At 45.7% G+C, this 288,358-nt stretch overlaps 4 protein-coding genes across 8 annotated transcripts; 2 read left to right on the forward strand and 2 right to left on the reverse strand.

Moving 5' to 3' along the window:
- Window positions 1–20,831: 20,831 nt before the first annotated feature.
- On the reverse strand, window positions 20,832–74,602 carry ARK2N (arkadia (RNF111) N-terminal like PKA signaling regulator 2N). 4 transcript variants are annotated; one of them, XM_077283734.1, is made up of 5 exons: window positions 74,456–74,602; window positions 66,853–67,677; window positions 38,608–38,787; window positions 33,990–34,116; window positions 20,832–25,045 (listed from the first exon to the last, which is right to left on the reverse strand). In XM_077283734.1, the coding sequence occupies exons 2-5, from the start codon at window positions 67,580–67,582 to the stop codon at window positions 24,856–24,858; spliced, it is 1,227 nt and encodes a 408-aa protein (XP_077139849.1). In that variant the 5' UTR covers window positions 67,583–67,677; window positions 74,456–74,602; the 3' UTR covers window positions 20,832–24,855. The 4 variants fall into 4 exon arrangements, 3 of the variants coding, with proteins under 3 accessions (XP_077139849.1, XP_077139869.1, XP_077139860.1); XM_077283754.1 differs by lacking the exon at window positions 38,608–38,787 and having other exon boundaries at window positions 24,661–25,045; XR_013221156.1 differs by lacking the exons at window positions 20,832–25,045; window positions 33,990–34,116; window positions 38,608–38,787 and adding exons at window positions 59,796–60,596; window positions 61,146–64,319.
- A 62-nt stretch (window positions 74,603–74,664) lies between these two features.
- Window positions 74,665–87,002, forward strand: FDX2 (ferredoxin 2). 2 transcript variants are annotated; one of them, XM_077283780.1, is made up of 6 exons: window positions 74,665–74,825; window positions 79,202–79,383; window positions 79,991–80,042; window positions 80,779–80,885; window positions 84,051–84,138; window positions 85,043–86,992. In XM_077283780.1, the coding sequence occupies exons 2-6, from the start codon at window positions 79,215–79,217 to the stop codon at window positions 85,197–85,199; spliced, it is 573 nt and encodes a 190-aa protein (XP_077139895.1). In that variant the 5' UTR covers window positions 74,665–74,825; window positions 79,202–79,214; the 3' UTR covers window positions 85,200–86,992. The 2 variants fall into 2 exon arrangements, with proteins under 2 accessions (XP_077139895.1, XP_077139904.1); XM_077283789.1 differs by having other exon boundaries at window positions 74,708–74,825; window positions 79,130–79,383; window positions 85,043–87,002.
- A 16,664-nt stretch (window positions 87,003–103,666) lies between these two features.
- Window positions 103,667–106,213, forward strand: LOC143793700 (uncharacterized). The gene is made up of 3 exons (XM_077280735.1): window positions 103,667–103,947; window positions 104,042–104,902; window positions 105,014–106,213. Exons 2-3 carry the CDS (start codon window positions 104,808–104,810, stop codon window positions 106,020–106,022), a joined length of 1,104 nt encoding a protein of 367 aa, XP_077136850.1. The 5' UTR covers window positions 103,667–103,947; window positions 104,042–104,807; the 3' UTR covers window positions 106,023–106,213.
- Window positions 106,214–121,673: 15,460 nt separating this feature from the next.
- Window positions 121,674–155,402, reverse strand: SIGLEC15 (sialic acid binding Ig like lectin 15). The gene is made up of 5 exons (XM_077280736.1): window positions 155,187–155,402; window positions 150,829–151,212; window positions 150,079–150,453; window positions 138,901–138,934; window positions 121,674–121,780 (listed from the first exon to the last, which is right to left on the reverse strand). Exons 1-5 carry the CDS (start codon window positions 155,236–155,238, stop codon window positions 121,732–121,734), a joined length of 894 nt encoding a protein of 297 aa, XP_077136851.1. The 5' UTR covers window positions 155,239–155,402; the 3' UTR covers window positions 121,674–121,731.
- Window positions 155,403–288,358: the final 132,956 nt, after the last annotated feature.

Here is a 288,358-nt window from a genome sequence, read left to right on the forward strand (position 1 = left end):
TCTGAATCAACTAATTAACTCTAAACACATGCAAAAGATACCTGAGGCTTTTAAAAACTCCCTGCCTGGTTCATTACTCAAAACCCCCATCATGGGTAAGACTAGCGACCTGACAGATGTCAAGAAGGCCATCATTGACACCCTCAAGCAAGAGGGTAAGACCCAGAAAGAAATTTCTCAACAAATAGGCTGTTCCCAGAGTGCTGTATCAAGGCACCTCAATGGTAAGTCTGTTGGAAGGAAACAATGTGGCAGAAAACGCTGTACAACGAGAAGAGGTGACCGGACCCTGAGGAAGATTGTGGAGAAGGACCGATTCCAGACCTTGGGGAACCTGAGGAAGCAGTGGACTGAGTCTGGTGTGGAAACATCCAGAGCCACCGTGCACAGGCGTGTGCAGGAAATGGGCTACAGGTGCCGCATTCCCCAGGTAAACAGCGGCAGAAGCGCCTGACCTGGGCTACAGAGAAGCAGCACTGGACTGTTGCTAAGTGGTCCCAAGTACTTTTTTCTGATGAAAGCAAATTTTGCATGTCATTCGGAAATCAAGGTGCCAGAGTCTGGAGGAAGACTGGGGAGAAGGAAATGCCAAAATGCCTGAAGTCCAGTGTCAAGTACCCACAGTCAGTGATGGTGTGGGGTGCCATGTCAGCTGCTGGTGTTGGTCCACTGTGTTTCATCAAGGGCAGGGTCAATGCAGCTAGCTATCAGGAGATTTTGGAGCACTTCATGCTTCCATCAGCTGAAATGCTTTATGGAGATGAAGATTTCATTTTTCAGCACGACCTGGCACCTGCTCACAGTGCCAAAACCACTGGTAAATGGTTTACTGACCATGGTATTACTGTGCTCAATTGGCCTGCCAACTCTCCTGACCTGAACCCCATAGAGAATCTGTGGGATATTGTGAAGAGAAAGTTGAGAGACGCAAGACCCAACACTCTGGATGAGCTTAAGGCCGCTATTGAAGCATCCTGGGCCTCCATAACATCTCAGCAGTGTCACAGGCTGATTGCCTCCATGCCACGCCGCATTGAAGCAGTCATTTCTGCCAAAGGATTCCCGACCAAGTATTGAGTGCATAACTGAACATTACTATTTGATGGTTTTTTTGTTTGTTATTAAAAAAAACTTTTATTTGATTGGACGGGTGAAATATGCTAATTTATTGAGACAGGTTTTTTGGGTTATCAGGAGTTGTAGGCCAAAATCATCAGTATTAAAACAATAAAAGACCTGACAAATTTCAGTTGGTGGATAATGAATCTATAATATATGAAAGTTTAATTGTAATCATTACATTATGGTAAATAATGAAATTGAACACTATATGCTAATTTTTTGAGAAGGACCTGTATATATATATATATATATGTATATATATATATGTGTGTGGTGATGAATATTTCCTTTGAAAACGATGTGTAAATGACAGAATTGCTGTAAGTAAAAGCTCATGTTAAAATCGCACTGCATTCGGATGTAAATCGGATGCTAGATGTGAAAAATTGGATTGTACTCGCATAAAAAATGCATTACACTCGCTCATGCACTTGCATTAGACTGCACCATGTAATTGTAAATCGCTCCACAATTTTTCACTATTTTCAAGATCTCAGCTTGCTGTCAATTTTTATGACTTCCATAGACTAAAAAAAAAAAGAAAAATTATACACTTGGGATTTTTCCTGTCCAAGCTGCCGGTCTGAATACACTGGATGGCTGTATTCTCAGACGCTGCGTAGATGGCAGGCTCTCCAGCTTTGCAGTCAGGTTGTGCCAGGGCGGCTTCTGCTTGTAAGAAGCTCTGGTGTCAGTGACATAACGGGAATCCATCTGGCTGCAGATCTGCATTGCGGAGACTGAAGGATGAATCTCATCCCAACACTTAACTGAAATAATCAATGTAACCTCCCGGAAGAAGGGGAATGGCTGACACTGCCAGGGATCGATACTCCGTCTTTCTCCACAGACGGTCATCACTGGGTGTAGTTAGCGCTGCCTTATGTACCACCAGGGTTCAAACCTAACCAAGGGAAACCATCACCATGGAGCTTGTATGTTCTCTCCCATCCCCTCCCAAAAGAGTTGGGTAAGTGGTAGAGATGATCAGAAAGATTTGCAGGGCTATGATCCAGCGGTCACGTGGGTAATCCTTGCAGATCTCCTGGAATCCTCGGCGACCCTTCTGATTTATGATGGTGGCAGGTAGGAGGTGGATTGCAGGGCCAATGTGTGCTGGATCAGGGTCCTCCATATCTTTGGTTTCCGGGGAGCACCCTCCTAGCTTTCCTGAGTGATTGCAATAGTTGGAGAAGGGGGCACGGTAAACAGTGAAACAGGGTCACTTATGTCCGCTACTTGGCTCTTAAAGGGGTATTCCCATCTCCAAGATCCAATCCCAATAAGTAGTAGGTGTAATAATATTAGAAAATACCTTCAATTAGAAATGTAGTGTAGTTTTTCTGATTCGCTATGTCTCTTTCCTCATGTGCAGGCATTGCAGGACCTTATGTATCCATGGTTACAACCACTGACATATTGATTGTTAAATAGCTAGTTGATAGTGGATATCTAAGTTCCTGCACATGAGGAAAGAAACATAGCGAATCAGAAGAACTATACTACTTTTTGTTAATATTATTATTATTATTACACCTACTACGTATTGGGATATGATGTTGGAGAAGGGAATACCCCTTTAACCCCTTCATGACCCAGCCTATTTTGACCTTAATGACCTGGCCATTTTTTGCAATTCTGACCAGTGTCCCTTTATGAGGTAATAACTCAGGAACGCTTCAACGGATCCTAGCGATTCTGAGATTGTTTTTTCGTGACGTATTGGGCTTCATGTTAGTGGTAAATTTAGGTCAATAATTTCTGAGTTTATTTGTGAAAAAAACGGAAATTTGGCGAAAATTTAGGAAATTTCGCAATTTTCACATTTTGAATTTTTATTCTGTTAAACTAGAGAGTTATGTGACACAAAATAGTTAATAAATAACATTTCCCACATGTCTACTTTACATCAGCACAATTTTGGAAACAAATTTTTTTTTTGCTAGCAAGTTATAAGGGTTAAAATTTGACCAGTGATTTCTCATTTTTACAACAAAATTTACAAAACCATTTTTTTTAGGGACCACCTCACATTTGAAGTCATTTTGAGGGTTCTATATGGCTGAAAATACCCAAAAGTGACACCATTCTAAAAACTGCACCCCTCAAGGTGCTTAAAACCACATTCAAGAAGTTTATTAACCCTTCAGGTGTTTCACAGCAGCAGAAGCAACATGGAAGGAAAAAATGAACATTTAACTTTTTAGTCACAAAAATGATCTTTTAGCAACAATTTTTTTATTTTCCCAAGGGTAAAAGGAGAAACTGGACCACGAACGTTGTTGTACAATTTGTCCTGAGTACGATGATATCTCATATGTGGGGGTAAACCACTGTTTTGGCGCACGGCAGGGCTCGGAAGGGAAGGAGCGCCATTTGACTTTTTGAATGAAAAATTGTCTCCACTCTTTAGCGGACACCATGTCGCGTTTGGAGAGCCCCCGTGTGCCTAAACATTGGAGCTCCCCCACAAGTGACCGCATTTTGGAAACTAGACCCCCCCAAGGAACTTATCTAGAAGCATAGTGAGCACTTTAAACCCCCAGGTGCTTCACAAATTGATCCGTAAAAATGAAAAAGTACTTTTTTTTCACAAAAAAATTATTTTAGCATCAATTTTTTCATTTTCACATGGGCAACAGGATAAAATGGATCATAAAATTTGTTGGGCAATTTCTCCTGAGTATACCGATACCTCACATGTGGGGGTAAACCACTGTTTGGGCACATGGTAAGGCTCGGAAGGGAAGGAGCGCCATTTGACTTTTTGAATGAAAAATTATCTCCATCGCTAGCGGACACCATGTCACGTTTGGAGAGCCCCTGTGTGCCTAAACATTGGAGCTCCCCCACAAGTGACCCCATTTTGGAAACTAGACCCCCCAAGGAACTTATCTAGAAGCATAGTGAGCACTTTAAACCCTCAGGTGCTTCACAAATTGATCCGTAAAAATGAAAAAGTACTTTTTTTTTCACACAAAATTTCTTTTAGCCTCAATTTTTTCATTTTCACATGGGCAACAGGATAAAATGGATCCTAAAATTTGTTGGGCAATTTCTCCTGAGTACGGCGATACCTCATATGTGAGGGTAAACCACTGTTTGGGTGCACGGCAAGGCTCGGAAGGGGAAGCGCGCCATTTGACTTTTTGAATGGAAAATTAGCTCCAATCATTAGCGGTCACCATGTCACATTTGGAGAGCCCCTGTGTGCCTAAACATTGGAGCTCCCCCACAAGTGACCCCATTTTGGAAACTAGACCTCCCAAGGAACTAATCTAGATGTGTGGTGAGCACTTTGAACCCCCAAGTGCTTCACAGAAGTTTAGAACGCAGAGCCATGAAAATAAAAAATAATTTTTCTTTTCTCAAAAATGATTTTTTAGCCCACAATTTTTTATTTTCCCAAGGGTAACAGGAGAAATTGGACCCCAAAAGTTGTTGTCCAGTTTCTCCTGAGTACGCTGATACCCCATATGTGGGGGTAAACCACTGTTTTGGCACACGTCGGGGCTCGGAAGGGAAGTAGTGACATTTGAAATGCAGACTTTGATGGAATGCTCTGCGGGCGTCAGGTTGCGTTTGCAGAGCCGCTGATGTGCCTAAACAGTAGGAACTCCCCACAAGTGACCCCTTTTTGGAAACTAGACCCCCAAGGGAACTTATCTAGATGTGTGGTGAGCACTTTGAACGCCCAAGTGCTTCAGAGAAGTTTATAACGCAGAGCCGTGAAAATAAAAAATAATTGTTCTTTCCTCAAAAATTATGTTTTAGCAAGTAATTTTTTATTTTTGCAAGGGTAACAGGAGAAATTGGACCACAAGAGTTGTTGCCCAGTTTGTCCTGAGTATGCTGGTACCCCATATATGGGGGTAAACCACTGTTTGGGCACACGTCGGGGCTTGGAAGGGAGGGAGCACCATTTGACTTTTTGAACGCAAGATTGGCTGGAATCAATGGTGGCGCCATGTTGCGTTTGGAGACCCCTGATGGGCCTAAACAGTGGAAACCCCTCAATTCTAACTTCAACACTAACCCCAACACACCCCTAACCCTAATCCCAACTGTAGCCATAACCCTAATCACAACCCTAACCCCAACACACCCCTAACCACAAGCCTAACCCCAACACACCCGTAACCCTAATCCCAACCCTAACCCTAACCCTAATCCCAACCCTAACCCTAATCCCAACCCTAACCACAACTGTAACCCCAACACACCCCTAACCCTATCCGTAACCCTAACCACAAGCCTAATCTTAACCCTATTTCCAACCCTAGCCCTAATTCCAACCCTAACTCTAATTCCAACCCTAACCCTAAGGCTATGTGCCCACGTTGCGGATTCGTGTGAGATTTTTCCGCACGATTTTTGAAAAATCTGCAGGTAAAAGGCACTGCGTTTTACCTGTGGATTTACAGCGGATTTCCAGTGTTTTTTTGTGTGGATTTCACCTGCAGATTCCTATTGAGGAAAAGGTGTAAAACGCTGCGGAATCCGCACAAAGAATTGACATGCTGCGGAAAATACAATGCAGCGTTTCCGCACAGAATTTTCCGCACCATGGGCACAGCGGATTTGGTTTTCCATAGGTGTACATGGTACTGTAAACCTGATGGAAAACTGCTACGAATTCGCAGCGGCCAATCCGCTGCGGATCCGCGGCCAATTCGCTGTGGATCCGCGGCCAATCCGCTGCGGATCCGCAGCCAAATCCGCACTGTGTGCACATGCCCTAACCCTAACCCTCCCCCCAGTTCTAACCCTAGTTCTAACCCTAACTCTAGTGGAAAAAGAAAAAAATATATATTTTATTTTTTTTATTATTGTCCCTACCTATGGGGGTGATAAAGGGGGGGGGGTCATTTACTATTTTTTTTATTTTGATCACTGTGATATAACCTATCACAGTGATCAAACTATACCTGGAACGAATCTGCCGACCGGCAGATTCGGCGGGCGCACTGCGCATGCGCCCGCCATTTTGGAAGATGGCGGCGCCCATGGAGAAGAAGGACGGACACCGGGAGGCCCGGTAAGTATGAGGGGGGGAGATCTGAGCATGGGGGGTGGATTGGAGGACGGGGGGGTGGCATCGGAGCACGGGGGGACCGGGCAGGAGGACGGGGGAGCAGACAGGACGACGGAGGGGAGCGGGCACCGGACGGAGGACCGGGGAGGAGATCAGTGGCGGTGGGGGTACATCAGTGTTTCCAGCCATGGCCGATGATATTGCAGCATCGGCCATGGCTGGATTGTAATATTTCACCAGTTTTTTAGGTGAAATATTACAAATCGCTCTGATTGGCAGTTTCACTTTCAACAGCCAATCAGAGCGATCGTAGCCACGGGGGGGTGAATGAAGCCACCCCCCCTGGGCTGAAGTACCACTCCCCCTGTCCCTGCATGTCGGGTGAAATGGGAGTTAACCCTTTCACCCGATCTGCAGGAGCGTGATCATTCTGTGACACAGCATATGCGTCACAGGTCGGATTGGCACCGACTTTCATGACGCATACGCTGTGTCACAGGTCGGGAAGGGGTTAAGGGCCAGTATGAATTTTTAATGATTCCACAAGTCCCTTCCTGTTATATTAGGCCACACTTTGCCAATCGGCCCATGATGGAATAATCTCTCCGTAGTCACTTCTCCCAGGTTGACATCGTTGCCGATAAAAAAAACTGCAGTAAGGCTATGTGCACACGATGCAGATTTAGTGCAGATCTGCGTTTTTTCTGCTGCAGAAACGCTGCAGATCTGCACTGTGATGTACAGTACAATGTAAATCAATGTGAAAAAAAAAAAGCTGTGCACATGGTGCAGAAAAATCCGCGCAGAAACGCTGCAGATTTCAAAGAAGTACATGTCACTTCTTTTGTGCGTTTCTGCAGCGTTTCTGCACCCCTCCATTAATAGAAATCCGCAGTGGTAAAAACTGCATAAAATCTGCGCAAAAAAACGCATAAAAACCACACATCTGCCAGGAGATGCAGATTTTGTGCAGAAAATTCTGCACCCAAATCTGCAACGTGTGCACACAACCTAATATTTTCTTCTGCTGCAGATCTACGTTTGTATCGCGTTTACTCCGGTGTCCCCAAAGGATCTATGACTTACCAAACTTTATCTGGGCCGACGCTTAGATATCAAAGGGTGGGATACACATTTTCTTTTTTGATAGCCTCTCAGTCTCCTTGGTGACTCACAGCATGAAAACAAGCACTGAATCTGTTCTGAAGGAGGATATTTTCAGATCAGTGTGATGAGTGCAATTTGGCAGAGAAACTTGATGTGAATAATTAATAATTTTATTTTAATCTTTAAATCTGCTCTAAGTGTTAAATCCACTGGGGAAAAAAATCTGATGAGAGATTTGTTTCATTGGGAATTTGATATAGTAATTTTTGGTATTTTGCAATGCTGTGATTGATTGTGAAGAACTACTATAATACTGCCCCCTATGTACAAGAATATACCTACTATAATACTGCCCCTATGTACAAGAATATAACTACTATAATACTGCTCCTATGTGCAAGAATATAACCACTATAATACTGCTCCTATGTACAAGAATATAACTACTATAATACTGCTCCTATGTACAAGAATATAACTACTATAATACTGCCCCTATGTACAAGAATATAACTACTATAATACTGCTCCTATGTACAAGAATATAACTACTATAATACTGCTCCTATGTGCAAGAATCTACCTACTACAATACTGCCCCTATGTACAAGAATATAACTACTATAATACTGCTCCTATGTATAAGAATATAAATACTATAATACTGCTCCTATGTACAAGAATATACCTACTATAATACTGCCCCTATGTACAAGAATATAACTACTATAATACTGCTCCTATGTGCAAGAATATAACCACTATAATACTGCTCCTATGTACAAGAATATAACTACTATAATACTGCTCCTATGTGCAAGAATCTACCTACTACAATACTGCCCCCTATGTACAAGAATATAACTACTATAATACTGCTCCTATGTACAAGAATATAACTACTATAATACTGCTCCTATGTACAAGAATATAACTACTATAATACTGCTCCTATGTACAAGAATATAACTACTATAATACTGCTCCTATGTACAAGAATATAACTACTATAATACTGAGGAAAAGCAGAAGTCCAGCGTGGGTGATGTCCATAAAAAATACCTTTTATTCCATTTTTGTTAAAAGCACATAAATCCAAAGTCCATCTTCATATCCATAGACACAAAAACGGGTGATTCCTACCAGTGACAGTCACAGGCTTAAAGTGCATTAAAATCAAACGCGTTTCAACGGTCTTGCCGCCTTACTCATTGTGATAAAAATAAAATGAAAGACGGCTGCCATATAGGACTAGGCCCATTAGGTTACACACCCTGATCTTGCAGACAACAGAAACAGGGCAACACCTACAGGTAATTAGTGAGTTTAACCTGAAATTTGCATGTACAAATACTATGCTTAAGGCAGGAGAAAGAAAAAAACAAAAAAAAAACATATGCAAGAATTATAACTTATCATTCATAATAATTCATAAGATCCTGCCGGATATTTATGCCTAGGGGGGCTCTGGGCTTAAGTTGATACATCCACCATATCTCTCTGTTGGTTATTTTTCTTTTTATATCTCCCCCTCGAAATGGAGCTTTAACCCTTTCAATCCCGCGGACCTCCAATGAGCTGACGTCCCCATTGTGTTTATGGATGAAGTGTCTTATGGGTAATTTTATTCACGGCATCAGACAGGTGCCTCCGTATTCTCACCTTCAGGGGACCCCCTGTGCACCCCACATATTGCTGGTCACAGGTGGGGCCATTAATCAGATACACCACATTGGAGGTGTTGCAGTTAATGTAGTGGTGAATTTTGTACGTCTTTTTAGTGACAGATGAGTGGAATTCCTTACTGTTCACCATATATTTACAGCAGGTGCAGATATTGTGCCCGCACTTGTATGTGCATTTAGTACTGAGCCAGTTTTCTTTCTCTTTTAACCTTTTGTCCTCACTAACAAAGAGGCTGGGGGATAAGATGTCGTTCAGACTAGGGGCTTTTTTAGCGATATAGCGCACTGGTTTGGCCAGGATTTGGTTCAGCTTTTTATCCTGGCTCAGCATAGGGATTCTTTTTCTGATGATGTCAGTAATCTCTTTGAACTGAGGGCTGTATGTAGTGGTGAAGGTAATGTGCTCCTCACTGGACACACGGGTATATAGTATCCCGATCTATATCCTCCACAATAGTCTCCAGCTGGGGTAACCCCTAGGAACCAGCCCGGCCTTCACCTCCCTCTTACTCCCCTCATAGACTTCCTTGGTGGTACTGTTCCTCTTAAACCTGTAGAGTTCCCCCACAGGAATGTTTTTTATTACATGTCTCGGATGACATGATTTGGCGTGTAATATGGAATTAGTCGCGGTACGTTTCCTGAAAGGGGAGACTGTGATGATTGAATCTGAATTTAGATCTAAAGTGACATCTAAAAAATTAATGTTTCTACCACCAATTGTATAGGTGAATTTCAAATTCATTTCATTATCATTCATATATTTGATAAGTTCAGGTATCAAGTCCGCAGGTCCCTCCCATATGAGGAGCAGGTCGTCCAGATAGCGCCCCAGCCACCTAATATAGGGGGAGAAGGGGTTAACATGTGAAAACATGAACAAGCTCTCCCAGGCTGCCATATACAGGTTAGCGATAGATGGCGAGAACCCTGCGCCCATCGGGGCTCCGCAAACCTGCAAAAAAAACATTTTTCACCATGTTCTGCTGGACATATAGACCTGCATTCAGTAGGACCACAGCTCCTCCCTTGTCCGCTCTTCTGACCATGAGATCCTGGTTGCCTCTGATCTCCTCCAGAGCTTTCCTTTCTGTTTTACTCAGATTGGGTCTGTTATGGTTACATGAGGATTTTTTCTTTAGTTCTATCAGGTCCTCCTCTATGCATTCCTGGAATGAATCCAAGATGTTAGGTCTTGAATTGACAGGGTAAAAATAGGGTTTTTTTGATTTATAACCAGAGTTTAGATTTTTGATGGATTCTATAGATTCACTCTCAAGGGTCCTCAGGTCACTAATGGAGCAAAGTTCCTGGAAAGTCCCTATTTCACCCAGTGTGGTCTGGTCACTCTGTGTGGTCAGGTTCTGTATAGTACCCTGATCAGATTCTTCCTTGAAAAAGTGGCATTTTAAAGTCAAATTTCGAACAAATTTATTCACATCTAGTAATGTTCTCTACATATCAAATTCATTTGTAGGGGAGAAGGTGAGACCTTTAGATAGAATGTCCATTTGGGTCTCACTAATTAGATAGCTGGACAAGTTAATTACCACATTTTTCTCGCCTTCTTTCGCCTCTGTGGATATCTTCTTGTTGTTATGCTTCCTGCCACCCCTTCTCCTGCGTCTCGTCCGTTTTTTGGAGGCGCTTGAGTTGGGGCGTCTTTCCCAAATCTTTGGTCATGATAAGGGGTAAATCGTTGTCTTTCATAGGAGGAATCAGACGTATTTCCTGAGGTGTACTCGTCTGAATGTTCATGAGAGACGTCCGTATCAGAGAAGTTAACCCTTCTTTGTTGGTAATTCATCTGTCCATTTCTATTACTCCATTTCAGGATTGAACTAGGTGATTTATATGGTGCACGTCTTTTTTCATGCCAGTCATATACCTCATTACGAATATAGTCCTGATGGTCCCGTTCAAATTTGCTTTTTTTAGTTTGGGTAATATATTCCTCCAGTTTGCTGAGATTTAATTTAATAGATTTCATCCATTCATCATATTGTTTCAGAGATGAGTATACTTTTAGGCCGGTTTCACACGTCAGTGGCTCCGGTACGTGAGGTGACAGTTTCCTCACGTACCGGAGACACTGACACACGTAGACCCATAAAAATCAATGCATCTGTGCAGATGTCATTGATTTTTTGCGGACCGTGTCTCCGTGTGCCAAACACGGAGACATGTCAGTGTTCGTGGGAGCGCACGTATTACACAGACCCAATAGAGTCAATGGGTCCGCGTAAAACACGGACCTCACACGGACATTCTCCGTCTGGGGTCCGTGTGCGTGCAGGAGACAGCGCTACAGTAAGCGCTGTCCCCCCCACATGGTGCTGAAGCCGGTATTCATATCTTCCCTGTAGCAGCGTTTGCTATAGAGAAAATATGAAGAATAGTGTTAAAAATAAAGATCCATGTGTCCGCCGCCCCCCCACCCCCTGTGCGCCCCCCCGCTGGTCAGAAAATACTCACCCGCTCCCTCGCTCCTTCCTGGTCTGGCCGCGCCTCCTACTGTATGCGGTCACGTGGGGCCGATCATTTACAATCATGAATAGTCGGCTCCGCCCCTATGGGAGGTGGAGCCACATATTCATGACTGTAAATGATCGGGCCCACGTGACCGCATGCAGGAGAAGCCGCGGCAAGACCAAGAAGGAGCGACAGCCGACGGGGGACCCGGATAAGTATTTTCTGACCAGCGGGGGGGCGCACAGGGGGTGGGGGGGCGGCGGACACATAGATCTTTATTTTAAACACTATTCTTCATATTTTCTCTACAGCAAACGCTGCTACAGGGAAGATATGAATCGCAGCTTCAGCACCATGCAGAGTGGGTACCACACGCTCCGTGTGGTACCCACTCGCCATACGGGCGGCACACGTGTGCCGCTCGTATGGCCTCCGTGAGTTCCCAGGCACACGGACACGGATAACTCCGGTACCGATTTATTCCGGTACCGGAATTATCTGGACGTGTGGGACAGCCCTTAAAGAGTTTTTAGTCTCATCAATTTGTTCATGAACTGAAGCTAAAACTTTCTCTTCCTCTTGAACAATAAGTTTCATAAGCTGAATGGAGCAATTATCCAGGACCTCATACCACGATTTCTCAAAGCGGAGCCCCGATGGGCGCAGGGTTCTCGCCATCTATCGCTAACCTGTATATGGCAGCCTGGGAGAGCTTGTTCATGTTTTCACATGTTAACCCCTTCTCCCCCTATATTAGGTGGCTGGGGCGCTATCTGGACGACCTGCTCCTCATATGGGAGGGACCTGCGGACTTGATACCTGAACTTATCAAATATATGAATGATAATGAAATGAATTTGAAATTCACCTACACAATTGGTGGTAGAAACATTAATTTTTTAGATGTCACTTTAGATCTAAATTCAGATTCAATCATCACAGTCTCCCCTTTCAGGAAACGTACCGCGACTAATTCCATATTACATGCCAAATCATGTCATCCGAGACATGTAATAAAAAACATTCCTGTGGGGGAACTCTACAGGTTTAAGAGGAACAGTACCACCAAGGAAGTCTATGAGGGGAGTAAGAGGGAGGTGAAGGCCAGGCTGGCTCACAGGGGTTACCCCAGCTGGAGACTATTGTGGAGGATATAGATCGGGATACTATATACCCGTGTGTCCAGTGAGGAGCACATCACCTTCACCACTACATACAGCCCTCAGTTCAAAGAGATTACTGACATCATTAGAAAAAGAATCCCTATGCTGAGCCAGGATAAAAAGCTGAACCAAATCCTGGCCAAACCAGTGCGTTATATCGCTAAAAAAGCCCCCAGTCTGAACGACATCTTATCCCCCAGCCTCTTTGTTAGTGAGGACAAAAGGTTAAAAGAGAAAGAAAACTGGCTCAGTACTAAAGGCACATACAAGTGCGGGCACAATATCTGCACCTGCTGTAAATACAGGTCCTTCTCAAAAAATTAGCATATAGTGTTAAATTTCATTATTTACCATAATGTAATGATTACAATTAAACTTTCATATATTACACAGGTCAACAAAAAAAATTTTTTTTTCTGGTGTCCAAAATATTTTAATGAATTTAGGGTATTTTTGGGGTGCTGATTCTGAATATGCTATCAGTTTTGCCAGATTGGCTCAAGTTTTTGACATTTTTGGTATCTTATTTATAGCACTTGTTGGTAAATGCGACGCATCATCTCATTAATTTCTTTGGATTAGTACTTGAACTGAGCAGTTCTCAATATAGTTTTGTGTTAGTGTTCTAAAAGTTTGTTCATAGCTTGATTTTTGCACTAACTTTATGTTGTTGTCTGTTTTCCAGTGAAAAGCATGAACTCATCAAGAAGAAGTTGTCTTAACGATCCAGACTCATTCTGTTACATTTGTGGTGAATACACACTGCCAAAACATAGAAGAAACATAACAGACTTCGTAAAAAAAGTGTATTTTGCCTATTTTGGGGTTATGCTTGGGGACCAAGACAAGTTTTGGGCACCACACATAGTGTGCAAAGCATGTTACATACTTATTAAGGTTGAAGGAAGACTTTAAGTCCATCTAGTTCAACCCATAGCCTAACCTAACATGCCCTAACATGTTGATCCAGGGGAAGGCAAAAAAAACCCCATGTGGCAAAGAGTAACTCCACCATGGGGAAAAAAATTCCTTCCCGACTCCACATACGGCAATCAGACTAGTTCCCTGGATCAACGCCTTATCAAGGAATCTAGTGTATATACCCTGTAACATTATACTTTTCCAGAAAGGCATCCAGTCCCCTCTTAAATTTAATTAATGAATCACTCATTACAACATCATACGGCAGAGAGTTCCATAGTCTCACTGCTCTTACAGTAAAGAATCCGCGTCTGTTATTATGCTTAAACCTTCTTTCCTCCAGACGTAGAGGATGCCCCCTTGTCCCTGTCTCAGGTCTATGATTAAAAAGATCATCAGAAAGGTCTTTGTACTGTCCCCTCATATATTTATACATTAACATAAGATCACCCCTTAGTCTTCGTTTTTCCAAACTAAATAGCCCCAAGTGTAATAACCTATCTTGGTATGGCAGACCCCCCAGTCCTCTAATAACCTTGGTCGCTCTTCTCTGCACCCGCTCCAGTTCAGCTATGTCTTTCTTATACACCGGAGACCAGAACTGTGCACAGTATTCTAAGTGTGGTCGAACTAGTGACTTGTATAGAGGTAAAGTTATGTTCTCCTCATGAGCATCTATGCCTCTTTTAATGCATCCCATTATTTTATTTGCCTTTGTAGCAGCTGCCTGACACTGGCCACTGAATATGAGTTTGTCATCCACCCATACACCCAGGTCTTTTTCATTGACGGTTTTGCCCAGAGTTTTAGAATTAAGCACATAGTTATACATCTTATTACTTCTACCCAAGTGCATGACCTTACTTTTATCCCCATTAAAGCTCATTTGCCATTTATCAGCCCAAGCTTCTAGTTTACATAAATCATCCTGTAATATAAAATTGTCCTCCCCTGTATTGATTACCCTGCAGAGTTTAGTGTCATCTGCAAATATTGAAATTCTACTCTGAATGCCCCCTACAAGGTCATTAATAAATGTTAAAAAGAAGAGGGCCCAATACTGACCCCTGTGGTACCCCACTGCTAACCGTGACCCAGTCTGAGTGTGCTCCATTAATAACCACCCTTTGTTTCCTATCCCTGAGCCAGCTCTCAACCCACTTACACATATTTTCCCCTATCCCCATTACTCTCATTTTATGTAACAACCTTTTGTGTGGCACCGTATCAAAAGCTTTGGAAAAGTCCATATATACTACGTCCACTGGGTTCCCTTGGTCCAGTCCGGAACTTACCTCTTCATAGAAGCTGATCAAATTAGTCTGACATGAGCGGTCCCTAGTAAACCCGTGCTGATACTGGGTCATGAGGTTATTCCTCTTCAGATACTCCAGTATAGCATCCCTTAGAATGCCCTCCAGGATTTTACCCACAGTAGAGGTTAAACTTACTGGCTTATAATTACCGAGTTCAGTTTTTGCCCCTTTTTTGAATATTGGCACCACATTTGCTATACGCCAGTCCTGTGGTACAGACCCTGTTATTATGGAGTCTTTAAAGATTAAAAATAATGGTCTATCAATGACTGTACTTAGTTCCTGCAGTACTCGGGGGTGTATCCCATCCGGGCCCGGAGATTTGTCAATTTTAGTTATTTTTAGACGCCGCTGTACTTCCTGCTGGGTTAAGCAGGTAACATTTAATGGGGAATTTTTATCACTAGTCATATTGGCTGCCATGGGATTTTCTTTTGTAAATACTGATGAAAAAAAGTCATTTAGCATATTGGCTTTTTCCTCATCCTCATCCACCATTTCACCCAGACTATTTTTAAGGGGGCCAACACTGTCATTTTTTAGTTTCTTACTATTTATATAGTTAAAGAATATTTTGGGATTATTTTTACTCTCTCTAGCAATGAGTCTCTCTGTCTCAATCTTTGCTGCCTTGATTTGCTTTTTACAGAATTTATTTAATTTTCTGTATTTATTTAATGCCTCCTCACTACCTACTTTCTTTAATTCTCTAAATGCTTTCTTTTTGTCCCTTATTGCGCCCCTTACAGCTCTATTTAGCCATATTGGTTTCCTCCTATTTCTAGTATGTTTATTCCCATACGGTATATACTGTGCACAGGTCCTATCCAGGATGCTAATAAACGTCTCCCATTTTCTTTGTGTATTTTTATGTCTCAGGATATCGTCCCAGTTAATTGCACCAAGATCCTCTCTCATCCGTTGGAAATTTGCCCTCCTGAAGTTTAGTGTCCTTGTCACCCCCCTACTACCCATCTTATTAAAGGTTACATGAAAACTTATTATTTTGTGATCACTATTCCCCAAGTGACCCCCAACCCTTATATTTGATATGCGGTCTGGCCTGTTGGTTAATATTAGGTCTAGCAGTGCCCCCCTCCTTGTTGGGTCCTGAACCAGTTGTGAAAGGTAATTGTCTCTCATAGTTGTCAAAAACCGATTACCTTTGCTGGAACTGCAGGTTTCTGTTCCCCAATCTATTTCAGGGTAGTTGAAGTCCCCCATAATAATGACTTCTCCTTGAGTCGCAGCTTCATCTATTTGCTTTACGAGGATATTCTCCATTGCTTCCATTAGTTTTGGAGATTTATAACAAACCCCTATCAGTAATTTATTATTTTTTCCCCCTCCCCTTATCTCCACCCACAGTGACTCTACATTTTCATTAGATTCACCTATATTATCACGCAGGATGGGTTTTAAGGTCGATTTTACATACAGACACACCCCACCCCCTCGCTTATCTGTACGGTCATTTCTGAACAGGCTATAGCCCTGCAAGTTAACAGCCCAGTCATGGCTCTCATCCAGCCACGTCTCAGATATCCCCACCATGTCATAATTATGTTCCAACAACATTAGTTCTAATTCGTCCATTTTGTTGGCGAGGCTTCTGGCATTAGTATACATGCACTTGATGTTCCTCTCTGTACCTCTATTCTTTCTTAAATTACTAACTGTTCTAACCCCACCCCCCATGCCACCGCCACCCCCAACTTCCTTATTTGTGCCCAGGTCTCTATCTGCACTATCTTCCCCTCCTATAAAATGAATACCCTCCCCCCAATCCCTAGTTTAAACACTCCTCCAACCTTCTAACCATTTTCTCCCCCATGTATCGAATTATTATGAAAATGGAGCAAAGGACAAAGAAAAAGCTTCAAATTTGGTGTTCCAATGGTGTGGAGAGAGCCAAAAAATCATCATGATGACTGTTATTTCTGTGCAGTGCAAGTGCAAGGATTCAATAAGCATAAGAAACGAAAATGGGAGTAACATGGAATCTGCAAGAAGGCCTGTCCCTCATTGTGAAGATGTGCCTGTACCTGTGTTTACCATAAATAACAGTCATCATGATGATTTTTTGGCTCTCTCCACACCATTGGAACACCAAATTTGAAGCTTTTTCTTTGTCCTTTGCTCCATTTTCGTAATAATTCGATACATGCTTTGCACACTATGTGTGGTGCCCAAAACTTGTCTTGGTCCCCAAGCATAACCCCAAAATAGGCAAAATACACTTTTTTTACGAAGTCTCTTATGTTTCTTCTATGTTTTGGCAGTGTGTATTCACCACAAATGTAACAGAATGAGTCTGGATCGTTAAGACAACTTCTTCTTGATGAGTTCATGCTTTTCACTGGAAAACAGACAACAACATAAAGTTAGTGCAAAAATCAAGCTATGAACAAACTTTTAGAACACTAATTAACACAAAACTATATTGAGAACTGCTCAGTTCAAGTACTAATCCAAAGAAATTAATGAGATGATGCGTCGCATTTACCAACAAGTGCTATAAATAAGATACCAAAAATCTCAAAAACTTGAGCCAATCTGGCAAAACTGATGACATATTCAGAATCAGCACCCCAAAAATACCCTAAATTCGATGAAATATCTTTGGCACCAAAAATGCTGTTGACCAGTGTTATAGATTCATTATCCACCAACTGAAATTTGTCAGGTCTTTTATTGTTTTAATACTGATGATTTTGGCCTACAACTCCTGATAACCCAAAAAACCTGTCTCAATAAATTAGCATATCAAGAAAAGGTTCTCTAAATGACCTATTACCCTAATCTTCTGAATCAACTAATTAACTCTAAACACATGCAAAAGATACCTGAGGCTTTTAAAAACTCCCTGCCTGGTTCATTACTCAAAACCCCCATCATGGGTAAGACTAGCGACCTGACAGATGTCAAGAAGGCCATCATTGACACCCTCAAGCAAGAGGGTAAGACCCAGAAAGAAATTTCTCAACAAATAGGCTGTTCCCAGAGTGCTGTATCAAGGCACCTCAATGGTAAGTCTGTTGGAAGGAAACAATGTGGCAGAAAACGCTGTACAACGAGAAGAGGTGACCGGACCCTGAGGAAGATTGTGGAGAAGGACCGATTCCAGACCTTGGGGAACCTGAGGAAGCAGTGGACTGAGTCTGGTGTGGAAACATCCAGAGCCACCGTGCACAGGCGTGTGCAGGAAATGGGCTACAGGTGCCGCATTCCCCAGGTAAAGCCACTTTTGAACCATAAACAGCGGCAGAAGCGCCTGACCTGGGCTACAGAGAAGCAGCACTGGACTGTTGCTAAGTGGTCCCAAGTACTTTTTTCTGATGAAAGCAAATTTTGCATGTCATTCGGAAATCAAGGTGCCAGAGTCTGGAGGAAGACTGGGGAGAAGGAAATGCCAAAATGCCTGAAGTCCAGTGTCAAGTACCCACAGTCAGTGATGGTGTGGGGTGCCATGTCAGCTGCTGGTGTTGGTCCACTGTGTTTCATCAAGGGCAGGGTCAATGCAGCTAGCTATCAGGAGATTTTGGAGCACTTCATGCTTCCATCGGCTGAAATGCTTTATGGAGATGAAGATTTCATTTTTCAGCACGACCTGGCACCTGCTCACAGTGCCAAAATCACTGGTAAATGGTTTACTGACCATGGTATTACTGTGCTCAATTGGCCTGCCAACTCTCCTGACCTGAACCCCATATAGAATCTGTGGGATATTGTGAAGAGAAAGTTGAGAGACGCAAGACCCAACACTCTGGATGAGCTTAAGGCCGCTATTGAAGCATCCTGGGCCTCCATAACATCTCAGCAGTGTCACAGGCTGATTGCCTCCATGCCACGCCGCATTGAAGCAGTCATTTCTGCCAAAGGATTCCCGACCAAGTATTGAGTGCATAACTGAACATTATTATTTGATGGTTTTTTTGTTTGGTATTAAAAAACACTTTTATTTGATTGGACGGGTGAAATATGCTAATTTATTGAGACAGGTTTTTTGGGTTATCAGGAGTTGTATGCCAAAATCATCAGTATTAAAACAATAAAAGACCTGACAAATTTCAGTTGGTGGATAATGAATCTATAATATATGAAAGTTTAATTGTAATCATTACATTATGGTAAATAATGAAATTTAACACTATATGCTAATTTTTTGAGAAGGACCTGTATATGGTGAACAGTAAGGAATTCCACTCATCTGTCACTAAAAAGACATACAAAATTAACCACTACATTAACTGCAACACCTCCAATGTGGTGTATGTGATTAATGGCCCCACTTGTGACCACCAATATGTGGGGTGCACAGGGGGTCCCCTGAAGGTGAGAATACGGAGGCACCTGTCTGATGCCGTGAATAAAATCACCCATAAGAGCTCTGCTGCATCCAAACACTTCATCCATAAACACAATGGGGACGTCAGCTCATTGGAGGTCCGCGGGATTGAAAGGGTTAAAGCTCCATTTCGAGGGGGAGATATAAAAAGAAAAATAACCAACAGAGAGATATGGTGGATGTATCAACTTAAGTCCAGAGCCCCCCTAGGCATGAATATCCGGCAGGATCTTATGAATTATTATGAATGATAAGTTATAATTCTTGCATATGTTTTTTTTTTTTTTTTTTCTTTCTCCTGCCTTAAGCATAGTATTTGTACATGCAAATTTCAGGTTAAACTCACTAATTACCTGTAGGTGTTGCCCTGTTTCTGTTGTCTGCAAGATCAGGGGGTGTAACCTAATGGGCCTAGTCCTATATGGCAGCCGTCTTTCATTTTATTTTTATCACAATGAGTAAGGCGGCACGACCGTTGAAACGCGTTTGATTTTAATGCACTTTAAGCCTGTGACTGTCACTGGTAGGAATCACCCGTTTTTGTGTCTATGGATATGAAGATGGACTTTGGATTTATGTGCTTTTAACAAAAATGGAATAAAAGGTATTTTTTATGGACATCACCCACGCTGGACTTCTGCTTTTCCTTCGTACTACTTGCAGCACTGCATGATCCGTGCGCTGGGACTGAGAGGAGGTGAGCTGATCTTCGTTGCTTTTTCTTTTCTACTATAATACTGCCCCTATGTACAAGAATATAACTACTATAATACTGCTCCTATGTACAAGAATATAACTACTATAATACTGCCTCCTATGTACAAGAATATAACTACTATAATACTTCCTCCTATGTACAAGACTATAACTACTATAATACTGCTCCTATATACAAGAATGTAACTACTATAATACTGCCCCTATGTACAAGAATATAACTACTATAATACTGCTCCTATGTACAAGAATATAACTACTATAATACTGCCTCCTATGTACAAGAATATAACTACTATAATACTTCCTCCTATGTACAAGACTATAACTACTATAATACTGCTCCTATATACAAGAATATAACTACTATAATACTGCCCCTATGTACAAGAATATAACTACTATAATACTGCTCCTATGTACAAGTATATAACTACTATAATACTGCCCCTATGTACAAGAATATAACTACTATAATACTGCCCCTATATACAAGAATGTAACTACTATAATACTGTCCCCTATGTACAAGTATATAACTACTATAATACTGTCCCCTATGTACAAGAATATAACTACTATAATACTGCTCCTATGTACAAGAATATAACTACTATAATACTGCTTCTATGTACAAGAATATAACTACTATAATACCGCCCCATGTACAAGTATATAACTACTATAATACTGCTCCTATGTGCAAGAATATAACTACTATAATACTGCCCCATGTACAAGATTATAACTACTATAATACTGCTCCTATGTACGAGAATATAACTACTATAATACTGCTCCTATGTACAAGAATATTACTATAATACTTGCATGTTAAAGATACAAGATACAATATAACAGTACTTACCTCTCAGTTACACTTGGGACTCCGCAGGGCGAGTTGTCCACATAATCGCCCACACACCCCAATAACGACAAGGAACATTTTTTTAAATAATTCACTCTATTTTATTTCGGTCTTAAAATAGTTGTAACTTTTATTCTACAGACTTGTTTGAAAAACAGAAGTTCTCATCTCGCACCAAAAAATATATGTATTTATAATAACACTCTTATTATCTCCCCTCCCTGCCCCCGACGACCAAAACTAAAGAAAAAATACAACTGAGGAAACGGTTAAAGGAAAAAGAAGGAAAAAAAACAACAAAAAAACAAAGCACATTGTGAATTTCATAGTTTAACCTCCTTACGTATTTAACGGGTGATAACGGGGCAGGAAATACGGAGACTTGTCCTCGACATTCCCTGAAATGGTGAAAGAAACTAATATACAACTGATCTGCAAGACAGGAGAGCAAGGTCCATGTCTGGAGAACAGGGGGGGATGGGACAGCAATCAATGCGAGGATAAGTGAAATGAGCGGGCGGACCGCGGCAGCACTCGCTGAAATCTGATTGGTTACTGTGACCCAATTTTTTTTACTATGCCCGCTATGTTGCCCATCAGGTCGTCTCTAGACTAAAAAGGAGCATAAATATTACATATGGGAGCAAATTCATCCATGTAAGTCCCAGAATTATGGTGTCATTTCATGACTTGTGCCATATTTATGATGATAATGTGTATTATACATTTTTTTTTCAAACTTCTGCTCCTCGTGGGCGTGACCTGGCTGAAAGGGGTGTGGCTTATTGTGAGACAATGTGCAAAAAAAAATGTAGCACACATTTCCGGCACAAAGTAAGCCTATAGGTGGTGTAAACAGAGGGGTGTCTGCAAGTTTGAAAGTTAGCTCCTATGCAAAAGTTTGGGGGAAAACTTTCCGATTGTTGGGGGTCCGTTCGCCATGGCCCTCAGCAATCTTGAGAACCGTGGTTCTCTAGAGTCCTGGCTGGATGGGGCAGAGGTAGATCGTGCCCACTACCACTCTAGACATTCTAGTCGGAGCGCTGAAGACCAGCCGAGTGCTGCGCTCAGCCATCTTTACGCGCTCCCATTAGAATGAATGGAGCGGCGATGCGCAGGAGCGGCGTCTTCTCCATTCAGCAGGGGGAGCCCCACTTCTCTAAATCGGTGGGGGCCATGGTGGTTGTTCTCAACAATCGAAAAATGATTCCCTACCCCGTGGATAACTTTTAAACTTCAGACTACCTCCTACATATAAGACTAACATTGGCTGGACCCACCGATATTCAGCCGACAGTCTAATGTGTATGGGGGGAGAGATGACCAAAATATGGATACCCCTCTTTCGAGGGTTTGTACAGGAAAAACAGCACTCCCTCTAACAAAAGGCCGTGTCTGGTATTGCAGCTCAGCACCATTGTTTTTCATATGGATGAGCTGCAATACCAGACAAAAGCCCATGGATGAGAGTGGCGCTGTTTATGGGGAAAAAAAACCTATGACATCAATGGCCCACGTCTCGTCTTCCCACAAGACGGCCGCTTCCTCTCCGAGCGCGCAGCCACCGAACCGTTAAGTGCATTGACCTTAGAAGAGTAAAGCGACTCGAAAAAAGGATAAAAAAAAAGAGACAAAAAAGGTGTCAAATAATAAAAAATAAAAGCTTGGCGTCATTTGTGTAGTTGTCCGGCCCCCACGTATGTCCAGTGATTGCGTCCGCTCGTCTATTAACTCTTAAAATGAATATAAAGTAGTGTCTGAAAGTTAAAAAAAATGAAATAAAAACCAACGCTAAAACGTAAAAATTCTGAAAGGACAAAAAAATAAGCAAGAAGAACAAGAGTCCCCGAGCCGGAGGAGCCTCTGTGTGCACAGCGCCAAACCTATGGTCACACAACCTGACAAAAGATCGGTCCGTCTGTCCACCGTAGAGGGGCTGGGCGAGCACAAACATGGCGCCGGGGCCGCGGGGTGATATAACCCATGGGGGGGCTTGGCATATGAAACAGACAGTTCCCTACAAACGCCAGTGTTTTTGTTTTTTTTTAAAGCTGCGGGACATGGAGGCAATACAGGAGCCGGCACTGCTATGGTAGAAGTGGGGGACAGACTGGTGAAATGTACCCGTCACCTAAAATGCCTATTTGCTAATAGATCGGGGTGGTGGGGGGTCCGCCATTCAAGACCCTCATATGTGAAAGCCAAAATGGATAACAGAAGCAAAGTCTCCCCCTTTTGGAGGACCCGACAAATTCCCGCATTACTCGGAAAGCTTACTGATGTGAGTAATGCTTCATTTCCCCTATGGAGGCGCTGTAGGGAAATGAAACCCTTGCTACCAGGTTCGTTAAAGGGTCCCCAGAAGTGGTGCCCCCCTTCATTGTAGACGCAGGCCCATCTAGTGCACCGACACTGATGACATGGGAGAGGAAGAGGAGCCATATTCACCAAGAAGGAGCATCCTTGTTTGCGGAAAATGGAGTAGACCACCACCAACGTCGAGAAATTTTCATAAACTGGAAAGTAAACTGCCTTTCTGAGACTCCCCAACCCTCCTGGCAAGTCTCAGCCCTATAAGACCCTTCTTTATAAAGGGGTGGTCTTCACAAATGCTATATATGGGTATTACATATATATTTGTTCCAGGAGCGTACATGTCCCCCGGAGGGACCAATGAAAATCTGCGTGGCGCATGATCTCACGGGTGGCAGGCCCTTAGACAACCGCTGCCTCCTATGGGTCGTAGTCTGTAATTTCCCCGTTACCGCAGTACGGTAGTGATGCAAAACCTGGGGCCGTATATTACATGAGCGTCATCTAAAGGGGAAAGGGGGCGTCCAGTGTCAGAGGACGCGCAGCGGAGGGGTGGCGATGAGCAGACGACTGCCAGATGACTCAGTTACCACGCACCACATAAGTGACCGCCTTTACTGCACTTCAGAGCTGCACTCACAATTCTGCTCACTCAAGAGCTGAAACCTCTAAACAGTTTCTGTGCATTCATTTCCTGCGGTACTCCAGCGGTTATAAAGCTACAACTCCTGGTGTGTCATGACAGTCAGCACATCATGAGAGTCATACTTTCCCAGATCTGGAGTGACGCGGGATGCCGATCCCTGCCTTGGTAACGTGCTCTTCTGGAAAATGTTGTCCATGCGTCAGATGCTGCAGGCGATGTTATAGTAGCTCAGAAAAGGTAGGTGCTTGTCACTAAAACAGCAAATACCTGGTGTTCAGCCAGCAGAATTGTGAATACAGCTCCGGAGTACAAAACCGATTTACACAGCTACTCCGATTCGCTTTCATGTAACACATACAAGTTATCTGTTACAGATGGACATGCCCTTTAATTTAGGTCTCCACTTGGGTTTCTTCAGCCTCCGCCATCGATGTATATACCGTATCAGGTAACTGTTATGATTGCTTAAAGGGATTATTTCTAATCAGAAATAAGCTTCATGGTCTCCTCTAAATAAAAGGGGCGGCCGTAGTGGTTGTGACGTAATTCAAGCTACTGTTTCCACCTCTCATCTGACGTCCTGTGACTATAGCGGATCGGTCACGGCGGCGCCATTTTCGTCAGCTCTATGTCCAGACTATCAATTCTCCAGTCATTACTGGCAGTGACTAATGTGGCTACTGCCCCCTGGAATCGGGCTTGTAAGTCCTCCCTGGCCCGGCGCCCCTCTCTGCGGGGGCTCAGTGTAAGTCTCCGCATCTAAGGATACAGTATAAATATTTATGCATATATTATTATTATTTTTTACCTTTTCATCAAAGAATTTAAATTAGTTAAGCACAAAAAAAAAAAAAAAAAGGGTGGGGGAGGGGAGGAAAACCCCCCCAAAACAACCACCCATCGCCCCTAAATATGGAAAGTGCTTTATCTCATCATTTTTCTTTTTTGGGGGTTAGGTATCTCAATGGTGAGGGCAGGAAGCGATTTGGCTGGCCGCGCCATGAACGATCAAATAAAGTTACCCATGAGCTCGTTAATTCGAGACGCGTTTCTGGCCTCCTGGAAGAGAGTGATGGAAACTTCACAAGAGACGGTTGTGCCGCCGGGAAGAGGCGAGGACCGACCCCCGGGAGGGGTCAATGTTACAGTAAGTATTTGCGCCTGGAGTCCTCGTCCAGCGTTAGGTCCACTACTTCTGGGGGTGAAGTCCACGTCTGCTGGGCGCTGACGTTTGTCCATGATGGAGTTTGGTGCGAGCTGTGGTACTGAGAGCTGGCGGCGTGCTTCCAGGAAGACACACTCTGTATGACACCCCCCCGGGGATGGACGAACCTGTGAGGATAGACAACATATGGCAGCATTACCCCCTCCGCAGACATGTGCATGTATAGGAAATTATGATAAATCTGTATGCAATGAGCTCCCCCTAGTGGTGGCTGCAGGAAGTCACAATCTTATGTATATCTGTATATGGAGAGCTCCCCCTAGTGGTGGCTGCAGGAAGTCACAATCTTATGCATCTCTGAATATGGGGAGCTCCCCCTAGTGGTGGCTGTAGGAAGTCACAATCTTATGTATCTGTATATGGAGAGCCCCCCCTAGCGGTGGCTGCAGGAAGTAACAATCTTATGTATCTCTGAATATGGAGAGCTCCCCCTAGAGGTGGCTGCAGGAAGTCACAATCTTATGTATCTCTGTATATGGAGCGCTCCCCCTAGTGGTGGCTGCAGGAAGTCACAATCTTATGTATCTCTGTGTATGGAGAGCTCCCCCTAGTGGCGGCTGCAGGAAGTCACAATCTTATGTATCTCTGTATATGGAGAGCCCCCCCCCCCCCCCTAGTGGTGGCTGCAGGAAGTCACAATCTTATGTATCTCTGTATATGGGGAGCTCCCTCCAGAGGTGGCTGCAGGAAGTCACAATCTTATGTATCTCTGTATATGGAGAGCCCCCCCCTAGTGGTGGGTGCAGGAAGTCACAATCTTATGTATCTCTGTATATGGGGAGTTCCCCCTAGTGGTGGCTGCAGGAAGTCACAATCTTATGTATCTCTGTATATGGAGAGCTCCCCCTAGTGGTGGCTGCAGGAAGACACAATCTTATGTATCTCTGTATATGGAGAGCCCCCCCCCCCCCCCTAGTGGTGGCTGCAGGAAGTCACAATCTTATGTATCTCTGTATATGGAGAGCCCCCCCTAGTGGTGGGTGCAGGAAGTCACAATCTTATGTATCTGTGTATGGAGAGCCCCCCTAGCGGTGGCTGCAGGAAGTCACAATCTTATGTATCTTTGAATATGGAGAGCTCCCCCTAGTCGTGGCTGCAGAAAGTCACAATCTTATGCATCCCTGTAGTGAATTCTGCTTTTGGGCTCCCTCCGGTGGTTGTTGGTGGTAGTGCAGTTGTCTTGGGGTTGTGATCCAGGGCAGGTGTTTCTGCTGATTGCAGCTCTATTAGGTATTTAGGTGTGCAGGATCCATGTGTCCTTGCCAGTTGTCCATTGTTCTTGGAGGGATTGCATCTCTCTGGTTCCTCATGTCCTTCTGCCAATTCAGCTAAGATAAGTGTCTGTTTTTTTTGTCTCTGTGCACACCTGCAGTGTGCTTTGCAATTCAGTGCAATTCATCGTGTTTTTGTCCAGCTTAGACTTTGTTTGGATTTTTCAGTCATGCTGGATTCTCAGGAGATGCAGATATACTTTCTATGTCTTTAGTTAGATGTAGAATATTTGTATTATCTGCTGTGGATGTTTTTAGGATTTTAATACTGACCGCTTAGAATTCTGTCCTATCCTTTTCTATTTAGCTAGAAGTGCCTCTTTTGCTAGATAGAATTCCCATTTCCATCTATAGGGGTATTTAGTCCTCCGGCTGTGTCGAGGTGTCTAGGATGTATTAGGTACACCCCACGGCTGCTTCTAGTTGCGGTGTTGGTTTAGGGTTTGCGGTCAGTGCAGGTACCACCTACTCCTGAGAAAGTCTTCCATGCGGCTCCAAGGTCACCGGATCATAACAGTACAACTGGCCAACAATGAGTTAAATGCATCTCAGAAGAAGGGAAGAAAGAACCATTTTTTTTTCTGTAGCCTGCTTTGTCTTTTCTTCCCTCTTTTCCTCTGGGTGACTGAGGAGTCTTGTGCTAGTATGGATGTTCAGGGATTAGTTTCTCGTATAGACCAGCTTGCTGCTAGGGTACAGGGTATTTCTGATTATATTGTTCAGACTCCGCTTTTAGAGCCTAGGATTCCTACTCCTGATTTGTTTTTTGGGGACAGGTCCAAATTTTTGAGTTTTAAAAACAATTGTAAACTGTTTTTTGCTCTGAAGCCTCGTTCCTCTGGTGATCCCATTCAGCAGGTTAAAATTGTCATCTCCCTGCTGCGTGGCGACCCTCAGGATTGGGCAATTTCCCTGGAATCTGGCCTTGCTTAATGTAGATGCTTTTTTCAGGCTCTACTAGGATTACTATATGATGAACCAAATTCTGTGGCTCAAGCGGAGAAGACCTTGTTGGCCCTGTCTCAGGGTCAAGAAGTGGCAGAATTGTATTGTCAGAAATTTAGAAAATGGTCTGTGCTGACTAAATGGAACGAGGATGCTTTGGCGGCAATTTTCAGAAAGGGTCTTTCTGAATCTGTTAAAGATGTTATGGTGGGGTTTCCCACGCCTGTTGGTCTGAGTGATTCTATGTCTCTGGCCATTCAGATTGATCGGCGCTTGCGGGAGCGCAGAACTGTGCGCGCTGTGGCGTTGTCCTCAGAGCAGATGCCTGAGCCTATGCAGTGTGATAGGATTCTGTCTAGAACGGAACAACAAGGATTCAGACGTCAGAATAGGTTGTGTTTTTATTGTGGCGATGCTTCTCATGTCATTTCAGTCTGCCCAAAGCGTACAAAGAGAATCGCTAGTTCAGTTACCATCGGAACTGTACAACCTAAATTTCTGTTATCTGTGACCTTGATCTGCTCATTGTCGTCATTTTCTGTCATGGCGTTTGTGGATTCAGGCGCCGCTTTGAATTTGCCAGGCGTTGTGGTTTCCCCTTGCAGTCTTTGCAGAACCCTATTCCTTTAAGGGGCATTGATGCTACACCTTTGGCTAAAAATAAACCCCAGTTTTGGACACAGGTGACCATGTGCATGGCGCCAGCCCATCAGGAAGATTGTCGTTTTCTGGTGTTGCATAATTTGCATGATGCTATTGTGCTGGGTTTTCCATGGTTGCAGATACATAATCCTGTGTTGGATTGGAAGTCTATGTCTGTGACTAGTTGGGGTTGTCAGGGGGTTCATAATGACGTTCCTGTGATGTCAATCTCCTCTTCCTCCTCTTCTGAAGTTCCAGAGTTTTTGTCTGATTTTCAGGATGTATTCGATGAGCCCAAGTCCAGTTCCCTTCCACCGCATAGGGACTGTGATTGTGCTATTGACTTGATTCCAGGCTGTAAGTTTCCTAAGGGCCGACTTTTCAACCTGTCAGTGCCGGAACATACCGCCATGCGGAGTTATGTTAAGGAGTCTTTGGAGAAGGGGCATATTCGGCCATCTTCTTCACCGTTGGGAGCGGGATTTTTTTTTGTGGCTAAGAAGGATGGCTCCTTGAGACCCTGTATTGATTATCGCCTCTTGAATAAGATCACGGTCAAGTTTCAATACCCTTTACCTTTGCTTTCCAATTTGTTTGCCAGGATTAAGGGGGTTAGTTGGTTTACTAAAATTGACCTTCGGGGGCCATATAATCTTGTTCGTATTAAGCAGGGTGACGAATGGAAAACTGCGTTTAATACGCCCGAAGGCCATTTTGAATACCTTGTGATGGCATTCGGGCTCTCTAATGCTCCATCTGTTTTTCAGTCCTTCATGCATGATATCTTCCGGAATTATCTTGATAAATTCATGATTGTATATTTGGATGACATCTTAATTTTTTCCGATGATTGGGAGTCTCATGTGAAACAGGTCAGGATGGTATTTCAGATCCTTCGTGATAATGCTTTGTTTGTGAAGGGGTCTAAGTGTCTCTTTGGAGTGCAGAAGGTTTCTTTTTTGGGCTTCATTTTTTCTCCCTCATCTATAGAGATGGATCCGGTTAAGGTTCAGGCCATTCATGATTGGATTCAGCCCACATCTGTGAAGAGCCTTCAGAAATTTTTGGGCTTTGCTAATTTTTATCGCCGTTTCATTGCTAACTTATCCAGTGTGGTTAAACCCCTGACCGATTTGACGAAGAAAGGCGCTGATGTAACGAATTGGTCCCCTGTGGCTGTCTCTGCCTTTCAGGAGCTTAAACACCGATTTACTTCTGCCCCGGTGTTGCGTCAGCCGGATGTTTCTCTTCCGTTTCAGGTTGAGGTTGACGCTTCTGAGATTGGGGCAGGGGCCGTTTTGTCTCAGAGGAATTCTGATGGTTCCTTGATGAAACCGTGTGCCTTCTTTTCCCGTAAGTTTTCGCCTGCTGAACGTAATTATGATGTCGGCAATCGGGAGTTGTTGGCTATGAAGTGGGCGTTTGAGGAATGGCGACATTGGCTTGAGGGAGCCAAGCACCGTATTGTGGTCTTGACCGATCATAAAAATCTGATTTACCTCGATTCTGCCAAACGGCTGAATCCTAGACAGGCTCGATGGTCCCTGTTTTTCTCCCGTTTTGATTTCGTGGTCTCGTATCTTCCGGGTTCTAAGAATGTTAAGGCTGATGCCCTCTCTAGGAGTTTTTTGCCTGATTCTCCTGAGGTATTTGAGCCGGTCGGCATTCTGAAGGAAGGGGTGGTCCTTTCTGCCATTTCCCCTGATTTGCGACGGGTTCTGCAGGAATTTCAGGCTGACAAACCTGACCGCTGTCCAGTGGGGAAACGGTTTGTTCCTGATAGATGGACTAGTAGAGTGATTTCTGAGGTTCATTGTTCTGTGTTGGCTGGCCATCCTGGTATTTTTGGTACCAGAGATTTGGTTGGTAGGTCCTTTTGGTGGCCTTCTTTGTCGCGTGATGTGCGTTCTTTTGTGCAGTCCTGTGGGACTTGTGCGCGGGCCAAGCCTTCTTGCTCCCGTGCTAGTGGGTTGCTTTTGCCTTTGCCGGTCCCTGAGAGGCCCTGGACACATATTTCTATGGATTTTATTTCAGATCTTCCGGTTTCCCAGAGGATGTCGGTTATCTGGGTGGTTTGTGACCGGTTTTCTAAGATGGTTCATTTGGTGCCTTTGCCTAAATTGCCTTCCTCTTCTGATTTGGTTCCGTTGTTTTTTCAGCATGTGGTTAGTTTCCACGGTATTCCGGAGAATATTGTGTCCGACAGAGGTTCCCAGTTTGCTTCTAGGTTTTGGCGGGCCTTTTGTGCTAGGCTGGGCATTGATTTGTCTTTTTCTTCCGCATTTCATCCTCAGACAAATGGCCAGACCGAGCGAACTAATCAGACTTTGGAAACTTATTTGAGATGCTTTGTGTCTGCTGATCAGGATGATTGGGTGGCTTTCTTGCCATTGGCCGAGTTTGCCCTTAATAATCGGGCTAGTTCGGCTACCTTGGTTTCGCCCTTCTTTTGTAATTTTGGTATTCATCCTCGTTTTTCTTCGGGGCAAGTTGAACCTTCTGATTGTCCTGGTGTGGATTCTGTGGTTGACAGGTTGCAGCAGATTTGGGCTCATGTGGTGGACAATTTGGTGTTGTCTCAGGAGGAGGCTCAGCGTTTTGCTAACCGTCGTCGGTGTGTTGGTTCCCGGCTTCGGGTTGGGGATTTGGTCTGGTTGTCTTCCCGTCATGTTCCTATGAAGGTTTCTTCCCCTAAGTTTAAGCCTCGGTTTATTGGTCCTTATAGGATTTCTGAGATTATCAATCCGGTGTCTTTTCGTTTGGCCCTTCCGGCCTCTTTTGCCATCCATAATGTTTTCCATAGATCTTTATTGCGGAAATATGTGGTGCCCGCTGTTCCCTCTGTTGATCCTCCTGCTCCTGTGTTGGTTGATGGGGAGTTGGAGTATGTGGTTGAGAAGATTTTGGATTCTCGCTTTTTGAGGCGGAAGCTTCAGTACCTTGTCAAATGGAAGGGTTATGGCCAGGAGGATAATTCTTGGGTTTTTGCCTCTGATGTCCATGCTGCTGATTTGGTCCGTGCCTTTCATCTGGCTCGTCCTGATCGGCCTGGGGGCTCTGGTGAGGGTTCGGTGACCCCTCTTCAAGGGGGGGGGGGGGGTACTGTTGTGAATTCTGCTCTTGGGCTCCCTCCGGTGGTTGTTGGTGGTAGTGCAGTTGTCTTGGGGTTGTGATCCAGGGCAGGTGTTTCTGCTGATTGCAGCTCTATTAGGTATTTAGGTGTGCAGGATCCATGAGTCCTTGCCAGTTGTCCATTGTTCTTGGAGGGATTGCATCTCTCTCTGGTTCCTCATGCCCTGCTGCCAATTCAGCTAAGATAAGTGTCTGGTTTTTTGTCTCTGTGCACACCTGCAGTGTGCTTTGCAATTCAGTGCAATTCATCGTGTTTTTGTCCAGCTTAGACTTTGTTTGGATTTTTCAGTCATGCTGGATTCTCAGGAGATGCAGATATACTTTCTATGTCTTTAGTTAGATGTAAAATATTTGTATTATCTGCTGTGGATGTTTTTAGGATTTTAATACTGACCGCTTAGAATTCTGTCCTATCCTTTTCTATTTAGCTAGAAGTGCCTCTTTTGCTAAATCCTGTTTTTCTGCCTGCGTGTGTTTTTCCTCTTATACTCACAGTTAATATTTGTGGGGGGCTGCCTATCCTTTGGGGTTCTGCTCTGAGGCAAGATAGAATTCCCATTTCCATATATAGGGGTATTTAGTCCTCCGGCTGTGTCGAGGTGTCTAGCACGTGTTGGGTACATCCCACGGCTGCTTCTAGTTGCGGTGTTGGTTTAGGGTTTGCGGTCAGTGCAGGTACCACCTACTCCTGAGAAAGTCTTTCATGCGGCTCCAAGGTCACCGGATCATAACACATCTCTGTATATGGAGAGCTCCCCCTAGTGGTGGCTGCAGGAAGTCACAATCTTATGTATCTCTGTATATGGAGAGCTCCCCCTAGTGGTGGCTGCAGGAAGTCACAATCTTATGTATCTCTGTATATGGAGAGCTCCCCCTAGTGGTGGCTGCAGGAAGTCACAATCTTATGTATCTCTGTATATGGAGAGCCCGCCCTAGTGGTGGCTGCAGGAAGTCACAATCTTATGTATCTCTGTATATGGGGAGTTCCCCCTAGTGGTGGCTGCAGGAAGTCACAATCTTATGTATCTCTGTATATGAGGAGCTCCCCCTAGTGGTGGCTGCAGGAAGTCACAATCTTATGTATCTCTGTATATGGAGAGCTCCCCCTAGTGGTGGCTGCAGGAAGTCACAATCTTATGTATCTCTGTATATGGAGAGCTCCCCCTAGTGGTGGCTGCAGGAAGTCACAATCTTATGTATCTCTGTATATGGAGAGCCCCCCCCCCCTAGTGGTGGCTGCAGAAAGTCACAATCTTATGTATCTCTGTATATGGGGAGTTCCCCCTAGTGGTGGCTGCAGGAAGTCACAATCTTATGTATTTCTGTACACTGTGTGCAGAATTATTAGGCAAGTTGTATTTTGATCACATGACACTTTTTATACATGTTGTCGTACTCCAAGCTGTTCAGGCTCGAGAGCCAACTACCAATTAAGTAAATCAGGTGATGTGCATCTCTGTAATGAGGAGGGGTGTTGTCTAATGACATCAACACCCGATATAAGGTGTGCTTAATTATTAGGCACCTTCCTTTCCTTTGGCAAAATGGGTCAGAAGAGAGATTTGACGGGCTCTGAAAAGTCCAAAATTGTGAGATGTCTTGAAGAGGGATGCAGCTGTCTTGAAATGGCCAAACTTTTGAGACGTGATCACCGAACAATCAACCGTTTCATGGCAAATAGCCAACAGGGTCGCAAGAAGCCTGTTGGGCAAAAAAGGCGCAAAATAACTGCCCATGAATTGAGGAAAATCAAGCGTAAAGCTGCCAAGATGCCATATTTCAGAGCTGTAACGTTACTGGAGTAACAAAAAGCACAAGGTGTGTGATACTCAGGGACATGGCCAAGGTAAGGAAGGCTGAAAAACGACCACCTCTGAACAAGAAACATAAGATAAAACGTCAAGACTGGGCCAAGAAATATCTCAAGACTGACTTTTCAAAGGTTTTATGGACTGATGAAATGAGAGCGACTCTTCATGGGCCAGATGGATGGGCCAGAGGCTGGATCAGTAAAGGGCAGAGAGCTCCACTCCGACTCAGACACCAGCAAGGTGGAGGTGGGGTACTGGAATGGGCTGGTATCATCAAAGATGAACTTGTGGGACCTTTTCGGGTTGAGGATGGAGTGAAGGTCAACTCCAAGACCTACTGCCAGTTTCTGGAAGACAACTTCTTCAAGCAGTGGTACAGGAAGAAGCCAGTGTCGTTCAAGAAAAACATGATTTTCATGCAGGACAATGCTCCATCACATGCCTCCAACCACTCCACAGCGTGGCTGGCCAGTAAAGGTCTCACAGAAGAAAAAATAATGACATGGCCCCCTTGTTCACCTGATCTGAACCCCATAGAGAACCTGTGGTCCCTCATAAAATGTGAGATCTACAGGGAGGGAGAACAGTCCACCTCTCGGAACAGTGTCTGGGAGGCTGTGGTGGCTGCTGCACACAATGTTGGTCGTAAACAGATCAAGCAACTGACAGAATCTATGGATGGAGGCTGCTGAGTGTCATCATAAAGGAAGGTGGCTATATTGGTCACTTATTTTTTGGGGGTTTTGTTTTTGCATGTCAGAAATGTTTATTTCTAAATTTTGTGCAGTTATATTGGTTTACCTGGTGAAAATAAACAAGTGAGATGGGAATATATTTGGTTATAGTTGCCTAATAATTCAGCACAGTAATAGTTACCTGCACAAACAGATATCCTCCTAAGATAGCCAAATCTAAAAAACTCCACTCCAACTTCCAAAAATATTAAGCTTTGATATTTATGAGCCTTTTGGGTTGATTGAGAATATAGTTGTTGATCAATAATAAAAATATTTCTCTAAAATACAACTTGCCTAATAATTCTGCACACAGTGTATATGGGGCGCTCCCCCTAGTGGTGGCTGCAGGAAGTCACAATCTTATAATTAAACCCTCCAATAAGGAGGTGGGCAGTCACCCAGTTACATGGAGCCTTTAATCTCCTCTACGGCCGCCGTCCTAATGACGTCAGACTGAAATGTAAAGGTAGTGGTGGAAGAATCATGGGCAGGTTTATGTAATCATGGACGTACCTGGCTTGTTCCTGCACCCCCACAATCTCCACCTCGCTGCCGGAAGATGCAATATTAATTTCATCATTGTTCTGCGCACCCCCGGGGGGTAATTTATCACAAGATGGCAGCCCTGAATCTATATGACCTGCAAAGAAAAGAAAAAAATCATAAGGACCGATGTGTAAGACCAGGCAAAGCAATAACCAGGTAATAGCACCAATCACAGCGTGGACGTTCTCGGGGCGTTTAGAGAGCGGTCCTGATTCGGGGGCTTTTCTTTGATGTGATTTGAGTAGGGTCCTGTCAGGACTTTGCAGCTCAATGACGTCACCATAGCCCAGGGGCGCACAGACAGGCCTACAATGCGCATCTCTGTGGCCCCCTTGACTTTCAGGACACAGATGGGATTGGTTTTCAGCAGAGGAAAGAACAAATAACACAATGTCTGGCTCACACCAATGAAAATCTCAGTGGGTTTGGTGCCGATACGGGGAGAAATCTGGTGTCTCTCACTGAAATAGGAGGTACTGAGAGCCTGGCACTGTCACGCGAGGCACCGAGTGGCATTGGGAGCCTGGCACTGTTACACGAGGCACCGAGTGGCATTGGGAGCCTGGCACTGTCACGCGAGGCACCGAGTGGCATTGGGAGCCTGGCACTGTCACGCGAGGCACCGAGTGGCATTGGGAGCCTGGCACTGTTACACGAGGCACCGAGTGGCATTGGGAGCCTGGCACTGTTACACGAGGCACCGAGTGGCATTGGGAGCCTGGCACTGTCACGCGAGGCACTGAGTGGCATTGGGAGCCTGGCACTGTTACGTGAGGCACTGACTGGCATTGGGAGTCTGGCACTTTTACACGAGGCACCGAGTGGCATTGGGAGCCTGGCACTGTCACGCGAGGCACTGAGTGGCATTGGGAGCCTGGCACTGTTACGTGAGGCACTGACTGGCATTGGGAGTCTGGCACTTTTACACGAGGCACCGAGTGGCATTGGGAGCCTGGCACTGTCACGCGAGGCACTGAGTGGCATTGGGAGCCTTACGTGAGGCACGGACTGGCATTGGGAGTCTGGCACTTTTACACGAGGCACCGAGTGGCATTGGGAGCCTGGCACTGTCACGCAAGGCACTGAGTGGCATAGGGAGCCTGGCACTGTCACGCGAGGCACTGAGTGGCATCGGGAGCCTGGCACTGTCACGCGAGGCACTGAGTGGCATTCGGAGCCTGGCACTGTCACGCGAGGCACTGAGAGCCTGGCACTGTCACGCAAGGCACTGAGTGGCATTGGGAGTCTGGCACAGTTACACGAGGCACCGATTAGTAGTGGGAGTCTGGCACAGTTACACGAGGCACCGATTAGCAGTGGGAGTCTGGAACAGTTACACGAGGCACCGATTAGTAGTGGGAGTCTGGCACCGTTACACGCGGCACCGATTAGCAGTGGGAGTCTGGCACAGTTACACGCGGCACCGATTAGCAGTGGGAGTCTGGCACAGTTGCACGCGGCACCGATTAGCAGTGGGAGTCTGGCACCATTACACGCGGCAGCGATTAGCAGTGGGAGTCTGGCACCGTTACACGCGGCAGCGATTAGCAGTGGGAGTCTGGCACAGTTACACGCGGCAGCGATTAGCAGTGGGAGTCTGGCACCGTTACACGCGGCACCGATTAGCAGTGGGAGTCTGGCACCGTTACACGCGGCAGCGATTAGCAGTGGGAGTCTGGCACAGTTACACGCGGCACCGATTAGCAGTGGGAGTCTGGCACCGTTACACGCGGCAGCGATTAGCAGTGGGAGTCTGGCACAGTTACACGAGGCACCGATTAGTAGTGGGAGTCTGGCACCGTTACACGCGGCACCGATTAGCAGTGGGAGTCTGGCACAGTTACACGTGGCACCGATTAGCAGTGGGAGTCTGGCACAGTTACACGCGGCAGCGATTAGCAGTGGGAGTCTGGCACAGTTACACGCGGCAGCGATTAGCAGTGGGAGTCTGGCACCGTTACACGCGGCAGCGATTAGCAGTGGGAGTCTGGCACCGTTACACGCGGCACCGATTAGCAGTGGGAGTCTGGCACCGTTACACGCGGCAGCGATTAGCAGTGGGAGTCTGGCACAGTTACACGCGGCACCGATTAGCAGTGGGAGTCTGGCACCGTTACACGCGGCAGCGATTAGCAGTGGGAGTCTGGCACAGTTACACGAGGCACCGATTAGTAGTGGGAGTCTGGCACCGTTACACGCGGCAGCGATTAGCAGTGGGAGTCTGGCACAGTTACACGTGGCACCGATTAGCAGTGGGAGTCTGGCACAGTTACACGCGGCAGCGATTAGCAGTGGGAGTCTGGCACAGTTACACGAGGCACCGATTAGCAGTGGGAGTCTGGCACAGTTACACGCGGCACCGATTAGCAGTGGGAGTCTGGCACAGTTGCACGCGGCACCGATTAGCAGTGGGAGTCTGGCACCATTACACGCGGCAGCGATTAGCAGTGGGAGTCTGGCACCGTTACACGCGGCACCGATTAGCAGTGGGAGTCTGGCACAGTTACACGCGGCAGCGATTAGCAGTGAGAGTCTGGCACCGTTACACGCGGCAGCGATTAGCAGTGGGAGTCTGGCACCGTTACACGCGGCAGCGATTAGCAGTGGGAGTCTGGCACCGTTACACGCGGCAGCGATTAGCAGTGGGAGTCTGGCACCGTTACACGCGGCAGCGATTAGCAGTGGGAGTCTGGCACAGTTACACACGGCACCGATTAGCAGTGGGAGTCTGGCACCGTTACACGCGGCAGCGATTAGCAATGAGAGTCTGGCACAGTTACACGAGGCACCGATTAGCAGTGGGAGTCTGGCACCGTTACACGCGGCACCGTTACACGCGGCAGCGATTAGCAGAGGGAGTCTGGCACAGTTACACACGGCACCGATTAGCAGTGGGAGTCTGGCACCGTTACACGCGGCAGCGATTAGCAATGAGAGTCTGGCACAGTTACACGAGGCACCGATTAGCAGTGGGAGTCTGGCACCGTTACACGCGGCACCGATTAGCAGTGGGAGTCTGGCACCGTTACACGCGGCACCGATTAGCAGTGGGAGTCTGGCACAGTTGCACGCGGCACCGATTAGCAGTGGGAGTCTGGCACTGATGCACTGGGCACTGAGTGGCACTGGGAGTCTTTAACCTGTAGTATGATTATGGGGAAGGACCGGGGATATTTGGGTCTGTCACAGGGGGTGGGGTGGTGTACATGAAACCCAATGCCGACCTCTGTCACCGGAGGAATGATCGGGACTCAGCCATGGTTCAAAGGGTTTCTTAAGACTTTCTCATGGCCGTCTTGTCCATTCATCCGACTCTGTCCACTGCAGTTTGTGAAATGCTCAGGAGGTTTCAGACTTCACTCACACATTGTGATCCACGGAGCGGCCGTGTGCCCGTAGTCACATAGGACGCTGCCCAGTGAGAACCAGGCCTTAGACTGTGGCCTCTCGGAAGACGCAGAGGCGGTGCCCTTGGAAAGCTGCACTCCATCTCGACCACCGATGACCCCAGAGGGAGGCAGAAGTCAATTCTCTTAATATTCTGGAAAAAACTCTCCAATGCCAACTCTGCCAATCTGAATTTTGAGGTAAGAGCTTTATACTATTTTTTTTGTTAGAAATTCAGTGCGTACACGTCCAATGAGATAGATAAATGTGTATGTGTGACCCGGCCTGACTAATATCAGTATGAACCTCGATCAGTGCATTCACATTACAGTGGCCCCGGGCAGGGAGCTCCAGAGTCACTGCTCTTACTGTAAAGAACCCTTTCCATTTCTGACTGGCAGGTGAGGGTCTCTGGGGTAATGGGGGAGAGCTGCTTCTGAGCAGACAGGTGCCTTACAGCCAGGAGGAGCTTCTAGGTGAAGTTTGTGAGAAAAAGGCATGACCGGCAATATTTAAGCATCTAGTGCACATATTGAAGACCAGGGAATCTGTCAGCAGGTAGGCGGCGGCAACAGGCCAGTAGGTGAGGACGAGGGTTTTTGTGTTTTTTTCTCTTTTTGTTTTATTTTCCACCTTCCTTTCCCAATTAAAGGGAATATGTCAGCAGGTTGTGTCATGTAATTCAAAAGCAGCATAATACAGAGGCAGAGAACCTGATTGTCACTTACTGGACTGCCTGATACAGTTTTGATAGAATCTCTGCTGTTGATGTAACAGTGCTATAAATGCTGAGCTGTGTATAACCCCGCCCACACCCCTGATTCGCTGACAATGCACAGGATACACAGGAAGCAGCCAATCAGTGGTGGGGACGGGGTTGGACCAGGAGGCTTGAGACACCTAGTCTTGCAGTGAATCTCTTGCTGATAAAACACTGATTGTATTGAAACTACACAGCCTGTTAAGTGACATCACTGGAATCAGAGTCTCTGCCCCTGCATCATATGCTGCTCTCAGATTAAATAGCAACAACTTTCTGACAGATTCACTTTAATAATTTCCGCTTTGACAACATGATTGGTCACCCCAAGCCTACCCCCCCAACTAAGCAACAAACCCCCTAAATGACATCCATGCGCCCTAATAACAAAAACGACATTAAAATCGGGTAAGCCGGTAAACAGAGCCGCAGATGTACCAGAATCGGCGTTGAGTTCTTCTAGTAGCCCCCTTGTGCGCCATGATGCCAGGGGTTCCTGCTTGGACACAGAATTATGCTCCTTGACAACTGTGGCGGCCAGCATGTTGTCAACGCTCAAGACCTCGGGGTCGGAGTTTGTGTCGGAGATGTCATAATGGGTGACAACGGGTGGACCGTCTGTAACAAGAGAGGAGCATACGGTAAACCCAGGGGGCACAGCACACTATATAACAAGCACATGACTAAATCCCTAATAAGCCCTGCGTGCGTCCATACAGGGGGGCAGCGTCATACGGACGGCCAGTAACTGCATCTAGTCGCATCCAGAGCAGCATTCATAATTCTGACAGCCCCTGATGCTGTAACACCATGTACTCTTGTGTAGGGCGTCTCCAGCGATACCCCTCACCATGGCATATTACGAAGGAAGACACTGAACCAGCAGGGAGCTGCGAGCTTCGATGCCGGAGTAATCACTGTACGATAAAAAGTGTTGCCTCCGCGCCATTTTCCAGATCTCTGCTTGCTGTCAGTAAATCGTGAAATTCTTGCTTACACAGCTGAGGGTATGTTACAATTGCATCGGGTGTAAATAGGATGAGTCCCAGTGGGGGTTCGATTGCATTTTAGGGGAACTTCATGTCATACTCTGGGAATACACCACAATTAGGGGTCCCAGGGAGCCCCCCGATCCATGCTTCTGCATTTAATCTCTGCCCATGTACATAACTGAGGGTTTCTGATGGCCAGTACTGAATGAAGGGGCTGCAGCGCTCGCGTGAGTGTCGCACCCCCGCACTTCTTACCCTGGCACGGCCAGGAGCTGGTCAGACCAATAGTCATTATTATGGGAAAAGATTCAGCAGACGTTTGTATGCCGATGAGTCCAGTGGGCGGAGCTACATTGATTGACAGCTATGTCTGCATTCATACTCACACAGAGAAGGCTGTCAATCACATTAGGACCGCCCACCAGACTCACATACAAACAATGGAATATAATGAATAAAGCACCCGTTGTGCTGGGTCTTTTCCCACAAAACGTTACATCCTTCTGCTCAGCGTCTTCTCTGTACCGTGCTGTCCGCAGATCGGGTTGCACAACGGGTTCCCTTTAAGTGACCATCTGGGGGAGAGGATCTGAATGGGATTTCGATGCAGCACCAGAAGCTGCCATGACTGAACGGATAAACAGGGTGTCTGGGAAACTACGAGGGGGTGGACGCTTTATGGAGCATCGCGGCCCATTAGTCAGCAGTTTGGTAGGAGCACCAGGAATTCATCCTCCACTGATCGACCTGGAAAACCCTTTACAAAATGGGCTTAAAGGCAATCTGTCAGCAAGTTTTTGCTATTTAATCTAAGTGCTGCATAAAGTAGAGGCAGAGACCCTGATTTAATGGATGTGTCACTTATCAGGCTGGGGGCTGTAATTTCAATATAATCAGTGTTTTATCAGCAAGAGATTATCACTGCAAGACTAGGTGTCTTGTGCCTCCTGGTCCAACCCCACGACTGATTGGCTGACGATGCATAGTGTACACAGGAAGCATCCAATCAGATGTGTGGGCGGGGTAATACACAGCAGTCTGAACACAGCTACTTCTACAGCAGGGAAAATAGGGATTGTATCAACACTGACTAAGGATACTTTCACACTAGCGTTAACTGCATTCCGTCACAATGCGTCGTTTTGCCGAAAAAACGCATCCTGCAAAAGTGTTTGCAAGATGCGTTTTTTCGCCATTGATTAACATTAAGCGACGCATTGTGACGGATTGCCACACGTCGCACCCGTCGTGCGACGGATGCGTCGTGCAGTGGCGGACCGTCGGGAGAAAAAAACGCTACATGTAACGTTTTTTGCTCACGACGGTCCGCTTTTTCCGACCGCGCATGCGCGGCCGGAACTCCGCCCCCACCTCCCCGCACTTCACAATGGGGCAGCGGATGCGCTGGAAAAATGCATCCGCTGCCCCCGTTGTGCGGCGGAGACAACGCTAGCGTTGGGAACGTCGGCCCGACGCTAGTGTGAAACAAGCCTAAGCAAACCAGTAAGTGACATCACTGGAATCAGGGTCTCTGCACCTACATCATGGTACTAACAGATTACATAGCTGACAGATTCCCTTTAATTGGAGGTGGAAAATAAAACAAATAGAAAAAAACCCCTTCATTCTCCCCTACAGACCTGGTGGATCTGACTATTGCCCAATAGGCTCGTCTTCCTCTTTTGGCAGGAAGACGTCATGTGAACACTGCAGCCGATCAGTGGCTGCAGCCAATCTATTGCCCAATAGGCTCCCATCTTCCTCTTTTGGCAGGGAGACGTCATGTGAACACTGCAGTCGATCAGTGGCTGCAGCCAATCTATTGCCCAATAGGCTCCTGTCTTCCTCTTTTGGCAGGGAGACGTCATGTGAACACTGCAGCTGATCAGTATGTGTTTGTTTCTCTCCCCCCCTTCCTCCCCCTCTTAATTTTTCACCACTCCAAAGTAATAAATTTGTGGATGACCCCATTAAGCAATTTTTCCCCAGTCTGGAGGATTTGCTACAATGTATCAGCGCAGGTAAGAGGCATCATCCCTCACAATGGATAAGTAACCAGCTGCGGAGACTTTTTGATTTGTTCGGCGTTTAGTTGCAAACAAGATATTTTTCCCATTTGCCAACAGCAAGCAGAGATCCTGAAGACGGCAAGAAATTAAAAAGGATGTGACAAAGCTCTGTAAACTTTACAGAATACAGCAATTAAGTTTTATTAGCATAGCAAGAAAAATCCCCTTTAATTGCACAAATAATGGCGCCCCATCATCAGAAAGAATAGTTGCAATTTGGCATTAACCGTCACCCTTGTGGCACAGTAATCGCATCCGCAGGGTCTATGATGTGGGTGGGGGGTCCGCCTGTTACGGCCCCTCGATATACGTCCCACCTAAAGTGTCACCTCCTATGTGCTCATTAATATGCGATGCTCATCAGCTCAGATGGAAAACGAGAACCTGATTAGCTCTTTACATAGAATAAAAAATAAAACAAAACTAAGGACGCCCACAATGTCTCAGTACAGAACGTAAGAAGCACATGGACACAAAGGAGAATATGACGGGGGTCATTAGTGCAATACAGAACATGATGTTAATACCACGGTCAGAAGAAAAAGCCAACTCTGAGGTCACCGCCACGGCCGCACAATACAAGCATTCGCAGGGAGGGTCTGATGGTCGATATTGGAATTTGTGCTGAGGACGGGGCAGGTGGAACAGGCAAATTTCACAAACATTGGCTTTCAGATTATTCTTCCTGCAGCTCCCCCGCAGGAAGCAAAAGGTATAACCATAGTCAAAAAAGGGAATCTACCAGCAGGTTTTTACTATGTAATCTGAGAGCAGTATAATGTAGTGACAGAGACCCTGATTCCAGCAGTGTGTTACTTACTGGGTGCAGCAGTTGTGATAGAAACACGGTTTTCTCTGCTGCGGATCTAGCAGAGCTCAGAATGCCACACTATCTTGTATAGTTACATAAAGTTTCTAGTCAGTGTATGGGTATGGTTGGACTAATAATTAACAGACACCTACAGCTGTAGTGATAATCTCCTGCTGATGAAACACTGATTGTATTGGAAACAGCCTAATAAGGGACACATCGCTGGAATCGGGGTCTCTGATCCTACATCACGCTGCTCTCAGATTCCTCTTTAAACAGGCATCATCCATCAGATCTGCCAGATTTAGACTAGATCTGCCCGCTGTGAGTGAAGGAGGGTGGGAAAGTTTTTGATAAACTTTTTTGGGCACATTTTGGTGAATGGATAAGCTGATAATTAGGAGGTTTGCATGAAGTTGTTAAAAATTAAAAATCTAGTAGAGTGAGTTGATGGAATAAAACTAAATGAAAAAAAAATACAAAAAAATAAAAATAATATATATATATATATATATATATATATATATATATATATATATATATATATATATATAATAATTTTTGATTATTTTCTCCCATCTGAAACAACATTGATTATTCTGTTCAGGTCCACTCTGGTCACTGAACCAGTCTTTAGCCGATCCACTTCGATTTTCGGCGAAATCACGTGATCTACTCTAGTCACATCCAAAGCTGCATTCACAAATCTGACAGTGCTTCGACTTCTTGCACCCAGTAAGTATGGAACCGATGATCTGTAACATCTCAGGGGTTGTCGTATGCCCCAGGAAGAAGGATTTTGCACATTTTTTTACAACCTGACATGGTTTTATCCATTCAAGTGCAAAGATAAACTGGTTTCCAGTTTGCAAAGCAGTGCATTGTGGGAGCTTAGCTGTTAAGTCACATGTCTGGTGGGGGTGGTGGAGCTAAACTGCAGACTTTGACATATGCTGCCGAGAGCAAAAAGAAAAAAAAAAAAACCTTTTTGACTCCTCGGCTGCAAGTTTGTGCCAATTATAGGGAGTGAATACTCCAGAAGGGGGCGCTGCGTGCATTGTGTGGCCGATGGTGATGGCCGACCTCAGAATTGCCTGTATATTAGCTTTAACATCCAATACAGCGACATTAGCTCAGTGCAGAAGATACGAGGGTCAAGTACAATATTGACGATCCGATCGTGACTGCGGCCACCGTCCGCGCAGCAGTGTAACCCCCCTACCTGGATTACAGTCGGTGGTTACACCTTACATGCAGGATTTTACTCATTTTATAGCGAATATTTGATAAATTCGTCATCCTGAGAGCGGAATTGATTGAGAATATTGGATTACTCTGCATGTTATATATAAGGCAAAGATCAAGTCAAAATTGTACCACTCCTACATGTACAATCATGCAATAGATGTATCTGGAATGTATATACATGCAGAGTGATTGAGATTTTACCACCTACCCAGAGGATAGACTCGGAAAGGGAGGGGGCTACGTCACATCTTCATCAGTATTAACTGCACTCTGGTATCTTCCACACTCCCAAACAGAAAAGCTCATGACTTATCGTAAATCACGTGTACAGAGGAAGCAGACACTGCTACACAATGTTATAACATGCGCCCCCCACAGTGCAAGTGCAGAAAAACATCAGAAAGTCAAGACCCCGCTTGCAATTTCTTTGTGTAAACAGGAATTAAAGGGCATGTCCACTTACATAATTTTACAGATGAATAGCAGAGTAATGTGTTTAATATACACTCACTGGCCACTTTATTAGGTACACCTGTCCAACTTCTTGTTAACACTTAATTTCTAATCAGCCAATCACATGGCGGCAACTCAGTGCATTTAGGCATGTAGACATGGTCAAGACAATCTCCTGCAGTTCAAACCGAGCATCAGTATGGGGAAGAAAGGTGATTTGAGTGCCTTTGAACGTGGCATGGTTGTTGGTGCCAGAAGGGCTGGTCTGAGTATTTCAGAAACTGCTGATCTACTGGGATTTTCACGCACAACCATCTCTAGGGTTTACAGAGAATGGTCCGAAAAAGAAAAAAAATCCAGTGAGCGGCAGTTCTGTGGGCGGAAATGCCTTGTTGATGCCAGAGGTCAGAGGAGAATGGGCAGACTGGTTCGAGCTGATAGAAAGGCAACAGTGACTCAAATCGCCACCCGTTACAACCAAGGTAGGCCTAAGAGCATCTCTGAACGCACAGTGCATCGAACTTTGAGGCAGATGGGCTACAGCAGCAGAAGACCACACGGGGTACCACTCCTTTCAGCTAAGAACAGGAAACTGAGGCTACAATTTGTACAAGCTCATCGAAATTGGACAGTAGAAGATTGGAAAAACGTTGCTTGGTCTGATGAGTCTCGATTTCTGCTGCGACATTCGGATGGTAGGGTCAGAATTTGGCGTAAACAACATGAAAGCATGGATCCATCCTGCCTTGTATGGAGCATCTTTGGGATGTGCAGCCGACAAATCTGCGGCAACTGTGTGATGCCATCATGTCAATATGGACCAAAATCTCTGAGGAATGCTTCCAGCACCTTGTTGAATCTATGCCACGAAGAATTGAGGCAGTTCTGAAGGCAAAAGGGGGTCCAACCCGTTACTAGCATGGTGTACCTAATAAAGTGGCCGGTGAGTGTATATTACCGATCCTGAGTTACATCCTGTATTATACTCCGGAGCTGCACTCATTATTCTGCTGGTGCAGTCACTGTGTACATACATTACATTACTGATCCTGAGTTACATCCTGTATTATACTCCGGAGCTGCACTCATTATTCTGCTGGTGCAGTCACTGTGTACATACATTACATTACTGATCCTGAGTTACATCCTGTATTATACTCCGGAGCTGCACTCTCTAATCTGCTGGTGCAGTCACTGTGTACATACATTACATTACTGATCCTGAGTTACATCCTGTATTATACTCCGGAGCTGCACTCATTATTCTGCTGGTGCAGTCACTGTGTACATACATTACATTACTGATCCTGAGTTACATCCTGTATTATACTCCGGAGCTGCACTCTCTAATCTGCTGGTGCAGTCACTGTGTACATACATTACATTACTGATCCTGAGTTACATCCTGTATTATACTCCGGAGCTGCACTCTCTAATCTGCTGGTGCAGTCACTGTGTACATACATTACTGGTCCTGAGTTACATCCTGTATTATACTCCGGAGCTGCACTCTCTAATCTGCTGGTGCAGTCACTGCGTACATACATTACTGATCCTCAGTTACATCCTGTATTATACCCCAGAGCTGCACTCACTATTCTGCTGGTGCAGTCACTGTGTACTTATAATACAGGATGTAGCTCAGGATCAGTACAGGATCAGTAATGTAATGTACTTCAGAGCTGCACTCACTATTCTGCTGGTGCAGTCACTGCGTACATATATTACTGATCCTGTACTGATCCTGAGCTACACATCCTGTATTACACCCCAGAGCTGCACTCACTATTCTGCTGGTGCAGTCACTGTGTACTTACATTACATTACTGATCCTGTACTGATCCTGAGCTACATCCTGTATTACACCCCAGAGCTGCACTCACTATTCTGCTGGTGCAGTCACTGTGTACATTACTTATCTTGCATACACACAGTGACATCAGGTTACATGTAGATAACAGGTGGACATGCCCTTTAATGTTACAATTAAACATTTTTATAATCATTTGTGAATAATAAACATAATACAGAACATTAATGCAGCAGATACATCATCAGGATATAATATATTGTAACATTTGAAGACATTGTTCTCAGTACATAGAATAAAAAACGTGAAAGTCTCTACCGCTGACCTCTCAGGCAATAGTATAATCTGTGGCTTGAAGCATTTGTAAAATTACAACTGCCAACAGCTGTCAATAAAGCCACAGGTTGCAGAGCACTGCTGTACAAGACGCGGAGCACAGCTGTACAGGACGTATCACATGTATAATGTTACACAGCCTCGAATTATCACATCATCGAGTGGAGTTACAACCTATTATTATAATCTGAAAGTCCCAGAGGTGTAAAGACAACCCCTTTAAAGGTCTCACAGGGGTTTACCAACCATTTTGCCTTATGTCAAATATCTGATTAGTGAGCTCCAGCTTCTATAGGCCATGCTACAGGTTGTCTGATATCTCTGATATCAGCTTTCATGTCCTGGAGAAGTGCTTTGTCCAGGAAAGGTATAGTAGCACTCCAGTAATGGCAAATTACTAGCAATAGTCTGATTTCATCCAAGCAGTCTCATTTTTAAATTGCTTAAACTACGGTACATGTCTCAGCAGCAGCCCTCTTCTCCTCAGTGCTGCATACTCCTCGCTCGCTCTACTGTGTGCTCCTGACTTGTCTATCTGGTTTGATGACTCACCACAGTTCTGCTATTTTGTGCTCATTTGCATCCATCACATATCTGGCACAATCAGCATTTAATACACTGTTCTGTCTGCTGTATGGTTCTGTACACAACTCTGCCTGATGAATTTTATATTCTGCCACAAGTAACAGTATATAGCAACTAGTGATGAGCGAGTATACTCGTTGCTTGGGTTTTCCCGAGCACGCTCCGGTGATCTCCGAGTATTTGTTAGGCTAGGTTCACATTGCGTTAGGGCAATCCGTTTAGCGCTAGTGTATTGCGCTAACGCAATGTATTTGTAGGGGCCGCATTTAGGGGTCGCGCTAACGTCCCCGCTCTCACAGATCCCCGATCTGCGAGAGCGGGGAATGGACCACGGGCGCAAGCAGCGTCCAAGGCGCGCCACAAAAGAACGGCACATCGCTAGCGCGAGCCGAAAAAGGCACACGCTAGCGATGCGCTTCAGGCTGAAACAACATTGCTGTCAATGGTTGCGCTAACGGACCCGTTGCACGGCGTTAATTGCGACATTTTCGCCGTGCAACGCTGTCCGTTAGCGACCACCCACTAACACAATGTGAACCTAGCCTTAGGCCAGTCTCACACGTCCAGATAATTCCGGTACCGGAAAAATCGGTACCGGAGTTATCCGTGTCCGTGAGCTCACGTGGCACATCAGTGTGGCACACGTGCGGCAGCCGTGTGCCGCCTGGGTACCACACGGACCGTGCAGGAGACAGCGCTAGAGATAAGCGCTGTCCCCTGCTTCTGGTGCTGGAGCCGGAAATTCATTCCTTCTTCCCAGCAGCGTTCGCTGGAGAGAAGGAATGAAAAATCGTTGTTTTTTTATTTTTTTTGTGTGTAAAATAAAGATCCTTGATGCTTCCTGTCAGCGCCGCAGCTTCTTCCTGTATGAGCGGTCACGTGGTACCGCTCATTACAGTGATGAATATGTGGCTTCACCCCTATAGGAGGTGGAGCCGCATATTCATCACTGTAATAAGCGGCACCACGTGACCGCTCATACAGGGAGAAGCTGCGGCGCTGAGAGGAAGCATCGAGGGAGCCGGGTGATTATTTTATTTCCAGCGGGCGGGCGCACAGGTGGTGGGAGGGGGTTGGTGACAAGAATCTTTATTTTAAACACAAAAAAAATATAAAAACAATGATTTTTCATTCCTTCTCTCCAGCGAACGCTGCTGGAGAGCAGAAATGAATGGCGGCTTCAGCACCACGCTGGGGGGGGGGGGGGGACAGCGCTTATTGTAGCGCTGGCTCCTGCACGGCACACGGACTGCACACGGACAGCATCCGTGTGCGGTACGTGTTTTACACGGACCCATTGACTTTAATGGGTCCGTGTGATCCGTGCGCTCCCACGAACACTGACATGTCTCAGTGTTTTGCACACGGACACACGGTCCGCAAAAAATCAATGACATCTGCAGAGACACATTGATTTTAATGTGTCTACGTGTGTCAGTGTCTCCGGTACGTGAGAAAATTGTAGTTACTTACCGATAACGGTATTTCTCTGATCCCATGATGGCACCACGGAGAGAGGGGTCCGCCCCCAGGGACAGGAAACCTACAGGTGAAAAAGGGCGTACCTCTCTCCCACATCAGTTGGTTTACAGAGCCATACACAGAACTTCAGCTGCAACTCAACATTTGTACAAATTAAACTTAATCAAATTAACTTAACAGAGGCACCGTGACTAAAGCTAATTACTAGTACATTATGTGCACACCTGTGTGTGAAAAGGGAGGGAATATACGGGTGCCATCATGGGATCAGAGAAATACCGTTATCGGTAAGTAAGTACAATTTTCTCTATCCCCATGATGGCACCACGGAGAGATTTGAATAGATTGTAACTCTTAGGGAGGGACCACTACCTCTAGAACCCTTCGCCCAAAGGTGAGATCAGAGGAGGTCAAGTCTAGACGGTAATGTTTGAAAAATGTAGACTGGGAAGACCAAGTGGCCGCTCTACATATCTGTTGTATTGAAGCCCCAGCTCTTTCCGCCCAGGATGATGCTACTGCTCTGGTTGAATGAGCTTTTATATTCTCCGGGATGGCCGTCCCGCCAGATGAGTAGGATAGGGCGATGGCGTCTCTTATCCACCTCGCTAACGTGGCTTTCGATGCTTTTTGTCCCTTCCGTGGACCCTGGAAGCAGACAGAGCCCTATCCTTCCTGTACTCCCTAGTGGCTGATAGATATTGGACCAGACACCTTTTTACATCTAGGGTATGTAGTGCTTTTTCCCCCTCATTTTTGGGGCTGGGAAAAAAGGAGGACAAGGAGATTTCTTGTGTCCTATGAAATTGTGACGCAATTTTAGGGAGGTAAGCCGGGTCAGTTTTAAGAATGACTCTGTCTTCAAGTATTTGAGTAAAGGGTGGACATGCAGATAATGCTTGTATATCGCTGACGCGACGGGCCGAGGTTAGGGCCACTAGGAGTGTGGTTTTTAGAGATAAGATCTTTAAAGGGGCGTCCGCCAGGGGCTCAAAGGGAGGTTTGGTTAGAGCATTTAAAACAAGGTTTAGATCCCATGGAGGAGCATTATGAAGAGGGATAGGCCTGGACCTACCTGAGGCTTTAATGAATCTCATGATCCAGCAATTTTTGGCTAGATCATGATTATACAAAGCTCCCAAGGCTGCTACCTGAACCTTTAGAGTACTTGTAGCTAGGCCTTTTTCCAGCCCCTTCTGCAGGAATTCAAGAATCTTCCCTATTGGGATTTCCCTGGATGGATCTGCGCCCGATACTGACATTAATTTTTTCCACACTTTCCCATATATTTTAGTGGTTACGAGTTTTCTACTCTTTAGTAAAGTGGACACTAGGTTGGGTGAGAAACCCTTATCACTTAGCAGCTTCCTTTCAAAAGCCAAGCTGTCATGTATAGGCTCTTTACGCTGGGGTGAAAAACTGGACCCTGGGATAAAAGATTCGGAGTGTCTGGTAGAACCCAAGGGCTTGCTATGGACATTTTTCTTAGCCAAGAAAACCATATTCTGCGGGGCCAGAATGGAGCTATTACTATCACTGTTGCTCCCTCCTCCCAAATTTTCCTCAGTACTAAGGGGATAAGGGATATCGGAGGGAACGCATAGGCGAGGCGATAGTTCCAGGAAATTGTAAGAGCATCCAGAGCTACTGGGCCCCCCCCGGGGATCGATTGAGCAGAATGTTTTTACTTTCTGGTTTCGACTGTTCGCAAATAGGTCTATTTCTGGCTGTCCCCAACGTTTTACGATCTGGTTGAGTACCGCTTGTTTTAGCTCCCACTCCCCCTGTTTTAAGCGTGTCCTGCTCAAGAAGTCTGCCGTTTGGTTTTCTGAGCCTTTTATGTAGAGAGCTGTTAAGGACTTCAGATTGTGTTCTGCTATGTGGAAGATGGATTGGGTCACCTCCATCAGCGCTCGAGACCTGGTGCCTCCTTGGTGGTTTAGATATGCTACTACTACCTGCTTGTCTGGAAAGACTTACGTGGTGGGAGCGAAGGAGAGTTAGAAAGTGCATTAGGGCCAATTTTACCACTAACAGTTCTTTCATGTTTGAAGAGACTAGCTCTTGACTTTTGCTCCAATTCCCTTGTGCCACTTGATCGTCTATGTGTGCTCCCCACCCCCAGGGGCTTGCATCCGTCGTTAGGATTTTCTCCGTCGGTAGTGCCCAAGGAACCCCCTTGGTTAAATTGTGTTTTCTTGTCTTCCCATGCCTCCTTGTTCCCTTTTGGGGGTCTCCTCCGCATGAACTTTCTGTTCCGAAAGGGCCGCCTGTAAGACTGGTTGGGGAACCCGGGAAAGGATTTCTTTTTATCCCCGGCTTTGTCGAGGATGTCATCTAATGTTGATCCAAACAAAAATTCGCCTTCGCAAGGTATTGAGCATCGTTTCGTTTTCGTTTGCAAATCCTCTGGCCAACACTTTAGCCACAGGGCACGTCTTGCGGCATTCGAGAAGGAGGCTGACCTGGCTGCTAATCTGGCCGAATCTACCGATGCGTCAGCCAAAAAGGCTGCCGCACCTTTCATCACAGACACCGATTTTTGAATTGTCTCTCTTGCAACTTTTCCCTTTAATTGAGAATCCAAGTGCTCGAGCCACACCATCAGGGCGCGGGCCGTGCAGGTGGCTGCGATGGCTGGTTTTAGTCCGCCCCCTGCTGCTTCCCAGGAGCTTTTCAAGAAAATCTCAGCTTTCTTGTCCATTGGGTCTTTTAAGGTACCCATGTCCTCGAAGGGCAAGGCGAACTTTTTAGAGGCCTTTGCTATGGCCACATCTAATTTTGGTGCTTTACTCCAGGATGAGCAGGCTGGGTCATCGAAAGGGTACTTTCTCTTGGGAGTCAAGAGAACTTTTTTGTCTGTTTTTTTCCACTCTCTTAATTAGAGAGTGAATTTTCTCATTTATTGGGAACGCTCTTTTCTTTTGTTCCAACCCGCTGAACATTATATCCTGCGCCGTTTTATTAGGACGTTCATCTACCAGACCCATTGTTGTCCTGACGGCCTTTACCAAGGCGTCTGTCTCTTCGATAGGGAAGCAACTGTGTCCCCCTTCGGAGGATAGTGAAGAGGTGTCAGAGGCTGATGAATCACCAGAATCGGATATTTCGCTTTCCGAGTCATCCACACTAGATTCAGGGGATCTATGACTTGTTTTGCATTTTTTTCTTTGACGTTTTAATGCCTTTGAGGGCACTCTCCACCTGACTCCTTATTATTGACTTTAGGTCTGAGGCAAATGCCGGAGACTCTTCCTGAATTGTTTTCTCTATGCAAGTGCTGCATAGCTTCTTCTCCCATGAGGAAGGTAACTCTTCCAGGCATATAGCACATATCCTGTGCTTTGATTTGGTTACACATTTCTTTCCCTAGAAGAAAAGAGTGACCCTATATCAAAATCCGAACTTTCACGTAGATCACTCACCCTCCTGTGAACAAGAGATACCGTCTCGGGCCTGGGAACTATATCCACCGCTGGGTTCGTCACAGGCCGCATAGTTTTCGCAGAAGCTCGGCTGCGTTGTGACCCTGAGCGTCCACTGCTGCTGCGCTGCTGAGAGGAAGTACTCTTGTGCTGATGCTGTGTGCGCTGGTGCCATTGTGCTTGCGCTTGCTCAGGAGATAGCTGTGTAACCTCCTGTGCATCCTGCTGCTCCTGGTCGCTCATGGTCCCGCACTGTTTAGTGAAGGTAGCTGAGCAGCGAATCCAGGCTGCTCAGCTGTTTAAATTTCCCGCTCGCAGTGCCTCACTTCCGGTTTCTGCCTCTGTGCTGAACCGGAAGTGCACCCGCCGTGCCTGCACCTTAACCTGCCGTCAGACACACGCGCGCGCGCGCCATGCTGGTCACCGGCTCCCGGGCTGCCGCAGCCGCCGTTTTGTGCCGGTAATCTTTTCGGTGGCCGCTGCCGCCGTCCCCAGTGCCCCAGCTTCTTTTAGGGCAGGAATTTCCTGCCGGCGCCCGCCCGTACACCTACTTGGCTCCGGCGACGATGGCGCCGGCGTTCCAGCTGTCCCATGTCCAGCCTCCGGATCCATACGGCCTCTTGTCTGGGACTCCATGGGTTGGTAGCCGCCGCTGCCCCCATGCGCTGTCGAGCAGCGGTACGGAGGCTCTCGGTGACCGCCATCACCTCCTCCTTCCTCCCCCCCCCCCCCTTTTTTTTATTTTTTTATTTTTTGGGAAGGCAGGCTCAATCCTCTTCACTGCCTCCCCCTCCTCACTCACCCTCCAGGTCCGCCGACCCCAGCGGTGGTGCTTCAGGGAAGGAGAAAAAAAAGGGGGGAGAAAAAACCCGCTCAACCCAGCCGTGACAGGGCGCCCCCTGCCAGGAACCGAACTGGATCAGCCCCTGGATCTTCAGGTATGTGCTGAAGGTTCCCCGTCAGGGACAGGAAACCAACTGATGTGGGAGAGAGGTACACCCTTTTTCACCTGTAGGTTTCCTGTCCCTGCGGGCGGACCCCTCTCTCCGTGGTGCCATCATGGGGATAGAGAAAACTGACACCACACGTACCGGAGCCACTGACGTGTGAAACCGGCCTTAGTATTCGGAGATTTAGTTTTCATCGCCGCAGCTGAATGATTTACAGCTACTAGATAGCCAGAGTACATGTGGGGGTTGCCTGGATGCTAGGGAATCCCCACATGTATTCAAGCTGGCTAGAAGCTGTAAATCATTCAGCTGTAGCGATGAAAACTAAATCTCTGAACACTAACATACTCGGAGACCACCCGAGCGTGATCGGGAAAACCCGAGCAATGAGTATACTCACTCATCACTAATAGCAACCTGTGATGTCATTCTTTTAGTACACATGAAGTCAGAGACTGACTGTCTACACATAGAAGCATGTACTTTGCCGCTCTGCTGATGCATATGGCAGAAGATAATCCTCTGCCATAAGCTTTAAATGAGTAGCAGTTTTAGCAGTACAAAGCAGGAAACAAAGCACAGCAATGCTGATGTCAGCTCTATTTCTATTGTAAAAGCAGAGAGAGGGGAGTGCAGAACTGTTGATCTCTGCTGGAACCAAGCTGAAAAAAGCAATGATGTAAAAACACACAAGCTGCCATGATGATGTAGATCGAAGATGAAATTAGAACGAAAAACTACTGCACAGGACCATACAGTGCACAGAAGAAAACTGTATTCCAAATGAAGAACACACCGGCAGAGGTTAGTGGGATGCTGGACACTACAACAAGATGGATCCAGTGACAACCTGGAGAGACATCACTGGAGAGAATGGATTGAGTAGGGTGATGTGCACAAAAAGTCACAAAAATATCTATAGCAGTCTATTATTATAAGACCACACTGTGATTTTGGGAATTCTTTAAGGTTGGCTGTGTCAAGAGCTCTGCAGTCTGACCACCAATCTGGCACATGCTACTATGTGCCGACAGGAAGTCAGTCTCTAACTTCCTGTGAACTAAAAGAATGACATCACTTATGAAGTCCCCCTAGCTGCCCTCCCAGTTTCCTCTACCCTTTTCATCTAGCTCTACATTCCCTGTTCTTTAGCAAGTCCCCATGCAACTGTAGCTCTCATCTCTACTATCACTGCGTGCTGAGTGGACAGGGAGAAACCTTTCACAAGCAAGAGGCAGGGAAGAGAGACAAAAAACTGGATCACATCACATATTGAGATGCGGCAGTGTGAAACTGCCACTCCTGGGAGAGTCTGACACTAGGCAGTATGGACATACATCATGTAGGATGGCCTGAGACTGCAGGTCTTTGTTATTGATCCATCACTGGCTGCCACTAGGTAGAAGCAAATACATGTGATAGGATTCCCACATCCTCTGCAAAGCCAAAGACCTCATGGGAGGTTGTACTCTGCCTTAGATATGATGCATAATGAAAGGGAAACGCCACTTGCCACATTTATGCAATACCCCTGTGTAAATGCTGATGTTCTCCTGAATTTGGAGTTACTTTTGTTCCTGTGCCTCTTTATTCCTGAGACAAAAAGCCTGAATGGCTCTCACTGGGCGCAAAGTGACAGTGTTTGGAAGCCAAAAACTCACCAACACATCAGTTTTGGCAGCAGGTGTGCGGGGTCTGGACTGCATTATAGCCATAACTATTTGATGAGCAGAGCCAAGTAATGCAGATCACCAAAAAGAGAAAGATTGTGCACCACTAGCTCCCAAGTTATGGCCCCCTTCTTCCCTGTAAGCAAATAGTCATGTATAAAGGGTGCTTACACGTTGCATCACCGTTCCGTGGCCCCTCCGGGGCTTTTGTTTGAACCCCCGCAAAACGGGATTCAGACGTATGCACCGATGGGGCCATAGACTAATGGTGCGTCATTTTCGGGAGTGTGCGGCGCCTGGAGGAGGACACCTAGATGCAGTCTACTATGTCAGGGCGCACGCTTTGTGGGGGGCTCAGATGCAAGCCCCGACGGGGCCTGGAACGCAATCTGCAAGCAGCCTAAGCCAAGGGGGTTTTGTCTTCATGAAGACACCCACCGACAAGAGTTGATGACTGCACCCCTCGGGGGCTAACAAGACTATTTACCTAGAGGGACGAGGGGGCGCCCCCTAACTACAGCCTAACCGCCTCCACTGTCTTGGCCCCGGAGTTCTGCATTATATAAGAAATAAAAGAAAGAAAGTCAAAGACGTGCGGCGCCCGGGCTAGAAAAGCAGCGACACAAGGAGGCACAAGGTAGATCTCTTTATTTATTATAAGGTACACTCGCTACATGGTCACATGGCGGCAGGTTACACAATGGAAATGCATTAACACTTTCATCTCCGGCAGATAAGACTCTATAGCTCCATTGTCACCCATTCTTCCCAGGACTTACACACAGAGCAGGGAGATGCTGCTGCAGTCATACTTCGCCTCCAGAGTCACACCTTTGCATTATTTTGGGAACCCCTTGCCAATGATGGGGGTCAGCCAAGTCCATGGTTATATTGGTAATCTACATCTATAGCTTTTTCCCCCCCGAAATAGACCCGTGTCTTGTTTCTCACTGATGAGGTCCACTACAGTTTTTGGCCTGAATACAACCAGGATTGAGAAACTGATGGTGGGAATAAGCCCTTAAAGGAGTTCTAGAAGTGTCTGCAGTCACTATGTGCGCACTGTCACTGTTCCCCATGCGGCTGAGTGGTCACGTGATCACATGTACCGGCGGCCATATGCAGACTAGTCTTACCCTGCTGCTCTCAATAGAAGCACACATGTCTAGTTGGCATGTGACAGTGTGAAAACTACATCTGGTCAAGTAATGGCACGGGGAATACGAGAGAATGGTATCAGCGCACGCTCTGCACACCGGCAGGTTTTGGCAGTCTACAGTAGGAGTGACCGTGGACTTTTCTTCTGAGACTGGACAATCCCTTTAAAAAAAAACAAAAACCAAACAGCAGCAGACAGGCAGGATTCCCTGCTCCATATAACATATGCCAGCTCAAATATATGTGTATATATATATTTCACTCCCTGTAAAAAGTATATATGTGGTCAGTATTAAAGCACACGCTCAAAAAAGCAAAAACATCTCACTTCTAAGACCAAGACTAAAACCTTATGGGCATCTCTTATTGCTCTATATTCCTGCATCTTGGACTAAAAAAAAATATATATATATATATATATATATATATATATATATATATATATATATATATATATATATATATATATATATATATATATATATATATGCGCTGTTTGTCTTCATGATGCACAGTATTTGCTGGCTGCAGAAGGAGTTTTCTAAGAATCCATCAGTGAGCTCGTTCTGATGGGGAGTGTGACGCTTATTTGTCTAGATTCTCTCAGCGCATTTAGGGTCTGTGCACACGCTGCGGATTTGACGCTGCAGATTCGCAGCAGTTTTCCATGCATTGTACAGTACTATGTAAACCTATGGAAAACCAAATAAGCAGTGCACATGCTGCGGAAAATACCATGCGGAAATGCAGCGGTTTACATTCCGCAGCATGTCAATTCTTTGTGCGGATTCCGCACATGTAAGCGTTTTACACCTGCTCCATAATTGGAATCCGCAGGTGTAAAACCGCAGTACATCCGCAGGTAAAACACATGGCGTTTTAAGTGCGGATTTTTCGGAATCTGCGTGGAAACATCCGCAATGGAATCCGCAACGTGGGCACATAGCCTTATGGTCCCAGCAGAGAAGCTTGGTAAAAGACAGATAAGAGTAACAAACTCTCAGAACTCACTGAAGGATTCTTAGCGGACTCATTCCGCAGCCAGCAATATACAGGGGAAATATAGAGCTTGTAGATACCGAATGGAGGCATTTTTTTTTTTTTTTTTTAATTGAAACTCAATAGCAAGAATTCTTTTTAGTCCAAAACACACAGGTGTAAAAAAAAAAAAAAAAAAAAAAAAAAAATAGCACCCCCGAATGGGGTCCATATAGTTATATATTGTGCTGTCTTGTCCTATACTGCAGTCATATCCAGAGCTGTATTCACAGCTACAATACAGACTGGTGCAAAGAGGACACCTGCCCTTAAAGGGGTTGTCCACTTATGGGAGGGAGATTTTTTTTTCTTAATTAAACACATGTAATTGTGGCTTTCCATTTTTATTTTTTTTTATTACAAATTTAGCACTATTTGACTTTGTGATTTGTGGTCATGAATCAGGTGAGAGGAGATGATGAAAAGACAAATAAAAAATGGTTGCAAACTTTCCCACTGGATTCCCAGAAAGAGCTCACTGATGGATTCTCAATTAACCAATTCTGCAGCCAGCAACAGACCGAGCTACGCAGAGGCTGCAGAAGCCAGCGCTGCAATATATTTCTTCTTAATGAGACTTAATTACAAAAATTATTAATAAAATAAATGCATGCATTTAAGAAATCAAAAATGTCTTTAAAAGTGGAAAAAATCCCTCTAACACAATACAGCATAAAATGGAATGACCGAACACCGTGAGCACTTTGAGAATTTTGAATACGGCTCCTCCCAGACCCAAGAGAGTCCATCACATCATTACTAATGACCTCTATAGAGGAATACTACTGGGAAGATTTGGGGATCGGCTTTTAGGATCTGCCAAAAGATTTCAGTACACAAACTCCACACATTAATAGATCTCCAAGTGTATCCACGTTCAGCCAGCCTGAATGACAGCTGCAGCTTGTAACGAGCAGTGTGAGATCTGCAGCGGGGAGGAGGGACACTGAGGAGCCATCAATCAGACCAGGTGGGCAGAAACTCAGCCGCAAGGAAGAACACTGAGGAAGCGTCAGTCAGTCTGCATTGGCAGAGATGGAGTTTCGAAAAGGAGTTCACAGCCATTCTTTCATCCAATACAGTAGCCTCATCAGGTCCAAAATCTATTTACAGTAATCATTGTTGCAGTTTTTATTAAGAAATCAGGAGACAGATCCGCTTTAACATTGACGACCTTTCCTTAGAATAAGTCATCAGTCTGATCCGTGGCGGTGCTACACCCAGAAACCGCACCGATCAGCTGCTCCCAATGCTGGCGACAGCTGGAACTGCTCAGCTGCATGGCACAGGTCTGGACTATTTAGTGGCCGCAGCTGCCTTATTCGGATCAATAGGGGGGCAGATGTGCAGTACCTGACCGTGACCACTATTCCAATGATGGAGCTGTGCGGAGCAGATCCGGTTGTCTCCACCACTGGGCAGAGCTCATCGGCAGGGAGTGGAGCGGAGGGGGAAATGCGGGTCGTACCGCCATTGATGACCTATTCTAAAGACAGGCCGTGCAGGCTAAAATCCTCGACAATCATTTTAATATTCTGAGCCTCTTGGCTCTTCTCTGCTGGGTGGAAAGTCTGACATGCAATTAAGGCCCAAGAAATGGGGATGGGGATTCCTTGGGGAACTTTAAAAAAAAAAAAAAAAAAAAAAAGTCTAGTTGTTACGCAGTGTATTCCTGGACAGGAAAAAAAAAAGGATTGCTGCCAGGAGAGACTGTCCTACCGAGACCGCAAACTTCAGCTACGAATGTACAGCCATATTGTGCCTCCTCCTCCTCTTAGCTTTTCTGGTAATACTGATATTTGGCACTTGCAGGGGTATTACAGTGCCTTGCCTGGTAGAAACGAGGACATTAAAGGGACCAGTAGTTTCAAGACACTTTGTATAAATCAATAGCAGGTGAATATGGGGAGGAGAAAGGAGCAGAGTGAGGAAACAGGCAGAGGGAGAGAGATGGTGCTGAGCAGTCTAACAAGTCTCATCTCACTGCAGAGCTGGATTCACATCTACACTGATCACCAATGCTGTGTAATGTCCTCCATGCTGGTGCTTCTATCCTGTGCTAAAAAAAACCCAAAAACAATGAAGACTCTCTGTGTGCTGTGCATATGATACATCATAACTAGTCTCCACGCAGCAGCTCAGAGTGGATTGCAAGTTAGAGACCGAGCATGCAGAAGGGGGAAACTGGCGAAAATGCAAACTTAAAGAGTCATATAATGGCCAGAAATAGTGTTATTCCTCACGTACACAAAGGCATGTTTATCCTGAAATGAAGTTCCTAGTGATGAGCGAACATGCCCGGATAAGGCGCTATCCTAGTGTTTTCCATGTGCTCGAAAGATATGCTCGAGTCCCGGCGGCTCCATGTCTCGTGGCTATTAAGACAGCTGCAACACATGGAAGGATTGCCTGTCTAACAGCCGCAAGACATTTCGAACATTTTTTGAGCATGCTGAAGCCAATCAGTTAACAAGAGCATGCTTAGAAAACACCTTATCCCAGCACGTTCGCTCATCACTAGAAGTTACCCTTTAATGCAAAGTTGAGTCACTTTGTGCTGATCCTCAGTTCTAGTCTCAGAGCTACAACAATCTGATGTAGAAAAAGAAGCTACAATGTCCGCTAGTGTTTTGGGGGTGTGAGAACAAACTCGCTAACACTTTCCAAAGCAAGGCAGAAGTCTGTCCACCTGTACACAGTACTTAATAGCTTTATGTAGATTATATTCATATAAAAAGGAGTTATTCCATAAATGTTTATTTGAACCCTGAGTTACCGCATATCCTGTTATTCTCCAGAGCTGCACTCACTACGTACATACATTACTGATCCTGAATTATATACTATATTATTCTCCGGAGCTGCACTCACTGAGCCAGCAAGATTAATATATTGGGAAGGGTGCAATCATGACACTTTCTGAAAATTCAAGTCACCACAGCAAGTTACACCAGGAGATTTCAGCTCTGAAGACAGAAGAATTATGAATGCAGCTCTAGATCGCAGGTTTTAAAAGAGATCTTGTATCTTCTGAAGTGATGGCAGAACACTAGGATATGACATCACTTTATGATTAGAGGGGCGCTTCGGAGCCTCTATGAACAAACAGGCCACACTTTCTGGAGACAGCAGGTGCCCACTCACCACCGGCTGCGAAAGGGTCAGTGCACATGAGCCGACCTGGGGCACTAAACAACCACTGATCAGCTGTTTGCAGATCAGCGGTTGTTTACTAGTGATGAGTGAGTGTGCTTGGATAAAGTGTTATCTGAGCATGCTCGAGTGCCGAAAAATAGGTTCAAGTCCCTGCGGCTGCATGTCTAGCGACTGATAGACAATCCCTGCATGTGCTGTGGTTGTCGAACAGCCGCCAGACATTCAGGCGCGGGGACTCGCACATATTATTCGAGTACACTGAAGACCCTTTGTTAGCATCCGAGCATGCTCAGATAACACCTTATCGCAGCACATTCGCTCATCACTAATTATTACCCAGTTACATCACACAGTATGTAACAGATTGGTGTACACTGGCTGCCATATTTTCCAGCATGCATCCAGTTTTACCCAGGATGAATGATGATTTTTTTTTTTTATTTGCACTACACAAAAATTCTTGTACGTTGGGTGATCGGCACCCTGGTAAAGCTTCAAGGTTATTGAGAAATCCCAGGAAGGCTAGCTCATGATAATCTTCAGTGAAAATGGACCTTAAAAGGGAATTTGTCAGTAGTTTTTTGCTATAGTAATTTCCGAGCTGCATAAAGGAGGGGCAGAGACCTTGATTCCAGCAATGTGTCACTTACTGCACTGCGTTTTGCTGTTACAATAAAATCAGAGTTTTATCAGCAGGAGATTATCACTACAGGACTAGGTGTCTCGTGCCTCCTGGTTCAACCCTGCTCCCACCACTGATCGGCTGCTTTCTGTGTATTCTGTGCATAGGCAGAAAGCTGCTAATCAGTGGTCTAGGCATTCTGATATGCAGTAGAGAAAACTGAATGTATCAAAATCAAAGCAGGTAGACGAGCAAGCGACATAGCAGGAATTAGCGTTTCTGCCCATACATCATACTGAGCTCAGATTAGATGGCAAAAACCCGCTGACAGATTCCATTAAAGGGACTGCAACCCTGCGCTGTTCAAATGACGAGATCCTGATGCAATCCCCATGAAGTCGGGTGTGACGTTATGCAGAGAACCTTGGGATGGGACCCCTTTATTCTGAGGATTTGACCGCCAAGAACCCCACACGTCATCATCCCAATTATATGGTATATCCATGTTGTGTGGTCCGGGTGGTAGAGGAGGCTGTCGAGTTCGGGTCAGGAGAGTCGCGGCTGGTCACGGGCCGACTATGGAGAAACACTGATGTGTGGAACTGGTCTGAGGGAGGACGTGCTGGGATGCTGAGGGAGGACGTGCTGGGATGCTGAGGGAGGACGTGCTGGGATGCTGAGGGAGGACGTGCTGGGATGCTGAGGGAGGACGTGCTGGGATGCTGAGGGAGGACGTGCTGGGATGCTGAGGGAGGACGTGCTGGGATGCTGAGGGAGGACGTGCTGGGATGCTGAGGGAGGACGTGCTGGGATGCTGAGGGAGGACGTGCTGGGATGCTGAGGGAGGACGTGCTGGGATGCTGAGGGAGGACGTGCTGGGATGCTGAGGGAGGACGTGCTGGGATGCTGAGGGAGGACGTGCTGGGATGCTGAGGGAGGACGTGCTGGGATGCTGAGGGAGGACGTGCTGGGATGCTGAGGGAGGACGTGCTGGGATGCTGAGGGAGGACGTGCTGGGATGCTGAGGGAGGACGTGCTGGGATGCTGAGGGAGGACGTGCTGGGATGCTGAGGGAGGACGTGCTGGGATGCTGAGGGAGGACGTGCTGGGATGCTGAGGGAGGACGTGCTGGGATGCTGAGGGAGGACGTGCTGGGATGCTGAGGGAGGACGTGCTGGGATGCTGAGGGAGGACGTGCTGGGATGCTGAGGGAGGACGTGCTGGGATGGGGTTTCAGAGGTGATGGTTCCTACACTGCTCGGTTTTGGGGGAGACGGCATAATTGGCCTAATTACAGTCTTTTAAATAGGGACAGTAGTATAGCAGTTATAGCACTGTGTACACAGGGCAGCATTACATACAGTACTTATATTCTTGTCTTTGGGGGGCACAGATTCCACTCTAAAGTATGACAGGCATGAACATGAAGGGTATACAAAAGAAAAAAAAAAAAAAAAAACGTGTATGGTGCTAGCAGCCAAGTGAACAGGTTGAGCTGCAGCTGTTCTCCCTTCTCCTGCAAACATATAAGCATGCATGATTATGGAGGGTCAATGCTTTGCATTCTCCATCCTATCAAGAATGCACATATATCATTATAATAATCTAGATTATTAAATTTAAAAAAAAAGTCTAACTGAAATATCTCCATCTCGAGTGTCAAAGTCTATCTAGCCTAGAACAAAGCAATAAAAGCAAAGAAACTAAACCTGCCCATACCATAATCTGTGTATGGTAGATCCGGGCACTTACATCCGCCAGACAATTCTGGAGAAGGATTTCTCGGGATCTGCTTGGATTAATGGGGATGTGGGTACATTTACCGGTGAGGTCACCGACGCAACCACCTGGGGGAGCTCTGCTCTGACCATTGGGGGGACGGAGGTACAGAACAGATGTGGCTAGGCCAGGCCTAGCATCCAGCGTGTGCATTCCAGGACGATACTGAGGCCTCTCTTTAGGACAGATCAGGACAGATGCCCAGCGTCTGGATCGTCACATACAGGGGCCACATGGTACCTTCTGACCGCCATCAGTGAGGGTCTGGCACCCTGCACCCCGACAATCCGATATAGATCCTAAAAAAAGGTCATTTATATAGTAAGCCCTGGGCACCCCATATAAAGGCGTCTGCTGAGACATCGAAGAAGGATCTAGTCCCCCCTAACACAGCGCTACTCTTATCCGTGGGCAACAAGAAGCAAGCTGCAATATCAGACACAGCCTGCGATCAAACGCTCCTCTACCAGGTAACATGGACACGGTATAAAGGGAATCTGTCAGCACCATGATATAGGGGCAGAGACCCCCATTCCAGCGATGTGTCACTTACTGGGCTGTGTGCTGTCACTTTGGTACAATCAGTTTTCTCTGCTGCAGATCTCAGAATGCTGAGCTCTGTGTAACTCCACCCACACCACTGATTGGCCTATGTACACACTGTGCATAGGCAGAAATCTGCCAATTAGTGGTGGGGGCAGGACTAGACGGCACTATACACTTAGTCCTGTAGTGAATCTCCTTCTGATAAAACACTGATTTTAGTGAAACACACGGCCCAGTAAGTGACACATCGCTGTAATCAGAGTCTCTGCTTCTACAACATGCTCCTCTCAGATTATATAACAAAAACCTGCTGACGGATTCCCTTTAACAATATCATTCCTGGGCCAAAGAAATGTTTGATAGATGTGTGGCCGTTGCAGAGACCAGCGTCCGTCTAACATGGGATCCAGGCTCGGTACAGGAGTAGGCGCCATGGCCGTTCACTAATGGTCCAACAGTATCTCCCATGAGGCAGAACGGGGCTAAGACTATGTGCACACGTCAGGATTTTCAGCAGAATTTTCATGAACAAAACCGGAATTTTTCTGCAGGAAGCCTGCATGCGTTTTTTTCCGGAGCTTCCCAATGCATTAAATAGCAAGAAAAACGCGAAAAATCAGCAAAATTAATGAACATGCTGCGTTTTATTTTTTTTTGCCACGATGCGTTTTTTCGTGAAAAAAACCGCATCATGTGCACAAAAATTGCAGTATGCATTAAAAATGATGGGATGCTTATGTATGCGTTTTTAAAGCGTTTTTCCCTTGGAAAACAACCGAAAAAACGCGAAAAATCCTGAACGTGTGCACATAGCCTAATAGTAGCCTTTAGATGCACCCAAAGGTCATGTCAAGTGAACCTGTTTTGGAAGAAATGGCTGACGGTCATTTGGCAGGCGATGAGGGGAATAAAAGGTTTCGCACTCAATGCCTCCTTCAGGGGATATAAGCTGCCGCCAGAGGAGTCCGATAGTGGCTTACTACTGAGCCACGTGCACCCGCGGAGACTCCTCTGGCCACTTCCATAATCAGTTACATACAGCATAGCCATCTTGTAGGTAGCAGAATAGTTACAGACAGTAAATGTGAGAAGAAAGCAGGTCACGGCATCGTCAGGGCGTCCTTTACAGGTATTTCTCATACAATTCATACAATTGTAAAAAAGAGGCAGCGTATGGAGGCACACAGCGGGGGCATACAGAGACGGACAGCGATGCATGGACCAGACCCTACCGGAGCATTCTCTTGCATATAAATTATAATACTTTGTAGGGTTTGGATTCTCTGTCAGAATATTACATCAGCAATATTAGAATAGTAGCATATATCTGTATCAATAGTGTAAAAAACAAACATAAAAGTTATTTTGCCCCGGTATATCAGATTGCTTCTCTAGACGTCCTCCCTTCATCGGGTGGGCCGGCATGCAAATGGCGCAGACAGGTATCGGACAACCAGCCAAGCAAAAGGACTTGGTAATCATCAGCCCCAAAAAGGAAAAAAAAGAAAGGGCCCCCGTCTAGTGCGCTTGGAGAAGAAAGAAGATTCGGCTTGGGATTAGGACGGATTTATTTCCTGGTCGGCCATGTTGTTACCGTTCTCTGGGAAGTTGTCGGGCAAGTTGTTGTTGTTGTTTAGTGCGGATGCCGGGAACTCTAAGGTGTCGACATTCTGGTAAGTGATGTAGGAGCCCAGGCCTTGCGGGGGGCAGGTGGGGCTGTCTTGCCCCGCCACAAATGTACTGGATGAGCTGCTCGGGGTAAAGGTCGGGCCGCCTAGACGGAGCTTGGTTTCGCCGGGCTCCAGCTGCTGCTTACTCTCCTCGTCAGTGTCTAGCCGGGTCAGTTTCTCTATCCACAGGCGGAACTTCTCCTCTGTCTGTCTCTGCATCTCTGCAAAACAGTTCATAGCTTCTTCCAGGACATTGCCTATGCAGTTCCTATCCCACACGGTGCCCCTTTCAAGCAATCGCGGAAAATCCCTGGGCGTTCCTGCCGATCCCCCAGCGCGGATGAAGCCAGCTTTAAAGACATTGAGGCCATTGGGTAAGAAAACAAAGCAAGCAAGCAGACAACATATCAAGCTGTGTATCCAGAGTAAGCATGCCTTAGTACAGACACTGATGGGACGCACAGAGGGGGCCGCTTAGGGACAGAAATTTCTCACTTAACACAGTCGTAAAATGCAACATCTAAAAAGGCGAAACTATAATAGACACCATGATAAAGATCTCACGCTACAGACCGATCAGACGGCAACCGGTCCTGCTGAACTGACTGCAGAGTCAACCAATTGCATCCAGATTATAGGATCCGTTCAACGGGCCTAAAGACTACGCACACCGCCGCCAACCTGCCCAGCAGCTTCTCAGATACCATCTATACACAGGTGGTGCGGCCATAGAGAACAGCCACAGACAAGAGGCCTCCACACAGCCGAACCTGGCGATATTCCTGGGCTCGCTACAGTCCAATGTGTACAAGACCTGACGGGTGATTGTCAGGGGAAAATGAGGATCCAGCGGGTCCAATATGGACTGCCAGTGTCCGGTAACACAAGACACCAGGAGTCTAATGGTTGTTCTCTGGGTACGGAGCTCAAGTGCTACTCTGTATAGGGGCAGTATTATAGCAGCTATATTCTTATATATGGGGGCAGTATTATAGTAGTTATATTCTTATATATGGGGGCAGTATTATGGTAGTTATATTCGTGTACATAGGGGGCAGTATTATAGTAGTTATATTCTTGTACATAGGGGCAGTATTATAGTAGTTATATTCTTGTACATAGGGGGATCATTTACAGTATTTGAACAGATAATTAAGTGCTGCATTACACATCTCATAAACGTGCCATGACAGGTAAATGACGTCTGCAGTAGATGCCGACATGCCGTCTGGAATCCGGTCGCTCTGGTTAAGCGGCAGGATAAAGAAACAGGCAGCTGTAAGTCATACGGAGCCATCTTGAGTGAACGCATCTTTAAATTAATTATATAATTACACTGACACACCGTTTGTAAACTCTTCCCCTTAGGCAACGTTTCACCTTGTCTATTGGTGACTGATTTTTTTTTTTTTTTTTTTGAGAACTACCTTTAAAAATACTATATTAGGGGCCGGTCAGTACAAAAAGTCTCACGCTGAGGGACGTAGTCTGTGTTTTATCGCCACAGGACAAGACATCACTAATGAGGAAAGGAGACGGAAAAGAAAGTGCATACCCTTCCTCGGCAGCGACACTTCAATTCCCCGGATGCCTGGAGAGTCATGTCAGGCATTCCTCATGTCACAGCCGCTGATGCAGACGGGAAGGCATTTCCTTTAGAAAGAGCTTGAGTCCAGTCCGATACTCTCCGTGAAGCCTACTTCATAGTAAGGGGGTCTTTTCTACCCACTCAACAGTCCTTTTAGACTAAAGTGGTCCCGTATACACCAAGTTAATCTAATGCTTAGCGGAGAATATCATCTATTCCCCCTTCGATTTGGGTTCTTTTTGAAAGCTTAAAAGTATACGCCATTAAAGGGAACCTGTCACCCCCAAAATCGATGGTGAGGTAAGCCCACCGTCATCAGGGGCTTATCTACAACATTCTGTAAAGCTGTAGATAAGCCCCCGATGTATCCTGAAAGATGAGACAAAGAGGTTAGATTATACTCACCCAGGGGCGGTCCCGCTGCCGTCTGGGTCCGAAGGGTGTCTCAGGTCCGGTGCCTCCCATCTTCATTGCATGACGTCCTCTTCTGGTCTTCACGCTGCGGCTCTGGCCCTATTGAGGGCAGAGCAAAGTACTGCAGTACGCAGGCACCAGTAAGGTCAGAGAGGCTCGGCGCCTGCGCACTGCAGTACTTTGCTCTGCCCTCAACAGGGCCAGAGCCGCAGCGTGAAGACCAGAAGAGGGCGTCATGGAATGAAGATGGGAGGCTCCGGACCGGACAGCGACACCCATCGGACCCGGACCGCAGCGGGACCGCCCCTGGGTGAGTATAATCGAACGTCTTTTTCTCATCTTTCAGGATACATCAGGGGCTTATCTACAGCATTACAGAATGCTGTAGATAAGCCCCTGATAACCGTGAGCTTACCTCACCATCGATTTTGGGGGTGACAGGTTCTCTTTAATATCCAAGTCTGGATCAACATCTTTAAAGGGAACCATTCAAGTTGAATAATGCCATCAACCTGCAGATATAGGGTTAATCGGCAGGATAATGGTGTTAGAAAGGTGCCGGAAAGAATAATGGGCGCTCTTCTTGGACATATACAGACTAAGGCCCTTTAAATGATCGGGGTCAATCAGTGGATGCAATATGGTTGAGGCAGCAATTGATCAGTTCACACGATAAACCAATTTGTGCCTTTACGGCCTGAATGGAACTCAATCAACCGCGACCGGAATAAGACGCCAGCCGTCACTAACAGGAGGAGATCATGTTAACATCGGCCATCTCTATGCGAATAATACGAGGCGTCTACAATCAGACTAGACATCGACATAAACCATACAGGTCAGATTGTCAGCTCTGCATCCGGCCGGGGACGGCACCTTACCTGGAATCTCCGCTGTGATTGTCTTACTGCTCCCTGAGACCTCTTCTTCCTCGTCAGACGAGCTGGTGCTCGAGTCGCAGGTGAGGTCGCTGTCGCTGGTGCTACTGTCCTGCAGCAAGTTGTACTTCTTCCGAGCGGCCGCCTCCCTCTTCTGCCTCAGCAGCCGGATCCGCTCTTTGTGCTTTTGGCTTCTGTGACCTTTGATCTTGGTGACTCGACCATTTTGCTTATCGCTGGACTGGCGGTTTTTCTTGGCAGCCATAGTGGAGGTTTCGCTCTCTGAGCGAGACCTCCGGGACTTGCGGGCCACCGCGGCTCCTTGGCCGGCAGGATCGCAGCCTTCGCTTATTGCTTCGGGACGTCGCACCTGAGTCTCGTCTGCGGAAGACAATGTGTCGGAGTCGGCCAGGTGTCCGCTGGAAGAAGGGGAAACCATGCAGTGGTTAGAGGAATCGCTCTCGTACACCCGGCCGCCCGCGGGCTTGTCGCTTTCGGTAGACGCTAGCTGGGACTCCGAGGAGTCTCTTCTCAGTTCCATCAGTAGGCAAGGCATTGAGGCGAGCCCGGAAGAGTCTGGGACGTCTTCGGCGCCATCTTTTAGTGAAGGAGACTGCAGGTCTAGGGCGCCTTCTTCTGCTTCGGCCTGAGAGTCCGCTTTCTCCTGGGCGACGTGAGGAGGCACTTCAGAGTCTAGAAGTTGTTCATCCTTGCTGACTGCCTCCATCTTCATGACAAATACACAAGTGTGTCCAGTTTTCAAAGCATGGAGTGTGAGCTGGAAGACTTCTTGTCAGATTGCTCGGCAGCAATGAACGTGGGCATATACTGAAAAGAAGAAAAAAAACAAGTTTAAATGCTTGAGATCAGCAACGAAGAGCATGTCACTGTTATGCTGTACATCGCCTGTGGGGGCGCTGCAGGGATCACCAACAAGTTTAAAGAGGCTGTCCGCTAATTTTGCATTGATGACCTAACCTTAGTATAGGTCATCAATGTCTGATCGGACAGAATCTGAGACTCGACACCCTCCGCTGATCAGCTGTCATCACTTTTGCAGTCGCTCAGTATTCTGATAGTGGACGAGGTTTGGTACTGTACATTCACCTCCTAGTCAAATCAATAGGAGGCGGATGTGAGTACCAAGCCTCGGACACTACAAGTAGACAGCCGGCTCCACAAGCGAGTACTTCCGGCTGGCGGCCACCGACACCACTAATACCAGCTGATGGGTGGGGGTGCCGAACCCCAGATGATCGGACATTGATGACCTAGCCTAAGGACAGGTCATCAAGTAGCGGACAACCTCTAACTACAGAATACAGCTGATAACTGGGTGCCCCAACAGGCGGGACGTTTTGTGATCGGCTTAGCTCATAATCTAGGAAATTCATCATGGGAATATCCCTTTAATTCTACAAAATAGGTTACGGTTAAAGGGATGTGTCGCCGTAAATACAAAATGATTATAAACAGACATTATGAACAATTGATATGTGAAGTATGATCATAGATCTCTGCCTGCAGTCAGTGAATGGACACATTCATTATTGCCATTTTGTTAGACTATTCATGAGCTGGCTCACACAGCTGCAGTTTGTTACAATGTTTCATTGTACGTCGTCGTCTTGCACACACTAGATGCAGTATCTGTTACAGCTCCTATCTCAGACTATTGCCATCACACCGATTTGAGACTCCTCATCAATGCCTGAGAATAAGGGGTGTAAGTGCAGCGACCCCTTTACTTTTGGTGTCCTAACGTGCAGGGAGCGGCAGTGCGGCCCGTCCACGTGAATGTGGTCAGATGCTGCTTAATGCAGAGCCGGGGAGAGGATGAGGAAAATAGATCTATATGACAGAAGATGTAAGGGGCGTCACATCACATTAATACACATTAGGCGACATTGAGGGGGGAAACCCCCCACTGTGCTGAGGAGACCCTTCAGCCCGCTGTATTCTCTCACTGTCACATACAGTCCCATTCTCATAATAGGAGACTTCACTTAAATGCTCTGTGCTGCTGTGTCCTCCATTCTTCCCCCCTACTACGGCCGTATATTACAGGATTTGCCTCAGAGGGTCTCCTACAATGCAGCACTGTGGCTACTCTACAGGTAATGGCATCTTATAAGCTGCCTGTTGTGGAGCAGATAATAACAGGCTGGTGACGCAGGGTGCGCGGCGGTGCCGTCTGCATTATCCGGCACATGCTGCCGACTAATAGGACCAGAGATGAATATCTCCTTGGGGAAATGAGTCATCCGGTGACAGATGTGGGTTCTGCTCGCTCGGTAACAGGCAGAAATGCAGTGACAGGCTGAGACAGGGCGGATGAATGTGTGCCGACATGCTCCGCGCACAACAGTCACCTTATGTAAAGGGCTTGTGCTCCATTACATGCAGAGATGATGCAAAAAAGGGACAAGCTTGGGAGGCCTGCGGGTGGTCACCAGATCACTAACCTGACCCTTCCCACCATCCAAACGTCACCAAAGCTACTGCTCAATAAGGACGGGCTGACAATGTGGCCTTCTGAATAGGAGTGATCACCTCCGCCATATGTACAGGAGGTGCGGGGCCTGCAGGTATCTCCGCTACTGTGAAAGGAGAGGAGGGTCTGCACCTCCATACAGGTGGCACTCGCAAGTATCAAGTGTCTGGCCTCCCCTGGGCCAGTGGGAAAACCCTTTAAGAAGCTTTCCCTATAATCAGTTAATAATCAGGTGTCAAGGTGCTCGGTCGCTTTATCAGCCACTAAGCTTCACCAGGAAAACCCACACAGTAAAGGGTTGTGTATCCTGGGGGACTCACGCTAAGCTACATGTACCCCAGGGGCTCCCTGGCTTGGGTACACCAACACTGGTTTACTGAGCACTAGGGATGAGCGGCCGTGGTCGGATACAGCGTTATCAGGGCAGCACGCTCGTGTGCCTAACAATCAGCCGCGGTGACTAGAACACAGTATTGAAGCACGCCGAACATACTGTATTAGCAGACGAGCGTGATCTAACACCACCATTCGCTCATCACTACTGACCGCCACTCAATTCCCCACTTCTACAATTAATGGAGGGTCCCAAGATGGTGAGACAACAGAACCTGCAGCTGCATCCCCCTCCTCTCCAGCTTCCATGTACCCATTTCTTCTAGACCATTTTTGTTGACAGCGCAGATTTCTAAAGGGCAACATGGTGATCACGTGTGACCCCATATTGTGCGGACGGCCCAGTAATCTAGATGTACGTCCATTTTCTTTAGATTCGAGGGCAGCTTGTCGGAGTCCTCCAAAGGTCCCGTGATAACAAGGCCATGCCATGTCAGAGGGTACACAGTGCGGCAGCGGTCCGAACACCCTCTACTGAAGGTGAGTTTGGAGCAGATGGGGTTAATATAGATATTAACAGCCACTGGGAACCTTCTTGCAAACATCATTCTATATTGCAGCTCCCCGGAGGGTGACATGGCTGGAGGATGTGGTTCATTTGCTTCCCCCTGGATTTGTGGGGTTTACAGCTCAGTTTGCGCTGCGCAGTCTGAGGACCTTCTGCAATATTCATGCCCCCAGGTCTGTGCCCGGAGCGGCTCCTCTGTGGGTATCACAGGCAGGGTGCCCTCCTCCCCTGGCAGCTGTGACTACAAGATACTGCTTTTAGGCCTAGTGGGAACGCGAGACGAGACCTAAGGTTACAGCGCTGGGTTTCATGAAATAAATACACTCCAGATCCAGAAACTTCACGGCCAGGGGGACATCACAGCTCCTCCCAGCGCCTCCTTTATAAAACATTCAGGGGGAGATTTTCATTGCAGTCGATGCTCGGAGAGAAGAGGCCGCGGCTCAATTAGCTAATCTGCTTGGTTTCCTATTTTGAGATGTGATAGCTCCTGGTACATGTGATGTTAAGCTGAGGCCAAAATGTCTACAAATGTGGGAAATGCTATTTACAGCTGTAATATGGCAGAGCGGCCCCCACAGGGATGACATACGGGGGCAGCCAGAGCCAAGCATGCTCAGTGCGAAAGACATTTGCTATATTGTAGGGGCTGATAGGACTTTCCCACTTGTAGAAATCACAGGCGTTTGGTCACCTCTAAGTGGCGATCACCACAGACAAATCCCACCATAAACGTAATCTGCCCCCACCCCCCCCGGGACTCATCTAATGTCACCTCCTCAAACTCGTAAAAGGGCCAGTAGGTGTATGGAGTACTGGGAGAAATTGGGAAACCTACACAAACATGCTGGATAGAGGAGACTGGGTACGCCCCCATCCTCCCATTGAGGACTGCGAAAAATTGCACTATGCGAGTTCTGCCATAAGTGTGATAGATACGGTCGGACCCCTGTGATGTAAAGAAATAGGGAACCCAAAACAGCACATGGAGGTGTTAGCTCCCTCTCGCGAGGAGAGGTCGTTGTGTGTGGGATTCTAGGGAGGAACAGAATCAGCTGACCCCCATTCATCACACAGGGGCAGGCGAGACCCCCATTCATCACATAGGGGCAGGCGAGACCCCCATTCATTACACAGGGGCAGGCGAGACCCCCATTCATCACACAGGGGCAGGCGAGACCCCCATTCATCACACAGGGGCAGGCGAGACCCCCATTCATCACACAGGGGCTGGCGAGACCCCCATTCATCACACAGGGGCTGGCGAGACCCCCATTCATCACATAGAAGCTGGCGAGACCCCCATTCATCACACAAGGGCAGGCGAGACCCCCCTATTCATCACACAAGGGCAGGTGAGACCCCAATTCATCACATAGGGGAAGGCGAGACCCCCATTTATCAGAAACCATGATGACCCTTGGGGTCCCTTCCAGTTCCAACATTCTATGAAACCTGCGATAAATATCCCACAATCTGATAAGTGTATGAAGGTCAGCATCTCCCTAATAACACAACAGACCCCGTATTCCAGAGGTTTCCCACAACTATTAAAACTACAACTCCCAGTCGGCAGCTGTAGAGTAACCTGTGAATGCGTCGTGCCCAGCAGTAAGTTGTGGTAGCCACATTTTGCTCAGAGTCCTAAATGGTAGCCACATGGTTCCATCCCCTCGAAGATCCTGACAACTACACAGTCAATTCTGAGATTGCATAATCCACGTTAAATTCCTGAACTCTCCTTCCTCCACGTTTTGCCGCCTTCTCCGCTTAGTAAAAGGTGTCCCCGGACTGGCCATGAGGTATGAAGAAGATTTGGCCTTTTGCCCTTTAGAATGGTATTCTATTGCTCCAATGCAACCACTTTCCTGAAAACCTCCTACCGTTTTGAGTTTACAGCACCTCTGCAGGACTATGACTATAGCCGACAACATCTGATCCTACAGTCTTTTAGGGATGGTTTACAGTCACTGGCCGACCAGCTGCTGATTGCCCACCGACTGCCCTTTTACAGCCCGTTTACACAGGACATAGCGTTAAGTGCATTGTTCTCAGCAGCACAGATGCCGTTTACACAGGAACAATGTGCTGCTGAGAACGATGACTTTTTTTTTTTTAGGCAAATCAAAAGTTCATTTTGCTCATTCCTTGGATGATAGGAAGCCTGACAGCACGTTATCCGGAAAATAACAATTCTAGGAGCGTAGGTTCATTAGTCGCCATCTTTGCTTCTGAGCTACTGGGGAAATTAAAACTGTTACAATAGAAGAAATCTCATGAGTCACCAGCTCTTCTCTTCCACACCGCAGTTTCCTACAAAGAAGACTCGATGGGCAGATTCAGAATATTTCTGCCTCCAGCACGATAGACCCGTCTACACACAGTGCGGTAGGGGCAGGCGTCTAATTAGATGGGTGGTGATGGGCGGCCACCATACTACTGACACTGGACGCCTGATACCAGGGTGCAATAGACTGCATTTAACTGTCCTCTCTGTAAACTACAACAGCTGATAACAGGGAGAACTAGACTGCGTTCATCTGTCCCAACATCGGCTTCCCTTCCCCTCACATTCTAATGGCTGATAACAGGGAACACCAAACAGCCGATAGCCAAGCTGTCGTGGCTGATAACAGGGAGCGCTAGGCTGCAGCCACCTGTCCAATAGTCAGCATTTACTCTGGCCACAGTGGCTGATAACAGGGAACAATAAACTGTCCAATAGTCAGCTTTCACTCTGGCCACAGTGGCTGATAACAGGGAACAATAAACTGTCCAATAGTCAGCTTTCACTCTGGCCACAGTGGCTGATAACAGGGAACAATAAACTGTCCAATAGTCAGCTTTCACTCTGGCCACAGTGGCTGATAACAGGGAACAATAGACTGTCCAATAGTCAGCTTTCACTCTGGCCACAGTGGCTGATAACAGGGAACAATAGACTGTCCAATAGTCAGCTTTCACTCTGGCCACAGTGGCTGATAACAGGGAACAATAGACTGTCCAATAGTCAGCTTTCACTCTGGCCACAGTGGCTGATAACAGGGAACAACAGACTGTCCAATAGTCAGCTTTCACTCTGGCCACAGTGGCTGATAACAGGGAACAATAGACTGTCCAATAGTCAGCTTTCACTCTGGCCACAGTGGCTGATAACAGGGAACAATAGACTGTCCAATAGTCAGCTTTCACACTGGCCACAGTGGCCGATAACAGGGAACAATAGACTGTCCAATAGTCAGCTTTCACACTGGCCACAGTGGCCGATAACAGGGAACAATAGACTGTCCAATAGTCAGCTTTCACACTGGCCACAGTGGCTGATAACAGGGAACAATAGACTGTCCAATAGTCAGCTTTCACACTGGCCACAGTGGCTGATAACAGGGAACAATAGACTGTCCAATAGTCAGCTTTCACTCTGGCCACAGTGGCTGATAACAGGGAACAATAGACTGTCCAATAGTCAGCTTTCACTCTGGCCACAGTGGCTGATAACAGGGAACAATAGACTGTCCAATAGTCAGCTATCACTCTGGCCACAGTGGCTGATAACAGAGAACAATAGACTGTCCAACAGTCAGCTTTTACCTATGCAAGAATCACCACCCTGTAATCCGCTGGCCCCTAAACTGAAGTGGCAGATAACAGGGAGCAGCAGACTACACTTCTCTGTCCTATAGTCAGTCAGCTCTTACCTTGGCTGATAACAGAGAATATGGACTACAATAAACTGTCTTATAGCCACCAATGATCTAAGCTTTATTGGCTGATAACAGGGAACAAGGCCCTGTAATCCACGCTCCACTAGGCAGGAATGGCTGATAACAGGGGACAACAGACTGCCCTCCTCTATTCTACAGTATGGCAGGGGATTGGCTGCAGTGGCTGATAACAGAGAACACTGCCTCCACCTGCTTAACTCGATATGTAACCAACAGTAAATTGGCTGATAACAGAGAATTGTGTCCTGCAATCCCCATCTGGCTGATAGCAGAGAATAATAGAGGGCGTGCTGTAGCCCTGAGGCAGAAAAAGGCTCATAACAGGGAGCAGCAGCTGTCATCCAGCCGCACAGTAATGGAGGACACAGGTCTCCGCACAGTCTACGTGCAGGGCTGCAGGCCCCTCCATCCTGTGTCATCCTCCCCCTCACTCACTCTCCGCCCGGTTGAGGCCTTGGCGCCGCCCGCACTTCAGGGACAACTCACCGGCTCGGGAGTCAGTCAGTGCCCAGACTCCTCCGTACAGCGCCGGCCAGAAGCATCTCCCTGCGCCTCAGCCTCCGCCGGACACTCAGCTCCGCCAAGATGTCATCGCACTGCCGCTCGATCCAATCTAGCGGTCACTTCCGGTGCAGAGAGGAAAGGCGGGGCTACAAGAACGTCGTCCAATTAAATCGCAGTAAGCGGGCGGGCCGGAGGACCTTCCGCCACAAAGGGCATTCAGGGACGACTGTCTTCAACTCTATGGTATTAACCGTCCAGGAAGACGATACGTTTTTGGATGACGTGTACGTCGTGGAAGGACGGAAGCGCCATATTGGAGGAGGCAAAGTACCCAACCGGAAGTGATTCCTGGGTGAGTGTGCTGTATGTTATGGGTCTGAGAACCTTTTCACGTGTTGTACGTCATTGTCTGCAGTCAGGACGGGGCTGCACCCTGCGAGCGCTGTGTCCCTTTCCCTGGCTATAGAGTGACCATTGAACAGTGAGCGGGTCACTGCAGAGTCACGTGACCGCACTTCCGCCTGCTGCCGGGTCTGCACCTCAGGTCACGTGACGATGTCGAGTTTTGGGGGTGTTCGTAGAAGGAAAAATAAAGTTTTAGTTTAAGAATGAAAAATACTAAAGACTGTCTGACCCATGCACCAGAGACATCACTGTGGAGGCCTGGCCTCTGCTGGGAGGATTTCTACAAGGTTTGGGGGGAGTCTGTGGGAATATCTGAGCATTAGTGAGGTCAGCCCCTGTTATTAGTGAGGTCAGCCCCTGATATTAGTGAGGTCAGCCCCTGATATTGGTGAGGCCAGCCCCTGATATTAGTGAGGTCAGCCCCTGATATTAGTGAGGTCAGCCCCTGATATTAGTGAGGTCAGCCCCTGATATTGGTGAGGTCAGCCCCTGTTATTAGTGAGGTCAGCCCCTGATATTAGTGAGGTCAGCCCCTGTTATTAGTGAGGTCCGCCCCTGATATTAGTGAGGTCAGCCCCTGATATTAGTGAGGTCAGCCCCTGATATTAGTGAGGTCAGCCCCTGATATTGGTGAGGCCAGCCCCTGATATTAGTGAGGTCAGCCCCTGATATTAGTGAGGTCAGCCCCTGATATTAGTGAGGTCAGCCCCTGATATTGGTGAGGCCAGCCCCTGATATTAGTGAGGTCAGCCCCTGATATTAGTGAGGTCAGCCCCTGATATTAGTGAGGTCAGCCCCTGATATTGGTGAGGTCAGCCCCTGATATTAGTGAGGTCAGCCCCTGATATTGGTGAGGTCAGCCCCTGATATTAGTGAGGCCAGCCCCTGTTATTAGTGAGGTCAGCCCCTGATATTAGTGAGGTCAGCCCCTGATATTAGTGAGGCCAGCCCCTGATATTAGTGAGGTCAGCCCCTGATATTGGTGAGGCCAGCCCCTGATATTGGTGAGGTCAGCCCCTGTTATTAGTGAGGTCAGCCCCTGTTATTAGTGGGGTCAGCCCCTGATATTAGCGAGGTCAGCCCCTGATATTAGTGGGGTCAGCCCCTGTTATTAGTGAGGTCAGCCCCTGATATTGGTGAGGTCAGCCCCTGTTATTAGTGAGGTCAGCCCCTGATATTAGTGAGGTCAGCCCCTGTTATTAGTGAGGTCAGCCCCTGTTATTAGTGAGGTCAGCCCCTGTTATTAGTGAGGTCAGCCCCTGTTATTAGTGAGGTCAGCCCTTGTTATTAGTGAGGTCAGCCCCTGTTATTAGTGAGGTCAGCCCCTGTTATTAGTGAGGTCAGCCCCTGTTATTAGTGAGGTCAGCCCCTGTTATTAGTGAGGTCAGCCCCTGATATTGGTGAGGTCAGCCCCTGATATTGGTGAGGTCAGCCCCTGATATTGGTGAGGTCAGCCCCTGATATTGGTGAGGTCAGCCCCTGATATTAGTGAGGTCAGCCCCTGATATTGGTGAGGTCAGCCCCTGATATTGGTGAGGTCAGCCCCTAATATTGGTGAGGTCAGCCCCTGATATTAGCGAGGTCAGCCCCTGATATTGGTGAGGTCAGCCCCTGTTATTAGTGGGGTCAGCCCCTGTTATTAGTGAGGTCAGCCCCTGTTATTAGAGAGGTCAGCCCCTGATATTAGCGAGGTCAGCCCCTGATATTGGTGAGGTCAGCCCCTGTTATTAGTGAGGTCAGCCCCTGTTATTAGTGAGGTCAGCCCCTGATATTGGTGAGGTCAGCCCCTGATATTGGTGAGGTCAGCCCCTGATATTGGTGAGGTCAGCCCCTGATATTAGCGAGGTCAGCCCCTGATATTGGTGAGGTCAGCCCCTGATATTGGTGAGGTCAGCCCCTGATATTAGCGAGGTCAGCCCCTGATATTAGCGAGGTCAGCCCCTGTTATTAGCGAGGTCAGCCCCTGTTATTAGCGAGGTCAGCCCCTGTTATTAGTGAGGTCAGCCCCTGATATTAGTGAGGTCAGCCCCTGTTATTAGTGAGGTCAGCCCCTGTTATTAGTGAGGTCAGCCCCTGTTATTAGTGAGGTCAGCCCCTGATATTAGTGAGGTCAGCCCCTGTTATTAGTGAGGTCAGCCCCTGTTATTAGTGAGGTCAGCCCCTGTTATTAGTGAGGTCAGCCCCTGTTATTAGTGAGGTCAGCCCCTGTTATTAGTGAGGTCAGCCCCTGTTATTAGTGAGGTCAGCCCTTGTTATTAGTGAGGTCAGCCCCTGTTATTAGTGAGGTCAGCCCCTGTTATTAGTGAGGTCAGCCCCTGTTATTAGTGAGGTCAGCCCCTGTTATTAGTGAGGTCAGCCCCTGTTATTAGTGAGGTCAGCCCCTGTTATTAGTGAGGTCAGCCCCTGATATTGGTGAGGTCAGCCCCTGATATTAGTGAGGTCAGCCCCTGATACCGGGGGGAGGCCGGGGTCACAACCTCCATTATAGGATGGGGCTGAGGTCCGGGCTCTGTGCGGCCGCTCATGTGCTTCCCTCCATGTCTGTATGGACCTTGTGCACTGGGCACCGTCATGGGGGATAGAAAAGAGTTTTCCCCAAACTGTTCCCACAAAGCTGGAGGCTACAATTGTCCACAATGTCTTATGCTATCACTGGAGCTAAGAGGCCTCGGCCGCCCCCTGATAACAGCCCCTAGCATTATCCTCCTCCACCAACTGTACAGCGGGCACAGTGCAGTCGAGGTAACGTTCTGGAATCACCAAACCCAGACCCCTCCATAAGACGCCAGACAGAGAAATGTGATCCGTCACTGCACAGAAGACGTCTCCTCCAGAATCCAGTGGTGGCGGCTTTACACCACTCCATCTTGTGCTCCGCATTGTGCTTGGTGATGTGCGGCTGCATGCAGCTGCTCGGCCATGAAGCTCCAGGCAGGGCGCAGTTTTTGTGCTGGTGTTATACCAGAGGAGGTCTGGACTCTGCAGTTATGGAGTCAGCATTGGTGACTCTTCTGCCCTCTGCTCCTCAACACTCGCCCTCTCAATGGAAGGTTACGGGGTCTCCACTTCGTGGCTGAGTTGCTGCGGTTACTTCCACTTCTTAATAATATCACTCACAGGTGATGGGGGGGCAATGTGAATTATTGTAAAACATGAATTCAAACACATGCAGACCCAAACTTCTCTCCATATAATGTGTATTGTATTACGTATTCTTTATTAATTCTGAGTGCAGCTCTGGGGTATAATACAGGATGTAACTCAGGATCAGTAATGTAATGTATGTGCACAGTGACTGCACCAGCAGAATAGTGAGTGCAGCTCTGGAGTATAATACACGATCAGTACAGGATCAGTAATGTAATGTATGTACACAGTGACTGCACCAGCAGAATAGTGAGTGCAGCTCTGGGGTATAATACAGGATGTAACTCCGGATCAGTAATGTAATGTATGTACACAGTGATTGCACCAGCAGAATAGTGAGTGCAGCTCTGGGGTATAATACAGGATCAGTACAGATCAGTAATGTAATGTATGTACACAGTGACTGCACCAGCAGAATAGTGAGTGCAGCTCTGGGGTATAATACAGGATGTAACTCAGGATCAGTAATGTAATGTATGTACACAGTGACTGCACCAGCAGAATAGTGAGTGCAGCACTGGTGTATAATACAGGATGTAACTCCGGATCAGTAATGTAATGTATGTACACAGTGACTGCACCAGCAGAATAGTGAGTGCAGCTCTGGGGTATAATACAGGATGTAACTCCGGATCAGTAATGTAATGTATGTACACAGTGATTGCACCAGCAGAATAGTGAGTGCAGCTCTGGGGTATAATACAGGATCAGTACAGATCAGTAATGTAATGTATGTACACAGTGACTGCACCAGCAGAATAGTGAGTGCAGCACTGGTGTATAATACAGGATGTAACTCAGGATCAGTAATGTAATGTATGTGCACAGTGACTGCACCAGCAGAATAGTGAGTGCAGCTCTGGAGTATAATACAGGATCAGTACAGGATCAGTAATGTAATGTATGTACACAGTGACTGCACCAGCAGAATAGTGAGTGCAGCTCTGGGGTATAATACAGGATGTAACTCCGGATCAGTAATGTAATGTATGTACACAGTGATTGCACCAGCAGAATAGTGAGTGCAGCTCTGGGGTATAATACAGGATGTAACTCAGGATCAGTACAGTAATGTAATGATCTATAATCATTTATATCTTCCAGTAGTGTATTTTTTGTTTCACATCGGGATTTGTGGACGGTCTGGATCAGGACATTCACCTGTTTGTTCCCCAGATGTGTCAGGCACATGGCCGTCTCCCTGATAAGAAGAGGCATTAGAGCCGTGTGTGTGACGTCCTGGTGCTACAGGAATAATGGAGCGTGGAGGACGTCCCAGGTCTCCGCAGGGTTTAGGCAGCACAGTCCAAGGAATCTGCAGAGCGATGCGCACGGAGGCAGAACGTATCAGACCACAGGTGAGATTTGTATTACTGAGCATTAGGATCTGAGGATAATCCATCAGTGTGTAATTCGTGAGGGGTCCGACGTCCTGGGAGCCACCAGCGCTCGGCAGCCCCGCGGGGAATTAATGGAGAGGCGGGTGGGCGTGTGCACTGCTCCATGTTAGTGGTATGAAAGTCCCCCGTTCTGCCAATCGATGTGAGTCCCGGCAATCAGTAAGTGATCACCTATCCCGCATTTAGGAGAGAACTTGTTTTCACCGGACAAGTCCTGTAGCTTTATTAGATGAGAACGAATTTTTAAATGAGGGTTTACTACATGTAAGAAAATCCATGATCACAAATGTCTGATCGCAGCAATCCATCCCCTCGGAACGGGCAGTCCCCCATCTCTTTAGTCTAAGCCAAATCCAGTAGTGACCCCCTAGGTCCATTCTCTCCCAGGCCCGACCCTGTCAGTTGTCAGTCAGGTAGAATATTTTCTGCTACTAGTTTTCTGACCCAATTTTAAGTGCAGACGTGTTCTCATATTTATTATACGTACTGAATAAAAGGATCCGTCTCATTGTGATATCATTCTGCATTTTAGAACTTATTTTAACCCAAGTTATTTTCTCTTTAGCCGACTCCCAGGCGGACGAAGAAGGAGCAGCAAAAGAGCCCAAAGAGGAGACGTAAGTAAAAAAAAATAAAAATAAAATGGTCAGGAGGAATAGTAATAGTTGGTTTAGTTTAGATTCCCAGGATTAATAACTGAGGAACGGTAGAGGAATGGTGCTCTGGTATTGGTTCATGTGCTCCTTTAATAAGGGCCTGGAATCTGCGCCATCCAGATTTATTAACTTTTTCTTTAACCACCCAGAATTAGTTAACATAAAGAGAATTTATCACCGCTTTTTTTAAGTTGTTGGTTCAGGATAGGATTGTGACCGCTGCACCCAATCACTGACCACAGCGGTATATCTGTCACCTGCCCATTGGGAAGTATGGAGACCGTCTGGAGATCGGGACAGCAATGGAAGAGGAGCCGCGGGGGGTTATTAAAGCCATTATATGTTAGTATTTTAGGCCATTCTGGATGTTTACAAAATGAAAAAAAATAATGGGTGAACAACCCCCTTAAATGTCTTAAAGGCTTCTGTACATTTATTAGGGGAGTCCGCATCCCACCTTTGGCATCCAGACTCTACATTCTGTTACTGGTCTTTAGTTATTAAGGATAATCACGGCAGCGACACATGAAACATATGCCAGGTGCCATCCCTGGAGTCTTAAGAAGTCAGCAGAATTATGAATTCAGCTCTGGAGATGGAGTATAAAATGCGATGAAACTCGGGATCCTTAAAGTATTGACCAAGTTGTAACTTTGTATGTTTAAGTCTTGATATTCCGTATACTGTGTCCCCACAGGGTGGATGTCTTGTTCATAGACCGGGAAGGCAGTAGAATCCCTGTGAAAGGGAAGATCGGGGAAAGTGTCTTATACCTTGCTCATAGGTACGGCATTGACTTGGAAGGTACGTATAAAACATGTCACTCTCCACCAGAACTGGGGCGGACTAAGGTCGTCATTATTCTTCCAGAATACAGGAACATTCCCATAGTCTGAGACAGATCATTCACTTCTGTTCTATGACACCATGAAGAGTCCGGAGCAGCGGGGGAACGGGCAGAGGTGAGGTGAGTATTTTTTTTTTTCAAGTGAGGCCATTATACTATATGGAGCACTATATGGGGCTATTATTCTGTATGTAGCACTATGTGTACCTATTTTACAGTGTGGAGCAATATATGGACTTATTATACTGTATGGAGCAATATATAATAATAATAATAATAATAATAATTTTTATTTATATAGCGCCAACATATTCCGCAGCGCTTTACAACTTATAGAGGGGACTTGTACAGACAATAGACATTACAGCATAACAGAAATCACAGTTCAAAACAGATACCAGGAGGAATGAGGGCCCTGCTGCTCGCAAGCTTACAATCTATGAGGAAAAGGGGAGACACAAGAGGTGGATGGTAACAATTGCTTTAGTTATTTGGACCAGCCATAGTGTAAGGCTCGGGTGTTCATGTAAAGCTGCATGAACCAGTTAACAGCCTAAGTATGTAGCAGTACAGACACAGAGGCTATTAACTGTATAAAGTGTATGAGAACACGATGCAAGGAACCTGATTATGTGTTTTGTTTTTTTTCTATTTTTAATAGGCCACACAGGGATAGTTAGGTTAATGCGTTGAGGCGGTAGGCCAGTCTGAACAAATGCGTTTTTAGGGCACGCTTAAAACTGTGGGGATTGGGGATTAATCGTATTAACCTAGGTAGTGCATTCCAAAGAATCGGCGCAGCACGTGTAAAGTCTTGGAGACGGGAGTGGGAGGTTCTGATTGTTGAGGATGCTAATATATGGGCTTATTATACAGTATGGAGCACTATTTTGGCCCATTATACTGTATGGAGCCCTATTTGGGGCCATTATACTGTATGGAGCACTATATAGGGTCCATTATACTGTATGGAGCCCTATTTGGGGCCCATTATACTGTATGGAGCACTATATAGGGTCCATTATACTGTATGGAGAACTATATAGGGTCCATTATACTGTATGGAGCACTATATAGGTCCATTATACTGTATAGAGCACTATATAGGGGTCATTATACTGTATGGAGCACTGTGTGAGGCCATTATACTGTATGAAGGACTATGTGGGGCCCATTATACTGTATGGAGCACTATGTGAGGCCATTATACTGTATGGAGCACTATGTGGGGCCATTATACTGTAAGGAGCACTATGTGGGGCCATTATACTGTAAGGAGCACTATGTGTGGCCCATTATACTGCATGGAGCACTATGTGTGGCCCATTATACTGTATAGAGCACTATATAGGGGTCATTATACTGTATGGAGCACTGTGTGAGGCCATTATACTGTATGAAGGACTATGTGGGGCCCATTATACTGTATGGAGCACTATGTGAGGCCATTATACTGTATGGAGCACTATGTGGGGCCCATTATACTGTATGGAGCACTATGTGGGGCCTTTGTACTGTATTGAGCACTATATGGGGCCCATTATACTGTATGGAGCACTATGTGAGGCCATTATACTGTATGGAGGACTATGTGGGGCCCATTATACTGTATGGAGGACTATGTGGGACCCATTATATTGTATGGAGAACTATGTGGGGCCCATTATACTATATGGAACGATATATGGGGCCATTATACTGTATGGAGGACTATGTGGGGCCCATTATACTGTATGGAGCACTATGTGAGGCCAATTATACTGCATGGAGGACTATGTGGGGCCCATTATACTATATGGAGGACTATGTGGGACCCATTATAGTGTATGGGGAACTATGTGGGGCTCATTATATTATTTGGAACGAAATATGGGGCCATTATACTGTATGGAGGACTATGTGGGGCCCATTATACTGTATGAAGCACTATGTGAGGCCATTATACTGTATGGAGGACTATGTGGGGCCCATTATACTGTGTGGAAGACTGTGGGACCCATTATACTGTATAGAGCACTATATGGTGCCATTATACTGTATAGAGCACTATATGGGGCCATTCTACTGTATGGAGGACTATGTGGGGCCATTATACTGTATGGAGCATTATGTGGGGCCCATTACACTGTATGGAGCACTGTGTGGCCATTATACTGTATGGAGCACTATGTGGGGCCCATTATACTGTATGGAGGACTATGTGGGGCCCATTATACTGTATGGAACACTATGTGAGGCCATTGTACTGTATAGAGCACTATATGGGGCCCATTATACTGTATAGAGCACTATATGGGGCCATTGTACTGTATGGAGGACTATGTGGGGCCCATTATACTGTATGGAGCACTATGTGGGGCCCATTATACTTTATGGAGGACTATTTGGGGCCCATTATACCATAAAAAGGCTGTGTGTGGATTACTGTTTGGAAATTATACTGTGTACTGAGTTTCTTTTTCCAGTTTTTTTTTCTTTTTTCAGAACTGGTCGTAGATTTGAATGACGCAGTCTGCTTTATCGTATAATGTACGGTAGTGGAAAAATTAGGGAAAAAAATGAGATGAAATTGGTAAAAAATATAGAAATAAATTAATTCAAATTAAATAAAGTTTTTATGGCATCCATTGTGCTGGAAATAAAATTACCCAGTGACGTCATCCTGCAGGTCAGTAGTTAGCGGATAAAAAAAATAATGTACGGTAGTAATTTAAAAAAAAAAAAAAAAAAACTAGCTTGTGTCGCCATTTTCTGATACCAGTAACTTTATTTTTTGTTTTTTTTCCATTAATTGAGTTGATTTATTTTACTTTTTTCTTTTTGTGGCACAAGCTGATTTTTATATTCATGCCATATTGGAGTAAATATGATGATCTGTCTTTTTTACCTTTTTTTTTTTTTTTTTTTTTTTCTGAGCAGTCGGGCCCTCTTATGTCACCACATTGTCCTTTGCAGAGGTGACATGGTGGTATGCTGGGAATAACCCGGCCTCATACTGACTGCAGCATTTACCTTATTATTCCTGGTTTCTGCTGCTTTTATCACGGTCCGGCTCCTTTTTTTTGCTTCTTTTCCCTTTTTTCTGCGCTCGTCCAGTAGCTTCTCCCTTGTGTCGCACACAGGAGCCTGTGAGTCGTCTCTCGCCTGTTCCACCTGTCAGGTGTACGTCAGCACCGAGCATTACGATAAACTCCCCGATCCGGACGAAAGGTAATTCTTCTATTAATATACAGGGGGGGTGACATGTATCCCAGCCAGCTCTGAGAGAAAGTGGACTAGTGGTCCTGAAAAGCCCATTAACGGACCCCTTTCTTTTTTTTTTTTATTTCTTTTTTTTTTTATTTTACGTGGACAATCCCTTTAAGTTGCATTTTTTTTTACATTGTAGACCTAAAACTCCCAATAAATAAGAGCTGGAATCTGATTGGTCGCTCCACTTTTCCTTTGCACTTCTGTATTTGTCCCTGTCCTGAGAGATTGGATATTATTAGGGTATAGAGGCGGGTGGTCCTGGGGCAGTCGCCTGTTCATCTTGGATGACATCTTTACGTGGTCGGCCATTATGGAAAGTCAGGGTGTAATACTACATTTGTCCTGTAGTGGCCGCTGCTGCTTGCACCTGATCCTCAGAGGCCAGACTTGCATCGATCAGCTGGTCACCGTAGCTCAGATGGAATAGTGAATGCTGCAGCCAGTCAGTGGCTGCAGCGGTCACTTGACTGTTGGGAGATTTGATGAAATGCACTCGTCTGGTAGATAAGGATTGTTTTTGTTTTTTTGTGTTTTTTGTTGGACTGGCCAGAAGAACTGTTAGGAAGGGGGTAGCAAGTAGTGGTCAACTCCTTTAATCTTTAAGGGTCTCGTCTCTGAGACCCCTACTGACCTTGAATGTTTGGCCACTCTGCTATGCAACCATCCCTTTTTCCCTGCGGCAGGTGGCCAAGAAGCCCCTTAATCAGGATACAGCACGGCATCCCTTTTATTTCTCATGGTCATGGTGGGGTGAGAATTATCCATGGACTTGCATTGTACCCTCGCCATCTAGTGGTGATAAGTGAAACTGCACTCCATCTACATTAGCCAGAAGCGTCTCACAGTCTTTCTGCTTTTTCAGGGAAGACGACATGTTGGACATGGCACCGATGCTCCAAGAAAACTCCAGACTCGGATGCCAGATCATCCTCACTAAAGAACTGAATGGAGCAGAGTTCACGCTCCCTAAAATAACTAGAAACTTTTACGTGGATGGTCACGTGCCAAAGCCGCACTGAGGACGATCCAAACGGTTGATCCATAACGTAACGCACAAGGGGAGATGTAGCTGGTGAAGACTCTGCAGACCGGGGAAGATGTTTTTCTTTCATCCGCCAGGGGGCGCCTTCATCAGTATATTCCCCAGAGCTGACATTTTGCCTTTAAACCAAAGTCCTTTTTGTTTCGCACTGACTAATGATTGACTATCTGACGACGACGCACAAATCGGGAAGAGGAAAGTGCTGGACATCTCTGAATTTACCGCAGACGCCTTAGAATAGGAACATCCTGCAGCTCAAACAATAAGACACAGTGGTCATTTTTAGGGTCACTTATTAGGGGGATGCAGCGGTTTCATTTAAGTGTTCTCCACCTTCCCCATTGGGGACTTTTTTTGCAATGATAATTTTGCACTCTTCACCATTTATAGTTTTTGTGTTACACTCTGTATTGCTGGCAGCAGAATGAGTTAACTAAGAATCTATCAGTGAGTTCTTTCATATTGTATGACAGCGAGTTTGTAGCTTTTATCTTTTTCTCCTAATTTATGACCACAGTCCGCGTCAAAGATTAATTTTGCAGTCTGTGAAAGCCAAACCAAGCCAATCAAATATAATTTTAGCCAAAAAAATACATGCATTTAAGTAAAAAAAGAAATGTCCTCAAAGGTGGGCAACCTCTTTAATATTCCACCTCGGTAAAATAGGAACGTTTATAAATAGTATTCAATGGGTATTCCAGTCTATGTAGAGTGATAGGCGATAACTGTCAGATCAGTGTGGATCCCGCTGCTGGCAGTAAGACGGTGACTAGGAGAAGTGTCATGCAGCAGCTGGTCGCATGGACATCCTGACACTGTAAATACAAGGACAGCCGTGAATGGTGTTGCAGGGCGCCTGAGCAACCTGATGCATTTTTCTGTCTCTCCTCTTGTGTCCTTCACAATTCCTACCCATATTGCACCCCTCATGGACGGTCATCATTTCCAAACCAGGGCACTTGCTCCCTTCATGTGTTCCCCTCCGGTGTGGACTCTCTTAATATGTGACCTTAAAGGGGATGTGGACTATTGCAATGATTTTTCACTATGGCCAATTTTCAAAATAACCATATCACCCCCCACTAATGTGAAGAATTAGAAGTGGCAGAGGCTTGGGAAAACGTCTCTTTAAGGGAAAGGTTATGAAAGAAATGCACCCCCTGATTTTCAGGCCTTCGCTACAATGAGGCTCTTTCTGGCCTCCCTTTTACCATACAAAAGCACAGTCACAATTCTCACTCATCTGTCATTTGGAGAAAAAGCAGAATCCGCACGTGACCGCTAGATCGCAGCATATGCATAGGGAGATGCATACATAAACCGCTAGCATTTTACTCAAAATGAGTTGTAAACACCTCTGCTTAGTTTGTATTGGATGTATCAAAGCAATGAAAACCGCCTACATACCCCCCTCCTCTTTTCTTTTTTTTTTTCTTTAAAGCAAAGGTAAAGTCCGCAGCATCAATCAACGGCCGTAGAATTAAAATCCGCACCGCAGGTCAAATTCTGTAAGCGTGGATAAGATTTGGTGCAGGTTCATCCACTTTTCCACTTCTGTAATTTTCTTTTAGGGCTTATTACTGCCATGATGAAACTTAGATGGGACTGTGCGGGGGATGGGATCACACAGAAATACTCTGGATGCCTAAATACGTGTAAATCTATTGTGTGACTATTATTTCCGGAGGCTGCTAGACAGAACGGATACTGACTATTTTATGTTTTAGACTTTTAGGTCACGGTGATGAATAAAGCTATTTTATGCAGTACGACGAGTGGTAGATAACAGTGATATTGTCCTTTTTGTAGGTGCAGCTTCCATACACCGTATACCTGCCAGCCAGGTGACCAATACGCGCCCCCTGTAATCTTTTTCAGTATATGGTGCCTTTTTCCAACATTATACGTTACAAAGACAATCTACTTTTGTCATTCTCAACATTGTTGCGGGGGTGGGTCATTACCAAATGCTTCAGATAGGTGTTTATTAATTAAGTACCAAAGAAACAATATCCAAAAAATATATCTAAATGTTATCAATTAACAATATACACAACACTAAAGGAAAAACATTTAAAAACGCCCCATAAAACTCAGATAAAAAGAGAAGGCAGCGTGCTCAATACAAATAACATTAAAGGGGTAGTCCACTACTAGGATAACCCCTTCACATTTCCCACTCTTGGCCCTAATAAAAAAGCCTATACTCCTGTGCCGGTGCCGTTCCCGCGGTTTCAGCACTCGAGTCCCCAGGGCTCTCGGGCGGTTGTATGACACGTGACCCTGGCGCCCAATCAGCTCTGCCGTCACTGTCTCCGCCTTCGGACAAATTGAAGAGGAAGCTGATCGCTGATCTCTGACTTCCTCTTCCTGTTCAATTCAACAGAAGGGATAAGGCGTTACCTGAGCATGCTCGGTACTAACCAAGTGAGTTCGGCATGCTCTAAACATATGTGCGATTCCCGCGGCTGAATATATCGCGGCTGCTAGACAATCACTGCAGGTGTTGTGGCTGTCGAACAGCCGCGAGGACTCGAAACAAATTTTTCGAGCACGCCGAAGACACTCTGTTAGCACCGAGCATGCTCAGATAACACCTGATCTCAGCACGTTTCGCTCCTCACTAATAACCAACATATGAATAGACCAACCTCAAGATGTGAAAGACCCCCTGCAATAAGATCCTCAGTAGATACCGTGAGTGCTAAAAGTTGGGGTACTGGGCCAGAGTCCTCAGACTTTTTTGGTGGATTTCTCCCATTCATGAACTTTAGGAGTCGTGATTTTAATTGGGTTACACAATTATCTGAAATATTTGGTAATGTTTTTTTCTAATTTTATACAATCTCCTTATCTGTATTTTGGCCTTTTAGGCCCGGAACACATAGAGAGCCGGCGGCTGGCTCCATCCTGCCTCACCTGCTGCTCTCCCATTTATGGCGTCTCCACAGGATTTGTGTAGTAGATGTGGATCCCCCAATGTGGCCATGACGGGCGCCGCTCTCAGCCCAGAGATAGCAGAAGACCCCTCGTGTACAGGCATTATGACCCCCTGCCCACGAGAAGCAGCAGCGCCTCATCCTCCAGATACATGAGGGTCCCATCGCTGAGATCCGCATGTACCGGCCATGATGTCATCTCCATGGATACAGCATAAATGTGACAGACCAGAAGACCCCTGTAAGGCAGAGCTCAGACGTGGGGGACTGATGTGGGTGTGAGGAGCAGATCCCCCCACATATTCACAGATTATCGTACAATACATGTGGGGTCATCTCATGTCAGGAGAAAACTGGGAGGAAAGGAGAAATCAGATTCCTTACAATATAAAACAATGTCCTCCTGCCCTCGTTCATGTCTTAGGAAACGGGGGAGAAATCCTAATCACCAGAGCCAGCAGCGATATGAGCGCTCACAGCAGTGACCGGAGCAGGTGTGTGTGCAGCCAGGTGCGCTCTGCTTGTGGAGCCGCAGCGGAGCGTGTTGTGGTGTGTGAGCTCTGACCGTGTATATAGTATAGAGGAATATATATATATATATATATATATATACAGGTGATGGGGGCCGTGTATATAGTATAGAGGAGTTATATCTATATATATATATATATATATACAGTACAGACCGAAAGTTTGGACACACCTCATTTAAAGATGTTTCTGTATTTTCATGACTGAAAATTGTACATTCACACTGAAGACATCAAAACTATGAATTAACACATGTGGAATTATATACTTACCAAAAAAGTGTGAAACAACTGAAAATATGTCTTATATTCGAGGTTCTTCAAAGTAGCCACCTTTTGCTTTGATGACTGCTTTGTACACTCTTGGCATTTTGTTGTTGAGCTTCAAGAGGTAGTCACCGGGAATGGTCTTCCAACAATCTTGAAGGAGTTCCCAGAGATGCTTAGCACTTGTTGGCCCTTTTGCCTTCACTCTGCGGACCAGCTCACCCCAAACCATCTCGATTGGGTTCAGGTCTGGTGACTGTGGAGGCCAGGTCATCTGGGGTAGCACCCCATCACTCTCCTCCTTGGTCAAATAGCCCTTACACAGCCTGGAGGTGTGTTTGGGATCATTGTCCTGTTGAAAAATAAATGATGGTCAAACTAAACGCAAACCGGATGGAATAGCATGCTGCTGCAAGATGCTGTGGTAGCCATGCTGGTTCATTATGCCTTTAATTTTGAATAAATCCCCAACAGTGTCACCAGCAAAGCACCCCCACACCATCACACCTCCTCCTCCATGCTTCACGGTGGGAACCAGGCATGTAGAGTCCATCCGTTCACCTTTTCTGCGTCGCACAAAGACACGGTCGGAACCAAAGATCTCAAATTTAGACTCATCAGACCAAAGCACAGATTTCCACTGGTCTAATGTCCATTCCTTGTGTTCTTTAGCCCAAACAAGTCTCTTCTGCTTGTTGCCTGTCCTTAGCAATGGTTTCCTAGCACCTATTTTACCATGAAGGCCTGCTGCACAAAGTCTCCTCTTAACAGTTGTTGTAGAGATGTGTCTGCTGCTAGAACTCTGTGTGGCATTGACCTGGTCTGTAATCTGAGATGCTGTTAACCTGCGATTTCTGAGGCTGGTGACTCGGATAAACTTATCCTCAGAAGCAGAGGTGACTCTTGGTCTTCCTATCCTGGGGCGGTCCTCATGTGAGCCAATTTCTTTGTAGCGCTTGATGGTTTTTGCCACTGCACTTGGGGACACTTTCAAAGTTTGCCCAATTTTTCGGACTGACTGACCTCCATTTCTTAAAGTAATGATGGCCACTCGTTTTTCTTTACTTAGCTGCTTTTTTCTTGCCATAATACAAATTCTAACAGTCTATTCAGTAGGACTATCAGCTGTGTATCCACCAGACTAATGCACAACACAACTGATGGTCCCAACCCCATTTATAAGGCAAGAAATCCCACTTATTAAACCTGACAGGGCACACCTGTGAAGTGAAAACCATTTCCGGTGACTACCTCTTGAAGCTCATCAAGAGAATGCCAAGAGTGTGCAAAGCAGTCGTCAAAGGAAAAGGTGGCTACTTTGAAGAACCTAGAATATAAGACATAATTTCAGTTGTTTCACACTTTTTTGGTAAGTATATAATTCCACATGTGTTAATTCATAGTTTTGATGCCTTCAGTGTGAATTTACAATTTTCATAGTCATGAAAATACAGTAAAATCTTTAAATGAGAAGGTGTGTCCAAACTTTTGGTCTGTACTGTATATACAGGTGACGGGGGGGCCGTGCTGACCTAGAGGGGTCAGCATTGGATAATTAACCCGATAGGTAAATATCGGAAAAAAAAAAAGCCAACTTCATGTTTGTTTGTTTGTAATCAAAATGTCACATGTAACCCAGTATGGTAACAATAAAAAGGTTGTCTTGTCCTGCAAAAAATAAGTCATCATTCAGCTCCGTCGACTTAGAATAAACCCTTATAGGTCTCAGAAAATGGTGACAATACCCCCTCAATTTTTTTGTTGTTGCAAATTTCAGATTTATTTTCACCACTAAATAATAAAAAAAACTGCACGTTTGGTATTGTCGTAATCGGACTAATGAGCAGAATCATATTGTGAGGTCATTTATACTACTAAACAATGTCTGAACAATGTCATAATTGTGTTTTTTTTTATCATTTTCTTCCCCCCAAAACCCCAGGAATTGATTTTTATTTCATAATTTAATACTTTTTTTATTGCCAACATTTATGTTGCAGTTTATTATTATTTTTTATTTTTATTATTATTATATTTTTAATGTTGTTTATCTTGCCGAATAAATCATGTGACAGTTTTATAGTTTGTAAAGGCACAGATGATTGGCCTCGGGGAGACCAAAACATCCAACACCGCGGAGACACCATCACGTGTTTCCCAACGCAGCTACTCTACATGCATTTGCATATTTCCCATAAGGGATGGGGTCAGTGTTCTGGATCACTGCGTTGAGAAACACGTGATGGTGTCTCCGCGGTGTTGGATGTTTTGGTCTCCCCGAGGCCAATCATCTGTGCCTTTACAGCCTTTGTACTAGTCACTGCTCCTAATAGCCAGATTCCTACTCCACACTGATGAGGGGCAAAAACCCTGAAACAGCTGTCTGTGGATGGATACCATGCTTGGCATAGGTGGTTTTCCTGTATTGGATGTTTTCCTTTATTGGATGCTGCCCTTCCCGTGGTTGTTCCTTCCTGGGTAAAGACCTGGCCATTCACTGCTTGCGTTGAGAAACACGTGATGGTGTCTCCGCAGCTACTCTACATGCAGTTTTATAGTTTGGTCTGTTTGCTCTCTGCAATGTCAATAATGTTCTTTTTTTTTTTTTATTAAAGCAATTTTTAATAAAATAAAAAATACATATTTTTGTGTTTTTAATTTTTATATTTCAAAATATCTTGCTGAAATAATCAATGGAAAATGGAGTAGAGGAAAGAAGGGTGAACTAGTGGGAGAGCCGCTGTAAAGGACCCCGCCAGCCCCTAACACATAAGGGGCCATTCTTATCTTATGTATCTTCTATGTGTGGCGGATTATAATGAGTGTGATCTGCACCACCATGAGGGGCCCGATCCCCCCGTGGCCTTTGGTCATAGATCCCAGCGCATTCCAGGACAGGATCTTGTAGGCCGATGATAAATATGATTGGTCAGTAGAGTGTAACGGGCCAGGGAGGTAGTCGTGGCTGAGGGTGGTAGTAATAGTACACCCCGGCCCCCAGTCACATAAATACATTGTCCCTTCTGTTGTGCACTTGCTGATTCACTTACTTGCACATCAAAGTCCACTCCGGTCTGCTGGGGCTTTCTTTTTTTGAACATCACACAATGACAGTCAGAGTCCATATCCCGTTCCAACAAATTAACTTTACTCAGTTCTTTACACATTGCGTCCAGTTTCATCACAAAAGCAGCACAAGATTCTCCATAAAGTACAACTTTTCCTTTACCTGTGCTGTCCCTCACTACTCCAGGAATATCACAGGGTCATACCGTCGCCTTCGGTACCGCAGCTCCATGACTGGCCAGTTCAACCTGCTTCAGGAATCCCCTGTCCGTTTCGCTCCAGACATTTGGGATTGTTCCCCCGAAGTTAGCCTCTACCATCCTTATGCTGCCCTGTATTCCACCACTACCAAGTGACCTTCAGCCCATAGTCCCTGGACGGCTGGGGTCCTTGCTTTAACGTTGTGGGACACAACTGCCCTGGCTCTCTCTAACTTACACCCAGTTGGCCCCTCCTAACTAAATCCTATCTTATCCTATTGTGCCCCCTCTAGTGGAATAATCTAATTCCTTCCCTACACATCGACATAAGAAATGTATGTACATTACATTATTCATTAGAGCAGCATTATCAAACATTTGAAATAATATATATACGCAATATGACAATATTATAAGAAATATAAAATATATCAGACATTTACCATATCAATTGTACTAGCTTTTCAGGAACACGTGCAGGGAGTGTGGGGCATAAACCAGTCTCTATCCTCCTTACAAGAGCGCTCATAGTGAATAAATGTCCGACCTCTTCTTTCTGATGGGCATTGTCTGATGGGAGCTTTGGACTCACTGCCCCCCTCCCTACGCCATTGTGGTGGCCATCTTGGATCTGGACCAGAACACTGATCTGAGCGGAGGAGACTGTGGGAGACAAAGGGAGGACACCAGGCGCGGTGACAAATGTACGGACACTTCTCAGTCCCAGGATGGAGGGTCACTGTGAATAATAATTAATGAGGCACTCTGCATAGTAAAGCAATAAAATATCAGTATCCCCCTGACTCTTCCATGTGGCTCCAATTGCTGCTTTCCCTTTTTCCACTTGAGCTCATGTTGAAGAACGCAGGCGGCACAACCATGAGATCATCATCCCACCGGCGTCACAGAGCAGGCGCCGGGCAGCGAGCCGGGGACGGATTCCTGCAGCAGTGCGGCTGTATCCGTTGTATCAGGGACCCCTGAATGTATATTTATAACGGGGGCACACGCTGGTCACTAATGTATATTCTCAGTGCAGCGCAGGGTACACTGTGGGGAATGATATATTCATGGGCACAGTGGGGCACATAGTTACATTCGAGACACACTGGCGGCATTTTTTATTCTATTCCCTTATATATGTAACATTGTTGTTTTTCAGGATTGCGGTGATCTGCTGAAAAGTGCGGAGCAGCAGAGACCTGGACGACAACCTCTACAAAGACGAGTGATGGCTGGAAGTCATCATGAAAGACTGGACTACAGTGGGTACGGAAAGTATTTAGACCCCTTTACATTTTTTCACCCTTTGTTTCATTGCAGCCATTTGGTAAATTCAAAAAAGTTCATTTTTTCACATTAATGTACATTCTGCACCCCATCTTGACTGAAAAAAAAAACAAATGCAGAAATTTTTGCAAATTTATTAAAAAAGAAATATCACATGGTCATAAGTTTTCAGACCCTTTGCTCAGACACTCATATTTAAGTCACGTGCTGTCCATTTCCTTGTGATCCTCCTTGAGATGGTTCTACTCCTTCATTGGAGTCCAGCTGTGTTTAATTATACTGATAGGACTTGATTTGGAAAGGCACACACCTGTCTATATAAGACCTCACAGCTCACAGTGCATGTCAGACCAAATGAGAATCATGAGGTCAAAGGAACTGGCCAAGGAGCTCAGAGACAGAATTGTGGCAAGGCACAGATCTGGCCAAGGTTACAAAAGAATTTCTGCAGTACTCAAGGTTCCTAAGAGCACAGTGGCCTCCATAATCCTTAAATGGAAGAAGTTTAGGACCACCAGAAGTCTTCCTAGACCTGGCCGTCCAGCCTAACTGAGCAATCATGGGAGAAGAGCCTTGGTGAGAGAGGTAAAGAAGAACCCCAAGATCACTGTGGCTGAGCTCCAGAGATGCAGTAGGGAGATGGGAGAAAGTTCCACAAAGTCAACTATCACTGCAGCCCTCCCCCAGTCAGGCCTTCATGGCAGAGTGGTCTGATGGAAGCCTCTCCTTAGTGCAAGACATATGAAAGCCCACATAGAGTTTGCTAAAAAACACATGAAGGACTCCCAGGCTACGGTCCAGATTGCCCTCATTATCAGCCACCCTGCATGGGCCTCCCTTCGCCTCTGGGCTCCGGTGCAGCCGCACAGGCTGCACGTGCGGTGTGTCCGCCCATGGCCTGCCGAGCGCAGTAGAGCCACCTTGAGAAGTCCGTAACTCTCTTAGTCATGTCAGTGAGGGTTTTAACAATAGATGAGAAGTTTCAGATACATTTCGGTTAATAATTTGAAAACCCCAAAAAGCGTTGTAATGCTTTCAGATTTTCTGGGAGGTTCCATTCTAGGACCTTATCAGGATCCATGTAGAAACCTGCAGCTGACACAAAGAAACCTAAAAACTGAACCTCTTGTACAACGAATACATACTTCTCCAACTTGGCATATAGTTTATTATCCTGTAGAACCTGTTGAGACTTGAGATTGGGCGAGTAGATCTAAATATCATCATGATCCACTACAACAAATCTACCCACGAGGTGACGGAAGATGTAATTAACGAAATGTTGGAATACGGCAGGAGCATCAGTTCTCCAAGGACGATGTGACCCACTCGTGACAACTTGTTTGGCTGACAGCCCCCTCTCCCGACGTCCCTGTGCACATGTTCACTTGTCTGGGCCGAGCAATCTTGTGTTTGTCAAGGAGAAGGGACTAATTCAAGGAACCTCAGCCGGCTCAGCTCATTAGAACAAAAGCTTTGTGATTTTTTTAAATTAAAATTCCCCGTCCTTCTCCAAACCAACATAACTCGTAGGTGGATAGTTGTTTGGACCTTATGCACACTAGATATTTCTGCAGTCTTGACATTTTTGGTTTAGAGATTTTCACCGCTAAACTTGGAGCATAGTGTTATATTTTATAAATCAGCATAATCACCTTATCTATTCCCACCGTCCCTGTACTTAAGCTGATCGCTTTCCTGCCAGTTTCTTTGCCGGACATGTGACTGCTGCAGCCGTTGAATAGCCGTTGTTGGGTCATGTTGGCCACCTCAGTGGTAACTTACCGTCCTGGATGGAAGAGAAAGTGCGGTGACCGACGAAGGATCCGGCGTTATTAGACGGGCAGTGTCTAGGATCAGTAAGGTGAGTGTACAGTTCTGGACAATATAAACCCATGATGTATAAATACCTGATGAAGACCCTGTAAGGCCAAACCGTGTTGTATTTATATTCTATTCCGATAAAGTGCACCCCAGGTGTTTTAATTAAGAGCAGCCATTGGATGTGTGCTCTCTCTGAATTGTATACTCGATCCGCTGTCCTATAGATACTTGCTATATCTGAGCTCTTCATTTGAATGGTTAAATAATTTTTGTCTGTACGTTCTGGTGGCACGCAAACACTGTTCAATGGCAAGCAAACCCAAAACCGCTAAGCCATGAGCGTCGCTCAACGCCTTCACGATTCCCAGCACCTGCACCTGGCTGGCACCCAGCGCCATCATTACTGTGCCACGTTACTGTGTGCTGCTGGCTTGAGGGTCACCGACTGGAAATCAGAAGTCACGTGACAGGCGGGCACTTGACATCATGCTCCGCATGTATAAGTATAGCTAATGTAATGAATATCAATTAAGGCCTGATATAATGAGAAAGGGTAAATACCAGAAGGGGTTAAACATGTGCTAAAAGCATCAACAGTACTGGTTTCCCTATCTCAAATGTATGTGCAAAGCTGCCTAAATATAACCTGTGTGGTACATAGGTTAGGAAAGGGACATGAGCTTGTATCATATAGCATGAAAAAGAAGTGATGGTGGTCTGCCGGTATCCCCCTTCACCCCGACGCACGTTTCGCCCTTTACTTCTTCTGGGGGCCCTGGGTTTCCAGCCAGGTTCCCTCTCTAAATACGCACCCTCTTCTTGGGTCATGGGGCCTGTCCGGTCCCCTATTCCTTCCCCCAAGAAACAGGGGATGCAGCCTCGGCAGTTCCGGACACGGCTCACTACAGGTACTTGCAGCCTGGTCTTCCTCCTTACATCTAAGCCGTCCCCAATCGTGAGCCCCTTTCTGGTATCGTATCTTCCATCCTGGTATAATATCTCCCATCCTGGTATAATATCTCTCATCCTGGTATAATGTCGCCCATCCTGGCAACTTGCCCCTAATTCTGGTATAATGTAGCCCATCCTGGAATAATATCCCCATTTCTAGTGTAATGTCTATTTAAAAAAAAATGTTCTACTCACGTTCCCCTGCCCCCATGCTGCGTGGCGTCATCTTCTGTAGTTGGCACAGGAGCCAGCAGCTGACTTCAGCATGCCAGAATAGGCAGCACATGATGTCACTGACATGTGCCGGCGCATCACTGGCAGGCTGCTGTCTGCAGCTGGCATCTGCATTGCAGCACAAAGTGGGAATGTGTGTCTGAGGAAGGATATCCAGGTGAAACTGGCCCCTCTCCCGCATGGGTATAATTGCTCTGCGACTGCGATCATAATGCACATGGAAGCGGGCTCAGCATACGTCTGCACCCCCTACATGATGAACACATGTCATGGGGTTTGAGGAGGTTAATTTTCCCAATTTATATTATTTTATCCACTGCTGCCCCCTAGCGGAGGAATAAAGTATTGCACAGCTTCAAATAAATAGAAAATGTGTTGCTTTTCTTTACAACAGAAATGGAATTATTGATCAATTTTGTTGTGACTGTAAAATGGTAAAACAGTTCACCCATTTCAAGAAATGACATAAGTACCACAGAGAAGGCCCATGGGAGGTCGGCCTCGGGGGGTTGGGGGGCAGAGAGTGACAGATGGGAGAGATGACGACTCAACTTGATCCTCTGCAGATCGATCTGCTCTTCTCTAGCATATATCTAATTTTTTCCACTCCGAACCTTGTTCATTGATAAAAATATACTATTCACACTCCTATTTTTTGAAAGTTATTTTGTAGAATCTTATTCACATCTGCCTAAAACTTCTGCACATTACTGCATAGCTCTATCTATCTATAATCCAAAAAACAAAGGCAGCGCTCCAATAGGAAAAATAAATGAGATTTATTGGCCCATGTGCGACGTTCCAGTCCAGGATGTGGACCTTTCTCAAGTCCACATCCTGGAACGTCGCACATGGGCCAATAAATCTCATTTATTTTTCCTATTGGAGCGCTGCCTTTGTTTTTTTGGATTATAGCATGAGGCTTGGTACAGACCTGGAAGGATTTTATGCACCCTTTAATTTCTTTTGGTGCTGCTTTTTGTTTTCTTTTCTATATCTATCTATCTATCTATCTATTTATTATCTATCTATCTATCTATCTATCTATCTATCATCTATCTATTTATTATCTATCTATCTATTATCTATCTATCTACTATCTATCTACTATCTATCTATCTATTATCTAATATCTATCTATTATCTATATATTATCTTATTATCTATCGATCTATTTATTATCTATTTTCTATCTATCTATTATCTATTTATTTATTTATCTATTTATTATCTATCTATCTATCTATCTATCTCTATCTTTCATATGAATAATGACTGTACATTTGGGCTCTTCCTGCTGCAGAATACATTTGGAGCCACTCTGACGCCTCCCTGATGATATTCCATGATGGATAAGTATCTGCCTGTATTTCTCACTGTTTAGGACACCAAGAAATGGGAAATGTTGAAGAATGTAGATGCAGCGGTCGGCCGAGGACACTGAGTGCAGCAGATGACAAACACAACATACTTATTTCCCTTTAAAGAAAATGTCCAGCAGTGCCATCAGCTCAGAACAGGCAGCAACCATTGGGGCCCAGCGACACCCATCTACCGAGTCTGGCCAAAAGTGGTCTTCATATGTCCAAAAACTGTGTACTTGCGCTAAAATAGAGGTGCATGGGTTAACTATATTTTAGACTTGATTAGAGTGATGTTTATTAATAGAGGAAAAGAAATGATGCCTAGAATATTAAACCTATGGATAATCTGTAACTATATTGCATATATACAATCTTAGGCTACTTTCACACTAGCGTTAACTGCATTACGTTTCAAAACGTCTTTTTTCAGAAAAAACGCACCCAGCAAAACTTTTTGCTGGATGCGTTTTTTCCCCATAGACTTGTATTGGCGACGTATGGCGACGGATTGGCATACGTCGTGTACGTTTTACGACGGATGCGTCGAAATTTGGCGACACGTCGTCTCAAAAAAACGTAGATTGTAACGTTTTTTGTCTCCGCCTAAAAAACGTGTCGCGACGCATCCTGCGGCATACGTCGTTGGCTGCAATGGAAGCCTATGAGCGACGGATGCGTCGGGACACGTCGTACGACGCAATACAGCGCTGCAATACGTTTTTTTTACACTGAGCATGCTCAGAAGAAGTATTTTGTTGCCAATTGGTCAGACACCCCCAAATCTATATAAACCTGGCCTGGGCCTTCAACCCCACATATGCCAGCAAGATCCAGAGAGAAGACTGCCAGCAAGAGCCAGAGAGAAGACTGCCAGCAAGACCCCAGCCAGCAACAGGACCCCAGTCAGCCACAAGACCCCAGCCAGCAACAGGAGCCAGCCACCATAGAGCCAGCCACAGGAGACAGACACAGGACCCCAGCCAGCCACAGGAGCCAGCCACAGGAGACAGACACAGGACCCCAGCCAGCCACAAGACCCGAGCCAGCCACAGGACTCCAGCCACAGGAGCCAGCCACCATAGAGCCAGTGTGAGTATTGCAATTTTTGTGTGCATCTGTGTGCCTGTGCATTTGTGTGTGTATGAGGTACTACTGACTACAGAAAGAGCTTAAAACCTGAAGAGAACCTGAGGCCTGCCATCGTCCTGCACCAGCCAGTGCCATGCTAGAGTCCAGATCCACCATGATGCCAGCCACTGTGAAGACCTGCTGCTACAGCCAAAGGATTGTCAGCCTTTTGTATGTGTGTGTGTGTGTGTATGCGTCTTCTGATTGGGTTCACCTTTCTGCCTTTGTTGTACATATGTGTATTTGCATAAAGCTATGTGCGTGCATGTGTATGTGTGTATTTTTTTACGGCTGTGTGATTTTGTATCATGTGCCTGCACCATATTATGCCTTTGCCAATTTTATGCCTGTTCATGTGGGAGGGTATGTGTCCATGTGCAGGATTGCATCAGGATGTGGTCAGGATTTTCCATCAGTATTTGTACGCCAAAATCAGGAGTGGGTGATAAAAGCAAAAGTGTGCCTGTTTTCCTATTATACTTTACCTAATTGTTACACTCCTGGTTTTGGCTTACAAATACTGATGGGAAATCCTGCCCAAATTCTGATGCAATCCGGAATGTGGAAACATACCATGCATGTTTTTTGTGTACGTCTTGTTGATTGCATGTGCATTTGTCCATGCTGTAATTGGTTATTTGCCTTTTTCTGATGTATGGACTGTATAGTGGTCTGTGCAGCATGTGGTTTAAATGTGTTTTTTTTTTTTTTTTAAATCTGATTTGTTTTTTAAAAAAGTCTAGCGGTCTGCAGCTTGTGGTTTGAATGTGTGAGTGTGGGGTTTTTCTATTTAATAAAAGTGTTGATTTTATTTTAATTACTGTTACAACCATTAGCAGTTGAAGTACTTGTATTTAAAATAAAGAGCATGTCAGCTCCTAATTGTGATTTTTAAAAAAAGAGAGAAAAAAAATAATAATAATAAAATGTGTTTTAAAAAAATGTCCGTAGTATTATTTCATAAAGGTAAATTTAAAACTGGTGTATGTACCAATGGTTACACATGCAATACAGGGTTGGTTGAGGGCTCATTTTTTTAATAAAGGTTAACTTGTAAAGTTTTTTTTTTTTTTTTTTTTGGGGGGGGGAGGTTATTTTTTTTAAATAAAATGTGTCAAATATATTTTTTCATAGTGTTAACATTTTAAAATTTTATTTTTTGGGACATGGAAATGAATGGTATAACGTGCAACTTTTTGGGGGTTTTTGTTGTTCACCTGTATGAACATTTCTGACATCATTTCAGTAGGGTGTTTATCATTGAACATTACCTAGTTCAGGGGGTGGTCTAACTATAGATCCATTATACATATTAACAGATAAACCAGGACCGCAGCCACTGACCAGCCCACCAGGACCACAGCCGCTGCCCACCAGGACCACAGCCGCTGCCCACCAGGACCACAGCTAAGTGTTAGAAGTAAGTTTTGAAGACCCACAATCTGCTACTTCAATGTGTCGAGCAGATTGCAAGTGTCTCTTTAACTTACAGAAACACCAGGACCACAGCCGCTGCCCACCAGGACCACAGCCGCTGCCCACCAGGACCACAGCCGCTGCCCACCAGGACCACAGCCGCTGCCCACCAGGACCACAGCTAAGTGTTAGAAGTAAGTTTTGAAGACCCACAATCTGCTACTTCAATGTGTCGAGCAGATTGCACGTGTCTCTTTAACTTACAGAAACACCAGGACCACAGCCGCTGCCCACCAGGACCACAGCCGCTGCCCACCAGGACCACAGCCGCTGCCCACCAGGACCACAGCCGCTGCCCACCAGGACCACAGCCGCTGCCCACCAGGACCACAGCTAAGTGTTAGAAGTAAGTTTTGAAGACCCACAATCTGCTACTTCAATGTGTCGAGCAGATTGCAAGTGTCTCTTTAACTTACAGAAACACCAGGACCACAGCCGCTGCCCACCAGGACCACAGCCGCTGCCCACCAGGACCACAGCCGCTGCCCACCAGGACCACAGCCGCTGCCCACCAGGACCACAGCTAAGTGTTAGAAGTAAGTTTTGAAGACCCACAATCTGCTACTTCAATGTGTCGAGCAGATTGCAAGTGTCTCTTTAACTTACAGAAACACCAGGACCACAGCCGCTGCCCACCAGGACCACAGCCGCTGCCCACCAGGACCACAGCCGCTGCCCACCAGGACCACAGCCGCTGCCCACCAGGACCACAGCTAAGTGTTAGAAGTAAGTTTTGAAGACCCACAATCTGCTACTTCAATGTGTCGAGCAGATTGCAAGTGTCTCTTTAACTTACAGAAACACCAGGACCACAGCCGCTGCCCACCAGGACCACAGCCGCTGCCCACCAGGACCACAGCCGCTGCCCACCAGGACCACAGCCGCTGCCCACCAGGACCACAGCTAAGTGTTAGGCTGGGGTCACACATGGCGTAAGACAATACGCCACGTATTATACGTCCGTACTACGGCCGTAATATGGAGAAATGTTCCCAAAATATTGATCCGTAGTCAGGGTGTGTCAGCGTATTTTGCGCATGGCATCCTCCGTATGTAATCCGTATGGCATCCGTACTGCGAGATTTTCGCGCAGGCTTGCAAAACCGACATCTAATGGATTTATGTGCTCAAATGTTAGGGAAAACATATATACAGTATATATATATATATATATATGTCATTGAGACACATATATATATATATTCTGTATTTAGATTTCATTCAGCGCGATATCTGTGAAAAGCCGGTAATTCAATTGCCGGCTTTTCATTTCTCCTGCACAAACCCGACAGGATATGAGACATGGTTTTCATACAGTAAACCATCTCATATCCCCTTTTTTTTGGCATATTCCACACTACTAATGTTAGTAGTGTGTATGTGCAAAATTTCAGCGCTGTAGCTGCTGAAATAAAGGGTTAAATGGCGGAAAAAATTGGCGTGGGCTCCCGCGCAATTTTCTCCGCCAGAGCGGTAAAGCCAGTGACTGAGGGCAGATATTAATAGCCAGGAGAGGGTCCATGGTTATTGGCCCCCCCGTGGCTAAAAACATCTGCCCCCAGCCACCCCAGAAAAGGCACATCTGGAAGATGCGCCTATTCTGGCACTTGGCCACTCTCTTCCCACTCCCTGTAGCGGTGGGATATGGGGTAATGAAGGGTTAATGCCACCTTGCTATTGTAAGGTGACATTAAGCCAGATTAATAATGGAGAGGCGTCAATTATGACACCTATCCATTATTAATCCAATTGTAGGAAAGGGTTAAAAAACACACACACACATGATTGAAAAGTATTTTAATAAAATAAACACAGCGGTTGTTGTAATAATTTATTGTTCTCGCAATCCATTTGCAAACCCTCGCTTGGCAAAATAATAAACGCACAAGATACATACCTTCTGATGTCAGATCATGTCCCACGAAGTAATCCATCTGAAGGGGTTAACTAATATTACAGGCAGAGCTGCGATAAACCACTCGCTCGTGCCTGTAATCCCCGGGTGCTGAAAGGAAAGCAGTGATCTATACTTACATTCAGTCGCGGTGAGGCGCCCTCTGGTGGATGTTCTCATGAACTGCAGCCTGGGAACTTTTTCCCACGCTCCAGGTCATATGAGGACATCCACCAGGGGGCGCATCACCGCGACTGAAGGAAATGTAGGTCAATGACCTACATTTCATTCATTCGCTGGGGATTACAGGCACGGAGCACCGCTGCATTTAGCAGGGCTCCTGCCTGTAATATTAGTTAACCCCTTCAGATGGATTACATCGTTGGACGTGATCTGACATCAGAAGGTATGTATTTTGTGCGTTTATTATTTTGCCAAGCGAGGGTTTGCAAATGGATTGCGAGAACAATAAATTATTACAACAACCGCTGTGTTTATTTCATTAAAATCCTTTTTAATCATGTGTGTGTGTGTTTTTTAACCCTTTCCTACAATTGGATTAATAATGGATAGGTGTCATAATTGACGCCTCTCCATTATTAATCTGGCTTAATGTCACCTTACAATAGCAAGGTGGCATTAACCCTTCATTACCCCATATCCCACCGCTACAGGGAGTGGGAAGAGAGTGGCCAAGTGCCAGAATAGGCGCATCTTCCAGATGTGCCTTTTCTGGGGTGGCTGGGGGCAGATGTTTTTAGCCACGGGGGGGCCAATAACCATGGACCCTCTCCTGGCTATTAATATCTGCCCTCAGTCACTGGCTTTACCATTCTGGCGGAGAAAATTGCGCGGGAGCCCACGCCAATTTTTTCCGCCATTTAACCCTTTATTTTAGCAGCTACAGCGCTGAAATTTTGCACATACACACTACTAACATTAGTAGTGTGGAATATGCAAAAAAAAGGGGGATATGAGATGGTTTACTGTATGTAAACCATGTCTCATATCCTGTCGGGTTTGTGCAGGAGAAGGAAAAAGCCGGCAATTGAATTTCCGACTTTTCACTAACAGCGCTGCGTATTTCTCACAAGTCACACTGCTGGTCCGTGTGGAATCCGTATTTTTCTCGCCCCCATAGACTTTCATTGGCGTATTATTTGCGCAGTACGCTGACAAACGCAGCATGCTGCGATTTTGTACGGCCGTAGAAAGCCGTATAATACTGAACCGTAATATACGGCTAATAGGAGCAGCCCCATTGAGAAGCATTGTGCCGTATGTAATGCGAGTTTTACGGACGTAGTTTATGCGCTCTTACGTACGTAAAACACGCATGTGTGACCCCAGCCTTAGAAGTAAGTTTTGAAGACCCACAATCTGCTACTTCAATGTGTCGAGCAGATTGCAAGTGTCTCTTTAACTTACAGAAACACCAGGACCACAGCCGCTGCCCACCAGGACCACAGCCGCTGCCCACCAGGACCACAGCCGCTGCCCACCAGGACCACAAAACAATGTCCTCTTCTGACAGCCCTCCTCCACAGCAACAGCGTGTATCGGTAAAAGTTAACGCAAAAAATGGGTTTATTTTTTTTTGGTTTTTTAAAATTACATTTTGATGTCTAACCACATGCATAAATTATGTTTCAACAGGAAGCTGAATCAGATGAGGAGCTGTCAGAAGGGGGCGAGACGGGTGGAGAGATGCAAGTGGAGGAGGAACCAAGTGTAAGTAGTGGTGAAACAGTTTTTTCGCACATCACACTGCACCATACACAAAACAGATTTTCATACATAACTAAACACAGAAAATACATGCCTACATTACTGAGAATTTGTTTCCTTTATTTCAGGCTGCTGCTGCTGCTCCTGCTGCTGCCACTGAAGGTTCTCCCAGACAATCCCAGAGTCGGCGGACTCGTCGCCGCGGTCGGCCATCAGTGAGGTTTTTTTTTTTTTTTTTTTTTTTGGGAGGGGGATTCTATTGGTACTTAGTGTTTCAGTGTACTAATAAGTTTGTTTTTCTTCTTCCTTTTTTTTGGCACAGGCTTCACAGCGTGCTCCCGCAGTAGATGACGATGAAGACGATGACATCGACATCGATAATCTAATTGAGGAGGTTCGCGAGCGGGAGCCGCTGTGGAACATGGCTGACCGCAGGCATGCTGATACCGGTGTCACCCGTCGGCTCTGGGACGAAGTGTGTCGCAACCTGTTTCCAAGGCGGGAGAGCCTTCATCCTCAGCAGCAGAGCAAACTAGGTAAGTATTCACTTTCCAGTGATGTTTTGAGCTGACTGTAATGTATTGCATTTACCAATTTTTTGTTTTTTCTTTTGATTCTTGTCTTCACAGGTGGAAAGGTTAGGAAGCGGTGGCGGTCGCTGAGGGATCGCTTTAAGAGGGAATTCAACGATGAGATGAAGGCCCCGAGTGGCTCTGCAGGAAGGAAGAGGAGCAAATATAAATATGGCCAGGCCCTCTCCTTCCTGAGGCGAACCATGCTAAGCAGAGTGTAAGTATTCTACAGCCCACTAATAACCATGTTAACCTGTCTACTTAGTTTGCTTTCAGTCAGGGCTTTTTAATTCCAATGTATTAATTTCATTTGTTTTTTCTTTCACAGCACCTTCTCCAGCCACCGGGCGCCTGCATCTTCCTCTGCGCCCTCTGGAGCGATCCCTCCTGAGTCCGCCACTGAGGGCCACGTCGGTAGGCCCCACACCTCTGTCCCCTCCTCTGACCCCTCTGTCCCCTCCTCTGACCCCTCTACTTCATCCGCCCCAAGCAGTGGAGCATTATTGCAGGCTTCATTGCTCGCATCTGATGCTGAACAGTTAGCGTTCCCTTTACCCCACCCCTCTGATCCTGCCACCTCGACACCACCATTAGGTTCGTGGCGGCAGCGACAGAGGGGTCAGGAAAGGAGCTATGCTCCTGAGTTCTTACACCTGAATGCATCCTTCCAAGGCTCTTTCAAAATTTTGGGAGAGCAAGTGACTGCTGGTTTCAACATGGTGCAGTCACGCATCAGTGAAACAAGCCGTGAAACCAGCAGTCGCTTGGATAGGCTGCATTCAGCTGTAAGTCCCGATCCGGCCAATCTTTTTTTCCAATCCATGCTCATGAGCATGGAGAAGCTTTCTTTTGAGCAACAGATGCGGGTAATGAATACCTGCCATAATGCTGCACTGCAGGCCATTAATGAATCGACCCACACACCTCCCCACACCTCCACTCCAATTCCACCCCAGCCCCCATTTCCACACCATACCCCCCATTACCAAACCCAGCCCCAATACCCACACCAGCACCATTACCAAACCCAGCTCCAATCCCCACACCAGCACCATTACCAAACCCCACGCCAGTCCCACTACCCTACCCAGTCACAATACCCGACCCAGTCCCCACAACAATCCCGGCCCCCAGACCAAATTACTTCCCCAATGTTTTCCTTACTCAACTTTTCTCTTCCCCCTACCCCAACACCACCCCCCTCTGGCCTGCCTCTTGGTTTAACCCCCCCTTCCACTGCACCCCAAACAAGTAGGGTTTCCCCACCTATCGACGTGGTCCAACCTTCCTGCCCCTCCTCCTCTCATATCTCCACCCAACACTTTGAAAATTTGTAAAGTGTTATTAATGTAAATAATATTATAAAAAATGTTCAAATTTTTCAAAAAAAAAGTTGGAAAATAAAAATATATTTTTTTTGCAAAACAAAAAAAAAAAAAAGAGATAAAATAAATTTCTGATTACAATTCTACTCTTTGTGTGTGTGTGGATTTAATAAGGTAATATAATAAAAAAAGGTTTAATAAAAACAAACACCAGACATGTAAAAGGCATAACATAATGGTTTTACTAGCAAGAAAACCACGCTTTTGGGCCTTTTTTTGGGGGGGGGCTGAAACACTTTTTTTACATAAACAAACACATGGGAAACAGGTTACACAATCATGTCTTGCCACGGGATCCGCCCGACAGGTGAGACAAAATAATCGGCAAACTGGTCCCTCATCCTTGTAACTGAACTTGTAGAGCGAACCGAGCTGCTGCGGTAGTCCCACAAGGTGGTCTCCAACTCTTCATCATCCAAGGAAACGGGCTCCTTTGACAGGACAAAGTTGTGGAGCACCACACAGGCTTTAACCACCTCGTCTATAGTTGTTGTTTTCAGCTTGATAGCCGTCAGCAGAACTCGCCACTTCGCCGTCAATATGCCAAAGGAACACTCCACTACTCTTCGTGCTCTAGTAAGCCGGTAATTAAAGACCCGCTTGGTATGGTTTAAGTTCCGGCTACTGTACGGTTTCAGTAGGTGCGGCGAAAGTTGAAAGGCTTCATCACCTACACAGACATATTCCATGGCTGGTTCACTTGTTCCTGGCAGTGGTCTGGCTGGCGGGAAATCGTAGGTCTCTCCATAAAGGCAACGACCCATTGGAGAGTTTTTAAGAACTTGCGAATCGTTGGACCGTCCATACGCTCCGATGTCCACGGCAAGGAACCTGCAGTTGGCGTCTGCAATAGCCATAAGGACGATGGAGAAATACTTCTTATAATTATAATACTCCGATCCTGTTCCTGCCGGTTTCGCAATCCTTATATGTTTCCCGTCAACTGCACCCACACAATTAGGGAAATTGCAAATTTGCAGAAAGTCTTCAGCACTTCGCAACCAGATTTCCATGGATGGTTGGGGGATATACTCTGGTTGCAAAGTGGTCCAAACAGCCCGACATGTGTCCTTCACTATTCCAGAAATAGTGGAAATGCCCAGCCGGAATTGGTAATGGAGCGAAGTCATAGATTCACCCGTAGCTAGGAAACTTTAAAAAAAAAAAAAAAAAATGTTAGAAAAAATTGCACAGACCAACAAGTTTTAATATGGCACTGTTATTTTTTTTTTAAGGACGGGACACCCAATAAAACCAGCATGAAACCAGTGTAAAAAAACAGTGGAATGTCCGCCAAGAAAACCCAAATTACATGCTGCAGAAAATAGTGCGCAATATGTCAGCGCAGTATTGTCTGCAGCATGTAATATAACATTCAAAATGACCAATGACAGAAAAAAAGCAGTTGCATGTCATCAAACCCAAAAAACAAAACAAAAAAAAAAAAATGCAGAAAATGCAACGCAATATTTCAGCGCAGTATTTTCTGCAGTCTGTTATCTAACATTCAATATCAGCAATGACATTTAAATAAAGCAGTGGAATGTCCGCCAAGAAAACCAAAACTACATGCTGCAGAAAATAGTGCGCAATATGGCAGCGCAGTATTGTCTGCAGCGTGTAATATAACATCCAATATCAGCAATGAAATAAAAAAAAGAGGCTTACCGCAGGGTCACCATCAGCCGCTCCGCCGGTGTGATGGCAAGCCTCATCCTTGTGTCCTGTCTTCGGATGACATCCTCCATTTTTGCAAGCAAAAAATCGAAATGTTCAATCCTCATCCGCACGTAGTTGTGGAATTTGTGTGGATTGTGCCGCAACTCCAGGTAGAGAGTGGACTGGACACCCTGGGTCATCCGTAGTTGATTAATCGGATGAATCCACAGTCGTCTCCGTTGCTGCAGAAGCATCCTACGCCTTTCCGCTGCCGCCTCCTTCTCCCGCACTATGATATCCAGGCGATTCGTCTCAAAGATAACATCGGTAACCAAACTAGCAATCCTCCCAAGAACACCTTCCATCGCTGCCACAAAACTAAAACCCACAAAGATGGGCTGTAAATACAGTACTATATAGTTTTTCAAATTTTCCAGTAGCCAATCAAATTTTGGGAGCCTCCCCTTTTAAAAACGGATCCGTCGGAAAAACGGATACAACGGATGGTAAAACGTATGCAACGTATGCAACGCATCCAGTATTTTCGACGGAAACGTTTAGCGGATTTGCGACGGATCCGTCGAAATGCTGGATGCGTGGCATACGTTTGTCACCGTTTTTCACTTTTTTGACGCATCCGTTTTTTCGGCAAAAAAACGGATTTGCGACGTAATGCAGTTAACGCTAGTGTGAAAGTAGCCTTAGTGTGACCCATAACAGCGGTAGAGCAGCGGCGTTCCCACCACTGACTTTAGTGAGACGTAGCGGTCGTCCTCGCTGTCTCAGTACACGACACTGCAGCACCTATATAGCGCGCCTGTAGAAAGGGGCTGGAGCAATTCACCATGCATCTGTTACTACGCACTGGCTTTGGCTTAAGACCTTGGTTACTGTGCACACTAGTTCTCAGCCGACCAAATGTGGCAATTAATGGTTCAGAGACCATTACAGGTGGGTAAATACTACGTTGTGTGCTGTGAGGATACAATACTAATGTGTGCGCATATTAGGGGGATCACAGCCACAGTACCCCTTGGTTATCAGGTGTACAGCAATAGCCACAGCTGGTTGCACCAGCACTGATGAGGTTACATATTTCGCTAACTGTATATGTATTCAGAAAACCTGATCATATTTCTCTATTAAGGTTGATACACAATTAGGGTCACTCATTCACCATTAGGCTCAGTTGCCATTTATTGCCATGTTTAAGAGGCGGAAAAACGTTCCCAACTGGTATTATCACCACCTGTTCACCATCATAGCTGTTAGATAAGCAATCCTCTAGATCAGGGGTGGGCAATTAATTTTCCCGAGGGGCCACATGAGAGACCGTGACTGTTGTGGAGGGCCGAACCAATAGGCTGAAATGAATTAAGCTCAATATTAATATCAACATATAACTATTAATATAATAATTATAATTTTATTAATTATCACTCAATATTGAGCAGAATTAAGTATGCCAACATTACCCTATATACCGTTTGACCCGAATACAGCCTCTTCTATATATCGTATGAGGCCCACACAGCCTCCCCATGTCTACAGTAAGACCCCATAGCTTCCCCATGTCCACAATAAGACCCCCATAGCCTCCCCATGTCCACAATAAGACCCCCATAGCCTCCCCATGTTCACAATAAGACCCCCATAGCCTCCCCATGTCCACAGTAAGACCCCATAGCTTCCCCATGTCCACAATAAGACCCCCATAGCCTCCCCATTCCACAATAAGACCCCCATAGCCTCCCCATGTCCACAATAAGACCCCTATAGCCTCCCCATGTCCACAATAAGACCCCTATAGCCTCATGTCCACAGTAAGACCCCATAGCTCCCCATGTCCACAGTAAGATCCCATAGCTCCCCCATGTCCACAATAAGACCCCATAGCCTCCCCAGGTCCAAAGTTAGACACCCATAGCCTCCCCACGTCCACAGTAAGACCCCATAGCCTCCCATGTCCACAGTAAGACCCCATAGCCTCCCATGTCCACAGTAAGACCCCATAGCCTCCCATGTCCACAGTCATACACCCATAGCCTACCCCATGTCCACAGTCATACACAAAAACAGCAATTCTAAATATATATCTATTTGGAATAATCCAACAAATCCCACCAATATTTAGAGGAACATAGCTATAGTAGGAATTAAAACATAACCTTTATTGTTATAAAAGATAAAAATACCAAAAAGAACAAAAAAGTGGCACCTCAAAAAAGTACCAGATGATACGACCTGTGTGGTAATATACCAATGGATGGTACTAATAGATAATAGTTGGAACAATGTCCCAGACATTTCAATAGGGAGAGTGCAGGGCATGATATTGCTCAGGGGTAGCTGTGGACTGCCCTTGTAAGGGCGGGAGCTTGGGACGCAGGTTTGTTGATAGCCCCTTAGGGATTGACAGGGCATTGTCTCCCGACATCGCTGATCCATGGAACTCTCCGCTCCAGCGAACCGTGGGCTTCACCTACCTGGTCTATGGCATTTGGTGAGATCATTCCTGTTTTAAATTTTCTATATGATTTTCAGCTTATTCTGCTTTCATCCCGCCTGCCTAGTATCTATTTTTGATACCTGCTGATACCTATACAACAAGATTACCTTGTAAAATACTTTTTGCACTTTTATGTGCCTCTATTACAGACTATAGGTATCTTGAAAGTTTGGGACAGCATACTTTGTATGTATAACCATTGTTCCAACTATTATCTATTAGTACCATCCATTGGTATATTACCACACAGGTTGTATCATCTGGTACTTTTTTGAGGTGACACTTTTTTGTTCTTTTTGGTATTTTTATCTTTTATAACAATAAAGGTTATGTTTTAATTCCTACTATAGCTATCCCCACAGTCATACACCCATAGCCTCCCCATGTCCACAGTCAGACACCCATAGCCACCTCATGTCCACAATACGACCCCCATAGCCTCCCCATGTTCGCAGTAAGACGCCCATAGCCTCCCCACGTCCACAGTAAGACCCCCATAGCCTCCTCATGTCCACAGTAAGACCCCATAGCTTCCCCATGTCCACAGTAAGACCCCCATAGCCTCCTCATGTCCATAGTGATACACCCATAGCCTCCCCATGTCCAAAGTCAGACACCCATAGCCTCCTCATGTCCACAGTAAGACCCCACAGCTTCCCCATGTCCACAGTAAGACCCCATAGCTCCCCCATATCCACAATAAGACCCCCATAGCCTCCCCATGTCAACAGTCATACATCCATAGCCTCCTCATGTCCAAAGTCAGACACCCATAGCCTCCTTATGTCCACAGTAAGACACCTATAGCCTCCCCATGTCCACAGTAAGACCACCATAGCCTCCCCACATCCACAGTAAGACCCCCATAGCCTCCCCACGTCCACAGTAAGACCCCATAGCCTCCCATGTCCACAGTAAGACCCCATAGCCTCCCATGTCCACAGTAACACCCCATAGCCTCCCATGTCCACAGTAACACCCCATAGCCGCCCATGTCCACAGTAACACCCCATAGCCTCCCATGTCCACAGTAAGACCCCATAGCCTCCCATGTCCACAGTAACACCCCATAGCCTCCCATGTCCACAGTAACACCCCATAGCTCCCCCATGTCCACAGTCATACACCCATAGCCTCCCATGTCCACAGTCATACACCCATAGCCTCCCCATGTCCACAGTCAGACACCCATAGCCACCTCATGTCCACAGTACGACCCCCATAGCCTCCCCATGTTCGCAGTAAGACACCCATAGCCTCCCCATGTTCGCAGTAAGACACCATAGCCTCCCATGTCCACAGTAAGACCCCATAGCCTCCCATGTCCAAAGTAAGACCCCATAGCCTCCCATGTCCACAGTAACACCCCCATAGCCTACCCCAAGTCCACAGTCATACACCCATAGCCTCCCATGTCCACAGTCAGACACCCATAGCCACCTCATGTCCACAGTAAGACCCCCATAGCCTCCCCATGTTCGCAGTAAGACACCCATAGCCTCCCCATGTCCACAGTAAGACCCCCATAGCCTCCCCATATTCACAGTAAGACCCCCATAGCCTCCCCTTGTTCACAGTAAGACCCCCATAGTCTCCCCATGTGCACAGTAAGACCCCATAGCCTCCCCATGTGAAGCCAAACATCCCATATACATAAATAGCTAAAAAAAAAACACATGCTCACCTTGGTGCCATTCCCCATCATTCTGCTCCTGTCTCGGTGTCTCTGGTGCCCTGACTCTCCGCAGTACACAGCTGACGCAATGAAATTTCGTCATTGCATCAGCTGTTTCACACGCTGATTGGTGGAGGAAGTGGTCCGATGCCCCTCTTCCACCAATTCAGTTAGCGTGGATACAGACAACGGAGACAGCAAGTGGGTAATGTGCGGACCGTGGGACATTGTTTTCGGCCCCTTGGTCATCTCGTTCTGTGGGCCGGACTGAGACAGAGGGCCGGATGTGGCCCATGCGCCGCACTTTGCCCAGGTCTGCTCTAGAGGCATCCAGTATGGGTGTTGATATCCTGCACCATATGTTCCAGAGGGTAATAAAGGTTTTTAGTGTCTGCTACAGACAATAAAAAAAGCAAAACTCTGTGTGTGTCCAATATGGTTTGCGCTTGAGCACAGTCTTATTTCACCATATATTGCGGTACGTAACCAAGGTAATTAGTGACCTACTTAGGACAATGTATGACTTAAGACGAATACCTTCTGATACATCCTGGAGTCAAATACATCTTGTGTAAAGTTCCATCTTTGTTCTCACTGCATTTATTCTTTTTTCTTTTGAACAATTATTTATTTATTTTTTTAATTTATTTTACTCTCTTATATAGCGCCAATAATTCCACAGCGCTTTACAATCATTATTGACGCTGTCCCCATTTGGGCTCACAATCTAGAAGGCAGATTTTTCAGATTATTTGCTGCTTGTACAAGAGGACATTATGGACATTGATTTTTTTTACAGTATGTAACAGAAGACAATTTGTTTGCCAAAGGGCTAGAGAATGGCACTGTAAGGGGTCACAGAAATTGTTTAACGCCCCAAAAACGTCCGGGTTCTACATGTCCTATTTGTAAATAATGTCATGTACATTATGTTACTATATGTGTATTACAGTTCAGGGAAAATGTAGTAATTTAGTAGTCCACTAGATGGGGACACATTAGTGTACAGGGTAGAGTAAATAGTTAACATAGGAGGGGCCAACCTAAGCCAGCAAGTTCCCGACATTTGAGTCGGTAGAGCCAGGGAGCCCAGACAGTCTTGTAGGGCCTTAGAGCCTGGGAAACACAGTGGGCCCCATAATGTTTGAAGCTAGGAGCCCAGACGCCTAGGGCACCAAGATGTGGCAACTTACTATGTGGGCAGATGCCCTTATGTCTGGGTGAAACAGACAGGGGAACACCTGAAGGTAGTAAAGCTGGACAGAAGGAACGCTGCAGTACCGGACGATGTGGTATGACCCGGGAGCATTCTAGAAGAAGTAGGGAAAAGCACAGGTATAGACAAGGATGTATACTGTGATGTTCCCTGTGTAGTTGCTGTAAATAAACTGGATGTACAGCAAAAGAATTCAAGTTAAGTTGTCTGTTACAAGTTAAAACTGGACTCTGTCTCTCTTTGTGTGGATCCAGCAGGAGTGAACCCACAGCAATCCAGAGGGGACACTGAGAGTACAGAAGGTGTTACAGAAGGTATGCTGAAAAGGGGACATTGTATGCATGTGGCGGGAGACCAGGGCATGATTGACCAATATATGTCAGCCATGACTACGGCCCTCGCTCCCTTCACACTTGGCGTAGCTGGCAGGATCCCATAACATTGCAACGTGGGGATGCCGTTGATGTGATAAAGAAAGAGGAAGATACTCTGGATATGACTAATAACATGGATGTGACTGATAATGTTAACATGGATGTGACTGACACTTTAAGTGTGGCAAAGATGGTGGAAAATGGTGTGAAAGTGGAGGACAACTTCATCCCCATTCCTCGTGGGCATCCTGACTCTAAAATGGCGCAAAAGTCTGTCCATCAGAGTCGTTGGCCTGAGTTAGAGATACATGCTCCAGTGAACAGTGCCTGCCCATGATGGACGCCATGGAGAAGAAGAAGGCCTCGCCCCTTACAACAGAATGCAGAGAAATGTGTGGAGCGGCCAGGAGCGGCCTTGGAACGGGTGGGACCCAGAAGAAAACCCCGGGTGCAGCTGCGTGGTGTCACTGTGACACATAGCACTGGCAGCGATGGACCACTCATGCACCCGTTGCTTTGGCGGAGTAGGCCACATCGAATGGAGGTGGCTACAGAAGGAGGAGAAGACCCAGCCTGGAAGGTTGGGAGGAATCGCGGATGACTATTGGCCCACCGGGGTCCTCGTACCTGCAGAGGAGTCAGAGCCGGGATGCCATCAGGAGCCGGAACGCCTTCGGGAGCTGAGCCGTACCTGCCCCGGAGGAGCTCGAACCAGAAGTGGAGGAGTCGGAGTGCGCAGCTGCAAAGGTGGAAGGATCCGACGGTTGCAGGATGGTCGCTGCCAGGATGCTGGAGCAGATGGTGGTGAGTGGTCCTCGACCCCTGACCCCGGAAGGCTGGACTGTGCCTCGACCCCAAACCCCAGAGAGCAGGCCCATGCGTAGTGGCACCTCGTCCCTCTGCCTGTCTCATTTCCACCAGGAAACCGAGGGCCCCTTCCCGTCCCCTGGGCAGGTTGCCTGGATTGCGGGGCTCATTAAGCAAAAGAAATAGTGGGAGAAGGAGGTGTAGGCAGAATTGCGCCAACCTAGAGGGGGCACCATGGCTGGACGTCGCACCAGTGGGCAGCTGGTGTACACCAATGTGGATCGTGCCTACGGCTTTTTTCAAGAGGTGGACACAAATGCCAAGGTCTATGTAAATGTCGCCTCAGTGAAATTCGGCAGGCCCTTGAGGGAGGGAGATTGGGTCAACTTCTATAAGGAGGATGGCCCTCAGGGGTACTATGCCATGGCCGTCAGCTTGCGTCAGGAGGATGGCATGGAACTGTATGCGGCCCCGGAACAGGCTTAGTCGGCCCCCTGGCCACTGCCCGGCCAAGCCCTGTCCATGACTTTACAGAACACGACGCCTGCCGCTGCAGAGTCGTCACCATCCGAAGAAAGGCATGGAGTCCAAAGGAGAACAAAGAGGGATGGGACGCGTGCTGCTGAACTGTGAAAAACTCTCATCTTTGAACATCAAAGTGTAGTACTAGTTGAATAATTTAATAATGTACAGGACTGTTCCGTGTCCTTGCGGGCAAAGGAGCCCTGGAGAACCCCCTCAAAGTCGGGTGCAGTGAGGCCGGTGCGGGCCGTGCTTGAACAGTGTTTTTCTTTCCCCATTCCCAGTTTTGTTGTGCCAGTTGCGCCTCTCCTGCTGGATAGCAGGACTTCAACTCTGCTGAGTGACAGGCCCTTGGACTAAGGAATGGACCATATGCGGCTGTGGCAACAGACTGTGCTTCAGGAACAGGCAGTGCACACACGGTAAATGGGCAGGGCTCTGCACAAAGGAGGAGGACTGTTGCCAGGCACCTGTTGTTTCATACAAAAACAAACAACTTTGTTATAGAAAAGAGACTTCCCTTGACCACCGACAGTTTTTTTTCTTTTCTTCTCTTCCTGTTTTACACCAAAGTTTTAACAATGGACTACCTCATGTGAATGTTTGCCTCCCTGTGTGCAGTATTACTTTGTACAGATTAAATTGTTACCTGGTCAGGGACGACCATTCTTAAAGGAGGGGGGAGTTTAAGGTGTCACAGAAATTGTTTAACGCCCTAAACACATCCAGGTTGTACATGTCCTATTTTGTAAATAATGTCAGGTACCTTATGCTACTATATGTGTATTATAGTTCAGGGAAAGTGTAGTAATTTAGTAGTCCACTAGATGGGGACACATTATTATACAGGGTAGAGTAAATAGTTAACATAGGAGGGGCCAACCGTGGGTAAGCCAGCAAGTTCCCGACATTTGAGTCAGTAGGGCCAGGGAGCCCAGACAGTCCTGTAGGACCTTAGAGCCCAGGCAACACAGTTGGCCCCGTAACGTTTGAAGCTAGGAGCCCAGATGTCCAGGGCTTGGGAACTGAAGGAAACAGCAACAGTGGAATGCAGGGCAGCACCAAGATGTGGCAGCTTACTACGTGGGCAGATGCCTTTACGTCTGGCATGAAACGGACAGGGGAATACCTGAAGGTAGTAAAGCTGGACAGAAGGAACGCTGCAGTACCGGACGAAATGGTATGAACCAGGAGAATTCTAGTAGAAGTAGGGAAAAGCACAGGAATAGACAAGGATGTATACTGTGATGTTCCCTGTGAAGTTGCTGTACCTGAACTGGACGTACTGCGAAAGAATTCAAGTTAAGTTGTCTGTTACAAGTTGAAACTGGACTCTTTGTGTTGAACCGGCAGGAGTGAACCCACAGCAGACCAGAGAGGACCCTGAGGGTACAGAAGGCGTTACAGAAGGTACGCTGCAAAGGGGACATTGTATGTATGTGGCGGGAGACCAAGGTGTGATTGAGCAATATATGTCAGCCACGACTACGGCCCTGGCCCCCCTCACAGCAAAATAATGAGTGTCTGCAGGCAACAAGGGAGACATAGTGGAGGGTCCTCTAAAGTTTGAGGCTGTATTGCAGCACATTCTTGGGAGTTGGGAATATGGTCAGGATTAATGGTGTCCTCAATGCTGAGAAATTCCATCATATACTTATCCATCATGCATCTTAATAGAAGGAGTAGAACTAGTTTGATTTTTCCTCATGAAGGCCATGTGGTCTCAAAATAATGGAATGGAACAATGGAGGCTAGAATGGAGGTCTACTCTCTCCAGTAAGTCCTTCTTTTGTCTTAGAAGCTTCCCACACAGTTCTGTACCGCTCTACATCCCCTCTCTAATCTGTCTACCACCCTACTTGTGCTCTCCATTCTGCTAGTGACTAGTGTTGAGCATTCCGATACCGCAAGTATCGGGTATCGGCCGATACTTGCGGGTATCGGAATTCCGATACCGAGATCCTATACTTTTGTGGTATCGGGTATCGGTATCAAAACAACATTAATGTGTAAAAGAAAGAATTAAAATAACAAATATTGCTATACTCACCTGTCCGACGCAGCCTGGACCTTACCGAGGGAATCGGCAGCGTTCTTTGCTTAAAATGCGCGCGTTTACTGCCTTCCGTGACGTCACGGCTTGTGATTGGTCGCGTGCCGCCCATGTGGCCGCGACGCGACCAATCACAGCAAGCCGTGACGTAATTTTTAGGTCCTGAATGCAGAATTAGGCATTCAGGACCTGAAATTACGTCACGGCTTGCTGTGATTGGTCGCGTCGCGGTCACATGGGCGGCACGCAACCAATCACAAGCCGTGACGTAATTTTAAAATGCGCGCGTTTCCTGCCTCCCGTGACGTCACGGCTTGTGATTGGTCGCGTCGCCCATGTGACCACGACGCGACCAATCACAAGCCGTAACGTAATTTTCAAATCCTGAATGCCTAGAATTAGGCATTCAGGACCTGAAAATTACGTCACGGCTTGCTGTGATTGGTCGCGTCGCGGCCACATGGGCGGCACGCGACCAATCACAAGCCGTGACGTCACGGAAGGCAGTAAACGCGCGCATTTTAAGCAAAGAACGCTGCCGGTTCCCTCGGTAAGGTCCAGGCTGCGTCGGAGAGGTGAGTATAGCAATATTTTTTATTTTAATTCTTTCTTTTACACATTAATATGGATCCCAGGGCCTGAAGGAGAGTTTCCTCTCCTTCAGACCCTGGGAACCATACAGGATACCGTCCGATACTTGAGTCCCATTGACTTGTATTGGTATCGGGTATCGGTATCGGATTAGATCCGATACTTTGCCGGTATCGGCCGATACTTTCCGATACCGATACTTTCCGATACCGATACTTTCAAGTGTCGGACGGTATCGCTCAACACTACTAGTGACCTAAGACTAAGGGTACCGTCACACATTGAAATTTTCATCGCTGCGACGGCACGATCCGTGACGTCGCAGCGATCGTATGATCATCGCTCCAGCGTCGTAGACTGCGGTCACACGTTGCAATCACGGCGCTGGAGCGATGCCGAAGTCCCCGGGTAACCAGGGTAAACATCGGGTAACTAAGCGCAGGGCCGCGCTTAGTAACCCGATGTTTACCCTGGTTACCAGCGTAAACGTAAAAAAACCAAACAGTACATACTCACCCGTCGGTGTCCTTCAGGTCCCTTGCCGTCTGCTTCCTGCTCTGAGTGCAGCCGTACAGTGAGAGCAGAGCGCAGCACCGCTGTGATCTGCTCTCACTTTCCGGCCGGCACTCAGAGCAGGAAGCAGACGGCAAGGGACCTGAAGGACACCGACGGGTGAGTATGTACGGTTTGTTTTTTTACGTTTACGCTTGTAACCAGGGTAAACATCGGGTTACTAAGCGCGGCCCTGCGCTTAGTTACCCGATGTTTACCCTGGTTACAAGCGAAGACATCGCTGGATCGCTGTCACACACAACGATCCAGCGATGACAGCGGGTGATCAAGCGACGAAAGAAAGTTCCAAACGATCTGCTACGACGTACGATTCTCAGCAGGGTGTCTGATCGCAGTAGCGTGTCAGACACAGCGATATCGTAACGATATCGCTAGAACGTCACGAATCGTAACGTCGTAGCGATGGAAATTTCAATGTGTGACGGTACCCTAACTGTAATGCCCCAAAGTTGTTGTTTATCTGCCTATAAGATGCAGCAGAACTGGCAGCTACCTTATTATGTTTGCACTGTGTTAGCATTTCCCTTTGCAGATAATGTACATGAGGACTCATCGCATAGAAGTGGTCTATATTTGCACAAGGTGATGGACTTAATGTGTTCTGCCATTGCAAAGGGTTAATAAAGAAGCCCTCCTTTCCATAAGGTCACATGTTAAACCACATGACCTGGTTCTGGGCCTAGCAGTGAAGGGAAGGAGACATTTTGTGAGACTGAATGGTCCTGGAGAAACTGATGATTCCAACTATCAGTGTGTCTGGAAGCAGTGAGTGACAGTTCAGTCATCCAATCTAGGACATGGGCATGCTGAGCTGTCAGTATGGTGATGGACAGCTCAGCCGTTCAATCAGAGGCTGGGGCGTGCTGAGCTGTCAATGTGTTGAGTGACAGTTCAGCCGTTAAATCAGGGCCGGGACGTGCCAGGGCTCCCTCCATGTGTCTGCTATTGGAGTGACTACTTGACTATTTAGCTGGCTCTCTGGCCCAAATTAGTGCCAGTTGTAGCTTAGCTCAAATGGCGTGCGCTTGCTCTGTTCTCTGTGTTCCTGTACAGTATGTGATATTTGTTGCCCGACTTTGGACCTTGTCTTTGATCAGCCTTCCCCTTTTGTTTTGATCTGCTACCTTCCTGAAATTCTGACATCGGACTATGACCTGACCATGCCTTTGTCTTACTAATTTGTATATGACGAACCCTCTTGGTATCTGACCCCAGACCTCTTGACTACCCAGCCTCATGGCTATTCCATGAATAGTGACTATTGTCCCCCTGAGGAAGCAGATAGGAAAGTGGACAGATCACCTATATGAGGAACCACAGCCTCACCTGCAGGTAGTTGTGTGATAAGGACTGTGTATATAAGCAGAAAGTTAAGCTGAGGAATCACTGCACCTGATATATAACTGCATTACTCCACTGGATAGTAGCTCTGATTGCTGCATAAAGATTTAGTCTTTGTTAAAGCCCCATTAATCTGGATGTATCGGTGTATACTTACAACAAGTAAATGTTATCAATTGCACTTCTGGCCTCCCTATTTTCTGGCCTATTTGGAGTGCAGCACATTACACCATACTACCAGGAAGCAGAGGTTAATTAAGTGCACCCTGGTGTCATGGATGTTCTTTTATTTCCTTTTTGCCAATGCCATGGCGCAGTGGTAACTTCTGCCCACCACATGGTACATGGTATTACATAACATCATCTATAACCAGAACCTCCCAGTCCGGTCTCCAGGACTTCTTTCATGCTGTGTCACTCTCTAGAATGCATTACCCCAGACAATCTAGTTAAATCCCAGTAAGTTATTCTAAAAACACATTTCTTAAGACTAGCCTATCACGTCATCTCGCTAATCTAACTATGCTCTCCTTTCCTAAGTTTTCTTCAGAAATCAGGTTCCTTTTATTATCTTTTCCCACTCCTTCAGTGCATTTAATGGCACTTTCTATCTGGACATATACAGATACAGGGTGATGAATGGTTTCATGTAGCATTATGAGGTCTGAGGTCCAGGCTCTGTGCGACCGGTCATGTTCTTCTACACCAAACTCCTCCAATGACTTCTTTATGGACCTTGTGCACAGGGCACAGACATGGGGAACAGAAGAGGGCCTTACCTACACTGTTCCTAAAAAGCTAGAATCTACAAATGCCTTATATGCTGAAGCATTAAAATTTTCTTTCTCTGGACCAAAGGGCCCAAGACCGACCCCAGTCCAGCAGTATTATCCCTCCTCCTCCAAACTGTACAGCGGGCACAATGCAGTCAGGCAGGTAACGTTCTCCTTTACAAGACCCAGACTCGTCCATCAGACTCCAGATATAGAAGTGTGATCTTTTACTGCACAGATCACATTTCCTTCAGAGTCCAGTGGTGGTGGCTTTACTCCACTTCATCCGATGCTCGGCATCGTGGTTGGTGATGTGTGCAGTTTCTTGGACAAGAAGCTCCCAGCGGGAGCGCACTGTTTGTGCTGATGTGCAGAGTTTAATACCAGAGGAGAACCTAGAAAAAATTGACCTAGATAATGATGGCACTTCCACAATTGCATATAAACCTATAAATATACGGAAGCAGATGCCCAGTAAATTTTAAAGGATAATTTCAATTTTTATTGAATACTAAATAACACACAATTTTTTAAATTTTTTTCCAATGGATAATCACAAGAAAAATGGACTTGCAAACACAGGGATAGTTATACCCAATATTAAGAGCAATAATAAACACCATTAAAGTAGTGTTACTAATAAGGTTATTCTGTAATTGGTCCAATGGGATTTGGACTTCGTATCATCAGAGAATATAAAACCTTTTGTTTCATACATTGAAGCTTATAAGCACTAACTGTATGTACAAGGGTACTGATCTAATATGTACTAATATTGCTACTTAGCATCAGGAATAATTGAATCGATCTAAATGTACCTGACTACCTATTATTTCAGAATTCATTAATTATTATTTTTTAACCATCGATGCTTATAAGCACTAACAGTATTTTATTTTGTGAAAGAATTGGATGCTTTTTTTTCTCCTCTAGTCCAAATCATATTAGTAACACTAATTTTATGGTATTTAATTTATTGCTCTTAATATTGGGTATAACTATCCCTGTGTTTTTATGTCCATTTTTCTCGTGTTTACCCATTGGAAATTTATTTATTTTTTTAAATTGTGTGTTATTTAGTATTCAATAAAATGTATTATCTTTTAAAATGTATTGCGCATCGGCTTCCGTATATTTATAGGTTTATAATAGCAGAGGAGGTCTGCAGTTATGGGGTCAGCAGAGTGTTGGTGACTTTTCTGCCCTCTGCTCCGCAGCTCTCGGTGACCCCGATCTGTAAATTTAGTCGAATTCACTTTGAGGCTGAGTTCGTTCCACTTCTCAATAATATCACTCAGTGTTAGGGGCCCGATGTTACGTGTTAAGATGAGAAAGTCTTTGATAACAAATGTCCAAAAGTTTCTTATATTTGCTTGTACCTTAGATTTATGAAACACTGACCATTTAACTTTTCATACAATTCTATTTTTGAGACATTCTATTGTATTTTTTCTCTGAAAGTGCAAAAAATACAAGATACCTGGAGTAAAGAAAAGTCTATATCATATATATTACGGGTCTGTGTTTGGACCGGGTGATCGGCAAATGTTACTGTTGAGTTATGGACGTCACTGAGAAGTCTGGTTATAATTCTCATACGTGGACTCCTGTGTGTTCCTGCAAGTCAAGAAGCATTTCTTGTAGTATCATTCCAAGTATAAACAGGAGAAACAACATTTTCTACAATGTATGCGACATAACAGTGCCATAATAGCATTATTATTAGAGATGAGGAAATTTCCCCTAAAACGGTATTCAGAAAGAAATTGGTGACAAAATACTGTACAATGCCATGAAAAATTATTCATACGCCGTGAACCTTTCGACACTTTTTCACATTACACCCACAATCTTAAATGTATTTTATTGGTATTTTATGTGATATATCAACACAAAGTGGCAAGTATTTGTGAAGTGCAAAGGAAATGACACTTGTTTTTTTAAATATTTTAAAAATATAAATCTGAAAATTGTGACATGCAGCTGTATTCAGCTCCCTGCAATCTCACTACCCCTAAATAAAATCCTAATTGACCAATTGTATCCAGAAGTCACATAATTAGTAAATTAAGTGTGTAATTTATTTTCAGTATAACTACAGCTGCACTGTGAAAGTCTCAGAGGTTTGTTTGAGAACATTAAGGATGAAGCAGCATCATGAAAACAAAGGAACACACCAGACAGGTCAGGGATAAAGTTGTGGAGAAGCGTAAAGCAGGGTTAGGTTATAAAAAATAGCCTGAGAGAGTCTCACAGAGCACTGCTCAATCCATCATTCAAAATTGAAGGAATATGGTACAACTAGTGTTGAGCGATACCTTCCGATATCGGAAAGTATCGGTATCGGAAAGTATCGGCCGATACCGTCAAAATATCGGATCCAATCCGATACCGATACCCGATCCCAATGCAAGTCAATGGGACGAAAATATCGGAATTAAAATAAACCCTTTATAAACTTGTAGGTTCATTCTACATGAAGGAAAACAACTAAGAATAATGTAGGATGTATTGGGGGACGTGGCGGAGATATTAAAGGCACAGAGGTTTAGCCCAATGTAATAGAATAGCAGGATTTTTTTTTTTTATGACGTTCGGCGTTAGAAAGGATTTGACTATGTTAATTTTTTTTTTTTTAATGTCAGATATTGATGTTTCACTACTTCCACGCCCTTCACCTTCTTTTTTACTTCTCCCACGCTTTCTTCTTCATTATCCTCATCATCAGCTTCTTTGACATCAACTTCTTCACCTTATTCATCTTCTTCTTCATCTTCTACCTATTATTTTTTGGGTTACATTCTTCATATTCTTTTTATTTTACTATTATCTTCATCATATTCTACTTCTTCATCATATTCTTATTTGTGACAGGCATTCCCGTAGTTGTTATCTATAAAAGTTTGAAGATTACACCTTCCGTTCTGCCTGTCACAAAACAGTTACATTTGTCCGCGTTCAGTTTGGCCTGCAGCATCAGGCTTTATCCAGGGGCACCACGAGGAGGAACGGACTCACCCCCATACACTGCTTAGTCTTCTTCTGCTTATAATTTAGATAATATTTTTTGCTCTGATATTTTGTGTTATGCTTAATGTTCTTCTGCTATTTGTTCTGCAGCCTCTTGTTCTTCTGCTTCTCGGTCTTCCAGGTCGTCGTCGTCTCCAGGGTCGTCATCTCCGGGGTCGTCGTCTCCGGGGTCGTCGTCATCGGGGTGGTCTTCAGGGTCATCGTCTCCAGGGTCGTCGTCATCACGGTGGTTGTCGTCTCTGGTGTCGTTGTCATCTTAGGGGTGGTCTTCCGGGTCATCGTGTTTAGTCTCTTGAACTTGGAAATGTAGCAGAAGGTACAAGAAGGCTGAGAAAATGCCGAGAACCAGCTGATGGAACTGGAACTCGGATGGCTACCCGAAGGTCCAAGAGCCAATGGAACTACCGAGGACCAGCTGACGTTACTGGAACCCGGTTACTAAGCAGGAGGTACCCGTGCCTGAAAGCACTACCAAGGACCACCTGACGTTGGTGGAACTCGGATACCCAGAGGGAGGCACCTAAGCCAAAGGCTCTGCCCGGAACCAGCTGACGGTACTGGAACCAGGATGGGGAGCAGAAGGTACAAGAGCAAAAGACACTGCCGAGAACCAGCTGACGGTGCTGGAACCCGGATGGGTAGCCGAAGGTCCAAGAGCCAATGGAACTACCGAGGACCAGCTGACGTTACTGGAACCCGGTTACTAAGCAGGAGGTACCCGTGCCTGAAAGCACTACCAAGGACCACCTGACGTTGGTGGAACTCGGATACCCAGAGGGAGGCACCTAAGCCAAAGGCTCTGCCCGGAACCAGCTGACGGTACTGGAACCAGGATGGGGAGCAGAAGGTACAAGAGCAAGTGTCTGCGTGGCTTTTGCAGGACACGATGCCGGCTGCACAGCAGGGGAACAGCTGGCGGTGCTGAACCCCACTGACACATTGGCTGGTGTTTTTCTCTGTGCAGCTAGCAGTACCGGGCCCCAACTGGCGGTGTTAGAGCCCGGGGTCAGCAGGAGGAGGAGATGGAGCAGAGTGTAGGCCGAAGCCTGCACTGGCGGCAGCTTTTGGGTCTGTTGTGCCTGCGTGGCAGTTGCAGGACACGTTGCCGGCTGCACAGCAGGGGAACAGCTGGCGGTGCTGAACCCCACTGACACATTGGCGAGGTGTTTTTCTCTGTGCAGCTAGCAGTACCGGGCCCCAACTGGCGGTGTTGGAGCCCGGGCTCTGCAGGGGGAGCAGAGTGTAGGCCGAAGCCTAATTGAACCAATTTCAAAGGTAACCTTTAACCCCCCCTCAGGGGTTACAAAGTAGAAGAGCCACAGCTTATGCAGCAGTAGTGCTGCACAAGTCAAAGGTTGCTCTTTTAATTTCGCTCCTTGCACACGCCGGATGAAACACGTCTAACATTTAGCCCTTTATACAGTCAAACTGTGTTGGAGGCGCGAGTTCCCTTTGTAATGAGACGCAGCACAGATGTCAAGAATCCCACCTTGGTGCTGGGTGCAGCCTCCTGAGCGTTGTTATTTGCTGTACAGGAGTCTGCGCTGTCGTGTTGTCCCCTGGCCTAGCGCTGTTAGCGCTGCCCATCTTCTGACATCATTTAATGTCGGCCGGTGCGGTTCGCGATGACCATGAATCCCAGCCCCGCAGTGTCTTAACATTGTTAAAACACTGCGGGGCTGGGATTCAGGGCCTGGCGCAGCACATATGTTCGCCTCTCACACTCGGGTCCTTACACCCGCTTCAGACTGTGCGGCGTCATCTGATCCCTTATCGCATGCCACGGCCATGAAGCTGCACAGTCCGAAGAAGGCGGAAGGAGAGGAGGGACAGGCGAACTGATGCACTGATCATGCCCATCAATCACACCCTCGCAGTCCCAATAAATAAGACACCGAGGGGCGTTGTGTGGGTCAGGGCGGCCGCAGAGGCGCAGCCAGCCAAACAATGATGCCAGAAGACGGGCAGCGCTACCAAGGGGGTTGCAGCGTGTCATTACAAAGGAAAGTCACACCACCGGGACGGTTAAATGGTCACACAGAGGACACATTTCAGACGTGTTTTCAGTTCCACATGTGCGAGGAGAATACGTTTATGAGCCACCTTGCACACATGCAGCATTACCGCTGTACAAGGTGGCTGGATAACGTAAAAACGCCTGGGGGAGGGGGGACAGGTTCCCTTCAATTTCAGTTCTGGTGTCTGCGTGGCTTTTGCAGGACACGATGCCGGCTGCACAGCAGGGGAACAGCTGGCGGTGCTGAACCCCACTGACACATTGGCTGGTGTTTTTCTCTGTGCAGCTAGCAGTACCGGGCCCCAACTGGCGGTGTTAGAGCCCGGGGTCAGCAGGAGGAGGAGATGGAGCAGAGTGTAGACCGAAGCCTGCACTGGCGGCAGCTTTTGGGTCTGTTGTGCCTGCGTGGCAGTTGCAGGACACGTTGCCGGCTGCACAGCAGGGGAACAGCTGGCGGTGCTGAACCCCACTGACACATTGGCGAGGTGTTTTTCTCTGTGCAGCTAGCAGTACCGGGCCCCAACTGGCGGTGTTGGAGCCCGGGCTCTGCAGGGGGAGCAGAGTGTAGGCCGAAGCCTAATTGAACCAATTTCAAAGGTAACCTTTAACCCCCCCTCAGGGGTTACAAAGTAGAAGAGCCACAGCTTATGCAGCAGTAGTGCTGCACAAGTCAAAGGTTGCTCTTTTAATTTCGCTCCTTGCACACGCCGAATGAAACACGTCTAACATTTAGCCCTTTATACAGTCAAACTGTGTTGGAGGCGCGAGTTCCCTTTGTAATGAGACGCAGCACAGATGTCAAGAATCCCACCTTGGTGCTGGGTGCAGCCTCCTGAGCGTTGTTATTTGCTGTACAGGAGTCTGCGCTGTCGTGTTGTCCCCTGGCCTAGCGCTGTTAGCGCTGCCCATCTTCTGACATCATTTAATGTCGGCCGGTGCGGTTCGCGATGACCATGAATCCCAGCCCCGCAGTGTCTTAACATTGTTAAAACACTGCGGGGCTGGGATTCAGGGCCTGGCGCAGCACATATGTTCGCCTCTCACACTCGGGTCCTTACACCCGCTTCAGACTGTGCGGCGTCAGCTGATCCCTTATCGCATGCCACGGCCATGAAGCCGCACAGTCCGAAGAAGGCGGAAGGAGAGGAGGGACAGGCGAACTGATGCACTGATCATGCCCATCAATCACACCCTCGCAGTCCCAATAAATAAGACACCGAGGGGCGTTGTGTCGGGCAGGGCGGCCGCAGAGGCGCAGCCAGCCAAACAATGATGCCAGAAGACGGGCAGCGCTACCAAGGGGGTTGCAGCGTGTCATTACAAAGGAAAGTCACACCACCGGGACGGTTAAATGGTCACACAGAGGACACATTTCAGACGTGTTTTCAGTTCCACATGTGCGAGGAGAATACGTTTATGAGCCACCTTGCACACATGCAGCATTACCGCTGTACAAGGTGGCTGGATAACGTAAAAACGCCTGGGGGAGGGGGGACAGGTTCCCTTCAATTTCAGTTCTGGTGTCTGCGTGGCTTTTGCAGGACACGATGCCGGCTGCACAGCAGGGGAACAGCTGGCGGTGCTGAACCCCACTGACACATTGGCTGGTGTTTTTCTCTGTGCAGCTAGCAGTACCGGGCCCCAACTGGCGGTGTTAGAGCCCGGGGTCAGCAGGAGGAGGAGATGGAGCAGAGTGTAGGCCGAAGCCTGCACTGGCGGCAGCTTTTGGGTCTGTTGTGCCTGCGTGGCAGTTGCAGGACACGTTGCCGGCTGCACAGCAGGGGAACAGCTGGCGGTGCTGAACCCCACTGACACATTGGCTGGTGTTTTTCTCTGTGCAGCTAGCAGTACCGGGCCCCAACTGGCGGTGTTGGAGCCCGGGCTCTGCAGGGGGAGCAGAGTGTAGGCCGAAGCCTAATTGAACCAATTTCAAAGGTAACCTTTAACCCCCCCTCAGGGGTTACAAAGTAGAAGAGCCACAGCTTATGCAGCAGTAGTGCTGCACAAGTCAAAGGTTGCTCTTTTAATTTCACTCCTTGCACACGCCGAATGAAACACGTCTAACATTTAGCCCTTTATACAGTCAAACTGTGTTGGAGGCGCGAGTTCCCTTTGTAATGAGACGCAGCACAGATGTCAAGAATCCCACCTTGGTGCTGGGTGCAGCCTCCTGAGCGTTGTTATTTGCTGTACAGGAGTCTGCGCTGTCGTGTTGTCCCCTGGCCTAGCGCTGTTAGCGCTGCCCATCTTCTGACATCATTTAATGTCGGCCGGTGCGGTTCGCGATGACCATGAATCCCAGCCCCGCAGTGTCTTAACATTGTTAAAACACTGCGGGGCTGGGATTCAGGGCCTGGCGCAGCACATATGTTCGCCTCTCACACTCGGGTCCTTACACCCGCTTCAGACTGTGCGGCGTCATCTGATCCCTTATCGCATGCCACGGCCATGAAGCCGCACAGTCCGAAGAAGGCGGAAGGAGAGGAGGGACAGGCGAACATATGCACTGCTCAAGCCCATCAATCACACCCTCGCAGTCAAAATAAATAAGACACCGAGGGACGTTGTGTGGGGCAAGGCGGCCGCAGAGGCGCACCCAGCCAAACAATGATGCCAGAAGACGGGCAGCGTTACCAAGGAGCTTGTTGCGTGTCAATACAAAGTAAAATCACACCTGAGGGACGTTTTAATGGTCACAGAGGACACATTTTAGACGTGTTCAGTTCCACGAGTGCAAGGAGAATACGTTTATGAGCCACCTTGCACACATGCAGCATTACTGCTGTACAAGGTGGCTGTAAAACATAGAAACACCTGGGGGAGGGGGGACAGGTTCCCTTCAATTTCAGTTCTTGTGTCTGCGTGGCGGTCGCAGGACACGTTGCCGGCTGCACAGCAGGGGAACAGCTGGCGGTGCTGAACCCCACTGACACATTGGCGAGTTGTTTTTCTCTGTGCAGCTAGCACATCTGGGCCCCAACTGGCGGTGTTAGAGCCCAGGGTCAGCAGGAGGAGCAGGGGGAGCGGAGTGTAGGCCGAAGCCTGCACTGGAGCAAGTTGAAAGGAAACCTTTAACCCCCCCCCCCCAGGCGTTTGTAGCTGGAAGAGCCATCGTGTACAGCACTAATGCTGGAAAAGGTAAACTTAGCTCTTTTAATTATGGTCCTTGCAGATGCTGAACCTAACACTTATGAAATGTGTCCCCTCACAGCGTTCAACCGTCCGGTAGGTGGAACTTTCCTTTGTCATGTGACGCAGCACAGCCGTCATTTTTACCCCCTTGGCGCCGTGCGCCGCCTCCTCAGCGTTGTTTGAATCTGTCCCGGAGCCTGCGCTGTTAGGTTATCCCTTGGCCATGCACACATTTCGCGCTGCCTGTCTTCTGACATCATTTGCTGTCAGGCTGGCTGCGCCTGTGTGTGTGCGCTGTCCGAGATTCAGCCTCGCGGTGTCGTGTAATGTAATCCCACCGCGGGCCTGGGATCCGTGGCCATGCGCAGTGCATATCCTCACCTCTCACTCCCCTCCCTACGGCTTCTTCAGACTGTGCGGTGTCATGGCCGTGGCATGCTATTAGGGATCAGCTGACACCGAACAGTCTGAAGAAGCCGTAGGGAGGGGAGTGAGAGGCGAGGATATGCACTGCGCATGGCCACGGATCCCAGGCCCGCGGTGGGATTACATTACACGACACCGCGAGGCTGAATCTCGGACAGCGCACACACACAGGCGCAGCCAGCCTGACAGCAAATGATGTCAGAAGACAGGCAGCGCGAAATGTGTGCATGGCCAAGGGGTAACCTAACAGCGCAGGCTCCGGGACAGATTCAAACAACGCTGAGGAGGCGGCGCACGGCGCCAAGGGGGTAAAAATGACGGCTGTGCTGCGTCACATGACAAAGGAAAGTTCCACCTACCGGACGGTTGAACGCTGTGAGGGGACACATTTCATAAGTGTTAGGTTCAGCATCTGCAAGGAGCACCACGAAAAGAGGCAGTTTTTCCCTTTGCATCATTACTGCTGCACAAGGTGGCTCCTTCAGTAACAAACGCCTGGGGGGGGGGGACAGGTTCCCTTAAATTTAACTTGTTGTGCCTGCGTGGCGGTCGCAGTACACGTTGCCGTATACACAGCAGGGGAACAGCTGGCGGTGCTGAACCCCACTAACACATTGGCGAGGTGTTTGGCTCTGTGCGTACAGCACTTCTGGACGGCAACTGGCGGTGTTGGAGCCCAGGGACAGGTGGAGGAGGAGGAGGTTGGAGGAGGTAGGAGGGATTGCCACACACACAGCAGGGGAACAGCTGACGTTACTGAACCCCAATAACAGAGGAGGGACTGTTGACTGTGCGTACAGCACTTCTGGACGGCAACTGGCGGTGTTGGAGCCCAGGGACAGGTGGAGGAGGAGGAGGAGGTTGGAGGAGGTAGGAGGGATTGCCACACACACAGCAGGGGAACAGCTGACGTTACTGAACCCCAATAACAGAGGAGCGACTGTTGACTGTGCGTACAGCACTTCTGGACGGCAACTGGCGGTGTTGGAGCCCAGGGACAGGTGGAGGAGGAGGAGGTTGGAGGAGGTAGGAGGGATTGCCACACACACAGCAGGGGAACAGCTGACGTTACTGAACCCCAATAACAGAGGAGGGACTGTTGACTGTGCGTACAGCACTTCTGGACGGCAACTGGCGGTGTTGGAGCCCAGGGACAGGTGGAGGAGGAGGAGGTTGGAGGAGGTAGGAGGGATTGCCACACACACAGCAGGGGAACAGCTGACGTTACTGAACCCCAATAACAGAGGAGCGACTGTTGACTGTGCGTACAGCACTTCTGGACGGCAACTGCCGGTGTTGGAGCCCAGGGACAGGTGGAGGAGGAGGAGGAGGTTGGAGGAGGTAGGAGGGATTGCCACACACACAGCAGGGGAACAGCTGACGTTACTGAACCCCAATAACAGAGGAGCGACTGTTGACTGTGCGTACAGCACTTCTGGACGGCAACTGGCGGTGTTGGAGCCCAGGGACAGGTGGAGGAGGAGGAGGAGGTTGGAGGAGGTAGGAGGGATTGCCACACACACAGCAGGGGAACAGCTGACGTTACTGAACCCCAATAACAGAGGAGGGACTGTTGGGACTGTGCGTACAGCACTTCTGGACGGCAACTGGCGGTGTTGGAGCCCAGGGACAGGTGGAGGAGGAGGAGGTTGGAGGAGGTAGGAGGGATTGCCACACACACAGCAGGGGAACAGCTGACGTTACTGAACCCCAATAACAGAGGAGGGACTGTTGGGACTGTGCGTACAGCACTTCTGGACGGCAACTGGCGGTGTTGGAGCCCAGGGACAGGTGGAGGAGGAGGAGGTTGGAGGAGGTAGGAGGGATTGCCACACACACAGCAGGGGAACAGCTGACGTTACTGAACCCCAATAACAGAGGAGCGACTGTTGACTGTGCGTACAGCACTTCTGGACGGCAACTGGCGGTGTTGGAGCCCAGGGACAGGTGGAGGAGGAGGAGGAGGTTGGAGGAGGTAGGAGGGATTGCCACACACACAGCAGGGGAACAGCTGACGTTACTGAACCCCAATAACAGAGGAGGGACTGTTGACTGTGCGTACAGCACTTCTGGACGGCAACTGGCGGTGTTGGAGCCCAGGGACAGGTGGAGGAGGAGGAGGTTGGAGGAGGTAGGAGGGATTGCCACACACACAGCAGGGGAACAGCTGACGTTACTGAACCCCAATAACAGAGGAGCGACTGTTGACTGTGCGTACAGCACTTCTGGACGGCAACTGGCGGTGTTGGAGCCCAGGGACAGGTGGAGGAGGAGGAGGAGGTTGGAGGAGGTAGGAGGGATTGCCACACACACAGCAGGGGAACAGCTGACGTTACTGAACCCCAATAACAGAGGAGCGACTGTTGACTGTGCGTACAGCACTTCTGGACGGCAACTGGCGGTGTTGGAGCCCAGGGACAGGTGGAGGAGGAGGAGGTTGGAGGAGGTAGGAGGGATTGCCACACACACAGCAGGGGAACAGCTGACGTTACTGAACCCCAATAACAGAGGAGGGACTGTTGACTGTGCGTACAGCACTTCTGGACGGCAACTGGCGGTGTTGGAGCCCAGGGACAGGTGGAGGAGGAGGAGGTTGGAGGAGGTAGGAGGGATTGCCACACACACAGCAGGGGAACAGCTGACGTTACTGAACCCCAATAACAGAGGAGCGACTGTTGACTGTGCGTACAGCACTTCTGGACGGCAACTGGCGGTGTTGGAGCCCAGGGACAGGTGGAGGAGGAGGAGGAGGTTGGAGGAGGTAGGAGGGATTGCCACACACACAGCAGGGGAACAGCTGACGTTACTGAACCCCAATAACAGAGGAGCGACTGTTGACTGTGCGTACAGCACTTCTGGACGGCAACTGGCGGTGTTGGAGCCCAGGGACAGGTGGAGGAGGAGGAGGTTGGAGGAGGTAGGAGGGATTGCCACACACACAGCAGGGGAACAGCTGACGTTACTGAACCCCAATAACAGAGGAGGGACTGTTGACTGTGCGTACAGCACTTCTGGACGGCAACTGGCGGTGTTGGAGCCCAGGGGCAGGTGGAAAAGCAGAGGAACACAATGTAGGCCGAAGCCTGAGAAAGTCGAAAGGGAACCTTTAACCCCCCCCAAGGCGTTTGTAGCTGAAAGAGCCAGCTTGTGCAGCACAAAAGATGCAAAAGGAAAAGGTGGCTCTTTTCATCATGCTCCTTGCAAACACAGAACTAAACACTTATAAAATGTGTCCCCTGAAGCCGTGAAACCGTCCCGGAGGTGGGACTTTCCTTCGTAATATGACGCAGCACAGCCGTCATTCCTACCCCCCCGCCGCCGTGCCCCGGCTCCTCAGCGTTGTTTGATTCCGTCCCGGAGCCTGCGCTGTTATGTTATCCCGTGGACAGGCACACTTAGCGCTGCCCGTCTTCTGACATCATTTGGTGTCAGGCTGGCTGCGCCTGTGCGTCCGCGCTGGCCGAGAGCCCGCCTCGCAGTGTCTTCTGATTTAATCCCACTGGGGGCCTGGGATCCATGGACATGCGCAGTGCATATCCTCGCCTCTCACTCCCCTCCCTACGGCTTCTTAAGACTGTGCGGTGTCACGACCGTGGCATGCTATTAGGGACCAGCTGACACCGAACAGTCTGAAGAAGCCATAGGGAGATGAGTGAGAGGTGGAGGTTCAGATATGCACTGCGCATGTCCATGGATCCCAGGCCCCCAGTGGGATTAAATCAGAAGACACTGCGAGGCGGGCTCTCGGCCAGCGCGGCCGCACAGACGCAGCCAGCCTGACACCAAATGATGCCAGAAGACGGGCAGCGCTAAGTGTGCCTGGCCACGGGATAACATAACAGCGCAGGCTCCGGGACGGAATCAAACAACGCTGATGAGCCGGGGCGCGGCGCCGGGGGGGGGTAGGAATGACGGCTGTGCTGCGTCATATTACGAAGGAAAGTCCCACCTCCGGGACGGTTTTACGGTATCAGTGGACACATTTTATAAGTGTTAAGTTTTGCGTGTGCAAGGAGCAAAACCAAAATAGCTACCTTTTTCCTTGTGCAGCATTACTGCTGTACAAGGTGGCTCTTTCAGTAACAAACGCCTTGGGGGGGGGGGACAGATTCCCTTACATTTCAGTTGTTGTGTCAGCGTGGCGGTCGCATGACACATTGCCGGCTACACAGCTGGGGATCAGCTGACGTTACTGAAACCAAATAACACTGGGTCGTATGTTTTGACTGTGCAGACGGCACTTCTGAGCCTCAACTGGCGGTGTTGGAGCCCAGGAATTTAAGTTCAGGTGGTAGAAAGATGAACACAACAGGAGACCTGGATAACGTATACAGTGACCTAATTAGTTAATCAGGAGGAGGAGTGGCAAATTCATGCGAGATCCAGGCCTTGTTCATTTTCAGGAAAGTAAGCCGGTCAACGTTATCGGAGGATAGTCGCATGCGACGGTCAGTTAGTACACCACCTGCAGCACTAAAGACACGTTCCGATAATACACTGGCCGCAGGGCAAGACAGCACCTCCAATGCATACTGGCTTAGCTCTGGCCATGTATCCAGCTTTGAGACCCAAAACTTGAAAGGGGAAGAGCCGTCTGGGAGTACAGCAAGAGGGCAAGACATGTAGTCTGTCACCATCTGACGGAACCGTTGCCTCCTGCTGACTGGAGCCGTCTGTGATGGTGTAGACTTTTGTGGCGGGCACAGAAAACTGTGCCACAGTTCGGCCATACTGGTCTTGCCTTGGGCAGAGGCACTGCTTCTGCTCCCTCTTTGTGCAGAGCCTCCACCACTGCCTGGACGCACTGAGCTGCTTTGGAATGCACTAGCAGCACTTCTCTCAGTTGGAATGGAGAAGATGATGGAATTGACCAGTGTGTCTTGGTACTCCCGCATTTTTCGCTCCCGGTTCAACGGTGTGATGAGGCTTTCTACGTTGTCCCGGTAGCGAGGATCGAGGAGGGTGAACACCCAATAATCAGACATGTTGAGAATGTGGGCGATGCGGCGGTCGTTTCTCAGGCACTGCAGCATGTAATCCACCATGTGCTGCAGACTGCCAACTGCCCAAGAAACGCTGTCCCCTGCTGGAGGCGTGATCTCTGCCCGCTCGTCATCACCCCACCCTCGCTGTACACACTGAGTACTGGACAATTGTGTAACTCCCTCCTCTGGACGGATGTCTTCCTCCTCCATTGACTCCTCCTCATCCTCCTCACAAACTGTCCCCTGCCTACGCGTTTGTGAGGAACCACGTGGCGCTGACTGTCCAGAAGATGATGGAAATGGTGAATCCTCATCCTCCACCTCTTCCACAACATCATCCCTTAGCGCTTGCAGTGATTTTTCAAGCAGGCAGATAAGGGGGACAGTCATGCTGACTAGTGCATCATCTGCACTCGCCATCCGCGTGGAATAATCAAAGGGACGCAAAACCTGGCAGACGTCATTCATAGTGGCCTACTCTGTGGTTGTGAAGTCTGTACGGCGCTGACTGCGACTTTTTTGCGCCTGAAGCAGCTGGTACTCCATTACAGCTTGCTGCTGCTCACACAACCGCTCCAACATATGTAACGTGGAATTCCACCTGGTAGGTAGGTCACATATGATGCGATGTTCCGGCAGGCGGTGTCGGCGCTGCAGAGCCGCAATGCGCGCTTTTGCCGTGCTGGAACGCCGCAAGTGAGCACACTCTAGGCGGACCTTGTGCAGCAGTGCATCAAGATCCGGATAGTCCCTCAAAAAGCTCTGCACGACCAAATTGAGCACATGTGCCAGACATGGGATGTGAGTGAGGTTGCCGAGGCCCAGGGCTGCCACCAGATTTCGGCCATTATCACACACTACCATGCCTGGCTGGAGATTCGCTGGCACAAACCACACATCGCTCTCCTGCTTGATGGCATTCCAGAGCTCCTGCGCTGTGTGGCTACGATTCCCCAAAAAAATTAATTTCAACACGGCCTGTTGACGTTTGGCCACGGCTGTGCTCATGTCGGTCGTAACAGGTACACGTTCATCACGGGTCCATGTGGAGGTGGACTGTGACGGCTCCTGCAGCGATGATTCTGAGGAACTGGTGTAAGAGGAGGAGTCAATGCGTACAGAATGGATTCCTGCAATCCTTGGAGTGGGCAGGACACGTCCTGCGCCACTCGCACGGTCTGTACCTGGCTCAACAACATTAACCCAATGGGCAGTGAGGGAAAGGTATCGCCCCTGTCCATGTTGACTGGTCCACGCATCGGTGGTGAGGTGGACCTTGCTACTGACGGCGTTCAGTAGCGCGTGTTTTATGTGTCCCTCCACATGCTTGTGCAGGGCAGGGACGGCTTGCCTGCTGAAGTAAAAGCGGCTGGGCACATTGTACTGTGGGACTGCCAATGACATCAAGTCACGGAAGCTGTCAGTCTCCACCAGCCTGAATGACAGCATTTCCAGTGACAGAAGTTTGGCAATGCCTGCAGTCAGAGCCTGTGCTCGTGGGTGGTTTGACGAGAAAGGCCGCCTTTTCTCCCATGCCTGTACTACCGATGGCTGTAGACTGGGCTGGGAGTGTGTGGATGACTGGGAAAGTGGCGCTGCGGGTGGAATTACAGCGGGTCTCTGGACAACAGGGCCAGAGGTTCTTCCACGGCGATCCTGGGAGGAAGCCGAACCAGCTGCGTGTGAGCTAGAGGAAGAGGCAACACGAGCTGAAGAGGTGGTAGTTGCCGCTGTTGGTTGGCCTACCTCTTCAGTGTGTTTTTCTAACTCCACCGGGTGCCTGTTGCGCACATGTTTCCACATGTTGGAGGTATTGAGGTTGCTGACATTTTTCCCTCTTTTGACTTTTTGATGACACACGTTGCATCTGACATAGCAAATGTCATCTGCAACTGTGTCAAAAAAGGACCAGGCACTGCAAGTCTTGGGAGCGCCCTTTTTGGCTTTTGGAAGAGACATGCTCCTAACGGGTGCCAAAGCGGAGGCTGCAGGATCCGCAGTCTTCCCCCTCCCTCTCCCTCTTTGGGCCGTACGGGGAATCTCTTCCTCAGAGCTGCTCCCACCACCTTCCTGTCCCTCACGCCAAGATGGGTCGAGGACCTCATCATCTACACTACCCTCTGCCCCCAACTGCTCCTCCTGGGTAGTCTCAGCAGCAGAGCACGCACCAGTAAGTGGCACCTGAGTGTCATCATCAGCTGATGCGGCCTGCGATGTGGTGACCGGAGCCACTGGCCCACCCGCCTCTTCAGAGGAAGACAGAAAAAGCTGTTGGGCATCACTGCACCCTGCCTCTTCTTCCATTTCTCCAATGCTGCTTGGCTGGCCCCCTGTTTCCAAGCCAAGAGATTCAGAGAACAGAAGTAGAGACGGCTCCTGTCCTGGGCTCTCTGTCTGCCTGGGCAATTTGGCAGGTGGTGAAGAGACAGATGGCTGCTCTCCAGTGCTCTGTGTCTGAGAGGATGTGGCACTAATGGAAGTTGATGCATTAGCTGCCATCCATCCGACAACAGCTTCAATTTGTTCTTCACGCAGCAGCGGTGTACGGCGCTCTGACACAAAGCTACGCATGAATGACTGTTGCCTGGTGAAAGTGGGTGCTGATGAGTCACCGGTGCCCGCAGCAGGCACAGAATCCCCACTTCCCCTCCCTGCTCCGCGACGGCTCCCACGCCCACGTGCCTTACTCACTGCCTTCTTCATCTTGGTTGACTGATAAAGATAAGCAGAAAAGTACTAACGGCTTTGTGTGCTTATTCCTGAACAACTCCTCCTAACAGGTATAAGAAACACTAATTTTCTAAAGTGTGGACTAGACTTTAATATGAGCTAATGTGGCCTACACAAATGTAAAGTGGTGTAACTGGTGTGTTTGGTGAACTTTATTATTTATTTATTTTTTGGGGGCTGAACTGACAACAGATAGAGCTGCAGTCACACGGAGACCGTGCAGACAACCGTAAACGGCGCTGCAAGGCCAAAAAACCCTCCTCTACGTTATCCTATGTAGTGTTTTTCCACAAATTAGCTGGAGACGGGTGGAAAGACACTAATAGGATTTTTTTGAAGAAATTAGCAGCAGACTACACTACTTGAAAAAAAATGAAAATTGATTTGGCGGTATGACGCAGTGAACAACCCTGAGCTGGAGACAACCAGGCTACGGCTGCTCACAGACTACAGGGCGAGCTGCAGTCACACGGAGACCGTGCAGACAGCCGTAAACGGCGCTGCAAGGCCCAAAAACCCTCCTCTACTTTATCCTATGTAGTGTTTTTCCACAAATTAGCTGGAGACGGGTGGAAAGACACTAATAGGATTTTTTTGAAGAAATTAGCAGCAGACACTACTTGAAAAAAAAAAAAAAAAAAAAAAAGAACAGTATGAGGCAATGAACCACCCTCCCTGAACTGAATACAACCAGCTATGGATGGCCTATGTGGCTGCACTCAGACTAGAGAGTGGGCTGCACTCACACACACACACACACACAGACCTTGCAGATCGCTGTGAAAACAGCGCTACAAGGCAAAAGCAAGGTGAATAGTAGGTGAGCACAGCGGTTGCTAAATTAGCCTTTGGAAAGCACAAAGAAGCAAATCGCTATCTCTAAACTGTCCCTCAGTCAGCAAACAGCGTCCTGTCACTAACTGAATTCACAGCAGAGTGATCGCAAAATGGCGCCAGCGACTTTTAAACTGCATCATGACATCATTTCAGCAGCCAATCACAGCCTTGCCAGTAGTTTCATGCCCTCCATGCTAAACAGGATGTGCCCACACTTGGAATCATTCTCATTGGCTGAATTTCTGCATTTTGAATCTTGGAACTTCCGATTCCGGTATCCGATACGCGGCAAGTATCGGAATCCCGGTATCGGAATTCCGATACCGCAAGTATCGGCCGATACCCGATACTTGCGGTATCGGAATGCTCAACACTAGGTACAACTGCTAACTTACCAAGACATTGTGGTCCACCTAAACTGACATCCCAAGCAAAGTGAGCACTAATTAGACAAGCAGCCAAGAGGCACATGGTCACCCTGGAGGAGCTGCAGAGATCCACTGCTTAGGTGGGAGAATCTGTCCACAGGACAACTATTAGTTGTATACTCCACAAATGTGGTCTTTATGGAAGAGTGACAAGAAGAAAGCCATTTTTGATAGAAAGCCATAAGAAGTCCCGTTTTCAGTTGGCAAAAAGTCATGCAGGAGACACAGCTGGCATGTGGAAGAAGGTGCTCTGGTCAGATGAGACCTAAGTAGAACTTTTGGGGCTAAATGCAAAATGTGTGATGGAAAAATAACATTGTATGTCACCCTGAAAACACCATCCCTAGGGTCAAACATGGCGGTGGCAGCATCATGCTGTGGGGATGCTTCTCTTCAGCAGGGACAGGGAAGCTGGTCAGAGTTGGCACAAAGATGGATGGTGTTCAATACTGGGCAGCGGATGTGCAGCAGTAATTGCAGTGAAAGATGGTCCTATAAAGTATCGATTCAGGAGGCTAATACCAATGCACATCACAATTTTGAGATTTATATTTTTAAAACATTTTGAAAACCATGTATCATTTCCTTTTCACTTCACAAATCTTCGGGCTTCTATTTTGGTTCTAAGGCCAGTAGCATTCACATGGGGGGGCGGCAGTAGTCATCGACATCAATGATGTATGAAGACCCCCCACTTAACTGTGTGAGAACAATCACTTGTGTCAGCGCTGGAAGAACCCAAAGACTCAGGCAAAGGACCACAGCTTTAGGACTGGTGGGTAGAACATGTTTTTCTATTCTCAAGCTCTCAATAGAATTTAGCAAAATGTTTTGATGGATTTCGATGAATCAGATCCCCCAAAATTTGGGGGAAATCCGTATCGTTTGATTCGTTATGTAAAGATTCGTTTATCTCCAATAATCATGTATTGTTTATTGCTACGGAAGCATGGATCCTCATATAGGCATCACTAGTCAGTCCTCACAAGGGAGACTTGTGTACAATATTGGGCACCTGTATAAAAGGACATAACTAAAGGCCAATTACTTGATGGCGTCCTATAAAAATCACAGAGAACACATGCCCATGGTATGATAATTTGTACAAAGTGACAAACTCATGTTCATGAAATGACGACAGAAGTTTCTTACCGGGAGGTGTCAGCAATGGTTTTTCTATCATCTGCTGGAGATAGAAAAATGAGATAAAGTTCAGTGTTTTCAGTATTTTAATCCCTTATTAACGCAGTCAAGTTTCATTTTTCTGCTTTCATTTTTTCCTCCCTGTCTGCTAAGAACCATAACTTTCTATTATTGAGAGTTGTTTTTTTTTACTGGACAAGTTGTAGTTTTAATTAGCACGATTCACTTTACCATATAAAATCCTGAAAAATAGAAAATAATAATGGTGAAAAAAACAAAATTCTGACTTTTTTGGGGGGAGGGGGTTAATTTTTACAGCAATCATCAGACCAGGCAACAAGATTCTTCAGGTCAGTAAGACTTTAGCAATACTAAAGTTAACGATTTTCTTTTTTTATATATACAGCTCTGGCAAAAATTAAGAGACCACCACATCAAAACCCTGACATGGGCAGCCCAATCTCCAGACCTGAACCCCATTGAAAACCTCTGGAATGTAATCAAGAGGATGATGGATAGTCACAAGCCATCAAACAAAGAAGAACTGCTTACATTTTTGCGCCAGATGCAGTGTGAAAGACTGGTGGAAAGCATGCCAAGATGCATGAAAGATGTGATTAAAAATCATAGTTATTCCACAAAATATTGATTTCTGAACTCTTCCTGAGTTAAAACATTAGTATTGTTGTTTCTAAATGATTATGAACTTGTATTCTTTGCATTACTTGAGGTCAGAAAGCACTGTTTCATTTTGTAATTTTGATCATTTCTCATTTTCATAAAATAAATACAAAATTTATTGCTTGGAACTTCGGATACATGTTGTCAGTAGTTTATAGAATAAAAGAACAATCTACATTGTACTCAAAAATCTATAATATAACGCTGGGAGCGTCACTCTGTCCGAAGCCTTTATAGACTGCGCAAGCGCAAGCGCCGGCGCAGTCTGGACCCCACAGAGTGACGCTCCCAGGAGATCGCGGTATGCGTAAGCGCTGAACGCACACTGCGATCTCCAACGGAGAAGCAGGGACGAGCCAGGAGGGTGAGTATACTTACCTGTCCCGTTCCACTGCTGCGCGCTGCTCCATCCTCCACCTGCGACGTTCAGTTCAGAGGGCGCGATGACGCGCTTAATGCGCGCCGCCCTCTGACTGAACAGTCACAGGCAGAGGACCCCGGAAGACAGAGAGGCGCGCAGCAGTGCAACGGGGGACAGGTAAATATAGCAAATGCCGGGGGCCTGAGCTAGCGGCGACTCCGGCACCTGACCCCCACAGCGCGCCGGTGTCCCCGCCTGCTCAGGCCCCCAGCACTCGGCGCCCAGCACAGCCGCCCGCACTCTCAGCACCACCCCGCACAGCCGCCTGCACTCACCACCGCCACGCACAGCCGCCCGCACTCTCAGCACCACCACGCACATCTGCCCGCACTCACCACCGCCACGCACAGCCGCCCGCACTCACCACCGCCACACACAGCCGCCCGCACTCTCAGCACCACCACACACAGCCGCCCGCACTCACCGCCGCCACGCACAGCCACCCACACTCACCACCGCCACGCACAGCCGCCCGCACTCACCACCGCCACGCACAGCCGCCCGCACTCACCACCGCCACGCACAGCCGTCCGCACTCACCACCGCCACGCACAGCCGCCCGCACTCAGCACCGCCACGCTCAGCCGCCCGCACTCAGCACCGCCACGCACAGCCGCCCGCACTCAGCACCGCCACGCACAGCCGCCCGCACTCAGCACCGCCACGCACATCCACCCGCACTCAGCACCGCCACGCACATCCGCCCGCACTCAGCACCGCCACGCACAGCCGCCCGCACTCAGCACCGCCACGCATAGCCGCCCGAACTCAGCACCGCCACGCACAGCCGCCCGCACTCAGCACAGCCGCCCGCACTCAGCACAGCCGCCCGCACTCAGCACCGCCAAGCACAGCCACCCGCACTCAGCACCGCCACGCACAGCCTCCCGCACTCAGCACCGCCACGCACAGCCGCCGGCACTCAGCACAGCCACGCACAGCCGCCGGCACTCAGCACAGCCGCCGACACTCAGCACAGCCGCCGGCACTCAGCACAGCCGCCCGCACTCAGCACAGCCGCCCGCACTCAGCACAGCCGCCCGCACTCAGCACAGCCGCCCGCACTCAGCACAGCCACGCACAGCCGCCTGCACTCAGCACCGCCACGCACAGCCGCCCGCACTCAGCACAGCCGCCCGCACTCAGCACCGCCAAGCACAGCCACCCGCACTCAGCACCGCCACGCACAGCCGCCCGCACTCAGCACCGCCATGCACAGCCGCGCGCACTCAGCACCGCCACGCACAGCCTCCCGCACTCAGCACAGCCACGCACAGCCGCCGGCACTCAGCACAGCCACGCACAGCCACCGGCACTCAGCACAGCCGCCGACACTCAGCACAGCCGCCGGCACTCAGCCCAGCCGCCGGCACTCAGCACAGCCACCCGCACTCAGCACAGCCACGCACAGCTGCCCGCACTAAGCACAGCCACGCACAGCCGCCCGCACTAAGCACCGCCACGCACAGCCACCCGCACTCAGCACCGCCACGCACAGCCGCCCGCACTCAGCACCGCCACGCACAGCCGCCCGCACTCAGCACCGCCACACACAACCTCCCGCACTCAGCACAGCCACGCACAGCCGCCGGCACTCAGCACAGCCACGCACAGCCGCCGGCACTCAGCACAGCCGCCGCCACGCACAGCCGCCCGCACTCACCACCGCCACGCACAGCCGCCCGCACTCTCAGCACCACCACACACAGCCGCCCGCACTCACCGCCGCCACGCACAGCCGCCCGCACTCACCACCGCCACTCACAGCCGCCCGCACTCACCACCGCCACGCACAGCCGCCCGCACTCACCACCGCCACGCACAACCGTCCGCACTCACCACCGCCACGCACAGCCGCCCGCACTCAGCACCGCCACGCACAGCCGCCCGCACTCAGCACCGCCACGCACAGACGCCCGCACTCAGCACCGCCACGCACATCCGCCCGCACTCAGCACCGCCACGCACATCCGCCCGCACTCAGCACCGCCACGCACAGCTGCCCGCACTCAGCACCGCCACGCATAGCCGCCCGCACTCAGCACCGCCACGCACAGCCGCCCGCACTCAGCACAGCCGCCGGCACTCAGCACAGCCGCCCGCACTCAGCACAGCCGCCCGCACTCAGCACAGCCGCCCGCACTCAGCACCGCCACGCACAGCCGCCGGCACTCAGCACAGCCACGCACAGCCGCCGGCACTCAGCACAGCCGCTGACACTCAGCACAGCCGCCGGCACTCAGCACAGCCGCCGGCACTCAGCACAGCCGCCCGCACTCAGCACAGCCGCCCGCACTCAGCACAGCCGCCCGCACTCAGCACAGCCACGCACAGCCGCCTGCACTCAGCACCGCCACGCACAGCCGCCCGCACTCAGCACAGCCGCCCGCACTCAGAACAGCCGCCCGCACTCAGCACCGCCAAGCACAGCCACCCGCACTCAGCACCGCCACGCACAGCCGCCCGCACTCAGCACCGCCATGCACAGCCGCGCGCACTCAGCACCGCCACGCACAGCCACCCGCACTCAGCACCGCCACGCACAGCCGCCCGCACTCAGCACCGCCATGCACAGCCGCCCGCACTCAGCACAGCCACGCACAGCCGCCTGCACTCAGCACCGCCACGCACAGCCGCCCGCACTCAGCACAGCCGCCCGCACTCAGAACAGCCGCCCGCACTCAGCACCGCCAAGCACAGCCACCCGCACTCAGCACCGCCACGCACAGCCGCCCGCACTCAGCACCGCCATGCACAGCCGCGCACACTCAGCACCGCCACGCACAGCCTCCCGCACTCAGCACAGCCACGCACAGCCGCCGGCACTCAGCACAGCCGCCGGCACTCAGCCCAGCCGCCGGCACTCAGCACAGCCACCCGCACTCAGCACAGCCACGCACAGCCGCCCGCACTCAGCACAGCCACGCACAGCCGCCCGCACTCAGCACCGCCACGCACAGCCACCCGCACTCAGCACCGCCACGCACAGCCGCCCGCACTCAGCACCGCCACGCACAGCCGCCCGCACTCAGCACCGCCACGCACAGCCTCCCGCACTCAGCACAGCCACGCACAGCCGCCGGCACTCAGCACAGCCACGCACAGCCGCCGGCACTCAGCACAGCCGCCGACACTCAGCACAGCCGCCGGCACTCAGCACAGCCGCCCGCACTCAGCACAGCCGCCCGCACTCAGCACAGCCGCCCGCACTCAGCACAGCCGCCCGCACTCAGCACAGCCACGCACACCCGCCCGCACTCAGCACCGCCACGCACAGCCGCCCGCACTCAGCACCGCCACGCACAGCCTCCCGCACTCAGCACAGCCACGCACAGCCGCCGGCACTCAGCACAGCCACGAACAGCCGTCGGCACTCAGCACAGCCGCCGACACTCAGCACAGCCGCCCGCACTCAGCACAGCCGCCCGCACTCAGCACAGCCGCCCGCACTCAGAACAGCCGCCTGCACTCAGCACAGCCACGCACACCCTCCCACACTCAGCACCGCCATGCACAGCCGCCCGCACTCAGCACCGCCACACACAGCCGTCCGCACTCAGCACAGCCGCCCGCACTCAGCACAGCCGCCCGCACTCAGCACAGCCGCCCGCACTCAGCACAGCCGCACTCGGGCAGTAGAGCCGGAGAGAGAAAGATGAGAGCAACATATGCAGAATGGAAACAGGAACAGGCAGAATGGGTGCAGCACATTACAACAGAATGGGGGCACAGGATGGGAGCAGCACATGACAGAATGGGGGCGCAGGATGGGAGCACCACATGACAGAATGGGGGCGCAGGATGGGAGCACCCCATGACAGAATGGGGGCGCAGGATGGGAGCAGCACATGACTGAATGATTGCGCACGATGGCAGCAGCACATGACAGAATGGGGGCGCACACATGACAGGATGGGGGTGCAGGATGGGAGCACATGACAGAATGGGAGCAGCACATGACAGGATGGGGGCACAGGATGGGAGCAGCACATGACAGGATGGGGGCACAGGATGGGAGCAGCACATGACAGAATGGGGGCACAGGATGGGAGCAGCACATGACAGAATGGGGGCGCACACACATAACAGGATGGGGGTGTAGGATGGAGCAGCATATCACAGGATGGGGGCGCAGGATGGGAGCACATGACCGGATGGAGACGCAGGATGGAGCAGCACATAATAGGATGGGGGTGCAGGATGGGAGCACATGACAGGATGGGGATGCAGGATGGAGCACCACATGACAGGATGGGGGCGCAGGATGGAGCAGCACATGACAGGATGGGAGAGCAAGATGGGAGCAGCACATACCAGGATGGAGACCATATACCAATATAAATGCTCGCCACCCGGGTTCAATAGCTAGTATACCTATAAAGAGAAAAATCAGACAAACCGAAAATTTTGCAGTCACCTCTTAATTTTTGCCAGAGCTGTATATTTATGGTAAGTGGTTAGAAAAAATTCAAAACTTTTTACAAAATTATTTGGTTTACGCTGCCATTTTTCGAAACCTATCACTTTTTTGGGAGTGATTTTGCAGCAAATACAATGTTTTTGATCTCTTTTTATTGTATGTTTTGGGCAAGTTTTCCATTTTTACTTCATTTAATTTGCACATCATTTACTGTATGGATTAATTAATTTTATATTTTGATATTAAAAACTTTTATGGATGTAAGGATACCGAATGTATTCTTAATTTTTCAAATTTTTTTAATTTTTAAATTGGGAAAAAAAGAGAAGTGTGATTCAAACCATACGTGACTGCAGACTTTTGAATTGTCACAGCGCGCTCACTGCATGCTGTCAGGATTCTCTGATGACCAGGGTTGGATTGAGGTCTGGGCCCCACAGGGGAAATTTACCCTAGGGGCTCTCCCCACAGCTACATACAAATACCATTTAGTGCTTATTCCTGCTATAGTGGAGCATCGACTGTAAAACACAGGCGGCTCCTGCCCGTCTACTGTGCAAAACCATAACTGGGCTGTACAATGACGGTAGTTTACAATAACAGTGTTCTTTGATGAAAACAAGTTATCACTGATCTGCAGGTTAGGTAGGTGATAACTTTTTGATCGGTGGAATCCGACCATTGGAAACCGCACTGATCAGAAGTATCGGGAACTTTTACCTCTATTTTATCCCTATTTTAAAATGGAGCGTCAGGTAGGATGTCTGTCCGCAGCTCCATTCATCCTCTTTGGGGGCTTCCAGAAAAAACCAAGTGCAGCCCCTTAGGGAATGAATTGATCAGTGGTCGAGTGGTACATGCCTCTCCATACTAATGGGGACGAAAGTTGCACATTCTGCAGATCTGTGCAGGTCCCAGCAGTCGAACCCCCACCAATCAATAACTTATCACTGATCCCTGGGCCACGTTCACACATTCAGTAATTGGTCAGCATTTCACATTAGTATTTGTAAGCCAAAACCAGGAGTTGAACAATCAGAGGAAAAGTATAATAGAAACACGTCACCACTTCTGTATTTATCGCCCACTCCTGGTTTTGGCTTACAAATACTGATGTAAAATGCTGACCAAATACTGAACGTGTGAACATGGCCTTAAGATAGGAGATTACTTCTTTTCACTGTAGAACTCCTGTAAGTGCATACTTGCTACTGTGTAATAGTCACAGGACAGGGAGGGGTTAAACAGCCAAGTATTTAATCTCTATTTGAAATCAAGAATCTTCCAATAAATTATATCAGAAAGAACAAGTGACCTCATACAATACCACATAGAATGAACAAATACCGCCACACCATGACCAGACTACATATTATCACCACACAGTGATCAAATAATAACACATACACTGGATAAATACCATCACACCATGACCAGACCACATATAACCACCACATAGTGACCGAATAATTCCACATACAAGGAAGGAACAAATACCGCCACACTGTGACCAGCCTACATATTATCACCACACAGTGACCAAATGATACCACATCAAAGGGAATAAATACCACCACACCATGACCAGATCATATATTATGCCACATAGTGACTGAATAATACCACATACAGGGGATAAATACCACCACACAGTGACCAGGCCACAAATTACCACCACATAGTGACTGAATAATACCACATACAAGGTCAAATACTGTCACACCATGACCAGATCACATATTACCACAAAATAGTGACTGAATAACAAAACATACAGGGGATAAATACCACCACACCATGACCAGACCACATATACCACCTCATAGAGACCGAATAATACCACATACAAAAGAGAAATACCACCATACCATGACCAGATCACATATTACCACCACATAGTGACCACATACTACAATACTGATCATTAATAAAAAACAGAATACTAACAACATTAATATTACCACTGGAGACATTATATACAGGAGATCTGTATATAGTTTCAGTGTACAGGTAATGCAGTGATCACCAGTGACATTATACAGAGGAACTCTGTAAATAGTATACAGTATATAGTGTCAGTCTACAGGTATTACAGTGACTCACCAGTGACATTATACACAGGAGCTCTGTATACACAGGAGCTCTGTATATACTGTCAGTGTACAGGTAATGCAGTGATCACCAGTAGCATTATACACAGGAGCTCTGTATATAGTGTCAGTGTACAGGTAATACAGTTGTTATGCTGTAAGAATCAGGCTGCACTCAGATGTCATCCGAGTGCAGTCCTATTGTGAGTGTGACGCTTCAAAGAGGAAAAACGGAAAGTGGACCCTGTAGACCGCGACAACGAACCCCTCACAGATGAGCTGACCAGATAGACCGCCCCCTATACAGGGAGAGTTAGGGGCAGGCCCGTGAGGGACTATCCCCACGGAAGCTGGAGGACCAGGACGAGAGAAGACCAAGAAGAGGCGGAGATAGTAGGACCACAGGTTAGTTGAGTACTGCAGAGACACAGAACTGGTGGGTAAACTGCAGCAGTGCAGGGACTGGCAGAGGAACTGAGGCTAGCAGGATACAGGAAAGACAGGATAAACCCAAAGTCAGAGGGAAAACGAACTTCACAGAGACTAAGAGCGGCCAGGAACACCTGAAGGAACAAATGATAACCAGGCACACAGGGACGGCAGGATGCAGTTTAAATACCTAAAGGCAGGGTAGCACTTCCGGGGAACAGACCTCCAGAACCATAGAGAGGACAATAAGGAGGACCGACTTCCTATACTAGTCCTCCAGGACCATAGAGGAGATGAAGAGGAGCACCGACAGAAAATCAGAAGTGCACACGCGCAGCACTGAACCTGGTATGCGTGCGCACACGAGAAGCAGAGGCCGGGAGCGAGCGAGGAGGCGGCAGCAGCGGTATGATAACAGTGATCACCAGTGACATTATAAACAGGAGCTCTGTATATAGTGTCACTGTACAGGTAATACAGTGATCACCAGTTACATTACACACAGGAGCTCTGTATATAGTGTACATTGCACAGGTAATACAGTAATCACCAGTGATATTATACACAAGTGCTCTGTATATAGTATACAGTGTAAAGTGTCAGTGTACAGGTAATGCAGTGATCACCAGTAGCATTATACACAAGAGCTCAGAATATAGTATCAGTGTACAGGTAATACAGGGATCACCAGTTGCATTATACACAGGAGCTCAGTATATTGTGTCAGTGTACAGATAATACAGTGAGCATCAGTGACATTACAGTATATTCAGAGAACCTGTGTTCAGGAACCGGCAAATCCTCACAGCACATAGCACACAGAGTTACTGCAAATTTATCATTTTAGAGCGGACAGTATAGCCCTTCATACAGCATTTTGGTCACCACATAGTCCTCCATAAAGTATTATGGGCACCATAAAGTCCTTCATACAGTATTATGGGAATCACATAGTCCTAGTCCTCCAAACAGAATTATGGGCACCACATAGTCCTCCATATAGAATTATGGGTATCACATAGTCCTTTATACAGTAATATGGGCACCACATAGCCCTGCATACATTATTATGGACCCCATACATTGCTCCATATAGTATAATGGGAACAACATAGTGCTCCATGCAGTATAATGGGCCCAATATATTGTTTTATACAGTATAATGGGCACCACATAGTGCTACCTATAGTATAATGAGACCTATATATTGCTCCAAACAGTATCATAGGCCCTATACATTGATCCATACAGTATCATGAGCTCCATATAATGCTCCATACAGTCCACTGGCCCCATATAATGCTCAATACACAATAATGGCATCACACGGTGCTCCATACAATAGAGTAGCCCCATATATTGCTCCATACAAAATAATGGTCCCACATAGTGCTTCATACAGTATAATGAGCTCCATATATTGCTCCTTACAGTACAATGGGCCCCATATATTGCCCCATACAGTTTAGTGGGCCCCATATATTGCTTCACACAGTCTAATGGGCCCCACATGGTCCTTCATACAGTATAATGGCCTCACACATAGTGCTCCATACAGTATAATGGGCCCCATATATTGCTCCATATGCTATAATGGGCCCCATATAATGCTCCATACAATATAATGGACCCCAGATATTGCTTCATACGATAAAATAAGCCACATATATTGCTCCATACAGTATAATGAGCCCTATATATTGCTTCATATAGTATAATGAGCCCCATATATTGCTCCTTACAGTATAATGTACCCCATATATTGCCCCATACATTATAATGGCCCCATATATTGCTCCATACAGTAGAATTCCCCCATGTACTGCTCCATACAATATAACGCCCCCATGAATTGATCCATACAGTATAATGGGCCCCATATAATGCTCCAGACATTAAAAAAATCAAAATACTCATCTCTCGTTGTTCCCCAGAGGTACGGTCTCCTCAGCATCTTCCCACTCTCTGCACTGCTCAGGATAGAGGGCACGCTTTAGTGACATCACGCCCTCTGTCCTGAGATGTCACAGAGAGCCATAGGACCCGGAAGATACTGGAGCTGCAGGGAATGAGAAGAGGTGAGTATTTAGGAGGAGGGCCGGTGCCAGCACTGGCACTGGGCTCCCCACACTCACGGGCCCTGCCGGTGATGTCGGTGAGAATGGGCGGTTATGTGATCGCAAGTATGCGATTTGTATGGCCATATTCCGATTAGACATGTGCAGCCTCGCTCTAAAGAAATGAATTGAGCGAAATTTAGCACGCCTAGTCTGCACATGACTGTATGTCTGAAAATACTTGCAGTCACTTGCCCGCTTGCTCTCGCTGCCCGCACTGGACAATCCTGACAGCAAGTGCACCACTCTCTGTGAGAACTCAAAAGTCTGCAGTCACATAGACTGACTGCAGACTTTCATCCCAAAATTAAAAAAACTCCTTTAAAGGTAATCTGCCATAAAGATTTTTCTTCCCATCAGCATCATGTAGGGGCAGAGACCCTGATTTCAGCAGTGTGTCATTTCCTGGGCTGTGTTTTGTTTTTGCAGCAGCTTAAAAAAAACAAACTATTTTAACAGCTGCAGTTCTCTGAATACCGAGCTCTGTATATCCCCGCTCTCTCCACTGATTGGCATAATTCTGTGTACACTGTACATAGGCAGAAAACAGCCAATCAGTGGTGGGGGTGGGGTTTTACAAAGCTCATGAATATGCAGAACTACATGGTAGAAGGTTTTCTAGTCCTCTAGTGATAATCTACAGTGATTTTATAAAAACTACACTAAACAGCCCAGTGAGTCACACATCACTGGAATCAGGGTCCTGTCAGATTAGGTGACAAAAACCAGGTGACAGATTCCTACTGGCAAAGCTCAATCTAAGTTCAGACCCCGTAAATCAGACCTCAGACCAGGACCTATAATTCAGACCCAAGGTCAGACTTCTTAATTGAGACTTCAAGGCAGATCTCATAATGGAAGACCCTTATAAGACCAAAGACCCCATATTTCTGTGAGGACTACAAAAGTAAGACACAATTTTGCATATGAATGAGGCATGGTACAAAAATTTGATGGGATGCCCCTTAAAAAATAGGACTAGTCCCATCAGTCTGGACTATTTGCTACCATGAATTAGTGCACACTCACCTCTGCTGTAATAGCTGACCGCCCCGAACATCAGGAAGAGCAGTAACAGCTTGGCTCCAAGTGCAGCACACAGCGCAATGTACCCCATTCTGCTGCTGCCCCCTGCGGCTATAAATTTAAAGAAATACACTGATCCTTCCACTTTTCCGTGACTGTTTGTGGCCACACAGGTGTACTTCCCGTCATTTCGGAGGTGGTGCAGTTCGGTGGTCCTCTGGTGCCTTAAGGTGGTGCTGGTGAGAACTGGATCTTCATGGGCGTTCACAGGGTCAGTCCAGATCATAGACGGCACAGGCTCTCCTTCAGCTGTACAGACCGCGTGGTACCCCCGAGACTTATCAAATGCCACTGAGATATTAACAATCCTAGGAGGGGCTGGAAATTTATACATATTATTAGATTTTAATAATATATTTACTTTTATTGTAAAGTATAGAGCATTTTTACATAGTTACCTAGCTTCATCAAGTCCATTCCACAGGCACATTTCAGTGTGATATGTGCCTGTAGAATGGACTGGTTACTTCTTTTATTTTCTTGGAATTTTGGGAAACCTAAAGCTTTTAAAAGAAGCCCAAAAGACTGAGCATATGAACAGAAAGTCATTTATAGAAGAAATGCTTATATTCATACTTTTCAGTGTTTAGACAGCACTTTTTCAGGTGGTTTTTGGAGCGAAACCTCCTGAAGAAGACGTCGTGAGCACATACCATAAAATCTCATTAAGGTCCAGGAATAAAGACTTCTTACCAGATAAATGCAGCCAAGTGCCGGATTTTGTTTCATATTTGTCATGCCTGTCACTGGACAACTCCACCCGGCAGAAGTATCTGTTACTATCCTCCCAGGTCAGGTTCTCGATTCTGATGGAGATGTTGTTGTTACGAAGGTTTCCAATCATTCGGAACTTGTTCATGTAGTTGACAGTAGTTTTACAAGGGTCACTGCTAGCGTCACTCACACACTTGAAGACCACCGTACCGTTGTAAGGATGTTTTATTCTCCAAATTGCTGTTAACCCACTGTCATGGCTCCTATGGGGGTGACTAAACCAACACGGCAAAGACGCCGATTTACCAATCTCACCAGAAACATCTTTTGAAACTTGCAGAGACCAAGAATTTCCAAGCATGCCTGAAATAAACCCGAAACCAAAATATGTATCAACAAAAGGTGAAAAAGCAATGGATGACTAAAAAGAGACAACTAAGTCCAGAATGGAGCCTCCTCTGATACCATCTGTGGAAAGATGCAGAAAGCTAAACATTCCCAAAGTGGCAGCCCTGTGTTAATTGATGTGGTATATAGTAGCTATATAAAATAATAATACATATAATACTCCTACTATGCACAAGATTATAACTACTATAATACTGCCCTCAAGTGCAAGAATATAACTACTATAATACTGCCCCTATGTACAGGAATATAACTACTATAATACTGCTCCTATGTACAAGAATATAACTACTATAATACTGCTCCTATGTACAAGAATATAACTACTATAATACTGCCCCCTTTGTACAAGAATATAACTACTATAATACTGCCCCTATGTACAAGAATATAACTACTATAATACTGCTCCTATGTACAAGAATATAACTACTATAATACTGCCCCTATGTACAAGAATATAACTACTATAATACTGCTCCTATGTACAAGAATATAACTACTATAATACTGCACCTATGTACAAGAATATAACTACTATAATACTGCCCCTATGTACAAGAATATAACTACTATAATACTGCCCCTATGTACAAGAATATAACTACTGTAATACTGCTCCTATGTACAAGAATATAACTACTATAATACTGCCCTTATGTACAAGAATATAACTACTATAATACTGCTCCTATGTACAAGAATATAGCTACTATAATACTGCTCCTATGTACAAGAATATAACTACTATAATACTGCTCCTATGTACAAGAATATAACTACTATAATACTGCCCCCTATGTACAAGAATATAACTACTATAATACTGCTCCCTTTGTACAAGAATATAACTACTATAATACTGCTCCTATGTACAAGAATATAACTACTATAATACTGCACCTATGTACAAGAATATAACTACTATAATACTGCCCCTATGTACAAGAATATAACTACTATAATACTGCCCCTATGTACAAGAATATAACTACTGTAATACTGCTCCTATGTACAAGAATATAACTACTATAATACTGCCCTTATGTACAAGAATATAACTACTATAATACTGCTCCTATGTACAAGAATATAACTACTATAATACTGCTCCTATGTACAAGAATATAACTACTATAATACTGCTCCTATGTACAAGAATATAACTACTATAATACTGCCCCCTATGTACAAGAATATAACTACTATAATACTGCTCCCTTTGTACAAGAATATAACTACTATAATACTGCCCCTATGTACAAGAATATAACTAGTATAATACTGCTCCTATGTACAAGAATGTAACTACTATAATACTGCCCCCTATGTACAAGAATATAAGTACTATAATACTGCCCCTATGTACAAGAATATAACTAGTATAATACTGCCCCTATGTACAAGAATATAACTGCTATAATACTGCTCCTATGTACAAGAATATAACTACTATAATACTGCCCCCTATGTACAAGAATATAAGTACTATAATACTGCCCCTATGTACAAGAATATAACTACTATAATACTGCTCCTATGTACAAGAATATAACTACTATAATACTGCTCCTATGTACAAGAATATAACTACTATAATACTGCCCCCTATGTACAAGAATATAAGTACTATAATACTGCCCCTATGTACAAGAATATAAGTACTATAATACTGCCCCTATGTACAAGAATATAACTACTATAATACTGCTCCTATGTACAAGTATATAACTACTATAATACTGCCCCTATGTACACGAATATAACTACTATAATATTGCTCCTATGTACAAGAATATAACTACTATAATACTGCCCCTATGTACAAGAATATAACTACTATAATACTGCCCCTATGTACACGAATATAACTACTATAATATTGCTCCTATGTACAAGAATATAACTATTATAATACTGCTCCTATGTACAAGAATATAACTACTATAATACTGCCCCTATGTACAAGAATATAACTACTATAATACTGCCCCTAAGTACAAGAATATAACTACTATAATACTGCTCCTATGTACAAGAATATAACTACTATAATACTGCTCCTATGTACAAGAATATAACTACTATAATACTGCTCCTATGTACAAGAATATAACTACTATAATACTGCTCCTATGTACAAGAATATAACTACTATAATACTGCCCCTATGTACACGAATATAACTACTATAATATTGCTCCTATGTACAAGAATATAACTACTATAATACTGCCCCTATGTACAAGAATATAACTACTATAATACTGCCCCTATGTACAAGAATATAACTACTATAATATTGCTCCTATGTACAAGAATATAACTATTATAATACTGCTCCTATGTACAAGAATATAACTACTATAATACTGCCCCTATGTACAAGAATATAACTACTATAATACTGCCCCTATGTACAAGAATATAACTAGTATAATACTGCCCCTATGTACAAGAATATAACTGCTATAATACTGCTCCTATGTACAAGAATATAACTACTATAATACTGCCCCCTATGTACAAGAATATAAGTACTATAATACTGCCCCTATGTACAAGAATATAACTACTATAATACTGCTCCTATGTACAAGAATATAACTACTATAATACTGCTCCTATGTACAAGAATATAACTACTATAATACTGCCCCCTATGTACAAGAATATAAGTACTATAATACTGCCCCTATGTACAAGAATATAAGTACTATAATACTGCCCCTATGTACAAGAATATAACTACTATAATACTGCTCCTATGTACAAGTATATAACTACTATAATACTGCTCCTATGTACAAGAATATAACTACTATAATACTGCTCCTATGTACAAGAATATAACTACTATAATACTGCCCCTATGTACAAGAATATAACTACTTTAATACTGCTCCTATGTACAAGAATATAACTACTATAATACTGACCCTATGTACAAGAATATAACTACTATAATACTATATTATTATATACTATATTATATACTATAATACTGTTATCTTTTTGACTGCATTTAATTATTCAGCTGTATGATGAAAAACAATTTGCACTTAGTTTTTTAGGTTGTTTTATGGTGTTCACTGAAGGGGTTAAATAGCATGACAGTTTTATAGTTCAGGTTGTTCCAAATGCGGAGATACCAAACATATGTGTACCTTTTTCATTACATTTTGTTTTTGAATAAATATTTTTTGTCAATTTTTGTTGTTTCTTTTGTTTTTTCTTTATATTTTTAGTTAAAAAACATACTAATTTTTGTTTTTTTTACTCTATGGTTCTTCAACTTTATTACTTTGATCACAGCTGTACTGCATCAGAGTACACATGTGCTACAATGCATTACACCTGTCAGTGTAACCCTGACTAAACAGATCATGCTCCTGGTGTGGACTAATAAGTCACTATAGCTAACGATCCAAGAGGTCATTATTGGGCCTCCTGCTGTCATGGCAACCATCAGACCCCCGTGATCGCGTCACAAGGGTGCTGATCGGGTAAGACAGGTAGCCCCCTCCCTCTGCCAACAGGAACGACCCCTGGCCGTGAAAGCAAGGGCTCGGCTATCACTGAAGATCCCGATGGCGATCGTGCGGGCACAGCTTATGTGCCCGCATGATTGCCATTGCATTCCGGTACTTTCATTTGCATGGACCCCTTCCTGGTCATGATGTACAGTTATGTCCAATGTCATGAAAGGGTTAAAGGAGTCAATTCTTTTCTTCAAACTGGAGCATATAAAGCACAAGTTAATGACAATAAAGCCATGATGTCTTAGTAGTAAACTTTGTTTAAAATGATGCATCCATTAAATAAAAGTTTAGTATGTCGCTACCCTGCATTTGCTTTGTGGAGAGAGCTCGTTTGGGAGAAGAGGTTTCATCTTTTAAATGTTAAAATACTTGGGCACATATACTCACTGTTAGATGGAAGACAGAGGCAACCAGCAAAAAAGAGGAATGATGCTCTCATCTTCTTTACTGATCAGACTTACGTGCAAGATGAAGTTCTATGAAGAAATTTTGGGAAAAAGGGGAAGTAAGGATGATGGTGGAGGCCATGTGACACTGCACTTGATGTGTTTAAGCGGCATAGAGAAATTTTCCACTCGGTCATATGTTCCTGAGGAAAATGCTACAAATAAAAATACATATTGTATAACTTGTGGTAATAAGTGTTAATATGGACACAAATAAAAAGCTACATTGTTCTAAGTAGGTGCAAAAGTAATTCCTTAAACAATGCTCTAGGTCGTAATTTGGGCCCATTTTCACAGATCCATTGAATTGAGAAAATTCCTCCATGTACAAGAGTATAACTACTATAATACTGCCCCTGTGTACAAGAATATAACTACTATAATACTGCCCCTATGTACAAGAATATAACTACTATAATACTGCTCCTATGTACAAGAATAGAACTACTATAATACTGCCCCTATGTACAAGAATATAACTACTATAATACTGCCCCTGTGTACAAGAATATAACTACTATAATACTGCCCCTATGTACAAGAATATAACTACTATAATACTGCTCCTATGTACAAGAATAGAACTACTATAATACTGCTCCTATGTGCAAGAATATAACTACTATAATACTGCCCCTATGTACAAGAATATAACTACTATAATAATGCTCCCTATGTACAAGAATATAACTACTATAATACTGCTCCTATGTACAAGAATATAACTACTATAATACTGCTCCTATGTGCAAGAATATAACTACTATAATACTGCTCCTATGTACAAGAATATAACTACTATAATACTGCTCCTATGTACAAGAATATAGCTACTATAATAATGCTCCAATGTACAAGAATATAACTACTATAATACTGCCCCTATGTACAAGAATATAGCTACTATAATAATGCTCCAATGTACAATAATATAACTACTATAATGCTGCTCATATGTGCAAGAATATAACTACTATAATACTGCCCCCTATGTACAAGAGTATAACTACTATAATACTGCCCCTATGTACAAGAATATAGCTACTATAATACTGCCCCTATGTACAAGAATATAGCTACTATAATACTGCCCCTATGTACAAGAATATAACTACTATAATACTGCCCCCTATGTACAAGAATATAACTACTATTATACTGCCCCTATGTACAAGAATATAGCTACTATAATACTGCCCCTATGTACAAGAATATAACTACTATAATACTGCCCCCTATGTACAAGAATATAACTACTATTATACTGCCCCTATGTACAAGAATATAACTACTATAATACTGCCCCCTATGTACAAGAATATAACTACTATTATACTGCCCCTATGTACAAGAATATAACTACTATAATACTGCCCCCTATGTACAAGAATATAACTACTATTATACTGCCCCTATGTACAAGAATATAACTACTAAAATACTGCTCCTATGTACAAGAATATAACTACTATAATACTGCCCCTATGTACAAGAATATAGCTGCTATAATACTGCCCCCTATGTACAAGAATATAACTACTATTATACTGCCCCTATGTACAAGAATATAACTACTAAAATACTGCTCCTATGTACAAGAATATAACTACTATAATACTGCCCCTATGTACAAGAATATAGCTACTATAATACTGCCCCTATGTACAAGAATATAGCTACTATAATACTGCCCCTATGTACAAGAATATAACTACTATTATACTGCCCCTATGTACAAGAATATAGCTACTATAATACTGCTCCTATGTACAAGAAAGTAACTACTATAATACTGCCCCTATGTACAAGAATATAACTACTATAATACTGCCCCTATGTACAAGAATATAACTACTATAATACTGCCCCTATGTACAAGAATATAACTACTATAATACTGCCCCTATGTACAGGAATGTAACTACTATAATACTGCTCCTATGTACAAGAATAGAACTACTATAATACTGTTCCTATGTGCAAGAATATAACTACTATAATACTGCCCCTATGTACAAGACTATAACTACTATAATACTGCTCGCTATGTACAAGAATATAACTACTATAATAATGCTCCAATGTACAATAATATAACTACTATAATGCTGCTCATATGTGCAAGAATATAACTACTATAATAACTACTATAATACTGCCCCCTATGTACAAGAATATAATTACTATAATACTGCTCCTATGTACAAGAATATAACTACTATAATACTGCCCCTATGTACAAGAATATAATTACTATAATACTGCCCCCTATGTACAAGAATATAACTACTATAATACTGCCCCTATGTACAAGAATATAACTACTATAATACTGCCCCTATGTACAAGAATGTAACTACTATAATACTGCCCCTATGTAAAAAAATATAACTACTATAATACTGCCCTATGTACAAGAATATAACTACTATAATACTGCCCCTATGTACAAGAATATAACTACTATAATACTGCCCCTATGTACAAGAATGTAACTACTATAATACTGCCCCTATGTAAAAGAATATAACTACTATAATACTGCCCCTATGTACAAGAATATAACTACTATAATACTGCTCCTATGTACAAGAATATAACTACTATAATACTGCTCCAATGTACAAGAATATAACTACTATAATACTGCCCCTATGTACACGAATATAACTACTATAATACTGCCCCTATATACAAGAGTATAACTACTATAATACTGCCCCCTATGTACAAGAATATAACTACTATAATACTGCTCCTATGTACAAGAATATAACTACTATAATACTGCCCCTATGTACAAGAATATAACTACTATAATACTGCCCCTATGTACAAGAATATAACTACTATAATACTGCCCCCTATGTACAAGAATATAACTACTATAATACTGCTCCTATGTACAAGAATATAACTACTATAATACTGCACCTATGTACAAGAATACAACTACTATAATACTGCCCCTATATACAAGAGTATAACTACTATAATACTGCTCCTATGTACAAGAATATAACTACTATAATACTGCCCCTATATACAAGAGTATAACTACTATAATACTGCTCCTATGTACAAGAATGTAACTACTTTAATACTGCCCCTAAATCCACGCTGAACTTTCCTCCCACCCAGGGGTGGGATTCAAATTTTTAACAACAGGTCCTCTAAGTCGCGGCGGCCGGAATTTTGACCACGCCCATTTTCAATAACCCCGCCCATACTAATAAGCCACGCCCAGTGGCACGATTCATATTTTTGGAAGCATGCGAGCAGGTCTGAGAGTGCTGGAGCGCATACCTGCGCTCCTGTTACAGAGCCCGCCCCGACCGCAGGTGTCCTAAATGGGACTCAGAGAGGCAGCGCGATGCTGCCTCTTTGAGTCCCGTTCAGGACACTTGCGGTCGACTCCGGGCTTTGAACAGGAGCGCAGGTATGCGCTCCCTCCAGCACTCTCAGACCCGCTCGCAGGGCAGGTTTGACAGCCGCTTTGCTGCGATTATACGCACCGTATAATCGCAGTAAAATCGTCCGTGTGCGCCTGCCCTTAGGTAAACCTGCATTCGCAGGGGGTTGGACCCGATGGCCCTTGAGGTCCCTTCCAACTCTACAATTTTATAATTCTAAGAATGCTAGCACCAAAGAACAGGGCGCTGATACTGTATATGGGAGAGGGGTGTTATACGGGTTGTGTACTACAGCTCTGCATTTCTCTATACATTATTCAAGGACCAAACAAACCTTGAGGAGTCTTCCATGATGTCAACGTGGCATCCACTGTGTTTCTAGCCAGCAGCTTCAGCTGGTAGCTAAAAATAAGAGAGAAAGTGTTAGGGGCACTGTGATGTCTATATGAACACGATCGTGTCATATACACATCAGCTTCTCCCTCCTATATAGTCCATGACTGGCTGCCACATCCAACAGGGCCCAGGGAAGGCTAGAGGGCTGCAGGGCAAAGGAGGAGGCTAGTGGGGACTGGGTGCTGCAGGGCCCAGGAGGGAGGCTACAGAGTCCAGCGGGAGGCTAGTGGGACAGGGGGCTGCAGGGCCCAGGGGGGAGGCTACAGAGTCCAGCGGGAGGCTAGTGGGACTGGGGGCTGCAGGGCCCAGGGGGAGGCTAGTGGGGACTTGGGGCTGCAGGGCCCAGGGGGAGGCTAGAGGGCTGCAGGGCCCAGGGGGAGGCTGGTGGGGACTTGGAGCTGCAGGGCCCAGGGGGAGGCTACAGGGCTGCAGGGCCCAGGGGGAGGCTAGTGGGGACTTGGGGCTGCAGGGCCCAGGGGGAGGCTAGAGGGCTGCAGGGCCCAGGGGGAGGCTGGTGGGGACTTGGGGCTGCAGGGCCCAGGGGGAGGCTACAGGGCTGCAGGGCCCAGGGGGAGGCTAGTGGGGACTTGGGGCTGCAGGGCCCAGGGGGAGGCTAGAGGGCTGCAGGGCCCAGGGGGAGGCTGGTGGGGACTTGGGGCTGCAGGGCCCAGGGGGAGGCTACAGGGCGCCCCCCCCTCTATAATACTATCTACAAGGCACAAATACCGCCACACCATGACCAGATGACATATTACCACCACAGTGATCGAATAATATCAACTACAAGGAACAAATACCAAAACATCATGACCAGACCACATATTACCACCACATAGTGACTGAATACTATAGTACTGATCAATAATAAAAAAAAACCCACAATACTATCACCATAAGTGCCATTATACACAGGAGATCTGTACTTAGTATGCAGTGTCTGTGTACAGGTAATCCAGTGATCACCAGTGACATTATACACAGGAGCTCTGTATATAGTGTATGGGTAATACAGTGAACACCAGTGACATTATACACAGGACCTCTGTATATAGTATACAGTGTATAGTGTCAGTGTATAGGTAACACACTGACTCACCAGTGACGTCTCTAGGTGAAGTCCTTCATCTTTCATCCCGCACAGACCGCCATCACTTCATCCAGCCAGGACTCGTCTCTGCAGGAAATAACACAGTTATCTCGAGTTCCACTTGCAGAACACATTACTTAATTTTCCCAACTTTTACATTACACCACACGAAGAAGGCGACATAGTGTCACTGTACACAGTAATAGGACCGCCCCTCCATTTAAAACAGTGTACTCAAAAAATAAAATAAATACATCACTGCAGTAATAATATCCCTTAATTAGCCCCCTATGGTAATAATATTCGCCATCCTAGCCCCTGTGTGTCTCATTCCTGGCGTCAGCCATATGTTCTCCCATCCTGCCCTAATGAGTATCCATCCTGCCCCATATGATCTTCCCATCCTGCCCCATCTGTCTCCATCGTATCCACCCTGCCCCATGATCCTGCCCCATCTGTCTCCAATCCTGCCTCCAGTGTCTCCAGTCATGCCGCCATGTCTGTCATCCTGCCCCCTGTGTCTCCAATCATGCCCCGTTTCTCCATTCTGCCCCTGTGTCCAGCAATCTGCCCCTGTGTCCAGCTTTCTACCCCCGTGTCCAGCTTTCTGCCCCCCTGTGTCCAGCTTTCTGCCCCCCAGTGTCCAGCTTTCTGCCCCCCAGTGTCCAGCTTTCTGCCCCCCAGTGTCCAGCTTTCTGCCCCCCAGTGTCCAGCTTTCTTCCCCCCAGTGTCCAGCTTTCTGCCCCCCAGTGTCCAGCTTTCTGCCCCTGTGTCCAGCTTTCTGCCCCCCTGTGTCCAGCTTTCTGCCCCCCTGTGTCCAGCTTTCTGCCCCCTGTGTCCAGCTTTCTGCCCCAGTGTCCAGCTTTCTGCCCCCGTGTCCAGCTTTCTGCCCCAGCGTCCAGCTTTCAGCCCCTGCGTCCAGCGTTCTGCCCCAGCGTCCATCGTTCTACCCCAGCGTCCAGCTTTCTGACCCCCTGTGTCCAGCTTTCTGACCCCCTGTTTCCAGCTTTCTGCCCCCCTGTGTCCAGCTTTCTGCCCCAGTGTCCAGCTTTCTGCCCCCGTGTCCAGCTTTCTGCCCCAGCGTCCAGCTTTCAGCCCCAGCGTCCAGCGTTCTGCCCCAGCGTCCATCGTTCTGCCCCAGCGTCCAGCTTTCTGACCCCCTGTGTCCAGCTTTCTGACCCCCTGTTTCCAGCTTTCTGCCCCCCTGTGTCCAGCTTTCTGCCCCAGTGTCCAGCTTTCTGCCCCCGTGTCCAGCTTTCTGCCCTAACGTCCAGCTTTCAGCCCCAGCGTCCAGCGTTCTGCCCCAGCGTCCAGCGTTCTGCCCCAGCGTCCATCGTTCTGCCCCAGCGTCCAGCTTTCTGACCCCAGTGTCCAGCTTTCTGCCCCTGTGTCCAGCTTTCTGCCCCCCTGTGTCCAGCTTTCTGCCCCAGTGTCCAGCTTTCTGCCCCCGTGTCCAGCTTTCTGCCCCAGCGTCCAGCTTTCAGCCCCAGCGTCCAGCGTTCTGCCCCAGCGTCCATCGTTCTGCCCCAGCGTCCAGCTTTCTGACCCCCTGTGTCCAGCTTTCTGACCCCCTGTTTCCAGCTTTCTGCCCCCCTGTGTCCAGCTTTCTGTCCCAGTGTCCAGCTTTCTGCCCCCGTGTCCAGCTTTCTGCCCCAGCGTCCAGCTTTCAGCCCCAGCGTCCAGCGTTCTGCCCCAGCGTCCAGCGTTCTGCCCCAGCGTCCATCGTTCTGCCCCAGCGTCCAGCTTTCTGACCCCAGTGTCCAGCTTTCTGCCCCTGTGTCTAGCTTTCTGCCCCCCTGTGTCCAGCTTTCTGCCCCAGTGTCCAGCTTTCTGCCCCCGTGTCCAGCTTTCTGCCCCAGCGTCCAGCTTTCAGCCCCAGCGTCCAGCGTTCTGCCCCAGCGTCCATCGTTCTGCCCCAGCGTCCAGCTTTCTGACCCCCTGTGTCCAGCTTTCTGACCCCGTTTCCAGCTTTCTGCCCCCCTGTGTCAAGCTTTCTGCCCTGGGCCCCCCCGATCGCCGCTCTCAATAAAAAAAAAAAAAAAAGTTCTGCTTACCTGACCGCGATCCTGCTCTCTCTGGTTATCGGTGGGGGCGGCCATCTTCCTGAGGCCGCGCGTGCGCAGGTGGAGTGCTCTGCTGACCGGGGCTTCAGGAAAATGGCCGCGGGATGCCGCGCATGCGCAGATGGAGATCGCGGCGGCCATTTTTCTGAAGCCGAGATGCGAACAGGTAAATTCTGCGCCGCCGGCGACCCGCCCCCCGTATTGTGCCGCCCCCCGCATTGTGCCGCCCGGGGCGGCCCGCTCCCCCCGCCCCCCCTTCCTACGCCACTGCCAGTGGTAACCATTTTGAAAATTTCTATCTGCTAGCGTTCCGGTAATTGAAAATGGCATTTCCAATTACCGGAACGCTGGCAGATAGAAATTTTAGTAAACGGCTGCCCCGTACCGGGTCGTACCGGCTGAATCCCACCCCTGCTCCCACTCCTCCTCTAACTTGCTCTTTCTACAATCTGGCTTCTGCCCATCCATATAATCTAATCTTCTGTAATACTGGGATATATAGGTTATTATTGTTGATTTATCACTGTTCAAATCAGTAGAAGCTACTCCGGAATTACATTGTATGGTAATAATGACATTGTGGTATTTTATAAAAGTTTTAAGATGTCAAGATGAATAATTAGAGTCCATTTCATTTATATGGCAATGAATTGGTTGCATGGCCTGCTCTGGTCTCTTTAAATAACAACTGCTGCTCCTGCTGATGATGTCATGGAATGTTGTGGTTTCTGGCTCCGCCCCCTGCATTATGACATCACACACATTGTGTAAGGAGCTGCGGAGCCAACATTCCATGTGACAGTTGCAGACGGTGGAGAGAGAGGTAAGTCGGCTCTATGTCGTCTCTTGTGTCCTTCATTCTCTTCCATCATCTATTTCTCATTTATTTTTTATTCATTAAGGAGTCTTTATTCTATGTAATATAAGCAGGATCAAAATATATAGTGAACCCCTCATATTAGGAGATGCCCAAATTTTACAGCATTTCTTCCAATACTACAGAGATATATAGGATGTGACGGGATTTATCTTCAAGTACAGAAATGACAATGATTTACCGATTATCCATCACATTTTATTGGTTTCTGACTTTCTTGCTCATCAGGTCCATAGATTAGTTATAATTGAGAGAATCCCCTCAGCCATAACTGGAACATGACGACTTCTCGATTTTTAGGCCATAAATTGTTATAGAATCATCCAAATCTGGGAGACTAAAGTTATATCCTGTAAAGGGAACACATGTAACATGAAGAAAATTATGTAATTGTCGGATGTTATTGAGACATATAGCAATATACAGTCTAGATCAAAAATATAAATCCAACCAATATTGGGAAATCCTTGTACAACACCGATGTATATACATATTAGCTCCATATGTAATAAAGCTATTCAAATATTCCCCACATTGGTAGGATTCCTATTGTTTGATCTCTATGGAAGTGAGGTTGTTGGCTCCGCACCCATTAGCTGCTACTTGTGATGTCACGGAATGTGGTGGTTGTTGGCTCCGCCCACATTAGCTGCTCCTTGTGATGTCACGGAATGTGGTGGTTGTTGGCTCCGCCCACATTAGCTGCTCCTTGTGATGTCTTAGAGTGATGGGATTGTTGATTCCACCCCCATTAGATGCGTCATATGATGTCACGGAATGTTATGGTTGTTGGCTCCGCCCACATTCGCTCTTATTTGTCATTTCATGGAATGTTTTGGGTGTTAGTTTTGCCCCCGTAAATTACTACTTCTTATGTCACCAAATGTTTTGGTTGTTGGTTTCACCCCCATTAGCTTCTACTTGTGATGTCAATGAATGAGGATGGTAGCTCTTCAGAAGAGAATGGCTCTTGCCTGCCTGTTAGCAATTGAAGGGGCACTTGTGCTGTTATAGGTGAGGAATGCTGCTCCTAGATTGAAGATGCACATGATTCCATAGAGAAACGTGGATAAAGTAAAGGAGCTCCAGCAAAAAGCTAGAGATATATCCAAGGAGGGATGGAATCCTTTTTTCTGGATGGGGTCTATTAGAGTTGGGTTAAACAATTTACTTTCATTTTTTAAAAGCCCATAGTGGTAGTGATAGGACTGATTGTATTCAGCTTGATTGCCTGGAAATTATTAATGTGATGTGATTCTCATTGCAGGAAATTAATTATACATTGGAGCCACTGGAAGACACAGACAGAAGAGGGACACTGTGCATGAACAATTATTGACCCTTTGCAGCCCAATAACTCATCATAATGCACAATTTCATCTGCTTTGGAGGTGGAAATGGGTCCCCTTACCTCTTGGCCTGTGTGCAGTTGCACAAGTTGCACCCATAACATGTCAGCCCCTGTCTGCCCCTGAATGGAACCATAGGAAAGATGACACTACAGCTACAGAGGTGACCGTCTGATAGCCTAGCTCCTAGCTCGACTACCCACCTCTCCTGAAGACCCTTTCAGCTTTTTGAGACTTGGGTGGAGGACTTCATCCCTGAAAATAGGGTCCCACAGCTGCACCCCAACAGTTTGAGTAGCACTCTTTCCAGGGATTTCTTCAGAGTGTTTCTTGTGGTGGGATGCAGGTCTGGACAGCTGTCGTCATCCTATTAGATAGATAGACATATGCTAATATATGTGTGTTTATGCTTTATAGGGAATCTTTTACCCCCGTAGACGTATATGACCTATTAATATGGGCATACATGTAATAGAAATGTTAAGCTAGTCCTACCTATATATAATAGGTACTAGTCCTACCTGTATGCCTCATATTAATGGTATTGTTGTAGAGAAATGTTATATTCTGTCTTTAACAATATACCTAATTTGTACGTGTCCGTGTGTCTGTGCACAATGAGTCATCCACAGCTGAACAGTAACTTAGGTATCCATAGTTACTACCACTAGCTGATAACTGCGTGGGCGTAACCATGGATACTACCTAAGGAGAGGAGCTCTCCCTTGAGGCGAGTTAAGGCATAAGCCTTTTTTGAACGTTAGCATGTGAGGCAACACTGTGAGGCAACATTGTGAGGCAAAACTGTGAGGCAACATTGTTAGGCAACACTGTGAGGCAACATTGTTAGGCAACACTGTGAGGCAACATTGTGAGGCAACACTCAGGCAAAACTGAGGCAACAGTGTGAGGCAACATTGCAAAGATGGATCAAATTGAGCACGCTGCTGCACGTAGAGAAGCGAATCGCATACCGATGCGTAACCTGCATCTTAATGAAACAGTAGACAATGAAATTGTCGAAGAACTGCTGATGCAGCCCGACAGAGGGCGGCCAGAGCAAGAGAAACGAATGAGCTAACTGAATCACGTAGAGCATCTAATGCTGCACGACAATGAGCCACACGCAATGCACAAAGTGATACACATATTTCACAAAAAAGAGAACAAATAGAATACGTGTCCAAAATGCAAGAGCCACTCGACGACAGCAAGTTACATTTGCTGCTAGAGGACTTCTCAATCAAATTGATGAGACACGTATTGAAGAGCACTATGCTGGTGAACTAACATTTCGATGTCACTTCTGCCAATCTAAAAATTTCAAAGACAAAATGGCGCAGGACAAAACATTCCCTTCCTGCTGCAAGAGAGGGCGCATCCAATTATGTCCCATTCATATGGATGATCAATTAGTCTAGTTGATGATAGGAGAGCATCAGCACTCCAATAACTTTATGGCTAATAAAAGGCAATATAATAGCTCGCTTGCTTTGGCATCAATGGGAGCACAAGTAGCGCCACCTCCTTGGCATGGTCCATACTGTTTTCGAATTCATGGACAAATTTACCACAGAACTGCCCCATTGCATCCCGCTGTGGGTAGTACTCCCAAGTTTGCCCAGATTTATATCTTGGACAGTGAAGAAGCAATAAGTACAAGAAGTCAAGGAAATAAAAAGTGCCTCCCAGCACTGCTATCATCTCTTGGAGAGAAAATGAAAGCAATTAACCCTCTTGCAAGCTCCTTCACAATTATGAGGGAATTTGTAATAGAGGAAGAGAGGATTGCTGAATTAGGAAATCACGATCCACTCGAAATAACAATGCCAATTATAAATGACTACAATGATGACCAGAGGAGCTACAATGCACCAAGGTGCAATGAAGTAGCTATAATTTATCAAAATGCAATAAGTGAACCCCCATTTAATAGGGACATCTGAGTTCACCTCAAAGTGAAAACCAAACTGTTCAAATCAGCTTTCTTCACAGAAAGTGTGATGCAATGACATATCCACTTCTATTCCCATATGGGGACAATGGATGGACAATATATTTGACAATTCCAATTGCCCTAAGTGTGCAACATCAAGGAATTGGTGACATTCATCTACCATCCATACCAGTGGATCAAGATCGACAAGAAAAAATTACCCTGTTGCAGTACTATGCATACAGGCTTGCCATTCGTGACGAGTTCAATCCCCTTTTAAATGCTGGGAAGTTGACACAACAATTTATCGTTGACAGTTACGTCAAAATTGAATCCGACAGGATCGAATATATAAAACAAAATCAAAAGGCATTGCGCTTCAACAGTTATGCCGGCGTTATGGTTCACATCCATAATGCTGCTTTACACCAAGGGCTAAAAGCTGGGACACCAGTAATTTTACCGTCCAATTTCATTGGAAGCCCAAGAGCTATGCAACAAAATTACCAAGACGTCATGACAATTGTTCGAAAATTCGGAAAGCCAGATCTTTTTGTTACGATGACCTGTAACCCAAAGTGGAAAGAAATTACTGAAATCATAGAACCATGGCAAAGTCCAGAGTTCAGGCCAGATTTGGTTGCACGGTTATTTAAAATCAAACTCCAAGCAGTGCTTAACGAGATTTTGAAAAAACACATTTTTGGCCGTGTAGTTGCTTATGTGCAAGTAATAGAATTTCAAAAGCGTGAACTACCACACGCTCACATGCTCTTAATCCTCGGAGAGGAAGATAAACCGAGGGACAAAGAAATAATTAACAAATCGGTCTCTGATGAAATCCCAAATGAAACAGCAAATCCAAAACTGCATGAGGCAGTGATGAAGCACATGATTCATGGCCCATGTGGTGAAGATCAACCTGGTGCTATATGCATGACAGATGGTCAATGCGCAAAAAAATTCCCAAAGTAATTTAATACAGAGACAAACCCCAATGTTGATGGTTACCCACAGTACCGTTGACGCAATACTGGGAAAACCAGACGAGGAACGCGAGAAATCGACAATAGATGGGTAGTTCCATACAATCCCTATTTATTACTCAAATACAACTGCCATATCAATGTTGAGATATGTACTTCAATAAAAAGTGTTAAATATCTTTTCAAATATGTATACAAAAGGACATGACTGTACCAATATCAAGTTTGATACATTAAAATGGAATATAAGCGGTATATAAGCACCCCTGAGGGTATGTGGAGAATCAGAAAAAATAAAATGCATGATGCTTCACATACCATTAAAAGGCTTGCTGTTCACCTTGAAAACATGCAGCAAGTGTTTTTTGAAGATGGTAATGTGGATATAGTTATTTCGGACTCAATAACCTCTACTCTGCAAGCTTATTTTGAGCTAAACAGAGTTGACGCTTCTGCCCGTCAGTATTTGTACAGTGAAATCCCTAAACACTATGTCTTGGATAGAAAAGCTGTACCAGAAGGATTGAAAAAACTACGGGCTCAATTTGGGAAAACAATTGCCCGAATGTATACAGTCTCTTTAACAGATGGTGAGCTGTATTACCAAAGACACCTTTTACTTCACGTAAGAGGAGCAAAGTCTTATGCTGACTTAAAGACTGTCAATGGAGTCGTACATGACACGTATAAAAATGCGTGCATTGATCTTCATGTTTTGGAAGATGATTTCCAATGTGAAGCTGGTATAACAGATGCAATCGCTTTCCAAATGCCCTACCAACTTCGCAAATTATTTGCTATACTTTGTGTATATAGTGAACCAGCTAAACCATGGGCATGATGGGAAAAATATAAAACCGAATTTATGGAGGATTACACCAGGCGGTATACTCCAGAAATTGCTGAGCAACTGGCTCTTCGTCATATTAATGAAGTGCTCTTAAGCAATAAAAAGTCCTGTGCTGACTACGGATTGCCAACTCCAGTAAATGTTCCAGATGAAATACTGGACCAACTGAATTATGCTGTAATAAAGCAGGAGGCTGAGCTATTGAAAGCTATGCGTAATGAAGCTCAGAAATCAGCTTTAGGTGCTCAGCAGTCAATGCTGCATCACAGCCAGATGACACTAGCTCACACTGTTTTTTTCTGGATGGCCCAGGAGGCAGTGGGAAGACATTTTTGTACAACTGCTTGCACAAGACACTACAAGCAGAAAAGAAGTCTATTTGCTCAGTAGCCTCCACTGGATTGGCGGCTACATTACTACAAAAGGGTAGCACCTACCATTCCAAGTTTGGCCTTGGAATTACAACAAATGAGACCACAGTGTCAAAAATTAAGCCAACCTCACTTCAAGCAAAGGAGCTTAGGGAGTCATCTGTCGTTATTTGGGACGAAGTAACAATGACTCCCTGTTTTAATATGAACGCTGTGGATAATTTGTTCCAAGAAATATGTGGAAAAAAAAGACCATTTGGTGGAAAAGTTTTCATAAACGGTGGTGACTTTCGACAAACCCTACCAGTAGTGGAAGGTGGAAAAAGTGCCCAAATTGTACAGTCCACCATTAAATACTCAAAATCCTGGAATCAGTTTTCATGGTTCCAGCTACAACAGAATATGAGAACGTCTCAGGAAGAAGTTGAGTACAACTCATGGTTACTGAAACTTGGCAATGGAGGGTTGTCAAATGTATATGGTCTACCAGAAGACACAATTGAAATCCCGAATTCTTTTATTGAAGAGGGTGATTTAATTACAGCTATTTTTGGCAAGTCAATTGAGATTACCGATGCAATGGTAGAAGCGATTGCCAATAAAGCAATTCTTACGCCATTGAATGATGACGTTCAGGTCTTGAACGACAAAATTCTTAGTCAAGTTCAAGGTGAACACTCAACATATCGCTCCGTCGACACAATTGCGGAAGAGAATCGTGTAATTCTCACAGATTACCCTGTAGAGTTTCTTAACTCTTTGAATCCCACTGGGATGCCTCCTCATGAACTAAAGCTGAAACCAGGAGCTGTAATTATGCTCCTGCGTAATCTTAACAGAAAGCATGGCCTTTGTAATGGCACAAGGCTTTATGTGAAAAGCTTAAAAGCAAACGTTATTCATGCCGTTGCTTTAAATGGAAAAGTAAAGGGTCAGACAGTTCTTATACCAAGAATTGACCTGATTTCCAAATATAAAATCTTGCCAATCTAGATGCGACGGCATCAGTTTCCTGTCATGTTGGCTTTTACAATGACGATCAATAAATCTCAGGGACAGTCTTTGGATATTGTAGGAATTTATTTACCTCTCCCGGTGTTTTCACACGGGCAGTTATATGTGGCTTTCTCCAGGGGAAGGAAAAGCCAACAAATAAGGGTCAAAATATTTGAGACACAGAAGCAAGGTAAACTTATTCCTAACGTTGACAAATGGTTTACTGTCAACTGTGTGTACAAAGAAGTCTTTTTTAAGCTTTTTAACAATTGTAAAAGCCAAAAAATGTTGTACACAAAAGCGGGACTAACTCCTAGCCGCGGTCTACGGACCAAACATTGGGCATGGGCAGGGCCTTGGGGGCAGATCCCAAGTGCGCTCAACCATGTGAAATAGCTTACGCTCAGGAACATTGAGGAATAGCGCTATCGGATAGCTCTACCCATTCATTTCCTTTAGGAATAGAGCTATGGGATAGTATTAATTACAGAGTTTTTTCATACAAAAGGTATGATAAGGTGCAGGGCGCAGGATTCCGGAGACATAACTGACAACGATGGGAGCAGAGTAGTATTGTAATGAGGACAGAGGGCAGGGATTTCTTCTAGGCAACGAACGCCCGAGAGCCTGGAAGAAATCATTAACATAAGGACAGAATATAACAATTCTCCACAGCAAGACCTTTAATATGAGGCATACAGGTAGGACTAGTACCTATTACCTGTGTGCCCATATTAATAGGTCATATATGTCCCAGGGGATGACAGTTTCCCTTAAATAAAGACTGAGTGAGTACTTAGATGAAATGTCAACTATAGGTAACCAGGAATAGATGTCTGATATCCCATGATCTATGCAGACTATCTACATGCTTCATGAAGTCTAGGTTGTCAACAAGTGTAATTTCACGATAGGAACAGGGCCGCCATCAGGGCATTACTGCCCTTACGAGTGTATGGTGCCCGGTGAGCAGAAACAAAGAGGGGGTCGGACATGGTTCAGTTCCTTGCATTGTGAACAATACTCTTTGTTGTTTTTATATTATGTTTTTCTGATCTCACAAAATGACCTTATTTTCATTGTGTTGATTGGTTTTATGCACTGTCTTTGTTTTGTCTGTTTTGTCTGCTTTCTTTGTTTCTTTTCTCTTTTCTTATTGGCACTGTAATTTTGCACTTTATGTAATTGACCAAAGGATTTAACTAAATGACTCTTATGAAAGTAGATTTAGTTAGCAAAATATTTAGTGGGAATGTGTTATGAAGCTTTTATGTTTTGGGCACTGGCAACTCTCTGGTTATTATTAACCAATGCGTATATTATTATTATTTTTTTATTATAGCGCCATTTATTCCATGGCGCTTTACATGTGAGGAGGGGTATACATAATAAAAACAAGCAAAATAATGTCAAACCATACAAGTCACGACAGGTACAGGAGGACAGAGGACCCTGCCCGTGAGGGCTCACAATCTACAAGTATATGAGGTGATTAAAAGGCATTTAGTGCAGAAATTCAGCATAGTCTATATTTCTATTTACCATATTTCATATTTGCTGCTGAAATTCAAGAAATGCCATATTAGTAAGAGCCCTATCATCTCAAACACATTCACCAACAATAACCAGAACACGGTCAATCCTTTTAATTATAGTTTAAAGTTTTGCAAGTTTTACTTTAAAGTATGTCACCCCCTATACAATAAAATCATAAACAGAAATGACTTTTCTAATAGACTGGCATGTCCAGAAGAGATCCCTTATTAGCAGTCACCTCATTATCATAACAAGCAGGATTACAATGAGAGATGACAGAATCCACCATTCACAGTAGGTAGTGTCACAGCTCACCTCTTCCCCCTTCCTGCACAATGACATCTGCATGTCACTAAACATGAGAACATGAATAGAAATCTCTCCCAATGAAATAGAGTCCCCTATAATGTTTTATGATATATATACACATGTGTATGTGCAATGTCCAAATCCCCAAACAGCCAAGATAGCAGCTTCCATAAATGTACAGGAAACAGAATACAATAATCTGCAATCAGAAATACAGATTATACAAAAGATTATCACAATCTGATTTCAATTAGTTTAAAAAAATGTATAAGACACATTCCCTTAAAGAAAAATAAATAAAAATATACCTAAAAAGATTATTGGATATTTTAAGAAATGGTTAATACGTTAGAGTAGAGTAGGGCCCTGCCAAAAGAGTCTACCTTGTCGTGGTGGCAGGCTTAAAAAATCTGTTGGTCAAAACAAAAGCTGATGGATATATGATATGGTTCCATGGGAACTGTTACTATGTGATTGGTGAGGATGGGGCAGAAGAGTTTTTCCAAGAGTGGGTGGTGGGACTGTGGAAAGTTTGAGGGGTGTAGGGCGGGGCTTGGGTGGAGGCAGAACTGGGGTGAAGCCTGGAAGGAGTCTCAAGGGAGCCCGAAAATGTTGCCATTATGGGGTCCTGAAATGCCTTTTGGCAGCCCTGATCAGGAACATAGTTAGCTAGCTTACATAATATGTGACAATGAAACTATCAAGGTGGTGAGATAGTGTGAAAGAAATGATAATTCCATTGTCTTACCCTTGACCTTAATATCTCTTGGTACATGTATCAGAGATAGAATAACTGTTATTGCTTTGCGATAGTTCCATCTCCCTTCCTCTTTTATTTTCCCTTGTCTCCCCATATTTTTCCTTTTCTATTCCTTCATGTTGTTTAACTCCATTTTGTATAATAATTAGAACATTTTCAATAAAAACAATTTGATCAATAAATAGAATATCTGCTTTGTAAAAGAAAGCTTTTGTAACTCCTTCGTGAACATCATGTACTAAAGAAGAGCCACGTCCAGCTGAAGAATGATGATGGCCTTAATCTGGTCACTTCACAGACATTCTTGATGGTGACCATCAGGAGGTGGCCAGTTGCTGTGATATTTTTTTCACATGCCGAATTAGTATGAGAAAAAAAATTTCAGATCTGCTCTGCCCCGTGGTATAACATTGGGCCTAGTGCTATCTGATAAGACACCTGATAGTTCTAGGCCATATTATAAGGTTATGTGAACAAACTCATTGTAATAAACTAATTTTCTTTTAATTTGGAACAGCTGTGATCATGTTGGTTTATTATCCAAAACAGGACCCCCCTCTATTTCTGACAGCTGTAGAAGGTCACTTTCACGCCTGCAGTAAACATATTTCCCTTGTGTAATATGATTGTGGGAGAGCTCGAGTGCAGCACTCACCACAGTCATCTGTGTCTCCAGAACCTATGGAATGAATGGTACCCAAATTTACTCACATTCAGCCCTATCTGAGTCGCCCACCAGGGCCTGCGGATACTCAGTACCGGGTCCGGTCACAATTAAAGGGGTGGTCACGGTGGCAGCCACCCGGTTCGTGACCCTGGGCATCCAAGTAAAAGGGGAAATGTCTTTAAAGGGGTTTTGAATAAAGTTTGTGTTCGTGACGCCACCTGTGGTTCTAGGTCAGAGGTGACAGACGCCGCCTAAAGGTGTCCTCTGGGGCGATGGTGCTGCAGCAAAGATGGCTTTGCTTCCCACTTGTGAAGCAGGATCCCCTGAGCTCCCGATGTGTATGGCAAGAATGGTGAATGCCGGCAAATAAATGGAAGACACAGGGTTGCAGTCTTTACCTGGTTTACTGATGTAGACAGCCTCAGTCCAGGGTACCGGCAACAGGTGGTGATTGCGTCCAGGCAGCCTGAAAACAATTGGGAATCCCTTTACCAGGTCAGTTTGGAAGCCTTACACTCTGCGCTGCTTTCTAGTCCCTTGCTGCCTGTGGTTGTCTAACAAGGTTCTCTTTCTCTCCTGTCCTGGGACAGTACCAGCACGGTAGGTAACTTGAGCCATTCCCTTGGGGTCTGCGTACAATGTGACTCCGGGCTCCAGTTGTTGCTGTACCTCAGGTGTTATGTGGGCAAGTCCCTTTTAGTTTCCTGCCCTCCAGTTCTGCTGTGGGACTTGTAGTTCCACACAGCCTCAGGCTCCCAGTGCTCAGCTTAGAGGGGCCCAAGTGCAGCCCTCCTCTAGCTCTTAAGTTCTCCTGTGCTCCTTCACTGTCTCTTGTCTGCACCAGACTAACTAACTCCTCCTCCAGACCAGAATGTATATAGGGAAGTTCCCCTTAAACCGGGTTTAGAGCTCCCCCTTTGCAAAACAGAATTTATATAAATACGACTGGTCTTATACCAGGGTGTCCTTGTTTATAAACAACAGTACACGTCATAAACCCCCAACGTAGGGTTGGGCGGGCTACAAGGAGTACATCCTGACCCGGTGTTCAGCCACACCAGATGGTTTTGCTTCAGGTCTGTGAACAAACAAGGCCCTACCCATGATGGCAATGTGGATAGAACCAGGGTGCACCTTGGAGGTGCCAACTATTTACAGTGACAGTTTTTGGGCAATTCACCATCCATTACCCTATTGTCCATCTAAAATTCCCAATAAATATGAGCAAACATTTTTACACAGGTAATATCAATTATTAACATTTCACATTTTTAGTCCCTGTAACGGGCTGGGATCTGACCTCTGGTACTATGGGTTGATCTACGTAGCACCGGCACTGAGGGTGATCTTACCAGATTCACTAGGCTTGCTATCACTGGTGTTATGTGCTCTCTTATGGCTACACTACTGGGAATTTTGGGTAGCACAGGTGTACCTGATCTTCTAGGAGTACTTCTGCTCACTGTGGGCATGACAGATTCACCGATAGCAGTGGGTGGATTCACTGGTTCCACTGCTGGTATGATGTCTGCTGCTTGAGCCCATTGGTGTGAAGTCTCTTCTGTTTCAGGACAATTTTGGGTCACATCCTGTACTGGTATTTCCAACTGGGGAAAAGACAAAACAGGAACCACTATTATTTGGTTTATCTGAGTCCATGACTTGGGAAAGTTTCCAAGAACGGTATGGATTCTATTTTCTTCTTCCGTGGGTTGAGAAGTGCTTGGGTCTTTTTCTCTCTCTTTCAGTTTGTAAGGGCACACTTTAAGATGATCCCTTGATACTGCAGTCGGAGTTTCGCCTCCATCTTTGCTTATGAGACACGCTTTAGTGTTATCAAAGTTTGATGGTAAGATGGTATATGGTTCTGCTTCCCACTGGTCATCAAGTTTGTGCATTCTTCTTTTTCGCTTTAGCACTTGTTCACCTGGTGACAAGGGAATTGCAGGGGCACATTGATTGTAGTTTCTTTCTTGTTTTTGTCTTGCCTGGGACAAGCTTCTTTCCACACATTCTTGTACTTGGCGGTATTTCTGTTGTTGCTCAGTATCCCAATCTGCATCTGGGGAGGTTGCTTCTGGTGTTAGGACTTCCATATCAAGGTCAACAGGTAATTTGCTTTTCTCTCATTAGGTAAGCTGGAGTTCAGTTGATGGAATTCTCCGGGATATGGTTGTACAGCTCTACCATGTCTGGCAACTTCTCTGGCCATAAGTTTCTCTCTTCCAAATACAAGGTTTTCAGTAAGTTGATTACCACCTGATTCATCTTCTCACACATACCGCTCGTCTGTGGATGGTACGGCATTGTTCTTATCGTCTTACATCCGTACAGGTTGCAGAATTCCTGGGACACTTCTGCTTCAAAGGCTGGGCCTTGGTCGGTGAGTACCTTTTCAGGGTATCCGTGTGATCGACAAAAGTGTTGTTGGAAAGCCTTGGCTGCCGTCTTCGCTGTCTGGTCCTTGACAGGCACGACTACCAGGAATCTGGAGCAGTGGTCCACAATGGTCAGAGCATAGACATAGCCTGACCGGCTTGGAGTTAGCTTCACGTGGTCTAAGGCCACCAGTTCAAGTGGCTGTTTGGTGACTATGGGCTGTAGGGGAGTGGTTTACCCCCACATGTGAGGTATCGGTGTACTCAGGAGAAATTGTCCAACAAATTTTAGGATCCATTTTATCCTGTTGCCCATGTGAAAATGAAAAAATTGAGGCTAAAATAATTTTTTTGTGAAAAAAAAGTACTTTTTCATTTTTATGGATCAATTTGTGAAGCACCTGGGGGTTTAAAGTGCTCACTATGCTTCTAGATAAGTTCCTTGGGGGGTCTAGTTTCCAAAATGGGGTCACTTGTGGGGGAGCTCCAATGTTTAGGCACACGGGGGCTCTCCAAACGCGACATGGTGTCCGCTAAAGATTGGAGCCAATTTTTCATTCAAAAAGTCAAATGGCGCTCCTTCCCTTCCGAGCCCTGCCGTGCGCCCAAACAGTGGTTTACCCCCACATATGAGGTATCAGCGTACTAAGGACAAATTGGACAACAACCTTTGTGGTCCAGTTTCTCCTTTTACCCTTGGGAAAATAAAAAAATTGTTGCTAAAAGATCATTTTTGTGACTAAAAAGTTAAATGTTCATTTTTTACTTCCATGTTGCTTCTGCTGCTGTGAAACACCTGAAGGGTTAATAAACTTCTTGAATGTGGTTTTGAGCACCTTGAGGGGTGCAGTTTTTAGAATGGTGTCACTTTTGGGTATTTTCAGCCATATAGAACCCTCAAACTGACTTCAAATGTGAGGTGGTCCCTAAAAAAAATGGTTTTGTAAATTTTGTTGTAAAAATGAGATCACTGGTCAAATTTTAACCCTTATAACTTCCTAGCAAAAAAAAAATGTGTTTCCAAAATTGTGCTGATGTAAAGTAGACATGTGGGAAATGTTATTTATTAACTATTTTGTGTCATATAACTCTCTGGTTTAACAGAATAAAAATTAAAAATGTGAAAATTGCGAAATTTTCAAAATTTTCGCCAAATTTCCATTTTTTTCACGAATAAACTCAGAAATTATCGACCTAAATTTACCACTAACATGAAGCCCAATATGTCACGAAAAAACAATCTCAGAATCGCTAGGATCCGTTGAAGCGTTCCTGAGTTATTACCTCATAAAGGGACACTGGTCAGAATTGCAAAAAATGGCCAGGTCATTAAGGCCAAAATAGGCTGGGTCATGAAGGGGTTAAGAGTGTTGCCCTGCAACCCCCTGCAAAGTGGAACAGGAAGATACGTCTCATGGATGATCGTGTTTCCTGTGTTCCTGCAGCATGCATAGTTTCACCTGGCCCACGTCCTCAGCCCCTGCGTGCACCATCAGCAGCACGTAAACTTTCCTGTCCCTTACCCCACGCCTTGTGTTTTTTTAAAGTAGGTATATAATGTATGTTTGCAAATTTTCTGGTATTAATAGGGAAAAGAAAATATGTAGCCTTGAAAAGGGCTTTTGTTTTTAGCTTACAGCAGCAGTATATCTATGGAAGGACTGTAAGGCAATAAACTCTGCCTATATGCCTCTAATCCAAAACTACTTGAGAATGGCGCTTGAGCACCCGCGATACTCGATCGAGTAATGAGTGTAACCAAGCACCACGATGCTTGATCGAGTATCGAGCAGTGGCAAGCACGCTTGCTCATCACTTTTAGATACACCTCTGGCTCATACTGTATATAAGGGGCTATGTGTGGTCTCATACTATATACAAAGGGCTATGTGAGGGCTCATATTGACTATAGACAGGCTATGTAGGGGCTCATACTCTATATAGAGAGGCTATGTGGATTCTTGCAATATATGTAGAGGGGCTATGTGAGGACTCATACTGAATGTAGGAAGCTAGGTGTGAGCTCTTATAGTATATAGAGGTATAGAGGGGAGCTGTATAGGGGCTCATATGGTATGTAGGGGGTGTCAGCATACTTTATTCTGCTCAATATTAAGTTGTACAATTATTATTAATATAAAATAATAATTGTAATTAATAGGTTACGGTCTCTCATGTAGCCCCTTGGGAAAACTAATAGCCCAACCCTGCTATATAGTAGCATTGGCTATAGTCTCCTCTTCTATTTACTGGCCATCTATCCTACTGTAGCATGTCCACCTCTACATCCAACCATCCATATAATCTAATCTTCTGTAATACTGGGATGTATAGGTTATTATTGTTGATTTATCACTGTTCAAATCAGTAGAAACTACTCCGGAATTACATTGTATAGTAATAATGACATTGTGGTATTTTATAAAAGTTTTAAGATGTCAAGGCGGATAATTAGAGTCCATTTCATTTATATGGCAATGAATTGGTTGCATGGCCTGCTCTGGTCTCTTTAAATAACAACTGCTGCTCCTGCTGATGATGTCACGGAATGTTGTGGTTTCTGGCTCCGCCCCCTGCATTATGACATCACACACATTGTGTAAGGAGCTGCGGAGCCAACATTCCATGTGACAGTTGCAGACGGTGGAGAGAGAGGTAAGTCGGCTCTATGTCGTCTCTTGTGTCCTTCATTCTCTTCTATCATCTATTTCTCATTTATTTGTTATTCATTAAGGAGTCTTTATTCTATATAATATAAGCAGGCCCAAAATATATAGTGAACCCCTCATACTAGGAGATGCCCAAATTTTACAGCATTTCTTCCAATACTACAGAGATATATAGGATGTGACGGGATTTATCTTCAAGTACAGAAATGACAATGATTTACCGATTATCCATCACATTTTATTGGTTTCTGACTTTCTTGCTCATCAGGTCCATAGATTAGTTATAATTGAGAGAATCCCCTCAGCCATAACTGGAACATGACGACTTCTCGATTTTTAGGCCATAAATTGTTATAGAATCATCCAAATCTGGGAGATTAAAGTTATATCCTGTAAAGGGAACACATGTAACATGAAGAAAATTATGTAATTGTCGGATGTTATTGAGACATATAGTAATATACAGTCCAGATCAAAAATATAAATCCAACCAATATTGGGGAATCCTTGTCCAACACCGATGTATATACATATTAGCTCCATATGTAGTAAAGCTATTCAAATATTCCCCCACATTGGTAGGATTCCTATTGTTTGATCTCTAGTATATTATTGGGCAATGTACTTCAATGGAAGTGAGGTTGTTGGATCCGCACCCATTAGCTGCTACTTGTGATGTCACGGAATGTGGTGGTTGTTGGCTCCGCCCACATTAGCTGCTCCTTGTGATGTCTTAGAGTGATGGGATTGTTGATTCCACCCCCATTAGATGCGTCATATGATGTCACGGAATGTTATGGTTGTTGGCTCTGCCCACATTAGTTCTTATTTGTCATTTCATGGAATGGTTTGGGTGTTAGTTTTGTCCCCATAAGCAGGGCCGTATTTGCCACTAGGCACTCGAGGGCACGTGCCTAGGGCGGCGACATTGCTGGGGGCGGCACCTGAGCAAGGTTTTTTTTTTTTTTTTTTGTTTTTTTTTTAGCCCCAAGTCACAAGCGACCGACCGCCCCGCCCCCCCGCCTCCCGCCCCCCGCCCCCCTCCTCCGAGTCCCACCTGCCCTCCTTGAAGACAATACTCACAACTCACTCCGGGCGGATAGGAGGGGGGGGGCGTGGAGAGCAGCTGCACCATCCAGGAAGTGTCTTCTCGCGCTGCAGCTCGGAGGAGGCATGGGGCTAGAGAAGGAGGAGGCTGACGCTCGCATCTTCATGGACGAGTTCAGCCGCTCCTCTGCCCCGATGCTGACGCCGGACCGGGACCCGCACGACTTGAACGGGCACCTGAAGGTGAGTACTGCGCAGATGTAGCAGAGCCGAGCGGTCCCGGTCTGGCTAACTGGCAAACTCCCCACACGCCATCCAAGTCCTGCTCTGGCACCCCTGTGTATGCCAGGGCTGCAGGCATGGTATATACCTGGTCCTACGGGGGAATATATGAGCCATATGCATGGCTCATATTCCACCCCCCCCCCCTGTATGCATGGCTGATGGGCCATCAGGCATCAGCCATGCATACAGGGGGGGGGGTGAATATGAGCCATGCATACAGGGGGGGGTGAATATGAGCCATGCATACAGGGGGGGGGGGTGAATATGAGCCATGCATACAGGGGGGGGTGAATATGGGCCATGCATACAGGGGGGGGGTGAATATGAGCCATGCATACAGGGGGGGGTGAATATGAGCCATGCATACAGGGGGGGGGTAAATATGAGCCATGCATACAGGGGGGGGGGGTGAATATGAGCCATGCATACAGGGGGGGGTGAATATGAGCCATGCATACAGGGGGGGGGTGAATATGGGCCATGCATACAGGGGGGGGTGAATATGAGCCATGCATACAGGGGGGGGGTGAATGAGCCATGCATACAGGGGGGGGTGAATATGAGCCATGCATACAGGGGGGGGTGAATATGAGCCATGCATACAGGGGGGGGGTGAATATGAGCCATGCATACAGGGGGGGGTGAATATGAGCCATGCATACAGGGGGGGGTGAATATGAGCCATGCATACAGGGGGGGGGGTGAATGAGCCATGCATACAGGGGGGGTGAATATGAGCCATGCATACAGGGGTGTGTGTGAATATGAGCCATGCATACAGGGGGGTGTGTGAGCCATGCATACAGGAGGGGGGTCATTATACAGTATCATGGAGAACTGTGTGTGGCCATTATACAGTATGGAGCATCATGTGTGGCCGTTATACAGTATTGAGCATCATGTGGGATCATTATACAGTATGGAGCATCATGTGTGGCCATTATACAGTATGGAGCATCATGTGTGGCCATTATACAGTATGGAGCATCATGTGTGGCCATTATACAGTATGGAGCACTGTGTGGCCATATTTTTTCGTTTATAATTATTGTATATAAAACATTGTGATCAGCAGTGCTAATATGGCTGTAGTTGGGACGTGGATATGGGTGTGACTAGTTGTGAAATGGGTGTGGTCAGAGGCGTGGCCTAAAATTTGCCGCGGCGTGCCTAGCGCGCCGCACACTTTGTGCCTCCTACCCTTCTTCAAAAGTTGGGAGGTATGGTACCACATTTGCCAGATCATGGCAAGTGCCGCAGATACCATAGGGAATGAATGAGGCCGACCGCAGTGTTGCCGTAAGTGATCCATTACGTGGCAGATGCAGAAAAACTGCCCCATCTGCTGCAAAAGGCGACTTTCACATCAGCGATTCTTGCCAAAGTCCCTGCCATTAGTGTCATACTCACCGATGGGGGGGGGGGGGGCAGCACTAAAAGTGCCTAGGGCAGCAGAAACTCTAAATACGGCCCTGCCCATAAGCTACTACTTCTTATGTCACCAAATGTTTTGGTTGTTGGTTTCACCCCCATTAGCTTCTACTTGTGATGTCAATGAATGAGGATGGTAGCTCTTCAGAAGAGAATGGCTCTTGACTGCCTGTTAGCAATTGAAGGGGCACTTGTGCTGTTATAGGTGAGGAATGCTGCTCCTACATTGAAGATGCACATGATTCAATAGAGAAACATGGATAAAGTAAAGGAGCTCCAGCAAAAACCTAGAGATATATCCAAGGACGGATGGAATCCTTTTTTCTGGATGGGGTCTATCAGAGTTGGGTTAAACAATTTACTTTCATTTTATAAAAGCCCATAGTGGTAGTGATAGGACTGATTGTATTCAGCTTGATGGCCTGGAAATTATTAATGTGATGTGATTCTCATTGCAGGAAATTAATTATACATTGGAGCCACTGGAAGACACAGACAGAAGAGGGACACTGTGCATGAACAATTATTGACCCTTTGCAGCCCAATAACTCATCATAATGCACAATTTCATCTGCTTTGGAGGTGGAAATGGGTCCCCTTACCTCTTGGCCTGTGTGCAGTTGCACAAGTTGCACCCATAACATGTCAGCCCCTGTCTGCCCCTGAATGGAACCATAGGAAAGATGACACTACAGCTACAGAGGTGACCGTCTGATAGCCTAGCTCCTAGCTCGACTACCCACCTCTCCTGAAGACCCTTTCAGCTTTTTGAGACTTGGGTGGAGGACTTCATCCCTGAAAATAGGGTTCCACAGCTGCACCCCAACAATTTGAGCAGCACTCTTAGATGAGTAAATAGCCTGAGAGCAGAAGGGGGGTGCATAGGCCCTCACTGTGTCACTGAGGATGATAGCATTCTCCAGGGATTACTCCGGAGTGTTTCTTGTGGTGGGATGCAGGTCTGGACAGCTGTCGTTATCCTATTAGATAGATAAGAATTAATATATGTGTGTTTATGCGTTATAGGGAATCTTTTATCACCCTAGACGTACATGACCTATTAATATGGGCATACAGGAAATATAAATGTTAAGCTAGTCCTACCTGTATGCCTCATATTAATGGTTTTGTTGTGGAGAAATGTTTTATTCTGTCTTTATGCTAATGATCAGCCCAATAACTCATCATAACGCACAATTTCATCTGCTTTGAAGGTGGAAATGGGTCCCCTTACCTCTTGGCCAATGTGCAGTTGCATCAGTTGCACCAATAACATGTCTGCCCCTGTCCATCCCTGAATGGAACCATAGGAAAGATGACACTACAGCTACAGAGGTGACCGTCTGATAGCCTAGCTCGACTATCCACCTCTCCTGAAGACCCTTTCAGCTTTTTGAGACTTGGATGGAGGACATCATCTCTGAATATAGGGTCCCACAGCTGCACCCCAACAGTTTGAGTAGCACTCTTTCCAGGGATTTCTTCAGAGTGTTTCTTGTGGTGGGATGCAGGTCTGGACAGCTGTCGTCATCCTATTAGATAGATAGACATATGCTAATATATGTGTGTTTATGCTTTATAGGGAATCTTTTACCCCCGTAGACGTATATGACCTATTAATATGGGCATACATGTAATAGAAATGTTAAACTAGTCCTACCTATATATAATAGGTACTAGTCCTACCTGTATGCCTCATATTAATGGTATTGTTGTAGAGAAATGTTATATTCTGTCTTTAACAATATACCTAATTTGTACGTGTCCGTGTGTCTGTGCACAATGAGTCATCCACAGCTGAACAGTAACTTAGGTATCCATAGTTACTACCACTAGCTGATAACTGCGTGGGCGTAACCATGGATACCTAAGGAGAGGAGATCTCCCTTGAGGCGAGTTAAGGCATAAGCCTTTTTTGAATGTTAGCCTGTGAGGCAGCACTGTGAGGCAACACTGTGAGGCAACATTGTGAGGCAACATTGTTAGGCAACACTGTGAGGCAACACTGTGGCAACAGTGTGAGGCAACATTGCAAAGATGGATCAAATTGAGCACGCTGCTGCACGTAGAGAAGCGAATCGCATACTGATGCGTAACCTGCATCTTAATGAAACAGAAGACGCACGAAATTGTTGAAGAATTGCTGATGCAGCCAGACAGAGGGCGGCCAGAGCAAGAGAAACTAATGAACTAACTGAATCACGTAGAGCACCTAATGCTGCACGACAATGAGCCACACGCAATGCACAAAGTGATACACATATTTCACAAAAAAGAGAACAAGATAGAATACGTGTCCAAAATGCAAGAGCCACTCAACGACGGCAAGTTACATTTGCTGCTAGAGGACTTCTCAATCAAATTGATGAGACACGTATTGAAGAGCACTATACTGGCGAACTGACATTTCGAAGTCAGTTCTGCCAATCTAAAAATTTCAAAGATAAAATGGCGCAGGACAAAACATTCCCTTCCTGCTGCAAGAGAGGGCGCATCCAATTATGTCCCATTTGTATGGATGATCAATTAGTCTAGTTGATGAAAGGAGAGCATCAGCACTCCAATAACTTTATGGCTAATATAAGGCAATACAATAGCTCGCTTGCTTTGGCATCAATGGGAGCACAAGTAGCGCCACCTCCTTGGCATGGTCCATACTGTTTTCGAATTCATGGACAAATTTACCACAGAACTGCCCCATTGCATCCCGCTGTGGGTAGTACTCCCAAGTTTGCCCAGATTTATATCTTGGACAGTGAAGAAGCAATAAGTACAAGAAGTCAAGGAAATAAAAAGTGCCTCCCAGCACTGCTATCATCTCTTGGAGAGAAAATGAAAGCAATTAACCCATTTGCAAGCGCCTTCACAATTATGAGGGAATTTGAAATAGAGGAAGAGAGGATTGCTGAATTAGAAAATCACGATCCACTCAAAATAACAATGTCAATTATAAATGACTACAATGATGACCAGAGGAGCTACAATGCACCAAGGTGCAATGAAGTAGCTATAATTTATCAAAATGCAATAAGTGAACCCCCATTTAATAGGGACATCTGAGTTCACCTCAAAAGTCAAAACCAAACTGTTCAAATCAGCTTTCTTCACAGAAAGTGTGATGCAATGACATATCCACTTCTATTCCCATATGGGTCTGACAACTCCAATTGCCCTAAGTGTTCAACATCAAGGAATTGGTGACATTCATCTACCATCCATACCAGTGGATCAAGATCGACAAGAAAAAATTACCCTGTTGCAGTACTATTCATACAGGCTTGCCATTCGTGACAAGTTCAATCCCCTTTTAAATGCTCGGAAGTTGACACAACAATTTATCATTGACAGTTACGTCAAAATTGAATCCGACAGGATCGAATATATAAAACAAAATCAAAAGGCATTACGCTTCAACAGTTATGCTGGCGTTATGGATCACATCCATAATGCAGCATTACACCAAGGGCTAAAAGCTGGGACACCAGTAATTTTACTGTCCACTTTCATTGGAAGCCCAAGAGCTATGCAACAAAATTACCAAGACGTCATGACAATTGTTCGAAAATTCGGAAATCCAGAACTTTTTGCTGCGATGACCTGTAACCCAAAGTGGAAAGAAATGACTGAAATCTTAGAACCTTGGCAAAGGCCAGAGTTCAGACCAGATTTGGTTGCATGAGTATTTAAAATCAAACTCCAAGCAGTGCTTAACGAGATTTTGAAAAAACACATTTTTGGCCGTGTAGTTGCCTATGTGCATGTAATAGAATTTCAAAAGTGTGAACTACCACACGCTCACATGCTCTTAATCCTCGGAGAGGAAGATAATCCGAGGGACAAAGAAACAATTGACAAATTGGTCTCTGATGAAATCCAAAATGAGACAGCAAATCCAAAACTGCATGAGGCAGTGATGAAGCACATGATTCATGGCCCATGTGGTGAAGATCAATCTGGTGCTATATGTATGACAGATGCTCAATGCGCCAAAAAATTCCCAAAGTAATTTAATGCAGAGACAAACCCCAATGTTGATGGTTACCCACAGTACCGTCGACGCAATACTGGGAAAACCAGACGAGGAACGCGAGAAATCGACAATAGATGGGTAGTTCCATACAATCCCTATTTATTACTCAAGTACAACTGCCATATCAATGTTGAGATATGTACTTCAATAAAAAGCGTTAAATATCTTTTCAAATATGTATACAAAGGACATGACTGTACCAATATCAAGTTTTATACATTAAACTGGAATATAAGCGGTATATAAGCACCCCTGAGGGTATGTGGAGAATCAGAAAAAATAAAATGCATGATGCTTCACATACCATTAAAAGGCTTGCTGTTCACCTTGAAAACATGCAGCAAGTGTTTTTCGAAGATGGTAATGTGGATATGGTTATTTCGGACTCAATAGCCTCTGCCCTGCAAGCTTATTTTGAACTAAACAGAGTTGGCGCTTCTGCCCGTCAGTATTTGTACAGTGAAATCCCTAAACACTATGTCTTGGACAGAAAAGCTATACCAGAAGGATTGAAAAAACGACGGGCTCAATTTGGGAAAACAATTGCCCGAATGTATACAGTCTCTTTAACAGATGGTGAGCTGTATTACCAAAGACACCTTTTACTTCACGTAAGAGGAGCAAAGTCTTATGCTGACTTAAGGACTGTCAATGGAGTCGTACATGACACGTATAAAAATGCGTGCATTGATCTTCATGTTTTGGAAGACGATTTCCAATGGGAAGATGGTATAACAGATGCAATCGCTTTCCAAATGCCCTACCAACTTCGCAAATTATTAGCTATACTTTGTGTATATAGTGAACCAGCTAAACCATTGGCATTATGGCAAAAATATCAAACCGAATTTATGGAGGATTACACCAGGCGTTATACTCGAGAAATTGCTGAGCAACTGGCTCTTCGTGATATTAATGAAGTGCTCTTAAGCAATAAAAAGTCCTGTGCTGACTACGGATTGCCAACTCCAGTAAATGTTCCAGATGAAATACTGGACCAACTGAATTATGCTGTAATAAAGCAGGAGGCTGAGCTATTGAAAGCTATGCGTAATGAAGCTCAGAAATCAGCTTTAGGTGCTCAGCAGTCAATGCTGCATCACAGCCAGATGACACTAGCTCACACCTTTTTTTTCTGGATGGCCCAGGAGGCAGTGGGAAGACATTTTTGTACAACTGCTTGCACAAGACACTACAAGCAGAAAAGAAGTCTATTTGCTCAGTAGCCTCCACTGGATTGGCGGCTACATTACTACAAAAGGGTAGCACCTACCATTCCAAGTTTGGCCTTGGAATTACAACAAATGAGACCACAGTGTCAAAAATTAAGCCAACCTCACTTCAAGCAAAGGAGCTTAGGGAGTCATCTGTTGTTATTTGGGACGAAGTAACAATGACTCCCTGTTTTAATATGAACGCTGTGGATAATTTGTTCCAAGAAATATGTGGAAAAAAAAGACCATTTGGTGGAAAAGTTTTCATAAACGGTGGTGACTTTCGACAAACCCTACCAGTAGTGGAAGGTGGAAAAAGTGCCCAAATTGTACAGTCCACCATTAAATACTCAAAATCCTGGAATCAGTTTTCATGGTTCCAGCTACAACAGAATATGAGAACGTCTCAGGAAGAAGTTGAGTACAACTCATGGTTACTGAAACTTGGCAATGGAGGGTTGTCAAATGTATATGGTCTACCAGAAAACACAATTGAAATCCCGAATTCTTTTATTGAAGAGGGTGATTTAATTACAGCTATTTTTGGCAAGTCAATTGAGATTACAGATGCAACGGTAGAAGCAATTGCCAATAAAGCAATTCTTACGCCATTGAATGATGACGTTCAGGTCTTGAACGACAAAATTCTTAGTCAAGTTCAAGGTGAACACTCAACATATCGCTCCGTCGTCACAATTGCGGAAGAGAATGGTGTAATTCTCACAGATTACCCTGTAGAGTTTCTTAACTCTTTGAATCCCACTGGGATGCCTCCTCATGAACTAAAGCTGAAACCAGGAGCTGTAATTATGCTCCTGCGTAATCTTAACAGAAAGCATGGCCTTTGTAATGGCACAAGGCTTTATGTGAAAAGCTTAAAAGCAAACGTTATTCATGCCGTTGCTTTAAATGGAAAAGTAAAGGGTCAGACAGTTCTTATACCAAGAATTGACCTGATTTCCAAATATAAAATCTTGCCAATCTAGATGCGACGGCATCAGTTTCCTGTCATGTTGGCTTTTACAATGACGATCAATAAATCTCAGGGACAGTCTTTGGATATTGTAGGAATTTATTTACCTCTCCCAGTGTTTTCACATGGGCAGTTATATGTGGCTTTCTCCAGGGGAAGGAAAAGCCAACAAATAAGGGTCAAAATATTTGAGACACAGAAGCAAGGTAAACTTATTCCTAACGTTGACAAATGGTTTACTGTCAACTGTGTGTACAAAGAAGTCTTTTTTAAGCTTTTTAACAATTGTAAAAGCCAAAAAATGTTGTACACAAAAGCGGGACTAACTCCTAGCCGCGGTCTACGGACCAAACATTGGGCATGGGCAGGGCCTTCGGGGCAGATCCTGTTATGGTTCTCAATGGCAAGAGAACATAGCCCAGCAAACATAAGAACTAGCTCTTGGAAGGATGGAAACTAATCTGACCATGAACTAAACCTGTCACACAACTAACAGTAGCCGGGTAGCGTAGCCTGCGTTTTATCCCTAGACGCCCAGCGCCGGCCGGAGGACTAACTAATCCTGGCAGAGGAAAATATAGTCCTGGCTCACCTCTAGAGAAATTTCCCCGAAAGGCAGACAGAGGCCCCCACAAATATTGGCGGTGATTTTAGATGAAATGACAAACGTAGTATGAAAATAGGTTTAGCAAAATTGAGGTCCGCTTACTAGATAGCAGGAAGACAGAAAGGGCACTTTCATGGTCAGCTGTAAACCCTATCAAAACACCATCCTGAAATTACTTTAAGACTCTAGTATTAACTCATAACATCAGAGTGGCAATTTCAGATCACAAGAGCTTTCCAGACACAGAAACGAAACTACAGCAGTGAACTGGAACAAAATGCAAAAACAAACAAGGACTAAAGTCCAACTTAGCTGGGAGTTGTCTAGCAGCAGGAACATGCACAGAAAGGCTTCTGATTACAATGTTGACCGGCATGGAAGTGACAGAGGAGCAAGGCTAAATAGCGACTCCCACATCCTGATGGAAACAGGTGAACAGAGAGGATGATGCACACCAGTTCAATTCCACCAGTGGCCACCGGGGGAGCCCAAAATCCAATTTCACAACAGTACCCCCCCCTCAAGGAGGGGGCACCGAACCCTCACCAGAACCACCAGGGCGATCAGGATGAGCCCTATGAAAGGCACGGACCAAATCGGAGGCATGAACATCAGAGGCAGTCACCCAAGAATTATCCTCCTGACCGTATCCCTTCCATTTGACCAGATACTGGAGTTTCCGTCTGGAAACACGGGAGTCCAAGATTTTTTCCACAACGTACTCCAACTCGCCCTCAACCAACACCGGAGCAGGAGGCTCAACGGAAGGCACAACCGGTACCTCATACCTGCGCAATAATGACCGATGAAAAACATTATGAATAGAAAAAGATGCAGGGAGGTCCAAACGGAAGGACACAGGGTTAAGAATCTCCAATATCTTGTACGGGCCGATAAACCGAGGCTTAAACTTGGGAGAAGAAACCCTCATAGGGACAAAACGAGAAGACAACCACACCAAGTCCCCAACACAAAGCCGAGGACCAACCCGACGCCGGCGGTTGGCAAAAAGCTGAGTCTTCTCCTGGGACAACTTCAAATTGTCCACTACCTGCCCCCAAATCTGATGCATCCTCTCCACCACAGCATCCACTCCAGGACAATCCGAAGATTCCACCTGACCAGAAGAAAATCGAGGATGAAACCCCGAATTACAGAAAAAGGGAGACACCAAGGCGGCAGAGCTGGCCCGATTATTGAGGGCAAACTCCGCTAAAGGCAAAAAAGCAACCCAATCATCCTGATCTGCAGACACAAAACACCTCAAATATGTCTCCAAGGTCTGATTCGTCCGCTCGGTCTGGCCATTAGTCTGAGGATGGAAAGCAGACGAGAAAGACAAATCTATGCCCATCCTAGCACAGAATGCTCGCCAAAATCTAGACACGAATTGGGTACCTCTGTCAGAAACGATATTCTCTGGAATACCATGCAAACGGACCACATTTTGAAAAAACAGAGGAACCAACTCGGAAGAAGAAGGCAACTTAGGCAGGGGAACCAAATGGACCATCTTAGAGAAACGATCACACACCACCCAGATGACAGACATCTTCTGAGAAACAGGAAGATCCGAAATAAAATCCATCGAGATGTGCGTCCAGGGTCTCTTCGGAATAGGCAAGGGCAACAACAATCCACTAGCCCGAGAACAACAAGGCTTGGCCCGAGCACAAACGTCACAAGACTGCACGAAGCCTCGCACATCTCGAGACAGGGAAGGCCACCAGAAAGACCTTGCCACCAAATCCCTGGTACCAAAGATTCCAGGATGACCTGCCAACGCAGAAGAATGAACCTCAGAAATGACTTTACTGGTCCAATCATCAGGAACAAACAGTCTACCAGGTGGGCAACGATCAGGTCTATCCGCCTGAAACTCCTGCAAGGCCCGCCGCAGGTCTGGAGAAACGGCAGACAATATCACTCCATCCTTAAGGATACCTGTAGGTTCAGAATTACCAGGGGAGTCAGGCTCAAAACTCCTAGAAAGGGCATCCGCCTTAACATTCTTAGAACCCGGCAGGTAGGACACCACAAAATTAAACCGAGAGAAAAACAACGACCAGCGCGCCTGTCTAGGATTCAGGCGTCTGGCGGACTCAAGATAAATTAGATTCTTGTGGTCAGTCAATACCACCACCTGATGTCTAGCCCCCTCAAGCCAATGACGCCACTCCTCAAAAGCCCACTTCATGGCCAAAAGCTCCCGATTCCCAATATCATAATTCCGCTCGGCGGGCGAAAATTTACGCGAGAAAAAAGCACAAGGTCTCATCACGGAGCAATCGGAACTTCTCTGCGACAAAACCGCCCCAGCTCCGATTTCAGAAGCGTCGACCTCAACCTGAAAAGGAAGAGCAACATCAGGCTGACGCAACACAGGGGCGGAAGAAAAGCGGCGCTTAAGCTCCCGAAAGGCCTCCACAGCAGCAGGGGACCAATCAGCAACATCAGCACCCTTCTTAGTCAAATCAGTCAATGGTTTAACAACATCAGAAAAACCAGCAATAAATCGACGATAAAAGTTAGCAAAGCCCAAAAATTTCTGAAGACTCTTAAGAGAAGAGGGTTGCGTCCAATCACAAATAGCCTGAACCTTGACAGGATCCATCTCGATGGAAGAGGGGGAAAAAATATATCCCAAAAAGGAAATCTTCTGAACCCCAAAAACGCACTTAGAACCCTTCACACACAAGGAATTAGACCGCAAAACCTGAAAAACCCTCCTGACCTGCTGGACATGAGAGTCCCAGTCATCCGAAAAAATCAAAATATCATCCAGATACACAATCATAAATTTATCCAAATAATCACGGAAAATGTCATGCATAAAGGACTGAAAGACTGAAGGGGCATTTGAAAGACCAAAAGGCATCACCAAATACTCAAAGTGGCCCTCGGGCGTATTAAATGCGGTTTTCCACTCATCCCCCTGCTTAATTCGCACCAAATTATACGCCCCACGGAGATCTATCTTAGAGAACCACTTGGCCCCCTTTATGCGAGCAAACAAATCAGTCAGCAGTGGCAACGGATATTGATATTTAACCGTGATTTTATTCAAAAGCCGATAATCAATGCACGGCCTCAAAGAGCCATCTTTCTTAGCCACAAAGAATAAACCGGCTCCTAAGGGAGATGACGAAGGACGAATATGTCCCTTTTCCAAGGACTCCTTTATATATTCTCGCATAGCAGCATGTTCGGGCACAGACAGATTAAATAAACGACCCTTAGGGTATTTACTACCCGGAATCAAATCTATGGCACAATCGCACTCCCGGTGCGGAGGTAATGAACCAAGCTTAGGTTCTTCAAAAACGTCACGATATTCAGTCAAGAATTCAGGAATCTCAGAGGGAATAGATGATGAAATGGAAACCACAGGTACGTCCCCATGCGTCCCCTTACATCCCCAGCTTAACACAGACATAGCTTTCCAGTCAAGGACTGGGTTATGAGATTGCAGCCATGGCAATCCAAGCACCAACACATCATGTAGGTTATACAGCACAAGAAAGCGAATAATCTCCTGGTGATCCGGATTAATCCGTATAGTTACTTGTGTCCAGTATTGTGGTTTATTGCTAGCCAATGGGGTGGAGTCAATCCCCTTCAGGGGTATAGGAGTTTCAAGAGGCTCCAAATCATACCCACAGCGTTTGGCAAAGGACCAATCCATAAGACTCAAAGCGGCGCCAGAGTCGACATAGGCATCCGCGGTAATAGATGATAAAGAACAAATCAGGGTCACAGATAGAATAAACTTAGACTGTAAAGTGCCAATTGAAACAGACTTATCAAGCTTCTTAGTACGCTTAGAGCATGCTGATATAACATGAGTTGAATCACCGCAATAGAAGCACAACCCATTTTTTCGTCTAAAATTCTGCCGTTCACTTCTGGACAGAATTCTATCACATTGCATATTCTCTGGCGTCTTCTCAGTAGACACCGCCAAATGGTGCACAGGTTTGCGCTCCCGCAGACGCCTATCGATCTGGATAGCCATTGTCATGGACTCATTCAGACCCGCAGGCACAGGGAACCCCACCATAACATCCTTAATGGCATCAGAGAGACCCTCTCTGAAATTCGCCGCCAGGGCGCACTCATTCCACTGAGTAAGCACAGCCCATTTACGGAATTTCTGGCAGTATATTTCAGCTTCGTCTTGCCCCTGAGATAGGGACATCAAGGCCTTTTCCGCCTGAAGTTCCAACTGAGGTTCCTCATAAAGCAACCCCAAGGCCAGAAAAAACGCATCCACATTGAGCAACGCAGGATCCCCTGGAGCCAATGCAAAAGCCCAATCCTGAGGGTCGCCCCGGAGCAAGGAAATCACAATCCTGACCTGCTGAGCAGGATCTCCAGCAGAGCGAGATTTCAGGGACAAAAACAACTTGCAATTATTTTTGAAATTTTGAAAGCAAGATCTATTCCCCGAGAAAAATTCAGGCAAAGGAATTCTAGGTTCAGATATAGGAACATGAACAACAAAATCTTGTAAATTTTGAACTTTCGTGGTGAGATTATTCAAACCTGCAGCTAAACTCTGAATATCCATTTTAAACAGGTGAACACAGAGCCATTCCAGGATTAGAAGGAGAGAGAGAGAGAAAGGCTGCAATATAGGCAGACTTGCAAGAGATTCAATTACAAGCACACTCAGAACTGAAGGAAAAAAAAAAAAAAAAAAAAAATCTTCAGCAGACTTCTCTTTTCTCTCCTTTCTCTGTAATTTAACCCTTTAGGCCGGTCAAACAGTTATGGTTCTCAATGGCAAGAGAACATAGCCCAGCAAACATAAGAACTAGCTCTTGGAAGGATGGAAACTAATCTGACCATGAACTAAACCTGTCACACAACTAACAGTAGCCGGGTAGCGTAGCCTGCGTTTTATCCCTAGACGCCCAGCGCCGGCCGGAGGACTAACTAATCCTGGCAGAGGAAAATATAGTCCTGGCTCACCTCTAGAGAAATTTCCCCGAAAGGCAGACAGAGGCCCCCACAAATATTGGCGGTGATTTTAGATGAAATGACAAACGTAGTATGAAAATAGGTTTAGCAAAATTGAGGTCCGCTTACTAGATAGCAGGAAGACAGAAAGGGCACTTTCATGGTCAGCTGTAAACCCTATCAAAACACCATCCTGAAATTACTTTAAGACTCTAGTATTAACTCATAACATCAGAGTGGCAATTTCAGATCACAAGAGCTTTCCAGACACAGAAACGAAACTACAGCTGTGAACTGGAACAAAATGCAAAAACAAACAAGGACTAAAGTCCAACTTAGCTGGGAGTTGTCTAGCAGCAGGAACATGCACAGAAAGGCTTCTGATTACAATGTTGACCGGCATGGAAGTGACAGAGGAGCAAGGCTAAATAGCGACTCCCACATCCTGATGGAAACAGGTGAACAGAGAGGATGATGCACACCAGTTCAATTCCACCAGTGGCCACCGGGGGAGCCCAAAATCCAATTTCACAACAAGATCCCAAGTGCGCTCAACCATGTGAAATAGCTTACGCTCAGGAACATTGAGGAATAGCGCTATCGGATAGCTCTACCCGTTCATTTCCTTTAGGAATAGGGCTATGGGATAGGTCTACCCATTCATTTCCTTTAGGAATAGAGCTATGGGATAGTATTAATTGCAGAGCTTTCTCATACAAAAGGTATGATAAGGTGCAGGGCGCAGGATTCCGGAGACATAACTGACAACGATGGGAGCAGAGTAGTATTGTAATGAGGACAGAGGGCAGGGATTTCTTCTAGGCAACGAACGCCCGAGAGCCTGGAAGAAATCATTAACATAAGGACAGAATATAACAATTCTCCACAGCAAGACCTTTAATATGAGGCATACAGGTAGGACTAGTACCTATTACCTGTGTGCCCATATTAATAGGTCATATATGTCCCAGGGGATGACAGTTTCCCTTAAATAAAGACTGAGTGAGTACTTAGATGAAATGTCAACTATAGTTAACCAGGAATAGATGTCTGATATCCCATGATCTATGCAGACTATCTACATGCTTCATGAAGTCTAGGTTGTCAACAAGTGTAATTTCACGATAGGAACAGGGCCGCCATCAGGGCATTACTGCCCTTACGAGTGTATGGTGCCCGGTGAGCAGAAACAAAGAGGGGGTCGGACATGGTTCAGTTCCTTGCATTGTGAACAATACTCTTTGTTGTTTTTATATTATGTTTTTCTGATCTCACAAAATGACCTTATTTTCATTGTGTTGATTGGTTTTATGCACTGTCTTTGTTTTGTTTGTTTTGTCTGCTTTCTTTGTTTCTTTTCTCTTTTCTTATTGGCACTGTAATTTTGCACTTTATGTAATTGACCAAAGGATTTAACTAAATGACTCTTATGAAAGTAGATTTAGTTAGCAAAATATTTAGTGGGAATGTGTTATGAAGCTTTTATGTTTTGGGCACTGGCAACTCTCTGGTTATTATTAACCAATGCGTATATTATTATTATTTTTTTATTATAGCGCCATTTATTCCATGGCGCTTTACATGTGAGGAGGGGTATACATAATAAAAACAAGCAAAATAATGTCAAACCATACAAGTCACGACAGGTACAGGAGGACAGAGGACCCTGCCCGTGAGGGCTCACAATCTACAAGTATATGAGGTGATTAAAAGGCATTTAGTGCAGAAATTCAGCATAGTCTATATTTCTATTTACCATATTTCATATTTGCTGCTGAAATTCAAGAAATGCCATATTAGTAAGAGCCCTATCATCTCAAACACATTCACCAACAATAACCAGAACACGGTCAATCCTTTTAATTATAGTTTAAAGTTTTGCAAGTTTTACTTTAAAGTATGTCACCCCCTATACAATAAAATAATAAACAGAAATGACTTTTCTAATAGACTGGCATGTCCAGAAGAGATCCCTTATTAGCAGTCACCTCATTATCATAACAAGCAGGATTACAATGAGAGATGACAGAATCCACCATTCACAGTAGGTAGTGTCACAGCTCACCTCTTCCCCCTTCCTGCACAATGACATCTGCATGTCACTAAACATGAGAACATGAATAGAAATCTCTCCCAATGAAATAGAGTCCCCTATAATGTTTTATGATATATATACACATGTGTATGTACAATGTCCAAATCCCCAAACAGCCAAGATAGCAGCTTCCATAAATGTACAGGAAACAGAATACAATAATCTGCAATCAGAAATACAGATTATACAAAAGATTATCACAATCTGATTTCAATTAGTTTAAAAAAATGTATAAGACACATTCCCTTAAAGAAAAATAAATAAAAATATACCTAAAAAGATTATTGGATATTTTAAGAAATGGTTAATACGTTAGAGTAGAGTAGGGCCCTGCCAAAAGAGTCTACCTTGTCGTGGTGGCAGGCTTAAAAAATCTGTTGGTCAAAACAAAAGCTGATGGATATGTGATATGGTTCCATGGGAACTGTTACTATGTGATTGGTGAGGATGGGGCAGAAGAGTTTTTCCAAGAGTGGGTGGTGGGACTGTGGAAAGTTTGAGGGGTGTAGGCGGGGCTTGGGTGGAGGCAGAACTGGGGTGAAGCCTGGAAGGAGTCTCAAGGGAGCCCGAAAATGTTGCCATTATGGGGTCCTGAAATGCCTTTTGGCAGCCCTGATCAGGAACATAGTTAGCTAGCTTACATAATATGTGACAATGAAACTATCAAGGTGGTGAGATAGTGTGAAAGAAATGATAATTCCATTGTCTTACCCTTGACCTTAATATCTCTTGGTACATGTATCAGAGATAGAATAACTGTTATTGCTTTGCGATAGTTCCATCTCCCTTTCTCTTTTATTTTCCCTTGTCTCCCCATATTTTTCCTTTTCTATTCCTTCATGTTGTTTAACTCCATTTTGTATAATAATTAGAACATTTTCAATAAAAACAATTTGATCAATAAATAGAATATCTGCTTTGTAAAAGAAAGCTTTTGTAACTCCTTCGTGAACATCATGTACTAAAGAAGAGCCACGTCCAGCTGAAGAATGATGATGGCCTTAATCTGGTCACTTCACAGACATTCTTGATGGTGACCATCAGGAGGTGGCCAGTTGCTGTGATATTTTTTTCACATGCCGATTTAGTATGAGAAAAAAAATTTCAGATCTGCTCTGCCCCGTGGTATAACATTGGGCCTAGTGCTATCTGATAAGACACCTGATAGTTCTAGGCCATATTATAAGGTTATGTGAACAAACTCTTATTGTAATAAACTAATTTTCTTTTAATTTGGAACAGCTGTGATCATGTTGGTTTATTATCCAAAACAGGACCCCCCTCTATTTCTGACAGCTGTAGAAGGTCACTTACACGCCTGCAGTAAACTTATTTCCCTTGTGTAATATGATTGTGGGAGAGCTCGAGTGGAGCACTCACCACAGTCATCTGTGTCTCCAGAACCTATGGAATGAATGGTACCCAAATTTACTCACATTCAGCCCTATCTGAGTCGCCGTCCAGGGCCTGCGGATACTCAGTACCGGGTCCGGTCACAATTAAAGGGGTGGTCACGGTGGCAGCCACCTGGTTCGTGACCCTGGGCATCCAAGTAAAAGGGGAAATGTCTTTAAAGGGGTTTTGAATAAAGTTTGTGTTCGTGACGCCACCTGTGGTTCTCGGTCAGAGGTGACAGACGCCGCCTAAAGGTGTCCTCTGGGGCGATGGTGCTGCAGCAAAGATGGCTTTGCTTCCCACTTGTGAAGCAGGATCCCCTGAGCTCCCGATGTGTATGGCAAGAATGGTGAATGCCGGCAAATAAATGGAAGACACAGGGTTGCAGTCTTTACCTGGTTTACTGATGTAGACAGCCTCAGTCCAGGGTACCGGCAACAGGTGGTGATTGCGTCCAGGCAGCCTGAAAACAATTGGGAATCCCTTTACCAGGTCAGTTTGGAAGCCTTACACTCTGCGCTGCTTTCTAGTCCCTTGCTGCCTGTGGTTGTCTAACAAGGTTCTCTTTCTCTCCTGTCCTGGGACAGTACCAGCACGGTAGGTAACTTGAGCCATTCCCTTGGGGTCTGCGTACAATGTGACTCCGGGCTCCAGTTGTTGCTGTACCTCAGGTGTTATGTGGGCAAGTCCCTTTTAGTTTCCTGCCCTCCAGTTCTGCTGTGGGACTTGTAGTTCCACACAGCCTCAGGCTCCCACTGCTCAGCTTAGAGGGGCCCAAGTGCAGCCCTCCTCTAGCTCTTAAGTTCTCCTGTGCTCCTTCACTGTCTCTTGTCTGCACCAGACTAACTAACTCCTCCTCCAGACCAGAATGTATATAGGGAAGTTCCCCTTAAACCGGGTTTAGAGCTCCCCCTTTGCAAAACAGAATTTATATAAATACGACTGGTCTTATACCAGGGTGTCCTTGTTTAAAAAACAACAGTACACGTCATAAACCCCCAACGTAGGGTTGGGCGGGCTACAAGGAGTACATCCTGACCCGGTGTTCAGCCACACCAGATGGTTTTGCTTCAGGTCTGTGAACAAACAAGGCCCTACCCATGATGGCAATGTGGGTAGAACCAGGGTGCACCTTGGAGGTGCCAACTATTTACAGTGACAGTTTTTGGGCAATTCACCATCCATTACCCTATTGTCCATCTAAAATTCCCAATAAATATGAGCAAACATTTTTACACAGGTAATATCAATTATTAACATTTCACATTTTTAGTCCCTGTAACGGGCTGGGATCTGACCTCTGGTACTATGGGTTGATCTACGTAGCACCGGCACTGAGGGTGATCTTACCAGATTCACTAGGCTTGCTATCACTGGTGTTATGTGCTCTCTTATGGCTACACTACTGGGAATTTTGGGTAGCACAGGTGTACCTGATCTTCTAGGAGTACTTCTGCTCACTGTGGGCATGACAGATTCACCGATAGCAGTGGGTGAATTCACTGGTTCCACTGCTGGTATGATGTCTGCTGCTTGAGCCCATTGGTGTGAAGTCTCTTCTGTTTCAGGACAATTTTGGGTCACATCCTGTACTGGTATTTCCAACTGGGGAAAAGACAAAACAGGAACCACTATTGTTTGGTTTACCTGAGTCCATGACTTGGGAAAGTTTCCAAGAACGGTATGGATTCTATTTTCTTCTTCCGTGGGTTGAGAAGTGCTTGGGTCTTTTTCTCTCTCTTTCAGTTTGTAAGGGCACACTTTAAGATGATCCCTTGATACTGCAGTCGGAGTTTCGCCTCCATCTTTGCTTATGAGACACGCTTTAGTGTTATCAAAGTTTGATGGTAAGATGGTATATGGTTCTGCTTCCCACTGGTCATCAAGTTTGTGCATTCTTCTTTTTCGCTTTAGCACTTGTTCACCTGGTGACAAGGGAATTGCAGGGGCACATTGATTGTAGTTTCTTTCTTGTTTTTGTCTTGCCTGGGACAAGCTTCTTTCCACACATTCTTGTACTTGGCGGTATTTCTGTTGTTGCTCAGTATCCCAATCTGCATCTGGGGAGGTTGCTTCTGGTGTTAGGACTTCCATATCAAGGTCAACAGGTAATTTGCTTTTCTCTCATTAGGTAAGCTGGAGTTCAGTTGATGGAATTCACCGGGATATGGTTGTACAGCTCTACCATGTCTGGCAACTTCTCTGGCCATAAGTTTCTCTCTTCCAAATACAAGGTTTTCAGTAAGTCGATTACCACCTGATTCATCTTCTCACACATACCGCTCGTCTGTGGATGGTACGGCATTGTTCTTATCATCTTACATCCGTACAGGTTGCAGAATTCCTGGGACACTTCTGCTTCAAAGGCTGGGCCTTGGTCGGTGAGTACCTTTTCAGGGTATCCGTGTGATCGACAAAAGTGTTGTTGGAAAGCCTTGGCTGCCGTCTTCGCTGTCTGGTCCTTGACAGGCACGACTACCAGGAATCTGGAGCAGTGGTCCACAATGGTCAGAGCATAGACATAGCCTGACCGGCTTGGAGTTAGCTTCACGTGGTCTAAGGCCACCAGTTCAAGTGGCTGTTTGGTGACTATGGGCTGTAGGGGAGTGGTTTACCCCCACATGTGAGGTATCGGTGTACTCAGGAGAAATTGTCCAACAAATTTTAGGATCCATTTTATCCTGTTGCCCATGTGAAAATGAAAAAATTGAGGCTAAAATAATTTTTTTGTGAAAAAAAAGTACTTTTTCATTTTTATGGATCAATTTGTGAAGCACCTGGGGGTTTAAAGTGCTCACTATGCTTCTAGATAAGTTCCTTGGGGGGTCTAGTTTCCAAAATGGGGTCACTTGTGGGGGAGCTCCAATGTTTAGGCACACGGGGGCTCTCCAAACGCGACATGGTGTCCGCTAAAGATTGGAGCCAATTTTTCATTCAAAAAGTCAAATGGCGCTCCTTCCCTTCCGAGCCCTGCCGGGTGCCCAAACAGTGGTTTACCCCCACATATGAGGTATCAGCATACTCAGGACAAATTGGACAACAACCTTTGTGGTCCAGTTTCTCCTTTTACCCTTGGGAAAATAAAAAAATTGTTGCTAAAAGATCATTTTTGTGACTAAAAAGTTAAATGTTCATTTTTTACTTCCATGTTGCTTCTGCTGCTGTGAAACACCTGAAGGGTTAATAAACTTCTTGAATGTGGTTTTGAGCACCTTGAGGGGTGCAGTTTTTAGAATGGTGTCACTTTTGGGTATTTTCAGCCATATAGAACCCTCAAACTGACTTCAAATGTGAGGTGGTCCCTAAAAAAAATGGTTTTGTAAATTTTGTTGTAAAAATGAGATCACTGGTCAAATTTTAACCCTTATAACTTCCTAGCAAAAAAAAAATGTGTTTCCAAAATTGTGCTGATGTAAAGTAGACATGTGGGAAATGTTATTTATTAACTATTTTGTGTCATATAACTCTCTGGTTTAACAGAATAAAAATTAAAAATGTGAAAATTGCGAAATTTTCAAAATTTTCGCCAAATTTCCATTTTTTTCACGAATAAACTCAGAAATTATCGACCTAAATTTACCACTAACATGAAGCCCAATATGTCACGAAAAAACAATCTCAGAATCGCTAGGATCCGTTGAAGCGTTCCTGAGTTATTACCTCATAAAGGGACACTGGTCAGAATTGCAAAAAATGGCCAGGTCATTAAGGCCAAAATAGGCTGGGTCATGAAGGGGTTAAGAGTGTTGCCCTGCAACCCCCTGCAAAGTGGAACAGGAAGATACGTCTCATGGATGATCGTGTTTCCTGTGTTCCTGCAGCATGCATAGTTTCACCTGGCCCACGTCCTCAGCCCCTGCGTGCACCATCAGCAGCACGTAAACTTTCCTGTCCCTTACCCCACGCCTTGTGTTTTTTTAAAGTAGGTATATAATGTATGTTTGCAAATTTTCTGGTATTAATAGGGAAAAGAAAATATGTAGCCTTGAAAAGGGCTTTTGTTTTTAGCTTACAGCAGCAGTATATCTATGGAAGGACTGTAAGGCAATAAACTCTGCCTATATGCCTCTAATCCAAAACTACTTGAGAATGGCGCTTGAGCACCCGCGATACTCGATCGAGTAATGAGTGTAACCAAGCACCACGATGCTTGATCGAGTATCGAGCAGTGGCAAGCACGCTTGCTCATCACTTTTAGATACACCTCTGGCTCATACTGTATATAAGGGGCTATGTGTGGTCTCATACTATATACAAAGGGCTATGTGAGGGCTCATATTGACTATAGACAGGCTATGTAGGGGCTCATACTCTATATAGAGAGGCTATGTGGATTCTTGCAATATATGTAGAGGGGCTATGTGAGGACTCATACTGAATGTAGGAAGCTAGGTGTGAGCTCTTATAGTATATAGAGGTATAGAGGGGAGCTGTATAGGGGCTCATATGGTATGTAGGGGGTGTCAGCATACTTTATTCTGCTCAATATTAAGTTGTACAATTATTATTAATATAAAATAATAATTGTAATTAATAGGTTACGGTCTCTCATGTAGCCCCTTGGGAAAACTAATAGCCCAACCCTGCTATATAGTAGCATTGGCTATAGTCTCCTCTTCTATTTACTGGCCATCTATCCTACTGTAGCATGTCCACCTCTACATCCAACCATCCATATAATCTAATCTTCTGTAATACTGGGATATATAGGTTATTATTGTTGATTTATCACTGTTCAAATCAGTAGAAACTACTCCGGAATTACATTGTATAGTAATAATGACATTGTGGTATTTTATAAAAGTTTTAAGATGTCAAGGCGGATAATTAGAGTCCATTTCATTTATATGGCAATGAATTGGTTGCATGGCCTGCTCTGGTCTCTTTAAATAACAACTGCTGCTCCTGCTGATGATGTCACGGAATGTTGTGGTTTCTGGCTCCGCCCCCTGCATTATGACATCACACACATTGTGTAAGGAGCTGCGGAGCCAACATTCCATGTGACAGTTGCAGACGGTGGAGAGAGAGGTAAGTCGGCTCTATGTCGTCTCTTGTGTCCTTCATTCTCTTCTATCATCTATTTCTCATTTATTTGTTATTCATTAAGGAGTCTTTATTCTATATAATATAAGCAGGCCCAAAATATATAGTGAACCCCTCATACTAGGAGATGCCCAAATTTTACAGCATTTCTTCCAATACTACAGAGATATATAGGATGTGACGGGATTTATCTTCAAGTACAGAAATGACAATGATTTACCGATTATCCATCACATTTTATTGGTTTCTGACTTTCTTGCTCATCAGGTCCATAGATTAGTTATAATTGAGAGAATCCCCTCAGCCATAACTGGAACATGACGACTTCTCGATTTTTAGGCCATAAATTGTTATAGAATCATCCAAATCTGGGAGATTAAAGTTATATCCTGTAAAGGGAACACATGTAACATGAAGAAAATTATGTAATTGTCGGATGTTATTGAGACATATAGTAATATACAGTCCAGATCAAAAATATAAATCCAACCAATATTGGGGAATCCTTGTCCAACACCGATGTATATACATATTAGCTCCATATGTAGTAAAGCTATTCAAATATTCCCCCACATTGGTAGGATTCCTATTGTTTGATCTCTAGTATATTATTGGGCAATGTACTTCAATGGAAGTGAGGTTGTTGGATCCGCACCCATTAGCTGCTACTTGTGATGTCACGGAATGTGGTGGTTGTTGGCTCCGCCCACATTAGCTGCTCCTTGTGATGTCTTAGAGTGATGGGATTGTTGATTCCACCCCCATTAGATGCGTCATATGATGTCACGGAATGTTATGGTTGTTGGCTCTGCCCACATTAGTTCTTATTTGTCATTTCATGGAATGGTTTGGGTGTTAGTTTTGTCCCCATAAGCAGGGCCGTATTTGCCACTAGGCACTCGAGGGCACGTGCCTAGGGCGGCGACATTGCTGGGGGCGGCACCTGAGCAAGGTTTTTTTTTTTTTTTTTTGTTTTTTTTTTAGCCCCAAGTCACAAGCGACCGACCGCCCCGCCCCCCCGCCTCCCGCCCCCCGCCCCCCTCCTCCGAGTCCCACCTGCCCTCCTTGAAGACAATACTCACAACTCACTCCGGGCGGATAGGAGGGGGGGGGCGTGGAGAGCAGCTGCACCATCCAGGAAGTGTCTTCTCGCGCTGCAGCTCGGAGGAGGCATGGGGCTAGAGAAGGAGGAGGCTGACGCTCGCATCTTCATGGACGAGTTCAGCCGCTCCTCTGCCCCGATGCTGACGCCGGACCGGGACCCGCACGACTTGAACGGGCACCTGAAGGTGAGTACTGCGCAGATGTAGCAGAGCCGAGCGGTCCCGGTCTGGCTAACTGGCAAACTCCCCACACGCCATCCAAGTCCTGCTCTGGCACCCCTGTGTATGCCAGGGCTGCAGGCATGGTATATACCTGGTCCTACGGGGGAATATATGAGCCATATGCATGGCTCATATTCCACCCCCCCCCCCTGTATGCATGGCTGATGGGCCATCAGGCATCAGCCATGCATACAGGGGGGGGGGTGAATATGAGCCATGCATACAGGGGGGGGTGAATATGAGCCATGCATACAGGGGGGGGGGGTGAATATGAGCCATGCATACAGGGGGGGGTGAATATGGGCCATGCATACAGGGGGGGGGTGAATATGAGCCATGCATACAGGGGGGGGTGAATATGAGCCATGCATACAGGGGGGGGGTAAATATGAGCCATGCATACAGGGGGGGGGGGTGAATATGAGCCATGCATACAGGGGGGGGTGAATATGAGCCATGCATACAGGGGGGGGGTGAATATGGGCCATGCATACAGGGGGGGGTGAATATGAGCCATGCATACAGGGGGGGGGTGAATGAGCCATGCATACAGGGGGGGGTGAATATGAGCCATGCATACAGGGGGGGGTGAATATGAGCCATGCATACAGGGGGGGGGTGAATATGAGCCATGCATACAGGGGGGGGTGAATATGAGCCATGCATACAGGGGGGGGTGAATATGAGCCATGCATACAGGGGGGGGGGTGAATGAGCCATGCATACAGGGGGGGTGAATATGAGCCATGCATACAGGGGTGTGTGTGAATATGAGCCATGCATACAGGGGGGTGTGTGAGCCATGCATACAGGAGGGGGGTCATTATACAGTATCATGGAGAACTGTGTGTGGCCATTATACAGTATGGAGCATCATGTGTGGCCGTTATACAGTATTGAGCATCATGTGGGATCATTATACAGTATGGAGCATCATGTGTGGCCATTATACAGTATGGAGCATCATGTGTGGCCATTATACAGTATGGAGCATCATGTGTGGCCATTATACAGTATGGAGCACTGTGTGGCCATATTTTTTCGTTTATAATTATTGTATATAAAACATTGTGATCAGCAGTGCTAATATGGCTGTAGTTGGGACGTGGATATGGGTGTGACTAGTTGTGAAATGGGTGTGGTCAGAGGCGTGGCCTAAAATTTGCCGCGGCGTGCCTAGCGCGCCGCACACTTTGTGCCTCCTACCCTTCTTCAAAAGTTGGGAGGTATGGTACCACATTTGCCAGATCATGGCAAGTGCCGCAGATACCATAGGGAATGAATGAGGCCGACCGCAGTGTTGCCGTAAGTGATCCATTACGTGGCAGATGCAGAAAAACTGCCCCATCTGCTGCAAAAGGCGACTTTCACATCAGCGATTCTTGCCAAAGTCCCTGCCATTAGTGTCATACTCACCGATGGGGGGGGGGGGGGCAGCACTAAAAGTGCCTAGGGCAGCAGAAACTCTAAATACGGCCCTGCCCATAAGCTACTACTTCTTATGTCACCAAATGTTTTGGTTGTTGGTTTCACCCCCATTAGCTTCTACTTGTGATGTCAATGAATGAGGATGGTAGCTCTTCAGAAGAGAATGGCTCTTGACTGCCTGTTAGCAATTGAAGGGGCACTTGTGCTGTTATAGGTGAGGAATGCTGCTCCTACATTGAAGATGCACATGATTCAATAGAGAAACATGGATAAAGTAAAGGAGCTCCAGCAAAAACCTAGAGATATATCCAAGGACGGATGGAATCCTTTTTTCTGGATGGGGTCTATCAGAGTTGGGTTAAACAATTTACTTTCATTTTATAAAAGCCCATAGTGGTAGTGATAGGACTGATTGTATTCAGCTTGATGGCCTGGAAATTATTAATGTGATGTGATTCTCATTGCAGGAAATTAATTATACATTGGAGCCACTGGAAGACACAGACAGAAGAGGGACACTGTGCATGAACAATTATTGACCCTTTGCAGCCCAATAACTCATCATAATGCACAATTTCATCTGCTTTGGAGGTGGAAATGGGTCCCCTTACCTCTTGGCCTGTGTGCAGTTGCACAAGTTGCACCCATAACATGTCAGCCCCTGTCTGCCCCTGAATGGAACCATAGGAAAGATGACACTACAGCTACAGAGGTGACCGTCTGATAGCCTAGCTCCTAGCTCGACTACCCACCTCTCCTGAAGACCCTTTCAGCTTTTTGAGACTTGGGTGGAGGACTTCATCCCTGAAAATAGGGTTCCACAGCTGCACCCCAACAATTTGAGCAGCACTCTTAGATGAGTAAATAGCCTGAGAGCAGAAGGGGGGTGCATAGGCCCTCACTGTGTCACTGAGGATGATAGCATTCTCCAGGGATTACTCCGGAGTGTTTCTTGTGGTGGGATGCAGGTCTGGACAGCTGTCGTTATCCTATTAGATAGATAAGAATTAATATATGTGTGTTTATGCGTTATAGGGAATCTTTTATCACCCTAGACGTACATGACCTATTAATATGGGCATACAGGAAATATAAATGTTAAGCTAGTCCTACCTGTATGCCTCATATTAATGGTTTTGTTGTGGAGAAATGTTTTATTCTGTCTTTATGCTAATGATCAGCCCAATAACTCATCATAACGCACAATTTCATCTGCTTTGAAGGTGGAAATGGGTCCCCTTACCTCTTGGCCAATGTGCAGTTGCATCAGTTGCACCAATAACATGTCTGCCCCTGTCCATCCCTGAATGGAACCATAGGAAAGATGACACTACAGCTACAGAGGTGACCGTCTGATAGCCTAGCTCGACTATCCACCTCTCCTGAAGACCCTTTCAGCTTTTTGAGACTTGGATGGAGGACATCATCTCTGAATATAGGGTCCCACAGCTGCACCCCAACAGTTTGAGTAGCACTCTTTCCAGGGATTTCTTCAGAGTGTTTCTTGTGGTGGGATGCAGGTCTGGACAGCTGTCGTCATCCTATTAGATAGATAGACATATGCTAATATATGTGTGTTTATGCTTTATAGGGAATCTTTTACCCCCGTAGACGTATATGACCTATTAATATGGGCATACATGTAATAGAAATGTTAAACTAGTCCTACCTATATATAATAGGTACTAGTCCTACCTGTATGCCTCATATTAATGGTATTGTTGTAGAGAAATGTTATATTCTGTCTTTAACAATATACCTAATTTGTACGTGTCCGTGTGTCTGTGCACAATGAGTCATCCACAGCTGAACAGTAACTTAGGTATCCATAGTTACTACCACTAGCTGATAACTGCGTGGGCGTAACCATGGATACCTAAGGAGAGGAGATCTCCCTTGAGGCGAGTTAAGGCATAAGCCTTTTTTGAATGTTAGCCTGTGAGGCAGCACTGTGAGGCAACACTGTGAGGCAACATTGTGAGGCAACATTGTTAGGCAACACTGTGAGGCAACACTGTGGCAACAGTGTGAGGCAACATTGCAAAGATGGATCAAATTGAGCACGCTGCTGCACGTAGAGAAGCGAATCGCATACTGATGCGTAACCTGCATCTTAATGAAACAGAAGACGCACGAAATTGTTGAAGAATTGCTGATGCAGCCAGACAGAGGGCGGCCAGAGCAAGAGAAACTAATGAACTAACTGAATCACGTAGAGCACCTAATGCTGCACGACAATGAGCCACACGCAATGCACAAAGTGATACACATATTTCACAAAAAAGAGAACAAGATAGAATACGTGTCCAAAATGCAAGAGCCACTCAACGACGGCAAGTTACATTTGCTGCTAGAGGACTTCTCAATCAAATTGATGAGACACGTATTGAAGAGCACTATACTGGCGAACTGACATTTCGAAGTCAGTTCTGCCAATCTAAAAATTTCAAAGATAAAATGGCGCAGGACAAAACATTCCCTTCCTGCTGCAAGAGAGGGCGCATCCAATTATGTCCCATTTGTATGGATGATCAATTAGTCTAGTTGATGAAAGGAGAGCATCAGCACTCCAATAACTTTATGGCTAATATAAGGCAATACAATAGCTCGCTTGCTTTGGCATCAATGGGAGCACAAGTAGCGCCACCTCCTTGGCATGGTCCATACTGTTTTCGAATTCATGGACAAATTTACCACAGAACTGCCCCATTGCATCCCGCTGTGGGTAGTACTCCCAAGTTTGCCCAGATTTATATCTTGGACAGTGAAGAAGCAATAAGTACAAGAAGTCAAGGAAATAAAAAGTGCCTCCCAGCACTGCTATCATCTCTTGGAGAGAAAATGAAAGCAATTAACCCATTTGCAAGCGCCTTCACAATTATGAGGGAATTTGAAATAGAGGAAGAGAGGATTGCTGAATTAGAAAATCACGATCCACTCAAAATAACAATGTCAATTATAAATGACTACAATGATGACCAGAGGAGCTACAATGCACCAAGGTGCAATGAAGTAGCTATAATTTATCAAAATGCAATAAGTGAACCCCCATTTAATAGGGACATCTGAGTTCACCTCAAAAGTCAAAACCAAACTGTTCAAATCAGCTTTCTTCACAGAAAGTGTGATGCAATGACATATCCACTTCTATTCCCATATGGGTCTGACAACTCCAATTGCCCTAAGTGTTCAACATCAAGGAATTGGTGACATTCATCTACCATCCATACCAGTGGATCAAGATCGACAAGAAAAAATTACCCTGTTGCAGTACTATTCATACAGGCTTGCCATTCGTGACAAGTTCAATCCCCTTTTAAATGCTCGGAAGTTGACACAACAATTTATCATTGACAGTTACGTCAAAATTGAATCCGACAGGATCGAATATATAAAACAAAATCAAAAGGCATTACGCTTCAACAGTTATGCTGGCGTTATGGATCACATCCATAATGCAGCATTACACCAAGGGCTAAAAGCTGGGACACCAGTAATTTTACTGTCCACTTTCATTGGAAGCCCAAGAGCTATGCAACAAAATTACCAAGACGTCATGACAATTGTTCGAAAATTCGGAAATCCAGAACTTTTTGCTGCGATGACCTGTAACCCAAAGTGGAAAGAAATGACTGAAATCTTAGAACCTTGGCAAAGGCCAGAGTTCAGACCAGATTTGGTTGCATGAGTATTTAAAATCAAACTCCAAGCAGTGCTTAACGAGATTTTGAAAAAACACATTTTTGGCCGTGTAGTTGCCTATGTGCATGTAATAGAATTTCAAAAGTGTGAACTACCACACGCTCACATGCTCTTAATCCTCGGAGAGGAAGATAATCCGAGGGACAAAGAAACAATTGACAAATTGGTCTCTGATGAAATCCAAAATGAGACAGCAAATCCAAAACTGCATGAGGCAGTGATGAAGCACATGATTCATGGCCCATGTGGTGAAGATCAATCTGGTGCTATATGTATGACAGATGCTCAATGCGCCAAAAAATTCCCAAAGTAATTTAATGCAGAGACAAACCCCAATGTTGATGGTTACCCACAGTACCGTCGACGCAATACTGGGAAAACCAGACGAGGAACGCGAGAAATCGACAATAGATGGGTAGTTCCATACAATCCCTATTTATTACTCAAGTACAACTGCCATATCAATGTTGAGATATGTACTTCAATAAAAAGCGTTAAATATCTTTTCAAATATGTATACAAAGGACATGACTGTACCAATATCAAGTTTTATACATTAAACTGGAATATAAGCGGTATATAAGCACCCCTGAGGGTATGTGGAGAATCAGAAAAAATAAAATGCATGATGCTTCACATACCATTAAAAGGCTTGCTGTTCACCTTGAAAACATGCAGCAAGTGTTTTTCGAAGATGGTAATGTGGATATGGTTATTTCGGACTCAATAGCCTCTGCCCTGCAAGCTTATTTTGAACTAAACAGAGTTGGCGCTTCTGCCCGTCAGTATTTGTACAGTGAAATCCCTAAACACTATGTCTTGGACAGAAAAGCTATACCAGAAGGATTGAAAAAACGACGGGCTCAATTTGGGAAAACAATTGCCCGAATGTATACAGTCTCTTTAACAGATGGTGAGCTGTATTACCAAAGACACCTTTTACTTCACGTAAGAGGAGCAAAGTCTTATGCTGACTTAAGGACTGTCAATGGAGTCGTACATGACACGTATAAAAATGCGTGCATTGATCTTCATGTTTTGGAAGACGATTTCCAATGGGAAGATGGTATAACAGATGCAATCGCTTTCCAAATGCCCTACCAACTTCGCAAATTATTAGCTATACTTTGTGTATATAGTGAACCAGCTAAACCATTGGCATTATGGCAAAAATATCAAACCGAATTTATGGAGGATTACACCAGGCGTTATACTCGAGAAATTGCTGAGCAACTGGCTCTTCGTGATATTAATGAAGTGCTCTTAAGCAATAAAAAGTCCTGTGCTGACTACGGATTGCCAACTCCAGTAAATGTTCCAGATGAAATACTGGACCAACTGAATTATGCTGTAATAAAGCAGGAGGCTGAGCTATTGAAAGCTATGCGTAATGAAGCTCAGAAATCAGCTTTAGGTGCTCAGCAGTCAATGCTGCATCACAGCCAGATGACACTAGCTCACACCTTTTTTTTCTGGATGGCCCAGGAGGCAGTGGGAAGACATTTTTGTACAACTGCTTGCACAAGACACTACAAGCAGAAAAGAAGTCTATTTGCTCAGTAGCCTCCACTGGATTGGCGGCTACATTACTACAAAAGGGTAGCACCTACCATTCCAAGTTTGGCCTTGGAATTACAACAAATGAGACCACAGTGTCAAAAATTAAGCCAACCTCACTTCAAGCAAAGGAGCTTAGGGAGTCATCTGTTGTTATTTGGGACGAAGTAACAATGACTCCCTGTTTTAATATGAACGCTGTGGATAATTTGTTCCAAGAAATATGTGGAAAAAAAAGACCATTTGGTGGAAAAGTTTTCATAAACGGTGGTGACTTTCGACAAACCCTACCAGTAGTGGAAGGTGGAAAAAGTGCCCAAATTGTACAGTCCACCATTAAATACTCAAAATCCTGGAATCAGTTTTCATGGTTCCAGCTACAACAGAATATGAGAACGTCTCAGGAAGAAGTTGAGTACAACTCATGGTTACTGAAACTTGGCAATGGAGGGTTGTCAAATGTATATGGTCTACCAGAAAACACAATTGAAATCCCGAATTCTTTTATTGAAGAGGGTGATTTAATTACAGCTATTTTTGGCAAGTCAATTGAGATTACAGATGCAACGGTAGAAGCAATTGCCAATAAAGCAATTCTTACGCCATTGAATGATGACGTTCAGGTCTTGAACGACAAAATTCTTAGTCAAGTTCAAGGTGAACACTCAACATATCGCTCCGTCGTCACAATTGCGGAAGAGAATGGTGTAATTCTCACAGATTACCCTGTAGAGTTTCTTAACTCTTTGAATCCCACTGGGATGCCTCCTCATGAACTAAAGCTGAAACCAGGAGCTGTAATTATGCTCCTGCGTAATCTTAACAGAAAGCATGGCCTTTGTAATGGCACAAGGCTTTATGTGAAAAGCTTAAAAGCAAACGTTATTCATGCCGTTGCTTTAAATGGAAAAGTAAAGGGTCAGACAGTTCTTATACCAAGAATTGACCTGATTTCCAAATATAAAATCTTGCCAATCTAGATGCGACGGCATCAGTTTCCTGTCATGTTGGCTTTTACAATGACGATCAATAAATCTCAGGGACAGTCTTTGGATATTGTAGGAATTTATTTACCTCTCCCAGTGTTTTCACATGGGCAGTTATATGTGGCTTTCTCCAGGGGAAGGAAAAGCCAACAAATAAGGGTCAAAATATTTGAGACACAGAAGCAAGGTAAACTTATTCCTAACGTTGACAAATGGTTTACTGTCAACTGTGTGTACAAAGAAGTCTTTTTTAAGCTTTTTAACAATTGTAAAAGCCAAAAAATGTTGTACACAAAAGCGGGACTAACTCCTAGCCGCGGTCTACGGACCAAACATTGGGCATGGGCAGGGCCTTCGGGGCAGATCCTGTTATGGTTCTCAATGGCAAGAGAACATAGCCCAGCAAACATAAGAACTAGCTCTTGGAAGGATGGAAACTAATCTGACCATGAACTAAACCTGTCACACAACTAACAGTAGCCGGGTAGCGTAGCCTGCGTTTTATCCCTAGACGCCCAGCGCCGGCCGGAGGACTAACTAATCCTGGCAGAGGAAAATATAGTCCTGGCTCACCTCTAGAGAAATTTCCCCGAAAGGCAGACAGAGGCCCCCACAAATATTGGCGGTGATTTTAGATGAAATGACAAACGTAGTATGAAAATAGGTTTAGCAAAATTGAGGTCCGCTTACTAGATAGCAGGAAGACAGAAAGGGCACTTTCATGGTCAGCTGTAAACCCTATCAAAACACCATCCTGAAATTACTTTAAGACTCTAGTATTAACTCATAACATCAGAGTGGCAATTTCAGATCACAAGAGCTTTCCAGACACAGAAACGAAACTACAGCAGTGAACTGGAACAAAATGCAAAAACAAACAAGGACTAAAGTCCAACTTAGCTGGGAGTTGTCTAGCAGCAGGAACATGCACAGAAAGGCTTCTGATTACAATGTTGACCGGCATGGAAGTGACAGAGGAGCAAGGCTAAATAGCGACTCCCACATCCTGATGGAAACAGGTGAACAGAGAGGATGATGCACACCAGTTCAATTCCACCAGTGGCCACCGGGGGAGCCCAAAATCCAATTTCACAACAGTACCCCCCCCTCAAGGAGGGGGCACCGAACCCTCACCAGAACCACCAGGGCGATCAGGATGAGCCCTATGAAAGGCACGGACCAAATCGGAGGCATGAACATCAGAGGCAGTCACCCAAGAATTATCCTCCTGACCGTATCCCTTCCATTTGACCAGATACTGGAGTTTCCGTCTGGAAACACGGGAGTCCAAGATTTTTTCCACAACGTACTCCAACTCGCCCTCAACCAACACCGGAGCAGGAGGCTCAACGGAAGGCACAACCGGTACCTCATACCTGCGCAATAATGACCGATGAAAAACATTATGAATAGAAAAAGATGCAGGGAGGTCCAAACGGAAGGACACAGGGTTAAGAATCTCCAATATCTTGTACGGGCCGATAAACCGAGGCTTAAACTTGGGAGAAGAAACCCTCATAGGGACAAAACGAGAAGACAACCACACCAAGTCCCCAACACAAAGCCGAGGACCAACCCGACGCCGGCGGTTGGCAAAAAGCTGAGTCTTCTCCTGGGACAACTTCAAATTGTCCACTACCTGCCCCCAAATCTGATGCATCCTCTCCACCACAGCATCCACTCCAGGACAATCCGAAGATTCCACCTGACCAGAAGAAAATCGAGGATGAAACCCCGAATTACAGAAAAAGGGAGACACCAAGGCGGCAGAGCTGGCCCGATTATTGAGGGCAAACTCCGCTAAAGGCAAAAAAGCAACCCAATCATCCTGATCTGCAGACACAAAACACCTCAAATATGTCTCCAAGGTCTGATTCGTCCGCTCGGTCTGGCCATTAGTCTGAGGATGGAAAGCAGACGAGAAAGACAAATCTATGCCCATCCTAGCACAGAATGCTCGCCAAAATCTAGACACGAATTGGGTACCTCTGTCAGAAACGATATTCTCTGGAATACCATGCAAACGGACCACATTTTGAAAAAACAGAGGAACCAACTCGGAAGAAGAAGGCAACTTAGGCAGGGGAACCAAATGGACCATCTTAGAGAAACGATCACACACCACCCAGATGACAGACATCTTCTGAGAAACAGGAAGATCCGAAATAAAATCCATCGAGATGTGCGTCCAGGGTCTCTTCGGAATAGGCAAGGGCAACAACAATCCACTAGCCCGAGAACAACAAGGCTTGGCCCGAGCACAAACGTCACAAGACTGCACGAAGCCTCGCACATCTCGAGACAGGGAAGGCCACCAGAAAGACCTTGCCACCAAATCCCTGGTACCAAAGATTCCAGGATGACCTGCCAACGCAGAAGAATGAACCTCAGAAATGACTTTACTGGTCCAATCATCAGGAACAAACAGTCTACCAGGTGGGCAACGATCAGGTCTATCCGCCTGAAACTCCTGCAAGGCCCGCCGCAGGTCTGGAGAAACGGCAGACAATATCACTCCATCCTTAAGGATACCTGTAGGTTCAGAATTACCAGGGGAGTCAGGCTCAAAACTCCTAGAAAGGGCATCCGCCTTAACATTCTTAGAACCCGGCAGGTAGGACACCACAAAATTAAACCGAGAGAAAAACAACGACCAGCGCGCCTGTCTAGGATTCAGGCGTCTGGCGGACTCAAGATAAATTAGATTCTTGTGGTCAGTCAATACCACCACCTGATGTCTAGCCCCCTCAAGCCAATGACGCCACTCCTCAAAAGCCCACTTCATGGCCAAAAGCTCCCGATTCCCAATATCATAATTCCGCTCGGCGGGCGAAAATTTACGCGAGAAAAAAGCACAAGGTCTCATCACGGAGCAATCGGAACTTCTCTGCGACAAAACCGCCCCAGCTCCGATTTCAGAAGCGTCGACCTCAACCTGAAAAGGAAGAGCAACATCAGGCTGACGCAACACAGGGGCGGAAGAAAAGCGGCGCTTAAGCTCCCGAAAGGCCTCCACAGCAGCAGGGGACCAATCAGCAACATCAGCACCCTTCTTAGTCAAATCAGTCAATGGTTTAACAACATCAGAAAAACCAGCAATAAATCGACGATAAAAGTTAGCAAAGCCCAAAAATTTCTGAAGACTCTTAAGAGAAGAGGGTTGCGTCCAATCACAAATAGCCTGAACCTTGACAGGATCCATCTCGATGGAAGAGGGGGAAAAAATATATCCCAAAAAGGAAATCTTCTGAACCCCAAAAACGCACTTAGAACCCTTCACACACAAGGAATTAGACCGCAAAACCTGAAAAACCCTCCTGACCTGCTGGACATGAGAGTCCCAGTCATCCGAAAAAATCAAAATATCATCCAGATACACAATCATAAATTTATCCAAATAATCACGGAAAATGTCATGCATAAAGGACTGAAAGACTGAAGGGGCATTTGAAAGACCAAAAGGCATCACCAAATACTCAAAGTGGCCCTCGGGCGTATTAAATGCGGTTTTCCACTCATCCCCCTGCTTAATTCGCACCAAATTATACGCCCCACGGAGATCTATCTTAGAGAACCACTTGGCCCCCTTTATGCGAGCAAACAAATCAGTCAGCAGTGGCAACGGATATTGATATTTAACCGTGATTTTATTCAAAAGCCGATAATCAATGCACGGCCTCAAAGAGCCATCTTTCTTAGCCACAAAGAATAAACCGGCTCCTAAGGGAGATGACGAAGGACGAATATGTCCCTTTTCCAAGGACTCCTTTATATATTCTCGCATAGCAGCATGTTCGGGCACAGACAGATTAAATAAACGACCCTTAGGGTATTTACTACCCGGAATCAAATCTATGGCACAATCGCACTCCCGGTGCGGAGGTAATGAACCAAGCTTAGGTTCTTCAAAAACGTCACGATATTCAGTCAAGAATTCAGGAATCTCAGAGGGAATAGATGATGAAATGGAAACCACAGGTACGTCCCCATGCGTCCCCTTACATCCCCAGCTTAACACAGACATAGCTTTCCAGTCAAGGACTGGGTTATGAGATTGCAGCCATGGCAATCCAAGCACCAACACATCATGTAGGTTATACAGCACAAGAAAGCGAATAATCTCCTGGTGATCCGGATTAATCCGTATAGTTACTTGTGTCCAGTATTGTGGTTTATTGCTAGCCAATGGGGTGGAGTCAATCCCCTTCAGGGGTATAGGAGTTTCAAGAGGCTCCAAATCATACCCACAGCGTTTGGCAAAGGACCAATCCATAAGACTCAAAGCGGCGCCAGAGTCGACATAGGCATCCGCGGTAATAGATGATAAAGAACAAATCAGGGTCACAGATAGAATAAACTTAGACTGTAAAGTGCCAATTGAAACAGACTTATCAAGCTTCTTAGTACGCTTAGAGCATGCTGATATAACATGAGTTGAATCACCGCAATAGAAGCACAACCCATTTTTTCGTCTAAAATTCTGCCGTTCACTTCTGGACAGAATTCTATCACATTGCATATTCTCTGGCGTCTTCTCAGTAGACACCGCCAAATGGTGCACAGGTTTGCGCTCCCGCAGACGCCTATCGATCTGGATAGCCATTGTCATGGACTCATTCAGACCCGCAGGCACAGGGAACCCCACCATAACATCCTTAATGGCATCAGAGAGACCCTCTCTGAAATTCGCCGCCAGGGCGCACTCATTCCACTGAGTAAGCACAGCCCATTTACGGAATTTCTGGCAGTATATTTCAGCTTCGTCTTGCCCCTGAGATAGGGACATCAAGGCCTTTTCCGCCTGAAGTTCCAACTGAGGTTCCTCATAAAGCAACCCCAAGGCCAGAAAAAACGCATCCACATTGAGCAACGCAGGATCCCCTGGAGCCAATGCAAAAGCCCAATCCTGAGGGTCGCCCCGGAGCAAGGAAATCACAATCCTGACCTGCTGAGCAGGATCTCCAGCAGAGCGAGATTTCAGGGACAAAAACAACTTGCAATTATTTTTGAAATTTTGAAAGCAAGATCTATTCCCCGAGAAAAATTCAGGCAAAGGAATTCTAGGTTCAGATATAGGAACATGAACAACAAAATCTTGTAAATTTTGAACTTTCGTGGTGAGATTATTCAAACCTGCAGCTAAACTCTGAATATCCATTTTAAACAGGTGAACACAGAGCCATTCCAGGATTAGAAGGAGAGAGAGAGAGAAAGGCTGCAATATAGGCAGACTTGCAAGAGATTCAATTACAAGCACACTCAGAACTGAAGGAAAAAAAAAAAAAAAAAAAAAAATCTTCAGCAGACTTCTCTTTTCTCTCCTTTCTCTGTAATTTAACCCTTTAGGCCGGTCAAACAGTTATGGTTCTCAATGGCAAGAGAACATAGCCCAGCAAACATAAGAACTAGCTCTTGGAAGGATGGAAACTAATCTGACCATGAACTAAACCTGTCACACAACTAACAGTAGCCGGGTAGCGTAGCCTGCGTTTTATCCCTAGACGCCCAGCGCCGGCCGGAGGACTAACTAATCCTGGCAGAGGAAAATATAGTCCTGGCTCACCTCTAGAGAAATTTCCCCGAAAGGCAGACAGAGGCCCCCACAAATATTGGCGGTGATTTTAGATGAAATGACAAACGTAGTATGAAAATAGGTTTAGCAAAATTGAGGTCCGCTTACTAGATAGCAGGAAGACAGAAAGGGCACTTTCATGGTCAGCTGTAAACCCTATCAAAACACCATCCTGAAATTACTTTAAGACTCTAGTATTAACTCATAACATCAGAGTGGCAATTTCAGATCACAAGAGCTTTCCAGACACAGAAACGAAACTACAGCTGTGAACTGGAACAAAATGCAAAAACAAACAAGGACTAAAGTCCAACTTAGCTGGGAGTTGTCTAGCAGCAGGAACATGCACAGAAAGGCTTCTGATTACAATGTTGACCGGCATGGAAGTGACAGAGGAGCAAGGCTAAATAGCGACTCCCACATCCTGATGGAAACAGGTGAACAGAGAGGATGATGCACACCAGTTCAATTCCACCAGTGGCCACCGGGGGAGCCCAAAATCCAATTTCACAACAAGATCCCAAGTGCGCTCAACCATGTGAAATAGCTTACGCTCAGGAACATTGAGGAATAGCGCTATCGGATAGCTCTACCCGTTCATTTCCTTTAGGAATAGGGCTATGGGATAGGTCTACCCATTCATTTCCTTTAGGAATAGAGCTATGGGATAGTATTAATTGCAGAGCTTTCTCATACAAAAGGTATGATAAGGTGCAGGGCGCAGGATTCCGGAGACATAACTGACAACGATGGGAGCAGAGTAGTATTGTAATGAGGACAGAGGGCAGGGATTTCTTCTAGGCAACGAACGCCCGAGAGCCTGGAAGAAATCATTAACATAAGGACAGAATATAACAATTCTCCACAGCAAGACCTTTAATATGAGGCATACAGGTAGGACTAGTACCTATTACCTGTGTGCCCATATTAATAGGTCATATATGTCCCAGGGGATGACAGTTTCCCTTAAATAAAGACTGAGTGAGTACTTAGATGAAATGTCAACTATAGTTAACCAGGAATAGATGTCTGATATCCCATGATCTATGCAGACTATCTACATGCTTCATGAAGTCTAGGTTGTCAACAAGTGTAATTTCACGATAGGAACAGGGCCGCCATCAGGGCATTACTGCCCTTACGAGTGTATGGTGCCCGGTGAGCAGAAACAAAGAGGGGGTCGGACATGGTTCAGTTCCTTGCATTGTGAACAATACTCTTTGTTGTTTTTATATTATGTTTTTCTGATCTCACAAAATGACCTTATTTTCATTGTGTTGATTGGTTTTATGCACTGTCTTTGTTTTGTTTGTTTTGTCTGCTTTCTTTGTTTCTTTTCTCTTTTCTTATTGGCACTGTAATTTTGCACTTTATGTAATTGACCAAAGGATTTAACTAAATGACTCTTATGAAAGTAGATTTAGTTAGCAAAATATTTAGTGGGAATGTGTTATGAAGCTTTTATGTTTTGGGCACTGGCAACTCTCTGGTTATTATTAACCAATGCGTATATTATTATTATTTTTTTATTATAGCGCCATTTATTCCATGGCGCTTTACATGTGAGGAGGGGTATACATAATAAAAACAAGCAAAATAATGTCAAACCATACAAGTCACGACAGGTACAGGAGGACAGAGGACCCTGCCCGTGAGGGCTCACAATCTACAAGTATATGAGGTGATTAAAAGGCATTTAGTGCAGAAATTCAGCATAGTCTATATTTCTATTTACCATATTTCATATTTGCTGCTGAAATTCAAGAAATGCCATATTAGTAAGAGCCCTATCATCTCAAACACATTCACCAACAATAACCAGAACACGGTCAATCCTTTTAATTATAGTTTAAAGTTTTGCAAGTTTTACTTTAAAGTATGTCACCCCCTATACAATAAAATAATAAACAGAAATGACTTTTCTAATAGACTGGCATGTCCAGAAGAGATCCCTTATTAGCAGTCACCTCATTATCATAACAAGCAGGATTACAATGAGAGATGACAGAATCCACCATTCACAGTAGGTAGTGTCACAGCTCACCTCTTCCCCCTTCCTGCACAATGACATCTGCATGTCACTAAACATGAGAACATGAATAGAAATCTCTCCCAATGAAATAGAGTCCCCTATAATGTTTTATGATATATATACACATGTGTATGTACAATGTCCAAATCCCCAAACAGCCAAGATAGCAGCTTCCATAAATGTACAGGAAACAGAATACAATAATCTGCAATCAGAAATACAGATTATACAAAAGATTATCACAATCTGATTTCAATTAGTTTAAAAAAATGTATAAGACACATTCCCTTAAAGAAAAATAAATAAAAATATACCTAAAAAGATTATTGGATATTTTAAGAAATGGTTAATACGTTAGAGTAGAGTAGGGCCCTGCCAAAAGAGTCTACCTTGTCGTGGTGGCAGGCTTAAAAAATCTGTTGGTCAAAACAAAAGCTGATGGATATGTGATATGGTTCCATGGGAACTGTTACTATGTGATTGGTGAGGATGGGGCAGAAGAGTTTTTCCAAGAGTGGGTGGTGGGACTGTGGAAAGTTTGAGGGGTGTAGGCGGGGCTTGGGTGGAGGCAGAACTGGGGTGAAGCCTGGAAGGAGTCTCAAGGGAGCCCGAAAATGTTGCCATTATGGGGTCCTGAAATGCCTTTTGGCAGCCCTGATCAGGAACATAGTTAGCTAGCTTACATAATATGTGACAATTAAACTATCAAGGTGGTGAGATAGTGTGAAAGAAATGATAATTCCATTGTCTTACCCTTGACCTTAATATCTCTTGGTACATGTATCAGAGATAGAATAACTGTTATTGCTTTGCGATAGTTCCATCTCCCTTTCTCTTTTATTTTCCCTTGTCTCCCCATATTTTTCCTTTTCTATTCCTTCATGTTGTTTAACTCCATTTTGTATAATAATTAGAACATTTTCAATAAAAACAATTTGATCAATAAATAGAATATCTGCTTTGTAAAAGAAAGCTTTTGTAACTCCTTCGTGAACATCATGTACTAAAGAAGAGCCACGTCCAGCTGAAGAATGATGATGGCCTTAATCTGGTCACTTCACAGACATTCTTGATGGTGACCATCAGGAGGTGGCCAGTTGCTGTGATATTTTTTTCACATGCCGATTTAGTATGAGAAAAAAAATTTCAGATCTGCTCTGCCCCGTGGTATAACATTGGGCCTAGTGCTATCTGATAAGACACCTGATAGTTCTAGGCCATATTATAAGGTTATGTGAACAAACTCTTATTGTAATAAACTAATTTTCTTTTAATTTGGAACAGCTGTGATCATGTTGGTTTATTATCCAAAACAGGACCCCCCTCTATTTCTGACAGCTGTAGAAGGTCACTTACACGCCTGCAGTAAACTTATTTCCCTTGTGTAATATGATTGTGGGAGAGCTCGAGTGGAGCACTCACCACAGTCATCTGTGTCTCCAGAACCTATGGAATGAATGGTACCCAAATTTACTCACATTCAGCCCTATCTGAGTCGCCGTCCAGGGCCTGCGGATACTCAGTACCGGGTCCGGTCACAATTAAAGGGGTGGTCACGGTGGCAGCCACCTGGTTCGTGACCCTGGGCATCCAAGTAAAAGGGGAAATGTCTTTAAAGGGGTTTTGAATAAAGTTTGTGTTCGTGACGCCACCTGTGGTTCTCGGTCAGAGGTGACAGACGCCGCCTAAAGGTGTCCTCTGGGGCGATGGTGCTGCAGCAAAGATGGCTTTGCTTCCCACTTGTGAAGCAGGATCCCCTGAGCTCCCGATGTGTATGGCAAGAATGGTGAATGCCGGCAAATAAATGGAAGACACAGGGTTGCAGTCTTTACCTGGTTTACTGATGTAGACAGCCTCAGTCCAGGGTACCGGCAACAGGTGGTGATTGCGTCCAGGCAGCCTGAAAACAATTGGGAATCCCTTTACCAGGTCAGTTTGGAAGCCTTACACTCTGCGCTGCTTTCTAGTCCCTTGCTGCCTGTGGTTGTCTAACAAGGTTCTCTTTCTCTCCTGTCCTGGGACAGTACCAGCACGGTAGGTAACTTGAGCCATTCCCTTGGGGTCTGCGTACAATGTGACTCCGGGCTCCAGTTGTTGCTGTACCTCAGGTGTTATGTGGGCAAGTCCCTTTTAGTTTCCTGCCCTCCAGTTCTGCTGTGGGACTTGTAGTTCCACACAGCCTCAGGCTCCCACTGCTCAGCTTAGAGGGGCCCAAGTGCAGCCCTCCTCTAGCTCTTAAGTTCTCCTGTGCTCCTTCACTGTCTCTTGTCTGCACCAGACTAACTAACTCCTCCTCCAGACCAGAATGTATATAGGGAAGTTCCCCTTAAACCGGGTTTAGAGCTCCCCCTTTGCAAAACAGAATTTATATAAATACGACTGGTCTTATACCAGGGTGTCCTTGTTTAAAAAACAACAGTACACGTCATAAACCCCCAACGTAGGGTTGGGCGGGCTACAAGGAGTACATCCTGACCCGGTGTTCAGCCACACCAGATGGTTTTGCTTCAGGTCTGTGAACAAACAAGGCCCTACCCATGATGGCAATGTGGGTAGAACCAGGGTGCACCTTGGAGGTGCCAACTATTTACAGTGACAGTTTTTGGGCAATTCACCATCCATTACCCTATTGTCCATCTAAAATTCCCAATAAATATGAGCAAACATTTTTACACAGGTAATATCAATTATTAACATTTCACATTTTTAGTCCCTGTAACGGGCTGGGATCTGACCTCTGGTACTATGGGTTGATCTACGTAGCACCGGCACTGAGGGTGATCTTACCAGATTCACTAGGCTTGCTATCACTGGTGTTATGTGCTCTCTTATGGCTACACTACTGGGAATTTTGGGTAGCACAGGTGTACCTGATCTTCTAGGAGTACTTCTGCTCACTGTGGGCATGACAGATTCACCGATAGCAGTGGGTGGATTCACTGGTTCCACTGCTGGTATGATGTCTGCTGCTTGAGCCCATTGGTGTGAAGTCTCTTCTGTTTCAGGACAATTTTGGGTCACATCCTGTACTGGTATTTCCAACTGGGGAAAAGACAAAACAGGAACCACTATTGTTTGGTTTACCTGAGTCCATGACTTGGGAAAGTTTCCAAGAACGGTATGGAGTCTATTTTCTTCTTCCGTGGGTTGAGAAGTGCTTGGGTCTTTTTCTCTCTCTTTCAGTTTGTAAGGGCACACTTTAAGATGATCCCTTGATACTGCAGTCGGAGTTTCGCCTCCATCTTTGCTTATGAGACACGCTTTAGTGTTATCAAAGTTTGATGGTAAGATGGTATATGGTTCTGCTTCCCACTGGTCATCAAGTTTGTGCATTCTTCTTTTTCGCTTTAGCACTTGTTCACCTGGTGACAAGGGAATTGCAGGGGCACATTGATTGTAGTTTCTTTCTTGTTTTTGTCTTGCCTGGGACAAGCTTCTTTCCACACATTCTTGTACTTGGCGGTATTTCTGTTGTTGCTCAGTATCCCAATCTGCATCTGGGGAGGTTGCTTCTGGTGTTAGGACTTCCATATCAAGGTCAACAGGTAATTTGCTTTTCTCTCATTAGGTAAGCTGGAGTTCAGTTGATGGAATTCACCGGGATATGGTTGTACAGCTCTACCATGTCTGGCAACTTCTCTGGCCATAAGTTTCTCTCTTCCAAATACAAGGTTTTCAGTAAGTCGATTACCACCTGATTCATCTTCTCACACATACCGCTCGTCTGTGGATGGTACGGCATTGTTCTTATCATCTTACATCCGTACAGGTTGCAGAATTCCTGGGACACTTCTGCTTCAAAGGCTGGGCCTTGGTCGGTGAGTACCTTTTCAGGGTATCCGTGTGATCGACAAAAGTGTTGTTGGAAAGCCTTGGCTGCCGTCTTCGCTGTCTGGTCCTTGACAGGCACGACTACCAGGAATCTGGAGCAGTGGTCCACAATGGTCAGAGCATAGACATAGCCTGACCGGCTTGGAGTTAGCTTCACGTGGTCTAAGGCCACCAGTTCAAGTGGCTGTTTGGTGACTATGGGCTGTAGGGGAGTGGTTTACCCCCACATGTGAGGTATCGGTGTACTCAGGAGAAATTGTCCAACAAATTTTAGGATCCATTTTATCCTGTTGCCCATGTGAAAATGAAAAAATTGAGGCTAAAATAATTTTTTTGTGAAAAAAAAGTACTTTTTCATTTTTATGGATCAATTTGTGAAGCACCTGGGGGTTTAAAGTGCTCACTATGCTTCTAGATAAGTTCCTTGGGGGGTCTAGTTTCCAAAATGGGGTCACTTGTGGGGGAGCTCCAATGTTTAGGCACACGGGGGCTCTCCAAACGCGACATGGTGTCCGCTAAAGATTGGAGCCAATTTTTCATTCAAAAAGTCAAATGGCGCTCCTTCCCTTCCGAGCCCTGCCGGGTGCCCAAACAGTGGTTTACCCCCACATATGAGGTATCAGCATACTCAGGACAAATTGGACAACAACCTTTGTGGTCCAGTTTCTCCTTTTACCCTTGGGAAAATAAAAAAATTGTTGCTAAAAGATCATTTTTGTGACTAAAAAGTTAAATGTTCATTTTTTACTTCCATGTTGCTTCTGCTGCTGTGAAACACCTGAAGGGTTAATAAACTTCTTGAATGTGGTTTTGAGCACCTTGAGGGGTGCAGTTTTTAGAATGGTGTCACTTTTGGGTATTTTCAGCCATATAGAACCCTCAAACTGACTTCAAATGTGAGGTGGTCCCTAAAAAAAATGGTTTTGTAAATTTTGTTGTAAAAATGAGATCACTGGTCAAATTTTAACCCTTATAACTTCCTAGCAAAAAAAAAATGTGTTTCCAAAATTGTGCTGATGTAAAGTAGACATGTGGGAAATGTTATTTATTAACTATTTTGTGTCATATAACTCTCTGGTTTAACAGAATAAAAATTAAAAATGTGAAAATTGCGAAATTTTCAAAATTTTCGCCAAATTTCCATTTTTTTCACGAATAAACTCAGAAATTATCGACCTAAATTTACCACTAACATGAAGCCCAATATGTCACGAAAAAACAATCTCAGAATCGCTAGGATCCGTTGAAGCGTTCCTGAGTTATTACCTCATAAAGGGACACTGGTCAGAATTGCAAAAAATGGCCAGGTCATTAAGGCCAAAATAGGCTGGGTCATGAAGGGGTTAAGAGTGTTGCCCTGCAACCCCCTGCAAAGTGGAACAGGAAGATACGTCTCATGGATGAGAGTGTTTCCTGTGTTCCTGCAGCATGCATAGTTTCACCTGGCCCACGTCCTCAGCCCCTGCGTGCACCATCAGCAGCACGTAAACTTTCCTGTCCCTTACCCCACGCCTTGTGTTTTTTTAAAGTAGGTATATAATGTATGTTTGCAAATTTTCTGGTATTAATAGGGAAAAGAAAATATGTAGCCTTGAAAAGGGCTTTTGTTTTTAGCTTACAGCAGCAGTATACCTATGGAAGGACTGTAAGGCAATAAACTCTGCCTATATGCCTCTAATCCAAAACTACTTGAGAATGGCGCTTGAGCACCCGCGATACTCGATCGAGTAATGAGTGTAACCAAGCACCACGATGCTTGATCGAGTATCGAGCAATGGCAAGCACGCTTGCTCATCACTTCTAGATACACCTCTGGCTTATACTGTATATAAGGGGCTATGTGTGGTCTCATACTATATACAAAGGGCTATGTGAGGGCTCATATTGACTATAGACAGGCTATGTAGGGGCTCATACTCTATATAGAGAGGCTATGTGGATTCTTGCAATATATGTAGAGGGGCTATGTGAGGACTCATACTGAATGTAGGAAGCTAGGTGTGAGCTCTTATAGTATATAGAGGTATAGAGGGGAGCTGTATAGGGGCTCATATGGTATGTAGGGGGTGTCAGCATACTTTATTCTGCTCAATATTAAGTTGTACAATTATTATTAATATAAAATAATAATTGTAATTAATAGGTTACGGTCTCTCATGTAGCCCCTTGGGAAAACTAATAGCCCAACCCTGCTATATAGTAGCATTGGCTATAGTCTCCTCTTCTATTTACTGGCCATCTATCCTACTGTAGCATGTCCACCTCTACATCCAACCATCCATATAATCTAATCTTCTGTAATACTGGGATATATAGGTTATTATTGTTGATTTATCACTGTTCAAATCAGTAGAAACTACTCCGGAATTACATTGTATAGTAATAATGACATTGTGGTATTTTATAAAAGTTTTAAGATGTCAAGGCGGATAATTAGAGTCCATTTCATTTATATGGCAATGAATTGGTTGCACGGCCTGCTCTGGTCTCTTTAAATAACAACTGCTGCTCCTGCTGATGATGTCATGGAATGTTGTGGTTTCTGGCTCCGCCCCCTGCATTATGACATCACACACATTGTGTAAGGAGCTGCGGAGCCAACATTCCATGTGACAGTTGCAGACGGTGGAGAGAGAGGTAAGTCGGCTCTATGTCGTCTCTTGTGTCCTTCATTCTCTTCTATCATCTATTTCTCATTTATTTGTTATTCATTAAGGAGTCTTTATTCTATATAATATAAGCAGGCCCAAAATATATAGTGAACCCCTCATATTAGGAGATGCCCAAATTTTACAGCATTTCTTCCAATACTACAGAGATATATAGGATGTGACGGGATTTATCTTCAAGTACAGAAATGACAATGATTTACCGATTATCCATCACATTTTATTGGTTTCTGACTTTCTTGCTCATCAGGTCCATAGATTAGTTATAATTGAGAGACTCCCCTCAGCCATAACTGGAACATGACGACTTCTTGAGTTTTAGGCCATAAATTGTTATAGAATCATCCAAATCTGGGAGACTAAACTTATATCCTGTAAAGGGAACACATGTAACATGAAGAAAATTATGTAATTGTCGGATGTTATTGAGACATATAGTAATATACAGTCCAGATCAAAAATATAAATCCAACCAATATTGGGGAATCCTTGTCCAAAACCGATGTATATACATATTAGCTCCATATGTAGTAAAGCTATTCAAATATTCCCACATTGGTAGGATTCCTATTGTTTGATCTCTAGTATATTATTGGGCAATGTACTTCAATGGAAGTGAGGTTGTTGGATGCGCACCCATTAGCTGCTACTTGTGATGTCACGGAATGTGGTGGTTGTTGGCTCCGCCCACATTAGCTGCTCCTTGTGATGTCACGGAATGTGGTGGTTGTTGGCTCCGCCCACATTAGCTGCTCCTTGTGATGTCTTAGAGTGATGGGATTGTTGATTCCACCCCCATTAGATGCGTCATATGATGTCACGGAATGTTATGGTTGTTGGCTCTGCCCACATTAGTTCTTATTTGTTATTTCATGGAATGGTTTGGGTGTTAGTTTTGTCCCCATAAGCTACTACTTCTTATGTCACCAAATGTTTTGGTTGTTGGTTTCACCCCCATTAGCTTCTACTTGTGATGTCAATGAATGAGGATGGTAGCCCTTCAGAAGAGAATGGCTCTTGACTGCCTGTTAGCAATTGAAGGGGCACTTGTGCTGTTATAGGTGAGGAATGCTGCTCCTACATTGAAGATGCACATGATTCAATAGAGAAACATGGATAAAGTAAAGGAGCTCCAGCAAAAACCTAGAGATATATCCAAGGACGGATGGAATCCTTTTTTCTGGATGGGGTCTATCAGAGTTGGGTTAAACAATTTACTTTCATTTTATAAAAGCCCATAGTGGTAGTGATAGGACTGATTGTATTCAGCTTGATGGCCTGGAAATTATTAATGTGATGTGATTCTCATTGCAGGAAATTAATTATACATTGGAGCCACTGGAAGACACAGACAGAAGAGGGACACTGTGCATGAACAATTATTGACCCTTTGCAGCCCAATAACTCATCATAATGCACAATTTCATCTACTTTGGAGGTGGAAATGGGTCCCCTTACCTCTTGGCCTGTGTGCAGTTGCACAAGTTGCACCCATAACATGTCAGCCCCTGTCTGCCCCTGAATGGAACCATAGGAAAGATGACACTACAGCTACAGAGGTGACCGTCTGATAGCCTAGCTCCTAGCTCGACTACCCACCTCTCCTGAAGACCCTTTCAGCTTTTTGAGACTTGGGTGGAGGACTTCATCCCTGAAAATAGGGTCCCACAGCTGCACCCCAACAATTTGAGCAGCACTCTTAGATGAGTAAATAGCCTGAGAGCAGAAGGGAGGTGCATAGGCCCTCACTGTGTCACTGAGGATGATAGCATTCTCCAGGGATTACTCGGGAGTGTTTCTTGTGGTGGGATGCAGGTCTGGACAGCTGTCGTTATCCTATTAGATAGATAAGAATTAATATATGTGTGTTTATGCGTTATAGGGAATCTTTTACCACCCTAGACGTACATGACCTATTAATATGGGCATACAGGAAATATAAATGTTAAGCTAGTCCTACCTGTATGCCTCATATTAATGGTTTTGTTGTGGAGAAATGTTTTATTCTGTCTTTATGCTAATGATCAGCCCAATAACTCATCATAACGCACAATTTCATCTGCTTTGAAGGTGGAAATGGGTCCCCTTACCTCTTGGCCAATGTGCAGTTGCATCAGTTGCACCAATAACATGTCTGCCCCTGTCCATCCCTGAATGGAACCATAGGAAAGATGACACTACAGCTACAGAGGTGACCGTCTGATAGCCTAGCTCGACTATCCACCTCTCCTGAAGACCCTTTCAGCTTTTTGAGACTTGGATGGAGGACATCATCTCTGAATATAGGGTCCCACAGCTGCACCCCAACAGTTTGAGTAGCACTCTTTCCAGGGATTTCTTCAGAGTGTTTCTTGTGGTGGGATGCAGGTCTGGACAGCTGTCGTCATCCTATTAGATAGATAGACATATGCTAATATATGTGTGTTTATGCTTTATAGGGAATCTTTTACCCCCGTAGACGTATATGACCTATTAATATGGGCATACATGTAATAGAAATGTTAAGCTAGTCCTACCTATATATAATAGGTACTAGTCCTACCTGTATGCCTCATATTAATGGTATTGTTGTAGAGAAATGTTATATTCTGTCTTTAACAATATACCTAATTTGTACGTGTCCGTGTGTCTGTGCACAATGAGTCATCCACAGCTGAACAGTAACTTAGGTATCCATAGTTACTACCACTAGCTGATAACTGCGTGGGCGTAACCATGGATACTACCTAAGGAGAGGAGCTCTCCCTTGAGGCGAGTTAAGGCATAAGCCTTTTTTGAACTTTAGCATGTGAGGCAACACTGTGAGGCAACATTGTGAGGCAAAACTGTGAGGCAACATTGTTAGGCAACACTGTGAGGCAACATTGTTAGGCAACACTGTGAGGCAACATTGTGATGCAACACTCAGGCAAAACTGAGGCAACAGTGTGAGGCAACATTGCAAAGATGGATCAAATTGAGCACGCTGCTGCACGTAGAGAAGCGAATCGCATACCGATGCGTAACCTGCATCTTAATGAAACAGTAGACAATGAAATTGTCGAAGAACTGCTGATGCAGCCCGACAGAGGGCGGCCAGAGCAAGAGAAACGAATGAACTAACTGAATCACGTAGAGCATCTAATGCTGCACGACAATGAGCCACACGCAATGCACAAAGTGATACACATATTTCACAAAAAAGAGAACAAATAGAATACGTGTCCAATATGCAAGAGCCACTCGACGACAGCAAGTTACATTTGCTGCTAGAGGACTTCTCAATCAAATTGATGAGACACGTATTGAAGAGCACTATGCTGGTGAACTAACATTTCGATGTCACTTCTGCCAATCTAAAAATTTCAAAGACAAAATGGCGCAGGACAAAACATTCCCTTCCTGCTGCAAGAGAGGGCGCATCCAATTATGTCCCATTCATATGGATGATCAATTAGTCTAGTTGATGATAGGAGAGCATCAGCACTCCAATAACTTTATGGCTAATAAAAGGCAATATAATAGCTCGCTTGCTTTGGCATCAATGGGAGCACAAGTAGCGCCACCTCCTTGGCATGGTCCATACTGTTTTCGAATTCATGGACAAATTTACCACAGAACTGCCCCATTGCATCCCGCTGTGGGTAGTACTCCCAAGTTTGCCCAGATTTATATCTTGGACAGTGAAGAAGCAATAAGTACAAGAAGTCAAGGAAATAAAAAGTGCCTCCCAGCACTGCTATCATCTCTTGGAGAGAAAATGAAAGCAATTAACCCTCTTGCAAGTTCCTTCACAATTATGAGGGAATTTGTAATAGAGGAAGAGAGGATTGCTGAGTTAGAAAATCGCGATCCACTCGAAATAACAATGCCAATTATAAATGACTACAATGATGACCAGAGGAGCTACAATGCACCAAGGTGCAATGAAGTAGCTATAATTTATCAAAATGCAATAAGTGAACCCCCATTTAATAGGGACATCTGAGTTCACCTCAAAGTGAAAACCAAACTGTTTAAATCAGCTTTCTTCACAGAAAGTGTGATGCAATGACATATCCACTTCTCTTCCCATATGGGGACAATGGATGGACAATATATTTGACAATTCCAATTGCCCTAAGTGTTCAACATCAAGGAATTGGTGACATTCATCTACCATCCATACCAGTGGATCAAGATCGACAAGAAAAAATTACCCTGTTGCAGTACTATGCATACAGGCTTGCCATTCGTGACGAGTTCAATCCCCTTTTAAATGCTAGGAAGTTGACACAACAATTTATCGTTGACAGTTACGTCAAAATTGAATCCGACAGGATCGAATATATAAAACAAAATCAAAAGGCATTGCGCTTCAACAGTTATGCCGGCGTTATGGTTCACATCCATAATGCTGCTTTACACCAAGGGCTAAAAGCTGGGACACCAGTAATTTTACCGTCCAATTTCATTGGAAGCCCAAGAGCTATGCAACAAAATTACCAAGACGTCATGACAATTGTTCGAAAATTCGGAAAGCCAGATCTTTTTGTTACGATGACCTGTAACCCAAAGTGGAAAGAAATTACTGAAATCATAGAACCATGGCAAAGTCCAGAGTTCAGGCCAGATTTGGTTGCACGGTTATTTAAAATCAAACTCCAAGCAGTGCTTAACGAGATTTTGAAAAAACACATTTTTGGCCGTGTAGTTGCTTATGTGCAAGTAATAGAATTTCAAAAGCGTGAACTACCACACGCTCACATGCTCTTAATCCTCGGAGAGGAAGATAAACCGAGGGACAAAGAAATAATTAACAAATTGGTCTCTGATGAAATCCCAAATGAGACAGCAAATCCAAAACTGCATGAGGCAGTGATGAAGCACATGATTCATGGCCCATGTGGCGAAGATCAACCTGGTGCTATATGCATGACAGATGGTCAATGCGCAAAAAAATTCCCAAACTAATTTAATACAGAGACAAACCCCAATGTTGATGGTTACCCACAGTACCGTCGACGCAATACTGGGAAAACCAGACGAGGAACGCGAGAAATCGACAATAGATGGGTAGTTCCATTCAATCCCTATTTATTACTCAAATACAACTGCCATATCAATGTTGAGATATGTACTTCAATAAAAAGTGTTAAATATCTTTTCAAATATGTATACAAAAGGACATGACTGTACCAATATCAAGTTTGATACATTAAAACTGGAATATAAGTGATATATAAGCACCCCTGAGGGTATGTGGAGAATCAGAAAAAATAAAATGCATGATGCTTCACATACCATTAAAAGGCTTGCTGTTCACCTTGAAAACATGCAGCAAGTGTTTTTCGAAGATGGTAATGTGGATATAGTTATTTCGGACTCAATAACCTCTACTCTGCAAGCTTATTTTGAGCTAAACAGAGTTGACGCTTCTGCCCGTCAGTATTTGTACAGTGAAATCCCTAAACACTATGTCTTGGATAGAAAAGCTGTACCAGAAGGATTGAAAAAACGACGTGCTCAATTTGGGAAAACAATTGCCCGAATGTATACAGTCTCTTTAACAGATGGTGAGCTCTATTACCAAAGACACATTTTACTTCACGTAAGAGGAGCAAAGTCTTATGCTGACTTAAGGACTGTCAATGGAGTCGTACATGACACGTATAAAAATGCGTGCATTGATCTTCATGTTTTGGAAAATGATTTCCAATAGGAAGATGGTATAACAGATGCAATCACTTTCCAAATGCCCTACCAACTTCGCAAATTATTTGCTATTCTTTGTGTATATAGTGAACCAGCTAAACCATTGGCATTATGGCAAAAATATAAAACCGAATTTATGGAGGATAACACCAGGCGGTATACTCCAGAAATTGCTGAGCAACTGGCTCTTCGTGATATTAATGAAGTGCTCTTAAGCAATAAAAAGTCCTGTGCTGACTACAGATTGCCAACTCCAGTAAATGTTCCAGATGAAATACTGGACCAACTGAATTATGCTGTAATAAAGCAGGAGGCTGAGCTATTGAAAGCTATGCGTAATGAAGCTCAGAAATCAGCTTTCGATGCTCAGCAGTCAATGCTGCATCACAGCCAGACGACACTAGCTTACGCTGTTTTTTTCTGGATGGCCCAGGAGGCAGTGGGAAGACATTTTTGTACAACTGCTTGCACAAGACACTACAAGAAGAAAAGAAGTCTATTTGCTCAGTAGCCTCCGCTGAATTGGCGGCTACATTATTACAAAAGGGTAGCACCTACCATTCCAAGTTTGGCCTTGGAATTACAACAAATGAGACCACAGTGTCAAAAATTAAGCCAACCTCACTTCAAGCAAAGGAGCTTAGGGAGTCATCTGTGATTATTTGGGACGAAGTAACAATGACTCCATGTTTTAATATGAACGCTGTGGATAATTTGTTCCAAGAAATATGTGGAAAAAAAAGACCATTTGGTGGAAAAGTTTTCATAAACGGTGGTGACTTTCGTCAAACCCTACCAATAGTGGAAGGTGGAAAAAGTGCCCAAATTGTACAGTCCACCATTAAAAACTCAAAATCCTGGAATCAGTTTTCATGGTTCCAGCTACAACAGAATATGAGAACATCTCAGGAAGAAGTTGAGTACAACTCATGGTTACTGAAACTTGGCAATGGAGAGTTGTCAAATGTATATGGTCTACCAGAAGACACAATTGAAATCCCAAATTCTTTTATTGAAGAGGGTGATTTAATTACAGCTATTTTTGGCAACTCAATTGAGATTACCGATGCAATGGTAGAAGCGATTGCCAATAAAGCAATTCTTACGCCATTGAATGATGACGTTCAGGCCTTGAATATTCTTAGTCAAGTTCAAGGTGAACACTCAACATATCGCTCCGTCGACACAATTACGGAAGAGAAGGGTGTGATTCTCACAGATTACCCTGTAGAGTTTCTTAACTCTTTGAATCCCACTGGGATGCCTCCTCATGAACTAAAGCTGAAACCAGGAGCTGTAATTATGCTCCTGCGTAATCTTAACAGAAAGCGTGGCCTTTGTAATGGCACAAGGCTTTATATGAAAAGCTTAAAAGCAAACGTTATTCATGCCGTTGCTGTAAATGGAAAAGCAAAGGGTCAGACAGTTCTTATACCAAGAATTGACCTGATTTCCAAAGTTATAAACTTGCCAATCCAGATGCGACGACATCAGTTTCCTGTCATGTTGGCTTTTACAGTGACCATCAATAAATCTCAAGGACAGTCCTTGGATATTGTAGGAATTTATTTACCTTTTCCAGTGTTTTCACATGGGCAGTTATATGTGGCTTTCTCCAGGGGAAGGAAAGGCCAATAAATAAGGGTCAAAAAATATTTGAGACACAGAAGCAAGGTAAACTTATTCCTAACGTTGACAAATGGTTTACTGTCAACTGTGTGTACAAAGAAGTCTTTTGTTAAGCTTTTTAACAATTGTAAAAGCTAAAAAACTTTTGTACACAAAAGCGGGACTAACTCCTAGCCGCGGTCTACGGACCAAACATTGGGCATGGGCAGGGCCTTGGGGGCAGATCCCAAGTGCGCTCAACCATGTGAAATAGCTTACGCTCAGGAACATTGAGGAATAGCACTATCGGATAGCTCTACCCGTTCATTTCCTTTAGGAATAGGGCTATGGGATAGGTCTACCCATTCATTTCCTTTAGGAATAGAGCTATGGGATAGTATTAATTGCAGAGCTTTTTCATACAAAAGGTATGATAAGGTGCAGGGCGCAGGATTCCGGAGACATAACTGACAACGATGGGAGCAGGGTAGTATTGTAATGAGGACAGAGGGCAGGGATTTCTTCCAGGCAACGAACGCCCGAGAGTCTGGAAGAAATCATTAACATAAAGACAGAATATAATAATTCTCCACAACAAGACCTTTAATATGAGGCATACAGGTAGGACTAGTGTCATGAATCCCAATGGCTAGGGATAGCACAGGACAAGCAAAGTACAAATATATTACGGACGAGCTCTAGGGTGATGGAACCTGGGCTGACCGCTGCCCTACGCCTGACAAACGCAACTAGAGATAGCCAGGGAGCGTGCCTACGTTGGTTCTAGACGCCACGCACCAGCCTAAGAGCTAACTAGCACTGCAGAGAAAATAAAGACCTCACTTGCCTCCAGCGGAATGAACCCCAAAATATATAGTTGCCCCCCACATGTATTGACGGTGAAATGAGAGGAAGGCACACACATAGAGATGATAAATATAGTTTTAGCAAATTGAGGCCCGCTGTAAACTAGAAAGCAGAACGATACAAAAGGGGACTGAGCGGTCAGCAAAAAACCCTAATCAAAAAAACCATCCTGAGATTACAAGAACCCATGTGCCAACTCATGGCACATGGGGAGAACCTCAGTCCACTAGAGCTACCAGCTAGCATAGAGACATAATAAGCAAGCTGGACAAAAAACCAAACAACTGAAAATCAGCACTTAGCTTATCCTGAAAGATCTGGGAGCAGGTAGGCAGGAACCAAACAGAGCACATCTGAATACATTGATAGCCGGCAAGGGAAATGACAGAAAGGCCAGGTAAAATAGGAAACACCCAGCCACTGATGGACAGGTGGAAACCAAAGGCCGCAACCCACCAAAGTCACCCAGTACCAGCAGTAACCACCAGAGGGAGCCCACAAACAGAATCCACAACAGTACCCCCCCCTTGAGGAGGGGTCACCGAACCCTCACGAGAACCCCCAGGGCGATCAGGGTGAGCTCTATGGAAGGCGCGGACCAAATCAGTCGCATGAACATCGGAGGCGACCACCCAGGAATTATCCTCCTGACCATAACCCTTCCACTTAACCAAATACTGGAGTTTGCGTCTGGAAACACGAGAATCCAAGATCTTCTCAACAACATACTCCAATTCTCCCTCCACCAGCACCGGAGCAGGAGGCTCAACCGAAGGAACAACGGGCACCTCATACCTCCGCAACAACGACCGATGGAACACATTATGAATAGCAAACGATGCTGGGAGATCCAAACGAAAAGATACAGGGTTAAGAATCTCCGAGATCCTATAAGGACCGATGAACCGAGGCTTGAACTTAGGAGAAGAGACCTTCATAGGGACAAAACGAGAAGACAACCACACCAAATCCCCAACAAAAAGTCGGGGACCCACGCGGCGACGGCGATTAGCAAACTGCTGAGTCTTCTCCTGAGATAACTTCAAATTGTCCACCACCTGATTCCAAATCTGATGTAGCCTGTCCACCACCACGTCCACTCCAGGACAATCCGAAGGCTCCACCTGACCAGAGGAAAAACGAGGATGAAACCCCGAATTACAAAAAAAAGGAGAGACCAACGTGGCCGAACTAGCCCGATTATTAAGAGCAAATTCGGCCAGTGGCAAAAAAGCAACCCAGTCATCTTGATCAGCAGAAACAAAACACCTCAAATAAGTTTCCAAGGTCTGATTAGTTCGCTCCGTCTGGCCATTCGTCTGAGGATGGAATGCAGACGAGAAAGACAAATCAATGCCCATCTTGGCACAAAACGTCCGCCAAAATCTAGACACAAACTGGGATCCCCTGTCAGAAACGATATTCTCCGGAATCCCATGCAAACGAACCACGTTCTGAAAAAATAAAGGGACCAACTCAGAGGAGGAAGGCAACTTAGGCAAGGGCACCAAATGAACCATCTTAGAAAAGCGGTCACACACAACCCAGATAACGGACATTTTCTGTGAAACCGGGAGATCAGAAATAAAATCCATGGAAATGTGTGTCCAAGGCCTCTTCGGGATGGGCAAGGATAACAACAACCCACTGGCCCGAGAACAGCAAGGCTTAGCTCGAGCACACACTTCACAAGACTGCACAAAGGTACGCACATCCCTAGACAAGGAAGGCCACCAAAAAGATCTGGCCACCAAGTCTCTAGTACCAAATATTCCAGGATGACCAGCCAACACAGAAGAATGGACCTCGGAGATGACTCTACTGGTCCAATCATCCGGAACAAACAGTCTTTCTGGTGGACAACGATCCGGTTTATCCACCTGAAACTCCTGCAATGCACGTCGTAAGTCTGGGGATACGGCGGACAATATTACCCCATCCCTAAGGATACCAGTAGGCCCAGAGTCTCCAGGAGAGTCAGGCACAAAACTCCTGGAAAGAGCATCTGCCTTCACATTCTTTGAACCTGGCAGGTATGAAACCACGAAATTGAAACGAGAAAAAAACAACGACCAACGAGCCTGTCTAGGATTCAAACGCCTGGCAGACTCAAGGTAAATGAGATTCTTGTGATCAGTCAAGACCACCACACGATGTTTAGCACCCTCAAGCCAATGACGCCACTCCTCAAATGCCCACTTCATGGCCAAAAGCTCCCGATTACCCACATCATAATTGCGCTCGGCGGGCGAGAATTTTCTAGAGAAGAATGCACATGGCTTCATCACCGAGCCATTAGAACTTCTCTGTGACAAAACCGCCCCCGCTCCAATCTCGGAAGCATCAACCTCAACCTGAAAAGGAAGTGAAACATCTGGTTGACACAACACAGGAGCAGAAGAAAACCGGCGCTTAAGTTCCTGAAAGGCCTCCACGGCCGCAGGAGACCAATCAGCAACATCAGCACCCTTTTTAGTCAAATCAGTCAAAGGTTTAACAATACTGGAAAAATTAGCAATGAACCGACGATAAAAATTAGCAAACCCCAAGAACTTCTGAAGGCTCTTAACAGATGTAGGTTGTGTCCAGTCACAAATCGCCTGAACCTTGACGGGATCCATCTCAATAGTAGAAGGAGAAAAAATGTACCCCAAAAAAGAAATCTTCTGGACTCCGAAGAGACACTTTGAGCCCTTCACAAACAGAGAATTGGCCCGCAGAACCTGAAACACCTTCCTGACCTGTAGAACATGAGACTCCCAGTCATCAGAAAACACCAAAATATCATCCAAATACACAATCATAAACTTATCCAGATATTCACGGAAAATATTGTGCATAAAGGACTGAAAGACTGACGGAGCATTGGAGAGTCCAAAAGGCATTACCAAATACTCAAAATGGCCCTCAGGCGTATTAAATGCGGTTTTCCACTCATCACCCTGTTTTATCCGCACCAGATTATACGCACCGCGAAGATCTATCTTAGTGAACCACCTAGCCCCCTTAATGCGAGCAAACAAATCAGTCAATAATGGCAATGGATACTGATACTTGACTGTAATCTTATTCAGAAGGCGATAATCTATACAAGGCCTCAGGGAACCATCTTTTTTTGCCACAAAAAAAAACCCTGCTCCCAGAGGGGACGAAGATGGACGAATATGTCCCTTTTCCAAGGACTCCTTAATATAATTCCGCATAGCAGTATGCTCTGGCAGTGACAGATTAAATAAACGACCCTTAGGGAACTTACTGCCAGGAATCAATTCTATAGCACAGTCACAATCTCTATGCGGAGGGAGCGAATTGAGCTTAGGCTCCTCAAAAACATCCCTATAGTCAGACAAAAACGCAGGGATCTCAGAAGGAGTAGATGAAGCGATTGAAATCGGAGGTGCATCATCATGAACCCCCTGACATCCCCAGCTTAACACAGACATTGTTTTCCAGTCCAGGACAGGATTATGAGTTTGTAACCATGGCAGACCAAGCACTAGTACATCATGTAAATTATAAAGTACAAGGAAGCGAATCACCTCCTGATGAACGGGAGTCATGCGCATGGTCACTTGTGTCCAATACTGCGGTTTATTCATAGCCAATGGTGTAGAGTCAATTCCCTTCAGAGGAATAGGAACTTCCAGAGGTTCCAGACTAAAACCGCAGCGTTTAGCAAATGACCAATCCATAAGACTCAGGGCAGCGCCCGAATCCACATAGGCATCGACGGAAATGGAAGACAGTGAAAAAATCAGAGTCACAGACAAAATGAACTTAGGCTGCAGAGTACCAATGGCAAAAGATTTATCAACCCTTTTTGTGCGTTTAGAGCATGCTGATATAACATGAGCTGAATCACCACAATAGAAACACAATCCATTTTTCCGCCTATAATTTTGCCGTTCACTTCTGGACTGAATTCTATCACATTGCATAGTCTCAGGTGCCTGTTCAGAAGACACCGCCAACTGGTGCACGGGTTTGCGCTCCCGTAAACGCCGATCAATCTGAATGGCCATAGCCATAGACTCATTCAGACCTGTAGGCGTAGGGAACCCCACCATAATATCCTTAATGGCCTCAGAAAGACCATTTCTGAAGTTTGCAGCCAGGGCGCACTCATTCCACTGAGTAAGCACCGACCATTTCTGAAACTTCTGACAATATATCTCCGCTTCATCATGCCCCTGAGAGAGGGCTAATAAAGCCTTTTCAGCCTGAATCTCCAGGTTAGGTTCCTCATAGAGCAATCCCAATGCCAGAAAAAACGCATCCACACTGAGCAATGCAGGATCCCCTGGTGCCAATGCAAATGCCCAATTCTGAGGGTCGCCCCGCAGGAAAGATATTACAATCTTGACCTGTTGAGCAGGGTCTCCAGAGGAGCGAGATTTTAAAGAAAGAAACAATTTACAATTGTTCCTGAAATTCAGGAAGGTAGATCTATCTCCAGAAAAGAACTCTGGAATAGGAATTCTAGGTTCAGACATGGGAGTGTGAACAACAAAATCCTGTATGTTTTGAACTTTTGCCGCGAGATTACTCAGGCTGGAAGCCAAACTCTGGACATCCATGTTAAACAGCTAAGATCAGAGCCATTCAAGGGTTAAGAGGAGGTAAGAAGCAGCTAGACAGCAATTAAGGGCTAGGCAGCAAAACTCTGAAGGGAAAAAAAAAAAAAAAAAAATTTCCCTTAAACACTTCTCTTTCTCCTGCTTCAGCCCAAACAATTAACACTTTGTGGGCCGGCTATACTGTCATGAATCCCAATGGCTAGGGATAGCAAGGGACAAGCAAAGTACAAATATATTACGGACGAGCTCTAGGGTGATGGAACCTGGGCTGACCGCTGCCCTACGCCTGAGAAACGCAACTAGAGATAGCCAGGGAGCGTGCCTACGTTGGTTCTAGACGCCACGCACCAGCCTAAGAGCTAACTAGCACTGCAGAGAAAATAAAGACCTCACTTGCCTCCAGCGGAATGAACCCCAAAAGATATAGTTGCCCGGTGAAATGAGAGGAAGGCACACACATAGAGATGATAAATATAGTTTTAGCAAATTGAGGCCCACTGTAAACTAGAAAGCAGAACGATACAAAAGGGGACTGAGCGGTCAGCAAAAAACCCTAATCAAAAAAACCATCCTGAGATTACAAGAACCCATGTGCCAACTCATGGCACATGGGGAGAACCTCAGTCCACTAGAGCTACCAGCTAGCATAGAGACATAATAAGCAAGCTGGACAAAAAACCAAACAACTGAAAATCAGCACTTAGCTTATCCTGAAAGATCTGGGAGCAGGTAGGCAGGAACCAAACAGAGCACATCTGAATACATTGATAGCCGGCAAGGGAAATGACAGAAAGGCCAGGTAAAATAGGAAACACCCAGCCACTGATGGACAGGTGGAAACCAAAGGCCGCAACCCACCAAAGTCACCCAGTACCAGCAGTAACCACCAGAGGGAGTCCACAAACAGAATCCACAACAGACTAGTACCTATTACCTGTGTGCCCATATTAATAGGTCATATATGTCCCAGGGGATGACAGTTTCCCTTAAATAAAGATTGAGTGAGTACTTAGATGAAATGTCAACTATTAGTGTTGAGCATTCCGATACTGCAAATATTGGGTATCGGCCGATATTCGCTGTATCGGAATTCCGATACCGAGTTCCGATATTTTTGTGATATCGGAAATCGGAATCGGAAGTTCCTATAACTTCCCAGTGTATGGTTCCCAGGGTCTGGAGGAGAGGAAAGAATAAAAAAAAAAAATATGGATATACTCACCCTCGGACGGGCCCTGGCTCTCAGCGGTGCAAGCGTCTGCCTCCGTTCCTAAGATTGCAGTGAGTGTAGGACCTGCGATGACGTCGCGGTCTCGCGATTGGTCGCATGACCGCTCATGTGACCGGTCATGTGACCGCGACATCATTGAAGGTCCTTCACTCACTGCATTCTTAGGAACGGAGGCAGACGCTTGCACCGCTGAGAGCCAGGGCCCGTCCGAGGGTGAGTATATCCATATTTTTTATTTTTATTCTTTATTTTTTACATGAATATGGATCCCAGGGCCTGCAGGAGAGTTTCCTCTACTTCAGACCCTGGGAACCATCCAGGATATCTTCCGATATTTGTGTCCCATTGACGTGTATTGGTATCGGGTATCGGTATCGGCGATATCCGATATTTTTTGGATATCGGCCGATCCAATCCGATACCGATACTTTTGAATATCGGAAGGTATCGCTCAACACTATCAATTATAGGTAGCCAGGAATGGATGTCTGATATCCCATGATCTATGCAGACTATCTACATGCTTCATGAAGTCTAGGTTGTCAACAAGTGTAATTTCACAATAGGCAGGAACAGGGCCGCCATCAGGGCATTACTGCCCTTACAAGTGTATGGTGCCCGGTGAGCAGAAGCAAAGAGGGGGTCGGACAGGGTTCAGTTCCTTACATTGTGCACAATACTCTTTGTTGTTTTTATATTATGTTTCTCTGATCTCACAAAATGACCTTATTTTCATTGTGTTGATTGGTTTTATGCACTGTCTTTGTTTTGTCTGTTTTGTCTGTTTTCTTTGTTTCTTTTCTCTTTTCTTATTGGCACTGTAATTTTGCACTTTATGTAATTGACCAAAGGATTTAACTAAATGACTCTTATGAAAGTAGATTTAGTTAGCAAAATATTTAGTGGGAATGTGTTGTGAAGCTTTTATGTTTTGGGCACTGGCAACTTTCTGGTTATTATTAACCAATGCGTATATTATTATTATTTTTTTATTATAGCGCCATTTATTCCATGGTGCTTTACATGTGAGAAGGGGTATACAAAATAAAAACAAGTAAAATAATCTTAAACAATACAAGTCATGACAGGTACAGGAGGACAGAGGACCCTGCCCGTGAGGGCTCACAATCTACAAGTATATGAGATGATTAAAAGGCATTTAGTGCAGAAATTCAGCATAGCCTATATTTCTATTTACCAGATTTCATATTTGGTGCTGAAATTCAAGAAATGCCATATTAGTAAGAGCCCTATCATCTCAAACACATTCATCAACGATAACCAGAACACGGCCAATCCTTTTAATCATAGTATAAAGTTTTGCAAGAATTTACTTTAAAGTATGTCACCCCCTATATATTAAAATAATAAATAAACAGAAATTACTTTTCTAATAGACTGGCATATCCAGAAGAGATCCCTTATTAGCAGTCACCTCATTATCGTAACAAGCAGGATTACAATGAGAGATAACAGAATCCACCATTCACAGTAGGTAGTGTCACAGCTCACCTCTTCCCCCTTCCTGCACAATGACATCTGCATGTCACTAAATATGCGGACATGAATAGAAATCTCTCCCAATGAAATAGAGTCCCCTATAATGTTTTATGATATATATACACATGTGTATGTACAATGTCCAAATCCCCAAACAGCCAAGATAGCAGCTTCCATAAATGTACTGGAAACAGAATACAATAATCTGCAATCAGAAATACAGATTATACAAAAGATTATCACAATCTGATTTCAATTAGTTTAAAAAAATGTATAAGACACATTCCCTTAAAGAAAAATAAATACAAATATACCTAAAAAGATTATTGGATATTTTAAGAAATGGTTAATACGTTAGAGTAGAGTAGGGCCCTGCCTAAAGAGTCTACCTTGTCGTGGTGGCAGGCTTAAAAAATCTGTTGGTCAAAACAAAAGCTGATGGTTATGTGATATGGTTCCAAGGGGAACTGTTACTATGTGATTGGTGAGGATGGGGCAGAAAAGTTTTTCCAAGAGTGGGTGGTGGGGCTGTGGAAAGTTTGAGGGGTGTAGGCGGGGCTTGGGTGGAGGCAGAACTGGGGTGAAGCCTGGAAGGAGTCTCAAGGGAGCCCGAAAATGTTGCCATTATGGGGTCCTGAAATTCCTTTTGGCAGCCCTGATCAGGAACATAGTTAGCTAGCTTATATAATACTAGATGGCAGCCCGATTCTAAAGAATCGGGAGTCTAGAATCCATATATATTTTATTTATTCAAATGTAAGAATAATACAATTAATAAATAATAGTAAGAAAGAACAAAAAATGGCTGCACTCACCAGCTCTTGACAATTCTTGACAGTACGGCACATTTCTGATTGGTCGCTCGCGGCAGGCGGCAACCAATCAGAAAAGTGCCGCGCACCACGAAGGCATATATCTTTGTCCACCCTGAGCGGGTGTAGGACGCTGGTGACGTCACTTATCTCCGGACATTATCTCCGGACAAAGCCACGGAAGTTGGCACAAATTGCCGGAAGTAGTATTCTAGGCAATTATATATTAGATTTTAATGTTATCAGTGTTTACCTTTGAACGTTTATATTGTATTGTCCTGTCACCAGCCATGTGTACGATTATCGGCCGAAAGCCTCTCTGGAACCAATAATCACCCCATGTAAAGGTATCTTTATAAGTTAAAGATTCAGAATACTATGACTTTTATCATATCCTGAACAGTCAAGTTTTTTATGAACCGTTAAGGTTTTCTGGTTGAAGTAAAAAAAACTGAGTGTTTAAAGTTTGAAACCATAAAATGTTGAAAAATTATGTCATTCTTGAGTATATCACTCAATGGTGCTCATAAACGTGTCAAATTTGATCTATAATATACTTTAATATACGTTACTTTAATCTTTAATATACTTAAGAACAGGGCCTCAGACATCACACAGGGGGTCTGAAACACCGCACAGTGGTCCAAAATATCGCTGTGCTCTGCCTGGGGCCCCTGTGCTCTGCCTGGGGCCCCATATGCTGCCTGGGGCCCCTGTGCTCTGCCTGGGGCCCCTGTGCTCTGCCTGGGGCCCCATGTTCTGCCTGGGGCCCCTGTGCTCTGCCTGGGGCCACTGTGCTCTGCCTGGGGCCCCATATGCTGCCTGGGGCCCCATATGCTGCCTGGGGCCCCTGTGCTCTGCCTGGGGCCCCATAGGCTGCCTGGGGCCCCTGTGCTCTACCTGGGACCACTGTGCTCTGCCTGGGGCCCCATATGCTGCCTGGGGCCCCTGTGCTCTGCCTGGGGCCCCTGTGCTCTGCCTGGGGCCCCATGTTCTGCCTGGGGCCACTGTGCTCTGCCTGGGGCCCCATAGGCTGCCTGGGGCCCCTGTGCTCTGCCTGGGACCACTGTGCTCTGCCTGGGGCCCCATATGCTGCCTGGGGCCCCTGTGCTCTGCCTGGGGCCACTGTGCTCTGCCTGGGGCCCCATATGCTGCCTGGGGCCCCTGTGCTCTGCCTGGGGCCCCATATGCTGCCTGGGGCCCCTGTGCTCTGCCTGGGGCCCCTGTGCTCTGCCTGGGGCCCCATGTTCTGCCTGGGGCCCCTGTGCTCTGCCTGGGGCCACTGTGCTCTGCCTGGGGCCCCATGTTCTGCCTGGGGCCACTGTGCTCTGCCTGGGGCCCCATAAGCTGCCTGGGGCCCCTGTGCTCTGCCTGGGACCACTGTGCTCTGCCTGGGGCCCCATATGCTGCCTGGGGCCCCTGTGCTCTGCCTGGGGCCCCTGTGCTCTGCCTGGGGCCCCATGTTCTGTCTGTGGCCACTGTGCTCTGCCTGGGGCCACTGTGCTCTGCCTGGGGCCCCATATGCTGCCTGGGGCCCCTGTGCTCTGCCTGGGGCCCCATATGCTGCCTGGGGCCCCTGTGCTCTGCCTGAGGCCCCTGTGCTCTGCCTGGGGCCCCATATGCTGCATGGGGCCCCTGTGCTCTGCCTGGGGCCCCTGTGCTCTGCCTGGGGCCCCATGTTCTGCCTGGGGCCCCTGTGCTCTGCCTGGGGCCACTGTGCTCTGCCTGGGGCCCCATATGCTGCCTGGGGCCCCTGTGCTCTGCCTGGGGCCCCATATGCTGCCTGGGGCCCCTGTGCTCTGCCTGGGGCCACTGTGCTCTGCCTGGGGCCCCATAGGCTGCCTGGGGCCCCTGTGCTCTTCCTGGGACCACTGTGCTCTGCCTGGGGCCCCATATGCTGCCTGGGGCCCCTGTGCTCTGCCTGGGGCCACTGTGCTCTGCCTGGGGCCCCATATGCTGCCTGGGGCCCCTGTGCTCTGCCTGGGTGTAGGACACTGGTGACGTCACTTATCTCCGGACATTAGCTCCGGACATTAGCTCCGGACATTATCTCCGGACATTAGCTCCGGACATTATCTCCGGACATTAGCTCCGGACAAAGCCACGGAAGTTGGCACAAATTGCAGGAAGTAGTATTCTAGGCAATTATATATTAGATGTGACAATGAAGCTATCAAGGTGGTGAGATAGTGTGAAAGAAATGATAATTCCATTGTCTTACCCTTGACCTTAATATCTCTTGGTACATGTATCAGAGATAGAATAACTGTTATTGCTTTGCGATAGTTCCATCTCCCGTTTTCCTTTATTTTCCCTTGTCTCCCCATATTTTTCCTTTTCTTTTCCTTCATGTTGTTTAACTCCATTTGATATATAAATTAGAACATTTTCAATAAAAACAATGTGAACAATAAATAGAATATCTGCTTTGTAAAAGAATGCTTTTGGAACTCCTTCGTGAACATCATGTACTAAAGAAGAGCCACGTCCAGCTGAACCATGGTGAAGAATGATGATTGACTAATCTGGTCACTTCACGGACATTCTTGATGGTGCCCATCAGGAGGTGGCCAGTTGCTGTGATTTTTTTTTCTCATGCCGAATTAGTATGAGAAAAAAATTGCAGATCTGCTCTGCCCCATGGTATAATATTGGGCCCTGATAAGACACCTGATAGTTCAAGGCCATATTATAAGGTTATGTGAACAAACTCTTATTGTAATAAACTAATTTTCTTTTCATTTGGAACAGCTGTGATCCTGTTGGTTTATTATCTAAAACAGGACCCCCCTCTATTGCTGGCAGCTGTAGAAGGTCACTTACACGCCTGCAGTAAACATATTTCCCTTGTGTAATATGATTGTGGGAGAGCTCGAGTGCAGCACTCACCACAATCATTTGTGTCTCCAGAACCTATGGAATGAATGGTACCCAAATTTACACACATTCAGCCCTATCTGAGTCGGGGCCTGCGGACACTCAGCACCGGGTCCGGTCACAATTAAAGGGGTGGTCACGGTGGCAGCCACCCGGTCCGTGGCCCTGGGCACCCAAGTAAAAAGGGAAATGTCTTTAAAGGGGTTTTGAATAAAGTTTGTGTTCGTGACGCCACCTGTGGTTCTCGGTCAGAGGTGACAGACGCCGCCTAAAGGTGTCCTCTGGGGTGATGGTGCTGCAGCAAAGATGGCGTTGCTTCCCACTGGTGAAGCAGTATCCCCAGAGCTCCCGATGTGTATGGCAAGAATGGTGAATGCCGGCAAATAAATGGAAGACACAGGGTTGCAGTCTTTACCTGGTTTACTGATGTAGACAGCCTCAGTCTAGGGTAACGGCAACAGGTGGTGATTGCGTCCAGGCAGCCTAAAAACAATTGGGAATCCCTTTGCCAAGTCAGTTTGGGAGCCTTACACTCTGCGATGGTTTCTAGTCCCTTGCTGCCTGTGGTTGTCTAACAAGGTTCTCTTTCTCTCCTGTCCTGGGACAGTACCTGCACGGTAGGCAACTTGAGCCGTTCCCTTGGGGTCTGCGTACAATGTGACTCCGGTCTCCAGTTGTTGCTGTATCTCAGGTGTTATGTGGGCAAGTCCCTTTTAGTTTCCTGCCCTCCAGTTCTGCTGTGGGACTTGTAGTTCCACACAGCCTCAGGCTCCCAGTGCTCAGCTTAGAGGGGCCCAAGTGCAGCCCTCCTCTAGCTCTTAAGTTCTCCTGTGCTCCTTCACTGTCTCTTGTCTGCACCAGACTAACTATCTCTTCCTCCAGACCAGAATGTATATAGGGAAGTTCCCCTTAAACTGGGTTTAGAGCTCCCCCTTCTGGCCTGGAGTCAGAATATGTTGCATGTACAGCTTACCTGCCAAAGGGACTCTCGTAGTTTCCAGGCATTGCATCACTCTCCCCAAGAGGAAGGCAATATCACTGTGGTACCTGAGCTTATGGGGTGCCACATTCCCCCCCATGAAATCCAGTACTCCCGGACTGGGAAAAATAAACATAAACAGTACAGGTTAGATCGTGCAAAACATTTTGAAAAGGCATTTAAACAGGGTAAACAGATACAAACTTTTTCTTCCCTTACGGGAGGCACTTTTGGCTTAAACTTTGCAAAACAGAATTTATATAAATACGACTGGTCTTATACCAGGGTGTCCTTGTTTATAAACAACAGTACACGTCATAAACCCCCAACGTAGGGTTGGGCGGGCTATAAGGAGTACATCCTGACCCGGTGTTCAGCCACGCCAGACGGTTTTGCTTCAGGTCTGTGAACAAACAAGGCCCTACCCACGATGGCAATGTGGGTAGAACCAGGGTGCACCTTGGAGGTGCCAACTATTTACAGTGACAGTTTTTGGGCAATTCACCGTCCATTACCCTATTGTCCATCTAAAATTCCCAATAAATATGAGCAAACATTTTTACACAGGTAATATCAATTATTGACATTTCACATTTTTAGTCCCTGTAACGGGCTGGGATCTGACCTCTGGTACTATGGGTTGATCTACGTAGCACCGGCACTGAGGGTGATCTTACCAGATTCACTAGGCTTGCTATCACTGGTGTTATGTGCTCTCTTATGGCTACACTACTGGGAATTTTGGGTAGCACAGGTGTACCTGATCTTCTAGGAGTACTTCTGCTCACTGTGGGCATGACAGATTCACCGATAGCAGTGGGTGGATTCACTGGTTCCACTGCTGGTATGATGTCTGCTGCTTGAGCCCGTTGGTGTGAAGTCTCTTCTGTTTCAGGACAATTTTGGGTCACATCCTGTACTGGTATTTCCAACTGGGGAAAAGACAAAACAGGAACCACTATTGCTTGGTTTACCTGAGTCCATGACTTGGGAAAGTTTCCAAGAATGGTATGGATTCTATTTTCTTCTTCCGTGGGTTGAGAAGTGCTTGGGTCTTTTTCTCTCTCTTTCAGTTTGTAAGGGCACACTTTAAGATGATCCCTTGATACTGCAGTCGGAGTTTCGCCTCCATCTTTGCTTATGAGACACGCTTTACTGTTATCAAAGTTTGATGGTAAGATGGTATATGGTTCTGCTTCCCACTGGTCATCAAGTTTGTGCATTCTTCTTTTTCGCTTTAGCACTTGTTCACCTGGTGACAAGGGAATTGCAGGGGCACATTGATTGTAGTTTCTTTCTTCTTTTTGTCTTGCCTGGGACAAGCTTCTTTCCACACATTCTTGTACTTGGTGGTATTTCTGTTGTTGCTCAGTATCCCAATCTGCATCTGGGGAGGTTGCTTCTGGTGTTAGGACTTCCATATCAAGGTCAACAGGTAATTTGCTTTTCTCTCATTAGGTAAGCTGGAGTGCAGTTGATGGAATTCACCGGGATATGGTTGTACAGATCTACCATGTCTGGCAACTTCTCTGGCCATAAGTTTCTCTCTTCCAAAGGCAAGGTTTTCAGTAAGTCGATTGCCACCTGATTCATCTTCTCACACATACCGCTGGTCTGTGGATGGTATGGCATTGTTCTTATCGTCTTACATCCGTACAGGCTGCAGAATTCCTGGGACACTTCTGCTTCAAAGGCTGGGCCTTGGTCAGTGAGTACCTTTTCAGGGTATCCGTGTGTTCGACAAAAGTGTTGTTGGAAGGCCTTGGCTGCCGTCTTCGCTGTCTGGTCCTTGACAGGCACGACTGCCAGGAATCTGGAGCAGTGGTCCACAATGGTCAGAGCATAGACATAGCCTGACCGGCTTGGAGTTAGCTTCACGTGGTCTAAGGCCACCAGTTCAAGTGGCTGTTTGGTGACTATGGGCTGTAGGGGAGCCCTCTGGCTGTCACGGTCCTTTCTGCGCAGGTTGCATAGGCTACACTCTCTGCACCACTTTTCAATGGCTTTTCTCATGCCAATCCAGCAGAACCTTCCACAAAGTAGGACCTCCAACTTCTTCCATCTGAAATGTCCTGCTCCAGCGTGGTATGCTTCCAAGACCATTGGCGCATCTTGTCTCTGGACTTCCATCTGCCAGACCAGCTCGTGAGTGTGTGGGTCGATATCTCTCCGACACAGCTTACCGTCGTAGATAAACAATTTGCTCTTCTCCCTCCACAACTGTTGAGTCTCTTGTGGGGCATCTGGACCAGGGTGTGAATCGGCTTGCATCAGCAGCTCTTTTACCAGACGGACTGCTGGGTCGCTATCCTGTGTCTCTGCCCATCCATGGTGGGGCTATGAGTTCAGCGTGGCTTCTCGCCTGTCATTGCGCTTGTTCTTCACATAATAAGAGTACTTCCCCGGGGAGATGGAAGGCTGGTAACCCAATCTCTTCGAGTGCTTCCGAATCTTCTCCCACCTCTGGTAAATTGGGCATCCTAGACAATGAATCGGCATTTGCGTTCTTGTGCCTTGCAGGGTACTTGATGGTGAATTCACAGTTGGACAACTGTGCCATCCATCACTGCTCTAATGCACCTAGTTTTGCCATCTCCAGGTGAGTCAGTGGGATGTTGTCCATGAAAACAGTGATTTTGCTAAGGCCAGGAAGTGCTTGAACCACCCTGTTACCTACCAGACTATGGCGAGGAACTCCAGATTGAAGGAACTGTAGTTTTCGGGGTTACTTTCAGTGGGACGAAGCTTCATGCTGGAGTAGGCAATTACTCTTTCTTTGCCTTTCTGCACCTGGAACAGCACTGCTCCCAATCCCACGTTGCTGGCATCCTTGTAAAGCACAAACGGTTGGTCATAGCCAGGGTAGGCCAGTACATCATCTCCGGTGAGAGCCAACTTCAACCGAGTGAAGGATCCTTCCAGCCTGTCGTTCCACTCAAACGGAGGACCCTTGCTCTTGGTCTTCTTGGATTGGCTCACTAACAGGTCTTGCAGGGGTGCGTGTTGTGATCCGCTTTTTGGGCTCCCCTGGTGGTGGCTGGTGGTACTGGAGGCTTGTGTGTGCTTACTCCCTCAGCTCACCTGTTTCCATCAGTTTTGGGAGTTCCCTATTTAGCCTTGCTCTCCAGTCACTTCCTTGCCGGTCATCATTGTAACCTGAGTCATTCAGTTGCATGTTCCTGCTACTAGTCTGCTGATCAGCTAAGTGGACTCTTGTCCTTTTTGTTTTGTATTTTTTGTCCAGTTTACAGTTTTGTCTTTCCCTGTTACTGGAAGCTCTTGTGGACTGAAATTGCCACTCCTGTGTCATGAGTTGACACAGGAGTCTTAAAGTAATCTCAGGATGGGTTTTTGAAAGGGTTTTTCAGCTGACCGTGAAGTCCTCTTTTGTATCCTTCCTCTATCTAGTAAGTGGACCTCGCTTTGCTAAATCTACCTTCATACTGTGTATGTCTTTTCCTCTGAACTCACCGTTAATATATGTGGGGGCTACTATCATCTTTGGGGAATTTCACTAGAGGTAAGCCAGGTCTGTTCCTTCCTCTTCCAGGCGTAGTTAGTTCTCCGGCTGGCGCGTGGCATTTAGGCAGCCGTAGGAATGCTCCCTGGCTACTGTTAGTTGTGTGGTAGATTTAGGTCACGGTCAGCTTGAGTTTCCATCACCCGAGAGCTAGTCTGTTATTTTGTGCTTCTGATGTTCCCATGCCATTGGGGAATCATGACAGGTGCGGCTACCTTAGTGAAGTTCTTAATGAACCTTCGGTAGTAGCCTACCAACCCGAGGAACTGTCAGACTTCGTGGATATTGCAGGGGTTTCAGCCAGTCCCTGATCACGGTGACCTTGTCAGGGTCTGGTGCCACTCCTTTGGTGCTTACCACATGGCCCAGATACTGCACTTTGGGCTTTAACAGGTGGCACTTGGATGGCTTTACCTTCAGGCCAAAGTTAGACAGAGCTTCATAAGTCTTAGAGAAGACGATGACATCATCCAGGTACAACAGGACGGTTTCAAAATTCTTGTGCCCGAGACAGAACTCCATCATCCTCTGGAATGTTCCTGGTGCGTTGCACAGTCCGAACAGCATGTAGTTGAATTCAGAGAGGTCCATCTGTGTGTCGTGAAGTCAGTCTTTTCTTTATCCGCCTCTGCCACGGGAACCTGCCAATACCCACTAGTGAGATCTAAGGTGGAGAAATAGTTAGCGGATTTTAAAGCAGCTAATAACTCTTCGATTCTGGGCACCGGGTATGCATCCTTGGGTGTAATGTGGTTTATCTGCCTATAATCAACACACATCCTCATTGTACCATCCTTTTTCCTGACAAGGATCAATGGAACGGCCCAGGGGCTACAACTATCTCTGATTACCCCAGCCTCCTTCATCTCTCGTAACATACTCTTGGCACATTGGTAGTGAGCTGGAGGTACAGGCTGGTACCTCTCTTTAATGGGCGGATGACCTCCATTGGGGATATGATGTTGAATCCCTTTTACCTGCCCAAAATCTAGTGGGTGTTTGGTGAATACTCACTCATACTCATGGACCACCCGGCAAGCCCCTTTTTTTGGTGTGAAGGGGTAGAATCAGTGTCCACGTGTTATTTCTGACACCAATCCTCCAACTGTCCTGCAGAGCCATTGTCCTCCGCCTGGTCTGACAGACCAAGGGTTCTGTTGCTTGTATTGCATTATTATTAACAGTGAACAGTTTAACAAGTGTGGCATATCTGGGTAAGGTGACCTCTTTCTCTCCACAATTAAGGACATGTACCGGGTCTACTGTCTGAATACACAGGTTCTACCAGGGCCTGATAGTCTTTACCTCTGAGGCCTATTGCTGACCGACACCAGATTAACATTTCACTCCTGGGGGGTATTGCAATAGGGATTGGATCACTCTCTGTGACACGGCCAACTTCTCCACCAGACAATTCTACCTGTTGTCTCTTCATCAGGGCTCTGATTTCTTTTTGCAGGACATGCTGCTCATTGAATCCAGTAGTTTTGGCCACCTGTTGTAACAAGACAATAGCCTCGGCAAGACAGTTTTCTATGACATTAGTACCTAAGGTCATCATGGGATTACATTCTCATCGGTCAATATCAACAATCACCAGTCCTTGGGCCTTCAATTCTACCCTCCCCACCTTATTGGTTACTTCCTTGTACCTCACCTGTGGCAAAGGTTGATCAATACTGGCTACTATTGTCAAAACACTATGTGGGCCACGGGTAATGTCTGAGTCAACCCAATACCATTTGTAGAGAATGTAAGACATAGTTGTCAACTGAGAGCCGGTGTCCAGTAAAGCGTTCATCCAGATGCCGTCGATCTAAATGTGGAGGACCGGTCGTCCTCCGACGTACTTGGCTCGCCAGCTTTGTGGGCCTGGACGTCCTATTCCTGGGGGTTGATCCTCTGCCCCAGGGGTCGCTCGTTTAAATGGCAGAACCTTGCAATGCGTCCTGCCTGGTTGCAGCAGCGACAGATGAATCATCCTTCCTGATGATAGCAGTCGTTGTCTCTTCCTCTGATCGGTGGAATCCTCTTCTGTCATCGCTAGGGGATGTCCTCTGGACTTGAAGCCTTCTGGATTTTCTCCTTTGGGGGGTTACTGCAGGGACTGCACGGCCCTGGCTAGTGCAGCTACACTTTTAGTCAGTTCCTGGACCTGGAGGCGCAGTTCTGTTGAGGGATCATCATCCAGGATCTGTGCGTCGACCTCAATGGGTGCCTGAGGAAAGGATGCCACCTCCTGGTGGTATGTGATTGCTGGATGCCTAGGGGGCACTGTGCGGCTGGGCTGTGGTTCATGCAGCACCCCGATGGCCCTGTCTTTAAAATGTGCAAAGTCCAGGTCAGGGTTTTGCAATGCCAGGATGCGCAGCTGTGTCCTGTGGGGACTGGATAAGAGTCCCTCAATTAACTGCTCCTTTAATAGCTTGACCCCATCCTGCATGCTGTTCGGGTCAACCTGCTTAATGGCCGGCAATGCCTCCTGGAGATTAAGGGCATAGTCCCGTATGCTATCCTGTGCTCTTTGTTTGCACCCGAAAAACCTAATTTTGATTTCTGCAGCAGTGCGGGTGGAGCGGCCCCCAGATGCAGGGCAACGGGGTACTCGGTACCGGGTCTCTCTTTCTGTTCTGGGGATGTCACGGTGGCCTGACCCAGTCCGTGGCCCTGCTAAGGGGCGCCCAATTAAAGATGTAGGTGACGGTGTAGGTCGCAGTAAATAACGAGGATACAGGGTTGCAGTCTCTTTACCTCTTTACTGAAGGCTTCGGCATCTGCAATCCAGAGCACTGCTAACAGGGCTGGCTGAGACCGGCCGGTCCGAAGGCACATCCAGAGTTTCCTTTACAGGTGGAAATCAGTGGCCTTCCTACCAGCGCCTGTGTGTTGTAGTACCTTCCTGCTGAGCATCACGGGATAGTCCTCACAACTGTCGTGTATGTTTCTGTTCTTTCTCTCCGTCCCCCAGATGATATGGATAGGACGCAGCCGTATGACGGGGTAGGCCTGGAGTTATTTTATAGGGACCCTAGAGACGCCCCTCTCCCACAATTGCCTCCGTTGTCTTCGTTAGGTGTAAAGGTGAGACAGCCAACCTAAAGTTAACTGCCCGGCCGTAGTTCAAAGTAATGCACAGAGTCTCTTACTTCCTCGGCGTTCCGGCCGCCGGCTACGCGCCTCAGAAGGATTTTGCTGATCTTGAGGCATGACTCCTTCTGGTTCTATCACCTTTGTGCTGTGATCCCGTTTCTCACTTCTCCACAATATGCTTCGCTTCGTGTCCTTTCTTAGGAGTCTGTTTCACTGACTCACTTGCCTGGTTCTCAGAGTCATCTCTGCGTTGCAGGAAAACTTCGTCTGATTTCGTATATAATAAGACAGAGTCCGGTTTCAACTTTAAGCATAGAACTTTACTTGCTTTCATACGCAGGATGACCATTTCAGTTACAGCATCAACATTAGGTTCCACACAGCATAATTCCTTTGCTTTTTCAGTTACAGCATCAACATTAGGTTCCACACAGCATATTTCCTTAGCTTTCCCTGTGCTTTTCAGTGTGTTCCCGAGATATCCTGTCCCGCACGGTATCGCAGCATCCTCCCTGTCCGGCTTGACAACCTTTAGGCATTCCCTTGTCCATTTCACCCCAGACATAAGAGCATCAGCCCAAGTAGTAAGTTGCCACATTTTCGAAGAGACCTGCGGTACTGTCCTGCTGTGACTCCTGCAGTAGTCTCTGCTGTAACCACTGCTGTCACCGCTGCTATCTGCTGTCTCTGCTGCTGTCTCTACTGCTCTCACTTCTGCTGTAACCTTCGGCTACTATCCGGGCCTGGACCAATTGGGCTCTTAACTTGAACGTTGCAGAGTCATTGCGCTGTCTTGGGCTCTAAAGCCCTACAGGATGCCAAGGGCACCCTGGTCCTTCTGGCCTGTCTGAGCTCCCAGGCCCTACTCCCTAAATACAGGAAATGCTCACTATCTTATCCCACAATGACTTCTCCTATGTAAACTATGTACACTAATGTGTACCCCATCTAGTGTCCATCTTGAGGTACTGCACTTACCCTATTCACACATCATGTATATACATAGCAGCATAAGGTATTAAAACATATACAATTAGCAACATTTAACAACATTTAAACGGGATATGCATGGGGTATAAAACAGTCTCTGTTACCCCTTACATTCCCACCGTTTCTTTTCTTCTATTACTCTGGCCATAAACTTTTGGACGATAATGCAAAATTAGTATTAAACAAAAAACTAAACCGAAAACTAATTCATAATCAACTTTATTTCAAATATAGGAATAACAAACAAACACAACCCCTAAAAAAACCTCTCTATATAAGAATAGGTTTAAAACCGGCCTACTTGTTCATGGGCAAAAAACAGGAGGATACCCAACTATACTCTGATATCTACGTATCCCTAGGGTACTCCCTACCTGTCTGCGGAGGTTGGCACCCTCTTGGACGCAATGTGGCGCCCCCGCTCCTCGGCGACTATCCCTGGATGCCCTGTGGGTCCCTATTAATTGGATTCAAGGACACCCCACAGTTGCCCACACCTAGGGCAAACCTATATGTGAACAAACAAATGCCAAAAGTCTACCACTCTCGTGCCTCTACAGTAAAGACAGACAAAATGCCTCAAAGACCTTAATGAAGCAGTCTGTGGCGCCCCTTACCGTGTGCTCTAAGCCTCCTTCACTGGCTATTAGGCCCTTAGAACTCCCTACCCGGACTGCCCTGCCTGACAGCGGAGGTTGACACCCTCTTGAACGCAAAATGGCGCCCCCGCTCCTCGGCGGCTGCCCCTTAAAGCCCTAGGCCAATCCCTACACCAAGGGAGAATCCTGTAAGGAAGTGCCTATGGAGCTATACTGGTGGACTACCATGGAAATGTAAATATGTAGTCACCTTGACAGGAGTTACACAAATGGGCTAACCACAGTGCCTTTATACATTAGTTCCATTTGTGGCTTAACACACAAGATGACGAAGGAGATATAATAATCTCCGTTTTATAAGGGCGCACACAAAAAATAATAAAAGAATTATTTTTATACACTAATACAACTTCTTGTCACTGATGTAAATTTTTCAGAGTGCACACATAGTGGAAGACCAAAAATACAAAAATAAAAAACCTGATACACTTATCTGCATTCAGGTCTCGCCTCTACGTTCTGGGAAAAAGAACCGTGTGATACAATCACATCGGAGATATGCTGTGCCTCAGCATATCTCCGATGTGATTGTATCACACGGTTCTTTTTCCCATATGCCTCCTGAGGAACCACATCATGGGGGGGAAACGCGTAGAGGCGCCCTCGTCTTCCACACTCCGCCCATTCATGTGTGGAGCCATTTCCAGTTGTTCTGCCCATTTCCAGTTGTTCTGCCCATTCGGCTTCAGACTCCTCCCGTTCCTCAGAAATCTGCTGCAGGGTTGGGGCTTCTTCTTCTTTCACCATGCCCACCTCAGGTAGGCACCGCTCACAGGTGGACCTGGACTTAAGCCATTGTCTCTGCCAGGCAGATCTTCGCGCCATTTTCAATTTAGGATGCCCACAATGGACAGAGCTACCGCCAGCCTCCACGCCATCATCCACCATTTTAAAGTCTTTAACGGCCACCATATTTGCCGTTTTGATGGTTCCCTTGCTTTCTGACCATGAGGAATCTAAATCCTGCCAACTATGCCAATTTTGTGAGGTGTCCAGGGTGGTAGTCATGGCAAGGGGCTGCTGTGTTCCCACACCCTGGCACCCCGCAAAGCAAATACAAAGTTCCAACTGCTTTGTGTTATGTGTGCAGTGCAATTCACTCACTTCAATCTCTGGGATCTTCTCGGTTCCTGTTACCCTGGTTCCCATTCCAGGGTCCACAAAAACGATTCCAGACTTAGAATTCATTTCCAATAAATCAACTTTACTCACACAGTACAGTCAATTTTGTTTTGTAATTCCTGACCTTTCCCTATACTTTCTGATAGTCCTAGTCCCAAAGACATTCTTTCCACCCATGCAGCACCCATGCCCTTAGGTCCACTAGCTTCAGTTGATCTCCATTGGAAGAAGAGGCATCCATAATTCTGCCTAGTCCCGGCCTTAGGCCCTGGATAATCCTAGAATGACTACCGAACTATAAAGTGACTGCCCACATGCTGCTTATTCTTGGGGTCCCTTATGTCCTTAATCCTGTCCAGCCCCTTGGCATATCTCACTGTGGAGCGCCCCCAGTAGGGCAGTGGGGTACTCGGTACCGGGTCCTTCGGTTCTCAAGGGGGATGTCATGGTGGCTGACCCGGTCCATGGCCCTAGGGACATCCGTTGTAAAAAGGGGGAAAGGTCTTTAAAGGGATATGTTCGTGACGCCACCTGCGGTATTCGGTCAGGGTGACCGACGCTGCTTAGGGGTCCGCTGGGGTGATGTTATGGCAGCTTGATGGTATACCTTCCCACAGGTGAAGTGTATCCCCAGGGCTTCCCAGTGTGTAGATGGTGGATGGTGAGAGGCGCAATGAAGAACGAGGACACAAGGTTGCAGTCTCTTTACCTTTACTGATGGCTTCAGCATCCACAGTCCAGGGTACAGATCACAGGGCAGGCAGAGTCCGGCCGGTCTGAAGGCAAATCCAGAGTTCCTTTATCCAGGGGGAAATCAGTAGCCTTCCTCTAGCGCCTGGGTGTTGTAGTACCTTACTGCTGAGCCTCTCATAAGGTCCTCACAACTGTTGTAGATGTTCTAGATGTTATGTCTCTTTCTCTCTGTCCCCCAGATGGATAGGACAAACCTGTATGACTGATGGCCTGAGGCTTTTTACAGGGACTCTAGCACACCCCAGCCCCCACAAGTTGCCACCGTGCCTCCTGGGTATAGGTCGGGCAGGTAACGTGGAATTAGCTGTCCTGCCGGTCTCTGGAGCAAGGCATAGAGACTGTTGCTCCCTCGGTGTTCCGGCTACTGGATCCTGCGCCTCAGAAGGTGGCAGCCTTTGCAGGGCAGAACTCCTTCTGGTTTCCTCTCCTTTTGCTATGACTTCGTTTCTCACCCTCTACAATACAATTCGCATCTCTTTCTTAGGATGCTGCCGCACGTCGGGCAGGCACAGCTCCGTCGCCTTCTGTCTAGGCCTCTGACAGGATCCCACCCTTGTAAGGGACCACCCTGTCGGCAATCCCTCGATGTTCCTCCTTTCTCTCTGTCTGCCTGGCAGGTCCTGACTGAGTGAAGCTCAGTCAGCGTCTGACTAACTTCCTATCCAGACCACCAGTTTTATCTAATTGTGAAGAGTGCCCTAATAAATAGGAGCATAGCTCCCCCTGGTGCACTGGAGTGTGAAGTGTGTTGCACGGTTTGTGATACCTGGTAAAGAAATCTCCTTTATTGCCTTCAAACGTAACATCACTCCCCCTGGTGGGAGAATGGTATTACTGCAACGACCAGGACCCTGGGGCGCTGCAACTGCTCTTTACATATCATCACTAAACTGATCTTTATCAGGAAGTTCCTACACTCAAGTACACTACATCCCATACTAGCTCCTCCCAACCAGGAAAGTTCCCTGTGATGTGAGCATAACTTCTCCTAATAATACTGCACTATAGCACCTCCTCCCCTTACTTCTACTAAACTGTGCTTCCCACACCTCACTACTATATCTAACCCTACGCTGTTCCTTCTCAACACTGTGCAGCATTATAAAATAGACATGAAAGTTGATAATCATAAAATACAATACATCGGTCTTAAAGGGAAAGTGCAACCCATCTCTGGCACACTCTTACAAGGGGGTATGAAATGGCATGGGCCAATTTAAACCACGGAGTATAAATTGGCCTAAGCCATAATATCTGGGGTACAATCAAGCCTAGGCCGCTTTAACCCCAGGTATAGTCTGGGCTCAGGGTGTACTATGGCCTGTTACACCGGCACATAGTTGGGGAGGAGTTATGGGGACTAGCAGGGCCGGATTTAAGAGGTGGGTGGCCCGGGGCCCATTTTGGAGGGAGGCCCATGTTTCAAGGTGTTGCAATATGTAATGCAAAAACACAAAATTAAACGAACGCAAGTTTATTTACAGAAATCATTTATGCAGAGTAATTCAGGCAAAATCATTCATTTTTTACAATCCAGGGACTTTCCTTGATTTGCTGCTGCAAAATCACTAATGATGTCACTAAAGTCCAATTCACACAGTATATCTGACTCGATGCTCATGATAGCCAAATTTACAAGTCGTTCCTGCTTCATGGATGTCCTTAATCGGTTTTCAACTAATTTGAGTTTTGAGAAGGAACGCTCACCACTGCAGTTTGTTACCATCAAAATTAGATATATCCTTAGAGCTATCTCAATATTTGGGAAACTGTCCTGCACACCCTTTTCCATGATAAGCTTGTACATGAAAAGTTCAGTGCTGATATCTTTTGGCTCCTTGTCTGTGAATAAATTGGCAAATGTTACAAACTGACACAGTCATCTGAATAAGACCTGACGAGTTGCTCTGCTGTGGCCTTAAGCTCATCTGAAGACAGTTCTTTCAGATGGCTAAAAAAGCTAAATATCTGTCTGTCTTCCTAATTATAGAGTCTCCACACTAATATCTTTCTGGCCTTTGCTGCACTCCTATTTCCCTACTTCCTAAAGTAGTTGTTTTCCTGGTTGCTAGGAACAACATCCTGCTGCAGTGATCCCAGTCCTAGGCTTGCATTCCTAATATCAGCAAAGCAGGCATATTTAATAGGTTGTGCCAGATCAGGACTGGGCTCCCTGGCACTTTTCCTTCTACCCCTTCTTCTGTTACCCAGCCACCTTCTTCTTGGTCCTGATCTTCCCCACCTCCACCCTCCTCCATATCGCTGGCACCAATCAGAGTCTGAACTCCTCTCCAGGTTTGGAAGAATCCTGAGTGTTGCAAGCTGAATAATTAAATCTAATACCTGTGCTTCCAAACATCTAACCTGCTGACATTGAGCGCAGATATATTCACCATCAAACGGCCGTTCAAGTAATGCATACATCTCACAAGATGCACCCCTAGTAGCTTTGGCCATGGAGCATTATATTTCCAGGACAAATATGACTTAGATACACTGTATCAGTTTATTCCAGTTTCTCTTTCAATAAAAAAATAAATATTGCAATTCTGTATTGTAATCACTAGAGGGAGACAAAACTCAAAGAATGAAGTTTATCTATTCCAGTATCTGCCCCTGAGATGTCAGCTCTTCAGACCATTTATTTACAACATGTGAATGCTGGAATTTCTCGTAATAACAGATATAGCTGGAATGCAGAGAAGTATTTTCCATAGAAGCAGGATGCTATGGGGCCCATGAGCTAGGGTTACTTGGCTCCAAGTTGCATTGCCCGACGACACCCGTTGACAGTTGGGACCCAGTCCTTCACGCCCCAGGTCTAAGAGTCATCTCCTTAATCGACATAAAACTTAGCACTCAACTTAGGATGCTGGAACAGAAGAATTTATTTTGCAGTATACTCAAAACGTTTCGGTTCAACAAGAACCTTCTTCAGTTACTACAAAATGTAAAAAGTGCAAATAAATACAAAAAAACAAAATAACCAAAGAATGGACAAAAAGGAGAAGCAATCGGTCAAATACAATGTAATCATACATGATTCTCAGCGGAAGTGAATCTGGCAGAGAATATAAGCCCAAATCCGAGCACAATCATAGGTGTAAGGAAGAGAGGAAGTGCAGGACAAACGTTAGATACGTGTCCATGTGGTATAAGGTAACTAGAGAGCATCCTTTCTTAGGATGCCGCCGCAATGAGGTGCAGGCGCAGCTCCGTAACGTTCTATCTCTTGCTATGTCTCTGCTAGGATCCCACCCCTGACAGGGACCTCTGTCTGCAGCTCAGATGTTCCTCCTTTTCTCCCCCTGTCTGCCTGACAGGTCTTCTCTGGGTCAAACCCAGGCAGCTTTTTGACTAACTTCCTATCCAGCCCCCAGTTTAACCCGAGTGTGAGGAGTGGCCTAATAGATAGAACCTTTTGCTCCTCCTGGTGGCCGGAGTGTGAAGTGTAATGTGTGACTGTGATACCTGGTCAGGTGAACTCCTTTAGTACCATCAGACGTACCATCACTCCCCCTGGTGGAAGAGCGACAATACTGCAACGACCAGGACTCTGGGGCGCTGCATTATATACCACTGAATTGTAAAACCAAGCATGTAATACTCTCTGGATATCTGATTGAATCCTTAAAAATGTTGAATGCTTTTTTGGAGTTTTATATACCATAGAAATGTAGTACAAAGCACATAATACTCTATGGATGGCAATATAGTCAATTTTTTCACCCCCTAAAAAAGAATGTTGTCATGTGCAGCAGCTATATATTTAGAAACAGATTGCAAAGCCCTAAGCCCTGCCTAGAGGCTGTATTCTGCCACTTTCCCTACTCCTGCAATTGTCCCTCCCTAGGCTAAATACAGAATGTATCTGACACAAACAGCAAAGCCCAAGATTAGCAAATAGAAGGGCTGTTAGTATGGTGGTTCAGCATAAGCTCCAGTATGAACACTACAGGACTCTGATTAGCTAAACTACCCAGGCCTGGAAAACTGCTTTCTCCCTCCAATCAGAACTGTCCCTGAGTTGTGTAATGGTATCAGTGAGCTGAGCGCACAGCACCTGTCCTTTTATAACCTCTGATGAGGTAATGCAGCCAACCATAGCACATAATACATCACCCAGCTTTGCGCATAGACTTTCCCCTGCTCCTAGCATTGTGATGGTATGTTCATCCAGCTCTCCTATGAAGCGCACATAATACATCACCCAGCTTTGCGCATAGACTTTCCCCTGCTCCTAGCATTGTGATGGTATGTTCATCCAGCTCTCCTATGAAGCGCACATAATACATCACCCAGCTTTGCGCATAGACTTTCCCCTGCTCCTAGCATTGTGATGGTATGCCTTTCAGCTAACCCCCAACTTACTCTGTGATATTTATGACCTTGTTTACTTAGTCTTGATTGTATGCATCTGGTCCACCCTTAATTCTCTGACCAAGATGAGCAGAGACCACTCCTCTCTGCTCCACACCTGACCGCACTTAGTTTTCCATATATTGCATAGCACAAGTCTGCAGGACTTTAGTCTGCTGTGTGATTTCTAGAAGTGTGTTCTAAAAGTGTGGATTACATTAGAATTAAAACCTGAATTGAACCTGAAGGGAACTGAAGGGAACTGGCCTGTCACTGCAAACAATGTTTCTGTTTGTTGTCACTTTTACCCCTATAATCTTTCACTTTCTGCTACCTCCCCCAATCCCCACACCAAGTAAGGAACTGTTCATCTCCTCTTCAATCCTCCCCATCCATCTCACCTCCTCCTCAGAACTGTTCCTTAACATACAATCCTCTGTCTCAAAGCACAGGCAGCCCCCTCACGCTCTCTCCTGCTCCCACCTGCTAACACTATCTCTGCTCCTTCTCACTGCTGGTGATATCTCTCCAAATCCTGGTCCTCCTCACCATATTACCACAGTCATTTCTACCTCCCATCCACGCTCCATCACAAACTTCCGTAACCTCTCTAACCTTATACCCATTCGCCCAGCCCCCGCTTCCCCAGTCCCACTAACAGGAGCTCTGTGGAACGCTCGCTCTGTCTGTAACAAGCTTTCCTACATCCATGATCTTTTTGTTACTACCAAACTTTCCTTCCTCGCCATCACCGAAACCTGGCTCACCCCTTCTGACACGGCCTCCCCTGCTGCACTCTCTTACGGTGGCTTCCACCTTTCTCACACACCCCGCCCCAGCAGCAAGCATGGTGGAGGAGTTGGTTTTCTCCTGTCAGATAACTGCTCCTTCACCCCAATCCCACTGCCACCCTCTGTTACCCTCCCTTCCTTTGAGGTGCACTCTGTGCGCATCTACTCCCCCTCCAACCTCCAACTGGCTGTCATTTACCGCCCCCCAGGGCCAGCCACCATCTTCTTTGACCACTTCACCACCTGGCTACTTCATTTCCTTTCTGCAGACATCCCCACTATCATCATGGACGATTTCAACATACCCATTGACACTTCCCTCTCAGCTGCCACTAAACTTCTATCTCTCTCTTCCTCCTTCGGCCTCACTCAATGGTCTTCTGCAGCCACTCACAAAGATGGTCACACACTGGACCTCATCTTCACCCGCCTCTGCTCCCTATCTAACCTCTCTAACTCGCCTCTTCCTCTCTCTGACCACAACCTTCTCACATTCTCATCTCTCTCCACTCCATGTCTAGAGTCCCCACCCCACAAACTTTCACACCCTCGCAGAAATCTTAAACATCTTGACCTACATTCATTCTCTGAATCCCTCCTCCCTCTCACAGACATAAGTTCCATACACAATGCGGATGACGCTGCCGCTCTATATAACACCACAATAGCTGTAGCTTTGGAATCTGCTGCCCCACTTACACATACCAAAGCTCGCAAAATCAACAGACAGCCCTGGCACACCAGCCTGACCAAAGAACTGAGGCAAGCTTCCAGGGCTGCTGAGCGCAGATGGAAAAGATCCCACTCCAACGACCACTTAATCGCATTCAAACAGTCCCTCACTACTTTCAAGACCGCACTCGCCACAGCTAAACAAACCTACTTCTCATCTCTCATATCCTCCCTGTCTCACAACCCTAAACAGTTATTCAACACCTTCAATTCTCTCCTCCGTCCCCCAGCACCTCCTCCCTCCTCACTTATCTCTGCTGAAGACTTTGCCTCATTCTTCAAGCAGAAGATTGATAACATCAGAGACAGTTTTGGTCAACAAGCCCCAGAGCCCTTCCTCCCGACTTCCCTACCCTCCACCTCCAAAACCAACTACTCCACCATTACAGAAGATCAACTCGCCACTCTACTCTCAAGATCGCATCTCACCACCTGTGCACTTGACCCGCTCCCAACCCACCTAATCCCAAACCTCACCACAATCTTCATCCCAACCCTAACCCATCTCTTCAACCTATCACTAACAAATGGTGTTTTCCCCTCAAGCTTTAAACATGCCTCCATCACACCTATCCTCAAAAAGCCCTCTCTTGACCCATCCTCTGTATCTAGCTATCGCCCTATATCACTTCTCCCCTATGCCTCAAAAGTACTGGAACAACACGTCTACCTTGAACTGTCCTCCCATCTCTCTTCTTGCTCCCTCTTTGACCGCTTACAATCTGGCTTCCGGTCACACCATTCCACTGAAACTGCCCTAACTAAGGTCACCACTGACCTTTTAACCGCCAAGAGCAAGTGACACTACTCTGTTCTCCTCCTCCTCGACCTGTCGGCTGCCTTTGACACAGTGGACCATTCCCTATTATTACAGACCCTCTCATCCCTTGGCATCACAGACTTGGCCCTATCCTGGATCTCATCATACCTAACAGACCGGACATTCAGCGTCTCCCACTCACACACCACCTCCTCACCTCGCCCCCTCTCTGTCGGAGTCCCACAAGGTTCAGTCCTTGGGCCCCTGCTCTTCTCCATTTACACCTTTGGCCTGGGACAGCTCATAGAATCTCATGGCTTTCAGTATCACCTCTATGCTGATGACACACAGATCTACATCTCTGGACCAGATATCACCTCCCTACTAACCAGAATCCCTCAATGTCTGTCCACTATTTCATCCTTCTTCTCCGCTAAATTTCTGAAACTTAACATGGACAAAACAGAATTCATCATCTTTCCCCCATCTCACGTGACCCCCCCAACGAACCTATCCATTACAGTAAATGGCTGCCCACTCTCCCCAGTCCCACAAGCTCGCTGCCTCGGGGTTATCCTTGACGCTGATCTCTCCTTCAAACCACATATCCAAGCCCTTTCCACTTCCTGCCGACTTCAACTCAAAAATATTGCACGAATCCGTTCATTCCTCAACCAAGAATCTGCAAAAACCCTAGTCCATGCCCTCATCATCTCTCGTCTTGACTACTGCAACCTCCTGCTCTGTGGCCTCCCCTCAAACACTCTCGCACCCCTCCAATCTATTCTAAACTCTGCTGCCCGACTAATCCACCTGTCCCCCCGCTATTCTCCGGCCTCTCCCCTCTGTCAATCCCTTCACTGGCTCCCCATTGCCCAGAGACTCCAGTACAAAACCCTAACCATGACGTACAAAGCCATCCACAACCTGTCTCCTCCTTACATCTGTGACCTCATCTCCCGGTACTTTCCTACACGCAACCTCCGATCCTCACAAGATCTCCTTCTCTACTCCCCTCTTATCTCCTCTTCCCACAATCGTATACAAGATTTCTCTCGCGTATCACCCCTACTCTGGAACCCTCTACCACAACACATCAGACTCTCGCCCACCATCGAAACCTTCAAAAAGAATCTGAAGACCCACCTCTTCCGACAAGCCTACAACCTGCAGTAACCACCGATCAACCAACCGCTGCACGATCAGCTCTATCCTCACCTACTGTATTCTCACCCATCCCTTGTAGATTGTGAGCCCTCGCGGGCAGGGTCCTCACTCCTCCTGTACCAGTTATGACTTGTATTGTTCAAGATTATTGTACTTGTTTTTATTATGTATACCCCTCCTCACTTGTAAAGCGCCATGGAATAAATGGCGCTATAACAATAAATAATAATAATAATAATAATAACCAATCACAGTAACTCCACTACCAAGATGGCTATAACATTACAGTAACTAGCAGGAAATCCTTACATGCATATAGGCTGTGTAACAGGTGCAAAACATGCAGAGCGGTGATTCATACTTCAAATCCGAGCACCAGCTAATGTTCATCGAGTGCTGAGCACATCCGAGCATCTAGATACTCAACTGATTTCTGAGTATCACCTAGAAAGTTCGCTCATCCCTAATGACCTCCCATGACTCAGTCGCCATTTCATCAGTTCTTTGTCCTTGGGTAAGGGGGTGAAGGAGCAAAGAGACACACACAATAGTGCTTAAGCTGAGTATCTGCATATAAACATTGCTATCAGCTCACCAAAGATAATAAGAATAGTGAAAATGCAGAGAATGACAACAGTAGGAACTGAACAGTGAAGTACACATCCCCTTAGGGAAGAGATTAGAGGAGACACCAGATTAGGTGACAACTGTGGCGCAGTTAATAAATACCCAACAGAAGGGAAACGTTGAAAACAAAGTTGATAAAATATGATAACATTTGTTAGAAAATATATTAAAAACAATAAAAAGGTAGTAACAAGGGAGAAAAAGGGCAAGAAAAATCCTCGAAATACAAGACCAAAGAATAAATATATATGCAGCGCCCCAGAGTCCTGGTCGTTGCAGTGATGTCGCTCTGCCACTAAGGGGAGTGATGTTACGTCTGATTGCACTAAAGGAGTTCGCCTGACCAAGTAACACACACACTGCACCTCACACCCCGGCCACCAGGGGGAGTGGTTCTATCTAGTAGGCCACTCTTCACGCTCTGGTAAAACTGGGGGTTGGACAGGAAGTGAGGGAGAACGTAGCTGGGAAGAGCTAGAGAGAGAACCTGTCAGGGGTGGGATCCTGGCAGCGTCCTAGAAAGAGGCAAGATCGTTACGGAGTTGTGCCTGTGCCTTACAGCGGCAGACTCCTAAGAAAGGACAAGAAGCGAGGTTTATTCTGGAGGAGTGAGGAAAGGAAATACAGCAAAAAGGAGACAATACCAGAAGGAGTCGTGCCCCAAGATCAGCAACATCCTTCTGAGGCGCGTAGCCGGTGGCCGGAACGCCGAGAAAGTAAGAGACTACACGCATTACTTTAGACTACGGCCGGGCAGTTAACCATAGGTTGGCTGTCTCATCATTACACCTAACAAAGACAACGGAGGCAAATTGTGGGAGAGGGGCGTCCCTAGGGTCCCTATAAAATAGCTCCAGGCCTACCCCGTCATACGGGTGCGTCCCATCCATATCATCTGGGGGACAGAGAGAGAGAACATCAGGAACATCCACGAAAGTTGTGAGGACTATCCCGTGGTGCTCAGCAAGGAGGTACTACAACACACACAGGCGCTAGAAGGTAGACACTGATTTCCACCTGCAAAGGGAACTCTGGATGTGCCTTTGGACCGGCCGGTCTCAGCCAGACCTGTTAACAGTACTCTGGATTGCGGACCCTGAAGCCTTCAGTAAAGAGGTAAAGAGACTGCAACCCTGTGTCCTCGTTATTCACCGCGACCTGCACCACGCACCACCACCTACAACTTTCATTGGACGCCCCTTAGCAGGGTCACGGACCGGGTCTAGCCACCGTGACAACCCCAGAACTGAGACAGAGAGGCCCGGTACCGAGTACCCCGCGGCCCTGCGTCTGGGGGCGCTCCATATACAATCATTTGCAATATATTATCCACAACCTCATAATAAATAGAACAAATAATGAATAATAGTAATTCAATTCTAATAGTAAAATGCAGTACAAAAGGTACGTCAAAAGTTGGTTACATAAACAAGTGTATCAAGTACATGCAGCAGAGGTGATACAGAGCAGTCCACCACACAAAAAATTGATAATTGCTAATGCAAAAAAATGACAATAATAATAATAATATGCAAAGGAACAATGTGCGTTGTGCATGTGGAAGTATAAATGAATAAGAGGGCTGATAGGAACACCAATGACCCACGGTTGCGTGGTAGAGATATGCAGATGAGGATAAAAGTAAATACATGGTGAAATAATAAAAACAACATGACGGAATATATATAAAACAAAACAGTTAATTTAGCAGGTAGATGTTTTTCGTATGTTAGCACAAGCGGTATAATTCTTACAGGGTAAAAAACCCCATTTAGGGCCCTTAGATCCGAAGGCTCGTTCGATTGGTGGTCCTTTGTGATGGTCATGGACTAACGCATCCCTCAAATTCTGCTTTCTTCTGTAAGTAATAGAAGGCTTGGATGTCGTACTCTTAGATACCATAGACTCACTCTTCAAAATTTGCCAATATTTCGAGAGATCATTCTTCATGTAGTTCCATGTTTCATGATATGCTGAGATGAACCTCACTTCTAGTGATGGCAATGGTTTGCTTTCAGGTTTAATACGATCTGTTCTAATGGTGTTTCAAGCTCTTGTCCAGCCTTTCTGGATAACATTTTTGAAGTATTCGCTTTGTAAAAATCTGTGTGCCAATTCTTCCGCTTGAATCTGAAAGGAAAATTTGTTAGCACAAAATCTTCTAGTCCTAAGGAATTGATCATAAGGAATACTATTATCAAGAGGCCGAGGATGTGAGGATGAGGCATGCATCAGAGAGTTGACCGCCGTGTTTTTCCTGAATACCTCTATGTGAAGAAATCCATTGTCAACTTTGAAGATCCAGGTGTCAAGGAATTCAACACTGGGCTGACTGTGATTGCAGGTAAGTTTAACATTTATGTAATTTTGATTGAGATGTTGAGCAAAGGAGAGTAGCGCTTGTACAGTTCCCTGCCAAATAATGAGAATATCATCAATATATCGAATCCAGGTTGAAACCTTTTCAATGAGAGATATAGGGTTAGTAAGAAAGATAGATCTTTCCTATTGGCCAAGAAAAGGTTAGCATATGAGGGCGCAAATGCTGTCCCCAGATCAGTACCTTGAAGTTGGAAATATAGGGTTTCTTTGAAAATGAAGAAGTTATACGTGAGGGCATATTCAAGCACAGTCATAAGAAACTTCCTGTTGTTTAAGGTGGTCATGTGCAAGAAACTTCTAGATGACTCGATGCTATCAGCATGTCTGATTGACATATATAGTGAGTTGACATCTAGAGTTGCAAGCCACATGTCATCCTCTACAAGGATGCCTTCCATTTTCCTAAGGACATCTCCCGTATCCCAAAGATAGGAGGGGAGAGACTCTACTAAAGGTTTGAGGAGAAAATCTAGATACTTACCTATGTGTTCACAGAGACCTCTGTTTCCAGAAACAATTGGGTGGCCTGGTGGAGTGATGGATGATTTATGCACTTTAGGAAGTAGATACAAGGGGAAGGTAATTCGGGAATCAATCCATTCATAATTTCTTTAGTGATGAGACCATTTTGAATGGACTGATTCCCTGTTCAATGTTATCCTGTAGTTGCCCCTGAAAGGGAGTGGTAGGGTTGAAGGACAGTCTTTTGTAACAATTCTGATCTTTTAATTGCCGGAAAGCTTCTCTCTCATTAAAGTAAACATCGCCATCCACTGACCAAAGACTATAAGAATAGGGAAAGCGAAAGAATATGACAGTAGTAGGAACTGAAGAGCAAAGTACATGTTCCCTGAGGGAAGAGATTAAAGGAGGCACCAGGTCAGGTGACAGCTGTGGCACAGTTAATAATCATAAAAGCAGACAAGGGGAGGAGTCGACACCTATAGCCACCATAGCAAGAGGCCAAACCAGAGGGAAGAATTGAGAGACCAGACAAGAGGGAAGAATCGAGTAAAGATGTTTTCGATTCCAGTGCTGTCCGTGGAACAAATGGGTAGCACTCGGACCAATGTTATTCACAGGGGCAGTGCAGATTAGTGATTTTTTTTCACTGACCAAATCTGCATGTGAAAAAAAATGGCAGCATGCACTAGTTTCTGCCGTATATCGGATGAGACTCACCCATTCAAGTCTATGGGTGCGTACATAAAATGCCATACGGAGCCACAGATTAGCATCCAATTTTTATGGACACATTGCAATTCTGTAACATAGGAACCTGTAAATTATTCATGACTGCTGCAGTAAAAAAAAAAACGGATTGTATGTGGATGACAAGTGAGAAAAAAAATTGTCCCACTTTTATGGATAAAAGTCGATTTTTACATCCTTTCCCTTCAACTGACTTTTTCATTAAAAGTGGTATTCACATTTTATTTTCTACGTCTTACTGAAACATTCATCAAAAGTTAAAATAAACATCAATTATGAATGAGCTCTCGCTGTTTGACTGAGTAAGGTGACGAACTTCACAGTCCGGTATATACACACCTACTAGGCTGAATTCAGATGCAGTTTTTGACCTTTTTAGGGACTTCGATTACTTCTGAAATCTGCCTGTCTTTCCTATTTGCAGCCACAAGAGGGAGCGTTCATCCCATCTCTTTCTAATAAAGGTGTGTAAAAAGGTTTCAAACTATCCAGTGCGCGATACCCAAAGGATGTCGCAGTGGTCTAGGAAGCACCAGAAAATGCCAGGGGGTTCAACCTTTTTTTTGGAGCCATCTGAACATTTTGGAGAAGTTGTGGTTAACAGTAAGTTTAAAGGAGTCATCTGGTCTTAGGGTAGAAGTCTGCAGTTTCTCTATGTGACTGAAGATTTGTGAGTCCTCATAGTACAGGAACTGTGCACTGCTAGGATTTTCCGGTGCTGCCAGTGGCGCGATTTACATTCTTCCGGACACATTCTAACTAGACGTGTCCAGCCTCACTCAATACACTTGCACTAAGTTAGGCTGCGCACGTCTAGTCGGCACATGACACAAATCACATAGTTGCAGTCATGCGCCCGCCACTCCTGGTACCGGCAGCAGTGAATCCGCCCAGTGAGGGCGAAATTGGGTGTGATGTGAAGATTCATAAGTCTGCAGTCACATAAAGTATCCTAAGGCCAGACAACCCATTTTAGGGGTGTGAATTTTGTATTTTTCAATTACTTAGGGATAGTGTGAGAGGAAGCAACAAAAGAGGTTACGGTATATAGAGGAGCATGACTATAGGCAGAGATCTTGTGTAATTTTCAGTTTTTTACCCTTCTGCACACTAACTGCAGTTCTGGAATTCTTTACCTGCAGTGGAACAGCACAAGGTTATTTTCTTCAGCAACAAAGCACCTGGAAAGAGAAGGAATGTATTATAATGATACTCATTTAATCCAGTTTTCTCCTTTCCAGAAAAAACAGCATAAATTAATAGATTTTTTTTTTCTTTAGCTAGGCTGATGCAATCTGTCACAGACAAACATGATAGCATTCCAGTAAAAAAAAATTGGGTCAAAGGTTGATGGATGGCCTACATACTCACGGTAAGTATATGCAGATGTACAGGTTAGGAGGTGTAACAAGAAACCAGCAAAGAAAAATTCTTCCAAATTAAAAAACATTCTATATATTATAGCAGAAATCTACATACAGTACATAATATGACTGCATAAGTAATATAAAGATAGATCCTTTCATAGATCTATCTCTTCCTGAGAACAGCAAAATCTATGTGACGTTTCGGTCTCTACAATTAGGGCCTTCTTCAGGTGGTTTGCCATAGACGCAGACACCCGGTAGATGTAAGTGATATGAGGAAGGAGCGATATTGATATCTGATTCCTACTTGCGACTAATATCAATACTCTCTCCTAGCACTTTACAACATCTATCTGCTGTCTGCATCTTTAACCCCTTTACCCCCAAGGGTGGTTTGCACGTTAATGACAGGGCCAATTTTTACAATTCTGACCACTGTCCCTTTATGAGGTAATAACTCTGGAACGTTTCCATGGCTCCAGGTGATTCTGATATTGTTTCCTCGAGTCGTGACATATTGTACTTCACGTTAGTGGTAAAATTTCTTTGATATAACGCGTTTATTTGTGTAAAAAATGGAAATTTGGCGAAAATTTTACAATTTTTAAGCTTTAAATTTTTAAGTCCTTAAATCACACAGATATGTCACACAAAATCTATATATATAATTACCTTAAATTGTCTGTCATCCACTTCCGTCTGGACGTCCTTAAATCACACAATCCACCGCGCCACACTGGAAGTACACCGACCGCCATATTGGAATACCCAAGTGATGGGTATTCCAATATGGCACCCGCTGGTGGTACCAGTCTGTCGCTCCCCGTCTCCCCTCCCTTCTGTCCATCTTTCCCCCCGCTCGTCTCCATCGCTCCCCGTCTCCCCTCTCTTCTTTCCGTTGCTCCCCGTCTCCACTCTCTTCTGTCCCTCTCTCCCCATCTCCCCTCTCTTCTGTTCCTTGCTCCCTGTCTCCCCTCGCTCCTCTCCGTCGCTCCCCGTCTCACCTCGCTCCTCCTGCTCCTCTCCGTTGCTCCCCTCGTTCCTCTCCGCAGCCCTCTGTCTCCCCTCACTCCTCCCACCAACAATCCTAGTGGCGGCGGTCATGTTGACGGGACAGAGTACTGATCGCCGCAAACATGGATGAGAGCAGGCGTGGAAGATGGATCCCGGAGTGCGGAGGTGCAAGGAGCGGAGAGCGGCGGAGACGGTGAGAGGTGGGGCTCCAGAGGAATATTGTATACTGTGATTGAGGCCTGATACTAACGCATCGGGAGGGTGGTGACGTGCCGATGGGGGCAGGCTTTGCAGCGTGCCCCCATCGGCACATCACCATCCTCCCGATGCAATAGCATGGGGCCTCCATCTAGTACTTAATAAATAACATTTCAAACATTTCTACTTTACATCAGTTCAATTTTGGAAACAAATTTTTTTTCTTTAGGAAGATATAAGGGTTAAAAGTTGATCAGCTTTTAAGTCCTTAAGTCACACAGATGTGACATATCTGTGTGATTTAAGGACTTAAAAATTTAAACCAGCGAGTTCTCATTTTTACAAACACCATTTTTTTAGGGACCACATCACATTTGAAGTCACTTTGAGGGGTCTATATGATAAAAAATAACCAAGTGTGACACCATTCTAAAAACTGCACCCCTCAAGGTGCTCAAAACCACATTCAAGAAGTTTATTAACCCTTCAGGTGCTTTATAGGAATTTTTGGAATGTTTAAAAAAAATAAAATTTACTTCAGATCCAATTTGTTTTATTTTCCCAAGGGTAACAGGAGAAATTTGGAGCCAAAAGTTGTTGTGCAATTTGTCCTCAGTACGCTGATACCCCATATGTGGGGGTAAACCACTGTTTGGGCGCACCACAGAGCTCGGAAGGAAAGGAGATTCTTTTTACTTTTTCAAAGCAAAATTGGCTGGAATTAAGATCGGACGCCATGTTGCATTCGGAGAGCCCCTGATGTGCCTAAACAATAGAAACCCCCCATAAGTGACACCATTTTGGAAACTAGACCCTCTAAGGAACTTATCTAGATGCCTTGTGAGAGCTTTGAACTCCAAGTGCTTCAGAGACGTTTATAATGTAGAGCCGTAAAAATAAAAAATCATATTTTTTCCACAAAAATGATCTTTTTGCTCCCAATTCCCAATTTTTTTTTTTTCCCAGGGGTAACAGAAGAAATTGGACCCCTAGAGTTATTGTGCAATTTGTCCTGAGTACGCTGATACCCCATATGTGGGGGTAAACCACTGTTTGGACACATGGCAGAGCGCAAAGAAAGGAGCGCCAGAGTTTACTGTTATGGTTTGCATGTGCCATGACTCACTGGGAGAGCCCATGAGGTGCCCAAACAGCAGAAACCCCCATAAGTGACCCCATTTTACGAACTAAACTTCTAAATGAATTCATCTAGGGGTGCAGTGGTAATGTTGACACCATGGGTGTGTTACAGAATTTTAAACCATTGGGCAGCCATGCGGAGAGACTTGGAAGGAATAGAGCGGCATTTGCCTATTCAAGTGAATGGGTCTGTGCACGTCAGTGTGTTTCCACGGACCGTGTGTCTGTGGGCAAAACACGCTGACATGTCCGTTATTAATGTCAGCACGGGCCACAAAACATCCAGCACACGGGCATACACATAACACACATGGATGTCATCCATGTGACACACAGTCAACGCCGGGAAAGAAGCGTTATTGTAAGTGCTGTTCACCGGTGCCGGGTGCTGAACACGGCTCTCATGATTCTCCCCTGCTTGTGCTGATCGCCGATAGAGCAGCAGTGAATGGTGAGAGCCGTGGTCAGCACCAGCTGCCGGGAAACAACGCTTACTGTAACACTTCTTCCCTGGTGCTCATCCTTATGGTACTGATGCAGCACACGCATGCCACACGTGTGCCGCAAGTGCAACATCCCATGTAACCGGTTGTTGCAGTGATGTTGCCTTCCTTTCGGGAGGATGATATCACGCTTGGAGGCAAGGGAGATTCTATCTATCAGGTAAGGCACTCGCATTCAACATATCTGAATCTAGGCCAGGAGGGGGAGCTCAAGACCCAGATTCAGGGAAACTCCCTTGCACTTTATGGATCCTGGTCTGGAGGAGGAGCTAGTTAGTTGGTCCAGGGAGACCAAGGAAACAGTAGTGGAGAGGAGGAGAGCAGTAGGATGTCTGGAGCAGACTTGGGGGCCGAGCAGCCATGAGGGAGCTGCTACCCCTGGAAAGAGAAGCAGAAGGAGAGTTGAATTATGGAGGAGCTTAGAGGGAAAAGCACAGAGGAGGAAGAGGCTCAGCAGGGGAACAGCGGAAGGACACCCTGGGAGCCAGAGGTCGTGTTGTTCTCCAGGACGCGCGACAGAACCGGAGGGCATAGTACTATATGTCAATTGCCTGTAATAAGTCTGAGGTGAAGCAGTGACCTTAAGAGCCGGGTCATCTAAGAGATCCTATAAACAGACTGAAACTGCCTATCGTACAGTTATCTGTCTTAGGACAGAAGAAAGGGGACCCAGTCAGCAAGCTTTAAGCCGCAGGGACCTCACCATCTGGCGCAAGTAGGAAAGGCTTACGGACCTCACCTGGGAGAGGGATCTCCTATTGCCTCCAAGCCGGCCGGACTACAGCTACCCTACATCTGGTACCCTGGACTGAGGACTGCTACCATCAGTAAACCAGGTAAAAGACTTAGCAAACTTGTGTCCTCGCTCTTTGTGCATTCATCGGCTTACACCATCTTGCCATACACTTGGGAAGCCCTGGGACCCCGCTTCACCTGTGGGAAGCATCACCATCTTGCTGCATACCATCACCCCAGAGGACCCCTTTAAGCAGCGTCGGTCCCAACTGACCAAACACCACAGGTGGCGTCACGAACATAGACATTACAAATCCCTTTAAAGACCTTTCCCTTTACTTGGACACCCAGGGCCACGGACCGGATCGCAGCTTTAAGACCAAACTCGGTACCGAGTACCCCGCTTCCCTGGTTTGGGCGCTCCACAAGTATTACACACACGGACACTGACATCTCTGGTACCAGAAATATCAGGACATGTGAAAGAGGCGTTATAGCGGGATTTATGTTTGGCAGCTGTCACACACTAAAAGATGCTTTTCATTGCAAAAAATAGTTTTTGCATCACCATATTTTGAGAGCTATAATTTTTCCATGTGTTGGCCCACAGAGTCATTTGAGGTCTTGTTTTTTGCGGGACAAGTTGACGTTTTTATTGGTACCATTTTTGGGCACATGACATTTTTTTTATTCCGATTTTTGGGAGACAGAATGAGCAAAAGCCAGCAATTCATGAATTTCTTTTGGGGGGGTGACATTTATACCATTCCACATGCAGTAAAATTGAAAAAGCAGTTTTATTCTTCGGGTCAGTACGATTACAGCGATACCTCATTTATATCTTTTTTTATGTTTTGGCGCTTTTATGCAATAAAAACTATTTTATATAAAAAATAATTATTTTTGCATGGCTTTATTCTGACAGCTATAACTTTTTTTTATTTTTTCGCTGATGACACTGTATTGGGGCTTGTTTTTTGTGGGACAAGATGACGTTTTCAGCGGTACCATGATTATTTATATCCGTCTTTTTGATAGCGTGACACGCAATGGCAGCGTCGTTTCTGTTGGCATAACTACACTGGCCCCAAGTTATCCACTGATGAGAGCAACGAAACGCGTCGGGAGAAGGGGGGAAAGCATCCACTGCTGAACCTGGAAAGGGGTCGTCTTTCTGACCGTAACTGATGCGGGTGAGATCTTTCTGGTTTGATTAATATGCCGATCATATATGCTGTAGCAGTCCACTCTGATTCTGGGGGAGAGGTGGGAGATTCACACTCAAGAGGATGCACTTATGAAAGGATGTGATGCATCGATAGGTGACACCGCCCAGGGATTGTCGCTGCTGACATTGTTTGACTCTGGTATCTGCCATATAATGTAATTTTTGCATATGTGGTCTAAGTAAAGGGTCTTATTTGTGGCAAATTGACGGACCAAATATTATTGCAGGGTTCTGTAAAATAGACTATAGTCACGCTCAGCAATATGGATATTATTATTCCAGGAGCATGATATATGCACGTATGGTTAGTAGAAGTGTATCTAATGGGTATCTGTGACTATATGTACGACGTGGAGAGTGCATTTAATGGGCAATCGTGCATTATTAGGATTGCCCATTAGTAGAGACTGTATACATTACCTATGCAGAAGAATTTGCAGGGATTGCTTGTAATGCACTAATACTCATAAGGAACAGAGCAATATATCTGAATAGGAGTTTTTATATTTATAACTCCATAGGTCTATATGCACTCCACAGTTTTTCAGTATTGCTTGACTTATGCAACTTGCCCTTTGAGAAAGTGGTTTCCCTCCCTGCTTTCTTTTTTCTTTTTTTCTTTAGTGGTTTGAATATTTTACCTTTTAGAGATACAGAATAAAGGTTATTTTTTAATCCAAAACGCTAGCACATTATATTAGTTGGATATACCACTGGCTAATTTCTGTGTGGTGAGGACTTTGAACCACCAAGTGTTTCACTAAAGTTTATAATCTACAGTTGTAAAAATAGCTAATCATATTTTTTCCACAAATATTATTTTTTAGCCACCAATTTTTTATTTTCCCAAGGGTAAAAGGAGAAATTGGACCCCAAAAGTTGTTGTTCAATTTTTCTTGAGTATGCTGATACCCCATATATTGGGGGGGAACCACTGTTTGGGCGCACGGCAGGGCTCAGAAGGGAAGGAGCGCTGTTTGACTTTTTCAAACCAAAAATGTTGACCTGGTGAGACACGAGCACCTTCAGTTCCTGGAAGTAAAGGGGACCTCTCCTTCCTCTTTTCCAAAGATTAAGGCCGTACTCACTACCTCCTGGAACTGAAGTGGCGATGAATCAGTGTGGCCTGCACATTGTGACAGCAGGAAAGTGTTGAGCATTGCCATCTGCACGATGTGCACAGCCAGCTTCTTGTACCACACCTTGGCCTTTCTCAAAGCACTGTTCTGCTGGAGGAGTTGATCAGAGAGACCAACGCCTCCCATGTTTTTGTTGTACCCAGTACGCAATCCGGTTTCCTGACCTGTGCAGAGGTACCTCGTACAGTGCCGAGGGCCCTGACATCACAATGTATGGTGGTCAAGAAAAAGACAACCTTCTTGTCCTTCCACTTGACCACCAGCATGTGGTTGCTACATTGGGCTCTGCTGTCACCCCTTTTGAGCTTCTGCCCAATTAACATTTTCGGGAGGCCTCTCTGATTTTTGCGGACGGTACCGCAGTGGGATGCTGGTATAAAAGTTGTCCACGTAGAGGTGATAAAAAGAAAAAGAGGAGGGGGGTGTTTTAGAGGGAAAGGAAGGGGTGGGGAAGAACAGTACGCTCAAGGTGGAATATAAGTTCAACTGTAGTTTATAAGACTCTCGTAGTTGGTATAATAATTCATCAACTGATGATATTATTCCATTCATCTGTGACTTGTACATCTTCATTAAATATCTTTCAAGTCACGCTGAACAAGTGACAAGTAAACCGGACCGACCCAGCAAAAGCTATCCACCCAGAAACCGCCAAAGGCCACGAAAGATAAGAGGGTAAACTAAGATCAAAAGGAATAGAAAGGACGTTAATAACTTGTAGATTTTGAGCCCTCGCGGGCAGGGTCCTCTCTCCTCATGTAGCAGTCATGACTTATATTGTTTAAGACTACTGTACTTGTTTTTTATTATGTATACCCCTTTTCATATGTAAAGTGCCATGCAATAAATGGCACTATAATAATAAATAATAATAATAATAATAATAATAATCACAGGATAAAAACCTTAAAAAATATATATACTGTATATAACGGTTCAGTGAGATAAAAGCAAAAGCAGGTAGCTACAGAAATGGTACAAAGGATTTGTTCTCATTAAGCCCGAGGGGAGATACAGTCTTAAGTGTCCATATCCATTTAGTATCTAATTTAGCCAGGAGAATACTGATGTTGCCACCTCTGATGGTGGGATGAATCATATCGATGCCAATAACCTTCAGGAGAGAGGCATCACTATTATGGTATGATTTAAAGTGTCGAGGTAGAGTCTTTAACAGAGAAAAATCCTGGATTTCCCTGCCAGCAATAATTCCTAGGACACACTCACATATGCGGCCTTAAGTTGTCGAGAAGTCATTCCAAAGTAAATGAGGGAACATGGGCAGGTGGCATAGTAGATCACGGCCTTGGTCGTGCATGTGATTGGGTGTGTGATATTAAACGTTTTTGAGTTATTCGAATTAGAAAACGTATAGGCCCTTGAAATATTTGGACAAGCAACACACTACCCACATGATTTGCATCCCTAAGGGGGTCTTGGTTTGGAAAGGAAAGTGGTAACAGGTTCAATAAACTAGTGACTCTTCACCAGGTTGTAAATTAGGGGATCTCCTGAAAGTAATGTTTGGGCTGGCACTAATGTACTCTGATAAAATCGGGTCTGAGCGCAGAATTGACCAGGATTTGTCCAAGTAATAACGCATCAGATCGACCTGTCCATTGTTTTGGATGATAAAGTGGAAACAAATCGGTCGCTATTTGTGTTGTAGAGGTATAAAGTGCATTGTGTCTCGTGGTGTGCTTAGCTCTGTTATAAGCTCTCTTAACTGAGCGGCGACTGTAGCCGCGGTCAATAAATCTAGCTCTTAAATATCCCACCTGTCGCTCAAAATCAATATAATTGGAGCAGATATGCCTTAGGCATAAAAATTGGCTTATCGGAATTGATTGAATCAGAGCCAGTGGATGTGAGGAGGATGCATGCAAAAGAGCATTGACCACTGTGGATTTACAGAAGAGGTCTGTCTGGAGGCAGTTATGACCATCCTTCCTAATATTAACATCCAAAAAATCAATTGAATACTTGTGGTAGTGGTATGTCAGATGTATGTTACAAAATGTTTAGGTTCAAAGTGGACATAAAAGTGTAAAGGGCCTAAATGGACTCCGGCCAAATCATAAAAATGTCATCAAGTAGTGTGTCAAAAAGGGGATGCGCTTCATTGATGATCAGACAGGAGGCGGTCCCTCTCCCACAGCCCCCAAAACAGGTTGGAATACAAGGGGCGAAGGAAGCCCCCATCGCTGTCCCCTGTAGCTGTAGGTAGAAGGACTCCTTGAACGTGAAAAAATTATGTGAGAAAGTGAACTGTAAAAGTTGTATGATAAATTTGCACATAGGTGATGGTAGTGAGGAAGTCTGTAGAAATAACCGCGCTACCTGTACACCGTCGGTGTGGCGGACATTAGTGTACAACGATTCAACATCACATGTGACCAAAGAGGTGTCAGAGTCAAAATGTAGCCCATCCACTTTTTTTTAGTAACTCACTGGTGTCTTTAGTGTACGAGGGAAGCGACATAACCAAGGGCTGCAGCACAGAATCCACGTATTTGATGACATTCTCAAGATAGTTACCACAACCTGATATTATTGGTCTCCCTGGGGGAACATTCTTATTTTTATGTAACTTTGGCAAGAAATATAGAGTGCGATTGGAGGGTTCATTGACTTGTAATGCCAAAAATAGTTGATTTGAGATAATCACATTATCCTTTGCTGTCTGGAGAATAGTGAATAGTTCAGATTGGAATTTGGTGAGTGGATTGAATGTCAGTTTTTTGTAGCATTCAGTATTTTTCAATTGACAGAAAACCTCCTTCTCATACATTTTCTTTGACCAAACTAGCACATTTCTACCTTTATCGGCAGGTTTAAAAATTACATCCTGCAGGCCTTGAAGTCTTTTTAAGCCCAACCTTTCATTTTTGTTAAGATTATTCACAGTAGGATACCGAGGAATCTTTCCAAAGTCTTTACTCACGTTTTTACAAAAATATTAAATGGTTGGGCAGGTGGATAGTGGAGGAAACTTAGAGGATCTTTTTTTGATTGAGGGTGGAATCTTACCTCCAAGTGGAGTAGTGTGTTCATAGGCAAATTGTTCCAGATTGGTTAGCGCCTCCTGTTCCGTCTCCGTGGGGAACAATTTTAAAGAATTGTCATCATGAAAAAATTTTGAAAAATAGCTTTCCCGCAAAAAGTTGAAGGTCCTTAATAGCGGTGAAGCTATCAAAATAAGCTGTGGAACAAAACATGAGTCCCTTGTTCAAGACATTGATCTCATCAGATGAAAAAAGTGTGTGAACTAAGATTGATTACCTTCAGTTGGTTCCTAGTTGTTTCAGGTGAATATCTGAAATTACTTTTATTTGGGAAGAAACGTAGATCCCTTTTGCGTTTAGGAGTCGTACCAGATGATACAGAGATGAAAGACTAGGCGACAGATATGTCACTGGCCGGTGGGTTAGAGGTGATGGCGGGTGTATGATCCCTGTCAATACCCCTTGAGAGATGTCAATGTCAAGACTCTGAACATTTTTTACCTTTTGTGCATTACTGCCCTTTTCCAAGATGGCGTCTTTGGTCTCATGTGCACTGTGTCTCCTGCTATAAAACTCCACCCCAGCCTTCAGTCTGTGCTAGAGTATTCTGCCTTGCATCCAGCTCCTGACCTCTGATTACTCCCTGGCTATACACCTGCTCCTGTGAACCTGTGTGGTGATCCTGCTACTCTGCTCTGAGTTCCTGCTACATACACAAGTTTCCAGTAATCCTCCTTCATCTGCTGTTTGTGTTTACTTCCATCTGCATTTGCTGGTCATGTAAGCTGTTGCTGCTTTGCAATAACCTGAGACTATTAACCAAGTCTCCCTGGTTGAGCTAAAATATGATTTGAACTGCCTAATAAGCATATCTCTCTGTGCCTGGACTAAGACAATGATTTATTCATGTCAAGTATCCTCAAGAATAACTGTACTTCATAGACTTTCTGCTTGATTGCATTTTCCTCTGAAGTTTCCTATAGACTGCTAAGCTGCGTTTATTATTTGCACCAAGTGTTGTGGACTTGAGTTTCTCTCTGCACCTGTTTGAATCACCGTGTGATAATATAGACTTTACCACTTATAAAACTGTGTCCTGTAGTTGTCTTGTTCCACCCCAAGAGTCTCCTGAGTTATCCCCTATAATTATTACTGGATACTCTAGCCTAAAAAAAAAAAGGGAGACTGCTGGAACAATGACTGCAGAAAGCAAATTAGAGCAGGTGTTTTCCATAATTAGATCACTGCAGAAAGATGTGGAAGGTCTGCAAAAGAAGTTTGGAAGCTTTGAACACAATCAACAAGTGTTTGGACAAACTTTGCAGGACTTGAGCAACCGCATGGCAGCCCAGGAAAACAAACTTGCTGGCATAGAGTCCCAGTATGGACGGGCTTTTCAGGACATAAGCACGCAAATAGCTGCACAAGTGACTTTACCCTCTGGGCAACCGCCACCAGCTGGCTCATCTAAGTTGCCCCCATTCAGATTTAATGGTGATCGCGACAAATTTCGTGGCTTTGTGAATCAATGTATGCTATATTTTGATGTGCATGCTGACCGTTTTCCTACTGATAGAGCCAAAGTATTGTGTGTAATAATGCTGCTGACCTCACGAGCGCTCGCCTGGGTGAATCCGATGATTGAGTCTCGTGACCCACGGTTAAATGACTTGGATGATTTCTTGGCTGCTATGGCATTAATGTTTGATGACCCTAATCGCTGTGCAACCGCTGAATCTGCTTTGTTGTCTTTACGCCAGGCTAAATGTTCTGTTATTGAGTATGCCACTGTATTCAGGAGATTGGCAGTAGATACCAATTGGGACAGTTATGCACAATTGCCTATTTTTAAAAGGGGTCTGTCTAGTATTGTAAAAGATGAACTAGCCCACTCTGAGTCACCACAAGAGCTAGAGACATTTATACAGCATTGTGTGCGCATAGACATTCGCCTTACTGAGCGTAGGCAGGAGAAATTTGCTGCACATAACCGTGTTTCTAACTTTTCCCTTCCTTCCAAAGAGCCTGCAGGTAAAACCTCTTGGGAGGTGGAGGAGGTACCCATGCAAATTGATTCCGTTCAGAGGCGCGAGATCAATGAGCGCCGGGAGAATCACCTGCGTGAAAGTCTATGTTTCTACTGCGCCCAGTCTGACCACTTCTTGATCAATTGTCCTAAGTGTCCTTGACGGCCTAACAAGGTGCTAGCAGCAATAGGGGAGTATGATAACTGTGATGATGAATCTGACATCTCTGAATGTAGCCTGCCTTTAAACGCTGTATTCCATTCACTTTCTATGACTTCACCCCCCAAGGAGCTGAAGGAAAAGAACTCTCACTGTTTTCTCCCTATTAAGATTCTGTGTTCAGGACAATGGATTTCCAGTTCAGCTATGATTGACTCTGGTGCAGGTGGCAATCTCATGGATATCGCATTTGCCAAGGAACATGGTATTAAAATTCAGCAAAGAGCCTCTCCAATTACCATGGAAACAGTGTATGGGTCACCTTTAATCTCTGGGCCTGTGGATCAGGAGACCGTACCCCTTGAAATTTTGTTGGAGCCTAATCATCTGGAGCAACTTTCTTTCTTGCTAATTTCTTCTCCTCATTTTCCTGTGATTTTAGGCATTCATTGGTTGCGTTCTCAGAACCCAATTATCAACTGGGAGAACAATGAGATTATCTTCCCAACAAGGAGCAACTCAGCGTTAACAGAAGCTGTCCCTGAGTCCACGGCTACGGAACCACATGTACAGGTATTTTCTTTACCTCCAGTTTATAAAGAGTTCTCTGACATCTGTGACAAGAAGAATGCAGATCAGCTTCCTCCACACAGGCATTATGACTGTCCCATTGAGCTGCTTCCCGGGGCAGCCATTCCTTTTGGTAACGTATACCCTTTGGCGGCACCTGAGCTTCAAGCCTTAAAAGAGTATATTGATGAAAATCTGGCCAAAGGCTTCATACATCCTTCTTCCTCACCAGCAGGGGCACCTATCTTTTTTGTAAAGAAGAAGGATGGGACCCTGAGACCCTGTGTTGACTATCGAGAACTCAATAAGGTAACCGTACGAAACTGTTACCCTTTGCCTCTGATTCCCGAATTACTGGAAAGAGTCCGCCATGCTAAGGTGTTCTCTAAACTGGATCTTCGTGGGGCTTATAATTTGGTGCGTATTCGTCCAGGGGATGAGTGGAAGACAGCATTCAGATGCCGGTATGGACACTTTGAATCTCTTGTGATGCCCTTCGGGCTTTGTAACGCCCATGCAACATTTCAACACCTTGCTAATGACATTTTCAGAGATTTGTTGGACCAGTTTGTAGTGATCTATTTGGACGATATACTAATCTTTTCTGACTCTCTACAGGAACATGAGGAACATGTCAAAACTGTTTTAAGACGTCTGAAAGAGAACCATCTGTATATTAAGCCGGAGAAATGCGAGTTCCATCGTTCTGAGATACAGTTCTTAGGTTATATCTTCTCTCCCCAGAGGCTGAACATGGAATCTGATAAGATTCAGGCTATCCTTGACTGGCCGGTACCCAAGAACATTAAGGAGGTCCAACGTTTTATTGGTTTTGCAAATTCCTACAGACGCTTCATTTGAAATTTTTCTGATATTGTCCGTCCCATTAGTTCCTTGACAAAGAAGGAAAAGCCCTTTAAGTGGTCATCACAGGCTCAAGAAGCTTTTGATCGGCTTAAAGTCTGTTTCACATCAGCACCGCTGTTGATACACCCAGATCCAACACTTCCTTTCATTGTGGAGGTGGACGCTTCTGATAATGCTTTGGGGGCTATTCTCTCCCAAAGAACTGGAGAGAAGGGTCTGCTACATCCTTGTGCTTTCTTTTCCCGTAGACTAACCTCAGCAGAGAAGAATTACGACGTGGGAGACAAGGAATTGCTGGCTATTATTGCGGCTTTCAAAGAATGGAGGCATCATCTGCAAGGAGCTGCACAACAGATCATAGAGCTAACTGACCATCGCAATCTAGAGTTCCTTAGATCCGCTAGATGTCTTTCTCCTCATCAGGCTCGTTGGAACTTATTTTTAAATCAATTTAACATTGTTATCTCGTACCGTCCAGGTTCTCTTAATGGGAAGGCTGATGCTTTATCCCAAATCCATGCTGCGGATTCCGTACCTGGAGCCCCATCCAAGACCATTCTATCTGATGCCAATTTCATCGGAGTTATCCACGATCAGGACTTGTAAAAGGAGTGCAGGGAGGCCTATGAAGGAGATGTATTTCTAGCCAACCCACCTGTGGATATTAATCTTGTCTTTAAGGGTGGCATGTGGTTCAGAGATCGACGTATCTACGTCCCGGAGGTCGTCCGTCTGCAGATCCTCAAGTTGGTACATGACTCCAAGTTGGCTGGTCACAGGGGGTACAGAAGACACAAGAGTTTCTGAGCCGATTCTTCTGGTGGCCAACTTGCCTGAAGGATACCAAGGACTATGTTCTCTCTTGCGAGGTATGTACCCGTTACAAGACTCCTCATGTGGCACTTACGGGTCTTCTACATCCATTACCTGTTCCATCCAGGCCTTGGGGGTCTATATCAATGGACTTTATTGTGGAGCTGCCTACATCGGGGGGTATGAATACAATCATGGTGGTAGTTGATCGCCTGACTAAAGCTGCTCATTTTGTTCCGTGCACCGGCCTCCCCTCAGCTAAAGATACAGTGAACTTGGTTATACAGAATGTCTTTCGGTTGCACGGGGTTCCGGATGAGATCATCTCTGACCGTGGAGTACAGTTCACTTCAAGTTTCTGGAAGGGGTTTTGCTCTGCACTCAATATTAATGTCTGTCTCTCTTCTGCTTACCATCCCCAGACAAATGGTCAGACTGAGCGTACCAACCAGACGCTGGAACAATATCTAAGATGTTATGTCAGCCATCTCCAGGATGATTGGTTGGAGTTGTTGCCATTAGCCGAATTTTCATATAATAATTCTCAGAGCGTCTTCACTAAATTTACAGCTTTCTTTGCCAATCTGGGTTATCATCCGTGTATTTTACCTAGGTCTCCAATTAATTCTCCGGTTCCGGCAGTGGAGGAAAGGCTGACTGCGATGAGACAGAATCTGGAGGTTCTGAAGGAATCCCTGACCATGGCTCACGAACGTTATAAGAGATCGCCTGATAGATTCCGTAAACCTGCACCCATGTTCAAGGTAGGAGATTCCGTGTGGTTAGCAACTAAGAATCTGAAGTTAAACTTTCCTTCACAAAAACTTGGACAGAAATTCATTGGCCCTTTCAAGATCAACGGTATTGTGCGCTCTGTGACCTGCCAGCTGAAGCTGCCTAGGACAATGAAGGTACACCCAGTTTTTCATATATCTTTACTAAAGCCTGTATCTCCTAATACCTTCCAGGGACGTGTTGTGCCACCTCCGCAGCCTGTGGTGATTGATGGGCAAGAACAATTAGTGGTGGAGGAAATTATTGATTCCAAGATTCACAGGAATCGGCTCCAATATCTGATAAGATGGCAGGGATATCCCCCTGAGGAAGACTCTTGGGAACCTGTGGAAAACATCAATGCAACACAGAAGATTTCTCATTTTCATCAGAGATTCCCTGAGAAACCAGGTCCAGGATCGTCCTGAGGCCGCTTCTAAGGAGGGAGTAATGTCAGGACTCTGAACATTTTTTACCTTTTGTGCATTACTGCCCTTTTCCAAGATGGCGTCTTTGGTCTCATGTGCACTGTGTCTCCTGCTATAAAACACCACCCCAGCCTTCAGTCTGTGCTAGAGTATTCTGCCTTGCATCCAGCTCCTGACCTCTGATTACTCCCTGGCTATATACCTGCTCCTGTGAACCTGTGTGGTGATCCTGCTACTCTGCTCTGAGTTCCTGCTGCAGACACAAGTTTCCAGTAATCCTATTTCATCTGCTGTTCGTGTTTACTTCCATCTGCATTTGCTGGTCATGTGTTGTGAATTCTGTTCTTGGGCTCCCTCCGGTGGTTATAAGTGGTAGCGCTGCTGTCTCTGAATCGCAGCATTTATCAGGTGTGTCCACTTTTTGCAATTCTGACTGGGCTATTTAGTCTTGCTCTACCCTTTAGTCAGTGCCAGTTGTCCATTGTTCCTGGAGGATTCACATCTCTGCCTGGTCTCTCCTGCTTTGCTGTTCATTTCAACAAAGATAAGTTCTGGCCTTGATTTTTGCTGTCCACATGCTGTGGGCCTTATTGTTCAGTTCTTTTCCATGTTTTTGTCTTGTCTTGCTTGGTCTGTATAAGGATTTGTTTAGCCAAGCTGGTATTTCTGGAGATGCAGATATACCCTCCATATCTTTAGTTAGATGTGGAGATTTTGTATTTTCTGTGGTGGATATTTTCTAGTGTTTTAATACTGACCGCATAGTACTCTGTCCTATCCTTTCTATTTAGCTAGAAGTGGCCTCCTTTGCTAAATTCTGATTTCAGTCTGTGTATGTTTTTTCCCTCTCCTCTCACAGTCAATATTTGTGGGGGACTGTCTATCCTTTGGGGATTTTCTCTGAGGCAAGATAGTTTTCCCTTTTCTATCTCTAGGGGTAATTAGTCCTCCGGCTGTGTCGAGATGTCTAGGGAGTGAAAGGTACATTCCACGGCTACTTCTAGTTGCGGTGTTAAGTTCAGGGTCTGCGGTCAGTACAGGTACCACCTTCTCCAGAGTACGTCTCATGCTGCTCTTAGGCCACCAGATCATAACAGTACAACTGGCCAACAATGAGTTAACCGCATCTCAGAAGAAGGGAAGGAAAGTGCTGAGCCATTTTTTTTTTCTGTAGTCTGTTGTGTTTTTTTTTTCCCCTCTTTACCTCTGGGTGGCTCAGGAGTTTGGCGCTGGCATGGATGTTCAGGGATTGGCTTCCCGTGTGGATCAACTTGCTGCTAGAGTACAGGGTATTTCCGATTATATCGTTCAGACTCCGGTTTTAGAGCCTAGAATTCCAACTCCTGATTTGTTTTTTGGGGACAGGTCTAAATTTTTGAGCTTTAAAAATAACTGTAAACTGTTTTTTGCTCTGAAACCCCGTTCCTCTGGTGATCCCATCCAGCAGGTTAAAATTGTTATATCTCTGCTGCGTGGTGACCCTCAGGATTGGGCATTTGCCCTGGAACCTGGGAATCCGGCTTTGCTTAATGTAGACACCTTTTTCCAGGCGCTTGGGTTATTGTATGATGAACCTAATTCAGTGGATCATGCTGAGAAGACCTTGTTGGCCCTGTGTCAGGGTCAAGAAGCAGCAGAATCATATTGCCAGAAATTTAGAAAATGGTCTGTGCTGACTAAATGGAATGAGGATGCCTTGGCGGCAATTTTCAGAAAGGGTCTTTCTGAATCCGTTAAAGATGTTATGATGGGGTTCCCCACGCATGCTGGTCTGAGTGATTCTATGTCTCTGGCCATTCAGATTGATCGGCGCTTGCGCGAGCACAGAGTTGTGCACACTATGGCATTGTCTCCCGAGCGGAGTCCTGAGCCTATGCAGTGTGATAGGATTGTGTCTAGAGCTGAACGACAAGGATTCAGACGTCAGAATAGGTTGTGTTTTTACTGCGGCGATTCTGCTCATGTTATTTCTGATTGCCGATCGCTAGTTCTGTTACCATCAGTACTGTACAACCTAAATTTCTGTTATCTGTGACCCTGATCTGCTCATTATCATCATTTTCTGTCATGGCATTTGTGGATTCAGGCGCCGCTCTAAATTTAATGGACTTAGAATTTGCCAGACGTTGTGGTTTCCCCTTGCAGCCTTTGCAGAATCCTATTCTTTTGAGGGGCATTGATGCTACACTGTTGGCTAAAAATAAACCTCAGCTTTGGACACAGCTGACCATGTGCATGGCGCCAGCCCATCAGGAAGATTGTCGTTTTCTGGTGTTGCATAATTTGCATGATGCTATTGTGCTGGGTTTCCCATGGTTACAGGTGCATAATCCGGTATTAGATTGGAAATCTATGTAGTTGGGGTTGTCAGGGGGTTCATGGTGACGTTCCTTTGATGTCAATTGCCTCCTCCCCCTCTTCTGAAATTCCTGAGTTTTTGTCAGATTTCCAGGATGTATTCAATGAGCCCAAGTCCAGTTCCCTTCCACCGCATAGGGACTGTGATTGTGCTATTGACTTGATTCCAGGCTGTAAGTTCCCTAAGGGCCGACTTTTCAACCTGTCTGTGCCAGAACATACCGCCATGCGGAGCTATGTGAAGGAGTCTTTGGAGAAGGGGCATATTCGGCCATCTTCTTCACCATTGGGAGCAGGTTTTTTTTTTGTTGCCAAGAAGGATGGCTCCTTGAGACCCTGTATTGATTATGGCCTCTTGAATAAGATCACGGTCAAATTCCAATACCCTTTGCCTTTGCTTTCTGATCTGTTTGCTAGGATTAAGGGGGCTAGTTGGTTTACTAAGATTGACCTTCGAGGGGCATATAATCTTGTTCATATTAAGCAGGGTGACGAATGGAAAACTGCATTTAATACGCCCGAAGGCCATTTTGAATACCTTGTGATGCCATTCGGACTCTCTAATGCTCCATCTGTGTTTCAGTCCTTCATGCATGATATATTTCAGAATTATCTTGATAAATTCATGATTGTATATTTGGATGATATTTTGATTTTTTTCAGATGATTGGGAGTCTCATGTGAAACAAGTCAGGATGGTATTTCAGATCCTTCGTGATAATGCCTTGTTTGTGAAGGGGTCTAAGTGCCTCTTTGGAGTACAGAAGATTTATTTTTTGGGCTTCATTTTTTCTCCCTCATCTATAGAAATGGATCCGGTTAAGGTTCAGGCCATTCATGATTGGATCCAGCCCACATCCGTGAAGAGCCTTCAGAAATTTTTGGGCTTTGCTAATTTTTATCGCCGTTTCATTGCCAACTTCTCCAGTGTGGTTAAACCCCTGACCGATTTGACAAAGAAAGGCGCTGATGTGACGAATTGGTCCTCTGCGGCTGTTTCTGCCTTTCAGGAGCTTAAACACCGATTTACTTCTGCCCCTGTGTTGTGTCAGCCAGATGGTTCTCTTCCTTTTCAGGTTGAGGTTGACGCTTCTGAGATTGGGGCAGAGGCCGTTTTGTCTCAGAGGAATTCTGATGGTTCCTTGATGAAACCGTGTGCCTTCTTTTCTCGAAAGTTTTCGCCTGCGGAATGCAATTGTGATGTCGGCAATCGTGAGTTGTTGGCTATGAAGTGGGCATTTGAGGTGTGGCGACATTGGCTTGAGGGGGCCAAGCACCGTATTGTGGTCTTGACCGATCATAAGAATCTGATTTACCTCGAGTCTGCCAAACGGCTGAATCCTAGACAGGCCCGATGGTCCCTGTTTTTCTCCCGTTTTGATTTTGTGGTCTCGTATCTTCCGGGTTCTAAGAATGTTAAGGCTGATGCCCTCTCTAGGAGCTTTTTGCCTGATTCTCCTGGGGTCCTTGAGCCGGTCGGCATTCTGAAGGAAGGGGTAATTCTTTCTGCCATCTCCCCTGATTTACGACGGGTTCTTCAGGAATTTCAGGCTGATAAACCTGACCGCTGTCCAGTGGGGAAACTGTTTGTTCCTGACAGATGGACTAGTAAAGTGATTTCTGAGGTTCACTGTTCTGTCTTGGCTGGTCATCCTGGGATTTTTGGTACCAGAGATTTGGTTGGTAGGTCCTTTTGGTGGCCTTCTTTGTCACGGGATGTGCGTTCTTTTGTGCAGTCCTGTGGGACTTGTGCGCGGGCCAAGCCTTGCTGTTCCCGCGCTAGTGGGTTGCTTTTGCTTTTGCCTTTGCCGGTCCCTGAGAGGCCTTGGATGCATATTTCTATGGATTTTATTTCGGATCTTCCGGTTTCCCAGAGGATGTCGGTTATCTGGGTGGTTTGTGACCGGTTTTCTAAGATGGTTCATTTGGTACCTTTGCCTAAATTGCCTTCCTCTTCTGATTTGGTTCCGTTGTTTTTTCAGCATGTGGTTCGTTTGCATGGCATTCCGGAGAATATTGTGTCCGATAGAAGTTCCCAGTTTGTTTCTAGGTTTTGGCGGGCCTTTTGTGCTAGGCTGGGCATTGATTTGTCTTTTTCTTTCCGCATTTCATCCTCAGACAAATGGCCAAACCGAGCGAACTAATCAGACTTTGGAAACTTATTTGAGATGCTTTGTGTCTGCTGATCAGGATGATTGGGTGGCTTTCTTGCCATTGGCCGAGTTTGCCCTTAATAATCGGGCTAGTTCTGCTACCTTGGTTTCACCCTTCTTTTGTAACTCTGGTTTTCATCCTCGTTTTTCTTCAGGGCAGGTTGAGCCTTCTGATTGTCCTGGGGTGGACTCTGTGGTTGACAGGTTGCAGCAAATTTGGGCTCATGTTGTTGACAATTTGGTGTTGTCTCAGGAGGGGGCTCAGCGTTTTGCTAACCATCGTCGGTGTGTTGGTTCCCGGCTTCGGGTTGGGGATTTGGTCTGGTTGTCTTCCCGTCATGTTCCTATGAATGTTTCTTCCCCTAAGTTTAAGCCTCGGTTTATTGGCCCTTATAGGATTTCTGAGATTATCAATCCAGTGTCTTTTCGTTTGGCCCTTCCAGCCTCTTTTTCCATCCATAATGTTTTTCATAGATCTTTGTTGCGGAAATATGTGGTGCCCGTTGTTCCCTCTGTTGATCCTCCTGCCCACCAGATCATAACAGTCATGTAAGCTGTTACTGCTTTGCAATAACCTGAGACTATTAACCAGGCCTCCCTGGTTGAGCTAAGATATGATTTGAACTGCCTATAAGCATATCTATCTGTGTCTGGACTAAGACAAGGATTTATTCGTGTCAAGTATCCTCAAGAATAACTGTGCTTCATAGACTTTCTGCTTGATTGCATTTTCCTCTGACGTTTCCTATAGACTGCTAAGCTTCTTTTATTATTTGCACGAAGTGTTGTGGACTTGAGTTTCTCTCTGCACCTGTTTGAATCACCGTGTGATAATATAGACTTTACCACTTATAAAACTGTGTCCTGTAGTTGTCTTATTCCACGCAAAGAGTCTCCTGAGTTATCCCCTATAATTATTACAGTCTCTTCCATTTGTATATCTTGCCATAGGTAAGATCACTTTGATCTCTATTTAATTTCGTGGCTTGGTTTTGCTGGATATCTTTGACAAAGATATCAATCTCTTTGAACAAATCACTGCTAATAGAATTTAGTTTTTCATTCGATAAGTCAATCCAAGCATAAGTATCCTGCAGAGCTTTATCAATCGATGCCATTGATTTATGGTTAAGTCCGATCAATAGTTCCATTAACCTATTTGAGGACTCATTACAAGTCTTTTCCCAATCCCTAATAAAGTCCTCATCTTCCACAATAAAGGATAGTGTGACACACACCCTAAAACCTCTAGGGATAAGATGTTTTTGGATATAATTTTCTAAAAACGCCTTGTTCCACTAAAGGTGTGTTCTTTTGGACAATACATTTTTGAGTTTTTAAAACAGTGGCAATCTGTAAACCACCTGAAACTGGTGCCACGGCACCAACATTACCAAGCACTTCATTGATCTGTCCCTGCCAGGATAATTCCCTGGTTTAAAAGTCCATGTCAAAGTGGTGTGCACCTGTGCAGAGCACATTAAATATATTACAACAAGCAGAAAATGTAGGCGAAG

The sequence above is a fragment of the Ranitomeya variabilis genome, chromosome 1, assembly GCF_051348905.1.
Source record: "Ranitomeya variabilis isolate aRanVar5 chromosome 1, aRanVar5.hap1, whole genome shotgun sequence".
NCBI classification, from domain to species: Eukaryota; Metazoa; Chordata; class Amphibia; order Anura; family Dendrobatidae; genus Ranitomeya; species Ranitomeya variabilis.

Coding starts and splice junctions, on each gene's coding strand:
- ARK2N (XM_077283734.1), bottom strand. CDS start 67,582: ATGAAGATGGAGGCAGTCAGCAAGGATGAACAACTTCTAGACTCTGAA. Junction 34,117..38,607: donor AGAACTCAACGCCGATTCTG/GTACATCTGCGG, acceptor TTTTCTTTGCAG/GTCATATAGATTCAGGGCTG. Junction 25,046..33,989: donor GGGGTGCAGGAACAAGCCAG/GTACGTCCATGA, acceptor CTATCCTCACAG/GTTCGTCCATCCCCGGGGGG.
- FDX2 (XM_077283780.1), top strand. CDS start 79,215: ATGGCCGTCTCCCTGATAAGAAGAGGCATTAGAGCCGTGTGTGTGACG. Junction 80,043..80,778: donor AAAGAGCCCAAAGAGGAGAC/GTAAGTAAAAAA, acceptor GTGTCCCCACAG/GGTGGATGTCTTGTTCATAG. Junction 80,886..84,050: donor GTACGGCATTGACTTGGAAG/GTACGTATAAAA, acceptor TGTCGCACACAG/GAGCCTGTGAGTCGTCTCTC.
- LOC143793700 (XM_077280735.1), top strand. CDS start 104,808: ATGAAGGCCCCGAGTGGCTCTGCAGGAAGGAAGAGGAGCAAATATAAA. Junction 104,903..105,013: donor CGAACCATGCTAAGCAGAGT/GTAAGTATTCTA, acceptor TTTCTTTCACAG/CACCTTCTCCAGCCACCGGG.
- SIGLEC15 (XM_077280736.1), bottom strand. CDS start 155,238: ATGAGAGCATCATTCCTCTTTTTTGCTGGTTGCCTCTGTCTTCCATCT. Junction 151,213..155,186: donor CCTCTGTCTTCCATCTAACA/GTGAGTATATGT, acceptor GGTTTATTTCAG/GCATGCTTGGAAATTCTTGG. Junction 150,454..150,828: donor CACTTGGCTGCATTTATCTG/GTAAGAAGTCTT, acceptor ATAAATTTCCAG/CCCCTCCTAGGATTGTTAAT.